Source organism: Eulemur rufifrons, chromosome 7 (genome assembly GCF_041146395.1).
Source record: "Eulemur rufifrons isolate Redbay chromosome 7, OSU_ERuf_1, whole genome shotgun sequence".
NCBI lineage: Eukaryota > Metazoa > Chordata > Mammalia > Primates > Lemuridae > Eulemur > Eulemur rufifrons.
The window spans coordinates 276,918,512-277,206,869 of NC_090989.1; the positions used below are offsets into that span (position 1 = coordinate 276,918,512).

Here is a 288,358-nt window from a genome sequence, read left to right on the forward strand (position 1 = left end):
TACCCAGAGATTGAGCGGAACGTACTTATATATAAGTATTTTTGTTGACATACACAAAAAATCGTGTATAAATTTCACGCATTTTAAAATTAAGAAAATATTTGAATGATCTAAGCCAGCAGAAGCTTACTCTCATGAGGGCAAGAAAGACACATATTCACCGACTGATTGACAAGGAAATAGAAAATTAACAGGAGGGGAATAAGGAACCAACCTTCCCCACCCATCTAGTGTGTTTGGTTGACACCATGCTAGGGGACTTTCCAAATGTTTCATTTTGGTGTTTTACTACTGTATGTTTCATCGGCATCACTGCACACTGTAAATACTCAACTGAAAGAGTTGTGATGATCTTACGAAGCATAGTTTTTGGGCACTGGATCTAGGTTGTAACAATAAACATTACCTTAAGAGAACTGTAACACTTTGCTCAGAGTCAAATACAAAACGCTTTTGTTTACCAATCAAGCAACCGAGTGAAGGAATAAGTATTTTTTAATTTAAATTATGTTATATAAAATGCTAACTTCTTATGAGGATATACTACAGACTATGTATTAGGTAAAATTATTGTTTGACAAACTTCCTATAATCTTTTTATTAATTTACACTGAGGGAATATAGCACCTTTCATCCAAAGAACTGAAGGTGCTTTACAAACATCAGCATTTAAAAAACATTTACATTTAAAAATCTGGATTCTTGCTGTTAAATCTCTTAGACTCCAGATGAACAATTTTCTGGAAGCTGACAAAAAGCAATCCTATTTCTGACAATGAAAGAAGCTCAGAAAAGAATCCTGATTTGCTTTCACAATACAGGCATTTTCCAAAACCTGGTGTGGGGCTTACAAAGCAAAAATCTTATTACTCTTGTCTAAGATTACACACAAATCTTAATGCAATGAACAATATTTCAAAGCATATTTCAAAAGGAAAACCCAGGACTTAAGACATCAAAATCTTCCAACAGTTCTAGACATCCAGATGGAATAGGAGCTGATGCAGGTTGCATATGAGATGTACTCTCGATCCAGGCTTTTTAGGATCACACCCAAATGAGCACATTTAAAATATTGAAAATTTTCAGAGAAATGCATTAACCTATATATAAAAAGCTAGCCAGGAGTATATCAGCCAAATGAGGAAAGGGAGTAAATGGCAATTCAAAGTAGACAGTTCTCACTAGAGCCTAGGACACTTTATTAGAAACCAAGTAGATCATATGCAAATAAAAATAGTTCTTACCCCCAATAATACAACATAAGGGATTTTACATTCAACCTAGACACAGGGAGTTAACAAATTCTCCTGCCTACAAATCTATGACTTGTAAGTATCTTCCACCACATGATTACTCTATATAGTACATAGCCCTTATTTATTAGAGGGATCCAAAAATTCCTTTTCAGCTCACAAAGTCCAATACATTCACTCTTTCTTCCCTTTACACATCTAATAGTAAAAACTATTTTTTTCCATGCAAAAAGCCATTATTCAGTTGAAGAGAAATCAGGCAAAACAGAGATGGCAGTTAAGGAATGGACAGAATATTATTGGCACATGTCCAATTAGTGACGAACAAATGCAGTACACCATGACTTAAAAATAAAAGTCACATTTATAGGGATAACGAAAACAACTGTATCAACCTAAGCTAAGGAGTGTCAAACAGGAAGGGAGGGCTGAGGATTACTGGTTTTATTGGTACAACTTAAAAGCAGTGCAAACCAAGCACTTAAATACAATTTATGGTAACAGAAAAAAACAACAACAACAACAAAAAACTGCAGAGACCTGTTCAAAGACCACACCAAGTTGTCTGCATCATTAATTTCCAGTGTTTTACAATTAGTAAAATACATAGCTACATATCCCTGTAAGATAAAAAATACCTTTCCACCTGAATTACACTGGGGTCAGGACAGTAACACAAAGCTACTGACCCAATATTAGTTCAAGTGTGTGCAGCAAATGTCTTAGCCACTTCTTTCATACAGCTATACAATTAAAAACTATACAAGGAGCTGGGTGGTTGGGGAAAAAAAAAATCAAATCAAAACAGTATTGTGCTCATTCAATAAATGAAAACCCTGATGAAAAATTATGTGCCAAGAAGCTTAAACTATAAAGATTTTTATTGCATTTTTAGGTAACCTGGAAGTTCTTATCCTCAAGGGGAAAAGTTGGTTTTCAAAACTACCTGAACAGATGCTAAAGTGCTTTATTAACTGGCTGGTTTCACAAGGATTTCCTGGAATGACAAAAATTAATTATAGTAAAGGGATACCAACTATATCACAAAACAGTACATTCCAACATCATTTATGACCACAGTCATAAGAGATACTGGAACTCTTGTCCTTATTAAATGGACAGTTGCATATCAAGAACTGATCATCACAACCCTTTGGATATTCAAATTACTTACACAAAGCCAAAATATGGTATCACAGACCTTTACAAAAAAGGACAATTTGTTTCTTTTTCTACACTTTAAATAATCTGCTTCAGATTACAATTCACAAATACAAGAGTCCTGACTTTTCAACCTTTCCAGTTGCAGTTAAAAATGAACACTTTGTAAAAGGTGAGTGTTACAGCAGGAGAAGAATGATTCCTATGGAAAAGTACATAGATTTTACTCAATGATACTCATGATAGATTGTAAACTGGATTGACCACATTCTACTCAACTGGTATCAAATGAACACATCAGCATTACAAGTATTAAATTTTTCTTTTACTATAGAGGATATAAACCAAAATATTAATATGGCAGTTATGTTCTTTAGGCACAGTTTAGTGATTTTTTAAAAAATAAATATTATTGAATTTCAATTGAAGTTTTAAACTCAATAATCAAAGGGTCAAGAACTGATTAAGAGAAAAGAAAAAAGCGAATAACTTTAAGCTAACAACGTAAGCTGTTTAAAATTTCTAACACTTAACCTATCTGGGTTTTATTTAAGATTATCTTATTAAAAAATACAAGGAATCTGAAAAAAGATCAATACAATTATCATAATGTACAAAGTCATAAGCTGTAGCAGTTTTTAACTAAAATTTAAAAACACAACAAGGAGGGCAGCCCTTTAGACCAATTTATTTTATATCCATTTAAAATATCATCCAACAAAGGACAATGAAGTTTACATCTGGGACAGGTATACATAACTCGAGGCATTTATAGTCCATCATGCCCACTGAATAACAACTTTGCTGCTGAAATTTCTTAAAACTTACCAAACTAAAACAAAAGGCTGAATGATACAAAAGGAGGAGTACTTCGGTGTATTCTGTCAATTGGCTTTTTAAAAAAAGGAAACACATTCTGTTTCCCCAGATCAGTAAATAAGCAAGAGCTACATGCAGCAGTGTTGAGTATTAAGACATTTCTCAAGTCTTCTCAAATGAGTCCAAGGTGGGGATGGGATGGGGGAGAAAATTGATAGAAAAACATTGCTATAGACACCATAACAAACAATAAATTTAGATAATTTAAAATTAAAAAAAGAAGGCAAGAGGCAGCATTTCAGCAGCAAAGTGCTCAATAAAAAGTATATTGTAGAGGGTAATACAAGAAAGTTGGGGTAAGAAGAGGACAGAAAAATGGGTCAGCAGGATGGGCGAAGGCCTCAAAGGAAATACGGCGTTGTCGTTCTGGGAGGAATAACACGTTCTGAATCTGGAACTGCCCGGAATAACTTTGGTTCTCTTGTATTTACATCTTTGAAGACCATGATCGAAGCAATATTTCCACAACGATAGCAATAATTAGGAGCAGACCATACTGTCACCAGCTTCTCATCAAACATAAATTTATAGCCTTCATGCACTAGTTGATGTGCTCTGCAGATGAGTTTTAAATTGTTGATATGAACAAACTGCAATATAGAAAGGCTTTGTAAGTATTCAGTACATTTAAAAAAATCAGCCTGCATATATAAGAAAATAATCATTTAAAGTATATCCTGTTAGTACTAAAGTTCTCGTGATTATCGAACCCACTCTATAATTATCCACAATAATTTTAATAAGTTTAGGCAAATGGAGCCACTTTGGCCTGAGTCAATTGTAGAGGTGTAGAAATCATACAGCCACATCATTAGTTAGAAATTTCTGAAAGAAAGTGTTCTATAGGTACTATCAGATATGAAACAAAGTTTTGTTTTTTATGGTTTAATAATAAAGATATTGCTACCAATATCTATCATTTACTGAGGATTTAGTATGTGCAGTTCTTGCAATAATTCTGAAAGAGATTTATTATCCTTCTTTTGCAACTTAAGGAAACAAAGGCTCAGCCTGGATAAGTAACCTACCTAAGTTGCACAGATGGGATCAGAACCTGGTTCTCTGACTCCATTATGCCAGAGCACCTCCCAATATAAGGTTATCTGTATGTGTGTGTGTGCTTAACTGAAAATAGTTGAACTTCCAAAAAATTGCCTATCTTGCTCTTGCTATCTTGTTACTTAACTATAGCATTTTAAAGGAAAGGAACAAATCTTTTATACATATTACCAAGTAGATGCTGGGGTAGGTGCCTGTACTATGTGATCTCATTTAACCATTAAGGAAAGATACATATGAACAACTAAACTAGAAATCTGATATCCATAGCCACAATAGTTTGAGTAAACTAGACTACAAGTTTGTTATCTAGGACCACCATAGTTCTTTATGCAGCCCATTAGCAACCAACAAACTACTTTTCCAAAAATGTTACCTTTACCTCATTTGTGACCTTCGCTCCAAAAAGCCAACCTGCTCCTCGGGGACTTATAGCCCAAGTATCCACATCTTCAGGATCTGACCAAACCAGGTCACAAAATGCTCCTTTATGAGGAATTTCCTGATTCCGTTCAATGGTTCGAATCTGATCCAGTGTTTTAATATCAGGAGATAAACCACCATGAACACATAAAATCTGCTCATCTATTAACTAGAAAAAAAGGATAATAAAGAACATATAACTCTGTCATATCTACATTCATCAATGAATGCTAAAGATATCAATATATTTGACATGACAATTAGAGACGTGTTATTGGCAAGAAAATATTTGAGGTTTTAAAAATCTAAACTTACAGCTGCTACTGTGAGCATGTCAAAAACTTTGGTACAGTATCTCCAGGCATTAGCATTTCCATATTTGGTTTGGCACTCATCTATGAAACAAATAGAAGAGTTCTCATTAATTAAGTTCTGAATCTGCTAATCAAAATAAACAATATACTCAATACTATAGCAGCCTTCAACAGAAATTTAGCTTAAACTAGGATGGCAAGTTATGACACGTATTTAGTCCTGGGAGGAACAAAAAGAAAACTAGTATTTAACTATATATAGTCCTGCATCAATTAAAATATCATTGTTGTACGAACATAATAGAGTGTACTTACACAAAGACAGATGGTACAGCCTACTATACACCTAAGCTATATGGTATAGGCTATTGCTCCTAGGCTACAAACCGATACAGCACAGTACTATACTCAATAGTGTAAGGGAATAGCAATACAATGGTAAGTATTCGTACAATGGGAATTTTTAAGCTCTGTTATAACATTATGGGACCACCATTGTATATGTAGTCCATTATTGACCAAAACATTATGTGGTGCATAACTGTGTATTCTAAGGATGTGGTCCTGCTTTCATTCCAGGAATGGCCCTAAGCAGCAGCTGGAAGTACTGGCCAAAATGCTGTATCAGGTAAGAGCTAAATATAAATTACTATTTCTATTACTGCAAATGCTACTGGCAGTTATGTTAATACTAGGCAATTAAACAGATTAATTTATTTAATGTGACTACCATATTCCAGCAGAATAATCAAATTAAACAAATTAGAGGACCCTTAATTATAAGATGAATAATTCCTATCTCAACATTTCTCAGGTCAAAGTTGTCTCTTCTGAGATTTTCTGCAAATTGTGCAACTAAATAAATACTTGAGCTTGACAGGCACAACTGTAGTCATCACTGAGGACAAACTGCCAATCAGGTTCTTACATATTCCTACTTGAACACTGTGCTGTCTATACAGTTAACAGGGTATATACATCTCGTTTTTCAATTAACACCATGGAAGTCCTGCCCTTTGGCTTCTTCCTTAATTTTGAAAAAAAAAAAAAAAATCATACCACTCTTGCCTTAAGTGCAGCTGAAAATGACATAAGAAAGAAAATTGAGGGTTAATGGTCAATCCTCATGATTTTCTAAATTATATCTCTATGTGAAGCAAGATCCTTATGTAAGCTTGCCATGAGAAAGCTCTAATATTGAGCTCAGCATGCAGGCAGGAATCTTGTATTTTTAATCTTCACATAGGCAATGCACTTGGTTTGATAATAACTGCCCAATATATGTTTATCAGTGTGAACTGAAGGCCCAATATAATTGACAGCCACATATGGACATTTTTATTACTTTAAAATCAATGTTAAGTCCTATGATAACTGAAATTATCTCCTTCCTAGGGAGCTGTTGGGGTTCCTTTTATTAAACAAAACCGTAACACCCACTAGATGAACACAGCTTTGGGAACAAGAAAATTCAATACTAGATTCTGTGCTGTTATAATTTTCCTCAGTCAAGGCATATTGATCAAAATGTCCCCTGTCCTCTCCCTTTTTTACCATTCTGACCTACACTGATAAATGTTGGGCACATTTGGGGGTATAATTATATATATAAAACATTAGTCTTATATATAACATTATATTTTACATATTATATATGTAACATTAGTCAATATGTCTATACATTATATATATAACATTAGTCTTGGTATTGCTTTTACTGAGCTAACACCACAGTATGTCATCCAAAGTGTTGATTATTTTGCAAAAGAATCAAAAACATTTATTTCAAATGACATCTTGTGAATGAAAATCAGAAGTAACTTGTAGAAAGGACACAAATATTAATCTTCTAACTTTATAATTACTGATAAGAAATATATAGATTATCAATATTTCTCTATTTAATGATTGATAATGGCAAACATACTGAAGAGTAAGAGGGTTCAGCCTATATTTACAATGATAGAAGATGATGCAAAATATAAAATATAAAACGGAAGAGTTCTGAAATTAATATTCCCAAACCTCTCAATATCTCCCTTAATTGTGCTCAAAGAAAATTCAAATTCACAATCTCAACAGTTCTATTGTCTATCTCTGTCAAAGAACTTCCTAATAAGCTTATTTTTTTTAACTTTCAATCAAATAAAACTTTTATGGAAACAGCTATTTTTGCTTTTTATGAGTGAGTTTTGCTTCTGACCCCTGAGGTCCTAGCATTCTCTCCAGTGAGTACACAGAGATACATGTAAAAGGATGTGTATAACAGCAGCTTACGAACGATACCAATGTCCAATGATAAAGGGACTGGTTAAATCAATTATGGTTCATCCAAATGGTATGATATGATGCAGCCATAAAAATAACATTAATGAAGTGAAAATGCTTCATTTTCACAACATAGCCTTAAGTAAAAAAAAAAAAAAAAGTTATGATCCCATTTTAGTGTGTACATTTGAGTTTGTGCATATATAAACACATATACACATGTACACAAAATAGATTAGAATGGGCTCTCTTTACTCTGCAAAACATTGTCCTTCAGCAGATTCTAGAGTCCCACCCCAAAAGATTTTGATTAGCAGGTCTGCAGTGGGCCCACTAATCAACAATTTTTTTTTGTTTCTTTTGAGAGAGTCTCACTCTGCCGCCAGGCTAGAGTGCAGTGGTATCATCACAGAACACTGCAACCTCAAATTTCTGGGCTCAAGGGATACTCCCACCTCAGCCTCCCAAGTAGCAGGGCCTACAAGGCGTGTATCACCATGCCTGGCTAATTTTTTTATTTTTTTGTAGAGACAGGGTCTCACTCTTACTCAGGCTGGTCTTGAACTACTGGCCTCAAGCAATCCTCTTGCCTCAGCCTCTCAGAGTGCTAGGATTACAGGCATGAGCCACCGCATCCAGCCACCAATTGATATTTTTAACAAGCACCCAGGTGATTCTAATGAGGTAAACTGAGGACTACACCTTGAGGCTCAGATCTAGAAAGATGTACACCAAAAAGTTAACAGCGGTCTTCTCTCCAGGTTTATATTTTCAATTGATTGTGAGGAGTTAAAGAGTGAGAAAGTAGAGGAAAAAATATACATAAAGCACATGTATGAGTTGTGTGGCTTTTTTTCCAGAGAAGAAGGTAAAATAATATTCAGAATCAGAGAAATAGAATGTCTTACCATAAAATCCATACACCTGTGTTATCTGTCTACTCTCATGATTTCCTCGTAAAAGTGTAATACGATCAGGCCATTTAGCCTTTAATGCAAGAAGGTAAGTGAAGGTCTCCAAACTATAGTAACCTCTGTCTACAAAATCACCCTGTGAAGTAAAAGTTCACAGTTATAAACAACACAATAGCCACAATATTCTTTTAAAATTTTATCAAACTGCAAAAACTCAGAGACAGTGCAAAATAACTTTAATGAAGAATTACACATTGAATTATCTGGAGATTGGATTTTAACAACAACAAAAAAATAAACTGTTTCTACTAAACTGACTTATGATTCAGGAAATATCTACAAGAATCTGCTCTGCAATTCTCTCAAGGATTTTCCCTGTAAAACCATTTTTTCAATCTTCTATTACTTATATTAGTAGATGTTAGTAAAAGGTCATGTGTGAATCAAATTTTTAAAATTAATTTAAAATATTTTTTAATTCCTTTTTTTTTTAAGAGACAGGGTCTTGCTATGTCCAAGCTGGCCTTGAACTCCTGGCCTCAAGTGAGCCTCTGGCCTCAGCTTCCTGCATAGCTGCGACTACAGACACAGGCTACTTACTACACCTGGCTAAAATAATTTTAAATTTTAAAAAACATTTTAATACTACAAGAAGAGTTGCCTACTTGAAGAAAACAGTTTTTGTGTAAAAGCAAATACCATAATTATAACAGCATTCTAGGTTTAGTTTTGCATTTAACAACTGCATATGATGATGTACTATTTACACTTCCCATTAGTGTCTGACTGGGCCAACATTACACCAATGGGAAAATAGCTAAAAGAATAGCAAAGCGACCCAGAAGCTTTCAGAAGGAAGGATAATAATAAAAAGGGTTCAGAAAAGGTTCAATAGTAATGGTACATTCCAAAAGAAAAGTAAGAAGATCTCTACCTTAACAGGAAATGTGTATCTTTATCCCTTCATAGGTTAGTAAGAGACAGAAATGAATGCTCAAGAAGTTTCATAACATAACAATTAATTGAAAATTTATGCCTTAAACCAGTGGTTCTGGGCTATTTTTCTACCCAACCATTACTGATAGCTACAATGCAGTCCTATCTGTATAGTTTACTAAAGCTGGTTAACTAGGGGATATAGCAAAATGTAGAAAAGTACAGAATCACGTTTTCATATATTTAAATAATTGTCACATGGCAATGAATTATTATGCAATTTACATTTAATAAGTCATATCCTTTCATTTTTAAATAAGCATTTGCTATAACTGGTGTTTACATACCATAAATATGTAGTTTGTGTCAGGAACCTGACCTCCAGTTCTGAATAGTTCACAAAGATCATAAAACTATAAAAGAAAGGCAATATATGTTGATTACAAATTCCTGTCAAGGAGTAAAATAATAAAACTAAGAAATGTGTAAAGAAGCAGTTAATTAGGAGGACTCCAGATATTTACCTTTATAAGCAGAAATAAAGTATAAGCAAAACTGCCATGCACATAGTTTCCAAGCCTACAAAAAGTACTAAATAAAGCTCACAGTTATCATGTCATTCCTAGATCACTAATGTTACAGGCCTCCCTCTTTCATTTTATTTCATACATCTCTCCATCTATCTCTTGAGAATTTTGAAATTATTTATGTTATCTAACTTCTCAGTAGGGTCACCTAACATCCCCACCCATATTTAGCATGTATTTTAATGAGACAAAAGACAAGGATACAAGTAGGTAAGAAATTTTTTTCAAAAAATGAACTTACATGACACTTCGCAGTGTCATGCAGAACAGGCTCCAGTTATGGAGTGTCTTCTCAATAATCATTAAAAAAAGAATTGTATTTTTTTTTCTTTGAGACAGGGTCTTGCTCTGTCATGGGCTAGAGTGCAGTGGTGTCATCATAGCTCACAGCAACCTCAAAGTCCTGGGCTCAAGCGATCCTCCTGCCTCAGCCTCCTGAATAGCTGGGACTACAGGTACACACTTCCATGCCCAGATAATTTTTTCTACTTTTTGTAGGGAGGGGGGTCTCACTCTTGCTCAGGCTGGTTTCGAACTCCTGATTTCAAGCAATCCTCCCACCTCGGCCTCCCAGAGTGCTAGGATTACAGGCGTGAGCCATTGCACCTAGCCAAAGAATTGTATATGTCATCATAATCTATTTGATTGAAATGTGCTATTTGACAAATTGTGCATTTGATAAAATTCTGTCAACTACATTATCCTAGCCCTAATTTCTAATAAAACTTTAGTTTTTATGAAAAAAGGATTTTGGATTAAGGGAATTGACATAATACGCTGTACCAACTACAAGTAATAATTTCTAACACATTTACCTGTTACACTTGAAAATAAAATTATCTTTTTTTTTTTTAGAGAGACAGGGTCTTGGTCTGTTGCCCATACTATAACACAGTAGTGTGATCATAGCTCACTGCAGCCTCAAACTCCTGGGCTCAAGTGATCCTCCCACCTCAGCCTCCTCACTCCTGAGTAGCTGGGACTACAGGCACAAGCTACCACTTAGCTTACTTTTTAAATTTTTTGTAGAGATAGGGGTCTTGCCACAGTGCCCAGGCTGTTCTCTAATTCCTAGACTCAAGCAATTCTCCTACCTTGGCCTCCCAAAGTGTAAAATTACCATTTAAACTCTAACACTTAAAGAGTACAGGAATCTTAATCACAGTGAACAAAACCGAAATTTAAATGTTAACTACTGAAAGAAATAAAGTAATATTTTTATAATGTTTCATAAGTCTAGAAAATCATTACTTCTCATACCAAAAAAACTTTAGGAAGCTTAAAATAAAATGTGTCTATCGTCTTAAAATCAGCAAGCAAATAAATAAAACTGTTCGATTTCATTTGAGTGGTATATTATTTGTTCAAAATATTTGCTGCCCCTTTGTATTGTGTGGAGTCGCTCTCTCTGAAATAAAATATACTTCCTACCCCACCGATGTATATATAGGGGGTGTCTGTGTATCATTTATCATTTATATATAAACAGTACAGCAGTAAAAAAGAAATATATGCATATATATCTTCCCATAACATATAGCTATAATCTTTTAAGAAAGCAATCTGTCAAAACATTTCAAAACCTATTAAAATGTTTATAAACTTTGGCCTAGTAATTCTACTTCCGTGACCATATCCTAAAGGAGAAAAATATCAAAATACTATGTAAACATTAAAAAATAACACTATTTATAATTTTAAAAAAACCTTCATAATCAACATAAATGAATATCTTAAATTATGATCTACCAACTCAAGGACCTTAGGTCATCATGAATAATGATTATGATGAAAACTATACAGCAAAATGGAAAAAATGATTAGCGGAAAAAACAGAACATAAACTATACCCATAACACAATGACAAAATCCTACTATGTAGCGGCCAGGCGCGGTGGCTCACGCCTGTAATCCTAGCACTCTGGGAGGCCGAGGTGGGCAGATTGTTCGAGCTCAGGAGTTCGAGACCAGCCTGAGCAAGAGCGAGACCCCATCTCTACTAAAAATAGAAAGAAATTATATAGACAGCTAAATATATATATAGAAAAAATTAGCCGGGCATGGTGGCACATGTCTGTAGTCCCAGCTACACGGGAGGCTGAGGCAGTAGGATTGCTTGAGCCCAGGAGTTTGAGGTTGCTGTGAGCTAGGCTGACGCCACAGCACTCACTCTAGCCTGGGCAACAGAGTGAGACTCTGTCTCAAAAAAAAAAAAAAAAAAAAAAAATCCTACTATGTAAAATAATGAATATGTATACACATAAAGTCAGGAAGGGAACATTAAAAGTTTAATAAGTCAGCTGCTTTTGTAAAAGTATGGCAGAAGGAGTATCCTTAAACTTTTCTATTGATGTTTATAGAAATCTATTAGTGAACAAAAGCTTTGTAAGTTTCTATTTACCACATAAATATACAGATAGATAATTAAATATTCCGCTTCAGTGACCCATAGTTCCTATTCCATATTAGAAGTTTTATCCAAAATTCATTAACATAATAAACATTTACCAAGAACCTTGGCAAATAATTACCATGATCCTACATTGCTGGAAGCCTACTTCATCATTTCATAAATAATATCTACCATCCACTGTATGTTTTTCATATCTCAGACACTCTGTAAATGTTCTCATTTTAAACCAAAAACAATCCTGAGAAGTGGATTTTTATTACATCATCAGAGGCACGGAAACAGCCAGCCTAATCAGTAGTTCACTAACTTTTTGGTTTCAGAACTCATTTGTGGTCTTAAAAATTAGAGGTCCCCAAAAAGCTTTTGTTTATGTAGGTTATACAAATCAGTACTTACCACATTAGAAATTAAAACTGAGAATTTTTTAAATATTAATTGTTAAAAATCAATAACATACTCGTTAAATAGTAACAAACATTTTAATGACAAATTAACTGTTTTCCAAAACAACAAAAAAAAATTTGCGAGAAGAGAATTGACATTGTTTTAAATTTTTGCAAATCTCTTTTATGTCCAGCTAAATAGAACATGGCTAGAGTCTCATAATCTGCCTCTGTATTCAATTTGTTGGGATATACTGAGTAAAGTATATGAAGAAAATCAAGCTTCACACAGACATGTAGTTATAAAAAGGATTTTTTATAACATTTTCAGATAATTGTACATATTCTTCTTTTAATACTATACCAAAACTTGACAAGTGGCAGTTTAAGAAACTTAAAGGTTAATTGTAATATGAAATCTGAAACCATTATCAGTGATCTTTTCATACCCCATTAGATTGGTATATCTTATTGAGTAGTACTTTAAAAAAGTGTCATTTCATTATCATCATCAAAAAACCATATTGGTTAATATCACCACTCATCTCATCTCAGAAGCCTTTTTTTTTTTCTTTTTTTTAAGAGACAGGTCTCCCTCTGTTGCCCAGGTAGAAGTGCAGTGGCACAATCATAGCTCACTACAACCTTGAACTCCTGGGTTCAAGCAATCTTCCCACCTTAGCCCCCTGAGGAGCTGGGACGACAGGCACACTCTACTAAGTCCGGCTAATTTTTTTTGTTTTTTTGTAGAGATGGGTTTCCCTATGTTGCTCAGGTTGGTCTTGAACTCCTGGTCACAAGCAACCCTCCTGCCTCAACCTCCCAAAGTGCTGGGATTATAGGCATGAGGCACCACACACCCAGCCACATGTCAGAAAAGGTCTTAAGGTATCAGAAACTATTAGTCCCATGGTGGTGGACTCAAATTTTCCAAAATTCCAATTTTTCATTAATAAACTCAAATTTTGGCAACAAATACTGTGAATTGTTTTCCTTTAAGTGACTGGCTCACCTCCCTTTGCAAAAATGGTTGCCAAATACCCAACTCTAATAACCATAGGTTGTCATTCATTCCCTCCAGTAAAAATAGTGTTCCACAGAAAAGCATCTACTGCAGCTCATGACTCAAAGAATTTCACAAGTACTTTTCCTTGAGTAAACTTTCTTCAGTACACATCAGCAGATACGCTTTATGCATACTTCCCATTTCAACACACAGACTTTTTGAACAAGGTATATAGGGTTGAGAGTTAAGAAAATTAATATTTGCTGATTCTTCAAGGACATTCTTAAATGAAACTGGCATCTTACTTTACTGTGCACATAAGTTGGTGAAAAATACAGTGACAATCAGCACAGTCTGGTGCCACTCTCTTGATTCACACGGAGGCACCAGCAGTGTTACCTTCCATTGCTTTTGTACCAACCTTCGGGACCCAAGGGTCTGTAGGCCACATTTGTGAGCTAGCTGAAGTGGCTTCTTAAATAGCTATATATAGCCAAGACAGGATTTAAATCAAGCTATATCTGACACTGCAAGCTATAACTCCCCACTAGATTACCTTGCTTCAATGCTTCTCAGCACTACATGCTCGCCAACATGTTTATTGACACTCATAACCCAATCCTGCAATTCTAGAACTGGCCCAAGGGGAAGATAAGTCCCAAAGGGTACAGATTTAATCAGTCAGCAGATGTTTAGAAGCTCAAGTTCCATATTTTTGATTAGCAATTGTTTTTAAGGGTCAAGTACAAGAGAAACAACATCCACAGTCTGGTGGCAGTCTTAAAATAACATGTGCAACAGGAACCAAAATGAGTTTCAGATCTCGGTCTGCCCCTTAGTGGCTGTGTGAGTTTGCATTAATTCTTCAATGTTTCAGTTTCACTTTCATTCTCTACAAAATAATCCTATCTCACAGGGCTCTTAAAAAAAATTGACATAGAATATGTGAAAAAGTACTCTGTTAACCTCAAAACACAAGATAAATGTTAGTAAGAATTATACATACAACTGAAGGTTTATATAATATAGAAGTTCAATTTTATGATTTTAATTTATTTTCGTACTTCCAGGTTGTCTCTACTTTCCTGACCCTTGATCATGGCTGTAATTCATATATTAAAAAGTCCTTGATAACACAAGTAATTCTTCAATTTTAACATGATAATCAGGGGAAAACATTACTTGGTTTATTCCAGTTTGGGGGAATGTGTTAAGGCACTGCTTATATTAATATCCTTTATGTTAGCAAAATGCAAATGTTTATTACATTTTTGGAGAGAAGTTACATGAAAATTTTAAGAAATCCATTCCTAAAGCTACTTACTTTAAAGAACTGTAATTTTAACAGATCAAGGACGATATAATAGGGCCTCTATTTATGAGGTGATGACATGCAGATGTCAGATTTATTATAACCTCAACCATCCAGAAAATGCCTTGAAAAACCAAAAAGAAAATAGTTCTATAAATAACCAAAACAGGATTTCACTCACGGAGCAGCCCCTAATCAGAGCCAATGTACACACATTTCTGCTCCTTTATGCAGTCACATTTAACGCAAGGAAACCGCACAGATAACAGTAAGTCCTGTAAGCACCCATAAATACTATATTGTTCACAATGTATTATAGGTCTTACAGCCCCAACTACATTGTATAATATGTATACAGCAGGCTATAAGTAATCTGTTCAGCTTTCATTTCCCAGTGAAAAATTCTACAGATACACATAAGGTTTCAACGAGGCTAAACACTGACAACAGAGTCTAAAGATGAGGTGTGCCCCTCCTGTATCTGCTTTGAAATTATTACAAACAAACAAAAATCCATCTCATTCTATCAATGATTTGCTGTGAAGTCATATACCAACAATTTTATTTTTCTGAAGCTTTGCTCTCTCATTCCCACTAAAGAAATGATAAATTTTCAACAATATATGAAATGAATAGAATAAAAATGAATTGAATGAAAAAAGTGCCTAAAACTAAAACATCTCCTATTAATCATAATTATTATCAGCAGTCCATGTTTGTGTTCTGTATCTTCTGAGCTCCCACCCCACCCCAGCCATTCCCCAGAACAATAATATTGCATTCTATTCACTTCACAAATGTAATCTCAACAAACTCTATACATAATTTAACCATTGCTTTTATTCACCAAAACAGTAAATCAGGAATCATTAGTGTCACAGAGACTGAGGCAACCTAGCTTACCACCATCCATTATTTTGTTGTTGTCATCATCGTTTTAATTTTGCAGCACAAGTAGAAAGATACATGGATCATGGACAGTACAAAACCTAAAAATCTGCTGATGAAATTTTACCTGTCCATGTATGTCTCCACACACTGTTACTGGTGTTGATACTGGCTGAACATTTGACTCTTCCAAGAGGAGGTCACAAACATAGTCACATAGCCGCTGTAAAAGAAAATAAAATGCAAACATTTACTACAATATTAAAACTAAGGATCAAACACAAAAAAAATACAAAGACTAATGCTTAGACTAAGTATATTTATGTTTTATATATATATAAAAATATATTGGTTTTTTTGTTTTGTTTTGTTTTTTTGAGACAGAGTCTGGCTGTGTTACCCAAGGTAGAGAGAGTGTAGTGGTGTCATCATAGGTTACTGCAACCTCAAACTCTTGGGCTCAAATGATCCTCCCAAGTAGCTGTGACTAGAGGCCTGCCCCATCACGCCTGGCTAAATTTTCTATTTTTTCACAATGGGAAAGGGAAGAGGAGGAAAAAAGGCTTCCAAAAGAAAATGAGAGGAAATGGAAGTGTTCATTTCCTATATTAGCAAAACAGAAAACTTCAAAATAAGATGGGTTTGTCCTTATTCCTAAGATGAGTTCCTCATCTTCAAATGGCACCTTAAAGGCAAGATCTTCCTTTCGGCCTGGAGTTCTTCTGGCCTTGAATCCTTGAGAGGCTAGCTCCTACTTGTGCTGTATTCCCCACAACCCCTATGCTTCAACAAACAAATCTGTAGTCCTTCCATATAATACACCCATTATTCACAACAGGAACAGATACTGATGACTGAAACAATGTTACTGAACTCTGAGCCTTAACTTTATATTGAAAGATGGTCTCTAAGGTTGCTTCAATTACAAAATTCTGGTTTCCATTAAAAACCACCTATGCCTTATCTCTCACTTGACTCACATAAGACTGAGACTCACGAAGATGAAGGTCACGAAGATGAAGGTCACAAAGGTTCCAGGTTTTGTCAATTATGAATAAAGTGGCTATAAATACCTAAATGTAGGTTTTTGTGTAGAAATAAGTTTTCAACTCATTTGGGTAAATACCAAGGAGCAAGATTGTTGGATCACACAGTAAAAGTATATTTAGTTTTGTAAAAAACTGCCAAACTATCTTCCAAAGTGGCTGTATCATTTTGCATTTCCACCATTTTGCATTTCCACCAGAGAGTTCTTGTTGCTCCACAACCTTCATCAGCATTTGGTGTTGTTAGTGTTCTGGATTTTGGCCATGCTATTAAGCATGTGTTGTGGTATCACATTTTTGTTTTACTTTGCATTTCCATAATGACATATGATGCGAAGCATCTTTTCATATGCTTGTCATCTGTGTATCTTCTTTCTTTTCTTGAGACAGGGTCTCACTCTCTTACCCAAGCTGGTGTGTGCAGTGACACAATCATAGCTCATGGAAGCTTCAAACTCCTAGGCTCAAGCAATCCTCCTGCCTCAGCCTCCTAAGCAGCTAAGACTATACGCATGCACCCTGAAGACTGCTAAATTTTTTCCTTTGTTTTTACTTTTTGTAGAGACAGGGGATCACTATGTTGCCCAAGCTGGTCTCGAACTCCTGGCCTCAAGGGATCCTCCCACGTCAGCCTCCCAAAGTGCTCGGATTACAGGCATGAGCCATGACACCCAGCCTGTATATCTTCTTTGGTGAGGTGTCTTTTGACCATTTTTTAATCAGATTGTTCATTTTCTTGTTGTTGCGTTTTAAGTGTTCTTTGTATATTTTGGATAACAGTTCTTTATCAGATATGTCTTTTGCAAATAATTTCTCCCAGTCTGTGGACTGTCCTCTCATCCTCTAGTGGGGGGTCTTTCACAGAGTAAAATTTTTAATTTTAATGAAGTCCAGCTTATCAATTATTTCTTTCATGAACAGATTTTGATTTGCTTAGGTTTGATTTGGAGAGTGGGGACCAGGAATACAATTTTTCAACAACTTTTTTGAGATATAATTCACATACCATAATACTCATCCCTTTGAAGTACAAAATGCAATGGTTTTTATTATATTCATAAGGTTGGCAACCATCAGTCACCATAATGAATTTTAGAACATTTCATCACCCCCAAAAGAAACTCCATATACCCATTGGCAATCACTATTTCCCCATACCTGCACCCCACAGCCCAAGGCAATCACTAATTGCTTCTTTAAAAAGAAAAAAAAAAAAGGCCTAGCACAGTGTCTCATGCCTGTAATCCCAGTTCTTTGAGAGGCCGAGGTAGGAGGATGCCTTGAGGCCAGGAGTTCAAGACCAGCCTAGGCAACAGAGCAAGACTCCATCTCTAAAAAAAATTTAAAAATTAGCCAGATGTGGTGGTGTGCACCTGTAGTCCTAGCTAGTCAGGAAGTGGGAGGATTCCTGGAGCTCAAAAATGAGGCTGCAGTGAGCTATGATTCTGTCACTGCACTCCAGCCTGGGCAACAGAGCAAGACCCTGTCTCTAAAAAAACAAAAATAATAAAAAGTGTATGTATTACCTATTAAAAAATAATAATCACCACCTTAATCGCAACCACTTAATCTAGTCCTTGTGGATAGATGGTTGTGCTTCCAGTTAATTTCAAAAGATCAGTGGTAGACAGCATCCTACTTCTATTTATAATCCATTAGATCTACGATATACATTTATTATTCTTATAATCATTAGCATCCAAAGTTTACAATATACTATTTGCATTTTTTCTTAACTGAACTCACTTCCATCTAGCTTAAGGGTAGTTCCAAAAGACAAATATACCAGAAACTGATGAACAGCTCAATGTTTAGCCTGTATATATTTATTTATTCATTCATTATATTTTTTCAGAGACAGGGTCTCACTCTGTTGTGCAGGCTGGAGTGCAGTGGTGCAATCATAGCTCACTCCAACCTCAAACTCCAGGCCTCAAGTGATTCTCCCACATCGGCTTCCCAGGGTGCAATTATAAGGTGTGAGCCACTGAGCCTGCGTGGCCTGCATTTTTTTTAGAGTCTTTCATCACCATCTCCCTTCCCTTCATCTTGCCAGAATAAAAAGCACTGACTGCTCTTTTTAGGTTAACTTCATAGCAACAATTAATACTCTGAAAATATTTTTTCTAATACGGTACAATTTTAAAAATTAATACAATGATGCTTCAAAGTACCTATCTCAGGACCTCACCCACTTTCCTTGGGTATAATGCCTTGCTCAATTAATATTAATATTTGCAATATTTTTTCATGTGCAGTCACCACACCTCCTCAACGAATTCCCCACCACCAAGGTATTTGTAGAAGTCTTTGCTACAACCTGTACAAGAATGGGCAGAGTTTTCTGTTTGTTTCCCAGTCTGTTCTCCATGGGGCTTGCATATTGTCAGTTATTTGTCCCATCCACACTCCCTTTAAGATTCCACGTGTTTTGGCCGGGCGCGGTGGCTCACGCCTGTAATCCTAGCACTCTGGGAGGCCGAGGCGGGTGGATTGCTCAAGGTCAGGAGTTCGAGACCAGCCTGAGCGAGACCCCGTCTCTACTAAAAATAGAAAGACATTATATGGACAACTAAAAAAATCTATATAGAAAAAATTAGCCGGGCATAGTGGCGCATGCCTGTAGTCCCAGCTACTCGGGAGGCTGAGGCAGTAGGATCGCTTAAGCCGAGGAGTCTGAGGTTGCTGTGAGCTAAGCTGACGCCACGGCACTCACTCTAGCCTGGGCAACAAAGTGAGACTCTGTCTCAACAAAAAAAAAAAAAAAAAAAAAAAAAAAGATTCCACGTGTTTTAAGAACAGGCCTAACTTCCATCAGTGAGAGTCAGAGCCCATACCATGAATAAAATTTGAATATTTTTCCCCAACATATTCTCTGATACAGGCCCCCAAAGAAGCTCATCATTCATTCGTTCCATAATACATCTCTGAGAAAGTTCTCTATTCCCTACAATGTTGATCTCTCAACTTGGCCACCTTCATGAAATTATTTGCAACCTATAAACTTGGGGCCTCCACTGTGTACAACTCTACAAAGATCAATTATTAAAATATTATTGCTCAAACAACAAAAATGATTGTGTATTTCTTGCTGAATTATGCCAGACTGTCCTCTACAGAGCTTGTCCTCACCCTACCCCTCCTTTCCCAATTGCTTTTCCCAAAATTGCACTTTAATATCATGCCATCAACCTGTAGTGAGAGACACTGATCAGCATCTATCTTTCTGCAGGCTTCCAGACTCTCTAAGTAACCTGGTCATCACAGCTTTTATTTTACATATTATTCTTACTTTTAAGAATAGTAAAATAGCTGGCTCCATCTTGGTTTTCTATCTTTATTCTATCTTATTTTTCTTACTTATTCAGATTGTAATTTATCTTGCTGTACTGAAAGCATCTTTGTAAACCACCTTATATTCTTTTTGGAACAAATCAAATTATTTATTGAAAATTTTGAAACTAATCACAACACAGATTCCTGAGAGACTCCATGGTTTCCATATTTCAATGTACCAGAATTTTCACCCACATGTAACTGGCCCTCCCAGCTCATCATCCCTCCTGAACTGCAAAGTCACCAGGGCCCATATCCCAAGTGCTGACCTGAAAATAACAGTCAACCATAAACTGAAGAACATCACTGTGAAACCCCGTTCATCTCAAAAGCTTATTGTCTGGAGAACACATGTAAACTATTTAGGAGCATCCTTCAAGCAGTGGCCAGGCACACTAACAAAAATAAAATTATAGCTGCCTCCTGTGACTGCTACTTTCTGCAGATTCCAACTGAGGATTTAGAGAGCTACGTCTCTAAGCCAAAGCCATCGCCTCTCATCTCTTCAGTTCAGCAGTAGCTTATAAAGCCCTAACAAGCACACACAAAAATAAGAAAAGTCTATGAAATTTTAGTATAAACCCTATATAGGTCAGCCAAATACACACACAGTGGCCTCAAAGAGCCCAGCATCACCATGGGCAAGACACAGCCACCTCTCCTCCCAAACTCTTTGCAGCTTTGTTCTGCTGCTTGGTTTGCAGGAAGCATGGCTTCTCTTACTGTTCCAAAACAGTCACTGAGGCCAGATTCTCATTCTTATCCTAAATTTAGGGCAAACTATACCCCTTTCTCCCCATCATGCCCAATTAATTCCTAATCCTTGAGTAAGAAGGGATTCATGATCCCCCTTCTTAGGAGATCCCTGTTTCTCTTCTCCACATTTTTCTCAAGATACTTGCTCACAGTTCCATTCTCTTCTCTGCTGTCTCCCTGTTCCCTCTTGCTCCTCAAATATACTGGGTTTTAATTTTTTTTAATTCTTTGTTTAGCTGATCTTTACATCTAACACATACTTATATTTCCTTTATTTACATTTATATACTGGCATTTATAAAATACTCTTAGCTTAAGAAATAAAAATCCATGAAAAGTTATATCTTAGTCTTTATAAAAAGTCTCTACTATAATAGAAATCACTGGGAATGAGGAGTAGAAACCGAGATGGCAATGATATTCACAACCTTGCAATCCAGAAAGTAACATCTGTATCTTCAGGCTAGACCACAAAATGAGTCTAGCTTAATGATACTTTAGCATCTTAATCTGAATAAGTTGAGAATGGAAGTAATTCTTTGTTGTAGGGTGCTGCTGTACTGTGCATTACAGCAGCAGTCCCCAACGTTTTTGGCACAAGGAACTGGTATCGTGAAAGACAATTTTTCCACAGGCTGGGGCTGGGGGAGGACCAATGGGGAGCAGCTGCAAATACAGATGAAGCTTCCACTCACTCACCCGCCCCTCACATTTTGCTGTATGGCCTGGTTCCTAACAGGCCACGGACCGGTATCAGTCCATGGTCTGGGGGCTGGGGACCGCAGCATTACAGGATGTCTAGCAACATCTCTAGCTTGTACACCTACTAGATATCCACAGCAACCCCCTCCCCAGCTGAGGCAACCAAAAATGTCTCCAGACACTGCCAAATATTCTCTGGGGGACAAAACTCACCAGTTGAAAACCACTGGTCTAGATCTTTCTCCTGAGTTTAATATTAGAACAAGGCCAGGCTCGGTGGCTCACACCTGTAATCCTAGCACTCTGGGAGGCCGAGGCGGGTGGATCCTTTGAGCTTAGGAGTTCGAGATTAGCCTGAGCAAGAGCGAGATCCCCGTCTCTACTAAAAATAGAAAGAAATGATTTGGACAGCTAAAAAAGTATATATAGAAAAAAATTAGCCGGGCATGGTGGCACATGCCTGTAGTCCCAGCTACTCGGGAGGCTGGGGCAGGAGGATTGCTTGGGCCCAGGAGTTTGAGGTTGCTGTGAGCTAGGCTGATGCCACAGCACTCTAGCCAGGGCAAAAGAGCGAGACTCTGTCTCAAAAATAAATAAATAAATAATAATATTATTATTAGAACGGTGTTTGGAACATATTCAGCAATCAATAAATACTTGTTGCCTAACTGATGTGGGTATCAGTCTTCTGGACATCTCTATCTCAATGTCTTAACTTGGAAGCATCTCAAACTCAATATGGCCCAAGCCAAACTCCTGACATTCCATAATCTTATAGTATTTACTAAGTAATCCTTGCCAGAAACTAAGAGATTAAGCTGAACTACTGTCTTCCTCATAACCTAAACCTAATCTGCTATTACACCTTCTTCATTTCCTTTCTAACACCACAATCACTTGTCACTGCCTTACCCAGAGTCTCACAGTGTGTCTCCTGGCCTACTGCTTCTAGGACATTTTTGTCCCATTCCAATCCATTGTTCACAATGCTGCCAGAATAATATTTCTAAAACCTACTGTCACCGTCCTTAAGAATTCCTCAAGAATACTACTCTATGACAGTGTTTCCCAAACTCCATGTCATGATTTTGTCATATTCCTACCACATACAACAGTGTTTCCCTATAATAGTTTTATTTGAATCTACTTTTCTTTTTCATTAGCTACATTTTATTTATTTTTATTATTATTATTTTTTTTAAGTAGAGATCAGGTCTAGCTATGTTACCCAGGCTGGTCTCAAACTCCTGGCTCAAATGATTCTTGATCTTCCCACCTTGGCCTAGGATTACAGGCATGAGCTACAGCCCTACCACAGCCCTCGCCCCTCCCATTATTAGCTACATTTTAAACAATATTACAAAGTCACAGTATGATTTGATTTCCCTCTAAAATATAAACATTTCAAGGTATTTGTGTACCACCTGAAAGATAAAAATACAAGTTTATTGGCCTAGGCTTCTATGATTTAGCCTCTTCCTGTCTTCCTCGAAATACTTCCAGCCACACCATACCACTTCAAGTTCCCTGAAACAGCCATGTTCTTTCAGATTACAGTATACACATGGTATCTGTTCTGCTTGCATGTTCTTTCCTCCCCATTTCATCTACCTGAACCTTGCTCATCCTCCCAAATGTTCCCCCTTTGTGAAATCATCTCTGGCTCCAGCATTAGATGCTGCTGCTTCTATGTTTGCCAACACCCTAGGAAGTACTCTCCTATGGCACTTGTTTACCTCTTTATCTCCCTTACTATATTGAGAGTACCTCAAAGGCAGAGAGAAGTATCTAATTCTACCCCTGGCACTACCCACAGGGAATAGTACTTGACACAAGGAGCCATTTAAAGAAATATTTGCTGTAAAGCAACATACAGTTTGAGTCAACCAACCTTTACTGATTGTCTATTACATATAAAGGCAGTGTTCTAAAACTGTGGAAAATAAAAAAATAAACAGGGAATGAATCTGGCCCTCAAGAAGCTTGTAGTCTAATGATGGAGATAGACATATTTGCTATCACACAAAACAGAACACTGTAAGTAGTAAAATGGAGCAATAAAGTGCTATGGGGCAAAGCAATGTCCGTGTAGAAAGAAAAGAACGGAAATTTAAAAACAGCAAATAAATTCAGATATGAGGCTGGGCATGGTGGCTCACGCATGTAATCCTAGCACTCTGGGAGGCTGAGGCGGGAGGATCACTTGAGGTCAGGAGTTTGAGACCACCCTCAGCAAGAGCGAGACCCTGTCTCTACAAAAAATAGAAAAATCAGCAGCGTGTGGTGTCGCATACCTATAGTCCCCGCCACTTAGGAGGCTGAGGAAGGAGGACTGCTAGAGTCCAGGAGTTTGAGGTTGCAGTGAGCTATGATCACACCACTGCACTCTAGCTGGGGTGACAGAGTGAGACTCTTGTCTCAAAAAAAACAAAAAAAATTCAGATATGTACTCTGCTGAGTCACTGTGGCAAAAATCACTTAAACCTCACCAAGTCCTGGTTTTGACATCTGTTCAGCCTATGACAAGGATTGTGTAAATGACAGAAAGGACATGAAGGTGCTCTGAAAACTATAAATAGCAATGTAAATTCTAATCATTACTAATCAATGCTGACTATGCAATGCAGGCATCCTGCATAGAGGAAGTGACATCTGAGTTAGAGCTCAACAGGCAGGTAATAGAGGGTATAGAAGGTATTCTATAGAAGAAACATAAATGGTAGTTGGTTGGTTTTTTTTTTTTTTTCTTTGAGACAAGGTCTCACTCTGTTGCCCAGACTGGAAAGACTGGGGTGCAGTGGCATGATCACAGATCACTACAACGCAGCCTCAAATTCCTGGGCTCAAGAGATCCTTCAGCCTCCGGAGTAGCTTGGACTACACATGTGCACCACCACATCAAGCTAATTTTTTACATTATTTTTCAGAGATGAGGGTCTTGCTATATTGCCCAGGCTGGTCTTGAACTCCTGGCCTGAAGTGATCCTCCCTCCTCAGCCTCTCAAAAGTACTGGGATTACAGGTGTGAGACACAGCACCCGGTCTATAAATGGTAGTTATAAACATGAACCCTAAAGGCAGACTGCCTAGGTTTGAAGCCTACCCAGCTTCTTCACTTACTTACTACCTATATGACTTTGGGAAGTTACCAAATCTGTCTGTACTTCAATTACCTGTAAAATGGGGCAAAATATTAGTACTCAACTCATAGTGTTATTAAGAGTATTAAATGATTTAGCCTTGGCAATATAGGCAAGATCCTGTCCCTAAAAAAATAAGAAAAATTAGCTGGGCATGGGGGTGCACACCTGTAGTCCCAGCTACTTGAAACTCTCCAGCAGGAGGATCACTTAAACCCAGGGGTTCAAGGTTACAGTGAGCTATAGACTGCAGTCTATCCTGAGCAACAGAGCGAGAGACCCCCCAACTCTCAAAAAAAAAAAAGTCATTTAATATTTGTGCTACATAAGTATTAAATAAGTAAGTAAAAGAAACAGACTGAGAAGAAGCAAAGCAGAAAAGTACAGGACATGTTGCCAGAAGAGGGCAGTCCAATGTGCTGAGTACAGAAAGTACAATAAGGCGAGTGAGGGAGGGGCAGGGGCAGGGGACAAAGAAAAGCACAATAAAAAGAAAAGTGATATAGTGGAAGGTATGCCTAGAAAAGTATGTGATTGGCCATTCTAAAAAGTCAGAAACTATATCAGAAAGAGCTCTGCACAGGGGGGCTTTCCAACCAAATTCTGGCTGTCACTGATCAGCTGTACATCCATCCTCAAGCAGATCACAGACTCTACAAAGCTCAGTTTCCCCCTCAGTAAAGTGAGAAGAGTACAGAACTAGATGAGCTCTGATTCTCTTTCAGCTCTGAAATTGTAGGACTAGGGGAGTCATTAGAAACTTACATTGTCCCACACAATACCTAAAGCCACATATGGCTACAAAGCACCTGAAATGTGACTGGTCCAAATTGGAATGTGCTGCAAATGTAAAATATGCACATTTGATACACTTAGCAACAAAAAAGGCAAAATATTACATTAATAATTTTGTATGGATCACATGTTAAAATTGGGTTAAACTATTACTAAAATTAAACTCAGCATGGTGGTGTACACCTATAATCCCAGCTACTTGGGAGGCTAAGGCTGGAGAATCGCTTGAGCCCAGGAGTTTGAGGTTGCTGTGAGCTAGGCTGACGCCACAGCACTCTAGCCCTGGCAACAGAGAAACAGAGCAAGACTCTGTCTCAAAGAAAAAAAAGAAAGAAAGAAAAAAGAAAACATTCTTATAGCCCTACAGAAAGCTATGGTGTGTCCCTAACTGTCATGTTTGGTTGTGCTCACTGTACCTAAAGAAAGATTCAATGCAAAACCAAACAACTCATGTAAACAGAATGATCAATAACACAGGTAATACCATGAGTGAAAAAACTAACAAGCTCCCATTCTGGAAGGACAAAGACTACTGTATATGGTAAGAGTCTATAAAATCAGATAGAAACTGGAGGATGAGGTAGGAAAGGCTGTTTACCATATCTCAGGGGGAAAAAAAAAAGAATTCTTTGAAGGCTTATGAAGGTACTTAAGACAAAAGCACAACTTCACAGTAATCCCAGCACTCTGGGAGGCTGAGGCAGGAGGATCCCTTGAGGTCAGGAGTTTGAGACCAGCCTGAGCAACATAGCGAGACACTGTCTTTACAAAAATTAGAAAAATTAGCTGGGCATGGTGGTACATGCCTGGAGTCCCAGCTACTCAGGAGGGTGAGGTGGGAGGATCACTATTTGAGGTTGCAGTGAACTATATGATGATGCCACTGCACTCTAGCCCAGGCAACAGCAAGACCCTGTCTCAAAAAAAAAAAAAAAAAAAGAACAACTTTCCAGAGCAGGAAGCCTTATATGAAAAACTCCCAGATGGCTCAGACAAAACATAAAAGTGAATTCCCAAAAGATCACATTAACTATCAATCCATAAAAGTGGTTACTATGGAATTACACAATTCCTTGTGTTGCATTCTTGAGATAGACACTAGTCTTTTTCCAACTCCTTCTATATTAACTATCTTTAGCTCCTCAGTTAAAAAAACTGAAAACCAGGCTGAGCATGGTGCCTCACGCCTGTAATCCTACCACTCTGAGAAGCCGAGGCAGGAAGATCACTTGAGTTCAGGAGTTCGAGACCAGCCTGAGCAAGAGTGAGACCCTGTTTCTACCAAAAATAGAAAAAATTAGCTGGGCATGGTGGCACATGCCTGTAGTCCCAGCTAGTTGGGAGGCTGAGGCAGGAAGATCACTTGAGCCCAGGAGTTTGAGGTTCCTATGAGCTAGGCTGATGCCACACCACTCTAGCCTGGGCAACAGAGCAAGACTCTGTCTCAAAAAAAAAAAAAAATCAAAACAAAAAAACCCTGAAAACCAGCTCAGTGTATAATTTCTTTTTTTTTAAGTTTTATTTTTAATTATTATGGGCATATAATAGCTGTATATCTTTATGGGGTACATGTGATGTTTCGATATAGGCATACAATGTGAATTAATCAAATCAGGGTAATTGGGGTATCCATCATCTCAGGCATTTATCATTTCTTTGTGTTAGGAACATTCCAATTCCACTCTTTTAGTTATTTTAAAGCATACCCTAACTTATTGTTGATTATAGTCACTTTTTTGTGCTATCAAATATTGTTCATCTATTTAACTACATTTTTTTTTTTTCTTTTTTTTGAGACAGAGTCTTGCTTTGTTGCCCGGGCTAGAGTGAGTGCCGTGGCATCAGCCTAGCTCACAGCAACCTCAAACTCCTGGGCTCAAGCAATCCTACTGCCTCAGCCTCCGGAGTAGCTGGGACTACAGGCATGTGCCACCATGCCCAGCTAATTTTTCTATATAGATTTTAGTTGGCCAGATAATTTCTTTCTATTTTTAGTAGAGGCGGGGTCTCGCTCTTGCTCAGGCTGGTCTCGAACTCCTGACCTCGAGCAATCCACCCGCCTCGGCCTCCCAGAATGCTAGGATTACAGGCGTGAGCCACCGTGCCAGGCCTATTTAACTACATTTTTGCACCCATTAACCATCCCCAGTTTATCCCTCTGCTCTTCCCAGCCTCTGGTACATGTCACCTTTAAGAACTGTCCAAGAGATTAGATAATCTCCATATCACCCCATCCCACCTCACCCCACCCTTGCAAATTCTGAAGTTTAAGTATTCAGTAAACCTGCCTTTTCTCATTTATTCTTAGCCAGGTATGGAATCTGTACCTTTTATGATCCTCTCCAAAATCTTTCTTGTAGAGAAGAATTATATGAGATCTTTATAAGAAAGTCACACTATGATCCACTCACTTTCATATAGTTCATTTTTATTCCTTCAAAACAGTTCAGTAGTACTTACTGCTCCAAAACAGATCTGATCCAGTACTAGTGATCTGACCATTTCCAACTCAGCTCTAGAGAAACTATAAATAGATTTAGAATATCCTATGCATTTATTATTTGATCTAGCACCTCTAACTTCTAATCAATTTGAAACAGGTAAATTTTTGCCTTCTTTTCTACCAGAACAAATCTTTTCCATCATGAACATTAAGTGGCCCCAGAGATTTCTTTTTTCCCTCTGACAGAATCTTTTATTTTGGTTTTAAAGCCTCTGAAAAGGTGCTACTGGCATACTTTCTTGGCCTGCCTAATTTTAGGTTGCACTTCATGCCAAGAAACAGAAACAAAATTAAATTTCTTTAAATACACCAGAGATGAGCAATACAAGCAAATTAATCTGATAAAAACATTTCCAAGACAGAAGAAAAGCCTCTTCTTATAGAGAAAAATTCACAATTCTTTTTTTCTCAGTAGTTGCCCAAAAGATTTTTATTAAGTTTACTAAGAAACAGCGACCAGGCAAGGTGGCTCACGCCTACAATCCTAGCACTTTGGGAGGCCAAGGGAGGAGGATATCTTGAGGCCAGCAGTTTGAAACCAGCCTGGGCAACAGAGCAAGACCCTGTCTCTACAAAACAGACAAATCAGCCAGGTAAAGTTGTGCACACCTGCAGTCCCAGCTACTTGGGAGGCCGAGACAGGAGGATTGCTGGAGCCCAGGAGTTTGAGGTTGCTGTGAGCTACAATAATGCCACTGCATTCCAGCCTGGGAAACAAAGTTTCCAAAGAAAAAAAAGAAAGAAACAGACACAAGCCAAGCACAGTCCAGTTGTGTTTCAACAAGAAATAAAATCATTTAATAACTACATTTCCTTAAGGTAGGAAGGAAATCTAATGTTTACCGAACTAAGAGGTCTAAAGAAATCCAACTGTCTTTCAAATCATTTCAGCATCCAATTTCAAGTAAATATCAAGATACATTTTCTTAAGAAGTAACATTTTATTAATTATAAACACAAAGTTTAAAACAGCTTTACACATGATAAATAAAAACAAAATTCCACACCAATTCATTGACATACAATATGCCGCCTCACATATGAGATTAACAATGCTACTAAAAACGATCGAGTTAGTTTTCCATGAATAGGGTCCCACTGTTAGTTGTATTCTTGTTTCCTAAAAAAAGTGCGTAGCAGAAAGAAGCCACAGGACTAATGTCTGACGAACTCAGATGAGCATAAACGCTACATTACTACTAATAAAGGCTTTGTACTTATCTTATTAAATTATCCTTTTAAAAATGGGAAAGTGCACAAGAATGACTCCCCCATAACGTGGCACATAAAATTAACAAGTACAATGCAGTTACATTCTCAGCAGTCTTCAACATTTTGCATACTTGTTGACTGATGTTGAATATGCAACTTTCTGTACCAAAGGAGATAGCAAAAAAAAAAAAAAAAAAAAACCCCAAACAAACAAAAACAAAAAAACCCCACATTATCTTCCTTAAGAGAAAGACTTCACTGACAATGATAAATTGTTTTAAACCCACAACTTAAAAAGAACTCCAACTGTCAAGTGTACTCGCTTTACCACATAGCAAACCAAAGTTAACTGAACAAATAAAATTGACACTAACACTAGTTGATAAACACTGCTAGAAACCTAAGCACTGGTTTCAGCAAACGCATAGAAATACCTTTCAAAACATCGGTATAGCAAAGACTTACACTCCTTTACCCATACATACATTTACTCTCACTTGGACTCTGCGGTAACAAGGCACAACTCACCTCTAGAAAACTAAGAAAATTAAATCTTGAGTTAAGAAGCAGTTATGGCGGAACAACTTAAAGGATAGGAAAGTATTTGTATTTATTGAGAACCGACTATTTTATCCACTTAAATTAGCTCAACAACATACTCAGAAACGGGATTCACATCTGAATTAGGAGAAAACCAATACTCCTAAAAAGCAATGTGAAGGAGTGGTAAAGAAAGACAACTTGACGTTCTCTCCCATCACTATCAAATCGCTCTGGCCCACCACCTTTCCATTCCTCAGGGACCTCAACACTCTGGGCCGCGGTCAGGGAGCCGGCGGAATCTCCTGTCAGACGTCCGCCATCCCGCGCTCATGTCACCTCTGGTGGGATGACCCCATCCCCAGAGCACTGCCCGCCGGGGCTCAGCTCGACTCCGGGAGACCCGGGGGTGGGGGTGGGGGAGAGGAGCCTTCTAGGCAAAGCTGCGAGAGCTCCGAGTCCTGGGGCAGCCCGAAAGCCAGGAGGGACGACCCTGGGACAGAAGCCGCGACATCCCTTGGGATCCCCAGGGAGGGAACCAGGTCAGCACTCCGGATACTAGGGCACCCCCAGCTCTCCGCGTGACGCCAAGTCAGACCGAGTCGCCTGGCATCGCGTTGGGCCCTCCACTGAAACGGGACGGGATACCCGGCAGGGGACCCTCGGAGAGAGGAAGGGCGGGCCGGCAGGCGCCCTACTGCCGGAAGGGGCGAGCCCCGCAAGCAGGGCTCCCGCCCCGCGGGGCTCACCTTAAGGTCGTTTTCCGGCAGGTACTTGCACAGCCGCGCTATTTCCACATACTTGTCTAGGTCTAGCGGCGCCATTTTAGAAATAACAAGCCGCGGCAGCAGCTGCGGCGCAGGCGGCGGCGGCGGCTGTAGTAGCGGCGGCAGCGGCGAAGGCCGAAGCCGGAACTCTCCCCACGTCACGTCCGGCCCGTGAGTGGCGTCTGCGCAGCGCCGTTAAAGCTTGACCTGACTCTCCCGCTGCCCTGGGGCGCCCCGCGCCCTCTCTGGCTGAACTCAAGGGGCGGGCCCCAAGAGGTCCCTTCGGTGCAGCCAGCGAAACCTGCTGGGACCCGTAGTTGCCTGCCGCAGAGAGTGCTGGGATTTGTAGTGTTCAGTTCTGGACAGTTCCCCCACTTTTCCTCCCTTTCCCTTCCTCCAGACTTTCACCTTTGGGGACCCGGCGAGGCTTTTCCGAGGCAAAACGGCGAAGTAGGTGACCCTAGCCATTCCCTGGTTTCTTATTGCGACTCTTTTAAGAACAGTCTCATCAGAACTTCTTCAGTTAAAAAGTGGGTAAGCTTGGATATAGTAACCTGTTTGCACCTTTCCAAGGCCTTGTGAAAACCTTGCCTAAACCTGTGGCAGAGATGTCAGGCTCCCAGTCTTCTGGCATGGAAGGAAAGGAAATAAATACTGAAGCGACTTTTATGCTAAATGGTATACAAATGTTTTTTTCCCCGTTTAATCTTCATTACAGCTGATAGGAAAGCGAGACTTGGTAGACGTTAAGTAACTTGCCCCAAATCTCACAGGGAACAAGTGGTGGAGCCAATATGGAAAATAGGTGTGCTAGCTTAACCGTACTTCCAATTTTAAGTTCCAAGAAGGCAGAGAGTTTTTTGTTGCATTCCCAGCGGCAAGAGTAGTGCCTGGCATTTGATATACCTTAAACATTCGTTCACTCAACAGCTATTTATTGAGCACCAACTATGTGTCAGGTACAGTTTAGGCGCTTGGGATAGTGAACAAAATAGGCGAATATGTCCATCTTCAATCTGTAGCTTACATTCTAGAAGAGGAAGACAGAACCTAAACAATACATATAATACATGACTTTATAGCATATTAGAAAGTGATAAGTGGTAGGGAAAAAAAACACAGCAGGATAAGGGAGAAGGAGTGATGCATTTTTAAAAACCAACAAAGAAGTGGAGAAGTTAGCCATGCAGATACCTGGGGGAAATTATAGGGAGGAGCTGGGGCAGAGGCCCTAAGATGGAAGCATATCAAGAGTACTTGGGGCGGGGTGCGGTGGCTCACGCCTGTAATCCTAGCACTCTGGGAGGCCGAGGGGGAGGATCACTCAAGATCAGAAGTTCGAGACCAGCCTGAGCAGGAGCGAGACCCTGTCTCTACTAGAACAAATAGAAAGAAATTATATGGACAACTAAAAATATATATAGAAAAAATTAGCTGGGCACGGTGGCACATGCCTGTAATGCCAGCTACTCCGGAGGCTGAAGCAGGAGGATCTCTTGAGCCCAGGAGTTTGAGGTTGCTGTGAGCTAGGCTGACGCCACGGCACTCTAGCCCGGGCAACAGAGACGCTGTCTCAAAAAAAAAAAAGAAGAAGAAGAGGAAGAGTACTTGGAAAACAGCAGGAAGACTAGTGTGGTTGGAGCAAGTAGGAGAGAAGATCACAGAGAAAAGGAGAATGTTGATTTTTTTAACTTTTAATAAAATGGACATATATTAAGAGGGTTTTGAGCAGAGGATTAAAATGATCTAACTTGTTATAAGAGGATCATCACTGTGGCTACTGTATGGAACTGCAGATGGGCAATGGTTGCAGCTGAGAGACCAGCTAAGAGACTTATATAATCCAACAGTAGCAGATGCTCAATAAATAACTGTTGCTCAAGAGACCCTGGACTGAATCCTCTTGCTCTAAAGTGTATTCTAAGGACAATTGGCTAAACTTTAATGATATCCAGGTGAAGTTCTTTCTGTGTATTTTTCTTGCAACTCTTGTATTAAGTATGAAATTGTTTCAAAGTAAAATTAATGTTAAAAAGTTTGTTGCAGAACGATGCCCACAAGCATTTATTTCTTCATTAATTCAACAAATAGTTATTTAGTGCCTATGATGTGATTAACACGTCTAGCGACATTGTTCATTTTTAGCCAGGAATAGCCTTAACCTTGACAGAGGACTAGCTCTGCACCAGCCACTAGGTACTGAGCACTTTGCATGCCTTATCTCGTATATTCCCCACAACTATGACAGAAATCTTAGTAGCTTCGCGTTACAGACAACACCGAGACTCAGAAAAGTAACTTCCCCAAGAACAGTTACTCTCATTGATGAACTTTTTATCCCTTGCATTCTTTACAATCGTACCTAGCTGTCTTTTTGCTTAATCCCTGTCTAGAGTGTAAGCTCCTGGAGGCCAGGGTATTGTCTTGCTCAGTTTAGCCCCTTCCGTAATGACAAATGGCAATTATGGAATGAGCTAGCTACTGAAGGCACCGAAGCTTGGACTGGCCTAAAGACTGCTCCGGCAGACTGCAGACGTAAGAAAGCACACTCTCCCCTTTAGAAACCATTTCTAACCACCTCTGTAACTGAAAAATATAACTGTTAGCCTCTTTAGGAGAGATCAGCTGCGGAAGGAATTCGGGTCACCCCACGGACGCCCAACCCCGGGCATTTCGCTTGTGAATCGTTTCCAAGGAGCCCTGCCTTATTTACTCCTCAGGGGAGAGAGGCCCCGGCAGTTCGGTTCCCGAGAAACGCTGCAGGGCGGACACGCGGGATCTGGGGGCACCTCCACGCCCTGCTGCGTTAGGAGGAGGGCAGCGGTTGGCTCCGACTCTCTTCCGGGGCCTGCGGGGAGGGGCGAGGCCCAAGCCCCGCCCAACTGGGGGCGGAGCTACCGCCCAGGACTGACTTAAGCTGCAGCAGGTAATGCGGTGCGGGACTTGGGGGGCTCTTAGGACCTTGGGCCTAGCAGGATCCCGGACAAAGGAGGCCTCAACCTCCTTTGAGGAGAGTGGGCTCGGGCCGGGCGGGAAGAGCTGGGGAGGACCTCCTTGGCCTCTGGCCCGGCCACATTGACAGAAAGGAACCAGCCTATTCTCTCCCGACCCTGTCTTCTGTGCCCTAGAGCTGCCACGTGGAGATGAGACTTGGTGGATGGGTAGTGGGGGCGGCAACAAGAGGTCCCTGCCCCCGCAAAGCCAACCCCACTGCCGCGGGTGGGATTTATCCGTTCATCTCTCCATTAACCCATTTTCCTTCTTCAGCCCCTCACCCCTCACTCACTGCTACTCTATGCAGGGTCCATTGGTAGATTGTCTGAGAGAATTTAACAGGCCCAGCCTTCTAAGCATTTAATCTAGAATCTAGTCTAAAGATTTTTAAATAGATAATTACATTCAGAGTGATTCCTGCAATGATGGTGGCTTAATAGATAGCTTCAGAGCCCTGAGGGAGAAGGCAGTAACTTGGGGGGAGGGGGTAGAAGTGGACAGCAACACATCAGGGAAGGTTTCACTCAAGAAGGGACTTTTGAACTTGACTAGGCTTTGGAGGTTTGCTAGGAGTTTGCAGATTTAGCAGAAGGGAAAGGGACATTCCAGTAGAGAAAGCAGCGCAGGCTGCAGAGTTATGAAACGGCCTGCCATGTTAGAGGAACAGCAAGCAGCCCAATATTGCAAGAGATCGTGGAGGTGAGATTCTGGAAAGAAGGTTAAGACCAGAAAGCCTTACCTTCTATGCCATGCTGAAGCCAAGATTTATCCTAGAGTTCAGTATTTCTCAGCCTCTTTAAATGTTTTATCTTTTGATAAACATAAACAACTTACCACCTCTGAAATTTTATTTTGATATATGTCTCTTCCTCATAGGAATCACAGATAGAAAACTTTTGCCAAAAAACTTCGGTAGTTGTGTTAAGAAAGTTGTATTATGTTTTAACAGACTACCACAAAAAAAAAAAAAAAAAAAAAACCAAGAAAGTTGTGTTATATTTGCCTTCCAATTATAAGATTATATCAAAAGGTTGGTGATGGGGCCGGGTGCAGTGGCTCACCCCTGTAATCCTAGCACTCTGGGAGGCCGAGCCAGGCAGATCGTTTGAGCTCAGGAGTTAGAGACCACCCTGAGCAAGAGTGAGACCCCATTTCTACTAAAAAAATAGAAAGAAATTAGCTGGACAACTAAAAATATATAGAAAAAAATTAGCCAGGCATGGTGGCGCATGCCTGTAGTCCCAGCTACTTGGGAGACTGAGGCAGTAGAATTGCTTGAGCCCAGGAGTTTGAGGTTGCTGTTAGCTAGGCTGACGCCACGGCCCTCTAACCCGGGCAATAGAGTGAGACTCTGTCTCAAAAAAAAAAGGTTGGTGATGCTTTATTCACCAAATGAATTGGGACCTAGAAATTGGTACATTCAACAGAAAATGTTTTAAAGAGGAGGGTAACCTGATTTGTCCTGTCTTTTAGGAAGACAGTCATAAATGTCTAAAACATGCCTTTCTTTCTTATGCATAGGACACCATGAAGCAGCTGCCAGTCTTGGAGCCTGGAGACAAGCCCAGGAAAGCAACATGGTCTGTAAGGAAGGATTCAGACACAGCAAAACATGAGTTTTTATTTCATTTAGAAGTAGTTTACTAACATCTGATTGTCTACGAAAAAGGGTAGAGATGAAACTGTCTGCAGTTTCTGGTAATTAGACTCAAACCATCTGAGAAGGTCTTCAGAGGAAAGATAGGGGAGCAATAATTATCACAGAACAGATGTTGATTTTATTAAAATCCATTTACCAGAAAGAGTAAGGCACTGACCATCTGGCATCTTCAGTTCCAAAGCTGTGTCTTCCCTGGAGCTGTGACTCATTTTTAAGATTTTTAGGAAATTAGATTTGGGTTAAACTGGCTTCACTGTTTATTGGCTGCTTGTTCAACCAACCCTTAATTCAACAACTAACACTGGCCTGACAGAGGCAGCTGCTGTGTAGGTGTTGGAGGTACAAAAGTAAATAGTCTCCGTGTAGGTGGGGCTACAGACTAAGCAGGTGATGGTGATAAGGTGGGACCAGTGCTGAGGCAGGACCACAGAAGGCTGTAGAAAGGTGGCAGTGTGTCTACAGGACCTTGAAGGAGAGCCTCTAATCTAGCTTCCCTGTATCCGTCTTGCTCTGTATCCAGAATACATCTAATTATGGCATTCCCTAGTTTAAAACCCTTTTGTTCCTCCCTATTGTTCTTAAGATAAAAACCAGACTCCTTACACTGGCCCATTTGGCCTTGCAAAATCTGTTTCTGCCTGTCTTTCCAACCTCTAATCTCCTTGCTCATTCCTTTGTTCCCTTTCTCTTCCTTTAACATTCTCTGCACTGTCCCACTCAGGTACTGTACATGCTGGTCCCTCTGCTTGGATTACTCTTTTCCTCCACCTTCCATCTCTGTCTTTGCCCAGCAAATGTCTACTCATACTTCAGATCTCAGTTCAAATGGTGCTTCTTTGGGAAACCTCCTCTGACCACCCATTCCCCTCTCTTTACATGGTAAAGCCCTCCTATGATTTGTTCTCCTACTATATATACTGTATTTCTTATATCACAATTTAACTGAAATAGATATTTGTGAAACTGTTTAATGTTTCTCTTCCCCACTAGTCTGTAAGGGCTAGGAAGGCAGGAATTTTTTTGTCTTATCCACTATCTCTGTGGAAGGCTCTGTGCTCCTGGGTAAATTATTTAACCTTTTTAAGCCTCAGTTCCTCAGTTGTAAAATTCAAATGATGATAATAGAACTAAGTGACATCAGAAAAGACATCAGAAGAGAGATCTGAATAAGAAATAGAGATCTGGAAACCACTGATGAATATGTAGTTAATAGGTAGGTGGTAACCGAAGCCATCAATACAGATAGAATTAATCAAATAAGCAAAGTAGACTGAGGAAAAGAGAATCCCAAGTATAGTGAGAGTTAGGAGCAGGCTTGTATGAAAGGAGTCAGATAAGGAGACAGAAAAAGCAGCCAGGGCTGGGCACGGGGGCTCACACCTATAATCCTAGCACTCTGAGAGGCCTAGGCAGGAGGATCACTTGAGCCCAGGAGTTCAAGACTAGCCTAATCAAGAGTGAGACCCCATCTCTACTAAAAATAGAAAAGTTAGCTGGGCATTGTGGTGTGTGCCTGTAGTCCCAACTTCTTGGGAGGCTGAGGCAGGAGGATTGCTGGAGCCCAGGAGTTTGAGGTTGCAGTGAGCTATGGTGATGCCACTGCACTCTAGCCCAGGCAACAGAATGAGACTCATTCTCAGGTTAGGGGAAAAGCACAAGAAGGAGGGAGGTTTAGGAGAACCAAATACCAGACAGGTCAAGACAGATTGGGCCTGAAAAGCAGCCAGGAATTTTCCTTTCCAACCAGGAAGCTTGAAGTGTATTTTCTCAGTTAGTATTCCAAATGACTTCAGAGAGTGGAATGACTGAATCCATATTTGAGTTTTCAGAATGCTAGCCTTGACTTCCATCAGAGGGAGCTTTATGAATATCTGGAAAGGCTCTTGAAATCAATAAACGCTGGAGAATTTTTTTTGATGAAGAAGCATCATTGGCTGGTGGCAAGATCCTTGGGGTGTCAGTTCCTACTCAATTGCTCATGCAGCTCTAGCCACCATTTATTGAGTTCTTCCCTGTACTGTTATGAGATCTTGTCTTAGTCTTCACCGTCACCTTTTGGGGTGAGAACTATTGCTGTATTTGTTTTACAAATGAGGAAACTAAAGTTCAGAAAAGCTAAGTGAGTTCCAAAATGTCACACATCTAGAAAGTACCTGAGCTGGGATGTGAAGCAGATCTGTCTGAATGCACAGACTGTGTTCGTAGCCACCATACTGTGCCAAGACATACCAATGAACATTTCTGGATGTCAGTTTCTTTATCTACCAAATGAGGACAATTAATAGCCTAGTGCATCCCCACTAGATTACTATGAGATGAAAATAGTTACAAAATTGAAAAGCCAAAGTCTGTGTGTAAGGGGAAGATGAGAAGTTACTGTAATTAATCAGGGAAGTGTTGCTTTGCTGGATACAATGTAAAGTGTCTATGTATGTATAAGACCCTTCATGCTGATGAATATTTCATGAGGAAGGGAAAGAACACACTGCTGCATCTATTCTCTGCTCAGGCCTCCTGAACACATCCTCCTTTTGGCAGGTATACCTTGACTCTCCCTGGAGATAGCCCCTGTGCTCGAGTTGGCCATAGCTGCTTATATTTACCCCCAGTTGGTGATGCCAAGAGAGGGAAGATCTTCATTGTTGGGGGAGCAAATCCAAACAGAAGCTTCTCAGATGTGCACACCATCGATCTGGGTAAGACCAACAGCTGCAGAGCACACGCCCTGTGGCCAGAGAACAGAGCTTTGTGCTGCCAGCTGTGAGCAGAGCATTCCTAAGAACATCAGTTCAGACCAGACCGCAGGTTCCTATAAAAAAACAAACATCACTGACAGGTCCCTAAGATCCCAGCAGACCCCTGGCACACATTCATATGACCAATACCTCCTTGTTTGGGGGGAAAGAACCCATCTCGAGCCCTGACTGTCCAGCCATTTACTCATCAAATATTTCTCTCAGAGACATCAGTGACTCCCACCTCTCCTTCTACACACATATCCAATTAATCAGCAAGTCCTAAATATCTCTTATCATCACCCATGTCTGCCCATTTCCACTACTACTACTGTAGTCTAAGCCATAGTTCTCTCTCAACTAGACTGTTAAAATAGCATCGTCCCCGGTCTCCCTATTTCCAAGTTTACCCACTATGCAGTGCATTTTCCACACCTATCCAGAGAATATTGTCTAAAATACAAATCTAACTGTCACTTCCCCATTTCAAGCCTTTCCCAACCTCATTTCTTGGCTCCTCCCAACCCACATTTGTTGCACTGAGTATCCTTCAGTTCCTTGAACACATCTTAAACTCTCTGGCCACCAAGCCTTTACACATAATGTTCCCTCTGCTTGGAAGCCTCTTCCCTTGCCTTATCATCTGGCTGTTCTTCCTCTTTCTCATCCCAGATTAAATGTCACCTTTTTTTTTTTTTTTTGAGACAGAGTCTTGCTCTGTTGTCCGAGGTAGAGTGCCATGGCATCAGCCTAGCTCACAGCAACCTCAAACTCCTGGGTTTAAGCAATCCTTCTGCTTCAGCCTCCCTGGGACTACAGGCATGTGCCACCATGCCCAGCTAATTTTTTTTTCTATATATTTTTAGTTGTCCAGATAATTTCTTTCTATTTTAGTAGAGACGGGGTCTCGCTCTTGCTCAGGCTGGTCTCGAACTCCCGAGCTCAAACGATCCACCCGCCTCGGCCTCCGAGAGTGCTAGGATTACAGGTGTGAGCCACCGCGTCTGGCCTAAATGTCACTTCTGTTGGGCCACTTTCCCTGATACCTGTGGACTCATTTAGGTGCTACCTGACTCTATGTATCCATAGTATCATGTACTTTTCTATCCTATCCCCCCTTCATAGCCCTGACACATGTAATCGTTTCTTATCTGTCTGCCCCACAAAAGGGAACATGGTTATTTTGCTCATCATTGTAACCCCAGCCACTCCCATGGTGCTTAGCACAGAGTAGGTGTTCTACAAGTATTTGGAAGAATGAATGAATGAATGAACTAATAACAAGTGAAGTTGAAAACTGGTGACCCACATCAGTGTTCTGTTAGGTCCGTGTAACATTGCCACGTTGTTTTAATCTTGAATTGTTTCCCCACCAAGTGTACAGGAGTCTACATATAAAAATCAAAGGCCGGGCGTGGTGGCTCATGCCTATAATCCCAGCACTTTGAGAGGCTGAGGGAGAGGGATGGGCCTGCGTAACATAGTGAGATCCCGTCTCCACAAAAAAATTTTAAAATTAGCAGGGCATGGTACTCACATCTGTAGTTCCAGCTACTTGGGAGGCTGAAGTGGGAGGATCACTTGAACCCAGGAGATCAAGGCTGCAGTGAGCTATGATCACACCACTGTACTCCAGCCTGGGTGACAGAGTGATACCCTGTCTCTAAAAAAAAGAAAAGAAAAAAAATTGAAGGCCGGGCGCGGTGGCTCACGCCTGTAATCCTAGCACTCTGGGAGGCCGAGGCGGGTGGATCGCTCAAGGTCAGGAGTTCGAAACCAGCCTGAGCGAGACCCCGTCTCTACTAAAAATAGAAAGACATTATATGGACAACTAAAAATCTATATAGAAAAAATTAGCCGGGCATGGTGGCGCATGCCTGTAGTCCCAGCTACTTGGGAGGCTGAGGCAGTAGGATCGCTTAAGCCCAGGAGTCTGAGGTTGCTGTGAGCTAAGCTGACGCCACGGCACTCACTCTAGCCTAGACAACAAAGTGAGACTCTGTCTCAACAAAAAAAAAAAAAAAAAAAAATTGAAATTGTTTGGCATCTCTTGAGAATTTGGGGAGATCTAACATCAGTAGGCCTGCACGTCTGCACACCAACAACTATTTGGAGCTGAGCTGCTAGCAATCACTGGGCTGTCATTCTCCAATTTGCCACAGTCCCTGCTACTGTCTGGGCATTTGAATTTCTACTCCCCGCACTAAGGAATCAAAGGTAAATTAAATCTATTCCAGCCCTCAAGGAGCTCACTGTCTAGTTCAGTTACATCTTTATTGCAACCTGTTAACACAGTAACTGCCATGAGAGTTGTATTTAACTCACTCTAGTTTTGACCCCAGGGCTGCATGAAGCATATATAAATCTCACGTGTTGATGTTCTTATTATTACAATTAATATTGACAATTTAATTCTAAAAATGTGGATTGAATGAATAAAAGTCAACAAATTTCATTTTTCTATGTATGTTTGCCTTTAAATTACACTCAAAGTTTTTATTCTATTTTCATAATAAAACACTGTGGCCCCAAGGAAAAGTTTCTGGGTTTTCTTGTGTGTGGCAGTCAGTGTGTTAATAGCTTTGTGACTGTGGCTAAACCATTTAAACCTGCAGTCCCCAAACCCCTGTTAGGGAGTGGGCCGCAGAGCTCCGCACCACCTCCTGCCCACATTCTGTGGAAAAATTACCTTGCTTCATGTGGCAGTTGTAATGATCTAACAAGATGATGCCTGTGAAGGTCCTGTGTAAGTGGTTTACTAACTAAAATAACTAATAAAGATTAGATATTATTATTCCCTGAACTTATTCTAGCCGGGGATCATTTAGTTCCAGGTAATAGAAACCCACTTAAACCAGCAAAGAAAAGGGAATTTATTTATACAGACACAGGAGTGTTTCACTGAATCCGAGGGCAGGAAGGATAGTGTAACCTCATGAGAGAGTGGAAGCAGTGGATCTGACTGTTCCATTTTGGGTGAGCTGGTTACCTCAGACCCAAGCAACTAATGTTAGAAAGTCAAGGTGCACAGCAGGCGCGGCGGCTCATGCCTGTAATCCCAGTACTTTAGGAGGTTGAGGTGGGAGGATTGCTGGAAGCCAGGAGTTTAACACCAGCCTGAGCAACATAGTGAGACTCCATCTCTACAAAAAAATTTAAAAAATTAGCCTGGTGCAGTGACGCACATCTGAAGTCCCAGCTACTCGGGAGGCTGAGGCAGGAGGATCACTTGAGCCCAGGAATTCAAGGCTGCAGTGAGCTATGTTTGTGCCACTGAACTCTAGCTTGGGTGACAGCGCAAGACCCCGTCTCAAAAAAAAAAAAAAAAAGAAAAAAAGCCAAGGTATTGTAGTACAAACATGTAATCTACTGTTGTGCTTAGGGGAATGGAGATAGTGAAAGTTTATTGACTACGTAGACAGCCCTCAAAATGTCTACTATAGAGCTTTTTGGAGGTTGACAACTTTCCCTTTAAGTCAGTTGATGGTTGTTGATTTATGCTTTTAGCCTTCTTCTACTCACTACCTTCCCCAACGTTGCCAACCAGTATAAACAGTTGGCAGCCTCAATATAGGAACTGGGTAAAATGTTTTCTAGGAACACACCAGTGGGATTTGGCCACCTGTGAGGGCCTCTTGCCCCGGTATGAGCATGCCAGCTTTATTCCCACCTGCACACCCAACAGGATCTGGGTATTTGGAGGTGCCAACCAATCAGGAAATCAAAATTGTCTACAAGTCCTGAATCCTGGTAAGTAACCAAAGGTTATTTTATTTACATGAATATGTATAAACACATAAGCATACATAAATCCAGTTATAATTCTAGTATATTTGGATTATACTAATTAATCCATTTAATTTTGCTGACCTCATAGAAAATAGGAATTTTAACTATTAGCAGGCTCTGAAAACAACAAAATTATATTAAGGGACATTTGGCCATATCTGGAAACATTTTGGGTTATCACAACTGGGAACGGGGTACAATAGACACTCAGTAAACTGCTTGGCTGATTATGAAGCTAGTTTGCTAGGAGTAGCAGCATATAGTATGGTGGTTAAGAGCACAGATCAGATCAGTTTGCTGTGCACTAACCATGACCTTGAGCAAGTGATTTAACCTCTCTGCCTTGGTTTTCTGTCACAAAGGGATAATAATAGTTCCTGTCTTGTTAATTTGGCAAGTATTTAAGTTAACTCAGTAGCTGGCACATAGTTAATGCTGAATACTATTTGTTGTGGTTGATGTAGTTAAGGTTTGGCAGATGGAAATCAGTTCTAGAACACTGGGCTTTGGTTTTCAATGACGGCATCCATTTAAATAAAATACAGTGAGAATTTGGAAAGCTTCCTCCTATCAAAGGAATGTATTTTCTATCTTTCCTTTTCTTTTTCTCTCCTGGAAAGTATAATTTGACACCGTGCCCAAGAAATACAAAAAATGTGTTAGTTGCTTTTGTTACCAAGGCAAGTCTCTCAAATGGCTTAGCACTGCTTTGTGATTATTTGTGCTACTGTTTAACTTGGCAGCAAACAGCCCCAGGATCTTTGGACCCTGGAGGTTGTATGTTTTCTACCTCTAAGATCCAAAAGCTTTCCAAGATATGTAGTTGTAGACACAATTACATTTTGCTTTGGATACAGGCTGAAGCCTGTTCGGTATACAGGTTCATGTTTGAATCTCACACATACTGCACATGCTTCATGTAGCATTTTGTATATTGAACGCAGACCTTTGACAAAAGACACAGAATTGCCCACACAAGAAATAATTCTTGGTGTGTTATGGTGGAGCAAGTATGAGACTCTGATAGATCTGCATTTAAACCCCTGCTCTGCTACTCACAAGTGCTGTGACTGGGGGAAAGGATTTAAATGTTCTGAGCTTCAGTTTCCTCATTTGCAAGGTGGAGACACTTTCTGCTCACCTCCCAGGATGGAGTGAAGACAGTGGGCATGGCACAGTGCTCAGGGCAATGATTCTGCCCAAGGAAAGTGTTCAGTTAACACATCTGCTTCTATAACAATCCATGCTTCATTCTAAGAAGAAATAAACTTCTATACATCTATCCAGGTGGTGAAATTTTATTCTCAAGTCAGAAGAGTAGAAAATACATAGACCTTGGTGTTACTGAAACAATTTAAATCCCAATTCAGCCATTTACTAGCCATGTCATCTTAAACAAGTGACTTAATCTATTTCTGCTTCAATTTCTCTTATCTAAAAATAGTATTTATTTAGCACTTACTGCTTAGGGACTATTGTTACTGCTACGGAAAGTGTAATAACATTGTCTATTTTCTTTTAATGGCCACATGTTCTGGGAAATTTGGCACATTTGGACTCTGGCATATAGTGGGAATGAATTTTAGCAGATGTCGGGCTCCTCGGAGTGGGCACAGGGCACGGTAGTGAGCAAAGTGGAGGAGGGTTCAGGAGAGTATTTGAGGGCTTCCAAAAACAAATTGACCTCACTCTTAATTGTATTTATGGCTTTTCAATCTTGGGGTTGTTGGTCTGTCTGAGCACATTCTAAGTATCATCCTCACTCCTCCTTGACATTGGCGAGTATGAGATCTCTGCCTAAAACTATGCTTTTCCCCTTGGGAAAGGGGTAGGAAGGTGACCCTGACTGGCCCCAGCCTCAGGTCAGATGCTTCTCAGCCTGGGGATTTTAGGTGCTTGCCTTCTCTCTGGACCAGAAACCAGGACTTGGACCACACCAGAAGTGATCAGCCCGCCACCATCCCCAAGAACATTCCACACATCATCGGCAGCCATTGGAAACCAGCTGTATGTCTTTGGGGGCGGAGAGAGAGGTGCCCAGCCTGTGCAGGATGTGAAGCTGCATGTGTTTGACGCAAGTATGGACTAATGGGTACCTCGGGGCTGCCACTTACCTGGTCGGGACCACCCCGGCCTGCAGCTTACCTGATGTAGGAAGCAGAGGTTAGAAAATGAAACCGTGGCTGAGTGTCTCACATCTAGACTTCTCTGTTATATTCTTTAGCTGATAAAATTGGCATGTTAAAAGGTATAAATGATCAATTTTAAAAACTTAAATAGTGCAGTTTATAAAGTAAAAAAGTAAAAGTTTCCCCTTTAGCCTTTCCTTTCCACTCCCCAGAGGTAAACACTATTACAAGTTCCAATATCCCTTTCTAGATTTTCCTATGCATTTGTAAATCATACATTCACACATGTATATATGTACCTACATGAATTTTCTATGAATTTGAAATTATATAAACACTCAAAATTAACAGATACATGAAATCAACTTATAAATACTGTTCTAAAGCTTACTTTTGGGGAGTACAGGTAGATCTTAGTAGTTGAAAGCATTAACTTTGAAGCCACATGACCTGCACTCAGGACCAGATCTGACACCTACCTTCCTTTCTTTCTGTCTGTCTGTCTGTCTGTCTGTCTTTCTTTCTTTCTTTCTTTCTTTTTTGTTTTTTGAGACAAAATCTCACTCCCTTACCTGGGCTAGAATGCAGTGGTGTCATCATACCTCACTGCAACCTTAAACTCCTAGGCTCAAGTGATCCTCCTGCCTCAGCTTTGAATTAGCTGGTACTACAGGCATACACCACCACGCCCAGCTAATTTTTCTATTTTTTGTAGAGACGGGGTCTTGCCCTTGCTCAGGCTGGTCTCAAACTCCTGGCCTCAAGCAATCCTCCTACCTCAGCCTCCCAAAGTGCTAGGATTATAGGTGTGAGCCACCATGCCTGGCCTGACACATACTTTCTGTATTACTTTAGGCTAATCACTTAATTTTTCTTGGCCTTAGTTTGCTGGTATGTAAAATAAAGATAATAATAGTACTTTCTACAAAGAGTTGTAAAGATTAAATGAGATAATATGATATAGTGCATAGCACAGTACCTGGAAGTAACTAATAAATAATTAACTGTATTATTATTTCTTCTTTTAATCACACATCATGAATGTCTTTCTAAATCTGTACCAACTTACATGCAAACGTATCCTTCTGTGGGTATCCCTTATTCATTAAATCATTTTCCTACTGATGGACTTTTTGCTGACAGTGTTACAATAATATTTATATACATAATCTTTGTATGTGTTATAAATATTTATATGAAATAGATGCTGAGAAGTGGAATTACTCAGTCAAAATGGTATGAACATTTAAAATTGTGAGATCTCTTGGCAAATTGTTGTCTAAGGAACATTTACTTACATTTCTTTTTCTTATGTGGACATTTATGAATAACACATTACAAATAACATGTGACACACTTTTTCATGTGTGTCTCATAGAAAAGATGCAGTCTTTTTTGAGAAAATGCAATAAATAAAATTTTAAACTTCCTAAGGAAAATTGGGGGAATTAAGACTCAACACAGTGGCTCATGCCTTTAATTCCAGCTACTCAGGAGGCTGATGAGGCAGGAGACCTTGAGCTGAAGAGTTCAAGGTTGCAGTAAGCTAGGATCGTGCCACTGTACTCCAGCCTGGGTGACAGAGAGAGACCCTGTCCCTAAAAAAAAAGGACATACCACACACTATGACTTTTCTCTTTCCAGAAAGAGTGGGCTTTGTGATTCTTTAAAAGCAGTTTTTAAAATTTTAAATATTATTGGTTTTATAAGGAAGAAGAAAAAATATATATCTATGTGTACACACATATATCTATGTGTACACACATACATATATAAAATACTATCACCCAAAGATTACTGTTAATATTCACATCTCAGTGTATTACCAGTCTTATTTAAGAGCAGAGATAATTCTATATGTAGTATTTGTATCCATTATTTTTCATTTAAGTATTGTTCCATGCAATCATAAGGTCTTCACCAATATTTTTAATAAATGCATAGTATTTCATCATGGCTTTACCAATAACCCAACCATTCAACTATTGATGAAAACTTAGGCTATTTCCAATTCTCCTCTATTACAAACAATACTATGATGAACATATTTGTGCAAAACCCTTTTCAGATTATTTAAAATTATATTCCTTGGGACACTGAGCTACCTCAACAACCAACAGGCATGCCATAATGTCAGTTCAAAGATAAATTGTTTGGCAGACCTTTGTCTCAAATAGTTTTTGCAGTATTCCTGTAAGACTTTTCTGGTATATTGAAATAATTAATTTTCCAGAATTCTATATATGTACAGCTTTGAAGATATGGAGGGTTGCCTGCAGTAGCACACATCTGCATGTTAATAGATAATAACCATATTCATAATTCTCATGTAATGAATACTTTTTCTCCTGCTGTGCCCATGCTTTGTGTACATTATCTCATTTAATCCATACCTCAACCTTGAGCGGCAGATACTGTCTTCATCCCCATTTTACAGCGATAGAAACTGAAGCTTAGTGAAGTAACTGGCAAAAGGCTATTCAGTTATTTAGTGAGGTAACCTGGTTTTAACGTCAAATCCCATGTTCTAACCGTTATCCTATACTGCCACATCAGGTGGCCCTGCTAAATTTATTTAAAAGTAGTCTGTTTTTTTCCCACCCCTTCACATCAGTTAAGAATACTGTCTTGAAATAAGAAGACTGTGAAGGCCTGTTACAGAAGAAACAGACCCATTTTCACTTTGGGGCAGTTCTGGGTTGAAGCCTAAGAGATCCTTTTAAATTCAAAGCAAGGAATGGCTTCCTAATGCCCAGTAGAAGAGGCAAGCATGTAGGTAGTGGGCTCTCCAGCCCTAGAAGTGTCCAAGCAGAGGCTTGCAGGCTGTAGAGGAGAGAGGATCCTGGATTGGGTTGATAAGTTGGAGTGAATGATCCCAAGGTTTCTTCCTGTTTGGAGCATCTCCACTTGCTAGGAGGTGATAAAAAGGCTTTGTTATATTTCTCATGTTTTTGCTTCATAGCTTTGCCATTTGATGTCACTGAATTTACTCTTCTAGATACTCTGACCTGGTCACAGCCAGAGACACTTGGAAATCCTCCATCTCCCCGGCATGGTCATGTGATGGTGGCAGCAGGGACAAAGCTCTTCATTCATGGAGGCTTGGCAGGGGACAAATTCTATGATGATCTCCATTGCATTGATATAAGTAAGTAGGGCGAAGGGCATGGGGGCTTGTCCGCTTAAAAAAAAATGTTTTTTTGAGACAGGGTCTTGGTCTATTGCCCAGGCTAAAGTACAGCGGCAGGATCATAGCTCACTATAACCTCAAACTCCTGGGCTCAAGCGATCCTCCTGCCTGAGCTTCCCAAGTATTTGGGACTACAGGAACACGACACCATGCCCCACTGATTTTTTAAATTTTTTTGTAGAGATGGTGTCTTGCTATGTTGCCCAGGCTGTTCTCAAACTTAGGGGCTCAGGCGATCCTCTCACCTTGGCCTCCCAAAGTACTGGGATTACAGGCGTGAGGCACCACTCCCAGTGTGCTTAAATTTTTTAAAAATGTGGTTTGAAAGAATATATCCTTGCTCTTACGTGTGAGTAACTTGACCAGTTGGCAGAATCTTCATTAGATTCTGTCAAATGTGGCCTGAATAATAACAAATCATTTCCTGAGTGCTTACTATGTACCCAGCCATTTATTGTCTCTTATCCTGCCAGCAGTCCTGCTCTTTCATTACAGTTCTTTATGCTTTGTGTTCCCCTACTTGATTTCTTTCAGGCATTAGCAATTAACCCATGAGGGGCCTGAATAACTTCGAGGTGGGTGACCAGACTTGTACATTTGTCATTTTAAATGGTTGAAAACAGTAGGAAGAAGAAAGTTAGAGAGAATATGAGAATTATCTTTCAGTATCTGAAGGGCTAACGTGCCCTCTGAAGAGCCTGGATTCATTCTGGGTCCTTCCTTCAGGCTGTGAGCTCCATTAGGGCAGGGACTTTGTCTCTGGTGTTCCCCAGTGTATTTCCAGCACTTAGCACAGTGTCTGACAGATATTGGGTGATGAGTGCATATCTGTTGATGAGTGCATGGATGAACAAGTGAACATGTTCTGCATTGTTCCAGACTACAAGAATTGGAATAATGGGCAGAAGGTATGGGAACTCCTGTGCAGTGTTTTGGGCTACATTGCCAAGCACTGGTTTCTCTGATTTGGTGACATCTGAGGCCAGGGACACTGGCTACGATTCCTGCATTGGCTAGAATTTTAGCCATACTGGGTGACTCTCCCTTCTCACCCTGAGATGCCAGGCCCCTGCCTTGCATTGACAATGGAAACTATCTTCACAAAAGCGTTCCTTGCAGGCAGTCAAATGGGATTTTAATGTTTATTTTTAAAAAGAAAATCCTTTTCTCTTGTGCAGAGGAACTACTTCCTGGCTATTTTTCCTGCCTACACAAATAGTTCTCTAACTCTAAAATCCAGTGATGTCCTGCCTCATTTAAATGCTTTTATAGGCAATGGTCCTCACTTGTAATCCCAGTGATTCAGGAGGCTGAGGTGGGAGGATCTTTTGAAGCCAGGAGTTCAAGACTAGTCTGAATAACATAGCAAGACCCTGTCTCTAAAAATAATTTAAAAAATTAGTCAGGCATGGTGGCTTGAACCTGTAGTCTCAACTACTTGGGAGGCTGAGGCAGGAGGATCCCTTGAACCCAGAAATTAAAGGCTCCAGTGAGCTGTGATCACACCATTGCATTCTAGCCTGTGCAACAGAGTAAGACACTGTCAATAAATGAATGCATGAATGAATGAATGAATAAATAAATAAATACTTGTTTGAGAAGGTGCAAATATCCCTGAAAAAATAGGTTGGAAGTAGGTGCTGAGGCAGCCCATTACAGTATAGAAAACAGGCTTTGGAGCTAGACCTGAATACAATTCTAGCTCTGCCACTTACAAGCTGTAGGGATTTGGACAAATCTTTTTCTTTCTCTAATCCTGTTTGCTTATTTGTAAGAAGAAAGTGGGTAGACAGAAGTAATAGCAATTTTGTAGGGCTGTTAGGAGAAGTGAGCAAAATTTTTAAAATGTCTACACAGCACTCACAAAGCCACTTTCTGAGGAACTGTTAGTGTTTAAAACACACACCCAGAACCTTACCTACTTCCTGGAAGTTAATAGTGAACAGTTAAAGGTGGCAGTTACCAAAGAAGGTTGTATCACATTTCTCAGTGTGCTCCAAAGACCACCTACATAAGAATCAGCTGGGACGCTTGCTAATACTCTATTACTGAGCCCCTCCTTCCCTCCCTGGACTACCCAATCAGAATTTTAAGCTCTCCCAAATAATTCTTATACACACCAAACTTTGCCATATTACCTCTCAGAGCTCTTAGTGAATGATCTTCAGTGATTTTGGTTTGCAAACTGTAGTAGATAGCTAAGTTTGAAACTACATTTTAGCCTATGTTGTGCTAAAACACTTTCTCTTGGCAGGTGACATGAAATGGCAGAAGCTAAGCCCCACTGGGGCTGCTCCAGCAGGCTGTGCGGCCCACTCAGCTGTGGCTGTGGGAAAACACATATACATCTTCGGTGGAATGACTCCCACTGGAGCACTGGACATAATGTATCAATATCACATAGGTGAGCAGGTGTCACTCGGGTCTTTAAACAAACGTAAACATTCTTTGAAAAGTGACACAGTGCTTTGGTTTTTCAGTCTAGTTGCTCCGTATTCTAAATCCAAAGGTATGAAAACTGAACTTGTAGGGAATGACATCATTAAAGCAGTAACACTGCCTTTAGTTTTTTTCCTCTTATTTTCTGTAAATCCGCTGATATAGTAAATCACTGAGCATTTCTGGAAATTTAACATGGAGCCTTTCTTTTTTTCCCTAACATAGAAAAGCAGCAATGGACCTTGCTTAAATTTGATACTTTCCTACCCCCTGGACGATTGGACCATTCCATGTGTGTCATTCCATGGCCAGTGATACGTACTTCTGAGAAAGAAGATTCAAATTCTGTCACTCTAAACTGTGAAGCTGAGAAAGGGAATTCAGCCAACAAAGGAGTCACCCAGAGTGGTGACTCACACGAGGAAAGCCAGACTGATGTGTTGCTCTGTTTTGTGTTTGGTGGGATGAATACAGAAGGGGAAATCTATGATGATTGTATTGTGACTGTAGTTGACTGATAAAACCTACTTTTATTCTGTCAGAGAAGTAAAACCTTAGCTGTTTTATACCTGTAAAATATTTTCTGCACTATATATCCACCTTGCTCTTATCTACTTTTTTTAATTTCAGAGTATTACGGGGATACAAATGTTTTGGTCACATAAATTGCCTTTGCACCGTTGAGTCAAAGCTACAAGCATGCCCATCCCCCAGACAGTGTGCACTGCACCCATTAGGTGTGAATTTACCCATCCCCTCCTCCCCCTGCACCTGCCCAGTCCCCACTCTGATCTACTTTGGAAGGTGAAGAAATGAAATAGATAGCTCAGTACAAATACCTCTATTATAGTATAAAGGGTTTTACCACCAATACAACCTAGGTAAGGTGATTGGTCACATTGAATGCTAATCATAAAAAGGTTAGAGTTAGCCTTGACACACAATCACAGTGGAGTTTTATAGTTTCAATGTCACCATCCTAAATGCCACCCCAGTACCACTAATGAGGTATTTTTCAGGGATAGATATTCTCACACAGCTAGGGTTCAAAACATATCTTTACAACCTAAAATTATAAAATCCAAGTGTGTAAAGATAACATTGGTGATCAGGTCACTATCAATTCTCATGAGAATCTATGCAACTATAAACATCGTTAGTATAAAAACCTACCATAAACGCAGTTTTAGAAAGATTAGGGGAAACAGGAACTTTCAAGTATATTCAAGAAAAATCTACTCTTGGTCAGGGATGGTGGCTCATGCCTGTAATCTTACCACTCTGGGAGGCCAAGGTGGGGGCATTACTTGAGCTCAGGAGTTTGAGATCAGCCTGAGCATGAGTGAGACCCCATCTCTACAACAAATAGAAAAAACCAGTCAGGCATGGTGGCACATACCTATAGTCCCAGCTACTTGGGAGGCTGAGGCAGGAGGATTGCTTGAGCTCAGGAGTTTGAGGTTGCTGTGAGCTATGATGACGCCACAGCACTCTAGCCTGGACAATAGAGCAAGACTCTGTCTCAAAAAAAAGAAAACTCTACTCTTGGGTACTCAAGTGTTCCCTGCCTAGGTGAACTCCTCTCCCCTTTTCTTAGATTAATTAAGGTTAGGCAAATTCCCTGCAAGTACTGAATAGAAATGTTTCCTTACCCCAACATTCCAAACCTTTCTCTCTCTCACGCAGGAGTGTGCAGGCACACACGTGAGAATCAAACCTTAAATTTTAGTTAACCTTCCTAATAGATGATTGATCTAATTAGAAGCTTTTCACAAAAATTAGACCAGTGTAAATAACAAACATTTATTGGTGTCACTTATGGTAGAAAAAAGTTCCTACACCAGATGCACATGACCCAATTGTTAAATAGAACATATTCAAGGTGAACACACACCCTAACCCAACTTTTTTTACCCTGTTTTTAAGATAGCCAATTCCTCTTCTCCCCCCACCCCATGACATGTGAGCAACTGCTAATGAAAAGCAGTAAACAGCCACTTAGGCTATAGCATTTTCAACTCCACTCTGAGGTGAAGATTCCAATTACATTCGAGACTGAAGTTCTCTCAATTTTTCCTAACGAAAGTTCCTGAGTCCAGTATTTACAATATTACAGCACTAGGAAATCAGTGTCTACAACTCATCTTTTTCTGCTGTATCTTCTTCACCAGCTGGGGGAGGGCCTGCACTTCCATAGAGTTTGCTGATAATTGGCTGAACAATTTCTTCTAGTTCCTTCTTTTTAGCTTTGAAGTCTTCAATGTCAGCATCTTGGTGGCTTTCCAGCCATTCAATCTTTTCTTCTACAGCTTTTTCCATGGTCTCTTTATCTTCAGAGGAAAGTTTACCTCCCAGCTTTTCTTTATCTCCAATCTGATTCTTTAGAGAATAGGCATAGCTTTCCAACTCATTTCTAGTATCAATGCGCTCCTTGAGTTTTTTGTCTTCCTCAGCAAACTTCTCAGCATCATTAACCATCCTTTCAATTTCTTCAGGTGTCAGGCGATTCTGGTCATTGGTAATTGTGATCTTATTTTTGTTGCCTGTACCCTTGTCTTCAGCTGTCACTCGAAGAATGCCATTCACATCTATCTCAAAGGTGACTTCAATCTGTGGGACCCCACGGGGAGCAGGAGGAATTCCAGTCAGATCAAATGTACCCAGGAGGTGGTTGTCTTTTGTCAGGGGTCGTTCACCTAGAAGTTACACAGAAAAACTTTAGTTAGTTGTTATTGACAAGCATTAGTACATCTGGATCCCTACATTTCAGTCTATTAGGGCCTAAAGTGGCAAGGGCACTTCATCAAGCTAAAAGTGACAGTATTAGTCTACAAGGAACAGCAACTGGGACTAACAGTGAATTTCATGTTTTAAAGCACTGTAAACCCCTTTCTTGTTCTTGTACTTTAGAAGCCAACTCAGAAGTTATTTTTAATGGGAGTGGTAAAGAGCTAGATTAACTACTGACTCTAGGAAACTTGACTCTACTCAAGGACCACCCCCATCTGAAAATAGCTACTTCTTTCCCTAGCCATTTCAATACAATATATTAAACAAGTCATGTTCTTTTAAAACATACCACAATGTCAACATAAGTAATTACCTTCATAGACTTTGATTGTAACAGTTGGCTGATTATCAGAAGCTGTAGAAAAGATTTGAGACTTCTTGGTGGGTACCACAGTGTTCCTCGGAATCAGTTTGGTCATGACACCTCCCACAGTTTCAATACCAAGTGTAAGGGGACATACATCAAGCAATACCAGATCACCTGCAAAGGTAAGTTGATAATCAAGTTAACTTCTAATTCAAGTTATCCCCACAAACTGTATGTTTATCTTCTCCCTCTCGCCATTTGATTAGGTTCTGTGCACAAACATTTTAGAGTGAATTAAACAGCTGGCTAAGGATCTTGAGACTGCCCCAGGTCTTGTCTTCACTATACCCTTTACTAGCCATGTGACCTTGTGACTCATATTCTGTTCTTTTCCAAAGCAACAGCTAATGATATGTCTTGTCAAGCTACTGAAGCATTGTGAAAGATTCTGTGATGACCCACCTGTATCTTGATCACCAGAGAGCACACCAGCCTGGACAGCAGCACCATACGCTACAGCCTCATCTGGGTTTATGCCACGAGATGGCTCCTTGCCGTTGAAGAACTCTTTAACCAGTTGTTGAATCTTTGGAATTCGAGTAGAGCCACCAACAAGAACAATTTCATCAATATCTGACTTCTTCAAATCAGAATCCTCCAACACTTTCTGGACAGGCTTCATGGTAGACCGGAACAGATCCTAGGAATAAGATACATGGTTACTATGATGCCTGTTATACCTAGATACTGCTAAATATCTAAATGCAACACCCTAAATTCAGAGAGTCTAACAAGATCTCATAAGCAAAGCAGAAAACAAGGAACATACCATGTTCAGCTCTTCAAATTTGGCCCGAGTTAGGGTCTCAGAAAAGTCTTCTCCTTCATAGAAGGACTCAATTTCAATTCTTGCTTGATGTTGAGAAGACAGGGCCCGTTTGGCCTTTTCTACCTCACGCCGGAGTTTCTGCACAGCTCTATTGTCTTTCCTAACATCTTTGCCCGTTTTCTTTTTGTACAGCTTGATGAAGTGTTCCATAACACGCTGGTCAAAGTCTTCTCCACCCAGATGAGTATCTCCATTAGTGGCCACGACTTCGAAGACACCATTGTCAATGGTGAGAAGAGACACATCGAAGGTTCCACCACCCAGGTCAAATACTAGGATGTTTTTCTCCCCCTCCCTCTTATCCAGGCCATAAGCAATAGCAGCTGCTGTACTGTTAGGAGAATGGAAAAGGAAAAAGCTTAGTCAACAGCTCAAATCTCTCCTATTTAGCAAACATGCTACATCCCTGAATTTCACACTTACGGCTCATTGATGATCCTCATAACATTCAGTCCAGCAATAGTTCCAGCATCTTTGGTTGCTTGGCGTTGGGCATCATTGAAATAGGCTGGTACAGTAACAACTGCATGGGTAACCTAAAAGGATAACAAAAGTATATTTCATCACATGGGTTAACCCTTATTTAAAAAAGTTCAAACCATTAGTTTCTAAGCCAGTTTATCGATGAGTGTAATATGTAATTTTATGCTCATGAAATTGCAAGCATGAAGTCATAACACATGAAAATTGTCTAGTATTTTGTTGTTTTACAGTAAAGCACTAAATAATTAAACCTAACATGGATGTTCTTGAAATTAAAAATTTTAAAAACGTGAAGGCATCTATACATAACAGCCAACCAAGAAAAGTAATGATAAAAAAAAAAAACCACTTAACATCGTTCTAGAAATACTTACCTTCTTTCCCAGATAAGCCTCAGCAGTTTCTTTCATTTTAGTGAGAACCATGGCAGAAATTTCCTCAGGAGCAAATGTCTTTGTTTGCCCACCTCCAACATCAACTTGAATGTATGGTTTGGTTTTCTTTTCAACCACCTAATTCAAAGAATGATTTTCAAATATGCAATGACATTTCAAACTTCAAAAAGACTCATTTTTTCTTCATATTTTGGTTTATTTTAGTACCTTGGAGCTATACACATACTTGTGGAGTATAGGTCTTTCACAGTAAGATAAACTTCTTCAGTTTTAACTAGTCTTTTAATCCTAAACTATCATGGACAGTATTTGTTTGCCAACTGTACTGTCCTAGTATGAAGTTATTACATACATAATGGCGACATCCTTTTTTGTTGGCTCAACATTTTTTTCCAACAGCTTAACTCCAAAACTCCAACTACCCCACCCACCCTGTATACGGATGAGAAAAACCCAGACGAACCTTGAAAGGCAAGAACTTTATGTCCTGCTGCACAGATGGGTCGTTCCATGTGCGGCCAATGAGCCGCTTGGCGTCGAAGACCGTGTTCTCAGGGTTGGAGGTGAGCTGGTTCTTGGCGGCATCGCCGATAAGACGCTCCCCTTCAGGAGTGAAGGCCACATAAGACGGCGTGATGCGGTTGCCCTGGTCGTTGGCGATGATCTCCACGCGGCCATTCTTGAACACCCCGACGCTGTCGGAAAAACCCAACAGAAGGAAATTAGCACCGCACTTCCCACGCCAGCCCAGGAGGCCACGCCCCATTCTCCCCCTTCCACAAGGCCCACTCACCAGGAGTAGGTGGTCCCCAGGTCAATGCCGACCACCGTGCCCACGTCCTCCTTTTTGTCCTCCTCCTCGGCCCGCGCTGCGCCGAGGAGCAGCAGCATCGCAGCCACCAGGGAGAGCTTCATCTTGCCGGCCAATGGGTCACCAGGCAGGCAGGACGTCGCAGGCAATCCTGCCACAGGCCGCAGCACGGGAGCGTAGCGAGATTACCGGTCTGAGGGCGGCGGGGGCCCGGAGCCACGAACAAGGCGCAGGGCAGTTCTGAAAAGCAGGCCGCGGCGTTTACCCCCTTACCCTCGCGAACCACCTTAGTCAGTCTGGTCTGTGCTATCTTGGCCGGCGTCTGCCTCGCCGTCGCCGACTCGGCTTATATACCCTCCCCCCAGACCCGTCGTGGAGGCCGCCGATTGGTGAAGGCCCTGCTTGTTGGAGGCCGCTGATTGGCCCATGCCACCAAGCTGGCCGCCGCCGATTCGAAGCGGCACCCTTCGCAGCTGACGTCACCGCTTCGAACCCCGCGCAGACTCATTGGCGGCTGGTCGAGCCTAACAACGACCAATGGGAGGTAACATCCGCTCCGTGCGCTGACCCCACTGGTCCAGCAGCTGCCTGTCCCTCGTGCGACCTCTTACCCCGAGGCCGTTTCCGCCGGTAACTGCTCAGATCCCGCCTTCCCGTTGGGCCCTGAGGGGACGGAACGCGTCCGGTGTGCCTGGTCCCCTGGGGCGGTGGGACCCGAATCTTTCGCTTCCCTACTGCCTCGCCCTCTCTCCTCTGTCCCTCTTCCCCAAGCGGGAAGCGGCTCTCTCTTCCGGGTTTCATCCCGTCCCAAGCAGACAGGTCTCAGCGTAGATGCTGTGATCCTCTCGGAACACATTTCTCTGCCCTTCACAGCCGCTCTCGGTACTAGCTTGTCCGAGGTCTAGACCTTTCATTGCTCACCGGTGTGCACTCTTCGAGCTGGGGCCTGGTCTGGGCTCTGTTCGGCTGTGAATCGTGGCCTCTCCTGGCCCGTTATGTCGCCCCTGCACCCTTGCCCAGCCATCCATTCCAGGCCTCTCCACATTGCCTCTGGCCCACGGTAAGTCACAAGACAGGCCAGGCCAGAGTAATTACCTCTTAGCCATCCGTCCCCTCCTCACTATGGCATCCCTATCCTGAAGAGTTCACTAATGCCAGCACTCCCCCCACTGGGAAGCATACTTTTTCTAGCTTGCTGCCCCTCCTCTGCCCATGGGGTCCCTTTGTGGCTCAGGTTATCATTTGCAAGGCCTTCCTCATTCTTTATTCTTGATAACCTTTCTATCTTCACTCCTGGAAAAGGTCTGGTGTACCAAACACATTTTGATAGACAAAAATCGTCTTGATAATGCTATACTCTTGTATAAGGCCTGTTGCAAAAAATAATAAAGTTGACTATTTACTTAAAAGTTACTGTGTGCTAAGTGTTCTTTGTGCTTTTCATGTGTGGTTCAGTCTTTACAGTTTAATACCTGGAAGGCATTTCCCATTTTCCAGATGAGAACATTGAGACTGAAACAGGTTAAATAACTAGACAAATCACATAGCTGGTGACTGATGGAGTTAGGACTGATATCCAGGTAGACAATCCACAGCCAATGATCTTAACTTTTTTTAAAAAAAATTATTCAAATGTTTTTGGAGGACCTGTATATATAGGCCAAAACCTTGATACAAAATATTTTTTAGATTCAGGGGTATACTGTGTTGAAATAGCACTGAAACATCTTAAACACAGTTCACTAAGATGTTGAGCCTATGAATCAGTGCTCAGGAATTTTTCTTTTTCCTTTAGTGCTCCTCAAAGGTTATACTGGTGACTCACAATTGACTCCATTCTTACTATAGAGGTTGCATCATACATCTGTTTCAACAAGGCTTGTAATACTGCCGCAACATGGACCCTTCTTTGGGTTGCATCAGTCCAGTATCAAAAGAGAAATCACCATTTGGTCACATTATAGCTTCATAGCATTTCAAGCAAGCTTTTTGTATAGATCACAGTCCATTTCCATTAAAAAACAAAGCTCTCTGCCAGGTGCAGTGGCTCATGCCTGTAATACCAGCACTTTGGGAGGCTGTGATTGCTTGAAACCAGGAGTTCAAGACCAGTGTGAGCAACATAGCAAAAAAGAAAAATTAGCTGGGTAGAGTGGTACATGCCTGTAGTCTCAGCTACTTGAGAGGCTGAGGCAGGAGAATCACTAGAGCCCAAGAGTTTGAGGTTGCAGTGAGGTATATTAGACTCTAGCCTAGGCAACAGAGTAAGACCCTGTCTAAAAACAAAAACAAAAACAAACACCTCTCAATTGCAGCCTCTCCCTTGATTAATGTAGTAATTTTTTGCAATTCTCCTTTTTCTAAGATTTAGTAAAGTGGTATCTAGCTACCTTCCAAAGGGAATTGTGTATATTGGTGGTTACAGCATCTTTTTAACACCAAGTATTGTATATATATTTTATAGTATATTCCAGAGCACAATCATTTATCAATTGAGTAGGAAAGTGCATGGACAAAACTAGTTTGCTGAACTATAAGTGCCCATAATAGTATCAGTGTCAAGTTATCAATACTTAAGTGCTAGACACTGTGTTAAACACTTATGTGCATTATTTCTTCTAATCCTTATGAAAGCATTTTCTTTACCCCTATTTTAGAGCTAAGGAATTTGAAGCCCCAGGAGGTAAAGAATCTTGCCAGGAAATTGCACAGTTGAGGAGATATGGTGCCAGGATTTGAGCCTTGGCAGTTTGATTTTTAACCTCTGTAGTCTAAGCTGTCATCCCAAGCATCAGGTTTATAAGGTTTATATTTTTAAATTTTATTTATTTATATTTTTAGAGACTATGTCTCATTATGTTACCCAGGCTGGATTCAAACTCTTGGGCTCAAGCAATCCTCTCACCTCAGCCTCCCAAGCAGCTGGGACTACAGACATGTGCCAGCAGTGACGGCTTTATTTTGTTTTAGGATATAGAATAGTTACATAATTTGCAAATATTTTGACACGGAGTGATAGACAAATGTAGATTTTTATCCAGTAATTTAAATGAGCTAATTTCACTTTTGCACCTATGAGTAAGAAAATGGATTTTCGTTTTCCACCTGATCTCAGAAAGCTAAGCAGAGTTAGGACTGATTAGGATTAGATGTCATTTAGCTCCCAAGTCTTCCTTTCTGAAAGAGAATTAATAATAATCAAAAGGCATATGGCAGGAAGGAAAAGGAAAGCATCTATGTGGTTTACAAGTTGAATGTTAAGATCTTGAAAACTGGCCCAGCGCGGTGGCTCACGCTTTATAATCCTAGCACTCTAGGAGACCCAGGCAGGTGGATCATTTGAGCTCAGGAGTTTGAGACCAGCCTGAGCAAGAGCGAGACCCTGTCTCTACTAAAAATAGAAAGAAATTAGCTGGACAACTAAAAATATATAGAGGAAAATTAGCTGGGCACGGTGGCACATGCCTGTAGTCCCAGCTACTCGGGAGGCTGAGGCAGAAGGATTGCTTCAGCCCAGGAGTTTGAGGTTGCTGTGAGCTAGGCTGATGCCACAGCACTCTAGCCCAGGCAACAGAGTAAGACTCTGTCTCAAAAAAAAAAAAAAAAAAAAAAAGGATCTTGATAATTGAGAATTTTCCACATGCTTTGTTGGAGAGAAAATTCAAGTAGAAGATAGGACACATGACCTTGAAAAAAAGTCAACTCAGAGCTTCAGAGTCTTTATCTATTGAATGTCAGGAATTTCTTTCCTGCCTCTCTTACTCCCTTGTTTCAAGGATCAAATGAGATATCATATGTAAAGTACTTTGAAAGTTCTAGAATAGTGGTAATGCTATTACGAATCATAGAAATATATTATGAGAAGAAATTTTAGAAGTCCTTAAAGTAAGCCATCTCTTTTTTTTTTTTTTTTTTTTGAGACAGAGTCTCACTCTGTTGCCTGGGCTAGAGTGCCGTGGTGTCAGCCTAGCTCACAGCAACCTCAAACTTCTGGGCTCAAGCAATCCTACTGCTTCAGCCTCCAGAGTAGCTGGGACTACAGGCATGCGCCACCATGCCCGGCTAATTTTTTTTTAATATATATTTTTAGTTATCCAGCTAATTTCTTCCTATTTTTTTAGTAGAGACCAGGTCTCACTCTTGCTCAGGCTGGTCTCGAACTCCTGAGCTCAAACGATCCGCCTGCCTTGGCCTGCCAGAGTGCTAGGATTACAGGCTGTAACCCATCTCTTGAGAGTCAATTTTCAGGGTTTCTTTCAATGGAAAAAAAAAAGTTTGGTGATGACTTTGAACTTCACAAAGATTTCTGGAAATGCTTTTAAAAGTGCTACATCTAATTATTCTCTTATATTGGTCACAGAGTGTTTTTTATTAAAGGAGTGGGAATGATTAATTTACTCAAACTTCATCAAACAACTCAAGAGTAAAACCAGAGTCACCCTAACACCTCAGCCAGATAGTAGATATAAATCATGTACTAATAGTTTACTACTTACAGGCCAGGCCTGGTGGCTCATGCCTGTAATCCTAGCACTCTGGGATGCCAAGGTGGGAGGATTGCTTGAGGTCAGGAGTTGGAGACCAGCCTGAGCAAGAGCGAGACCCCGAGTCTACTGAAAAAAATCAGCCATACAACTAAAAATAGAAAAAATTAGCCAGGCGTGGTGGCACACGCCTGTAGTCCCAGCTGCTCAGGAGCCTGAGGCAGGAGGATCCCTTGAGGGAGCTCTGTGACCTAGGCTGACGCCACGGCACTCTAGCCCGGGCAACAGAGCTAGACTATGTCTCAAAAAAAAAAAAAAAATAGTTTACTATTTATACTTCTGAAAGTACAATGTGCTATACCCATTGTCTTCACTTTTTAAAAGTAAGTTTTTTTTGGTTGTTTTTTTTTTTTTTCTTTGAGACAGAGTCTCTCTCTCTCTGTTGCTTGAGCAAGAGTTCAGTGGTATCACCATTGCTCGCTGCAACTTCAAACTCCTGGGCTCAAGCAATCCTCCTGTCTCAGCCTCCTAAGTAGCTGGGACTATAGGCGCACGCCACGATTCCTGGCTTATTTTTTTTTTTTTTTTTTTGAGACAGAGTCTCACTCTGTTGCCTGGGCTAGAGTGAGTGCTGTGGCGTCAGCCTAGCTCACAGCAATCTCAAACTCCTGGGCTTACGCGATCCTACCGCCTCAGCCTCCCGAGTAGCTGGGACTACAGGCATGTGCCACCATGCCCGGCTAATTTTTTCTATATATATTTTAGTTGGCCAGATAATTTCTTTCTATTTTTAGTAGAGACGGGGGGGGGGGGGTCTCGCTCTTGCTCAGGCTGGTCTCGAACTCTTGACCTTGAGTGATCCACCCGCCTCGGCCTCCCAGAGTGCTAGGATTACAGGCTTGAGCCACCGCGCCCAGCCTGGCTTATTTTTCTATTTCTTATAGAGACAGGGTTTCCTTACGTTGCCCAGGCTGGTCTCAAACTTCTGGCCTCAAGTGATTCTCTTGCTTCAGTCTCCCAAAGTGCTGGGATTATAGGCATGAGCCACCCTGCCTGTGCTGGTACATTACTTTTAACTAGACTACACACATTATTCAGTTCTCACCATTTTTTATCCTACATTTGAGCATGTATATAAATAGTTCTATATAATCTTATCTCATAAATGGATTCGTGTAACCATCACCAAAATATACTCAATATACTTAATGTTGGTTTTTGATGAACAGATACTTTGACAAAGAGGTAACATCAACTTTTTTCTTTTATACTTGTGCTTGTTTCTTATTTAAGAAATCTTCCCGCCCCCTTAGATCAGGAAGATATTGTTTTATTTAAAAATTTAATTTTGGCTGGGCACAGTGGCTCATACCTGTAATCCTACCACTTTGGGAGGCAGAAGCGGGAGGATCGCTTCAGCCCAGGAGTTTGAGACCAGCTTGAGCAACATAGCAAGACTCCTGTCTTTCCAAAAAATTGAAAAATTAGCTAGGTGTGATAGTGCATTCCTGTAGTCCCAGCTACTTGGGATGCTGAGACAGGAGGATCTCTTTTTTTTTTTTTGAGACAGAGTCTCACTCTGTTGCCTGGGCTAGAGTGTCGTGGCATCAGCCTAGCTCACAGCAACCTCAAACTCCTGGGCTGAAGCAATCCTTCTGCCTCAGCCTCCCGAGTAGCTGGGACTACAGGCATGTGCCACCGTGCCTGGCTAATTTTTTTTCTATATATATTTTTAGCTGTCCAGATCATTTCTTTCTATTTTTAGTAGAGACAGGGTCTTGCTCTTGCTCAGGGTGGTTTCGAACTCCTGACCTCAAGCGATCCTCCTGCCTCGGCCTCCCAGAATGCTGGGATTACAAGCATGAGCCACTGTGCACAGCCAGGAGGATCTCTTGAGCTCAGGAGTTTGAGGTTGCAGTGAGCTATGATGACACCACCGCACTCTGGCTGGGGCAACAGAGTGAGACCTTGTCTCAAAAATAAATACATAAATGAAAATAAAAACTTAATTTTTAAAAATTAATTTATTATTTTTTTTTTTTTACAGACAAAGTCTTGCCATGTTGCCCGGGTTGGATTTAAACTCCTGGCTGGGAGTAGCTGAAACTACAGGCATAAGCCACTGCACCTGCCTAAAAACTAATTTTTTTACCTGTCTCTTTTAGATCTAGAATTCGCCTTGAATTGATTTTGTATATATGTGAGTTGTACATAGTGTGAACCAAATTCATTTATTTTCCACATGGATAGCCGATTGTTCTAGCATCATTTTTCGTTTCAGTATATTTGTTAACCTTTGTCTTAATTACCATAGCTTTATGATAAGCTTTGATACCCAGTAGAACAAATCTTTCCACATTGCTCTTCCTCTTTAGGAATGTCTTTGCCTATTCCTGGTGCTTTATATTTCCATATAAATTTTTGAATCAGCTCATCAAGTTTGTAAACCATGCCTCTTACATGTTGTTAAGTAAAAAAGGTCACTTATTGAAAAGTACGTTAGTACTATACCATTTATTCTTAAAATAACCTTTACCGGGTCTTAAATTTCTATTTAAATCATCCCTGTATTTTAGTATTTTTTAAAAATTTGCATGGGTTTTTTTTTTTTTTTTTTTTTTTGAGACAGAGTCTCACTCTGTTGCCCAGGCTAGAGTGAGTGCTGTGGCATCAGCCTAGCTCACAGCAACCTCAAACTCCTGAGCTCAAGCGATCCTCCTGTTTCAGCCTCCCGAGTAGCTGGGACTACAGGCATGCACCACCATGCCCGGCTAATTTTTTTCTATATATATTTTTAGCTGTCCATATAATTTCTTTCTATTTTTAGTAGAGATGGGGTCTCGCTCTTGCTCAGGCTGGTCTCGAACTCCTGAGCTCAAACGATCCGCCCACCTCGGCCTCCCAGAGTGCTAGGATTACAGGCGTGAGCCACCGCGCCCGGCCTTGCATGGGTTTTGATATCAGAAATAGGTGACTTCTCGGGCCCCTCTCTCGGGCCGTGAACCTCGCCCATGAACCTCGCCCGGGCCCCTCTCTTGGGACGTGTTAAAAAAAAAAAGAAAGAAATGATTTCCACTTTGAAATGACAAATTAGCATTCATCAGTATGATGAAATATTATGCAGACATTAAAACTGTTGACTGCTCTGTTTTTCAAAAAGTAATTTTTTTCTTTGAGATACAGTCTTACTCTGTTGCCCAAGCTAGAGTGTAATGGCATCATCATAGCTTACTGCAACCTCAAACTCCTGGGCTCCAGTGATCCTCTTGCCTCAGCCTCCATAGTAGCTGGGACTACAGGCATGTACCAACACGCCCGGCTAACTTTTCTGTTTTTTCTAGAGATGGGGTCTTCCTCTTGTTCAGCTGGTCTCCAACTCCTGACCTCAAGCAATCCTCCCACCTTGGCCTCCCAAAGTGCTAGGATTACAGGTATGAGCCATGTTATTTTTTTAGTGGGCAAATTTTTCTTTTTCCTTTTCTTTTCTTTCTTTTTCTTTTTTTTTTTTTTTTTTTTTTGAGACAGAGTCTCGCTCTGTTGCCTGGGCTAGAGTACCATGGCGTCAAGCTCACAGCAACCTCAAACTCCTGGGCTTAAGTAATCCTTCTGCCTCAGCCTCCTCAGTAGCTGGGACTACAGGCATGCGCCACCATGCCCGGCTAATTTTGTTTCTATATATATAATTTTAGCTGTCCAGATCATTTCTTTCTATTTTTTTTTTTTTTTTTTTTTGAGACAGAGTCTCACTCTGTTGCCCGGGCTAGAGTGAGTGCCGTGGCGTCAGCCCAGCTCACAGCAACCTCAAACTCCTGGGCTTAAGCGATCCTACTGCCTCAGCCTCCCGAGTAGCTGGGACTACAGACATGCGCCACCATGCCCGGCTAATTTTTTGTATATATATATATTTTAGTTGTCCATATAATTTCTTTCTATTTTTAGTAGAGACGGGGTCTCACTCTTGCTCAGGCTGGTCTCGAACTCCTGACCTTGAGCGATCCACCCGCCTCGGCCTCCCAGAGTGCTAGGATTACAGGCGTGAGCCACCGCGCCCGGCCCATTTCTTTCTATTTTTTGTAGAGATGGGGTCTCGCTCTTGCTCAGAGCTGGTCTCAAACTCCTGACCTCGAGCAGCGATCCTCCCACCTCTGCCTCCCAGAGTGCTAAGATTACAGACATGAGCCATCTCGCCTGGCCGGCCAAATTTTTCTAAAACCTTGGGAGTCCTATAAGTCAAAAAATTCAGAAAGACATTTAGAAGCTATTGGAAGAAAATATTCCCTCAAAAAATACTTTTGCACTTTGGAACAATCCAGTTCAAAATACAGGACTGGAGTCCAGTCAAGAGTCCAGAACATAGTCCATGTTGAGTCCTTGGTTGTCCTGCACTGGCCCCCATGGGTAGGCTCAGAAATAGCAGTGCTTCTGAGGTTGATTTACCATAAAGCTGATGGAGCTTAGGATCTAGGGCCCCTCACTTGTCCAGAGATCCTTCAAAGCACTAGCAATGTAGTCACATAGTCATATGGTTTTTTAATATTTGCCATTTAAAATTAGTGGCTAAGGACTATAAATAAAAGCCCAAAACTTGAGAAAACTGAAAATGAGGAAAGTGCTTATGAATCATGCGATTCAAACACTTCCGCCTAGTGTAATCTACAAACCAATCTTTCTGCCAGTACTAGGGATGTCCAAACTGAGAGCAGGTGTAATAGTAATGCAACATAAAATTTTGGTGCATTACCTGTATTTGAAGTTATCACATGATTCATTATAATGTACAAGATGTCTTACTTTAATGTAATTATATTTTACATATCTTTTACTGACAATGTTTTTTGTTCTCTTCTATTACTTTTAGTTTTAAGTTCACTTTAAATTTTTTCAAGCTTGGTAAGTTCCTGATAGACAGACAGAGATTTTATTTAAATAGAAAGAACATGTAGGGCTGGGCGAGGTGGCTCACTGCCTCACTGCCTATAATCCTAGCACTTATGTTTTTTTTTTTGGTTATTCAAAATGTAATGAGTCAACCTAATTGTCCATCAATAGGGGATCCGAAATGAAATATGGTAGCTTATACTATGGAAATATTGTGTAGAGGTTCAAAACAATGAGATAGGTTTTTATGTGCTGATATGGAAAGATGCCCAAGGCTTACTAGTAAATGAAAAAAAAAAAGGTAATTGCTGAAAGATAGTCTTACGTTTTTTTAAGAATAAGAATGAATTCCTGTATTGCTTGGTTTATTGAAAATAAATTTCAGAAAATAAATGAAGTGAACTAAAAATGGCTTAAGTTAGCCTTTAGCATTGAATGTTTGAAATGTTTGCCTGGTGTTTGAGTTTGAACCATAGCATAGTATAAAAGTTTACCTTTGTGTTTTACTTTAAGCTTTGGCCTATATCCTTTGGTTTTATCTTCATAACTGGATGGGATTGATAGGGTTGGTAACATTGTTGTTTACAGTTAGAGTTTTTTCATGGTAAAATGATGAATTCTCTGCTGTATTGGTTTTATATTTTTTTTACATTTTGGAGACAAGGTCTTGCTCTGTCATCCAGGCTGGAGTGCAGTGGTGTGATCATAGCTCACTGCAGCCTCCTACTCCTGGGCTCAAGTGATCTTACCACCTTCGCCTCCCAAGTAACTGGGAATACAGCCATCCGCCACCATGCCCAGCTAATTAAAAAAATTTTTTTTGGGCCAGGCGCGGTGGCTCACGCCTGTAATCCTAGCACTCTGGGAGGCCGAGGCGGGTGGATTGCTCGAGGTCAGGAGTTCGAGACCAGCCTGAGCAAGAGCGAGACCCCGTCTCTACTAAAAATAGAAAGAAATTATCTGGCCAACTAAAGATATATATAGAAAAAAATTAGCCAGGCATGGTGGCACATGCCTGTAGTCCCAGCTACTCGGGAGGCTGAGGCAGTAGGATCGCTTAAGCCCAGGAGTTTGAGGTTGCTGTGAGCTAGGCTGACGCCACGGCACTCACTCTAGCCTGGGCAACAGAGTGAGACTCTGTCTCAAAAAAAAAAAAAAAAAATTTTTTTTGTAGAGACTATGTTGCCCAGGCTGGTATCGAACTTCTAGTCTCAAGCAATCCTCCTGCCTCAGCCTCCCAAAATGCTGGGATAACAGGCATGAGCCAACATGCCTCACCTATATTGGTTTCTATTTATATTATTGATATATTTACTTATCCCCCTTGCTTACAATTTGACTGTTTCATATTAGACACTAATCTTTGCACAGGCTGTGGCTTTCCACAGTCACATGTGTACTACCATTTCAAAGTATTTTCTCTCCCAAACTGTGTGCCAAATAGATAAAATCATCTTATAGTTGAAGTCCTTGTTTTTTCCCTTTCATCTTGCTCTTCCTCCTCCTAATCTTTCTTTCTTTCTGGATATGCCCCTGTTTTTCTTTCTGGTATAGTCTGCTCTCACTTACCTGTCATATTTCTTTCCTAAATATAGACACATAATAACTTAAAATATTCTTCTCTAGGGCATGTACATTTTAATTAGGATCTCTTGAGGAACAGCCTCCAAATTCAAAGACTAAGGGTGTTGGACTAGATGATCTCTGAGACTCTGAGCTCTAATCATTCATGAAAAAACAAAATAAGCTGGGTGTGGTCTTGTGCCCCTATAGTCCCAGCTCCTCTGGAGGCTGAGGTGGGAGGATCATCTTGAGTTCAGGTGTTTGAGGCTGCAGTGTGCTATAATTGTTCCTGTGACTAGCTATTGCACTCCAGCCTGGGCAACATAGAGAGAGCCATCCTTTGAAAAACCAAAACCAAAACAACATTTATTACATTCTAGGTAGTATCCCCAGTGATGAATAAAATGGGGTTCTCTGCCCTCAGGGAGTATTATTTTTTTATTTTGACCAAATTTTCACCACTTAACATCTGTGATTCAACGTATCTATAATCAGCTTCAGCAAGAGCAAGACCCCATCTCTACTAAAAATAGAAATAAATTAGCTGGGCAACTAAAAATAGAAAAAAAGAAATTAGCCAGGCATGGTGTCACACACTTGTAGTCCCAGCTACTTGGGGGGCTAAGGCAGGAGGATCACTTGAGCCCAGGAGTTTGAGGTTGCTGTGAGCTAGGCTGATGCCACGGCACTCTAGCCTGGGGAAAACAGCGAGACTCTGTCTTAAAAAAAAAAAAAAAAGTTCTGATTTTTGTCTCTGTTCTGCTATTTTGAGGCAGCATAGTTTACTGTAGAGTATGGAGTTGGGAGTCTGAAGAACTAAGCTCTAACTGAGGTCCAGTATGAATTTTGTAACCATGGACCAATAACTTCATATTCCCCTACGTTAGGGAAGGCTGAGAGGCTGGAGTGTTGTAGTGGAAAGAAAAGGGCTTTGGACAGGGTTCACTGTTTATTCATCTTATTCATTTAAAAAACAAGAAACAAATGTTTATTACATTCTAGGCGGTATGCCAGGATACTGCCAGGGATACAGTGGGGTTCTCTGTCCTCAGGGAGTACTATTTACGGATTTTGAGCAAATTTTCACCTCTTGACTTTACTCTCCCATACATAAAAGGTAGTCAAAATAAAACCTATTCCATATTCTGCAAGAAGCACTGTAGAAATGACCCATTGTTTCTAGCAGGAGCGTTGAATTCCTCGTGTGTGGGTTTTTTTTTTTTTTTTTTTTGACAGAGTCTCGCTCTGTTGCCCCGGCTAGAGTGAGTGCTGTGGCGTCAGCCTAGCTCACAGCAACCTCAAACTCCTGGACTTAAGTGATCCTACTGCCTCAGCCTCCCGAGGAGCTGGGACTACAGGCATGCACCACCATGCCCAGCTAATTTTTTCTATATATATCTTTAGTTGGTCAGATAATTTCTTTCTATTTTTAGTAGAGACGAGGTTTCGCTCTTGCTCAGGCTGGTCTCGAACTCCTGACCTCGAGCAATCCACCTGCCTGGGCCTCCCAGAGTGCTAGGATTACAGGTGTGAGTCACCGCGCCCGGCCTCTCGTGTGTGTTGAGTGGAAAAAAACATTGAAAACTTCTTATTTTAGCCAGGTATGGTGGCACACACCTGTAGTTCCCACTACTCGGGAGGCTGAGGCGTAGGATCCCTTGAGCCCAGGAGTTCCAGGCTGCAGTGAGCTATGATAGGGTCACTGCTCTTTAGTCTGGGTAACAGAGTGAGATCCCATCTTTTTAAAAACAACAAAACAAACAACCTCCCCCCCAATTTAGTTAAAGTTCTTCATTTGCAGGTGACAGAAGAGGGCTCAGAATGATTGACCATCCCAGTTCTCTTTTTACTCACTATATATAATGCTGTTTCCTCACGACCCTCAAGATCTTTTTGCAACTTTGGGGGGCCTTTCCTTCCCCTCCTCCCTGGCCTGTGCACTCTAGCCTTTTCACACTTGGTGTTCCAGAGCTCACTGTGAACTTGTTCCTTTTGCTCAGGCTGGGTTCTTTCTTAGCAGTCCACGAATGCCATCTCTCATCTTGAAACCCAGCCATGGAATAACTCCCAAGTGTCACCTTCTCGATGAAGTCATGGCCCCTCAATTTGATGAGGCCACTTTATCTGGGATTCTCATAGCACTTTATACCTTCGCTTATTATTAAGATGCTTAAGCTGTGGGAGTTTCCCTCCACCCTAGATGGTAAATTGTATCCTCTTGCTTTTTTTTTTTTTTTTTTTTTTTATCCCCCTGGTGCTTTGGGCAATGCCTTGTAACAGAACTAATAAATAATTTTTGATTGAATTCTTCAATCAGTTGAATGGCCACATGATAGCAATAACACCTCACCAGCCTACTGGAGAATACAAAGTAGTAATAAAATGAGCCAATAAATATGAAGCAAATTCTGACAATTTTTAAAGGGGACACGTTAGTGAAAGCAGTCTGGGAGCTGATTCACATTTGAAATAGTTGGGAAAATGATTATTAATACTTTTTTCCTTTTTTCCCTGGAGACTCCCAGTGTTAGAGGATGTAATCTTTGTTTTCAGTTTTGTGAAGAGCCGTCAGGTGGAAAGCATTCTGTATTGCTCCAGGCAGCAAAACTACTAGCGATGGAAGGAAGTAAAATGGAAGCAAATTTCAGCTCACCAGGAGGCAGAACTGTCTAATATTTAGAGCTGTCCAACAGTGGAGCAGGCTGCAATACTGTAGGTATTGAGCTCCCTGAAATTTGAACTGTTGAAATAAAAATAAGATGACCATCTGGCTGAATGTACAAGTGGGGATTCCTGCCTGGGAGGAAGTTGCACTAATGACCTTTAAGATATCTTTCAAATTTAAGGTTGCTATGATTGTTCAACTCAGCTAACTGGACCTCTGAATATATGAGTTATTTTGTAAAAAAAAAAAAAAGAGGTTAAATTGTCAATTGACTTAAAATAGCTGTATGGTGAATCAAATTTACAATAAGTAAAATAAGAATTTACAATGGTAAAATAGGAAGTGGGAAACCAGGTTTAATACTGAAAATCCAGCTACACCCTGATCAATTAACAGAAAGGGAGGGGAGGTTTGTGAGGGTTTGTGAGGGATGTGTTTGTGTGAGTCATTCGAATAATGTGTTCCAAGCAAGTGAGAATTTTCATAGAAAACGTAAGATGCTCTAAATTTTTACTTTACACATACTTGTTAAGGCGGATTTTCACATTCAGCAGCATCACTGTACGCAGAAGCGAGGGCCCATGTTCCGCGGACAATTTCCGGGAAGGCAGTTCCGGATCCAGACACCCGCGAATGCCGCAGACCGCAGCTGACCCGGCCACCCACGGCGGAAGAGGGAGCCTAGGCCGAACTACCGGTCCCAGGGGCCCCCGCGGCGCCGCGCACGCGCGCTGGCGTGGCGGCAGCGCCGCCGCAGGACGCAGGAAAGCCAACTAGCGAGTGGCGAAGGTGGCGGCGGCGGCGGCGGCGGCGGCGGCAGTTCGCGGCGAGGGCGACGGCTTGGAGGCCGAGTGGCAGTCTGGCGGAGTCCTTCGTGTCGTCGTCCGCATGAGCCCCTTGGTGAGTGCGCGTCCCGGGTTAACCCGCGCGGAGCGCGCGACTCCCTGCCTAGGGGCCCGACTGCTCTGGCCTAGGGCCGCAGCCTGCGCCTGACGGCTGGGTCGCCCGGTCCAACTGACCCCTGGGCCTTGGGCCCATCCCATGAACGTCGGGCGAGGCGGGGGTGGGAGGACACACGGTTAGGCCCAGGGGAGGGGAGAGACGTGGCGGTGCGCAGGGGCTAGGGCGGCCTGGGGCTGACAAGAGGGAGGGACGCGTGGGGGATGGGATGGGAAGGGACTGGAGGACCGCGGGGCGGCTGGGGCGGCTTCGAGTTGAGGCTTGAGGCCAGCAGCCCAGCAGGTAGGGAACTGAGTATAGGAGGTGAGAGGAGATGGAATGTCTTCTGAGTGCTGCTGGTGAAGATGTGCTTCCGGGAAGCTTGGCAAGCTGGACACGGTCTGGGGGCAGCCCACCTACTATAAACACACACATTATACTTGGCATCTTTCCACTTGTCGTTGGAGGTCTGGAAGTGAGGGACTGTTGGTTGTTTCCATCCCTTTTCCTTCAACTTCAGCTTTTATTGCCTGGCACAGTTGTGAAGGGTGTTGTCTAGACAAACCACAGAAATGCACACTAGGTTCAGTGTGTATATATCTGCATGAAAACAGGGAGGCAGGGTGGTATATTCAGATGAGAGGTAGATCAAAGGAAGAATCAGTGTTGTTATTTTTAAATTTATCGCGCACAAAAAAGTTTGAGCAGGGCTTTGAACTAGAGAGAATTTTTAACTTGGAGTTCACCGTCGGACAGAATGTGTATAGAATTCAAGGGATCCTTTAACTAGAATGGAGATAAAATGACACTATTTTTATTAACCATGAACTGAAACTTATTATTTCCTTAATTATGAATGTAGGCAACAAACCACGGTAGAGTTTTAGAAGTAGAAATCTGTGACTTTGTCATCAATAAAAATTACAGATTTTTTATTTTTTTTGAGACAAGGTCTCACTGTGTCACCAGGCTGAAGCACAGTGGCATCATCATTGCTCACTGCAGCCTCTAACTCCTGGGCTCAAGTGGGCCATCTGCCTCAGCCTCCCAAGCACCTGGGACTACAGCTGGCGCCACCACACCCAGCTAATATTTAAAATTTTTTATAGAGATGGGGGTCTCACTATTGCCCAGGCTGTTGAACTCCTGGACTCAAGCAATCTTCCTGCCTTGGCTTCCCAAAGTGCTAGGATTACAGGTGTCAGACACTACATCTGACCAGAAATTACGGATGTTTTTGTGTCATGTTTATAGTTTATAGTTCTTGCAGATAGCTCAAAATATCACAAATGCTTATCACTTCTTTGAATTTATGGTGTTACTAGACATGCTGTTAGACCTTGTTATTTAATAATAAAGCTGCACATTTATTACCATATCAGCTTTTTTAATTGTTTGCTAGTATTTCAGCGTAATGGATTTCTTCTGTAATCACATGTATTTAATTATGCCTTTAGAAGCAATCTGAGAAGGAGACCATAGGCTTCACTAGACTGCCAAAGAGGTATATGGCACAAAAAGATTAAGAACTCCTACAATAGAACTGTCTTTTGGGACCTCTGAGTCTGTGTGGAAGAATAGGTAAGAAAGAAGACAAGGCAGACAGGATGATGGTATAGGTGAAAGAGAATTTTATAATCAGGAAGATAAAAGATTTGGATGGAATCAGAGTAGTAGGTTTGAAAGATAGAATAGACCACAGATATTTAATTCAGCATACAGGAGTCAACAAAATAATCTGAGGAAGAAAAGGAAGTGAATATTTTGGCCTTTAGATTTATGTATTAAGGCACCTCCCTAGTTCCAAGTGATTGAAGCTCTCCAACCTCTTTGTAAACCTGTGAAAGGAAATTTTAATGTTTGCTCATTTTCTTTAAATGGTTTGGTTTTAAACAGAGCTATCCTAATTTTCCTATTTAAGTGAAAAACACCAGACTCTCTCTTTAAATATATTTTCCTATTATCCTTTTACATATATGATAGAAAGTAAACATACAGATTATAGAGTTGGAGAGTTGGCAAGTCATTTTCTTGAAACTCGATTTCAAATTCTTATAGTTCAGTTTCATTTTGGCGTTAGTCTTCTCACTGACAGATCACTCAACATTTTTTTCAGAATATATGTAGCTTGAAATTTGCACCTGTTTGTAAAGGACCTGTCAACATCTTGTGTGAGATTTTTTTTCCCTGGCTCTGAAATAATAGCAATAGGCTGGGTGCCGTGGCTCACACTCCGCTGCCCCACTATTTTCTTTATAGAATGTTTCTATCTGGTGCTGTGTTACTTGTATGTATATTGATTGTTTTAGTCTTTTTGTTTCGTACTTGAATATCAGCTCCATGACAATAGGGACTGTCTTTACCACTGTGCCAGAATAGGGACTGGCACATAATAGGTGCTCAGTAAATACTTGCTGAATTAATAATAAAGTGAGTTAATTTATAGGAGCTAGGTTGTTTATTTCTAGCAATAAAGTATACACATTTATTTTATTTTATTTTTTTATGTTCTTCCCCATAAGTGGAGAAAGACCAAGTATACGCATGTTTTAAAATCTTGCAAATAGTATTATGCATACTGAGTTGAATTTCATCTTACCTTTATTTATTTATTTTTTTTTTTGTGACAAGGTCTCACTCTGTTGCCCAGCCTGGAGTGCAGTGGTGTGATCATAGCTCACTGCAGCCTCAAACTTCTGGGCTCAAGCAATCTTCCTGCCTCAGCCTCCTGAGTAGGTGGGACTACAAGTATGCACCACCACACCCAGCTAATTGCCACTGAACCTGGCCTTTTTTTTTTTTTTTTTTAAACAGGCAGGCTCTTGCCCTGTTGCCTGGGCTGGAGTGCAGTGGTATGATCATAGCTCACTGTAGTCTTGAGCTCTTGGGCTCATCATCTTATATTTCTTAAAAGATAGGAAATTATTTCCCAAACATTATGTGGTACTTTTGTGGGCATTGGTTTCATATGGGGACTAATCATAGTACATGCTGCCATGTAGGTTTTGATTATACTTAACTTGTCTTTTTGAGACAGTCTTGCCCTGTCACCCGGGCTAGAGTGTCTTGGTGTCAGCCTCAACAGCAACCTCAAACTCCTGGGCTCAAGTGATCCTCTTGCCTCAGCCTCCTCAGTAGCTGGGACTACAGGCGCGAGCCACTATGCCTAGCTAATTTTTCAATTTTTAGTAGAGACAGGGTCTTGCTATTGCTCAGGCTGGTGACCTCGAGCAGTCCTCCCGCCTCCGCTTTCCAGAGTGCTAGGATTACAGGTGTGAGCCACTGCGCCCGGCCTATACTTAACTTTCCATGATGATGTAATAAAGAGGAAAGGTCTGTAGGTGAAGTTCTTTTGCTGAAGTTCTTTAACTATGTGATCCTAGGTTGATTGTTGTATTTCTTAATTACTCTCTTACTATGTTGAGGGCCACAGATTTGCTTCTGTCAAAAAGGAAAAAAGTAGCTCTAAAAGGGACACTTACGCTAGTATTAATATTGATTTATAATCAATGTAATTGATTAGTAATCAAGGAAGTGCAAGGTAAAATAAGTTGATACAGCATTTTTTACATCAGATTGATAAAAAATTTTGATGTCGCAATATCAAATGTTTGGTGAAGATGTGGCAAAAATGGTAATTGTAGAAACTGCTGGTGGAGTGTAAATTTGTACAGCTACTTTTGGAGAAAGTATTTGCAGTACTTAGTAAAGTTGAAAATATGTATAACCTACCCCATAATTTTACATCTGTAAGGGAATAAGAATAGGGGATGGTGGCAGAGGTGATTTTTTTTTTTTTTTTTAAAGGCTAGATGCAGCTATAACAGTGTGAACTGTTAATTTTGGGAGCCAGAATACAAGTGCTAAATTATCTCTTGTGCCTTTCTCTTTCCCTGTTTTGGTGTTTTTTTTTTTTTTTATCCATAACTTTTAAATATTGTTTCCTAACCCTTTGAAAAATTGTAAGCCTACAGAAGTGCTGTTCAATAAACACCCGTATATCCTTTACCTAGACTCGATAATTATTATCACTTTGCCATGTTTACACATAGAAGGCACATATTTTTTACTGAAGCATTTGCGAGTTAGGTATAGATACTGTCAGAACTCTTTAACCCCAGATTTTTTAGCATGTATTTCCCAAGAACAAGGACTTACAGTTCAATTGTTATACTCAAGATATTTAAAATGGATATGTTATTATTTAATGCATGGTCTGTTTCCCTACTTGTCCCAATGCTGTCCTTAGTTTTGTTTTTAATTACTGTTTTGATCCAGGATCCTATTAAGGATCTTCCATTATATTTAGTTGTCTCCTTGAATCTAGAATGTTTTTCTAGCCTTAAGTGGTTTTCTCATGACAGTAACATTTGTAAAGCATCCAGACCAATTGTTTTGTAGAATGCCCCTCTATTTGATTTGTCTGAACATTCCTTCATGGTTAGATTCAGATTAAACATTTTTGGCTGGAATCCTACATAGGTGATTTTAGGTCCTCTCAAGGTATCAGGTATATTTCATCGGAGGCACATGATGCCCGTTTTATAATTGATGTAAATTTGATCATTCGGTTAAGGTGATATCCACTAGATTTTTACTGTAAAGTCACCTTTTTTCCTTTTTAATCAATACATAATATGTGGAGTGATAATCTTTTTTACTTTTTTATAGTCATGATTTCTTAGTAGAGGTACCTGCATAAAGGGTCAAAAAAATGTAGACTGGAGATATCGCTTCTAAACAAGGGTGTGGGGGGATCAGGGAATGCTGTGTGGAGGAGATGGCATTTGAACTGGACCTTGAATCACAGGTGTAATTTGGCTATAGGGATATTGAAGGGCTCCAAGTGGTAAGAATGAGTTGAACAAAGACAAGGACAGAGGAATTTGTAAATAGAATGGGAGAAGATCCAGGTCTTTTGGGGGAGCCGATATGTTACATCTGTGAAAGGGAAAAATGGGAGAAAAGATTATAAAGGTACTTTGGAATGAAAAAAGCCTCAGTGAGCATGGTGGCATGTGCCTGTAGTCCCAGCTACTCGGGAGGCTGAGACAGGAGGATTGCATGAGCCCAGGAATTCAAAAGAAAAAAGGTTGAAAAATGTCTGCTACTCAGCTGGTTTCTCCATTATAACCAGCAGTTCATTGTGGAACAATGTGGGATGGATAATTTGCCTCATTTTTGGATCATCATCCTTCCATTACAGTAAATTGCTTACAGGGAACCTAAAGTCAGTATCCTTCGGAAGACTCAGGGAGGCGGAGCATAGGCTTTGGAATCAAACAAATCTAGGTTTGAATCCCTTCTCTGCTGCATAGTAGCTGAATGATCAGGCAGTAAGTTATTTGGCTTTTCTGAACCTTTCCTCTCATCTGTAAAATGGAGGTGATAACTAGGCACAGTGGGATGTGGCTGTATTCCCAGCTACTTGGGAGACTGAGGCAGGAAGATAGCTTGAGCCCCAGGAATTTAAGTCTAGCCTGTGTGACAGGGTGAAACCTTTGTTTCTTAAAAAAAAAAAAAAAAAAAAAAAGGGAAGTGATAAATATCTATCATTTCCATTTTTACTAAAAAAATTTTTTTTTACATACTGCGTCTCACTCTGTTGCTCAGGCTGACATGCAGAGACATGATCATAGCTTATTGCATCCTTGAACTCCTGGGTTCAAGCAGTCCTTCTGCCTCAGCTGCCCTAGTAGCTGGGACTACGGGTGGACTACCATGCCTGGCTAGTTTTTAAAAATCTTTTTAGAGACAGGGTCTTGCTACATTGCCCAGGCTGGTCTCAAACTGCTGGCCTCAAGCAGTTCTCCTCCCTCACCCTCCCAAGTAGCTGGGATTACAGGTGTGAGCCACCTTGTCTGGCCCTGTCATGTAGGATTAAATCTAGTGATAACACAGGGAAAGCATCAGGAACATGGCTTCCACTCATTAATTGATAGTTATCTTTTGGTTCCCCACCTCTCAATGTTTCACTCTTTTCCACCTTGGTACCACATCCCAGACTTTAAAATAAGCTCTACTCTTCTGGTGTCTTCTTGGCCTCTGTCACAATGCTGTCACTGCCCACTTCATGCAGCTGGCTCCATGGCAGGTTTCTGAGCTGCTCTCCAGTGATGGCACATAGTACTTACCACTTTACAAGGTGATACTGCCTGATAATGGCATTCTGGAAATTGTGACATTATGAACTAACTTTTTGTTGGTGCAACTAACCATACAAAATTTATTATTCTTTAAATGTGATGTGCTTGAGTTTAATTAGTTTATTTGGAAAAATTACCCCTAATGTTTGCAGAAAGTTTAAGAGGAAAAGTAGATACATTCTTGGTGGTAAGACATTTACTTTCTTCTTTTCCCTTTTTTTTTTTTTTTCTTCTCCTTTAGGAGTGAGTGTATTGGGGAGAGCTGGTTACACATTATAGGAATCTCAAAGGTAAAGTATGATTTTTTTTCCCCCCCCAAAGCCTGAGATAAGTGGTGGAATCCCTCCTACTTGTTTTGGAAAGACATTGGTACTTGAAAAAAAATTCTCAAATGGTTAACTAAATATTTTTTTCCCTTCAACTTTGTGGAGCCTTTCTATTTTTTCATTACGCATATTTCCTTTTCTGTAATTAATTTTTACTTAGGCAAGAAGGATTTGAATTACATAATTTTTACATTTGAACTGCCCAAACTTGTGTTTGCATAGAATTATTTGTAACTTTAGCTCCTTAAGTAATCCTTTTCAAGATGTTTTAATTCATAAAGAAACTAGGTTAGAACCAGTAATTTCTGTATTGTATACACATTTTAGAAGTTTTAGGCATCAAGCTGTTTGATTTCTATTTAATGAGATTATAAGTAATTAAAATTTCCTTCTTCATTCCTTTTTTTTTTTTTTTTTTTTGAGACAAAGTCTCACTTTGTTGCCCAGGCTAGAGTGAGTGCTGTGGCGTCAGCCTAGCTCACAGCAACCTCAAACTCCTGGGCTCAAGCGATCCTCCTGCCTCAGCCTCCCGAGTAGCTGGGACTACAGGCATGCGCCACTATGCCCGGCTAATTTTTCTATATATATATTTTTAGTTGTCCATATAATTTCTTTCTATTTTTAGTAGAGATGGGGTCTCGCTCTTGCTCAGGCTGGTCTCGAACTCCTGACCTTGAGCGATCCACCCGCCTCGGCCTCCCAGAATGCTAGGATTACAGGCGTGAGCCACCGCGCCTGGCCTCCTTCTTCATTCTTACCTATATTTTCTAATTTTTCCGGATATGTTTCAATATGTATTATGAATTTGTTAAAGTATTTTCAGAAAGGCAGTTGTTTTTTGTTACTAAGCTGAAACTCTGCAATGTAATGGTCAGAGGAATAGTAAATATCTGTTGATCCTTTAATTTCTCATATTTAATGGATATGAATAAATGGTTAAATGAATGTTTGAAGAAAAAAACAGACTTTATAAGAATCTCTGTAATGTCTTTTTTCTTTTTTGGTTTGAAGATGAACTAGATATCTGAAAGAAAAGTATAATTTAATGTGGCAAAATTGTTTTTAATATACCTTTTTTGTAAATCATTTCAAAAATACAAGGCTTTAAGCATATTCTTGTAAGAGTAAACACAGGCATACTGTCTGTCTGCTGGTTAATCTAAGATGTCTGTCCGAAAAGGTGCTTGCTTGGTCTTGCTCCCATATAATGCCAGTACACCCACGCTGTAGACTAGTGGAAAGCATGTTGTCAAACATGTTCAGTTCTTTTTTTTCTTACTCATTTGTAGTTTGTTAGTTATTTTCTGTGAATCTTTGAAAGGGTTGAACCATGGTTTTTCTATTGGAAAATTTAAAAAACAAAAAAATTATTCAAGGTATGCCACCAGCCTTTTTCAGGATTAGAGTCAAATGTTGCCCTCCCAAGCAATCTTAATTTTGACCAAATACTTGTATTTTTTTATTTTTAGAACTTAGGCTAAATTTATCTATTTTCAACCTACTCTGAACTGTCTCCTTTCACTTTCTAATGAAGAACTCTATCAATTCCTTGATTTTACTTCCATTATTTATAAAACTTTACTACCCTACAAAACTACATTAGGGCCGGGCGCGGTGGCTCATGCCTGTAATCCTAGCACTCTGGGAGGCCGAGGTGGGCGGATCGTTTGAGCTCAGGAGTTCGAGACCAGCCTGAGCAAGATCGAGACCCCATCTCTACTAAAAATAGAAAGAAATTATATAGACAGCTAAATATATATATAGAAAAAATTAGCCGGGCATGGTGGCACATGCCTGTAGTCCCAGCTGCTCGGGAGGCTGAGGCAGTAGGATCGCTTAAGCCCAGGAGTTTGAGGTTGCTGTGAGCTAGGCTGACGCCACGGCACTCACTCTAGCCTGGGCAACAGAGTGAGACTCTGTCTCAAAAAAAAAAAAAAAAAAAAAAAACTACATTAGGTCTAAAAGTCATAGCAGTTAAGGCTGAATTGCTAAATGTTTACAAATACAGGTTTCTGTACCAAGAAAACTTAAGAAAGAATAGATGAATTCTTTCTGCAGAAATTATTTCCTCTTTATTACTTCCTTTAGAATCCAAGGAATCTAGCTTTGACTCCTCTAAAACAGAGTGCCTTTTAATATCTAACTGTTCAAGGTTGTGATGGGCCAACTTGGATTCTGACAGAAAGTGACTTATTAAGCTTTTCTGTGAATAAGTTTCTGTTCTGTTATTTCAAAACATTGTCATAATAATAGTAATGGTAATAGCTAACATTTATTGGGTTCTTTCTCTTTTTCTTAGACACTATATAAACTATTTGAAATTACAAATTTCCTAATTCTATTGAGACATCTTAATGGTTGATTTCTTTTTGAAAAACTATTTTAGCTAGCTAGATATTTTATTGTGGTCTAGGCGGTTTCTTTGGGGTGGAGCACAGTTAATGGTAGTCATGTTTGAAGTTTGATATTCAATGAATATTCATAATTTTTATGAAATACCGTTTTGGTAAATGTGATGAAATGTACTTCACAGTCTGCTGTTTATGTGCTTTCTTTAATTTTGAGGATGGACTCTTGGATCTTGAAACAGGCTTTACCAGTATTACAGCTCAGCAAAAATGCAGCTGAAGCTCAAAGTTCTCTTTTTGCTCCTTCATTTGGTTGTTTTGCACACCCACTGTATTTATGGAAGAAGCTAAATTTATCTAGGGGACCAAAGCTTCCTCAAAACATGTGGGTGGTGAAATCTTCAAGGATTTTAGATTGTTAGTTACTTGATTTATCTTCCTCTTGCGATTTATACGAGGTATATATCTTACAGAGTTGTCATTAGAGATTGCTGAATTCGAGGAAATTAGATTTTATTTCAGACTGATAAAATTAATGGAGGTTTATCTGATACCCATTTCTAGATTAGGTGGATATTTTTGTGTTATTTGTTTCCTCTGGGAAATAAAGGGATAGTGTTATAATGCCATTGCAGTTTTGCTTATTGGTGTGTAGCTTGTCATTGTTGAACTGTGTCTTATTTGGAAAATTAAATACTGTGTCCTTTTGCTGCTTGAAAATTTTCACATTTTTATTATGTTATTCACATAATTTGTCTGTTCCTGAGTGTTTCGGTAATTGTGCTAGCAGATCTTCAGCAGGAAAGATCTTAGTGCCAAATTTTTATTATACTTTTTCTTTCTTTTTTTAAATTACTAAAGTAATAAATGTTCTTTGTTAAAAAACAAAAATAATGCCAAAAATGAAAGTTTTTCTTACCCTCATATACATGCACAAACTATTTGATTTGAAATTTTTACCATAAATTATAGTTAACATTATGTGTGCTTGCTAGTGCTTTGTACATTTTTACTCAGTTAACTATTACAATTCTGTGAACATACCCTAGGAAATAAGTTCTTTTATATCCATTTGCAGATGAAGAAACTGAGGCATAGAGCAGTAAAGTAACTAGCCAAAGATTACACAACTAGTGAATGGCAAAGTTTAGACTTGAGCCCAGGTAGTCTTGCTGCAAGGTTTGTTTTTAACCCCTGTACTGCCTCCAGGATCTTACTATACATATTGTTTTACAGTTTGCTTTTTTCACTTAATGATATGTAGTGGACATCTTTCTATGTAACTCTGTCTCCTTAATAACTATGGAGTATTCCATGGTTTGGATGTACCATAACTTGTTTAACTTAATGCTTTTCAAATTTAATCTTTTATTTTTATTTTTATTTTTGAGCAGAGTCTCGCTCTGTTGCCCTGGGTAGAGTGCAGTGATGTGATCATAGCTCACTGCAACCTCAAACTCCTGGGCTCAAGTGATCCTCCTGCCTCAGCCTCCCAAGTAGCTGGGACTACAGGTGCATACCACACCGCCCAGCTAAATTTTCTATTTTTGTAGAGACAGGGTCTCGCTCTTGCTCAGGCTGGTCTCAAACACTTGAGCTCAAGCAGTCATCCCACCTTGGCCCTCCAGAGTGCTAAGATTACAGGTGTGAGCTACCACACCCAGCCCTCTTACTCTTGTGTAATATTGCCAATCTAATGATTTCAGGTAATATAAAAAGTCAAAGTTTTTGAATTGGAATAGTGAGGAAACATTTGTATTTACTAAGTCCCTAAGTAATGCATATTAGCTGTTCACATGTTTTGATATCGTCTCAGTTCAGCTGTTTGATAAAATCTGAGCTTAACCCACAAACTATTTATTATGAATGAGTTTCTCTTTCTTTCTTTCTTTTTTTTTTTTTTTTTTTTTTAAGACAGAGTCTTGCTCTGTTGCCCTGGGTATAGAGTGCAGTGATGTCATCATAGCTCACTGCAACCTCCAATCTCTGAACTCAAAGAGATCCTCCTGCCTCAGCGTCCCAACTAGCTGGGACTATAGGCACGTGCCACGACACCCAACTAATTTTTCTATTTTTACTAGAGATGGGTTTGGCTCTTTACTCAGGCTGGTCTTGAACTCCTGAGCTCAAGCAGTCCACCTGCCTTGGCCTCCCAGAGTGCTAGGATTACAGGCGTGAGCCACTGTGCTTGGCCCAAGTTCCATTATTTTTGTGGTTAGTCTATCTTCTTTAGCTCTGGAAAATTGTATTGGGGCTAAAAATCAATTCTCTGTTTGGAAATTATTTGTTTACTTCTACTATGGTCTGGAATTCCTATGTCATCACAAGCAGACTGTTGTAGTATTAATTTAAATTCTAAATACTATCTGGCATTATATTACTTGTATCTTCAAAGTAATGTGCCTTTCAATTCCTTGTACTTATGCCAGGCAGGAATAGTTGGTATTAAGTCTGTTCTTTTTACTGCAGTGTTACTCTTATTTCAAATATACCAATTAAAGAAAGAAATTAAAGTATCACTTGTTTCAATTTTTTTCCTCATTAATATTCATTTCTCAGTTGTGAAGAACTGTCTTTTCTGATACATTAATAATTCTTTCAAATATGCTCGTTAGAAAGTTAGAAGTTATTTTCAACTTAAATTTATTTACTGTTTTTTAATCATTTTGGAACTGAGCAGCAGCTTGGCTGATTCCTGACTGGAGCATTGCTCTTCATCATTCAGTCATTTTTAGTTAATTTTTTATAAATTCAAACATTTATTCAGCATCTGCTAAGTACCAGTCACTATGCTAGATAATGGGGATACTAAGATGACTATGTCCCTGCTGCAGGGAACTTGGAGTTTTGTTACAAAAACAGCATTTTGTTGCATACAATGTAAGATGCTATGAAAGAGATGAGCCCAAATGAGGAAGTATCTGAATCAAGGGACTGGTCTGTAAAGGCTCATTGGTTTCAGCTTGATGCCTAATTGTGATTTAACTGGCCAATGAAAGGAATGGGCAAAGGATTCTAAATAAAGAGTGGGCTGGGCATAGTGGCTCACACCTGTAATCCTAGCACTCTGGAGGCTGAGATGGGAGGATTGATTGAGGCCAAGAGTTTGACACCAGCCTGAGCAACAAGTGAGACCTCTGTCTCCACAAAAACTATAAAAAAACTAGCCAGGTATGATGGTGCATGCCTTGTAGTCCCAGCTACTCAGGAGGCTGAGGCAGGAGGATCGCTTGAGCCCAGGAGTTGTAGGCTGCGGTGAGCTATGATGACAACACTGCACTTTAGACCCAGCCACAGAGAGAGACTCTGTCTCCAAATAAATAAATAAATAAAGATACCTAGAAATACATTTAAGGAGGTGAAAAAAAAATAAACCAGAGAGTATTTAGAAGTCTGGTCTATGAAAACCAGTAGAAATTGTCATCAAAATGTCATGTTTCCCTAAGCCCTAAGGGATTGGGCCCCTCAAGAGCAGACTAGCACATAGTAGGTATTTAATAATAAACAATTGTTGAATGAATGAGTGAAAGAATTGTGTTAAATACAGCTTACTGTGCTTTTCTGTCTATTTTTTGGAAGGAAAATGAACTCATTATTTCATTATATTATTAATACCTGGCAATTTTTGGATCATGTAATTAGGAAAACTATAAAATGAGTAAGAAACTGTTCTTGCACTGAGGAGATAAATCTTATAAGGGGAAACAAATGGAGACAAATCATCGTAATTCAACATATATTTATAACAAATATTTGTAAGAGACACCCATCTCTTGTATTGATTGGTTAGATCCCAGAAAAGTGGTGGGAATTAGAATGCTCACATTAAAATTGTTTGGTTGACAGCATGCAAGAGATGGGTCATTAAAAAATGGCAGTCTTGTCCTTTTTGCCCTATCACATTCATATGGATATTATATAAATACTGTGAAGAAAAATGTGTGCATAATAAACAAAAAAAAGTAAATGACAGTTCCGTCAAGATGTAGGCATTGGTATATGAAAATCTTTCCTACATGTAATCCTTAAATAACATCATGATTTTTCCCAAATCTGTGTACTACTTGAAATTGTTATTTATTTAAGGACTTTTTTTTTTTTTTTTTTTTTTTGAGACAGGGTCTCACTCTGTTGCCCAGGCTAGAGTGAGTGCCGTGGCGTCAGCCTAGCTCACAGCAACCTCAAACTCCTGGGCTCAAGCGATCCTCCTGTCTCAGCCTCCCGAGTAGCTGGGACTACAGGCATGCACCACCATGCCCGGCTAATTTTTTCTATATATATTTTTAGCTGTCCATATAATTTCTTTCTATTTTTAGAGGTGGGGTCTCGCTCTTGCTCAGGCTGGTCTCGAACTCCTGAGCTCAAACGATCCGCCCACCTCGGCCTCCCAGAGAGCTAGGATTACAGGCGTGAGCCACCGCGCCCGGCCTATTTAAGGACTTTTTTAAGCAATAGGTTTTAAAAAATATTTTTAAAGAAGCTTTATGTTATTACCATAATGGAAGGCTAGCATCACTTAAGGCCAGCTGCCTTAAGTAGAAGGCAGTTTAAATATAAAAACAAAACAATGTTATTGAAACCTAGCTAGCTACTGTTTGCAGAAGGTGCTGAGTTTGAGGACTATTATCCTTTATTAAAAGGAGAGATTAGCAAGTGTTAGAGAAGTGCTATAAACAAATAAGTGCCTTACATAGATTTCCTCCATGTTGTAAGTAGGACTGAAAGAGACTTGAAAATGTAGTAACTTTCTCACTAAGGGTTGTTTAGTGTCATAAGGGAGGAGGGGGTGTACTCTGTTGGCAGGAGTAGTCTCCCAAGAGCTTCACACAGGGAAGAGATTTGGGGGCTGGGCCTTAAAAGATAAATCTGAGTTCACTGGAAGATATGGGCCTTCCAGGCATATGTAGTAGCATTTGCAAATGTTGGAGACTTTAGGATATAGTATGACAGTAACCTGATTTGGGGAAATGGAGAAATAGTGGGAGATAAGGTAGAAGATGTAAAATAGGGACCTCATAGTTGAAGGCCTGATGCCATGTAGTAGATCACAGATGTTATCTTGTTGGCAATGGAGGGTAGCTTGACAAGATTTGTGCTTTAGGAAAATTGTTCAACAACAGCAAGGAGAGACCAGAAAGGAGACTATTGAGGTGGTAAGGACCTTAACTAAATAGTGTGGGACTGACTGGGAGGAAGATGATAATCCTGAGTATTCACTAACCTTTCCAATTTTAATCCTGTGCTCTCAGATTGGAAGAAGGCAGATGATATACTACTGACAATACTGGTTACTATCTTACTATCTAGGCTCACCTGCCCACAGAAAATCCCAGTGAGTTGCAGAGAGAAAAATGTGAGCAAGATGTTCTGGAAGCATTTGGGGAGCCTGGATCTATATAGAGAATCATGGAGTGTTTTTATTTTTGTTTTTTTGAGACAGAGTCTCACTCTGTTGCCTGGGATATAGTGCAGTGGCATGAATATAGCTCTCTGCAACCTGGAATTCCTGGCCTCAAGTGATCCTCCTGCCTCAGCCTCCTGAGTAGCTGGGACTACAGGCACACCCACCTAATTTTTAAATGTTTTGTAGAGATGGAGTCTCTCTGTGTTGCTCAGGCTGCTCTTGAGCTCCTGGCCTTAAGTGTTCCTCCTGCCTTGACCTCCTGAAGTGCTGGGATTACAAACATGAGCCACCACTCCCGGCCTAGGCTTTATTTTTTAGAACAGTTTTAGATTTACAGAAAAACTGAGACAATAGCACAGAATTCCTATAGACTCAGCACCAAGTTCCCCCATTAATGTTTGTTGCAATGAGTGAACCAATATTGATACGTTATTAACTAAATTTCATACTTTATTCAGATTTCTTCAGTTTTTACCAATTTTTTTTTCTATTCAGGATTCTGTTCAGCATACTACATTACATTTACTTGTAATTGTGTAATTTTTAATTGGATTATCTTAACATAGCCACATTAATATATTAGCAAATGACACTTTATTTTCAAATTTCAAAGCTATACTGTGTGTGTGGTGAGGCATATTATGTTACTAATAATACTCTTAGATTAAAGATAGTTGGCCTTTAATTTCACTTTTAGTAAGTCTTTTAGGAGTATAGGTTCCACAATGTTAGAAAGTATTCTGTCTTACGTCTTTAGTTACGACTGATATTTCCCACTTACTTTTTTTTTTTTTTTTTTTGACATCAAATCTCACTCTGTTGCTCGAGCTAGAGTGCTGTGGCATCACCCTAGCTCACAGCAACCTCAAACTCCTGGGGTTAAGCGATCATCCTACCTCAGCCTCCCAAGTAGCTGGGACTACAGACATGCGCCACCATGCCTAGCTAATTTTTTCTATATATTTTTTTGTTGTCCAGATAATTTCTTTCTATTTTTTTAGTAGAGATGGGGGTCTCGCTGTTGCTCAGGCTGGTCTCGAACTCCTGAGCTCAAACGATCTGCCCGTCTCAGCCTCCCAGAGTGCTAGGATTACAGGTCCCACTTACTTTTATGAAAAGGTTCATTTTGGCCAATTCTGTCGTGTGGTGGACATGGAGTCTGTCACATTGTCCTAGTGAAATGATAAAAATTTGTAATTGATGAGAATAATGATGTCCTACATTGTGCAGTCATTTACACTTTGCTCATCTCACAATTTAGCATGTGAGGTCGATAAGGGCATTATCCTAATTTTGAAGATGAGGAAACAGAAACTTGGGTGAAATGACAAGCCATAGGTCATGTTGCCAGTAGGTGTCAGAGCTCAGTCTTAAACTCCTTAGATCTCCTGGCTCCAGTTTTAGTATCTTTCCACTATGTTAATTAAAGTAGTGTCTGTATAAAATAAGAAAGTAGGAAGTGGTTTTCTCTTACTGACTTTTATAATGTTATTTCTGAGTTCATTAGGTTAATAAAAAGATTAGTTTGTTTATTTGAACTCTAGCTGTTAACTTAGAGCTTAGGACTATTGGATACATATCATTAACTTGGGATGCCTTTAGTAAGAAATTCTCAACAGTGAAAACTTGGAATGTGATGCTTATCCCATAAAAAGTTTGAAATCATTTTTTCCTACTTTAGATACCTTCTCTTGAGCCACAGGAATTCATTTAGGTTTAGTTATTAACATTTGTAATATGCTTCTCTTCCTTGGCATTTTTAATGTGTAGTCATGCATTGCTTAATGACAGGAATACGTTCTGAGAAATGTGTCAGTAGGTGATTTCATCGTTGTGCAAACATTATAGAGTGTACTTAAACAAACCTAGATGGTAGAGCCTCCTATACTCCTGGGCTATGTGGGATGGCCTATTGCTAGTAGGCCACAGACCTGCACACCGTGTTACTGTACCAAACACTGTAGGCAATTGTAACACAATGGGAAGTATTTGTGTATCTAAACATAGTTAAACATAGAAAAGCTACAGTCAAAATATAGCATAAAAGCTCCCTTATAATCTTATGGGATCACCAGTAGTTGCACCGTGATTGGCTGAAATGTTGTTATGTGGCACATGACTGTATTTTATAATTCACAAATTTTACCTTATCAGGCTGTGCTTCCTCTCCATGTTCTGTGTTAGGGTAGGTATGTTTGCTTATCAGGGGTTGGCAGACTTTTTCTGTAAAGGGCCAGATAGTAAACATTTCAGTCTTGTGGGCCATGTGAACTATGAAGGACTGTGGCAACTATTCAGCTCTGCCATTGTGGCATGAAAGTAGCCATAGATAATGTATAAACAAATGAGCATGGCTGTGTTCCAATAAAACTTTATTTATACAGATAGCAGGCTAAATTTGTCCTAAAAACCATATTTTGCTAGCCCCCACTCTATAGCACTGTGGCAGGATATAAAATCCAGTATGCTTTGTCTCTGCCATTAAATGTCTCTATTGAGCTCATAGTGATCACTGTTATTGAGTTGAAAAGCTTAAACTTACTCCTCAAAATCTGATTTAGTATGCATGGGAATAACCTATTTTATTTTTGTAGAAATGTGGTAAGTAGTGCTGAACTTAGTATTATAGATTTTCAAAGTCTAGTTTTTGACCACTTCAAAAAGAAATTATCTAACTTGGAAAATGCTTGCAGAGTTCAGGAAAAAAATTTATTTGTTATTGTTAGGTATGCCTCACACTAATTTAAAAATTCTTTGATTTTACTTATGCTCTTTTTCACAGAGGAACTTTTTTTTATTTTTAAATTTCAGAATATTATGGGGGTACAATCATTTTGGTTACATATATTGCCTTTGCACTGCCCAAGCCAGAGCTACAAGCATGCCCATCCCTCACACAGTGTGCTCCACACCCATTAGTTGTGAACACAGTGCAACTTTTGACAATGCAAATATTAGCAAAGATAAAATATTGAGAGCTTCTTATGTTTGGCCTTGGTATTGGTGCCTGGGGATACAGAGGTCTAAGAGGTGCTCTCAGCCTTTGAGGACACCTGTGATTCTTGCTGGAAAGATAGGATATAGACATTAAAGATGAAAATAAAAAAAAGCAGTTCTAGATTAGTGATATGGATAATCAGTGATTCAAAAGTTCAGAGTTGGGATTTATCATTTGGGCAGACTGTGTGGTTGGAAAGGAAAATGAGATCTTATATAAAAATAAACAAGAATATGAATTGAAAGTAAAAATGAGAAGGCCAGTTTGGCTGGAGTAGGAGGGTTTATGTAGGGAAGTAGTGTAAATTAGGGTTGGGGGGGGTTAGATTGCGGCAAGATTATTCCTTAACTATTAAGCTAAGGAGTTTGGACATTATCCTCCAATTAAGGAATAACTGAAAATTGTGAACACTTTTATTTTACCTTTAAGTCTTTTTTTTTTTTTTTTTTTTTAAAGAGACTGGGTCTCGCTCTTGCTCAGGCTGGTCTTGAAATCCTGACCTAAAGCAATCCTGCCCCGGCCTCCCAGAGTGCTAGGATTACAGGCGTGAGCCACTGTGCCCTGCCTTCTTTTAAGTCTTTAATGAAACTTATAGATACTGTATTTTATTTTTTTTGAGACAGAGTCTCGCTCTGTTGCCCAGGCTAGAGTGCTGTGGTGTCAGCCTAGCTCACAGCAACCTCAAACTCCTGGGCTTAAGCGATCCTGCTGCCTCAGCCTCCCAATGTTTCAAAATCAGGGAGTTGGTGGTAGGGGGGCAATAAGAAAGGAGACAGAATGGAGAAGACAAGAGGAAACCCATGAGAATGTGGTATCCTGGAAGTCAAAGAAAGTGTTTCAAGGAGGAGTGAGGTCAACTATTTCAAATACTTCTGTTAGGTCAAGAAGAGGAGGAATGATAATTTACGACTGGATTTTGCGATATGTTTATCTTTGTTTTTTTTGTTTGTTTGTTTGGGTTTTTTTTTTTTTTTTTTTGAGACAGGGTCTTACTCTGTTGCCTGGGCTAGATTATAGTGGCATGAGCATAGCTCACTGCAACCTTGAACTTCTGGGCTCAAGTAATTCTCCTACCTCAGCCTCCTGAGTAGCTGGGATGACAGGCATGAGCCACCATGTCTGGCAAAGTTGGATTTTTTTTAATGGAGAGGGGAGGGAGAAGGGTGTCAAAGTGGTTCCATAGTGTGAGGGATGTAGAAGAGAAAACAGCTATACCTGACAGGTGTATAGAGGAAGATATGTTCCCATGGGAAAGCCAGGATTCATTTAACGCAAGAAGGTAAAGGGAACCTTTCCAGAAGAGGTTCGAGTTATAGAAGATTTTCTTATAATTGAACTTGTGTTCTTGGGGCCACTGTGAAAAGGATTGAAGAGGTGATATACAAAGCTGTCTAGAGCTCAGGTTCTGCAGGATGAGGATGACCTGGGAATTTGGGGCTGCTTGTGATTGACACAAACAGAAATGAAGGGCAGACTAAATTAAGACCTGGTGGTCTAGGGTAGAGTTTGATGGAGTGGGCTATAGGGCTGAGGGAATGGAGAAGAGATTTGAATATTCTTGCCAGATACATGCAGAGTTTTCTGGGGCTTCCATTTGACTCCTGATATTGGAAGCATAGAGAATTAATCAAGTCCGGTCTTAATTGAGCACATAGGCTTCCTCCTGATTTCTGCAGATGTTTTAGTATATTCTGGCACTATTAGGAAATCATTAATGGCTTTTAAAGGGGATTCAGGAAGGATTGGGAAGGTTTATATAAAAGTGTTGCTTTGGAAATACCAATCTGTCATTGTAGGAGAGGTAGGAGAGAGAAGAAACTTTAAGCATAGGAATAAGTTAGGAAATTTTTTCAATTGTTGTGGGTTCCTGGTACTGAATTTGGTTATTTGTGGAGGAATTAGAAAAGGACATATGCCACAGTAAAATTTGGTGACAGACTTGCTGCTGAGGAAAAGGACGAGTCCTGAGTTTTGAGACTAGAAGTCTATGCATGACAGAAATAGAAAGGTCTGAAACAGTTGCTGGTTTTAGAAGGGAAATTGTTATGTTCTGTTTTGGAGATTTTTCAATCTTGGGTGATTAGACTCTTATTTCCCCTTTTATCATGCTTATAGTTACTTGTAATTTACTGGTTCCAGGCTTCACAGTTGACTAAGCTTTATGAGGACAGAGGCTGTATCTGTTTTGTTCTGTACTGTATTATCAGTGCCTGCCATAGTGAAAACATTTCAGAAAATATTTGTTGAATTGAATTAAATTAGAGAAGATGGCTGTTTTTTTTTTTTCTTTTAGAGATAAGGTCTCACTCTGTCACCCAGGCTAGAGTAGAGCGGTATCATCATTGCTCACTGTAACCTTGAACTCCTGGGCTCAAGGGATCCTCCTGCTTCAGCCCCTTGAGTTGCTGGGACTATAGGCATGTGCCACCATGCCCGGCTAATTTAAGAAAAATTTTTTTAGAGACAGGGTCTTGCTATGTTGCCCAGGCTGGTCTTGAACTCCTGGCCTTAAGCAATTCTCCCAAAGTGCTGGGATCACAGGTGTGAGCCACTGCACTCAGTGAGCATAGCTTTTCCAATTCTGAGATTCTGTCTTGGTATTAAGATGTTTTGCAGGTAGAGGAAGTAAAGAATTTAAGCTCAGCCAAGAGATGAGGGTACCTGCATTTTGTATGGCATTTGAGTATAAACTGAAATGAAGTAGATGTTGCCAGAAGCCAAATAAAGTTCTATAAAAACCAATAGGTAACAGGAACTTTAAGGAGTCAATTCTTAACAAAACTAGGTATTAAAGAAGATGTTACTAACAAAATGTTTAGATTAGTTGGTTGAGAGCAAGTACTTCTTTGGAGTCAGACAGAACTGAATCTGTTTGAATCTTCACTTAGCTACTCACTAAGTATGCCAGCACTTTTTAGCTGTCAAATAAGGTAGTGAGAGCACACCTAGTTGTAAGGTTTGTACAGATTCAATGAGGAAAAGCAGGGTAGAGTACCTGGCATGCTAAGTCCTAAATAAAAGTTTGATATCAATATCATTATTGTTTGATGTTGATATTGTTGTTGTTACTTTTCAGGGGACAAACTCATTTATTTGCTAATGTCTGTGCTTTCCTTTTGTCTTCAGTATGGTAAAATGTTCCTACTTATTCATGTCTAAATTTTATTTAAGCTATTGCTGGTGACTCTTAACTCCTATTGTGTCACAGTAGTACCTTAGAAAAACAGAACAACTTTGTAGACTTTACTTTTAAAGTTCTTAAACCATGTTTCTTAACTATTGTTTTTAAGTAGTGATCTGTTAGTTATTATTTCATGGCTGTGTGGTATTATTTTTTTCAAAATGTGTCAGCCAACAGACTTGGTGCTAGCTGGATTGAGTTCAGTAAACGTTGAGTTTCTCCTACTTGCCATCAGTTATGCTAGGATGCATGCGTAGGTGAGTTAGTCAGTGTTTACAGTCTAATGAGAGAGAGAGATAGAGATTGGCATATGCTAGATATTGTAAAAAATAGTATTCAGAGTATGAATTTAATTTAGGCAAACTGTGGGCAAAAATATAGGTCAGAGTTAATTCATGTTTTAAATCTCTTAGATTTTACCCAGTGGTTTACTGGTACTTTCCTATCTTTGTGTGGTAATGAAAGGATTATACAGATATACAGTGATTTTCTTTTTTAAGTATTGTTTTGCAGGGTAAGCCACTATCTGTTTTTTGACAGCATTCTGAACAGCTTATTATAGAAAGGAAAGCAATAAAGGTTATGATTCTTGAATTTGATTAAGGAAAAAAGGTGTTTAGCAAGTTTATCTAATGTTCTAGATTCATTAAAAATGTCTTTGAAGATATTTGGGACTGTTAGATGGTTTAGAAGGTGAGTTCTTGTATACATTAAGTGAGCATTACTTTCATGTGTTAATTTTTTTAAGTGAAGTTATATTCGAAGATTTTAATTTCTAAATTGCATAAATTAGTTTATATTGGCTGTGTCACTGAAAACATTTTATGTTCCCTTTCTATCTTGACCAGGCATAATTAGACTGTGGGCTCCTTGAGATTAGGGGACCTGGCTGGGCTCCAGCAAAACTCAGTAATATATTTGTTGAATTACATTGAATCAAAGCAGCAAGAAGAATACAATTTTAGAGTTTCTAAAATATTTTTCCCTGTGTTTTAGTTATGAAACTTTTCTAATACAGAAAGACTATTGAAGGACAATACAGTGATCACCTTGTATCCGCTCAGCTCAGCAGTTTACATTTTGTTTCATTTTAAAAATCTCTTTTTATTTTTTTCTGAACCATGTACAACTTGTAGACATCCTAATACTTCTTTTTTCTTTCTTTTTTCTTTTCTTTCTTTCTTTTTTTTTTTCTGAGACAGGGTCTCGTTCTTTTGCCCAGGCCAGAGTGCAGTGGAGTCATCATAGCTCACTGCAACCTCAAACTCCTGAGCTCAAGCAATCCTCCTGCATCAGCCTCTCCAGTAGCTGGGACTACAGGCACACACCACCATGCCTGACTAATTTTTTATTTATTTTTATTTTATTTTATTTTATTTTTTTGAGACAGAGTCTCACTTTGTTGCCCAGGCTAGAGTGAGTGCCGTGGCGTCAGCTTAGCTCACAGCAACCTCGCAACCTCAGACTCCTGGGCTTAAGCAATCCTACTGCCTCAGCCTCCCGAGTAGCTGGGACTACAGGCATGCGCCACCATGCCCGGCTAATTTTTTCTATATATGTTTTTAGTTGTCCATATAATTTCTTTCTATTTTTTAGTAGAGACGGGGTCTCACTCTTGCTCAGGCTGGTCTCGAACTCCTGACCTTGAGCGATCCACCCGCCTCGGCCTCCCAGAGTGCTAGGATTACAGGCGTGAGCCACCACGCCCGGCCTAATTTTTTATTTTTTGTAGAGACAAGGTCTCACTGTTGCCCAGGCTGGTCTCAAACTCCTGTCCTTAAGCGATCCTCCTGCCTTGGCCTCCCAAAGTGTTAGGATTACAGGTGTGAGCCACCTCATCAGACCCTAATATTTCATTTCCAAATACATACTTGAACACACATCTCTTAAAAGTAAGATATTCTCCCATGTAACCGCAATGCCAGTATCATACCTAATAAAATTTCAATACTTTTCTAATAGCATCTGATATCCAGTCCATATTTCAATTTCTCTAGTTGTCCCTAAAGTGGCTTTTCTTTTGTCTAACCCCAACCTCCAACGCCAGTCAAGAGTCAGTTAAGACGCATGCGTTGCCTTTGGGTATATTGCTTTAGTCACTTTTAATCTAGAACAGTCTCTCTTATGTTTTTCTCCCATTATAGCAATATAACTACATCACTGCTTGTCTTGTAGGCAAATCCACATTAGAATTTATCTGGTTACTTAAAAAATTCACTAATAATTTTGTGCAAAGAATACATAAATTTTAGCAATTATTTGTTGATTTTCTACATTTAAAAAATCTTTGTAGCAATGAAAATTGTTATGAAAATACATGTAAACATGTATGAAAAACTCTAAAGCAGGGACTCTTTTTTGAGATGTAACAAATTTCTTCAATATGTTATGACAATATAAGTTAATTTAAAATTATTTGGAGCATTTTGCTTTGTAAAGAATTTTGTAGCTGGGCGTAGTGGCTCAAGCCTGTAATCCCAGCAGTTTGGGAGGCTGAGGCGGGAGTATCTCTTAAGGTCAGAAGTTTGAGACCAGCTTGAACAACATAATGAGACCCTGTCTCTTAACAAAAAAATGCAAAAACAGAGTAGACAGGCATGGTGGCACACACTTGCAGTCTCAGCTACTTGGGAGGTTGAGGTGGGAGGACTGCTTGAGCTCAGGAGTTTGAGGCTACAGTGAGCTGTGATCACCACTGCACTCTAGCCTGTGCAACAGAGCAAGACCCAGTCCCTCTAAAAAAACAGGGGTGGGGGCTGGGCACAGTGGCTCATGCTTATAATCCTAGCACTTTGGGAGCCTGAGGCAGGAGGATTTCTTGAGGTGAGGAGTTCAAGACCAGCCTGGGCAACACAGCAAGACCTCTCATCTCTACAGCATATAAAAAGTCTTGCTCCTTTGCCCAGGCTGTAGTGCAGTGGTGTCATCATAGCTCACTGCAACCTGAAACGCCTGGTTTCAGGCAATCCTGCCTCAGCCTCCCAAGTAGCTGGGATTACAGGCATGCACCACTACACTTGGCTAATGTTTCTATTTTTTGTAGAGATGAGGTCTCGTTTTTGCTTAGGCTGGTCTCAAACTTCTGGCCTCAAGTTATGCTCTTGCTTAGCCTCCCAAAGTGCTAGGATTACAGTTGTGAGCCACCATGCCTGGCCCCAAGTTTCTTAACTCTGACTTCTGTGTACCTTCTGTCTTGGTAGCCTTATCTCTCATTATGCACTTTCTCCCCTCCCCCCATCCTCACTCTTAACACTCAGAAACATACATGGCCCCAAAATGTAGCAAGCCTTGTATGGGTCTCTAAATATACTTTTTTTCCCTTTTTTTCTTTTTTTCTTTTCATTCCCAATAATTGCATTATCTAAATATACTTTATGTTACATATATGTGCCTTTGCTTGATTAATTTTTTCTATCTGGAATTCTGCCCCTACCTGTCTGGCAAATACTTGTCTTCTTTTTTCTCTTTCTTCTTCTTTTCTTTTTTGCAAATACTTGTCTTTAAGTCTAGGTTTAGGAATTTACCTCCCAATATTCCTTCTCTTCTATTTTAGGTTGTACAGACTGCTAGCATGATACCTATAATATTTTTGGGCAACCATTTGTTTGCATGCCTGCCTCGTTCTACAAGTTAAGAAAATTCTTGAGGGCCCAGATTAGGTTTTCTCCTTTTTTTGTTTTCCTAGCACCTACTATGTTGCTTGTACGAGGCAGAAAATAAATGTAGAAGTTTTGTCCATATTTTATGTATAAAAAAAACTGAGGTTCAGAGAATATAATTATATGCACAGGGTAACAGAACTAGTTAATGAAGCATATAGTTTTGGGGTTTTTTTGTCTTTGAGACAGGGTCTTGCTTTGTCACCCAAGATGGAGTGCAGTGGCCTGATTATAGCTCACTGCAGCCTCAAACTCCTGGGTTTAAGCGATCCTCATGCCTCAGCCTCCTGCCCAGCTAATTTTTAATTTTTTTGTAGGGATGGGGTCTCACTGTGTTGCCCAAGCTGGTCTCAAACTCCTAGCCTCAAGTGATCCTCCCACCTCAGACTTCCGAAGTGCTGGGATTACAGGTGTGAGCCATTGTGCCCAGCTGAACAATGTATTAATAGTTTTTTCACAGCCCATTTCAGTACTGTTTTCATTAACTGTGATACTTCTCTTAGTTAAACCATAACTTCTCACTGTTATGAGATACTTCTTCATGGTTATAACCGTTAGAACAATGATTCTGTTCTTAGCCTGTGGACTTAGAGCCCTCTAGAGTTTCCACATGGAAGTCTACAAAGCCATCTGTGCATTTTCTGTAAACTGAATTAATAAGACTATTATATATATATGCCACTAATTTTTTTAAGGTACGCAAATGCTTTTGTGACTAATTCAACAGAGAATCATCTTTATGAAGCAGACTTAGTGATATCTTTTCAGAGGAAAGCCATGTGAGGACCTAGTGCTGGAGATTTAGGATAATAGCTTTGCATAGTTTGCTGGGGAATCCATAAGGTATAGGAATGTGTTTTGAAAGCGATTAAATTCAGGTTATGTGGTGATACCTGAAATTTTCCTAGTTATCAGTAGTATATTAACATAAGAAAATTTAAAAATTGCTGAAATTGAAACTTAAAATTGATAAATCTATTTCTTTAAAGATGGCTTTAAGTATATTTCCACTTGCTACCACATGTTTAATTCTTTTTTTTTTTTTTTTTGAGACAATTCACTTTGTTGCCCTGGCGAGAGTGCCGTGGCATCAGCCTAGCTCACAGCAACCTCAAACTCCTGGGCTCAAGCAAACTTCGTGCTTCAGCCTTCTGAGTAGCTGGGACTACAGGCAAGCATCACCATGTCCGGCTAATTTTTTCTATTTTTAGTAGAGATGGGATCTTGCTCACGCTGGAATCACACTCCTGACCTCAAACTATTTATTCTCCTGCCTCAGCCTCCAAAGTAGCTGGAACTGCAGGCATGTACCACCATGCACAGCTAATATTTCTATTTTTTGTAGAGACAAAGTCTCATTATGTTGATCAGGCTAGTTTCCAGCTCCTGGCCTCTTGCAGTCCTCCTGCCTCAGCCTCCCAAAGTGCTGTGATTATGGATGTGAGTTGCTGCACCTGGCCTGAGAAATCTTTTTTTTTTTTTTGAGAGAAATTCTGTTGCCTGAGCTAAAGTGTGGTGGCATCAGCCTAGCTCACAGCAACTGAGAAATCTTTTTCTTGGTTTTATTTTTTTTGTTTTTTTTTTTTTTTGAGACAAGAGTCTCACTCTTGCCCTGAGTAGAGTGCAGTGGTGTCAGCCTAGCTCACAGCAGCCTCCAACTCCTAGGCTCAAGCGATCCTCCTGTCTCAGTCTCCTGAGTAGCTGGGACTACAGGCACAATACCCAGCTAATTTTTCTATTTTTAGTAGAGACGGGGTCTCATTCTCCCTCAGGCTGGTCTCAAACTCCTGAGCTCAAGTGATCCCCCCGCTTCGGCCTCCCAGAGTGCTAGGATTACAAGCGTGAGCCACCTTGCCCAGCCAAGAAATCCTTTTCTAACTTAATGACTATCTGCTGTCTGGACACACAGTATCATGTTCTGTCATCTGTGCCACAGGTGTTTCTATTGTTGATATAAAACATTTGTGGTCTGGCAGGCATTCTAGGTTCAAGGGTATTGCTTAAATAATAATGCTTTAAAATATGTATGCTAGTTGTATCTGTTTGTTTAGCTACTAGATAAACAAGAATAGTGTGAGTTCATTCATTTCTTTGGCAAATATTTATTCAGTTCCTGCTTCGAACTAGGCCCTCTTGTAGCCCCTGAGATTACAGCTCTGAGTAAACAGAACAGACAAGGCTTGGCTCTGGTGGCATTTACCTTTTAGTGGAGAAGGCATACAACAAGTATGATTATCACGGAAGTAGATATTTGTAATATAATGCTAGATAGGGGCAAGTGCTTTTTAAAAAGGCTGAAAGAGGGAGTAAGAAGTGATATTTTCTATTTTAGAAAGAGTTGTCTGAGAAGGCCTTTCTAAATAGACATTTGAGTAGAGAGACCTGAATGGAGTGAAGGCACTAGCCTTGCAGCTGTCTGGAGGAATAGCCTTCCAGAGAGGGATCAGCAAATGTGGAAGCTCTGAGAAAGGAGTGTACTTGGCCTGTTCAAGGGATAGCAAGGAGGCAGGTGTGTCTGGAGCTATGTGAAGTAGAGTAGGATGGTAGGAAATGATATTGGAGAAGTGGCCAAGTAGATCATGTAGAACCTTCAGATTTCATTCTATTGTAAAATAAAGCCTTTGAGTGGTTTCTAAAGGGGAATAAAGTGATCTGACTTAAGTGTAAAGGTTTCCTGTATGCTATTTAGAGAACAGACTCTAGAAGTACAAGAAAAGAAGCAGGCAGATCAGTTAGGAGGTGGTGGTTATAGACCTCCGGGTGAGAGATGATGGTTAGTTAGTGATGGAGGTAGAGAGAAGCAGCCAGATTTGAGATTTATTGTTTCATTTATTTATTTTGAGACAAAGTCTTGCTCTATTGCCTAGGCTAGAGTGCAGTGGTGTCATCATAGCTCACTGCAACCTCAAAGTCCTTGGCTCAAGAGATTTTCCTGCCTCAGCCTCCCAAGTAGCTGGGACTTTAGGCATGTGCCACCACGCCTGGCTAATTTTTTTTTTTTTTTTTTTTTTCCTGTAGAGATGGAGTCTCATTCTTGCTCAGGCTGGTCTTGAACTCCTGTCCTCAATCCTCACGCCTTCGCCTCCCAGCGTGCTAGGATTATAGGTGTGAGCCACTGTGCCTGGCCCAAGATTTATTTTGAAGGTAGAATCAATAAGAAATGAGCATAGTGGCTCATGCCTATAATCTATTCACTTTTTGGGGGGCTGAGGTGGGAGGATTGCTTGAGGCCAGGAGTTTGAGACCAGCCTGGGCAACATCGTCAGACCCCATCTCTAAAAAAACAAAACTTTTTTTAATAAGCCAGGCATGGTATAGTGCACACCTGTAGTCGTAGCTACTTGGAAGGCTGAGATGGGAAGATCGCTTGAGCCCAGGAGTTTGAGGTGATAGTGTGCTGTAATTGGGACAATGCAATCCAGCCTGGGTGACAGAGCAAGATACTATCTCTAAAAAAAGCAAAAATTAAAAATAAATAAATAGACACTGAACTTGAAGGATATACACAGTTTTTAAAGTGGCTATCTCTGAGCAGTGGCTTTATTAGAGCTAAAGTTTTTTTTATTTGTTTTGCTTATCTATATTTACCAATTTTCTATATTGAACCTGTAATGTTCTGCAATAAAAAAATATACAGATTATTTTAAAATTAGAGTTAACAGTAGTACTCAATGTAACCTAATTCTTAATGTGTTCTACCCCTTTTGATTTTAGAAAACAATTTAAGCTTCAGATGTCTTGAAGGATTGAAAAGAAAAAAACAGAAAATAATTCAAGTGACACAAGCTTTTAAATTTTGTCTTTTAACTCTTAGTGATCAGCCTTTGTACCTTTTCCACATTTGAAGATGGTGAAGCTGGATATTCATACTCTGGCTCATCACCTGAAGCAGGAACGCTTATACGTAAACTCTGAGAAGCAGCTCATTCAGAGGCTCAATGCAGATGTACTCAAGACAGCTGAGAAGTTGTATCGTACAGCATGGATTGCGAAGCAGCAGAGAATAAATTTGGATCGGCTTATCATAACCAGGTAAAGAAAAGATTTTCAGATCTTAAATTTTGTGAACCACTGTGATTCTGTGCTAACTGTAAATAAACAAATCTATTTCCAACACCACGCATGGTTTAAATCAACATTAAGGTGAGTCTTTGCTTATCATACATACATAATTTATTTTATTAACTTAGGCACTAATATAGAAAATTATAACTTAAGCATTAATATTTTATACCACACCAATTAGTTTTGTGTCTTTGTATATGTAAAATTTTATTGCTTTTTTTTTTTTTTTTTGGAGACAGAGTCTCTCTCCATTGCCCGGGCTAGAGTGCCATGGCGTTAGCCTAGCTCACAGCAACCTCAAACTCCTGGGCTCAAGCGAATTTCTGCCTCAGCCTCCCGAGTAGCTGGGACTACAGGCATGCGCCACCATGCCCGGCTAATTTTTTCTATATATTTTTAGTTGTCCAGCTAATTTCTTTCTATTTTTAGTAGAGATGAGGTCTCACTCTTGCTTAGGCTGGTCGTGAACTCCTGACCTCAAGTGATCCGCCTGCCTCAGCCTCCCAGAGTGCTAGAATTATAGACGTGAGCCACCGTGCCTGGCCAAATTTTATTGTTATAGAGAGTAAATTATCCTGTGTTCTATTTCCTCCTAATATTATTTAATATATACATTTCCATGTTTTGTTACTATATAGCTACATTTCAGTTTTGGAAACCACATGTTTTATTTTGTTACTACCTCATTGTTCTGTTGCTCTGAGAGGAACAATGTTTAGCTGTAAGAATAGTGGTGCTGAGGAATAATGTTGAGAAAAGAAGCCAGACTCAGAAGAATACATACTGTATGGTTCTATCTGTAAGAAATTCAAAAAGAAGCAGGGCTGATCTTTGATGATAGAAATCAGAGTAATGATTACTTCTGGGGCTTTGGAGGGTGAGATTGACTGGGAAAGGGCATGTGGAAACATTCATTTGGGGTGGTTAAAATGTCCCATGTCTTCATCTGAGTGGTGGTTACATGGGTCCGTAGCTGTGTAAAAAATGATCAGACTGAACACTTGAGATTTGTATACTTTTATTTTACTTCAGTAAAAGTAAGTTGAACAAAAATAGAATGGTGCTGCTGGTGAACATTGTTGTAGTTTTTTTCTGCCATCTTTTGGGCTTATTTTATTTTAGTTTTAGTTTTTTTTTTTTTTTTTGAGATAGTGTCTCACCCTCTTGCCCAGGCTAGAGTGTGGTGCCATCATCATAGTTCACTGCAACCTCAAATTCCTGGACTCAAGCGGTCCTCCTGCCTCAGCCTCCCAAGTAGCTGGGACTACAGGCCTGTGCCACCACGCCTGGCTAATTTTTTCTATTGCTGGTAGAGACGGGGTCTTGCCTGTTGCTCTGGCTGGTCTCAGACTCCTGAGATCAAGCAATCCTCCTGCCTTGGCCTCCCAGAGTGCTAGGGTTATCAGCATGAGCCACCACCCAGCCTTTTGGGGCTTATTTTATTAGAATTTGTTTCCAGAAGTAGAAATCATGGTTGAAGGATGTGATTCTATATCTCATTACGTACTGACATGTTGCTGTTATGAAAGGTTCAACAATATACCTGATATGAACTTAGTTTTGATTATTTTTTAGTATTGAATATTTGTAAACTTTCTTGTGTCCATAAATAAGCAGTTTAACTGTAGCTAATTTTTAATTTAATCCATAAGAGTGCGGCTCTTGGCAATAGCTGCTAGGACCTACAAATTGACACTTTTCATTGAAACTGATTTAATATGAAGAAATTGTCCTCCTTTGTATCCTTTATCTTTGTCTTCCTTTACCCATTCGGATACTGTTAATCTAAAAGGCTTTAGCAGTGTAGAGTAGAGTGATCTCATGGTTGGGACTAAATCAATGCACATTCCCTGTTTCAGTATAGTGTATGTGTTATACCATTATTACCATTAAGGTTATTTTGCTTGTTTGCTCATTTTTTTAGTGCTGAGGCTTCCCCTGCTGAGTGTTGCCAACATGCCAAGATTTTGGAAGATACACAGTTTGTTGATGGATATAAGCAGTTGGGATTTCAGGAGACTGCTTATGGAGAATTCTTGAGTCGATTAAGGGAAAATCCTCGTCTCATTGCCTCTTCTTTGGTTGCTGGAGAGAAACTTAATCAGGAGAACACACAAAGTGTTATTTACACAGTTTTTACCTCCCTGTATGGCAACTGCATTATGCAAGAAGATGAAAGCTACCTCCTTCAGGTTTTGCGATACTTGATTGAATTTGAACTTAAAGAAAGTGACAACCCCAGGCGACTTTTGAGGAGAGGAACTTGTGCCTTCAGTATCTTATTTAAACTTTTTTCTGAAGGACTGTTTTCTGCCAAACTTTTCCTCACAGCTACTTTACATGAGCCAATCATGCAACTGCTTGTTGAAGATGAAGATCACTTGGAAACAGATCCAAACAAGCTAATTGAGAGGTTTTCCCCATCTCAACAGGAAAAACTCTTTGGGGAGAAAGGCTCAGATAGATTTAGGCAAAAGGTTCAAGAGATGGTAGAGTCCAATGAAGCCAAACTAGTGGCTTTGGTGAACAAATTTATTGGTTATCTCAAACAGAACACGTATTGCTTTCCACATAGTTTGAGGTGGATCGTGTCACAGATGTACAAAACCCTCTCCTGTGTAGACAGACTGGAAGTTGGGGAGGTCAGGGCAATGTGTACTGATCTCCTGTTGGCCTGCTTCATTTGTCCTGCAGTGGTCAATCCAGAACAGTATGGAATAATTTCTGATGCTCCTATTAATGAGGTGGCACGATTTAATCTGATGCAGGTATGTTTTGCTATTACTATTAATGTGACATTCACTTTAAAATCAGTTGATTGGGCTCTTGGGCTGGGAACAAAAAATATGATGACAGTATTCATATATTGTTACCATTCTCTTTTTTTTCTTTTTCTCACACGAGTTTGAGTCAATCTTACCATTCTTTTTTCTCAAACTGTCCTAAATATTTGCTGCTTATGAAATAAAACCATTAATATTGGGATTTTAAAATATTGTAGCCATAAAACATTTTGTTAGTTTTTACGTGGAATTCTCACACATTTGAATGTATGGTTGATTAGATTGTCTAGAACAAGTCCACCATCCCTTTTCCATAATTTCAAAATCCAGAATGATTGAAAACTAAGAGTGTCTTCTTATATTTCATTTGGTGGCAAAATCTAAGCTGAACTAACATGAAGCTATTTATTCATTGTTATTTCGTTTAGTGTCAGTGAATACTCATGTTTTGTTGCATAAATGTTAATACACCACCCTATGTACCAGACATGTTGTATATATGCACTAAATTACCTTAATTACTTAATTTTAACTTGAAGTAGTTTAATGAGTGAGTCAGCTTTTACAATTAATTTAAAAATTTCTAAACACGTGAAAAATACAATGTCAGAAACAAATGTATTGTACTTTTATTTCCTAATCTTAATCATATGTGTTGAAGAGAAATCAAAGTAAAATTTTCTACCTCTTCTCTATAATTCTTAACCTAAAAATAATAAAAGGTGACATAAACAAGATACATGTTTTATCAGGCACCCACTTTTGTATGCCCAGTCAAGTGGTGTGAATGTGAATATGAAACAGAGTTTTAGAATAGAATATAAGTGCTTTCATAGAGAGGAATTTGTGAGTCTCTATAGCGCATGTCTCCTTACCACTGCTTTGGGTTGCAGGTTGGCCGCCTTTTGCAGCAGTTAGCAATGACTGGGTCTGAAGAGGGAGATCCTCGAACAAAGAGCAGCCTTGGAAAATTTGACAAAGTAAGAATGAATACTATACTATGTGAAATACTATTTAGCGGAAATTCTGCCAAAGTATTAGTGAACATAATTATTGGCTATAAATCTTGTCCTTAGATGATAATTAAATTCGGTGTTCTTTTAATTAGTTACAATGTTGGATCAGGAGAATTTAAAGAAACATGTCACTAAAGATTATTAACTCTCACAGAAGTATTAAGGAGATGCTATTATAATGAGAATCAAAGAGCTATTAAGATTTTTATTTTATTTTTGAGACAGTTTTGCTCTGTTACCCTGGGTGGAGTGTACTGGCATCATCACAGCTCACTGCAACCTCAAACTCCTGGACTCAAGCAATCCTCTTGCCTCAGCCTCCTGAGTAGCTGGGACTACAGGCACACACTAAGACTCCTGGCTAGACTCCTGGCTAATTTTGGCTAATTTTTCTATTTTTAGTAGAGATGGGATCTCACTCTTGCTCAGGCTGGTCTCTAACTCCTGAGATCAAGCAGTCTTCCCGCCTCACCTCACCTGGCCAAGATTATTTTATTTTAAAAAGTTTGCTTTTAAAAGATTGTCACTAAATCAAATCTATAGATATATGAATCAGCAATAATTGTATGATTTTAAGTATATTCCATAAGCTAACATTTATAACATTGTTCAGTTAATTTAGTTAAATAAAATTTTAATCAGTCATATTTTTGAGTAGGTTTTACATTCAATCTGGTTTAAAATTCAAGGATTATACAGTGAAATTTCCCTTCCACCTCTCATCTCTAGCCTTTATTTCCTCCCCAAAAGGTTCCTGATGTTATGTCTTTTGTGTCTCCTTCTAGAGGTCTTATATATACACAAGAAATTCCTAAATGTACTGTGTTCTCCCATTCATCCCACCCCTCCCTTTTCACAATGGGAGCATAGTGTGTATACTGTTCTGTGTCATGTTTGTTTTGCTTAACAGGATATCTTGGAGATTATTCTGTATCGTTACATAAAGAGTTTACTTTTTAACAATGTTTGATAAAATACGATTTTTGAGACATTAAATTTCTTGTGTGCTTGTCCACCTTAATCAGAAATTTTGTTCTAGTATTTTAAAGGGGAAGTATTTCACTGTGATCTTTTCCTGTTTTAACAGAGCTGTGTTGCTGCTTTCCTTGATGTTGTGATTGGGGGCCGTGCAGTGGAGACCCCTCCAATGTCTTCTGTTAATCTTCTGGAAGGGTTGAGCAGAACTGTGGTTTACATAACCTACAGTCAGCTTATTACTCTGGTAATGCCTTTATTGTTTAATAGGATTTTCTCAAAAGCCTTGTGGTTAAGCATAAGCAGAGACATAGATGAGTACGTTATATGAGAAATATATATTGTGTTTGAAATATTGATTTCACTAGCTAATGTCCTATATTTTTGTCAGGTCAATTTTATGAAGAGTGTGATGTCTGGAGATCAACTGAGAGAAGATAGAATGGCTCTTGACAATTTATTGGCAAACCTACCCCAGGCCAAGCCAGGAAAAAGCAGCAGTTTAGAAATGACTCCTTACAATACTCCTCAGCTATCTCCAGCAACCACTCCAGCAAATAAAAAGAATCGATTACCTATAGGTAAAGAGAATTTCTCATATTGGAGCTTTCCATTAAATTTAACATGTCTTTATTAACCTTTGTTATTGCTCAGTGTTTTGGAGTATAGTCTTAAATAACATGGAAAAGTATTTCTTTTCATGTTTACTGATGAAATTTCAATTTCTAAAAATCATACCTGGTTAGTTAAGGTTTATCAGTAGATGTTAGCTTTACCTAGACATACTTTTCATAAGTAATTGAAATCATGCCACTCACAGTATACTTTGTTTAAATTTTAGTGTCTTGGCTGGTGGCTTACGCCTATAATCCCAGCATTTTGGAAGACCAGGGTAGGAGGGTCACCAGAGGCAAGCTGTTTGAGACCAGCCTGAGCAACCTAGCGAGACCCAGTCTCTATCCAAGGGAAAAAAAAAAAAAAATTATTTGGGATGGTGGTGCATGCCTGTAGTCCAGCCACTCAGGACGCTGAGGCAGGAGGGTCTCTTGAACCCAGAAATTTGAAGTTACAGTGAGCTATAATCGTGCCATTGCATTCTAGTATGGGTGACATAGTGAGACCCTGTCTCTAAAAAAAAAAATTCAGTGTCTTGGGAAAATTTTGAAAATGTTGTAGTCATTTTTTGTTATGTAGCCCTCTTCTTTCTACAAAGTTTTAAATAATAATATTATTTTAGAAGTTTCCATCAATAAGGTGGAAAATAATAGTTACTATTTTTTCATTATTGTTTTTATTAATAATCAGTTTTTTGTCAATTGAGCTAAGATATCTCAATGTTATAAAGTAGAAGTTTCATTTATTTTGTTTTTTTTTTTTTTTTTTTTTGAGACAGAGTCTCACTCTGTTGCCCGGGCTAGAGTGAGTGCCGTGGCGTCAGTCTAGCTCACAGCAACCTCAAACTCCTGGGCTCAAGCGATCCTACTGCCTCAGCCTCCCGAGTAGCTGGGACTACAGGCATGCGCCACCATGCCTGGCTAATTTTTTGTATATATATATTTTAGTTGTCCATATAATTTCTTTCTATTTTTAGTAGAGACGGGGTCTCACTCTTGCTCAGGCTGGTCTTGAACTCCTGACCTCGAGCGATCCACCCGCCTCGGCCTCCCAGAGTGCTAGGATTACAGGCGTGAGCCACCGCGCCCGGCCTATTATCCATATATCTGCCAAAAAATTAATTGAGCATGTACTGTGCACCACACATTGGGTAAGCACTTTATAAATGTTGTTTCATTTCATCTACACAAAAATCCTATGACAGTAGGTATTATCACCATCTTGCGCATGAAGCACTGTATTACACTGGTGATACAAAGAGCATTAGGACATGCCCTTACTCTGAAGTCAGCTACTGATAGTTTAGTTGGGGCAAACAAGAAAAGACCAGTGCCTGTCAGTATACTAAGTGTTTGGATGGAGATGAGCCCCTCAAGGGGGTCAGGGGACACCTAACTTAGGCACTTGATGGTGGTATCAGAAGATCTTTTCTCTTGAAGGATGAATGGGAGTTAGACAAAGTAAACAAGACAGGTCTAAAGTGTTTAAGCCAGGGGACCAGCAGTATTTTAGTGCCTGCCTAATTATAATAAGGATCTCAGCAACACTTAGTGATGAATAGTTTTTGTTTTTGTTTTTGTTTTTCTTTTTAATAGAGAGAGGGTCTCACTCTGTCACCCAGGCTAGAGTGCAGTGGCATGATCATAGCTCAGTACAACCTCAAACGCCTGGGCTCAGGTGATCCTCCTGCCTCAGCCTCTTAAATAGCTGGGACTAAAGGCATGTGCCACTACGCCTGGCTAATTTTTAAAAATTTTTTGTAGGAACAGGGGTCTGTTGGTCAGGCTGGTCTCAAACTCCTGGCCTCAAGCCATCCTCCCCCCTTGGCTTCGAAAAAAGTGTTGGGATTACAGGTGTGAGCCACTGCAACTGGTTCTACCTTACGTTTAATGTAGTATGGAATTGTGTTATCAACAGGAATATGGCATCATGTTCTTCAAGTCTGTGGCTTTCTTCATCATCCCAAAATGTCAGTTTTCATAATTAAAAATAAAAAAAATTGAAGTGTTATACTTAATGGTTTTTAACATTATGGGCTATTTGTACTCTGTTAACATGAAGAAATAAATGATTTTTGGTAAATAAGAGATTTCCCCCCCTATTCACTGCTGTAAATTGCTGTAAATTAGTTTTTTAAATTTCACATCATCAAAAAGTGTCATTAAATAAGGATCTGATGGAAAATAAATTTCAATTGTTTGCTCATTATTATTTTTTGTATAGTCATGTGATCTGGTCATTGCATTTATTTCATATTTTTAAAAAATGTGTCCATTGTTCAAAGGGTTGATTTTCTTTCTATTTAATGCTTTCGCAACATAGGACAACAGTTAGTAGCCATCACTGCCTGGGATTCCTCAGCTACCAATCTTACTGCTCATATTATAATAATAACCCCGTTTGTTGGGTAATAGGCTGTTCTTCCTCTTCTTATATGATTTTATTTAAGAAATAGTTTACAAAAATGTGCTTTATATGCATGTTGCTTTTGCTTTATGTAAATTGCTACATGAAACTTGATTACTTGCATTTTTATAAATTATAGTTATAAAGTTTGTTACTTAAGATTCATAGCCCTGCTCACGAAATTGAATTTAAGTTGATAATTCAGTAGGATAATGAGGGCTGGCAAATAAAGATGTGAGTGAACCTGTTTTAGACTTTTGGAAATTGGTGTGTGCTCTGAATTTTCAGACTAAAAGTGTTTAACGAACAGATCTACAGTGTTGTGAGGTGATTGTTTATCTTTCTGTCAAGTAGATTAGCTTTCACTGAAAGTGACGTTGAAAGACTTTTGTTACCATAGAATGTTTTTGCTTTATGTCTGTACTGTTGATTATTTTGCACTGAAGAGAATTTCTATTTAGTATTCTGGTTGTATTGAGTTTTATTGCCCTCTGAAAGAAAATGAAAAATATAAAACTCATAGAGAAATTGTCACAAACTGTCTAAATCTTTCAGTGTCCAAAAGTTTTTGAAAGATTTATGAGATAAATTATTTTAGAAGAAAGTATTACTTTTTTACTTTTAGATAGAGGTAAAAAACCAAGAGTAATTGAAACCTTTATTACTTTAAATTGTTTCCATAAAACCAATAGGACCTTGCATTCAAACATAAGGAGATCTTCTCTCCTACATCTTTAGAAAGAGGTTAATACATTTCTTGGGAGAAAAATGTGCTTTGAAAAACTGATTCTTGTTTTGTCAAAGGTTGCCTAATTAAATTATATGACTTGAAATGGCTATCAAGTTTCCATTTGAAATTTTCTAATGCTTAAGTCCAATTATTAGTATGGGAGATCTCTGTCAGTTAAATCATTTTACAGAAAAAATAGTAAAAATGTCTTTAAAAAATAAGAAATAAGGTAATGCTTTTCTTGTCACCCAAGTCTGAAATTGATTGAGACACGTTTGCCGTTCTGCATGTGTGATCATGCGTGGACTTAAATCACTGTCCTGGTTATCAGTTTGAAGGATAAGCTGTATGTACTAGTCATCACTAGAGTAACTGGGAGGATCTAGTTTTTGGTTTTGTTTTGTTTTTTCCTTATTTATGTTTTTACCACTCTTTTTTTGTGCATGCGCAAATGTTCTGCACTAATAGGAAATATAGTTTCATATTTAGTGTGCTATTTTCTTAATTTTGTCTTCTCTAAATTATTTTATTTGAAATTTTTTATTAGCAACTCGGAGCAGAAGCCGCACCAATATGCTAATGGACCTACATATGGACCATGAAGGATCATCTCAAGAAACCATCCCAGAGGTACAACCAGAAGAGGTGCTGGTCATTTCCTTAGGGACAGGGCCCCAGCTTACTCCAGGGATGATGTCAGAAAATGAGGTATGAACATACATGGTCACATGCTTCTATTAATCAGTATTGATGTTTTAGTCCATTTCGGCTGCTATAATAAAACACCAAAGGCTGGTTGTCTTATCACAATAGAAATTTACTTCTCACAATTCAGAAGGCTGGGAAGTCCAAGATGAAGGTAAACATAGTGTCTATGGAGGTCCATTTCCTGGTTCATACAAGGTGCCTTCTTGCTGTGTCCTTGGGCCTATTTTATGAAGGCACTAATTCCATTCAGGAGGGCTCTGCCCTCATGACCTAGTCACCTCTGCAAAGGCCTAATCTCCACATACCATCATCACCTTGAGGTTAGGATTTTGACATACAAATTTTAGGGGGTACAAACATTCAGACCCTAGCAGTGAATTTAATGCATGTTCTTCATTATCTTCAATGGGCCTACCATGACACACCATCATGTGTTGAGCATTTGATGAGCAGTTGTGGGGGCCCTTCACATTAGTACATCTGTGGCACTGAAGTTGGTGAATAGGTGCAAACAAAAGGAATTTTCCTAGTAATAGTAGAAGAAAGAGGAAGCCAGGAAACTGTGGTGTGGAAATTGAAGAAACTTTTGTAGTGACTTATAGGAAATGTTTTATGCTTGTTTTCTTTCTTGTGGTATACTAGTGATATTCCTGCTTTAATGAGCCCAAATTCTTGAGATAAACTATCTGTTCTTTGGCTGGTCAGGAAAAATTGGAAGAGAGAACTGAAAAGAAAACTAAGAAAATAAAATGTTTTAAAGAAAGGGGGTTGGAGGTATGGGAATCAATTTTAAGATATTTGTAACAAAAGAGCTTAGCTTAGAGGCAAATGGGAAGAAGAAGAAATCTGGACTCTATTCTCACAGGGCTGGGTGCAGTGACTCCCACCTGTGATCCCAGCATTTTGGAATGCTGAGGCAGAAGGATTGTTTGAGGCCAGGAGTTCAAGACCAGCCTCTGCAATATAGTAAGACCCTGTATCTACAAAAGAAAAAGAAAAATTAGCTGGGTGTGGTGGCATGTGTCTATAGTCCCAGCTACTCAGGAGACTGAGGCAGGAGGATCACTTGAGCCCAGGAATTTGAGATTATACTGAGCTATGATCATGCCACTACACCCCAGCCTGGGCAACAGAGCAAGACCCTGTCTCTAAAAAAAATACACTCCATGAGCTAAGGAAACCATGAGCAAAGAACTGAGGGAAAGCAAAAGAACGTCATCTCATCAAACAGAGGATATCAGTAAAGTGGTAGAAATTACAAAAAGGCGCCATGTAGAAATCCTGGCATTGAAAAGTACAATAACTGGAATGAAAAATACACAAGGAGTGTTCAACAGCAGATTTGAGCAGGCAGAAGGATCAGGGAACTTGAAAATGGATCAATTGAAAATGTCTGGTCTGAGGAGCATAAAGATTACAAGAGACAAAGAAAGACATTATATGTTGATAAATGGTCACTCCATCAAGACGATATAGCAATTATAAACATACACACACCTAACAATAGCCCCAGAATATATTAAGCAAAAGCTGACAGAATTGAAGGGAGAAATAGATAGTTGTTATACAATAATAGTTGGACAGTTCAGTACCCCACTTTCAGTAATGATACAACAACTAGACAATAAAATCAACAAGGAAATAGAGGACCTGAACAATACTGTAATTAGACCTAATATACATGTATAGAGCACTTCACCCAGCTACAACAGAGTACATATTCTTGTTAAGTGCATGTGAAACATTCTCTGGGATAGACCATATATTAGGCTATATAAGTCTCAGTAAATTAAAAAAAGTTGAAATCATACAAAGTATCTTCTTTGACCACAATGAAATAGACCTAAAAATCAATTAACAGAAGGAAATTGGAAGATTCACAAATATGTAGAAATTAAACAACACATCTTAACCAATGGACCAAGAAGAAATCAAGGGAACTTAGAAAATACTTTGATTTGAAGAGGAATGAAAACAAAGACACAACATACCAAACTTTGGGTGAGAACAGTGCTTAGAGGGAAATTTATAGTTGTAAATGCCTATGTTAAAAAAAGGAGAAAAATTTTGATCAATAAACTAACTTTCCACCTTAAGGAACTAGAAAAAGAAGAGCCAACTTTCAGCTATATGAAATTGTTCTTTTCGTGGGTCAAAAATTGTTGGATGTCAGTGTTTTCATGTGTTGTTTTTTGGGGGGGATGGTATAGATATGATTTCTTATTAGGGTAAGGGATTTGACTAGATTAGTGTTTCTTTTCTTATGTTTTAGATTAGTGTTTCTTAATGGAGGTGGTATTAGAATTCTGGGTAAGATAATAACACTTTATTTGGGGGGACTGTTCCCTGCATTGCAGGATGTTATTTTCCTTTTTGTCCAATGCCCCTGGGACTAAATGCCGATAGAATTCTCCAGTCATTATAACAACCTAAATTGTACCTGCAAAAGGCCCCAGGAACGATTTCAGTCCCCAGCTGAGAACTAGTAGGTAGATGAACCCTTAAAGTTCTTTCAACTCTGAGATTCTGGGGTTTTAGTTTAGCCTAGAGTTCACAGATTCTCTAGTTTAGTGGGATGACATTAGATTTTTTTTTTTGAGACAGAGTCTCACTCCGTTGCCTGGCTAGAGTTGCCTGGGCTAGAGTGCTGGGGCGTCAGCCTAGCTCACAGCAACCTCAAACTCCTGGGCTCAAGCAATCCTACTGCCTCAGCCTCCCGAGTAGCTGGGACTACAGGCATGCGCCACCATGCCTGGCTAATTTTTTCTATATATTTTTAGTTGTCCAGATAATTTCTTTCTACTTTTAGTAGAGACGGGGGTCTTGCTCTTGCCCAGGCTGGTCTTGAACTCCTGACCTCGAGCAATACACCCACCTCCCAGAGTGCTAGGATTACAGGCGTGAGCCACCGCGCCTGGCCATGAAATTAAATTTTTGTATTTTATATCCCAGTGTGACTGGTTTTGAACAATAACTCTGTATAAGGTCACAAAATTGCTTGCCCTTGGATATGATTTGGGAAAATATCTGCATAGCAGTGTGATCCTTTTGTTTTCTGTTGATTCATACCGCTCTCCAGGCCTTGTGATGATTTTTTTTCCTGAAGTTTCATTTCACATCACTTACTATGGTGAGTTTAAAGGTCCAAGTTATCCTAAAAATACAAAATTAAAAATTTTTATGTCTATTTCATTTCAAGCAAATAGGAAAAAAGTCTATTTTTAATTGACTTTTTAAAAAAAGAGATGGGGTCTTGCTATGTTGCCCGGGCTGGCCTCAAACTCCTGGGCTCAAGTGATCTTCCCACCTTAGCCTTCTGAGTAGCTGGGAGTATAGGTGCCCACCACCACTGCGCCAGGCTTTAAAGGACTTTTTAAAAGCATTGTATGTAAATTTATAAAACCATTAAAAAACATTTATTCTTTTAAATGCAAGGTCAAAACCTAGAGGGTATTTTTTTGTTTTTAAAAATTATTTAACTGAAAAATTACATATATTTATAGTGTACAACATGATGTTTTGATACAGATATACATTGTGGAATGGCTGAATCAAACTAATATATGCAGTACCTCCATACTTATCCTTTTTTTGTGATGAGAGCTCCCTTTTTCTTTTTAAGTGAAGATACTATTCTCATATTCCAGCAACAGCTAAGTAAGCCACTGACTGTGAATTCAAGTTCTGGATTCTTTTTTTTTGAGACAGAGTCTTACTCTGTTGCCTGGGCTAGAGTGAGTGCCGTGGCATCAGCCTAGCTCACAGCAACCTCAAACTCTTGGGCTCAAGTGATCCTCCTGCCTCAGCCTCTTGAGTAGCTGGGACTACAGGCACTTGCCACCACGCCTGTCTAATTTTTTTGTTTATTTTTACTTTTAGTTGTCCGGCTAATATTTTCTCTTTTTAGTAGAGATGTGGTCTTGCTCTTGCTCAGGCTGGTCTCAAACTCTTGACCTCAAGCAATCCTCCCACTTTGGCCTCCCAGAGTGCCAGGATTACAGACATAAGCCACTATGCCCAGCCAGTTCTGGGTTCTTAAACTGTGCTATGTGACTTCCAACATAGTGCTCAATTCTTCATTAAGGTGGAGATACACATACAATGTTGAATTATGAGGCTTATAAGGAGTAGTGAGAAGTAATTATGTTATTTGGAAATCAGCCAGTAAATAGAAAACATTATTAAAAGGCCATCACCTCTAAGCTGGAGATGGCTGTGAAGTCATACTTCAGCTTCTGGCTTGGACTTTTGTGACCCTGTATGTGGTGATCAAGTAGAGATTCAAACTAGTTGGATTAAATTCTGGTGCCTGCAAGATATTAATAACATGATTACATCATGTTTTCTTCTGGTTGAATTCATTTATTAATTTCTGAAAAAATATACTGCAAATTCAATAGGTTATGTGCTATACCAAATGCTTTGTGCGCATCTTTTTATTTAATCCTCCACAATTCCATGAATACATGCTCTTACTATCATTTTATAGATGAAGAAACTAAGACTTAGAGAGCTTAAGTAATTTATCCAGTTTACATAGCTGACACATGGCAGAACAGGAAGGACCAGCCTGTTGACACCACAGCCCTCCGACTCCTCTACTCCTAATCCCTGCTCGTCTGATATCTGATTGCCTGTTCAATCTCTGACGCTGGTAGGGCAGTGGAAAAAACATAGCTTCAGTTGTTTTAACTGATACACTTTTATTCCACAGGTATTTAAAAGTTTGACAGACCTTATAAATGGGGTTTCAGTTAAAAATGATAATTTAAGATTAAGAATGGCTCAAATATGCATTTGTTGTGGTTTGTTTTCTTATCAATACTCTTTCAGTTGATAAACCAAAATTGGTCTTTTATTTTTCAGGTCCTAAACATGCAACTCTCGGATGGAGGACAAGGAGATGTCCCTGTTGATGAAAACAAACTCCACGGTAAACCTGATAAAACCTTGCGCTTTTCCCTCTGCAGTGATAATCTGGAAGGAATATCTGAAGGTGAAGGGTTACTTCATTCAAGGAGTTGTGTGATTCAAGTAATATTTTGTTTTGTGTTCTTTAAAGGAGCCTTATAAATTATAATTATACCATCTGTTCCTCTCACTGAGGAGAGTAATGAAGATTTCCTCTAATGAGCTTGAACAGTTGGCTGTAAAGATCGTTTCTTGAATAAAATTAAGATTTTAAGATGCCTTTGGTCATACAGAATGGAGAAGATATAACTCTTCATTCAGACTTAAATTAGAATAATAGCATGTTTTGTTTCTCCTCTATTAGTATATACCAAAGCTTATGGAGCTCCTTTAGTAGGATATGACGCATGTCTAAATGGGAAAAATGGACTTACTAGTATTTCAGGATGTTGTGTATACTCTCAGAGTTCTGTATTCCTTTATTTTGACACTTACATACACCTTTATGAAGGAGGATACAATAGAAATAGGAATAAAAAAGAAAATTAGAAGCCAAGACTGTGAAGTGAGAATGTCATTCCACTATACTAGGACAAATTTTTTAAATGAAAAAAGTTCTAGTTTACTGACATTTAAAAAGAACCATAAAATGCAATAACTTCTTTTTATCTAACTTTTCAAAAAATTTCATAAGTAATGTGTATTCATTTCAGAAAATGGAGGAAATAGAAACATCTATAATTTCACCATTCTGTTAATAGCAGTTAACATTTTGGTTTATTTATAGCAAAATTAGGTTTATGCTGTTTTGGTTGATAATATAGCATTAACACTTCCCTTTGTAATTTAACATTTTTAAATAAGAATTTTAATGGCTCTTTAACTTCAAAGGAGCATATCATAATTTATCTCAACATTCTTCTATGATTAAACATACAGATTGCTTCCACTTTTCAGACGTTACAAGAAGCTTGCAACAAACAACCTTAGATTAATTTTTGATTGGTTTCCTAAATAAATTCCTGGAAGCAGAATTACTAGCTCAAAGGGCATGTATTTTTTTAAGGTATAAATACAGTATTAAAAGCACTTTAATAAGTCTTTTGTCTCTTATCAAGGCATGAAAAATTGCCTGGTGGCTCATGACTTTTAAAAAGATTGCTGACAGGATGAACATTTCTCTAGGTCCTTCAAATCGCTCCAATTCAGTGTCTTCTCTAGACCTGGAAGGGGAGTCTGTATCAGAACTTGGAGCAGGACCTTCTGGGAGTAATGGAGTTGAAGCTCTACAGCTCTTAGAACATGAGCAAGGTAAAATGAAGTTGAACACGATTGTTTAAGTAGCAAAGAATTTACCTGATTGTGAGATAAGCAATGTGTTTGCATGTAAGCTGGCTATGTTCAGTAAGATAATAAATTTAAGTTGATTATATAAATGACCATTAAACTTGCATTTATTCATAGTTTTTTCAGTTCTTAAAAATGTGTTTAGTTGGTAAGTGGGTGTTTAGGCTTAAATTACATAGAATAATTTATATGAATTACCTTAAATTCTATAATATTTGGTATTTCAATTCTGTAATATTTAAAGAATATGGTAGTAAATATTCAGGGCTGAAGGAACTTAGAATAGAGAGAGAATGGTATACAAATGATGCAAAGTATCAGAAAAGTGCTTTGACAGTTCTGAGTGAGTGATACCCTGTGGTTGAAAGTGTAGAGAAAAGAGGCCTGGCACAGTGGCTCACGCCTGTGATCCTAGCACTCTGGGAGGCTGAGGTGGGAGAATCAATTGAAGTCATGAGTTCAAGACAAGTCTGAGCAAGAGCAGACCCTGTCTCTACAAAAACTAGAAAACTTAGTTGAGCGTGGTGGCATGTACTTGTAGTCCCAGCTACCTGGGAGGCTGAGACAGGAGGATCACTTGAGCCCCGGAATTTGAGGTTGCAGTGAGCTATGATGACACCACTGCACTCTAGCCTGGCCAACAGAGTGAGACTCTGTCTCAAAAAAAAAAAAGTATGGGGAAAACTTATTGGAAGGAAATACTAGCTTTAAAGGCTGGCTGGCATTGCCTTGGCAGAAGTTGGAGGTAAATCATTCTAAGTGATGGACTAGTGTAAGCAAGCCAGAGAGGTGGGAGCCATAGTATGTACTCAGTTGTCAATTAGGGAAATAGGATGAGGTAAGGATTGAAAAGTGGGTGGATCCCCATTGTGGACAGAAGGAAGTCTATATTTTAGTAGTGAGCTGGAAGCCATTGAAAGCTTTTTATTAGATGAGGATAAGGGGGTGAGGAGCTTTAGGAAAAGATAAATTTGAAAAAGGTTTTTTAGCTTTGTTCATTTAAAGACAATGCCCTCAACTAGGTTTGAGGCAGTGATTCTTGGACTTCATTGTGCATAAGAATTACCTGGAAACTTTTTAAAAGTTCAATTTCCCAAGTCTCATTTCTAGAAATTTTGCTTCTGTCCATTTTAGAAAGAAAAGAATATTGCCATTGGAGTGTGTATGGCTTGAAAAAAGTAATGCTCTGTTTTTATTGATTTGGTTTATTAGTGTATCAGTTAGGACTAAATTTCTATCAAATAATACGGAAACCTAAAATAATACAATAGTCCCTTTTTGTCCATGTTTTTACCTTCCACAGTTTCAGTTATCCATGACCCAAAAATATTAAATGGAAAATTCCAGAAATAAACAATTCATAAGTTTTAAATGTACGCCATTCCATCCAGGTTATGAATGATTGCCTTGTCCAGCATATCCACATTGTATACACCACCTGCCTATTAGTCACTCAGTAGCCATTGTGGCAATCAGATTGAAAGAACATGGATTATATAGGGTTCGGTATTATTTGCAGTTTTAGTCATCCACTGGAGGTCTTGGAATGTATCCGCCTTGGATAAGGGGGCACTGCTGTATTAGTTTATAACAGAAGTTGAAGTTGAACGAATATCACCTCTATCATAAGCCTTCTGGGTGATTCTGATACAGGTGCTTGACAGTATACGTTTTGTGAAATGCAAAGTTAAGAAGTGAATTGAGGGAAATTGGTTTAGGGAGGACAGAAAACTCTAGAATGCAGAGGGCAGTTACCCAAGTCATGTGAAAAACATTTTTAGTAGTTAATTATTGCCACAATACTGCCATATAACCACCCCAAAACATTAATTCTGATCTCAAGTATATAGGTCAGCATGTTGGTTCTTCTGATTTGGATGGGGCTCACTCATGCATCTATGGTCACTGGTGGTTGGGTAGGGACCTCTGCTAATCTTAGCAGGAGGTAGCTTGGTCACTAGGGAGCTGGCTGGTGTAGCTAGGTCTAGGATGATACACTATATGTTTAGTAATGATGTAATTTGAAGTTCAAAGATATAAAAGTTCTTTAAAGTTGATTAAAAATTCGTAGCTGTGCTACCATTTTTAAAATGCTTAATTTTGTTTTTGATAGCTACAACGCAAGATAATCTTGATGATAAGCTAAGGAAGTTTGAAATTCGTGACATGATGGGACTAACAGATGATAGGGACATATCGGAAACAGTGAGTGAGACTTGGAGTACAGATGTCTTGGGAAGTGACTTTGACCCTAACATTGATGAAGATCGCTTGCAAGAAATTGCAGGTAACTGCTATTTAATATCTCTGGAAGATTGCTATCATTCATATCCACTCACCTTTCATAGGAAGCAGCGATAGTGCTCTGACAAACACTCTGTGTCAGCACCAACCTGGAAACTGATACCTGTGGGGAACAAGTCACATGGATACATTTTTCTTTACTTAATGTTTTCCCTTTCAACATTCATCCTACCTCCCCACCCTCCAAATAATAGAAAATCCAGTCTTTTGAATTAGCTTCTGGTCAAGTCTTGTTTGGAGGGCATAATATATGTTCTTTGTCTGTTTCTGATGAGTATATTCTCCTTTCGAGACTAAACACCTTACCTTAAGATGAAAATTCTTACAGATTATAGGCATAAAATTTTCAAAATAATATGATACTGATGTTTTCTCAAAAAATGAGTTCACCTCTGGAAGGATTCAGTTCCAAAGGGTAACCACTTTTGTTTTTCTTTTTTAAATTTCAAATTTATTGAGGTGCAATTTACATACATTAAAACCCTCTTTTGGATACCATTTTATGAATTCTGAAAGATTTATACAGTCTTGTAACAACCATCCTCGTTTTCTTTTTAAATCATGGAAAATTTCAAACAAATAATCAAATGAGAATGGTATCCAGTATACCCATCACTCAGCTCCAACAGTTAGGCACACGTGGCCAGTTTTGTTTCACCTGTTCTCCCACTTGCTACCCTCTTCTCCCCACACCCCATTATGTTTAGGTACGTTCCAGATATTATTGTATTTGTAAATAGTTCATGATATATCTTTAAAAGATAACTTTTACTGGTAATTTTTTCCAATTTTTCTTCATGCACTGAAGTAGAATTTTTCTTTTATTAGGCTTAATCAAAAGTAGTGGAGCATTTTGAACTTGAGTATTATTAACACAGGCATATAATAATATTTAATACTTTGTATTTTTAAGCCGTGTAAATAGATTTCTTAATTGGTTTTACATTACCTTGTTCTGAATCCCAAACTAGTATTGTTCCTGGCAGTAAGTTGTATTTGAGCAATAAACTGTATTTGTAGTTGAATGAGTGCTATGAAGGAGATGGGTACTTTTCTGGAAATGTGTTTTATTGCTCTGAATGTGGCTGATGTGCTAGGAGAAAGCATATTTGGCCAGTATAACTTTCTGTGTTTAAATCTCTCTGAGTGTTTTTAATCCCTGTAGGACTATAAATTATAGATACTAAGGACACATGTAAAATTTGCTGAAAAACCAAAGTAAAAACTAGTTGAAATGACTTGACCTAATGATGTGTATTTTCTCTATGGAGAGTCAAAGGTGGACAGGAGGAAACTGATAAAAAGGAGGTTGTGTCATTGTCAAGTGGGAACTTTGTGTTTTAGTGCTGTGCTTGATTAAAATTTTTCTTACCTTGACTTCTTTCTTGTGGGTGAAGACATTTTGTTAGCTTAGTGTTTGGCTTTTCTCCACTATGACTGTACTTTCCATCAGGATCTTTGTTAATCCTTTGCTGCCCACTGGTTATACAGGTGCAGCAGCAGAGAACATGTTAGGCAGTTTGCTGTGCCTCCCAGGTTCTGGATCAGTGCTTCTTGAGCCCTGCACTGGTTCTACAATATCGGAGACAACAAGCGAAGCTTGGAGTGTAGAGGTGTTGCCAAGTGACTCAGGTTAGTATGCTATCATCATTTGTTTTTTCATTTACACAGAAGTTTTAAATATAAGGTATCCTAATTTCTATATTTTGTATATTTTGCCAAATAGACGTTTGACAAGTTTGAGGTAATCACACTTGCTAATAATTTCAAATGGAAAATTAGTGTAGGGCATATTCGGCCCATTAAGAAAAAATGCAGTGTTGGATAGCATAGGTTAAGATGACAGGTGCTTTCTAACCCTGTGCTCAATTATTTTGGAAGGAATTATCAATATTTGTAACTTGTCAGGGTTCTGTGTGGCTCATTGGGTTCGGTATCTTCTATTAATAACTCATCACAGGATGAGAGCAGCAACACAGATCAAACCCTGAGTGGCTGACTGCTTGGTAAGCATATTTAGATTTATCACAAGGAAAAACTTGACCCTTTAAAAGATATGTAATGTGTTTTTTAAATATGTTGAAATTGAGGCTCTGTAGTCCTGAGGATACTTCTGTGCAGGGTTATTACAAATGTATTAATATATACATAAAGTGTTTTGTATGTACTCTATTTTTTTTTCTCATTATGAAGACATGTCTTTGCCTTCAACTAAATGTCAACTACCAGAATGCAAACACAAGTAACTATATCTGCATTACATTCTATGTGATTTATTTGGCTCAAGGCTAATTAAGTAATTCTGACATGTATTTTATTAAACCATTCAGACGTGCTAGCCTAGAGACAAGCTATTCCGTACTCTCTTGTCAAGTTTACATGTTAACAAATAGCATACTCTATGAGATTAGTGATCTAGAAACAGAGTTTTCGTCTGTGGACAGTCAACTGGCCTATATTGGGATGAAAATCACAATCTCAACTACTTCATCTAACTAACTTTGCTAACTGGCCCAGACTTAGAAATCTGTTTACACTGATTTCATTTATGGCCCTGGTAGCTTTATTTCTCTGAGTCACAAAAGCTAAAATTATGGTGTGCTAACAGAATCACTGATACAATACCCCTTGTCTTCTCTTTAGAGGCCCCAGACCTAAAGCAGGAGGAGCGCCTACAAGAATTGGAAAGCTGTTCGGGACTGGGTAGCACATCTGATGATACAGATGTCAGGGAGGTCAGTTCCCGCCCCAGCACACCAGGCCTCAGTGTTGTGTCGGGTATGTCTGTCTTGTTTTAAGGAATAGGAATTTGAAAGTGTTCCTCCCATCCACCCTTATTTGTGAAGTTGATACAAAGATATGTTTTATTTAAGAGATGAGCGATTTCCAGGAAACAAAATTATTTCTATGGCACTTTAAATCTTTGAAAACTTAATGTATGGCTTTATAGAGCCTGTTGAAGTAATAGGCAAACAGTCCCTCTACAATTCTTTCTAGTCTTAGTAGCCTCTGCTACTTTACTCAGATATCACATAATAATTCTGACTATGTTGTATAAAGCAAGGTAAGTCTATTTAAGCAATAGTGTGATAAAGAATATAATACTAAACAACTCACGTGTATAGAAGTGGGACACAACCAATTTGTTAATGTTTTCCAAATCTCATATACTTTTTGTGTGGTTATTTTGTTCTTCTTGCTGTTTATTTTTTACTATTTTTTTTAAAGGCATAAGTGCAACTTCTGAGGATATTCCCAATAAAATCGAAGACTTGAGATCTGAGTGCAGCTCTGATTTTGGGGGTAAAGATTCTGTCACTAGTCCAGACATGGATGAAATAACTCATGGTAAGAAAGGGAATTGAGAATGACTTAAAAATAATCATGTTCGTAGTTGAAACTGGCATTTTTACCCATTGCTTTTGAGGATATCAATTGGTATAGCACTTTGGGACATAATTTATCAATACATATTTAAGGCCATAAATGTTCACATTCTCAATTTGGTCCAGTTAGTTCCACTTCTAGAAATCAGTCATAAGGAAATAATTCCATGTATAGAGAAAAGTCTTATGCACAGAGATGTTCTTTATTAACATTTATGTTGGGAGAAAATTGGAAGCAAGAGTTGAAAAATGGAATGGCTAAGTAAATTTTGATGTAGCCATTTATTAGAATTCATGTAGCTATTTTTAAAATGCTTTCAAGATATGAAATAACTTGGAGAAATACCTAGAACATAATATTACATGGAAAATTTATTTGATAGAATTTTACATGCAAGATAAAACATTAAAAAACTTATGCATTGAGAAAGAACTGGAAAGAAATACCAGAATGCCAGCATTGGTTTTATGTGTTGGGCAGTGGGTTTTGAGGTATCTTTTCTTTTTTACAATTTTTTGTTGTTGTTCTAAACCAGGGTTTGTTAACCTCAACACTACTGACATTTTGGGCTGGGTAATTTTTTGTTGTGGGAGTCTGTCCTGTACATTGTAGAATGTTTAGTGGTATCTCTGGCCTCTACTAGGAGTGTATACCTACCTACTGGGCTTGTGACAACCAAAAATGTTCCAGACATTGCCAAATGATCCTTTGGGGGGTGCCAAATAGCTGCCGATTGAGAACCACTGTTTTAAAACAACAGTCTCAAAGTGTGGTCTCCATAGACCCCTGACAGTCCTTAGAAGAGCCTTTTGGCAGGCGGGGGGTGGTAGTGGTGGAATATGAGGCCAAAACTATTTTCATAATAAAGATTATTGTCCACTTCCATTGTGTTGACATTTGTACCGATGATGCACCAGCAAAGGAGGATAAAATTTACTGGGGCCTCAGCATGGTGCAAGGGCACCAAACCGTACAAGTAGTCACCGTATTCTTTACTCACAGTTTTAAAAAAAAGTTTTACTTATGAATGCCTTTGATGAAGTAGTAAAAATTATTTAATTACATCTCAACCCTTGAGTATACATCTTTTTATTATTCTGTGTGAAGAAATAGGAAGTTCCTCAGTGCATTTCTGCTGCATTCTGAGATATGGTCAAATGTCTCAAGGAAAAGTGCTCGTATGATTATTTGAGCTGTTAGCTTAAACAGCTAGGTTTTTTTTTTTCTTGTTTGTTAACTTGTTTTTCATAAAATACCATTTTTACTTGAAAAAATAACAAACTAGTATGTGTGAATACATACTTGGGTATTTGGTAGACATTTTCTTGAAAATTAACAAAGTGAGCCTGTTACTTAAGAAAAACAACTGACAGAGTAGAGTTTGTTGCCAATAATAAAAATCAAAATTTCAGGCTGGGCATGATGGCTCACGCCTATAATCCTAACACTCTGGGAGGCCAAGGCAGGAGGATCGCTTGAGGCCAGAAGTTCGAGACCAGCGTGAGCAAGAGCGAGACCCTGTCTCTACTAAATACAAGAAATAATGAGCCAGGCACGTTGGTGCAGACCTGTGGTCCCAGCTACTTAGGAGCCTGAGGCAAGAGGATCACTTAAGCCCAGCAGTTTGAGGCCGCGGTGAGCTATGATGACACCACTGCACTCCAGCCTGGGTGACAGGATGAAACCGCATCTCTTAAAAAATAAATAAATAAAAATTAGAATTTTAGAAACTTGTATTCATCTCCATGAGCTTGACAGCTTCCTATTAGTTAAAGACTTTTCTGGTGAGACTGGTGGTGATATCAAGAACATGATTTTTCATATAATTTGATGAAATGTGTCAGCATTTGGAAGATCTGCATATCTGATTGAAACAATATTTCTAAATGACTAATAGGCAATGTTACAAAATCATGCATGAGTAAAAGATCCTTTCAAAGTACAAGATAGACCAATTAATGTTAATGTAACAGAGTATAAAAATTTCATTGATTTGGCTTCAAATTCCACCTTGTAGCTAACCTGTAAAAAATTACTACTTGTCAGGATTTGGTAGAGCATCAAAGAAGAATATAGGCCAGGCGCGGTGCCTCACGCCTGTAATCCTAGCACTCTGGGAGGCTGAGGCGGGTGGATCGCTCGAGGTCAGGAGTTCGAGACCAGCCTGAGCAAGAGTGAGACCCCGTCTCTACTAAAAATAGAAAGAAATTATATGGACAACTAAAATATATATATACAAAAAATTAGCCGGGCATGGTGGCGCATGTCTGTAGTCCCAGCTACTCGGGAGGCTGAGACAGGAGGATCGCTTGAGCCCAGGAGTTTGAGGTTGCTGTGAGCTAGACTGACGCCACGGCACTCACTCTAGCCCGGGCAACAGAGTGAGACTCTGTCTCAAAAAAAAAAAAAAAAAAGGAAGAATATACACAATTTTCTGAAAAGGCTATTAAAATATTGTCCTTTTATGTACTATACGTATGTGTGAGGCCAAATTTTTTTTTTTTTTTTTTTTTTTTTTTTTTGAGATAGAGTATCGCTTTGTTCCCTGGGCTAGAGTGCCATGGCATCAGCCTAGCTCACAGCAACCTCAAACTCCTGGGCTCAGAGGCCTGATTTTGTTTATATGCTTCAACCAAAACAACATATTGCAACACATTGAAAACAGCAGCAGATAGAGAATCTGCTATGTTCTAGTAGGCCATATGTTAATGAAATTTGCAAAAAGGTTAAATAAGGCTAGTCTTCTCATTATTTTTTATTTTGGAAAATAAGTTATTTTTCATTAAAAAAGATTTTATTGTGTTACCATTTAATGGGTATGTTTAAATGAATTAATAAATATTAAAACTTCAGTTTTAATTTCCAATATAATAAATATTAATAGGTATAACCAATATAAGCAAAGCTCTCGGGGTCAATAATTTTTAAAGATATAAAGGTATCCTGAGACAAAAATTTTGAGAACTGCTGTTCTAAGCTATCTTTCATAATGATACAAACTATAGAACAAAAGATGAAAAGGCATAATAGTACTGTATCGTTCATTATCAAAAAATATAGCTCAGACTAAAAAAGTTTAGATTAATAGTTTCTTTTTCATATTTGAAACTTTCAGCATCTGCATACTTAATCTATTTTGGTATTTCTACTTTTGGTTGTTTAGACATGCTTAGGGTACTAATCTTTGACTCTGTGGCTTAAAATAGTGCAATTTTGAAGTTAAAATTGGTTTGATGGTATAATGTAGTATTCATTTTTGTTATGGGTTCTTTTTAAAACTAAGTCATTTGCTGAGAGCGTGTTAGAATTTCAAGTTTTACAAATTTCTATTTATACCCGTTTGTAGGTAGTATTACCCGTATTTTTACAGACTGGGGAAAGATGAGGCTCAGGGAGGCTGTGACACTCTTAAAATTTTGATGGCTTAGGTCCTCTGGCTTTGTGCTGTCTGCATTAACCATAATAACATTTGGCCATCAGAAGTAATAGGGGTGTGGATGCTAGACCACTAAAATGTAATAAAAATCCATGTATGAAGATAATAAGATGAATTTGAAGTAATCAGAATTCGATATTCTTTATTTAGTTTCTTTTTTTTTCTGGTATGCCTCTCAACTTCTAATTGATCAAACAAGGACAACTGTCAAAAGAACACTTAGAACCCTTTGCACTGTTTGATAATTCTCCCTGTCATGAGTTCTGGCTTGGTCTCACAATTTGCCCTCTTGTTTCAGGCGCCCACCACCTGACCTCTCCTCCTTCTCAGTCAGAGTCTCTGCTGGCCATGTTTGATCCACTGTCTTCGCATGAAGGTAAACTAATGAAATGAACTTTTTGACTTTTGTCATAGACAGAACAAAGAAACCAAAACCCTTTGTTAATGCTTTTGTTCGATTAGTTGTGTCTCAGTTACAAAACTTCTTTTTTTCTGTTTTGCAGGAGCTTCTGCTGTGGTTAGGCCAAAGGTTCACTATGCTAGGCCATCACATCCACCACCAGATCCCCCAATCCTGGAAGGAGCTGTGGGAGGAAATGAGGCCAGGTTGCCAAACTTTGGTTCCCATGTTTTAACTCCAGCTGAAATGGAGGCATTCAAGCAAAGGCATTCTTACCCTGAGAGATTAGTTCGAAGCAGGAGCTCTGATATAGTATCTTCTGTCCGGCGACCCATGAGTGACCCCAGCTGGAACCGACGTCCAGGGAATGAAGAGCGAGACCTCCCTCCGGCTGCAGCCATTGGTGCTACTTCTTTGGTGGCTGCACCTCACTCATCATCTTCGTCCCCGAGTAAGGACTCCTCAAGAGGAGAGGTATGAGACACAGACCATGTAGAAAAATTTGCTAATTGTGGTTAGCTTTAGTGTTCTATCTGCCTGGTTCTATTGATCTCTGAAATTAACATGGAATATATAGATCTAGGATTAAGGATGGACAGTAGTCATGATTAAAAATGATTTGTCGGCTGGGCACAGTGGCTCACACCTGTAATCCTAGCACTTTGGGAGGTGGAGGTGGGAGGATCACTTGAGGCCAGGAGTTCAAGACCAGCCCGGGCAATAGTGAGACCTGGTCTCTACAAAAAATAAAAAAAAAAATTAGCCAGGCATGGTCATGTATACCTGTGGTCCTAGCTACTCAGGAAGCTGAGGCAGGAGGATTGCTTGAGCCTAGGAGTTGGAGGCTGCAGTGAGCGATGATGATGCCACTGCACTGTAGCCCAGGCAACAGAGTGAGATCCCATCTCTAAATAGATAGATAGATAGATAGATAGGATAGTCAATCTAGTATGCTCTCAACCATAGGAAATCTGTACAACTTTGGTTTCGTATTAATAGTAATACTGTCTTGCATTTTTATGACACTTAATAACTTTTCTCCAAGCAATTTTGTATCTGATGGTTTTGTAACCATCTGAGATGGTTAGATGAGATATTACTTTTTATGTTGAAACAATCATGAAGTTACAAAAAATTTGGAAGTACAGTAAAAGAACACTTCCTCTCCATTTGAGAGCAAGTTACCAGCCAGATGCTCTGAATATGAATACTTTAGTGTAAGTTTCCCACAAACAGGCACATTCTCCTGCATATCGTAGTACAACCATCAGCATCAGCAAACGAACATTGATACATCACTACCATCTAATTTTCACAGCCCATGCATGTGTCCCTGGTTGTTCCCATGGCATTTTTATAGTAAAGGACCCCTTTCAGAATCACAGGCTGCTTTTAGTTGTCATGTCTTGTTAGTTTCTTTCAGTCTAGGACAGTTCCTCAGTTAATATGACCTTGACACTCTTCAAGAAATCTACAGACCAGTTATTTTCTAGAATGTCCCTCAGTTTTGGTTTGTTTGACATTTTCTCATGATTAGATTCAGGTTATTCATCTTTGGCAGGAATATCACTGAAATGATACTGTTCTTTTCGTTGCATCCTGTCAGGTAGCACACAATTTTAATTACTCTGTGGTCTTCATCTGGATGAAGGTGGTGTCTTCCAGGCTTCACCACAATAAAGTTACTCTTTTTCGCTTTATAATTTTTAAGTGTTTTGTGGGGTGGGATAGTTTAAAAATATGTAACTATCCTGTTCTTCATCAAATTTTTAACTTATCTACTTATTAATTATATCTGTTGTCTCGTGGTTTTCTCTTTTAGTCAATGGGCTTATTACTATCATTTATTTTGAAGCCCAATTGTCCCTAATTTGGCCAGTGTGAGCCCCTTCAAGCTGCTTCTGAGTTCTTTTGACATGTCACTATTATTCTTTGAGAATTTCTTTGCTTTCTGGCACAAGATCTTACAAGCTGACATTGTACTTTGTCTGCCCTAGTCCCTGAATTAGCCATTTCTCTAAGGAGCCCTTGTTCCTTTTAGTGAAAAATGGTTTTTAGAAATTGAGATCTGGATACAGTGTTCATTGCTGTAGGGCTGTTGCTGTTTCCAGGACTTTTCAGTGGACAGAGCTAGGGAGTATGTGTGTGTGTTTATACACGCACGTGAGAAACCTGTTTTCATTATTTTCTGTGTATGCACTTATTTGATCAGTCCCCCTGTATGTAATCAATTTCTTATGCCCACTGGCATCTCCTCCCTAGCATAGATGCCCTCATCTCTCTGCTAGGGTTCTGATACCTCATTCACATGGATGCCCTTAAAGAGGGTATTTTTAATCTCAGTTTTGTAGATGAATAAAATGGAAATTAAGTGATTTGTTCATGGTCATTTGATAGGCTAGTAAAGGAATTACTGTCTTTGCCCTTTCACATTTCTTAATGATAACTCAGTATAAATGGTAATCAAGAAATGATCTAAGTTTAAGTCTCAGTTGTGCTACATACAGGCTGTGTAACTTTGAGGAAAATGGAAGATTACTTTTTTTAGTTTCATATTTCTCATCTATAAAGAGGGCTTAATAATCGGACCTGTCTCTTAAGGCTTCTGTGATGATGAAATGAGATAATATTATATATATCCCTATGCTCAGTATCTGGCATATAGTACACAATCGGCTTTATTATTATTAAATACTACTGCTACCATCTCCACTACCCCTCTAGAGTTTATTTGCTCTGCATTTATTTATTCCATATGTATTTACAGAGTACCTACTGTACACCAGTCTCTGTATTAAGCTTTTGGTTTACTAACATAATGAGATAGTGCCTGCTTTCAAGCAGATGATAGTCTGGTGTTTAAAAGGTATACTTCCATGTTCCAGAAGTTGCCTACGTGACAATAAGAACAGCTTTGTTTTAAGGCAGGCAAGACTGGTTTTTGTATTTCACAGACTTCTGAAATCCTTTTCATAGTAATTTATCCTGCTGCCAAACTCCAAATAAAGCATCCAAATTTTTCTACAGACTGAAGAACGCAAAGATAGCGATGATGAGAAATCAGACAGGAACAGACCTTGGTGGAGAAAACGTTTTGTTTCAGCCATGCCTAAAGGTAATTTTATAAAATATTAGAATGCTGTAATTATTAGCAACAAGAAGCAAAGCCATAAAATCTCTTTCAGAAAGCCAGTATGTCAACAACTCTGTGAAACTTGCTGGGCCTAAGTTTCTAGCTGTTTTGAAGATGTAGAAAATGGTTTCACTCATGAATGTTAAGGCAGAGCTTTAGAAATGTTCTTGTTCTTTGCAGGAAGTGGTAGTGATTTCATAAATGGAAGTCATGCCGGTCAACTATTGTTTAAGTATCATATACTATTGAAGTTAAACATAGGACTTTTGACATATGTATTGCTATCAATCACTGCAGGAAAATGGGATGCTATTGGTAATTAAACATTCCCCTGGATTGTTAATGTCCTGGAATAAATATAAGCTTTCTATGTCTATGTTCATTGAGAATGTTTATACTTTAAATATTAGTGAGTGTTTATTTTGGAAGGTAGTTGTATAAAATTGTTTGCTTTTTTGGTGAATAGCCTGGCATCATTTGAGTTGGCAGAAGCCTCTCGTCCTGAAAGGAGAGATCATCCAGGAGTAAAGCTGGGGACTTGGTCCAGAGGCCTCTTCTCAGCCCTGTGGCACTTAGGAACCGAGGAGATCTGCTTACATGCCACACTCAGGCCCACTTGAGGAGGAGGAGGAGAGAATGAAGCTATGAGTTTTCAATGTGTTGTCTTTGAGCAGAGGTGAAGAGGCAGTGGTTTTGATTTAGTCCCAATGGATTCCTATTAAATCATTCTTCCTATAGCAGATGACTCCAAAGCAGATTCTGAAAGCTCCTTTTAAGAAACTTCAATGCTATTTTAAGAACAATTATCAATCGACACTTGGAATTTCTTAGCTTTTAAACTTTTCAACTTCCTTTCACTTAGAAATGTTGGCACACCAGTTAACTTCCAAGTAGTGCAGTATGTTATATGTCACACTACTGACTTTATTTAATTTCCAGCTCCTATACCATTTAGAAAGAAAGAAAAACAAGAAAAAGACAAAGATGATCTGGGGCCTGACAGATTCTCAACACTCACAGGTTTGTAGACCCATGGACTTCCTGGCTCCTTCATTCCCAGAGCACATATTTCATAACACTTTTTCTTGGGTGCCATAAGCGTTGCCTTTTTAGAAGAGTGTGTCTGTGTGTGTATAGTGGGGAGTATGTTCTTCATAGCTCTGTGGTTTCCAGTTGGCAGCCACAGTGAATCTCAGTGTGCTCTTCCTGCAGACCGCCACCACCATCATCATCCTCATTATCATAACTTCCGTTTATGATGAGGCCCCTGATGCTGAGCCTCTAGGCATACCCTACAACTCGACATCTAGTGGGATGATGACACACAGTGCCTTTTAGGAAAGTGTGGTGACGGTTTTAGTGCTGTGCATGCCATATCTTTGGATCATTGATTGAATAGTTTTCTCTAACATTAATTGTAGAATTCTAAATTTATTTTCATCTAGAGTTCTTGATTATTCAGGATCACAATGAAATTCTGTTTTACCTAATCATTTCCTTTTTGTGTTTGTTCAAACAATATCATAAATGCCAACCATTATAATAGAAATATTAAAAACTTTACTAATTTTTTACAGCTTGAACCATTTTAACATTGCTGTCTGACTCATGGAAAATAAAACTAGGGGTCGAGTTCTTACCTTATTCAGCATTTGTATTTCTGCAGCTTCTTTCGGGTACATTATGAAGGAGCACCCTAAAAGGAGAGTTTAAGAGGTAGTGTTAATGACACAACCTTGGGTTTGATAGCTGTGTATTGCTTCCAGTGGCTATAGAGTATCTTGAGGGAAGTTCACTTCTTACCTTTCCTCTTTTTTTCTTATCTTAATTTTAAATTATGTTATCCTACTATCCTACTAAGTGAAAATGAAGATTTTGTTATTAAAAAGTGGGATAGGTTTCAAAAGAACATCCTTCTCAAAGAATTTAGCATAGTAGGCCGGGCGCGGTGGCTCACGCCTGTAATCCTAGCACTCTGGGAGGCCGAGGCGGGTGGATCGCTCGAGGTCAGGAGTTCGAGACCAGCCTGAGCAAGAGTGAGACCCCGTCTCTACTAAAAATAGAAAGAAATTATCTGGCCAACTAAAATATATATATACAAAAAATTAGCCGGGCATGGTGGCACATGCCTGTAGTCCCAGCTACTCGGGAGGCTGAGGCAGTAGGATCGCTTAAGCCCAGGAGTCTGAGGTTGCTGTGAGCTAGACTGACGCCACGGCACTCACTCTAGCCCGGGCAACAGAGCGAGACTCTGTCTCAAAAAAAAAAAAAAAAAAAGAATTTAGCATAGTATAGGTAGAATCCCATTTTAATGCATATCATTTTAATGTCTAGTTAAATATATATTTATATTATGCTTATACATATAAATATATATTTAGGTGTATTTCTATGTCCTAGCATATACTTCCTTGACTTATTTGATACGGTGACTTCTCTGGAATAAAGGGTTTTGAGTAGCAGTGCTTACAGGCTATGGTTTCCTGCTGCGAGCAGCCAGGCCTGTCCTATTCAATCAGCAAATATTTGTTGACCATCTGCCTCATGCCAGGCACAGTGCTAAGTGTTGTGGGTATTAAGTCAACTCACATATGGCCTCTGTCTTATTGGGAAGAGTTGGAATGACAGCCTCCTTTTGGCAAGGTATTTATGTATCCTTCCCACGTTTCTAACGTTAGAAGAACACTAATGTTTTACTTGCACCTTTGGACAAGTGCAAAGTACCTTTCTCTTGGTTCTTGGTGCTGGATTGAGAAACTAAGTAGAGTAGAATAAGTTTTTTTCTTAAAGTAGTTCATTTTCTTTGGGTATGATTTAAGCAATTTAGCTTCCCTACTGGTCCAGAAATTTCTTCTAAGTCCTAATTAATGACCTATTGAAAAGTTATCATGAGATCAATTTTAAAATGATATGAAAGGAAATTTCTTAACAGTCAGCCCATAATCCTGGCACCTTATTTTATTCATGTTCTTTCCAAATCTTTTTCCATATTTATATGTGGTTTTTTTCTTGATTGGATTAGATTATGCATTTGACTTTGTATTCTTTTACCACATGTGATTTTATAAATCCTCTCCCAATTTCTATTAGACATGGTTGGGTTTTTAATGTTTATTGGCTGTAAAATAATCTATCACATGATTCTACTACAGTGTAAATGTACTTTTACTAGTGGATATTTAAATTGTTACCAGTTTTTTATTATGAAAACAGTGCTTACAGCTTTGTAACATATATAGCACTTTTTGTTTAATTATTTTCCTGAGATAAAATTTTTAAGAATGGTGTTGGCCGGGCGCGGTGGCTGACACCTGTAATCCTAGCACTCTGGGAGGCCGAGGCAGGCAGATGGTTTGAGCTCAGGAGTTTGAGACCAGCCTGAGCAAGACCTAGACCCTATCTCTACTAAAAATAGAAAGAAATTAGCTGGACAACTTAAAATATATAGAAAAAATTAGCTGGGCATGGTGGCTGAGACAGGAGGATCGCTTGAGCCCAGGAGTTTGAGGTTGCTGTGAGCTAGGCGGACACCACGGCACTCTAGCCAGGGCAACAGAGGGAGACTCTCTCTCAAAAAAAAAAAAAAAAAAAAATAGTGTTAACAGAAATAAAGGTTATAAACATTAGGGCTCTCATTATGTTTAGCCAGCACTCAAAAGCATTAACCAAAAAGTACTCCCCACCTACAAAATAAGATTCTGTAACAATAAAGGTTCTAAACGATAAAGGTTTTACTGGTTTACATTTGGAAAATAACACATTTGATTAGGACTGTCTTTTTATGAATTCAAATGCCATTGTACGGAAATACTAAATTTACTTTGAAAATCCTTTTTTTATATAGTGGTTGCTTGGTATACATGGGGGATTGGTTCCAGGACACCCCCTCCCCTGTCCTCCTGTTATACCCAGATCCCTGCATACTCAAGTCCTGCAGTTGGCCCTGTGGAACTCAGGAAAAGTCAACCCCCTGCATACTCAGATTTTGCATGTCAGAAATACAGAATTTTTGATCTGCTTTGGGTTGAAAAAAATTGATGTATAAGCAGAGCTGTGCAGTTCAAACGCGTGCTGTTCGTGGGTCAGCTGTAGTTTCCTATAGTTTTATAGAAACATGAATACCAAATATTTGTCTCATGGAAACAACAGAGGAGCCTGTGAGCATGCTGCTTAACTTCTGTGTGCCTTGATTTCCGCTTCTGTAAGATGGGGTGATGTATAGTACCCCCTGTGAGGTCACTTGATGATTAATTGAGACAGTTCATATAAGATCCTTAGCAAAGTTCCTGGCATGTAGTATGTGCTCAATAAACGTTAGCTGCTGTTAATATTAGCTGCTATGAACACACACACACACACACACACACACACACACGATCTAGTGATTTTGTGTGTTTTTAGATTTTTTAAAAAAATGGGATTCTACCAGAATGTGGACATTTATGGTTACCTACTTGGCCTAGATCTATCCCAGCTGTTTGTGTTTCACTATGGAACTTTATTTTGTTCTGTAGATCTATAGCAATTCTTTGCTTTAACAACCCAGTTAATTAATGACTGCCATTTAAGACTCTAGGATAACATTTTTGATGTGCTGATTTTGTTGACAGGGGAACAGTCCTGTCAGTAAACAGTACTGCATTTGTGATTGTGATAAGCTTTTTCTCTGTGCATCCCAGGTACAATTCCAGCACTCCCCAAGAATGTCTAGATTCTCTGGGAGTGCCCATGACACCATTGCATGCACAAAATGCTCTATTCCAGCAGCTGCACTGTCATGGTGAGATCTAGTGAGATAGAATATGAATACCTGTAGTTTTCAAATGTGGTGTAGAAAGAAGTCATGAAGGAAGAATGGAGATACACATGATTTATTATTGAAAAGGGTTTAAGTCTAAGTTTGAGTAGTTCTTTTTTTCCTCCTTCAGCATGGAGATGTCTGAATAAATGAAGTCTGCACATAAAAATGCATTGTTGGAAATTCTGTTAGCATGAATTGCTAATAACAGTGATTTGAGTGTAAGCACTTTAAAAATCCGTCATCCATTCAGTCTGCACTGAACTTTGACACTGTCATGCAGAATTCTGGTGATGATGAGAAAGTGGAGCTACTCCTCCCAATTTCCTGCTTTGACAAGGATCTCAGACTTAGAAATGGGATGAGTAGGCAGCTGCATGGTGCCTCTTAACATTGAGATATGTGCTCTTTTTAAGTCTTACCTCCTAATCCGCCTTGGGGATTATGCCACTGGTGTCATACTAACATCAGAGTTGCTGCACACCAAAGGAGCTGATTCTCACTCTCCTTTCCCTGCAGATGATCCCAGCCCTAGACTCAATGCACAGGCTCAGGTTGCTGAGGACATTCTGGACAAATACAGGAATGCCATTAAACGGACAAGCCCCAGCGAGGGAGCAATGGCAAACTATGAAAGTACAGGTGATAATCACGATAAAGATTTGAATAGTAACTTTTAGATCACAGTGATAAAGGAAATCTGAATTTAAATAGCCTTTAAAAGAAAGAATAGCAAGGGGAACCATTTTGTTACCTCAAAATTATAGACTTTATAACCAAATCAGATTAAATTGATGTCCCTCTCCACATTCTCCTACTAAGTGTGGGTACCCTGTGATGTTCACATGCCTTAGAGTTGTAATCCTCTGAGTCTGGGGTGACTGGCCCAGAGGGAATTGGGGCGTGCTTTAATGGGAAGAGATTCATTTTTATTGTCTCCAGTACTGTAATTTTATCTGGTTATGCACTTAATATAGCTGTGGGAGCAGACTCTTAGCACAGGTTATCCATTGTTACTTGGTACTTATTTTTTAAAGGATTCTGTTTTTCTTATAGTGGAATAGCTAAATAGCTGTCAGAAAAATATGGTATAGTCCCTAAGATAAATTAAGGGGGAAAAAGTATATAAAAGCATAAACAGTTTACTGCAGATACTTATGCTCGTATATGCATAGAGTATCTTCTGGAAGAATCTCCAACAAACTGGTAACATGAGTTGGCTCTGAGGAGGACTCCTGGGGAGGCTGAGAGGGGCAGTGAGGGGAGAGGAAAACTTCTCACACTTTTTTATTTTGAAAAGTTTTAAAATAACAGAAAAATTAAAAGAATAGTACAATGAAGTTTCATATACCTAGAATTACCAATTGTTAACATTTTGCCACATTTCCTCTCTGTCTCTCTGTCTCTTTTTTCCTTTTTTTCTTGAAGCATTTGAAATTATCTCCTAAGAATAAGGATACTTTCCTTTTTTTTTTTTTGAGAATAAGGATACTTTCCAACATAAACATAATATCTTTTTTACATTCGGGAACTTTTTACTCGTTTTGATTTTATGCATGCATTATCTATTCCTAATTGATTAATTAAAAACATAAAAACAACTGTGGGAATTTCAGATCTGACCTTGCGGCATTTGTGAATTGGTTCCCTGACTCATTCTTGGGTGTAGTGAGAGAAGCTCCAGAGGGGAGAAGCAGGATGCCTGTGAGTCCTTGGTCCACCTCAGCCATTGGCCAAGGCATTTAGAGCAAGCCATTTCCTGACTGGCAGGAGTCCAGGCCTATAAAATGAGGGTACTATATAAAATGATTTTTGAGGCCCCTTGTAGTTTTATGGTTCAGTGATTCTGGTTACAATATACTAACTTTTATTAAGTTAATACAGGCTTTCATTGTTTTGCATTAGGATTGGGAAAAGAGGTAAAACCATTCTCTTCCGAACAACTACTATCTTTATACATTATTGTTGTTATTGATAACTTGGTTAAGTGTTTGAAGTTTTTTTCTTTTTTTCCAAAGAACTTTTGCTGTGAGTCAATGCTAATTTATGATTGAGTTGCTCTGAATACCAACTAGTGCCAGAATATTTCAAATTAACCTGGTTATCCTTTTCTGGGGTGGGGTGGGTTTTGTTCAGAGGTTATGGGTGATGGTGAAAGTGCACACGATTCTCCGCGGGATGAAACACTGCAGAACATCTCGGCTGATGATCTCCCCGATTCTGCAAGCCAAGCAGCCCACCCTCAGGACTCAGCTTTCTCTTACAGGTATTTCTTTTATAGGATTTGGGACTTTTGGGTTTGGACTTTTCATCACCATTGCAGTCGCTTCAAGTCAAGTGATTCATTGAATCACTTAATAAATGTATAAAGTAGAGATAAGAATGAAATGCTGTTTACTAAGAAGACTTTGCTTCGTTTGGGGATGTCATATGTGAAATTCAGGGATTGAAAAAAGCTCATATGCCCACAGGAACCCCATGAGTAATTGCAATGAAACAGGTTGCAGTGCCCCTGCCCATGCAAAGCTGCCAGCCCACATGAGAAATGTCAGGAGCTGGGATAAGCTGCAGGGTATTGGATAACCCACTGTCTCTAGTAGAGCCACCGGAGCCCTCTCAGTTTGTCTTCCTCCTCATCCCCAGGGTGGGTCTATTTCTTTTTTTTTTTTTTCTTGGAGACAGTGTCTCCCTTTTTGCCCAGACATGAGGACAGTAGCCAGTAGCATGATCATAGCTCACTGTAACCTCAAACTCCTGGGCTCAAGTGATCCTCCTGCCTCAGCGTACCAAGTAGCTGGGACTACTACAGCTATTCACCAGCACACCTAGCTAGTTTTTCTATTTTTCATAGAGGCAGGGTCTTGCTATGTTGCTCAGGCTGGTCTCAAATTCCTGACCTCAAGCGATCCTCCTGCCTTGGCCTCCCAGAGTCCTAAGATTATTGGTGTAAGCCACTGTGCCCAGCCTCTTTCTCTTTTTAATAAGGCTTCATAAAGAACATGACTTTAGGATTCTGAAATTTTTGCCTTTGCTTAAATAAGGAACCTCTGTTTCCCTCAGACAAGGAGCATCGCTTTTAAGGCACCATTATCTCTTGTGGACTTAGGAAGTTCTCTCTCTCTCTCTCTCTCTCTCTCTCAATGTTTTATTCTAGAAATTTTCAAACCTATACAAAAAATGAGAATGCATTGATATACTCATTACCCAGATTCAAGAGTTACTAACATATGACCAATATTGTTTCATATTTACTCTTCCCCAATTATTTTAAGGCAAAAATCTAAATAGCGTATTATTTTATTTATAAATACTGTGAAGCTTTACAGTTTTTTTCCTACAGTAAAATGGGGGTAGAGGTAGACAGAATTTTTATTTCTAGCTATGACTTATTTTGCTGAATTCATCAGGTGACTTTACCATTACAGGTAAATACTATATTTGATCAGTTTGATTTCTGAATCACTCATTTTATATGAAGAAAAATGACGGGGAAGGATTCAGAGCTAGTCAGATGAGGTGTGCAGGGATAACCCTACAGAGGGAGGCGCATACTCTGGCCTGTTGTCTAAGGTGTTTAGACTTCTTCTTTGAGTAGCAGGTTTGAACATTCTCAAAAGTTCTGGTCCACGCCCCACAGAACCAGAAAGGGCCACAGGCACTAGCAGATAAAAGAAACTTGGTGGTATCTCCCAGTATGAAAAGCTGCATTGTTGGGGAGCCCGACACCTTACTGAAGAGTGTTCTGCCATCAGGTGGTAGTAGTTGGAGGTTAAAAGGAAGCAGATTTTGGTTCAACATGAAAAATTTTCAAGCAGATCGATAGGGCTTCTTTCTTGTCAGGTAGTGAGCTTGTCTTGTGGCAGAATCAGCATTTCTCAAGAGACATGGAAAAGGGCATTCTCAATTTGGGTGGTTCTGATGACTTCTGTAGTCCACCCACTCCGGCATAATATGCTCTCCCGGTTCTCCTCATGGTGCCTATTATAGAACTCAGCATGTGATAAAAGGTCAAAAAGGATTTGTTGTTTGGCTGGTTCTGGTGACTTCACAGAATGGTCCTTGCCCAGAGCACTTTTATAACCTTTCCTCTCAGGTGACTAGAAAGCCTGTTTTTTAAAGTGGGGTGTTCAGTAACTTAAAAATTATCTTTTTTTAAATGACCATTTGAATTCTGAAGTAAAATATTAATTTATATAGTAAATAATCATAAAATGTGACCATATTTGGATAAAGGAATCACCATGTTTTCTACTTGTTCTTCAGAGATGCGAAAAAGAAACTGAGGCTTGCTCTTTGCTCTGCCGACTCTGTTGCCTTCCCAGTGCTAACTCATTCAACAAGGAATGGTTTACCAGACCATACAGACCCAGAAGGTAAGTTGCTGTAGGATGTCTTATTTTTTTTTATATTTGCAGGTTGAACCATATGAAATTCAGCTCTTTAAGCTATACAGCAATTCCATATGATTCAACTGAATACATTTGTATTAGTGTCACTTGCAGGCATTTTGCTTACTGATGGTTTATTAAAGTATTTTCTAATCGGGAGTGGCAATACAGCTTAGTTCTAATGATACATGATAAAGCAGAATTGACATCCCAGATGCTGAGAGGTTACATACAGCTTATGTAATTAAGCCCCTGGAAATTCTCAATAATAACAGAATTCTTATTTTTTTATTTAGACAATGAAATTGTATGTTTCTTAAAAGTTCAAATAGCTGAAGCAATTAATTTACAAGATAAGAACTTAATGGCTCAACTTCAAGAAACAATGCGTTGTGTGTGCCGTTTTGATAATAGGACTTGTAGAAAACTGCTGGCATCTATTGCTGAGGACTACAGGTAATATGCCCTGCCTGTTCAGCTTATAAACCTCATTTTTATCTGCAAGTGTTTTCTTTTAGGCCCTTATTTCAGAAATGAATCTAGGCTTACTACAAAGTGCTTGGCTGTGTTTACTTGGATATAGATTTCTAAGCAACGCATTTGGGTATTTAGTCTAGAAATGTAGTTATAAATTAGCAGGTCTAATAGAGCAGTACAGTTTATTTCAGCTTTACACAAAATCAGGTACAGAGATGTGCTTACATCGTGAATCCAGAGTAACTAGGATATCATTTTCCTTTTTTTAGATATGATAGGAAAGACTATTGTCCTGGACCAACGGAATGGGAGTAACCTTAGAAATTGCTATGCTTTTCTGCTCCCAGTCCCCTGCTAATGGCTGTGGAGAAGAATTTAACTGAGTTGCTTAGGAAGTGAGGAGGCTTCAAGGCTTAGGGAATGGGCACTCTAATGATTGTTACATTTAGACTCTAAGCAGATAATTGGTGGAGGATTTTTTTTTTTTTTTGAAACAGGGTCTTCTTGCTCTGTTGCCCCTGCTGGAGTGCAGTAGCATCATCATAGCTCACTGCAACCTTAAACTCCTGGGCTCAAGGGGTCCTCCTGCCTCAGCCTCCCGAGTAGCTGGGATTACAGATTCATGCCACCATGCCCAGCTAATTTTTCTATTTTTTGTAGAGACAGGGTCTTGCTCTTGCTCAGGCTGGTCTCAAACCTCTGGTCTCAAGCAATCCTCCTGCCTCGGCCTCCCAGAGTGCTAGGATTACAGGCATGAGCCACCGGGCCCAGCCTGGTAGAGGATGTTTAGTGATCCAGGGGTGCATAACCTTTATTTTGTTGTTACTTTGCATCTTCCCCTACCAATGTAGAGACTGTGCTTCCATATATAATAGACCAAGTATGCAAAAGGACTTAGTAACTTTTAGTGAGTTAGGTATCTAAGTGTTGATGGTATTCTTCCCAGACACGATAAATAGGTCTGTTTCTTGAGCTGGCCACATGATTAGTCCCCACAACAGTTGTCTGCAGCCTGACATGCCAATTTGTGAAACCAAAGTCTATGCAGTAATTTTTTGTTTTTTAAAGAAAAATTGGGAACCTTGGCCAGGCGGGTGGCTCATGCCTTTAATCCCAGCACTTTGGGAAGCTGAGGCAGGAGTATCACTTGAGCCCAAGAGTTTGAGACTACAGTGAGCTATGATCGCACCACTGTACTCCAGCCTAAGTGACAGAGTCAGACCCTGTATCAAAAAAAAAAAAAAAAAAAAAGGAAGGAAAGAAAGAAAAAATTGGGAACCTTTATCTTCAAAGAAAGTATGCCCTGTATATACCCGATGTCCTGCAAAGTATTTTTCCTTTCAGGAAAAGAGCCCCGTATATTGCTTATCTCACTCGTTGTCGACAAGGACTGCAGACCACACAGGCTCACCTGGAAAGGCTGTTACAAAGGGTTTTGCGGGACAAAGAGGTGGCCAATCGATACTTCACCACTGTCTGTGTGAGGTTACTGCTTGAGAGCAAAGAAAAGAAGATCAGGGAATTCATTCAAGGTAACTGAATACCTTTAGATTAAGCATCTCTTCAGCCATATGCTCTTGAGAAGATTTGGAAATTCTGTTTTGTTTTGCTAGTTTGTTCAAGTACCTGCATGCCTCAAATACCCACTTATTTTATGGGTTCCTAATAATTAAACTTTGATGTCGAACCAATAAATTGTATTTTTCTCCTGGATTGAATATCTGTAGTTTATTTTAAAAATTGGGGAAATTGGTAAATTTTTGGATCCACATGAGATTTCTTATTTTTTAAAACCAAACATGTCATTTTTATAACAAACCCCCTTGCACTTAAACTTTCACATATTTCTTCCTTTTTCCTGATTTTAATGATTTGGGTACATATTTTCCTAGAATAAACCACACTCAAAACTCTTTTGGCTTTGAGGTCATGATGTGTGCATAACTATGATTAAAATGATTTCTATAATTTCCTTTTAAAAATTATTTAGATAGTTTTTATTAAACTATTTTAAAAGTTATTATTTTGCATTGGAGACTTTCAGAAGCTCACAGCAGCTGATGATAAAACCGCTCAGGTAGAAGATTTTCTGCAGTTTCTTTACGGTGCGATGGCCCAGGATGTCATATGGCAAAACGCGAGTGAAGAGCAGCTTCAGGATGCGCAGCTGGCCATCGAGCGAAGCGTGATGAACCGGATTTTCAAGCTCGCTTTCTACCCTAATCAGGATGGGGACATACTTCGTGACCAGTGAGTGCTTCTGTGCTGAGTGCCTGTGTTGGATTGTGTAGGGATCTAACAGGTAGCTCCGTGTTTCAGGCAAGCTGTACATGTGACTTAGTATCTGACAGTAAAGGGAAACATATCAGGTACCATTTTTCACCTGTCAGAGTTACGTGATCAAAAAGAATGGTAACACCCAGTTTCAGGGATGTGGGCAGTCAGGCTGGAAGGAGTTTAAATTGTTATGGCCTTTTTGGAAAGCACTTGCTGTCTACTCTGCCTCAGATATTCTTCCTTTCCTTCGTGTGATTAACTCTTACTTACCTCAGATCTTGACTGAAGTATCACTTCCCTGGGGTGACCTCTCCTGATGAGGTTACATCCCCTGTTAGGGCTTTCTTGGGCCTGTGTGCCTTCCATTTGCCATGGTTGCCATTTGACATTTGTTTGAGTCATGGTTTCTCAACCCAGCACACTGAACATTTGGGGCCAGATTGTTCTTTGATGTGGGAGGCTGTCCTGGCCATTGTAGGACGTTTACCAGCATCCCTGGCCTCTACACATAGATGCCAGCAGTATCCCACCAGTTGTGATAACCAAAGTGTCTCCATACATTGCCAAATGTCCCTTGCGGGGTAAAATTCTCCCCTGTTCTTGATCACTGGTTTATGTGATCATTTGATGAATGTTGTATTCCTCACTGGATTGTTCCCTCCATGAGAGCAGGAAATAATGCTTTTATTCACCATTCTGCCCCAGCGTCAAGCAAGCACAGTGCTTGGATTCTAATATATACTCATTATATATTAATTAGGAGTGACCAGTTATATATTTGAATATCAAAAAATGTCTGAAATTATATGGCATGTAAATTATGTCTCAATAAAACTGTTCAAAAAAACTAGCTGAGTACAGTGGCTCACACCTGTAATCCTAGCACTTTGGGAGGCTGAGATGGGAGAATCACTTGAGACCAGGAGTTTGAGACCAGCCTGAGCAAGAACAAGACCCCTGTCTCTACAAATAGAGAAATTAGCCAATCGTGGTGGTGGCATGAATCTGGAGTCCCAGCTACTCGGGAGGCGTAGGCAGGAAGATTGTTTGAGCCCAGGAGCTTGAGCTTGCAGTGAGCTATGATAAGGCCACTGCACTCTAGCCTGGGTGACAAAGCAAGACCTCTCTCTCGCTCAAAAAAAAAAAAAAAAAAATAATAATAATAATAATAATAATCCTGGGGGAAAAAATCTGGAATGGTTAGTAACATTGGTTATCTTTGAGTAGTGAGACTATGGAGGATTCAGTATTTTTATTTTTGTTCTGTGTTTTCTTGAGTGCTGCTTCACAACCTTGCTTCTGTCCCAACCATGTTAAAGTTGTCATCATGTTTCCCAGAAGTGACTCTCAGAGTTCAATATAATAGGGTTTCAGGGTGGGTTATTTGATTTATATAAGGTTTTCTTTTCTTTCTTTTCTTTTTTTAATTTCAAGAGGTTTATTCTGAGCCAAATTTGAGCACCATGGTTCAGAGCCACACCCAAGAAGCCTTGAGCAAGTGCACTGCTCTGTAGGGTTTTCTTTCACAGAAATTTTAAAATGTTACATATATAGTTGAGAAAATTCACTTCATGTGAAATGGGTTAGGATCATTCCAACTTCCCTTTCTCACCTGTTTGTAGTCTCAGAGGCTGTTGGCCCACCCCAGGCTTCTGTACTTAATATGCCAAATGGGGGCTGTGTTCTCTCCAGAACACCAGTTTTTGGCTTCAGACATAGGATGAAGAGTGGGGACATTCAAACTCTACTAGCAACTTTGAAGCAAATTATTTCTACTCCCTCCTCCATGGCATTTCTGCGGGTTTTGTACAGTATGAAGAGCTAGCTCAGTGCTTGGAAAGAACACTAGCAGCAGAAAGCTGGGTGTAGCCCTTGCTACTGACCCCTGTGTGGCCTTAGGGAAATCCTGTACCTTTTTCAGCCTAATTGTCTTCATCTACAGAATGAGAGGTTGGGTGAATTGTACTGTCCCTTCTCCATGTAAGATCTGTGATCTTTGGTTTCTGGCTTTTGATCCCTCTACCTCCTCTCACTTTTCTTTTTCTTACTCCTTTTTCTTCTACTTTACTAAATAATGTGTCACAGCAGCTCCTGGGTTAGGGGCTTTCTCCTTTCTCCACTGGAATGCTGTCCTAGTCCAGGAAAGAAGGACTTCCCTACTCTAACTGCATGCCCTCGGTTTACTCAGCATGTCTAAGCAGATCCTACATATGTGCCCTTTTTGACAAGAAAGAATACTTACAGCTAAGAGATAGTCTCAACTGTAATTGTAATCTATATCTAGAAATAAGTTGAAAATGTTTTAAAAGTTTTAAAAAAATCAGTATGACTATGTACCTTGTTTTATGCCATGTATATTTACATATGTATTTTGGGGGTGCATTTTCAGGGTTCTTCATGAGCACATCCAGAGATTGTCTAAAGTAGTGACTGCAAACCACAGAGCTCTTCAGATACCAGAGGTAATACATGTTTATGTGGCATGGGTGAGATTAACTAAATGCTGCGTGGTGTACCATACAATGCTACCACTTTTTCAAGGCTAGATATAATTAGACTAACTGTAAAGTTCCTGAAGGTGCTTCCAGGGGTTAAAATTCCCTGGTACAGAAAAGAGCCTCAGCAGTGGAGAGGCAGGAGTGAGGCAGCAGGGAGAAGCCCCTCGCTGAAGCCCCTGGGTGCACAGGCAGGGCTTCCCCGCCCAGCACTCTCCATCCTTGCTTTATAGTCAGGTTCTTACAGAGACCACCCCTTTGAAGAGGGGACTGGGAGCACTCCAGAGAGTGTGATAACTGCTGTTCCGGTAGAGATAATTGAATCTGAATGTGACCTCAAAGTACCTTTTAGTTATTGATACTAGCATTTTTGCCTGTCTGACACATCTCTTACAAAATAAGAAAATAGGAAAATTTCAGGGTTTTTGAGCTTTCTGGTGGTTTTTGTTGAAACCTCCACTAAGGGAACACTAATTAGTATTAATATAAAATTTTAAATTGTCTTTGATTTTTTTTGAATCTGTTATTTCTAGAACTACTGCAATAAGGGTACATGTTAACTTTTAAATTACTCTCTATTAGTAACTTGTTTCCACTTTTGGAGTCAGCTGCTAAATGTAGGGAAGTTCCATCCTAGCTATTTAAGAAAATAATTGTTTGAAATTTTATGAGCTGTAGGTTCTGTGTTAATTGTATGCTCCTTTTGTATTAATGGATATCTGGGTTGCTCTATTTTAAAATGCAAAACAAATTATTATTTAAAAGTTTAAAAGTTTAAGTTAAGCTTTGGCCAGCCACAATGGCTCACATCTATAAATAATCCTAGCACTCTGGGAGGCTGGGGTGGGTGGACTGCCTGAGCTCAAGAGTGAGACTCTATCTCTACTTCAAATAGAAAAATTAGCCAGGGGCCGGATGTAATGGCTTATGTCTGTAATCCTAGCCAAGGCAGGAGGATTGCTTGAGCTAAGGAGTTCGAGACCAGCCTGGGCAAGAGCGAGAGATGCTGTCTCTTTAAAAAAAAAATTAAAAAAATAAAAAGGAAAAAGAAAAAATTAGCTGGATGTCATGGTACATGCCTGTAGTGCCAGCTACTTGGAAGGCTGAGGCAGGAGGATCACTTGAGCGCAGGAGTTTGAAATAGCAGTGAGCTACGATGATGCCCTGACACACTAGCCTCGGCGACAGAGTGAGACTCTGTCTCAGAAAAAAAGTTAAACTTCAATCTTGGGTAGAGGGGGAAGGAACCTCAATATGGTTTTATTGGAGAGAGGAGAAAAGCAACCACCTTCCCTCTGTCTCCTGACACGGTGGTTGGGGTGGTCATTGCTGGGATTGCCGTTGGATTTGGAATCTGTACATTGTCTGTGGTCTCACTTAGGTTTATCTTCGAGAAGCACCGTGGCCATCTGCACAATCAGAAATCAGGACAATAAGTGCTTACAAAACCCCCCGGGACAAAGTGCAGTGCATCCTGAGAATGTGCTCTACGATTATGAACCTCCTGAGCCTGGCCAACGAGGACTCGGTCCCCGGAGCAGACGACTTTGTCCCTGTGTTGGTGTTTGTGTTGATAAAGGTAGGCCCCTTACTGCTATCAGTGAAGGAGTTGTGTCATTCTGAGCAGGGTGGCACAGGGCTTCGCTTGATGTTAGAGATCTTGGCTTTTTCGAAGTCTCAAGCTTTGTGTTACCAGAAAGAAAGTGCCTCATGTCAAGATTTGTTCTTTCCAGAAGTTAGGGTTTTCAAAAGAAAGGCTGGGGGAACTAGATTCCTAGATGAATGTTTTCAGCTTTTAAAGCCGTGCATGAAACTCTCTGTTGGGGCTCGGCATGTAATTACTGAGTGAATAGATAAGGGCAGGTTCTCTCTATTGTGCTTTTACCATCTGCTTTCACACTGAACTCTTTGCAGTATCTGTCACATAGACCACCACATTTACCAGTCCTCTCTCCCCTCTTTTAGCCTCTTGTCTTGTGGTATAAAAGTACCGACATTTCTTGTCCTTCTTTGACTTTTAAAATTAAAATTTCATCATGTAAATGGTTTATTTTGAACATTTTGGGGGCAGCCATGCAGTTTGTACACAACCACTAAGTGACCGCATCACTTGTGTGTTCCAGTCAGGCCAGCCTAGCTGTTGCCGTCTGAAGTGTGTTTGACACATTTCTCATGAATTCTTAGTGTTTGCAACATTTCTGCAGCCTGGACTCTCAGCTCTGAGTCAGAAACCCATGGGATCGGCCACCGCAGCTCCTCCTTTTGTTCACTGCTCTTCTCTCTTCCACACGTGATCTGTCTCGTCCTTATGTAGAGCCGGTTTAAGCTAGTTTTAAGGAAAAGGCCTTAGCTTGTCCTTATAGCCATTTTATGACCTGTGTCTTTTCTCTCCATGTGAAGAAGGTTAAAAAACAGATATTTTGTGTTACCTCTTGCAGCAGAGGGCAAATTATCTTTTTAGTTTTTTCTTCTCAGTTGATCCTCCAGACTTACCAGATATATAGCTCAATTTGTCTACGGCATATACTTCCTTATTAACATTCTGGAATCCTGGATGTTAAGTAAGACCATTGGGATTAGTTCAGCCTCCACAGGGACTAGTGAGGTTAAGTAACTTGCAAAGATAGAAAGTTCTAGATAGTTCAGTTAGGACTAGAACTTGGGTTGCCTTTCCAGTATACTGTTGCTACTCATAGTAGCTAAAGTTTACAGATTACTTCCAAAAAATGTAATTTGGGGATTATTTTCTAAAGGACTGGTATCTCTTTCACAGAAAAACATTTGAAGAACTCTTAAATGATTGGCAAAGCTGTACATCTGAGTAATTGACTCTTTTTTATTTTTTACTTTTCTAGGCAAATCCACCCTGCTTGCTGTCCACTGTTCAGTATATCAGTAGCTTTTATGCCAGCTGTCTGTCTGGAGAGGAGTCCTATTGGTGGATGCAGTTCACAGCAGCAGTGGAATTCATTAAAACCATTGATGACCGAAAGTGACCAAGACCAAGGCTACCAAGGCAGCAGACTGTTAGTTGGGTATAGAGATCTCTAAGAAAATGTACCAGCTGCTTTGAAGGCTGAAGAAGATTGTTTTTGTATAATATTGTACAGCTTCAGACATTTTAAAACAAATCTTTACTAAACAGATTAATGAGCTAACAAGCAGGTTCTCTTTTCTTTGGGCTCTTTCCTTTCTGAGTTGCATATTTTATTTTCTTGTCCCCAGGTAGAGAATAATACTGCAAAAAGGGACCACATTTTTCAGGTATTTTTAAATATTAAAAAACAGAATCTCTTAGAAAATTCCTAGGCTTCTATTCGTAGATACCCGTTCGTTCTTTTTATTTTAAAGAAGAACAGCACTCCTCTTTTAAGATGCTGTCTTATCTTATATGCATCTAATGGAAGGAAAATACCAGTTGCACTGAGGATTGTAATAGTGGTGTATTAGTGGCATTATCTATAAAAATACACTCACCTAAATTGAAAAGCTAAGAAGGAAATGTAAATATAATATATATTTATATTTGATGTAATATGGACATCTTCAGATTCTAATAAACAAGGACTATTGCTATAGGTTGTCACATACCCTCTTGTGAAATGGTTTCCTTGACAAAATTTGAGCTGAGCTTAAACGCAAAACACAAAAAATACACAAATATTTATTAAAGTGTAATACAGTTTATTGAGCTTTCTAGGTGTGGAGTTTGATGTGCAGGGCTGCCTTTGATGAGGAGTATAAAAATCACTTATGAGCCTGCATAAAGGAGATAAACTCTTTAACTATCATATATGATACAAAATGTACAGTAGATACCTAATACTTTATTGTGGTACTTTTTATCTGAAATACTAAATATACTGTAGAAACCCCAGACAAAGCTCCTTACAAACCTTTAATTGTACTATATTTTTGATGATTATTCACATTGAATGCACAGACCAGGAATTCAGTGAATGTCATTTTTTTTAAAACTAAATTTGTATTGTCTGCTCTAGTGATACAAGTTTTACTAGTGATAAACTATTTTAATCGACCATACTATTCTTATGGAAAAAAATCTATTTTGGCAGGTTTCTGTGCCTTTATTTCCCTCTTCTGAAAAAAAGTCTGTGTTTTAGTAGTTTTGTTTGCATTGTATATTGACGATTAACCAGGAATGGGTTTTGGTGCCTGAGAAATTGGCCAGGGAGGCACACCAAAGCATCAAGCACAAGGCTTATACACAGGCCATCACTGACTGGTTTCACTTTGTACGTTTCCTAAACTTGCTGAGCTGCTTTTACAACAAACTCAGTCCCATACTCTCAGTCCCTTGTTGCTGGAGCATTTCCAGGTGTTTTTTTAAGGGAACTGTGGCAAACAGCCTTGAGCAGATGAATGCAGAGGCTGTCTGCTCCCTGTCTCCAAGATCTCTCTGTCTCAGAATGCCTAAAGAAACTGGATTTTCTTTATGTCTCCAACTCTTCTCATTCACTTATTTTAAAATAAGACAATAACAGGTTGTGTAGGAGTGTGGGATGTGGTTTCTGCCCTCAAGGGAGAGATCAAAATTAAACTAGTTCTATGAAATGTCCTTTTGAATGTTAGGTCAAGAAATCTGTGTACAGAGTCATGTGCTTCATGGGCTGTAACTGTCAAACTTGCCTAGAATTAGAAGTCAAATCACATCGTAAATGCATTACAAGACAAGCTGTGTGACATGATTTCTGAGACCTACGTAAGAGTCCATTTACTTCAGCGTTTGATTCAATAAACGTTAAGTCAACAGAAGACCATGAATAGTTGGAATTCATTGTTATGGGATTTAACCCATAAATCAATGAGAGATTTTTTTTTTTTTTTTTTTTTACAATGGTTGCTAAATCAATTCCATGTCATCACTATGGAAATAAATAAGAAGATGACTTTCACCAGGGCTCTTTTCTGTGGAGGAGAAGGTGGTGTTCTGGGGCACAGGCTACACTGGAGGCAGGAAATAGGGTTCTGTGGTGCTTGAGCCAGCGGTGAGGGTGGAACCCCCCAGATCTGGTGTCAGTGAAGCCTATGAGACAGATTCGGGTGCTAACGACTTGTGCTGTGGAGAAGCACAGCCCAGCTGTCGTAGGGGCAGCTAAGTTTCCCTCGGAACCCTGTCAGGAGCAAGGACCACTTCAGCATGAACAATCACTAGCTTTATTTCATGACAGGATTTCTTACAGTGTTGATTTCTGCATTTAGGAATTTAGTCACTCTCTGTATGGCAGTAGTAGTATGAGAAATAGGAAATGATTCTCTTTTGATTTTTTCAGGAGAAAGTTCCTCATACGGTTTTTTTTTTCTTTTTCTTTTTTTTTGAGACAGGTTCTCTTTGCCAGGCTGAAGTGCAGTGGCATCATCATAGCTCACTGCAGCCTTGAACTCCTGGGTTCAAGTGATCCTCCCATCTCAGCCTCCTCAGTAGCTAGGATGACAAGTACGTGTCGTGCCTGGCTAATTTTTGTATTTTTTGTAGAGACAGGGTCTCTCTGTGTTCCTTAGGCTGGTCTCGAACTCCTAGCCTCTAGTGATCCTTCTGTCTTGTCTTCTAAAGTGCTAGGTGTGAGCCACCATGCCCAGCCCTCAAATGCTTCTTACTACACTGCCTTCCGGTACTTGTTTTACATGAAGAATTCATGCGAAAGTACAAAATCGCCCCTGGGAAACATTTGGTAGCCACAAATTATTGCCTGAAGTTTACGAGGTTTATGGATGTTAAATGAGGAGATAGTGGCTCAGCCTACTGAAATCTTATAGAATTATCTGGGGAAAAGAAAAGTCAGTTTGTGTTTTATATTAATATTCTGCTTCTGGAAGTAGTAGAAATACAGGTTGAAGATTGTCTTTCCTCATGAAAGTATTTTTTTTAATTAGGTAAGTATTTTCTTTCTCCACTTTAGGAAAAATCTCAGCCACCCTAATTGCTTCTTTCTGTTTCTTCTTCATAAAAACCTGCTTATGAAAGCCTTTTCACACAGATAGTTAAATTGCTGTAGTAAGAGAATTTAGGCTTTCTGAGGGATTGAAAATAGACGTAATGCATGGTTTTTCTTTTTCTGTTGTGTCCTGGAAGCCTTTGTTTCAAGTGGACTTTACAAATATATGTTCCTCAAGTGCATAAGCAAGAGAACAGAACCCCACCCCAGCCAGTAAGGAGGCTGTGTTCTTGCCCCAAGAATCTGTAGCTGACTGTGTGTGCCGAACCAGGCACCATTTTCCTATTCCTTGCCGTGAAAATTCCAATGAGGTATTTTAAATGTGTGCGGTTTAAAATTTTCTTTCTCTGATGTGATTGGGTACAAGGAGGGCAAGTAGGAAGGCACTTGCTCAAAATTATGAGTGGATTGCATGGAAGTACAGAGAGGTAGTGGAGTTGGCCTCCTCACTTGGTGCGTCCTAGGCTTTCTCTTCCTGTCTCTTTATTCCTGCCTTGTTTCTTTAAAGACATGTCTCTGTTTTCCTTCTTTTCAGTTCTTTTAAGTCTAGTGGGTTTATTCTGCATGTAATTGGTATAATTTGGGAGGAAAATCCGAACAGTCTTCTTGAAGCTCAAGTGGATGAACAGTGATGAGATTTTTGAGGTATTTTGAATGCCAAAATGCTTGAGAACTTTGCCAGATTAATAATTACTTAATATATTTTAGAATGTAGGTTGCCTAGGAAGTAATAGCTTTATTACTCTTGAGTACACTTGAAGAAATGAAGACTCAGTTTGCTGCAGCGTTAAGGTTGTGGTTGAACTGGAGTCACTGCGGAGCTGCCACGTCCGCAGGCCTGAGCTCAGCAAAGGTTAAGGTCAAGACAGGAAGTCTTCACCTGGGTAACGGCAGGCTGTGGGCAGGGGCCACACACTGTCAGAACTCATCTCTGCCGCGTTACTGTTCTGTCTTGGCCATCGTATTCTTCTTGTGCTTCCCCCATGTTAAAAAGCTTTGTACTGCCACTTCTCTTGAAACTGATAAAAACCTTTATTAAGCCTCAGTAATGAGCTCGCACAATCTCGTATGTGTACAGGAAATTTGTCCTGTCTCCTAATGTGATTAGAAATGTAAAATACCATTCTGTAAAACTGATTAAAAAGGGAGAGCAGTTTGATTCACTGGGTTTTATGTTTCCACCATCTATTTTGTATTCAGAAGCATTTCTGAAAATTTATTTGACTTCCAGATGTTACTGATGCTCTCTATGAATTCACACTTGTCTTTTTCATCTGAACATGTAAGGTATTTGCTAAGTGTGGTGCAGGAAGGAACTGGAATGACCCAGAAGTAACTAACGAGTTGGTGAATGTCAGTTTTAACAGTTTCTATCTGATGCCTGTATTTGGGAGCTGTTCATCAGCCTTAGTCCTGAAAACAAAAACGTTACCATCTAATCACAATATTCACCGAAGCCTTTATTAAATCTTTTCAGCAGAATGAAGGAGCCCTAGCTCACTCTTCAGGCTTCCCTTGCTGGTGGAAAGGTGCTTTTCCTATATTGATTGCCCTTCATTTAGCAGGAGGCAGTTCGAAACTTGCTTAGGACTCAGTTTTCACTCACTCTGTTCAGTATTAAAATGAGTGCTGTGACTTGCCTAGGAACTGAAAATTGCATTCAACTTTTCTTGCCAACTTGGAATTACCTTTGTCACTTGGACTCCTGTTATGTTTGTTCCCACTCAGCCCTTCCCAAGTACATGGCTCTGTAGCTTCTCCCCAGAGGAGGCTGAGCTTCGCTGGCCGGCTGCAAAGCCGTCATGATCCTGGACAGTGAAGCCAGGCGCTGAGCTCCTCTTGGCTGTAAATGTGTCAGGGTTGAAGTATTCAGTGAAGAGCTTTTGCTTCAGTCATTTCGTTCCATGAGAATCCTTTCCATCTGCTTCGAGTAGTAAACTGTAGCCCATAGAGCTTTTTACATTGACCAAAGAGCCATATTGGCTGGAAAATCTCTGGTTGTGGGTATCCAAAAAACATCTGCATTTTGTGCTAAAGTGGAAATAGCGCTCAGTTCCAAGTCATTGGGCCTGTTGTAGACAACGTGAAAACCACGGTAATCTTATTTCTGTTAACTATCTAGAAATTCAGCGTATTGCTGGCCAAAAGCATGAAATTTTATGCTCTCATGAAAAGAGTATCCAATGTGATTTTAAAAACAGGACTTTTCCACTTCAGCTTTCCTTAGCCCTCTTCATTCGTAGTTCTGACAAACTTGTAACCAGGGCTTTGAGAGATGTAGGTGGTGCTGATGGTTCTTACCGCTGATTCCTGCTTAATTCAATGAAGGGATCTAATCTGACCCACCCTGAACACATGGGTTATGATATTTGGCGACAGGGCCCAGAAATGGGTCCATTTTTAAGTGTTCTAGGGAGTTCTGCTGTGAACCATCATCTCCCGAACTTGCCTGTTGAGAGCCATTTTGCCCCCCACGTGTAGCCTCGCCTGCCCGTGCTCCGAGCGAGAGAGCGTCCGGGCACACTGCTCTGCTCCCCGCCGCCGTGTTGGACTCCCCGCCTGGATTTCTTCACCCCCTGGCCCGCCTTACATCTTGACCACTGACAACCCTGTTTTCCTCCTCTTGTGGCTGTGATGGTGACAGGCGAGGCCGCATCTGCTGCTCCTTGGGGATAGCACGCTGTGGGGGAGCGGCCGGTGGAGGGAGTGCACCGGAAGGGGCAGGTGATGGGAAGGAGCTAAGGGCCACCCCACCAGCGCAGCGTCCTCAGGGATGCCGCCCGGCCGGCACCTCCTGGCATCACTGAAGAGCCACGGTTTTGGTGGTGTGTGGTTGGAGTGCCAGTTTCAGGAACCTGAAGAAGGTTCTCTGAGTCCTGCCACTGGCCTGACCTAAGCCAGACAACTGCTTCGAAGGGTGTTTCCTGATTTGGGCTGTTACCGCATTGATCTCTTGCAGTCTCCAGTTTTGCCGTATGTGTAAAATCTTGAACTATTCTCCTGTGCTGGCCCGTAGCCGAGGCTGTCGGGGCTGTGGCTAAAGCGCAGGGCGCGGTGAAGGCTGCCAGCAGCATGGGCCGGGGGGGGGGGGGGGGCGGCTCTGGAACCCCTAAAGAGAGGCTGCCCTAAAGAGGCTGCTCAAGTGCAGACGTGAAAGTCTTGCCGTGAACACAAGCTTAGTCCGCAGCTTCCTTCCCACCTGCTGTGCCGTGGGTGAGGGGAGACCGGCCAGCGCCCCTCGACGTGGCCACGGCGCACTCCCTGCGGGAGGCTGCTGTGCCTTCACCCCCGGGAGCACGAGAACCATCCCACCCGTGTGCGGAGAGGTGACTCCCAAAGCCCACTTTTAACTGAAAGGCTCCGTTGTGAGCTCCAGCTCCATTCTGCCGTGGCCGTGCGTAATAACTGCAGTGAAACAATGTCTGAAACGGTCCACCCTTCTGGATCTGGCACTTGCGTCCCCACGTGCCCTGCCCCACCCACCTCAGCATCCCACATCCAGCCCCCCTAGGCCCAGGGCCACCAAACCTCCTGACGAGTCCTCAGCAAACGTCTCTTAGATCTGTCCCCACTGCCACAGTCAGTTCCCCACCTGTTGTCACAGCTGCCTCCTGACTGGTTTCCATGCCTCCCTCTTGCCCCTTCTAGGTGCCCTTAGAATGCATCAAGTCTGATCACGTTCCTCTCCTGCTTAAAACTTCTCTTCCTGTCTGGGTTCCAGCCACATGCCTCTGTCCCTTCTCCTTCCCCTCCAGTTCCACTCCAGCCCCTCAGAACCACCACCGTCACCTTTACCCAGAGTGCTACGCGCTGCCTGCCTGTAGCCTGCGCCTTGCCCATCCCTGATCTGACAGCCCCCCACCCCCACCCTGTGCCCCTCCTTCTGGAGGCGCCTCCATCCCTCCACACAGCTGGGACCTCCCTGGGCCTGTGCTCTCCTTGGGGACAGCAAGCTCCCAAATGGCAGGTGTCCCTGAATGTTTGCAGATGGGAGTGGATGAGGGAGATGATTCCTAGCAGGGATTCCACTGTTTTCTCTCCCAAATTCAGCCCTTGCTGGGACAGGGACTCCCCGTCTCCTGTGGTCCAGGGCCGGGTAGTTCCTCCCATCCTCTGGGAAGAGCGAACCCCAAGCCCTCCATCTCTGCTGGGTAGGTGTGGGTGGGCTGGAGGCACCTCTGAAGCCCTGGCCCTGTGCCTCCTGCAGCCGCAGCCGCCCTCCCCAGGCCCGAGCAGTGGAGGGACAGAGAAGGAGCCGGCGCCGAGTCCAGTCTGTGAGAAGCTTCTGCGAGTCAGGGCCCTCCTGCCTCTCTTTGTCCTTCTAGGTCCGGGTGCCAGACAGCTGCCACTGAAGAGTTGGTGTGGGTCCTGCTGGGCCACGTGGGACTGAACATGGAGCCTAGGGCCAACCCAGGGAGCAGAGGCTATGCCACACCGCTGGCCTCTCCTGTGTCACTCCCACCCTACCAAGCACAGGGCAGGGGTGGAGGGTGCAAGGCGCCCAGCTCAGCACCTGCCGGGTTGTGGCCCTGATCACACCAAAGTGTGCGTGTCTGTTTGCACCCCCTTGTCCTGCTGGCGCTGTTTAACCCTACTCTGGGAAGTAGGGATTCTTGTCCCTATTTGCTTATTGTGTATTATTTTATTATTTACTTATCTTCAGGTGGCGTCTACAAACCAGTGTCCTCTGGGGGCAATAGCACCTGTTCTGTTGGAAATGCTGGGACTTGGAGCCCTGCAGGGTGCGGCCCTTTGCAGCTCCTCCCCTTGCAATCTGCCGTCCCCTGGGTTGACTTCTGGGCTGGCCAGTTTCCGCCCAGGCCCCTGCTTTGCTGTTCCTTGGGTGACATCTTGTGGCCAAGGACAGGTACAAACCATTGGCTGAAAAGGCTGCGGAGTGAAAGCAGCCCTCGGCCCTCTCTGGGGGAGAGTCGGGGCTCGTGGTCGGGACGCCCAGGGTGGGGCAGGGGGGTTCCCGACGTGGAATCAGCTCCGAGTGGCCCTTCACTAGGACAGCTCTGGCCGGGACCCAGAACTCATCCGGGTCCCTCCAGTTAGATGCAAAGACACACCAGGCTCCTCTTGGCCTGCCCTGTGATGGGGCAATTAATTATTGCCAATGTATAAAGCTTTTCTCTAGCAACCCAATGACAAGGCTAATATTCCAATTTCACAGATGTGGCAGCTGCCCCGAGTCACACAGTCGATGACTTGAGCCCAGCTCTGACAGGTGCCAACGCTAAAGGGCCTCCCTGGACAAGGTCCCGAGGGCCGTGGGAGCCTCCTGTCCCTTTCTCTGGGAGGTGCTGCCCGTTAGTCAGAATCCTGCCCTGAGTTCCCGGACTGTTTCCGTGTGCCAGGCCCAGGGCTGAGTGCTTCACACACTCCCCCCCAGAACCCTCACCCGTGGGGTGCGCATCCCACGAGCCCCATTTTGCATGAGGAAGCTGTGGCTCGGAAATGTGAAATGGCTTATTCAAAGCCACACAGAAAATACGTGCCAGAGCCAGGATCCGAATCCAGGTCTAGCGGATGCCCATACCCGCATTTTTAGCAACTAAGGGATCCCATCTGCCCTTCTGCAAAGCCAGCCTAACAGGGCTGTGGGGCATTGTGGGAGCTGGGGAGCAGAAGGAGCTTTGCAAACTGTAGAGGACGGTGCCCACAACAGTTCACTATCCTGATCCCGGTGTGCACTTCCCCTTGTGCACGTGTGTCCCCGAGCGTGGAGCCTGGCACCCCGCGGGCATCAGCAGACCAGATTGAATCGGAGCCTCTGGAGCACGGAAGACCCACTTTCCCCCCCACGGCCCAGGTCCTCTTCCCAGTGTCAAGGCCACGGCAAGGACAGACCGACAGTCTCCGCCTCTTGAATCCCCTCCTCTGTCTAGCGGGCTGGCTGGGGGCTTCCTGCGGGCCCAGAGGGAGAGGGCGTGGTTGCTGAGGACCCTCACAGACCCGGGGAAAGCAGCAGGGCAGGCGGGATACAGTTGGCCTGTGGAGGCAGAGGAACAGATGAGAGGAAGCCTCCAGGTGACTGGGAGGAGAGGCCCCACCACGGCCGCCTCCTCTCCGTGCACAGATTGAGCCCATGATGAAGATGGATGGAAACCCCTTTGCTGGAAAGCGTGGAGGCAGTCAGGACGGTCACCTGCGCGGAGGCGCCCTCCCTCCAACCCTGAGCAGGGAAATACTAGGATTTGTTTGGGATTTCGGCAGCAGCCGCACGGAAGCTGGGCAAACCCGACGAGCCGCCCCAATTACAGGATAAATGATACCGGCCGCCTGGTAGCTTGGCAGCAGTCGGTGGACTCAAGCAGCGGCCGCGGGTGTCAGGCAGCCGCGGCACACAGACGACGACAGCTTGCACAAAAGAAAGGCAGCCCAGACCGGTGAAGACCCCTGGCCCAGCCTTGGACCCCTCAGTGAGGTGGCGTTAATGACCAAGATTCTTTCCTGCCAGTGGCTGTGGGATTTTTTAAAGGCTGGTTTGGGAGGAAGACGGGAGCTCGTTCTGTGGGTTATCTAGCGTTTGCTGATGAAAACAGACCAAACGTGCAGCATCCAAATCCCACACTGGGACGCAGGACTGATGAGGACACTGTGTCTTCATCTTTCCAGACCAAAAAATCCCAATTTTTCTCAATATGTCCACTGCGGAGCAATATGTGATTATTTGGTCACATGCACGGTGGACCAGGAAGAAAGGTTTGCTGAGTGAATTAATATTGTCGACAAGATTGCAGGGGGCATGTTTAACTCACTTCAGGTGCTCTAGAAGCATTCGCACAATGGATAAGCTAATTACAAATCATGCCTATTTATTCATTAAACAGGGCCTGGGGGAAATTCAAAGAGGCAACACTGTCTTAACTTCATTCAATTTGCAGTCTGTGATTAAACGGAACACAGCTGCAAGACTCCAGAAATGTTGCCAATTTCTGCCTCTTCCCTGGTTCAGACTGACCCCTTCTCTGGAGGCCATACTTGTCCTCCCGGGGTCTTGTCATCCTTCTTCAGCCCTGCAGCTGCCCACTGGCTGCTCAGGACTCTGGGCGAGTCCCTTCACCAGCCCAGGTCTTGGTCTGCTCATCTGTGAAGTGGACCCATGACCCCCTGGCTGTCAGGGATCCCGAGAGGAGTAAGGGAGGTGTGTGTGTCCAGTGTCTCCTCCAGGACCGGGCCAGTGGCTGTGTGGGGAAGCTTCTTTCTTTGTCTTCTTCCTCTGCCGTTGTACACACACCAGCTGTCACTAAGATGGAGGCCCCAAGGGTCCCCAGATAGCACATGACAAAGAAAAGCTGCTGCTCCCCTGGGGCCCAGCACAGAGCCTGGCCTGACGTTTCCTCCCATCCAGGACCCTGGGAGACCAGCCCTCCCCTCTCAGATAGGTGACCGGCCACCTCAGTTTGCCCAGGGTTGAGGGGTTTCCCTGGATGTGGGATTATTCAGGACTAAAATCTGGACGGGCAAACCAGGACAGTTGGTCACCCCACTATTGGTGCCCTGTGTGACTCTTTTTATCCAACTTCCCTAAAATAAACTAAAAATAGAGCTAACTTTACCTTCAATCCTTGGAAAAATCTGGGAAGCCCAAGCATTATTTATTACCATCAATAAATTATAAGAACCAAACAGCCAACATGTGCTTAGCATTTTTTGATTCATGAAGTGCTTTTAATTTATGAGTCGAGTGTTTTGGATCTTCCTTTCCATTTACTCGGCACCCACTGGTTGAGCCCCCTGTGCTGCTGTGGGAAGTGAGTTCAGAGCCACGGCAGGAGCACAGGGCTCTGTCCCTTGGCCCCTGATCCTCGGCTCAGGGAATAGTTCCTGTCCCTTGGTTCTGCCTTTTTTGTTAGAGGCTCCCCTATCTAGAAAGGATCCCCAGCCAGGAAGTAAAACATTAGCTTGAACCATACGAAATTTCCTTTTTTGTGGACTCCAAGCAGTCAAATATGGGAAATTTCACAGGGTTCAACCTAATATGGTAGAGGTGGAGTTCAGGCCAAGGTGCAACTTGAGGCAACCTAATTTCTCTGAGCTTGTTTCTTATCTAAAAAATGAGGATCTTAATAGTTTCTACTCCCCAGTGTTGCCCATGGAGTTGAGATAATCCGTGTTGGCATTTCAGCTGTGGCTGCGCGCAGTAGGAGCTCTCAATGAGCGGCTATTCCGGTCTCCGATCTGTGCATCCTTCTCTCCGAGTTAACTGGTCGGCGGCTCCGTCAGGCGCCACGATGTTTGCTGAATGACTCAGTGGAAGCAAGTGCATTTTCCCCCTCCTGCTGGTGTTTCCCAAATGACCTTGAGCTCAGACAGGGGCTCTTCCCTGCCCCCCTTCCCTTGGAGGGCTCTCCGTGAAACACCCCGTTTCCCCGTGGCTCCCCGTGGGGGGCCCGATGGGTTCCCAGACATGTTTCCGTCCCCCCTGTGGTTTCTAAAACATACAAATCATTCTGGCTGCACTCTGTGTTTCATTACTAGGAATGCACATTTGAAAACAACAGAGGGTGAGGTTTAAAAGCAACATGCAATTTTTATTACATATATCTCCAAATCTGCCGTTAGGCCTGTCCCCGCAGTGTTATTGACCTTGATTCTTTCTCATTTGCATCCTGCATTTTTCATCCTTTGGAATATGGTGTTTTGGGACTTTTCCATCATTAAGTGGATTTACAGCAATTTCCCTGTGTGTTTTCTCCAAGGGATTCTGTTATGAGATGCACATTAAATCTCCATTAATACCTCATTATCCGACTGATAAGATTACCATGATAATGAGGCAGAAATTCTAATTGTTTCACTTCTTATTGTGCCTTCCATTTGATCCTTTACTCTACCTGGAAGTTTGTCACGAGCTGGTGAGCACCGGGCTGAAAAAGACTGTCCTATTGGAGGACCAGGCGCGGGATGATTGTGATCAATAGTGATTGGGGAAAGAGAGGCGGTGGAGTGGGGTTTAAAGGCATTTCCTGGGCAAAGAATCGGGGAGTGGAAGCCGTCTGGGGTGGGCCTCGTTGGGTTTAGAGAGCTCCTCTGCTCGATCCGTGCTCACACACACGCACATGGACACACACACGTGCACACGAGACACACGCGCACCCACACTTCCAGCGCAGGAGAGACCAGACTCTCTTGACCTCATGCTTTATTTTCCTACTGGCTTAGACCCCCTTCTAGAACATTCCTAGCTCCAGAGCACTCCATGAACCTGCCTTTCAGACTGATGAACTCATCTGACATGGAGTCAGAGGCACGGAGCCGGAAGACCTTGGGAGGGAGAGGCAGGGATGGAGACGGCGCGGGAGGAGGGCTCTTCTGGGAGAGCCGCTGCCAGGCCCTGTGTGAGGCTGGTCCCTGCAGGGCATCTCTGGGCCCCCACCTGTGCCTGGCTGCTGCAGGTCAGGCCCTCCATCTGACGGGGTTGTCTCCTGAGAATGGTCCTGACACGACAGCCACCTCCCCCATTAAGGCTCAGGGTGCGTGAGCTTTGCATGAGTCACCAGAAGTTCCCCAGAGTGGGGTTACGTGGACGGGAGAAGACACGGGCTCCCCTCGGCCTTGATCCCCCCTCTTCTGCCTAGAGAGGCCTCCCAACCCCACAGGGGCCCACCTGAGGCAGAAAGAGCATTTTCAAAGCCTCTGCAGGGGGTCCGTTACCCAGCAGGATGGTGGCGCTGCGGCAGGGGTGTGTGGCTTGGAGAAACAGAGGGGCCAAGTTCCTCAGGCGTCCGGAGACCAGGCCAGCTTGCAAGGCAGGAAGCCGCGTCCACTTCCAGAGTGGCACGGCAGTACCGCTGCTGGCCAGGGGAGGAGCTCAGCGGTGCCCAGACATTAAAAACATCGTTACCATAATGCGGTCTTTCCATGGTTAGCTTTATGGCAAGGAAAGCTGGTTTTCCAGACAACTTCTGTGTTAGTAAGCTAGGGCTGCCATAACAGAGTCCCACAGACTGAAATTTATTCTTTCACTGTTCTGGAGCCTGGAAGGCCGAAATCAAGGCGGCAGCAGAGCCCCATTCCCTCTGGGACTCTGGGCAGGATATTTCTTTGCCTCTTAGCTTCTGGTGGTGGCCGTCAATCCTGCTGTTCCTCGGCTTGCAGCTGCTTCACTCCAATCTCTGCCTCCACTGTCACACTGTCACATGGCCCTCTTCTCCCTGTGTGTGTGTCTCTCTCTCTTTTTTTTAAGAGAGACGGTCTCGCTCTGTCACCCAGGCTGGAAGCAGTGGCACAATCATAGCTCAGTGTAACCTTGAACTCCTGGGCTCACGTGATCCTCCTTTCTCAGCCTCCCCAGCACCTAGGACTACAGGTGCACCACCATGCCCAGCTACTTTTTGTATTTTTAGTAGAGACAGGGTCTCACTCTTGCTCAGGCTTGTCTCGAACTCCTGAGCTCAAACAATCCACCCGCCTCGGCCTCCCAGAGTGCTAAGATTACAGGCGTGAGCCACCACTCCTGGCCAACGCAGTAGGTTTGTTTACACCAGGCCTCCCAAAATGCTGGGACTACAGGTATAAGCCACCACACCCTGCCAGAAGTTCTTAATTTTCATGAAGTCCAATTTATCAATTTTTTCTTTTGTGCATTTGGTATTGTATCAAAGAAACTCAAGGTCACAAAAATTTTCTCCTGTGATGTTTTCTTCTAGAAATTTTATAGTTTTAGGTTTTACATTTAGGTCCATGAGTTTCTTGGTTCTGTTGTTTGGGTCTTCCATTAATTTTGGAAAATTCATGGCATTTTTTTTTTTTTTTTTTTTTTGAGACAGAGTCTTGCTTTGTTGCCCTGGCTAGAGTGAGTGCCGTGGCGTCAGCCTAACTCACAGCAACCTCAGACTCCTGGGCTTAAGCGATCCTACTGCCTCAGCCTCCCGAGTAGCTGGGACTACAGGCATGCGCCACCATGCTCGGCTAATTTTTTCTATATATATTTTAGTTGTCCATATAATTTCTTTCTATTTTTAGTAGAGACGGGGTCTCGCTCTTGCTCAGGCTGGTCTCGAACTCCTGACCTTGAGCGATCCACCCGCCTCGGCCTCCCAGAGTACTAGGATTACAGGCGTGAGCCACCGTGCCCGGCCTCATGGCATTTTTAATTTCAAATATTTCTTCTACTCTTTTCTTCTGGCATTCCAATTGCACTTTTTTTTTTTTTTTGAGACAGAGTCTCGCTCTATTGTTCTGGCTAGAGTGGAGTGGTGTCATCATAGCTCACAGCAACCTCAAACTCCTGGCTGAAGCGATCCTCCTGCCTCAGCCTCCTGATAGCTGGGACTATGGGTGCACTCCACCACACTGGCTAATTATTTCTATTTTTAGTAAAGATGGGAGTCTCACCATTGCTCAGGCTGGTCTTGAACTCCTGACCTCAAGTGAGCCTCCTGCCTCAGCCTCCCCGAGTGCTATGATTACAGGCATGGGCCACTGTGCCTGGCCCCAATTACACATTTTTCAAGACTATTTGATATTGTCTCTCAAGTCTTGGATGCTCTGTTCTGTTTCCATGGGTTTTTACCACTATTTTTTCTCTTTGAGTTTCAGTTTGGCAATTTCTGTTGACCTATGCTCAGGTTCACTGATTCTTTTCCCAGCTGTGTTGGGTCTCCTGAAGAGCCTGTCAAAGTCATTCTCTTTTACTGTGTTTTTCACTTCTAGCATTTCATTTATTCCCTTATAGTTCCCATCTCTTTAATGAAATTCTCCAACTATTCATACGTGTTGTTCACCTTTCCCCCCAGAGTCTTTAACATACTAATCATAGGTATTTAAAATTCCCTGATAGTTCCAACATCTGGGTCATATCTGAGTCTGATTCTGTTGACTGCTTTGTCTCTTGACAATGTGCTTTTTTTTTTTTTTTTTTTTTCCTTGCTTCTTTGTGTGTTTCATAATTTTTGGTTGAAAGCTGGACATCTTGTGTAGGATAGCAGAGACTGAGGCAAATGGTATGTAAACCTGGAAATGGGCACACTGCTTTTTTCCAGGGTTTTCATCTGGGGGATTGAGTTGATCTACCTGGTAATTGAGCTGGGTTTGGGTTTTGTTGTTATTATGGTTGCTCTCAGTTCTTCACAGTCCTCTAGCATTACCTTGCCTGACTAATAATATTGAGCATCTTTTCATGTGCTTATCGGCCATAATACATTGTCTCTGATGAAGTGTCTTATTCAAGTCTTTTGCCCACTTTTTATTAGGTTGCTTGCCATCCCCTGGCATTACCATGTGTTTAGTGTGGGGCCTGACTTGACAGAGGGTTTTTCCCAATGTCTGCTCCACCCTCACCTTCAGGTCTGCGCTTGGCATTTGCTCCTCAGAGAGGCCTCTTTCCATGTTCTTGCTGCCTCTGCTCCAGTTTTAGGCAGGGGCTGGGTCCCAGTGCTCCTGCCCCTCCCCCAGCAGCAGGTGAAATCTAATGATCTGGGCCCCGGATGTGTTTCTTCCCTTCCCCTAAGGTTAAGAGGGTTTTTCTGCTTGATTTTCTCACCTGCAATGGGTCTTCATCTGTGTCCTGCCCCACTGCCCAAGGCTTTGGTCCATAGAGGCAAGAGTGGAAACGGTGAGTGGGGCTTTGTGCTTCCTCACAGGGACTGCAGGAGGCTTTCTCTGGTCCTGGTGGGGCAGGAGCACCTGTTTTTCTGTTTGTTTGTTTGTTTGCTTTTGTGGCTTTTTTTTTTTTTTTTTTTTTTTTGGTAGGGGGTACTGTTCTCCCATGGCAGACACTTCCCAGAAGAGACTCAGCAAGTCTGGAAGCTGGAAAATTTTTTATAGATGAGTCTTCACCTTGTACCTTTGTGTATAGCTGGGAAACAGACACAGAGCGTGGCAGGGACTGGCCCAAGGCCACTCAGCGAGGCAGCAGCAGGTCCAGTTTGGCAGGGTGGAGAGGCTCTGTGCCCACCATGGATCCCCCGTGGTCCTTGGTAGTGTGGGCCTCATGTCTCACTTGTGCCTTCATGCCACAAATGCTAACTGGCAAGGGCTTCCAGGCCTGGGGACCAGGGCCCTCCTCCCCACAGCCTCTCCTGGGGTGGCTCCCTCCTCCCTCCATCCCTGCACACTCCCACCCCAATCCCTTGCTCGGGGGCTCCCTTGTACCAGGGTTCAGCCAGAGTCGCCAAGAATGCTACAGGATAAGGGATTTATTTTAGGGTTAGGCCTGGCACAGTTGTGGAAGGACACGGAGGGTGACAATCCCAAAGGAGAAACGAGAAAGTCAGAGGACGAGTGGCCGACTAGCTGATCTGAGGAGTGAGGCCCCAACCTTGACCGTGAGGGGCACCTCTCAGAGAAGTCTACAGGGCCCTGCAGCTGAGGGGCAGCTGTCGCCGCTGCGCACCTGTGACCACGTGCTGCCCAGAGGCACCCAAAGGCCCCTTTGTCCATCTCAGGGTGTTTATTCCTCCCCTAGCTGTGTCATTTTCCCCATGATATCCTAGAACTTGAACACTGAGATACAAGTTGAACTGTTATTAATGCATTTTATCTTTATAATAAGCGGATGAGAGAGAGAGAAAAATAAAAAGAATCAATTGTATATACCAATACAGATGACCCTTGACAACATGGGTTTTTGTGTTTTTTGTTTGTTTGTTTGTTTGTTTTTTTGAGACAGAGTCTTGCTCTGTCACCTGGGCTACAGAGCAGTGGTGTCAGCCTAGCTCACAGCAACCTCCAACTCCTGGCTGAAGCGATCCTCCTGCCTCAGCCTCCTGAGTAGCTGGGACTACAGGCACGCACCACCACATCCGGCCCCCTTATGATTTTCTTAATAACATTTTCTTGATTCACACCAATTGGGTATTGGACAGAGGTCGGGGCTGGGTGGAAGGGATGGGTGTATACCTACTTGATGAGTGCGATGTGCACTGCCTGGGGAATGGACACGATTGAAGTTCTGACTGGGGGGGATGGGGTGGGGGGAGGGGAGGAGTGCACACCTATATGATGAGTGTGATGTGCACTGTCTAGGGAATGGACACAACTAAAGCTCAGACTCGGGGGGATGGGGAGGCATGGGCAATGTATATAGCCTGATCTTTTGTACCCCCTTAATGAGCTGAAAAACAAACAAACAAAAAAAAAAATAAAATAAAAAAAATAACATTTTCTTTTTCTAGCTTACTTTATTGTAAGAATATTATCTATAATACATACAAAATATGTGTTAATTGACTGTTTATGCTATTGGTAAGGCTTCTGCTCAACAGTAAGCTATTAGTAGTTAAGTTTTGTGGGAGTCAAAAGTTCTACGTGGTTTTTTTCACTGCGTGGGGTGTCAGTCCCCCGACCCCTGCATTGTTCAAGGGCACCTTCCTATGGAAACAAGGAGGAAATACCAGTAACGACTACAGTCCTTGTTTCTGCAAAGTCACATGGGCAGGGCTGGTACTAATTCCTTTTTCCATTACCCATTTCTTCTTTCCTTTCCTTTCCTTTCTTTCTTTTTTTTTTTTTTAGAGAGGGGGTTCTCACTGTATTGCCCAGGCGTGAACTCCTGGTATCAAATGATCCTCCCACTCAGCCTCCCAGTAGCTGGGACTGCGGGCGCCACTGTACCCAGCTCCCGTCACCCATTTCACATTGCCTTTGTCTCATCAAGGGCCCAGCTGGTTGTGGTTCCTGGCCTGGAAAGGTGACCCAAACCTTCATTCCTAATTGGTCTCTGTCATTAATGTTCCTGCCTAAATTGGGTTGTTGTAATTTCCATTCCAAATATGCTAATCAGGACTAATCACCCCCTTTTTGCTGTTGGTCTCGTGGTATAAAGGACCCATTGTGGCCAGATGGCAGTCCCAGCTTCCAGTTTAGTCCAGCTATTGTTGTGTCCCTGGTGGGACCATTCCTCCTCCGTGAACTCATCATTGCAGGGATGGGAAACAAACATTTTGCTAGCGGGTCCCTATCACTAGGGATAATAGAGAAGAGCTACTCCCGTTGCTATCCCTGGACACCTGCACTCATGAATCCAGCTGTGGCAGAGGCAGCGCCATGTGCTAGGCGCTGACTCAGCACACCCCATCCCAGAGGACCCTGCCCCAGCCCTGCGAGGTATTGCGCCCTAGCTGGTGCCTAACTGTGTCTTCAAAAGGCCACTGCACCATTCTATAAAGCCAGCTGTTTCAGGGTGATGGAGATCCATGAATCCCGTGAGACCAGTGAATTCCACAAGCCCAGTGCACACTTAATTTGCTGCAAAATGAGTTCCCTGGTCAGAAGCAGGGCTGTGTGGAATGCCATGACGCGGGTAGGGCATTCAGTAAGTCCATGGCGGTTTGGCAGAAAAGCAAATCCATGTTCAGAATGAGGTTCTATGGCAATGAGAACAAAGTGCTGCCCCTTTTGTGATGGAAGTGGCCACTGTCATCGACCTGGTGTCTGTTTGGTCTCCCTGGGAATGGTGTCAGGTAGGGGCTCAGCAGACTAGTGTGATGTTCTGCAGAAGAGAGAAGCAGCAGGGTCCCTGCGGTCTAGATTATCAAAGAGGGCTGGAGAGTTGATAGAACCTTGAAGTGGGCTAGTGAAGGTATATTGCCTGCCCTGCCAACTAAAAGTAAACAGTTTCTGATAAGAGAAAAGGTACAAGCTGTGCTGACTAGCGCCAGCAAAGAAACCGCATCTGGAATGGTAGCTGCAATCAGAATCACCACCTGACTGAGTTTATGACAACCTGCTGCCGCTCACCAGTATCCACCTGTCTCCTGTACAGACTGAGTAGGCGAGTGAATGGGGTTGTGGTAGTAACCACCACTCCTGCATCGTGTGGACCCAATCTCTGCAATCCCGCCAGGGGTGTGGGGAATCTGCTTTGCTTCTGGTTTACTATCCTGGTAGAGGGCTTGCAGGTGGCCTTTCCTGCCGTAATGGCCCTCAGCCCACAGGTCAGGGAACTGCCAGTTGCTGAGTCTGATAGTTCCGACCTGAGCTGATGTGTTCAGGGACTCAGTGGGTTCATGTGAGCTGGACCTGAGCAAAACTCTCCTAATTACCTGCTCTCTTGCCGTATTATGAAAACATGGCACATATTTCTCCCATTAAGATGTAGGGTTCTATGTCCCCTTCTCTTGAATCTGGGTGAGGTTATGACTGCTGTGACCAATAGAGTATAACAGAAATGATGCCATGTGGTTTCTGAGGCCAGGTCATACAAGGTGATGCATTTTCCACCTTGTTTTCCAGTACACTTGCTCACAGAACCCTGAGTCACTATATAAGAAGTCTGACCACTCAGATACCACTGTGCTAGGCATTCCAGCCAACAGTCCCAGCTGAGCCCAGCCTTCCAGCCACTCCAGTAGAGGCACAAGATAAGTGAGAGAAGTTGTCTTGGACCCTTCAGAGCAGCTATCACCAGCTAAGTATGACTGAGTGATCGAAGTTGACACCACAAAGAACAGGAGAACCTCTTGCTGAGCCCTGCCTGAGCTCCAGGCCCCCAAGATAATGAGACGTAAGAAAATGTCCTTGGTTTGCTGAGCAGCAATAGTTATCCAGAACACCTCCAGAAGCCCTTACTTGGACTGGACCACTGTGGCATTTTGGGTCTCCTGGAAGTAGTGTCAGCTCAGAGCTACCACCTAATAATCCCTAAAATATCTGGTTATTTCCCCTTTTCCAATGCATTGTCATTCTGGCATATGTCCTCAGGTCCCTTTGGGGGAAAGTAGGAGGAAGATTCATAACATGCACTCTTGGGTGACCTTCCTCGAGGGGATCCAGCCCTGTTCTCACTCAAGGGGCTCTGAGTCTATAAACGCTCAGCCTGGGGTGGGTGGAGGGGTTTGTAATAGTCTCTGTTAAGTAGCTTCAGTTCAGATTTCTATTCACCAGACCTAGAATGTTTCTGTTTATACAAACCAAGGTTGTATTAGGTTGACCACTTACTTTGCTCTTGAGGTCCTCATGATTGATTGATCGATCGATCAATTAATTAATTAATCAATTCCATTTCCCTGTCCCTCCCCCCGAAACAGGGACAGAATGAGGTGGTTGGTGAGCAAATCTTTTTATTTATTCATTTATTTATTTATTTTTTTGAGACATAGTCTCGCTTTTTTTGCCCCGGCTAGAGTGAGTGCTGTGGTGTCAGCCTAGCTCACAGCAACCTCAAACTCCTGGGCTTAAGCAATCCTACTGCCTCAGCCTCCCGAGTAGCTGGGACTACAGGCATGGGCCACCATGCCCGGCTAATTTTTCTGTTTTTTGTAGAGATGGGGTCTCAATCTTGCTCAGGTTGGTCTTGAACTCCCGACCTCAAGCAATCCTCCACCCTCGATGTCCCAAAGTGCTGGGATTACTGGCGTGAGCCACTGTGCCCGGCCAGGCTGGTGACTTTCAAAGGACTTCATGCAGCAGGCTGTAAGGGGGAGGCTGGGACGAATGGGTTGCGGTGCAGTAAGTGCTCTCCAGGCCAAGGGTGTGATGGTTTGGATGTACCTGTCACTGCAAAATTCAAACGTTGGAACTTAAACCCAAGGTTTAAGGTACCAAGAGGTGAGGCCTTTGGGGGGTGATTAAGTCAGGAGGGCCCTGCCCTTGTGAATGAGATTAATGCTCTAGTAAAAGAGGCTTCCAGAGAGCTGCCTGGCCCTTCTGTCTCTTCTGCCACCTGAGGACACAGCACTCGTCCCTTTTGGCTGCTCCTGCCACGTGAAGAAGACACATCTTGGAAGCAGAGAGCAGCCTCCCCAGACACCAGATCTGCGGGCACCTTGATCTTGGGCTTCCCAGCTTCCAGGACTGTGAGAAAGTAATTTCTGTTCTTTATAAATTACACAGTCTCAGGCATTTTTTTTATGGCAGCGAAATGACTAAGACAGGAGGCATGGCTTGTGCTGACGCGAGGAGGAGGGCGGCCCAGGCACACATCTGAAATGGCGAGTTTTTTATTTTGCTCTAACTTCAGGCTGTGGGCTCGCCCAGGCTTTGATTTCTAGAATGATTCCTACTATTAATGAGGATGGTTTTGTTCAGGTTTAGAAGTGAGTCGTCTTTGTCGTGAAAACTAAAGGTGTAAACAGGTAGAACCAGGAGGTATGAACAGAAGTGCAGGTCCCAAGTTCAGTCCTGATCCCAGGCTCAGCCCCTCTGGTCCACACCCGACAAGGTGGCAGAGGGATAGCTCTAAATCCCTCCATGGCTCCCCATTGCCCTCGGGTTATAGTCCAGCCTCCGTAAGGTGACTGCAAGGCCCTGGGATCTCCCCTCTCACCTCCTGGTCTTCCCACACGCTGCTCCCTTTGGAACACTCCTCGCTCCTTAACTGCTGCCTCCTCAGAGCGGCCTCCCTTGACCCTCCGCTGGGTCAGGGCCCCCATGCTCACCTGGCTTTGCTGGGTCAGAGGCCTGCTCAGCAGGTGGCGGTCTTTGCGCTGTGTGTGTGTGTGTATGTGTGTGTGGCGGGGGCTGGCAGGGAAACATAGCTACTCATAGCCGTAGGGGAAGGACGGGGACGCCTCCCGGGTCACTCTTGTTGTGGGGATTTCCTTGGCTCTGCTCTGGGGACAGTTTCCGTGTGACAGACCCAGTTTAGAACTGGCACGTGAGGACGGTCGCCATCAGCAGGCCCCATCTCGAGTGCCCGGCAGGAGAGGGCAGAGAGTCACGGTGCCGCCTTCGCAGAGCCTCCCCGGGAACACGCAGCAAAGGCCTTAACAGTCACCCTCCCCTTTGACCCAGCAATTCCACAGGCAGAAATTTACCCCTGGAAACAATCTGACAAATGCACAAAGCTGTGCACAAGGATGTTCACGTGGGGTGGAGGCTGGCCGAATTGGAAGCTGCCAAAGTGACCAAAAACGGGATTAAAAAGAGGGAAGGGCACACACGGTCGGGGCTCTAGAAATTCTCAGGTAAATACCTGAAATCGTGCCTTCACGCAATTTCACCCTTGCCTTACCCTCGTGACCGTTGCGGGAGGCCCGTTATCGTGGCCTTTTCCGCGGAAGGAACGCAGGCCCCGGCGGCGCGTGCTGCCTCGGTGGGTCCAGAACTCGCTCGGGTGATCCCAGGGACGGATAAACAAAGGCAGCGCAGTCCGAGGAGAGTGAAGGAGGCCTGGAGGAGATGCCTGTGGCGATGCAGCCTTTGATTGTCTTTATTATTTATTTATTTATTTATTTTTTTTTTTTGAGACAGAGTCTCGCTCTGTTGCCCAGGCTAGAGTGAGTGCCGTGGCGTCAGCCTAGCTCACAGCAACCTCAAACTCCTGAGCTCAAGCGATCCTCCTGCCTCAGCCTCCCGAGTAGCTGGGACTACAGGCATGCACCACCATGCCCGGCTAATTTTTTCTATATATATTTTAGTTTGCCAGATAATTTCTTTCTATTTTTAGTAGAGATGGGGGGGGGGGGGTCTCGCTCTTGCTCAGGCTGGTCTCGAACTCCTGAGCTCAAACGATCCTCCCACCTCGGCCTCCCAGAGTGCTAGGATTGCAGGCGTGAGCCACCGTGCCCGGCCCGATTGTCTTTATTAAGCGCGGGAAGCCCTGGCCCCAGGGTGTGCTCAGTGCTGGCAGCTGCAGCAACTGTGCCCTTACTTGTTTACTTTTCCTGAAAGGAAAGAGAGTCCCGCTGCCACAGTTTAGTCTGAGGGGCCCCCTCCGAGGCAGTCTCTGTCGTGAAGGCGGACTCTGGAGCCACCATGCCTGGGCTCAGACCCCAGCTGCGCCACTTGCTCGTGCTGGGACCTTGGGCAAGTGACTTAACCTCTCTTGGCCTCCGTTTCCCCATTTTATAAATGGGGATAATAATAACACCTACCTCACGGGGTTGTTGTGAGAGTTAAATAAATTAATATTTGTAAAGAACATAGAATGATGCTGGCACATAGTAAGTCCTGCATCAGCATTTGTTTAAAACAATGCACACACACACAACCAACATACATATATAATTATTAGAAAATGTTTGAGAGTTATTTGAGCAGCATGTATCATTTTTTTTTATTTTTTATTTTTGTTGAGACAGAGTCTCACTTTGTTGCCCAGGCTAGAGTGAGTGCCATGGCGTCAGCTTAGCTCACAGCAACCTCAGACTCCTCGGCTTAAGCGATCCTCCTGCCTCAGCCTCCCGAGTAGCTGGGACTACAGGCATGCGCCACTATGCCCGGCTAATTTTTTCTATATAGATTTTTAGTTGTCCATATAATTTCTTTCTATTTTTAGTAGAGACGGGGTCTCGCTCTTGCTCAGGCTGGTCTCGAACTCCTGACCTTGAGTGATCCACCCGCCTCGGCCTCCCAGAGTGCTAGGATTACAGGCGTGAGCCACTGAGCCCGGCCTTTTTTTTTTTTTTTTTTTTTTTTTTTTTGAGACAAGCTCTTGCTCAGTTTCCCTGGCTAGAGTGCAGTGGTGTTATCCTAGCTCACTGCAGCCTCAAACTCCTGGGCTCAAGTGATCCTCCTGCCTCAGCCTCCCAAGTAGCTGGGCCTACAGGCATGTGCCACCATGCCCGTCTAATTTGTTATTTTTTGTTGAGACAGAGTCTCGCTATTGCCCAGGCTGGTCTTGAACTCCTGGCCTCAAGTGATCCTCCTGCGTTGGCCTCTCAGACTGCTAAATAATTACAGGTGTGAGCCACCTCACCTGGCCCATATATCAAAATTTTAAATGTGCAGCACCGATTCAGCAATCCCATGTGTGGATTGTGAGATGTATAATGATAAATATTTAAGAATGTATACTGCGGTGTTTATTTGTAAGGACAAAAAATTGGAAACAATACAGATATTCATCAAAACAGCCATCAAGGGTGGTTAAATAAGTTATGGTGCACCCGCACGGTGAAATACTATCCAGGGGTGAGAAGAATGAGTTATGTGTTTTAGGCTGAATCATCTGAAATTGCTAAGGTGTGACCATTGTTGATTTACAAAATGGCAATTTCAGATAATTTGATCTAATACTATGCACTTGTGTGAGAGTAGATTGTGCTGTGGTAATAAATAGACCCAAACATTAACCTGGATTAAACACAGCGCAAGTCTATTTGTTGTGCTGTAACATCCGCAGAGATGGGGCTGAGATAAAGGCAGGGCCGGGCTGTCTTGCAGGAGGTGTTCAGGGGCTCAGGCGGAGGAAGGGTCTGCATCTCCAACACGTCTTTCCAAGGCTGTGGTGCTTAACTCTGTCCCAGCTGGCGCAATCTCTGTGCACGTGGCACGGTCCCCGGTCCCCGGCCTACAGCGGACGCTCAGTAAGTGTTAGTGTGGCAGGCTAACGGCACGCCCTTCAGACCTCCTCTGTCCTCCCTTCCGTTCCAACAGAATCTCAACTTTGCATCCACCTGCGGGGAAACTGGGTGGTAAGTTTTGATTAATCTAAGTCAATTTTGGTGGCCTCATTCTCTTGCCAGTGCCCGCCCTGTCCATCCCTGCCTGGCGTGGGACACATGGCCCCGGCTTCCCTCTCTCTTCACCCGAGGGCTTTCTCCCCCGCTCTGTGAGCATGTGTCCTGCAGGCTGGAAGTGCCAGACTTAAGGCCCAACCCTGGCGCAGCCCCTAACCAAAGAACTCTGTCTCCCTCTCCTCTGGATATCCTGAGCTGTGTCCCCTCCATCCTGAGCTGTGTCCCCGCCATCCTGAGCTGTGTCCCTGCCATCCTGAGCTGTGTCCCCGCTATCCTGAGCTGTGTCCCCCCTGTCTCCCGCAGTTCCCTGGTGGGATTGAGCTCCAGTCACCCACAGGGGAAGTCACCTGGTAACTGTGACAGGCTGTACTTCTCCACATGCTCTTGTCCCAGGGGACCGTTGACATCCCTCCATCCTGGAACCTGAGCAGACCTTCGTAACTGGTGGCAGAAGGGACACTGCAGGACTTCTGAGGCTGGTCACACCGGCAACATGGCTCCCACCTGGGGTTCTCTGTCTCTGTCTCTGTCTGTCTCTCTCTCTGAATGCTTGCCCTTGGAACCCAACCACCACGTTGAGGAGCCCAGGCCACCAGGAGTAGGGTTTCAGCAGACGGCCCCAGCGAGGCCCCCAAAGGACAGCCGGCATCACTGCCAGCTGTGCGAGTGGGCAGCCTGCAGATGACTCCAGCCCCCAGACTTGGCGTTTTCCAGTGGGGGCCCCAGACGTCGTGAGGCAGAGACAATTGGTCCTTGCTGTCTGCATGCCTGAGTCATAGAAATCGTGAGAGGCAACACGGAATTATTGTTGTTTTAAGCTATTAGATTTGGGGGTCATTTGTTATGCAGCAATAAATAACTGATACAGCCATTCGAGCGTGTATTTCTTGCTTCCCCTTCCTTGTCTGGTTTCCTACTCCCCTTCTCGTTTTTCCTCCCAAATCGACCGTCTACACCCCAGTTCTTATCCCAGGGTCTGCCTCTGGGGGAACCCAGCCAAGGCACACGCTATTTGGAAAAGACACGGGTAGGAAAAGGACAAACAGAAAATTACGAAGTGCTTCTTTGGGAGTGCGTTCAAGAACCAGAAACTTGACATTGTATTCGATATATGTCTGAATGAAACAATTCTTCATTATAATTAATATAATATATTTATTAAATATAAACCATAAAAAATTTATATAAATATAAAACCTAAAAAATATATTTTAATATTTAATATAAAAATTAAATATGAATATACATTTATATATAATTTAATAATTTAAATATAAATATTTATATTTAAAATTTAAAAATTTTATATAAATATATAAAAATAAGAATAAAATATAAAATATAATATGTTAAATATAAATATATTATAAATATAAAAAATTTCCATAAAACCTTGAGTCAGGTTTATTAGGCCCAATGCTAAGCTCTGAGCTTGTCCCCAGCGGGCAGCCGAGCCGGAGTGTGGCAACTTTTTTTCTTATGTTTTAAATAAACTTAAAAAGATTGTGGTAAAGTATACATGCGATAAAATTTACCATTTTCACCATTTTAAGTGTGCAGTTCGGCGACGTTAGGTACAGTCACATTATTGTGCAACCATCACCACCGTCCATCTCCAGCACTTTGTCATCATCCCGAGCTGAAACTCATCCCCAGGAGACAGTAACTCCCCGCTCCCTCCCCCAGACCCCCTGGCAGCCTCCACTCTACTTTCTGTCTCTCTGAATTTGGCTGCTGTAGGGACCTCGTGTAAGTAGAATCAAAACGACAGTGTCCTTTCATGTCTGGCTTGTTTCACGTACTGTGGTGCTTTCTTAAGTGGCCCCAGGATGACTCTCGTGGTCACTGCCCCTGTGGCCATGCGCCCTGGCACGAGACCTGCCCTGGCCCCGCACAGGTATGGCTGGCGGATGTGGGTGGCCGACAGAGTGGGCAGGCGTGGCAGGCTCAGACACTTCGTTCCGGACCAGCTCTCGGCGCCTCCCCTTCCCCAGTCCCGGGCAGAATTGCTGGGCGAGGGTTAATCAACATTCAGTCATGTTTCCAAGTTTAAATGGAGCATTTGTTTAATTATGTGTAAGTAGCAATACATTGTGGCCATTATCTAAATCACTATTTTATTTCCTGGATGTGGTTTCATAATGCAGGGTTTCTGCTCCAGCCTAGCATCATTAACAGAGAAGAGTTAATGAATATAAAAGCGTAAAGGCTAATTACACTTTAATTTACAATCATGGTCTCATTTTGGGACCACATGAAATCTGTTTTGAAAACAATTAAAAAAAAAAAAAAACCCACTCTTGCCCTGGTAAGTGGAGGGACCCCAGCCAGGAGCCTGGCTCTGGCTGCCACGTCGCAAAGCAGCATTGGCTGGCACGGACCCCCGCCCTGGCGCCACGACTGGGAGGCTGGCGAGGCCAAGTTCAGCGCCCTGTGACTCTGCCTTTTGTTTCCAGCAATTTTCCTCTTGCCTTCAGCGCCTGCTCTTGTGGCTGCCCTGGAGAGCGGGGAGCCCTGTCTGGAGCACCGTGGTCTCACCACGTGGCTGTCACGTGGCCTCATACAGAGGAAAGCCGGGTGGGGTTACCTGGTGTTTGCAAGGGCGGGGGGACTTGGGGTGGGCCACACTGACATCGCCCAGGCTCCCGCTGTGGGCCGGGCACTCTGCTGGGCGCTTGGACATGTTGTTATTCCTCAGAACTGCCTACCATTGGCAACTGGTCTCCACGAGATTTGAATTAGTCTCTCTGACATGTTTAATGGAACCATGAAATCATTGTTAATTTTCTTAGGTATAATAATGGCATATGTAGAAGAATATCCTTCTTCTTAGGAGATGAAAAGAAGTTTGGAGGTGAAAGGTCATGATGTCTGCCGCTTACCTCCAAATGGCTCAGGGGGAGAAAAAAATACATACATATATATATATATATTGAGAGAGAGAGAGAGAGAGAGAGAGAGAAATAGTAAAAAAAAAAAAATAAAAATAATAATTAAAAAAATGAACCCAGGAGTTTGAGGCTGCAGTGAGTTACATGACACCACTGCATGCCAACCTGGCTGACGGAGAGAGACGCTGTCTCAAAAAAAAAAAAAAAAAAGAAATCCCAGACTCATTCTGTGACTGGGGGAGCTGTCAGGGGCCACGTCCTGCCTTGCGGGCAGAGGAGCTGGGGTGCAGGGAGCAGGCACACACACACACACACACACACACACGCACACACGCACACACATACACACGTGCACAGAGAGAGAGAAATGGTAAAAAAATAAAAAAAAAAGATAAATGGCCCAAGTGTGAATCATTGTTGGTTCTAGGTAGAGGGCACACAGGTGTTCGTGTGCAATTCTTTCAACTTCTCCACCTTTTGAAAAGTCTTATAATAAAAACTGGGAAGAAGAAGTATCACCCCCACTGGCCACTACGATCTGCTTTGCCTTCTTTACTTGTTAAATAAATTCCTCTTCTCTCAATCAAGAAAAGGTCCATTTCCTCAAGCCCAGCCTTCGTGTGTACGATTGTGTCATGGATTACTGGAGTCTGGAGTAAGAATTAATCAGATAATGAATTAGTCAAATAATCAAATGTGCAAAATGCACAAAAGAAAAATAAAGTGACATTTGGTCACGCGTGCCTCTGTCTTGTGTCTGCGGATGGAGACGCGGGGCCGTCAAGTGGCCACGGCAGGGCCGCTCGCTCTTTGCTTCTGGAACCCTCACTTCACACCTCCCTTGCAAAGAGCAACGTCTGAGCAGACCCCGCCGGTTACTGCCCACTTGGGGCGGAGGGCGGCAGTAAAGGGCCCGGCACGCGCCAGTTCCTCCAGGAATTCATCCTCGGGAGGCACAGGGGCATTGCTGCCGCTTGGTCTATTATGCTAAAAATAAAACCAGGGACAACCGAAATTAACAAGTTTTTGATAAGATGAGAAAACAACTATGATAGAATGATGACTGACAGAGCGGGATGAAAACTGAGTGTGCGGCCTGATCTCAACAACGTGAGAAAAATAGATGTGCACAGGCAATCTGACAAGAAACATCGAACATTTCTTACAATTCAGACCATAATGTGCATTTTAATACTTTCTGTATTTCTGGACAGATTTTGGAGGGTGTGCCCAGTTCACAGGTTGAGGGGCTCTGCATACCCCCCATGGGGGCAGAGGTGGCCATGTGGCTCTGGCCCCCGGGGCCACAGCTGATTGGATTGGAAGGGCACTGGGACCCAAGCCCAGCCAATCAGAGTGCCTTCCCTGGCAATTTGGAAAAAGGCCTAGGAATTCCCAGACTCAGGCCAGGTGTGATGGCTCATACCTATAATCCTAGCACTTTGTCAGACCAAGGTGGGAGGATCCCTTGAGGCCAGAAGTTAAAGACCAGACTGGACAACAGAGCAAGATCCCATCTCTAAAAAGTAAAAAGAAAAATTAGCTGATGTGGTGGCACACACCTGTAGTCCCAGGTACTCTCCCAGGAGTTTGAAGCTGCAGTGAGCTATGATGGCACCACTGCACACCAATCTGGGTGATAGAGAGCGACCCTGTCTCCTAAATAAATGAATAAATAAATCCCAGACTCAGTCTGTGACTGGGGGGAGCTGTGAGGGGCCACATTCTGCCCCGTGGGCGGAGGAGCTGGGGTGCAGGGAGCGGACGCACACACACAGGAGCAGGAGACAGCGGGAGCCCTGGAGGGACCTGTAGCCTTTCCTGGTCCTGCTTCCAGGCCATGGTCCTGCCCTTGGCTTTCACGAGACTCCTCTGTACTGTTTTATTAAAATCCCCTTTTTACTGCCTTGCCTGGCTCGAGTGGGTATCTGTCACAACCAAAATAGTCCTAATGGGAGAGGAAAGGAAAAAATAGTCCTAACTAATACAGTGAGCATGTACTGTTTTAATAATGCAAAGCAAAAAGGACCAATTACTGACTGGGCCCCTCACGCCATGCTGCCCCTGGGCTGTGCAAACACCCTCAGATTCACCCCGTCCTCCCCGCTCTGCTCTCCGTTGCAGGGCCTGCCGTGCAGCCGAGTTTCTCGCTGGGGGAGACAGGAGGGCAGGAGGGAGAGGCTGGGGAATTTCTGTGCCCCTTGCTGTGCCATGAGCAGCCTTTGCCAGCGGCTGCACCTGTTTGGAGCCAGCTCCCCTCAGGTGGGTCCTCCCAGGCTCCAGCTCCCCCAGGCAGCCCCTGCAAACCCCATCTCCTCCTTTGGTGCCCCCCACCCCAGGGGAGAGTAGCTTCCTGCTATGAAAATCTCCTCTGGATCGCTGCCCATCCCGTTTGGCCTCTCAGCTCTTCTGGTACCTGCGTTGTTAATTCCCTGTATTGAATTCCTCCTGTTTGCATACTGTTTTCCTGGTTGGATGCTGACTGATACATTTTTTTTCTTTTTTTTTTTATTCAGTCCCCATAGGGCCGTGAAAAATTGCCAATGCCGACTATATTGCAAGTGGTCATGCTGGTGTATTGGGAAAAGTTTTCAATTAGCAATAATCGCACCTCAGACAAACCTCATTGGCTATGATACTGCCACTGCGCAAAGCTGATACACACATGTTATCTAATTTCATCCTTGAAACACCCCTCGGAGGGGAGGCATTAGCATCCCCACTTTGCAGATAAGGAAAGCAATGCTCAGAGAAGCTAAATGATGTACCCCAAAGTCACCAGCTTGTCACAAATCTCTGAAGCCAAGCTCTTATCACTATTATTTCACTGCACTGCTTTTTACAACCACCTCTATAGTTAGAAAGAGGAAAAGTTATCAGAAAACAACACCAATACCAAAATATCTCGACCTCCAACCTCTTTCTGCCCAGCCCCGCTGGGCGAGTGTAGGACGGATTAGAAGGCTCTGGGGTGGCCCGGCTGGCCTGGGAAGCTTCCTCAGGCAAGTGTAGCCTCTCTCAGGCTGGGACAGTGCAGGGACAGGTCCTCAAAGCCCATGCCTCCCCTTCCTGGCTGTGATACCGTGGGGATGTGTCCTCCCTCTTTGAGCCCCAGCTCTCTCCTCTCTCACAGGAGAGAAGTCACATCTGGGTGGTGAGCTCCTCCTGGTGTCCCAGGCAGGTCTTTTGCCAGAGTCCCCGGGCTCAGGCCCCTCAGCCATCTGTGCACAGATGGAGGAGGGGAGGGACGTGGGTGCTGCACTGAGCCTCACCCCCTCAGGCCCTCTGAGAGTTGTGACCAGCTTCACCTATTCCACTCATTTGCTTAGGATTTTTCTTGCTTTAGTCTATAACATCCATGAAACGCTGGACTTGAAGGGCTGGTTATATTTTTTCCCGACATACATGAAATTAATGTATAACTATCAAAGTAAAAACTGCTCTTGGGGGTGGGTGTGGTGGCTCATGCCTGTAATTCTAGCACTTTGGGAGGCCAAGGCAGTAGGATCGCTTGAGCCCAGGAGTTCGAGACCAGCCTGGACAACATGGCAAGATCCTATCTCTTAAAAAAAATAAGAAAAATTAGCTGGGCAAGGTGGCGCGTGCCTGTAGTCCCAGCTACTTGGGAAGCTGAGGCAAGAGGATCACTTGAGCTCAGGAGTTCAAGCCTGCAGTGAGCTATGATGATGCCGTTGCACTCCAGCCTAAGCAACAGAGGGAGACCTTGTCTCAAAACAAACAAACAAACAAACAAACGACAAACAAAACACTTCTGGGAGACCCTGGGAAACCATTCATGCCACCCAGTCATTAATAGTGTGGGCCTGGGAGAGGGCCCATCTGGCTTCAAACTGTGACTCCCCTCTGTTAGCTGGTGACACTGGGCAAGTAGCTTCCCTTCTGCAAGCCTCAGTTTTCTTACCTGTAAAATGGGAACATCGTGGTGCCTATCTGGGACTATTGCTGGGTTCTTTCAGCTAATTCAGAGGCCCAGAGAATGAGGCAAGAGGCTGCAGTCGTTGGTATTATTATTGTTTTATTATCATCGTCAGAACATCAGCGGGCTGCATGGGTCCCTGTGGTCTGAGGAAGTTTGGCCGTGGATTGAGGGCCAGGGGTCCCAGGCGCCCTCCAGGCCGGGCACTGGGGGAGGGAGGCTCGGTTCCCTGCCGCTGTGACGCTGCAGCCATGATCGCCGATTGCCGAGGGCAGGAACTCCTCGGCCACAGCCCCCAGAGGAGATGCGGACTTACGCGGCCGCAGAGGAGCATTGCCGACACTTGCACTTGGCAGCACTCACTGCCGCTGCCACCACCACCGGTCTGGGGAGGCTGGGCGGTTCCTGCCTCTCTGTGGCCTTCCTGGCTCCCCCCACTGGCTCCTCTGGCCAGACCTAACTCCTTTCGTGCATCCAAAGCACATTTCCCCTTCTGGGCACCTGGGGAATTGGCTTGAGCCTGTGTTTCGGCATCACAGGGACCGGGGTGCCAATCCCGTCCCACCCCGTGGGAGCTCGCTGTGCATGCTGCTTAGCCTCTCGGAGCCTCAGCTGCTGTGGGCGGAGGTGGCGATGAGGATACCTGCCTCGTGGGCTCGGCCACCCAGCAAGTCCTTACTGAGCGCCTCACTGGGCCACGGAGGGGGTGGGAAGGGGCAGCGAGGCCCTGGGGGTGCAGCCGGGAGCAGATGTGGGCCTGGCAGCCGGGATGATGCAGCACCCCCTGAGCCCTCGCCACGGGCAAGGTGAGCGCGGAGTGCTGGAGGCTGGGTGACCGTCCCACCTCACCAGGCACTTGTGGTCGGGCACCGTGATTGCCCCACATCGAGGCTCCAGTGCTGTGTGTGGCCCAGCAGGGATCTGAACCTGCTGGACTATGGCTCAGAGCCTGTGTACATAGTCTCCGTGACGCCTCTAGCTGCCTCAGTTTCTTCCACTGTACCCTATTGCAGGGCTGGGTGGGGATTCACGGGGGTAAAGGGGCTGGTGTGCCACTAGCCCAGAGTCGATGTCAGGCACCTCTTAAGGGTTGTAGTCCAAACTGGTACCTTTGAAAGTTCTGAATCTAAACTGGGGATGGGACACATCTGATGTTGTCCATGGGGGGAAGCCCCCTCCCAACCCTCTGCTTGCAGGAGGCCCTCTCATCCATCTCAGTCCTTCTCAAGGCTGGTGGGATGAGCAGCTCCTTGCCCCTTTTGGCTTGACTCTCCTAGAGCTGCAGTGCACAGTTATTCAAGTTGTGCACTGCACAATCCTAGGGGCACTGTTCATATCGTAGACACGGCAGATTCTCTGAAGTTGGAACAATTTTCTTAAAGATGGGAGTAAAGTGGAAGTAAGGACGCCTTTTCCTAACACTCGCAGAGATGCAACAGGAATCAGAGTAATGTCTTCTTTAGGAGAATGAAACTTCAAATCCAACGAACTCTCATTCGTCTTTCGAAGTCCAGCTCCCAGGATCCCTGGGAGCCTCTGGGAAGCCTCTACCCTCTGTGCCAGGGTCACTGCCCACTTCCCACCCAGGGCTCCCTCAGCCCCTTCGTGCCTCTGCCAGGCTCTGAGCTCCCGGGGGCAGCGGTGGCTGCACTGGATAAGGGGTGCCCCACCCCTTGGCCTTAGCCTTTGCCCAAGAAGAGAGTTCATGGGCATCCCCAGAAGGCCCAGCCTGGGGCGAACCATGAAGCCATATGGGATTTCACAGGCAGCTGGAGCTGGGAGGGCTGGTCAAAGTCCCCCACCCCCATTTTACAGACAGGAACACCAAGGCCCGGAGCAGGGAAGGACTTGCCCAAGGTCCCTCAGTAAGTTAGGAGCCCCCAGCCTCCTGACCCCCACTGCACAGTGGGGAAGCAGCCAGGGGATGCAGAGAGGCTGGCACTGGGGACAAGGAGGTGGAGATGCCCGGGCCACCTCTCCCCTGCCTGTGCTCTGGAAGTCATTGCCAGCAGAAGCAGCTTTCCAGGTGAGTTCCCGACACAGAGCCAGGATGTCCACCTCCCTAGAGACTGATTCTTGGGTAGAAGGAGGGGGGGTGTCCAGGCTCAGGGTCTGGGGGCCGTGGTGAAGACCCCACCGTGGCTGCCGGGACCCAAAGGGAACCCCCCGCCCCCTGCCTGCTCGGCCCCCATCGCGGCTCCCTGCCTCATCCGACCATCCACTCCATCCTTCCGAGATTTATTCCCAGGCCGCAGAGCCTGGAAATAATTTGCTGACAAAGCCCCGTCCCGGCCGGTGCTCTAATTGGGTTTGTGGGAGCAGGCCTAGTTAGGAGGAAACAGAAATTATGGCGGCGCTGCCGTCCTTTCTCTGTAATGGGGACTTCGGAGCGTCTGGGGGTGGGGCAAGGCAGGCGGCTGTGAGGTGAGCAGAGGCCTGGTCGCAGGGAACCCTCGTTCCTTCTCCGGGGCGCAGGTGCGTGGGCCGGGACAGGGGCTGTGAAGGGGACGCCGCAGGTCAGGGTGGCTTCTCATCCTCACAGGGCTGAGGGCCAGAGAAGGCCTTGGGACTGAGGGGGACCAGGGCAGGCACAGGGCTGGGATTAGAGCTCCCGGTCCCAGCCACCATCCCTCTCAAGGAGACCCTAGCTCCCGCCAGCGGCACTTTCATTTTTCTTTCTTTTTTTTTGAGACAGAGTCTCACTCTGTTGCCCAGGCTAGAGTGCCGTGGCGTCAGCCTCGCTGACAGCAACCTCAAACTCCTGGTCTCAAGCAATCCTCCTGCCTCAGCCTCCCCAGTAGCTGGCACTATAGGCATGCACCACCATGCCCGGCTAATTTTTTCTATATATTTTTAGTTGTCCAGCTAATTTCTTTCTATTTTTAGTAGAGACAGGGTCTTGCTCTTGCTAAGGCTGGTCTCGAACTCCTGACCTCCCGCCTCGGCCTCCCAGAGTGCTAGGATTACAGGCGTGAGCCACCGCACCCGGCCTCCAGCGGCACCTTCTAAACACAAAGCAGATGGGTCACTCCGTGGCTCCAACCCCTTCCATGGCTCTCGTTGTCCTCATAGTGAAGCCAAGTTCCTAGCTTGTCATTCAAGGTCCTCATGGTCTGACCTCTGGCGACCTCCCCGGCCACACTGCCCCCTCCCTACCAATAGTCTTTAGTCTTCCTTGATGGGCTCCTGTGTGTCCCACCCTATGCTAACCCTGCAATTGCCCTGTGACTGAGGAGAGCATGTTGCCTCATTTTACAGATGAGGAAAAGAAGGCTCAGAAAGGTTAAGTCACCTGCTGGAAGCAGGGCAGGGACTCGAACCCAGGCCTGTCTAGTACACAGGTCCACACTCTTAATTATCAATTTATAGATGGAACTAGCCAAGCGTCCCCTAAGCCCCAAGCCTTCCCTTGAACTATCCCTCCCTGCATTTTTCCACTGGCAAACTCCTACTCATCCTTCAAAGCCCACTTGCTATCACTTCCTTGGGTATCCTTGCCTAACTGACCTCTCCCACATCTAATCTCTCCTCTGGGCTTCCCCAAGCCCCAGCCAAACCTTTCATCTGAGCTGTGATCTCTGGGTCTGTCACTGTCTGTGTCAGTGTCTGTCCCTTCCACTTCTTCCCTCACCCCCGGAGTGGGAGCTCCAGCTGAATTGTTGATCCTACAGGGTGAGGAATGCAGCCCTGGAGGCTCAGATAGGTCCAAGATCCTGAGACCTGGACTCTTGTCTTACCTGCAGGATGGAGCAGCTTAGACCATAGCTGCTCTGTGTGACTCTGAGCAAGGCCCTGTGTCTCTGTGGACTCAGTTTGCCCATCTGTAAAATGGGAGGGTCAGCCTAGAGGCATCTGACACTTTAGGACCCTGAGGGCCAGACTTGGGCTGGAGCCACACACCATGTGGCCCACGTGATTGTGACTCACGTGATGTAGGTGTGCGTGGGCAGCCACCCCCCCACACCAGGGTGGGTCACATCGCAGTGCCATTGCTGAGGCCTGACCCAGCCTGGGTCCCAGGTGTTGGCTGTGGACCGGGCTGGGAGGCCCTGGCAGAGCCAAAAGAGAGTCTCCAATCAGGGCTGGACTCTCAGCTCTGCCACTCACCCCCCTGCCGTGTGTGAGCTTGGGCAAGCCTGGTGGCTTTGTCCGGCCTCGGTTTCACCTGTGGAAGGAAGGGAACAATAACACAGCCATGCGCCACATAACAGTGTGGTCCCGTGAGGTTATAATACCGTGTTTTTACTGCATCTTTCCTGTGTTTAGCCACGTTTAGACACACAAGCACTTACCAGTGTTTACTGGAGCCTGCTGCACCACGCTGCAGTGTGGGTGACAGGCTGGGCCACACAGCCCGGGTGTGTAACAGGCTGTGCGCACAGGGCTGACTTGCTGAGAGTCACAGGAGAGACATCCAGGGCTGGCCTGGTGCAAGGGTTCCCAGTGTGCTCAGGGTTGTCAAAACGTTGGGTGTGGTGTCTCTGTTGGGCCTAGAAGGGGATGGGGCCGTGGCTGAAGGATCTCAGTGTAGACCGACAAGCAGACTAGCTCGCAGAGCTCAGGCCAGGGCGAAGGGGCCGCCAGGGCCTTGGTTTCCAGGGTCTACAGTGGGGAGTGGGGCTGGGTCTCCAGGGGTCTTTTTCCTGTGTGATTTTCTAAGAATCTGGGGTAGTGTTGAACAGGGTGTGCAGGTGGGGTGCTCAGAGGAGGCCTGGGGGCTGGGGAGGAGAAGGAGGCAGGGGTGAGGAGGGTGGTACAGGGAGGATTTGTAGGGTCGCTGGCCTGCAGGTGGGCCCAGGAGGTTGCAAGCCAGGTCCAGCTGCCCCAATTCCACTATCCCGGAGTCAAGGCCGTCCTGGGTTCCCCACTTTCTGGCTGTGGGCCTGGGCCTCAGTTTCCCCCTCTGTAAATGTGGAAGCAGTCCCCCCTATGGCGGGGGCTGTGCTCCCTGCACCCAGGACAGCGTGAACACCCGCTTCTCCTTCCACGAGGACGGAGACAGGCGGGGCTGTCTGCCGCAGGGCAGCGCTGAGACTGGGGTGGGCAGTGGCCCTCACGGCAGCCCAGGGGCAGGAAGAGACAGGGACCCGAGACAGACACGCCACCGAGCCCACCGGGCGCCCCGGGCCGGGAACCAATCTTATGGAATCCGGACCGTAGGTGGCGCCACGAGGCTGCAGTTGGGCTCCCTTGCCCGGGCCGAGGGTGGCGCGGGCACCACTGCGGTGTGTGTCCCGCCGCCATCGGCCCGTGGGTCCGTGGAGACCCCGTGTGTGTTTGGGGCGCCAGGGTTCGCACCCCGGCCTAGGCCAAGGCCAAGGCCCGAACGGACGCGCGGGCGGGCATCGGACAGCGACCCTCTTCCCCCTTCCCGTGCACCGCCCGCAGCCGCCGCCGCAGGGCCTCGACCACGAAGGCTCCAGAAACAGCGCCCCGCGCCCTCGGGCCTTTCGGGCTCCGCGTGGCCGCTTGTGTGGCAGCTGCTGCGGATCCACCCGCGTCGGGAGGTGGCCGCGGGCGGGGACAGGGCCGTGCCGTGGGGGCCGGCGTGTGCGCCCGGGCGCGGGTGCGAGTGCTGGGGACTGCGCCTTTGTTCCCGCGCCGCCTCCCCCGCGGGCCCGAGACCCGGGCTGGGAGCTGCGGCGCGGGGACAGCCGGTGGGCAGAGCCCTGAGGGCGTCTCCTGCCCCCGCATGTCCTGCCCCCGCGGGCCCGGGCGCCCTCCCCGGGCGAAGCCGCAGTGGGGCGGCGGTCGCGACCCCGCTTTGAAGGGCACGGAGCCGCGTGCGCGGGTGGCTTTGTCGGTGTCGGCGCCTCCTAAGCCGCGCTGGGCCTGGAGAAAGCCTTCGCTCCTCTCCCTGTCCCGGACGCGGAACCTGCTGGCACCGGCCGGAAAGTGGCGTCTGAGCCCGCGGGGGCGCCGCTGACTGCGGCCCCCGCGAAGGGCTCGTCCGGGAGGGCCGGTGAGGTGGGGAGCTGTCTGCGCCTCTGGCCAGCCGGGGACCTTCGGGTCCTTCCCGGCCCGAGAGCTCCGGATGCACTCAGCTAACAGGAGCTGCCGCGACCAGGGCCCGCCCTGGGGCTCAGCTGAGCAGGGACACCCCGGCCAGGGCCATCCGTGCGGCCCACGGGGGAGGGATGCTCTCAGAGGAGGGGCAGGGGCCAGAGACACAGAACCGTGAAATGTGGGCAGTGTCCCACAGTGACACTCACACGCTGTGACCTGGGAGGGCTGCTTACCCTCTCTGAGCCCCATACATGACAGGCCTCGAGGTAACCATCTCCGGGTAGGGAAGGTCCGCCTTCCCTTTAATAGTAGTAGCTTGGGCCACAGGGAAGGGGGCGAGGCCCAGGCCAGGCCAATTGGAGTCTCCATCCTGGGGCGCTGATTGGTTCAGAGATGGGCACGTGACCTGCGGGTCCCGGTAGCATGGGCCAGAGGGGGAGGCGGAGTGGAAGTCCGGCCCTCCCACACACTGACTCTGTGTGGGGCACCTGGGCCTCTCTGAGCCTCAGTCTCCTCATCTGCCAAACGGGAATAATGACAATGCCCACCCCCTCACAGGGTCGTCAGGAAGATTAAAATTAGATAACACTGGTATATGGAGTACTTGGCAAAGTGCACTTAAATTCTATCTTTACTATTATTTTAACTATTATTAACATCGTAGATTCTGGATGCACCAGTAAATTCTCTACCTTCTGACCTTTGCAAATGCTGTTTCCTTCACTCCAAGCCTCGTGGTCCAGCTGGTGTCCTCCTCCCCCTCCTCCTCCTCCTCAATGCCCAGGTCTGGGGTCTTCTCTTGGCAGCACACTGAGGCCACCCCTGCACCCAGCCTGTGGCTGTGTGCCCTCTTCTCAGCAGTTACCCGCACCCCCGCCCCCGGCTGGCCTCTGGGGCACTGGGTCTGGTCTTTCCCTGTGTCTCCTGGGCCCGGCAGCAGAATGTGGGGTGCCTTACGGCGTGGGGGGCTTAGCCTGGGCTGGGCAGGGTGTGAGGAAGGACACCCAAGGTGGGCCAAGGTCTCCGTTGTGGAGGCGGATGGGAGTTGAACCCACATGGAAGGAGCAGCCCAGGTCATCCCTGAGCACAAATACAGGTGACCAGGAAGCAAGAAACGTGGGGTCATTGTCAGGGGCCGAGGCCCAGGGAGGCAGGTGGCCTAGGCCCGCGAGCAGGGCAGTCCAGCCAGGCCCACGACTCCGCTGGCCCTGGGCGTGGGCCAGGCCTGGGGCTTTCTCCTCAGCCCCGGTGGGAGGCCCGGTTGGTCTGGCGTTGGGTTTTGAGTGGAGAGGAGCGATTTTATGGGCTTCGTGAGGGGAGGTGGCAGACAGGCAGGGGGTAGATGGCTTTCCCGGAATCCCAGATCTCACTTTAATAATTTGTTTTAGAATTAATGTCCATTCATGCCGTCTTCCCTGCTCCAGCTCATTGGAAGATTAAACACCCCCCCACCCCAGCCCACCCCGCCCCACGGGGGGAGACCAGCCCGTTCTCTCTGGCTGGGCTGGCTGCCTGGAGCCCGAGCAGGAAATAAATCTCCCAGAGAAAACCACTTTGCTCACACGATTTCAATCCAACAGGGCACAGTGGCCCCAGTCACTTCTTGTTTTATTTAGCTGATAATCTTTTATCGGATCAGGAGACCCTCGCAGAAGCTCCGTGTCTTCCTTCCGGGCCGAAGCTTCCTCGAACGGCCGGTCGCCCCCAAGCCCTGCTCTCCTCCGCTCCCGGGTGTCTTCCCCTGCTGCGGGCGGCACTGCCGGTGCCCAGAAAGGCCGGTTCTTGGTGCCAGGGTGCGGGAAAGGGGCAGGCAGTGGCCGCCCCGGTGCCAGTGCGTAGCCAGGCCCCTGTGGCACTCCGCCTGCCTCTGGGTTCCGGGCCTGGGGCACCCAACCCCCAAGGCTCGTCAGCCAGTGAGGCCAATCATTCACTCAACACATATTTACTGTCTGCCTTCTCTCTGCCACACTCTGGGGATAAGGGGATCAGAGACAGACGGGTTCCCCTCGTCTGGGGGTCCCAGCCCCGGGAGCTGCTGCCTTGGTTCCTGCATCTCCTGGTTAACATTCCTGCTCCGGTAGCGTCGGCTCTGACTCGGGCGTATCACTTTTCCCATTTGGTTTTATTGCATTTGGATTGTCAAGTACAGAAGCCAAGATATTAATTAATAATAGAAATACTGGAAGCTGATCGAGTATTCTAAAAATAAGTAAAAACAAATTTTCACATCAAAGACTCCCATGATTGGATAATGATCACGAACTCCCCTGGTCTCGGGGTCAGGAGGGAAAATTACACAGCGTTAAGGGACTGGGTCACCACTTTGCCCAGTATTTATTAGTTTTTGTCTTATTATCTTTTCAGTGAACCTCTTTACGCTACTATCAGTTAAACTTCTGATATATTAATAACTTTCCCACACAGAGTATGTTCTGTGAGTTTATAATCATACCTACCTTTCATAGTTCACCTGGTCCAGTAGAGCGTTTTGTGTTCTCACTGGAGTTTAATAAATGTTATGTAAATAAAGATTTGGTTCTGATTTCTTAAATATATTTCTAGTTTTTAAGTTAAAAAAACCCTTTTTATTTAGAAGTAATTATAAACTTTCAGGAATTTGCAAAAACAGTATGGAAAGTCCTGGGTACCGTTTACTTAACTTCCCCCCACCAGTAACATTTTGTATGACTCTGGTACAATATGAAAACCAGGAAATTGACGTTGGTACAATACTGTTGACAGCCTGTTTCAGATTCCACCAGGTTTTACGCGCTTTCATTTCTGTGCATGTGTCTTTATGCATTTTAATACTATGTGTGGGTTCACGTGACTCAGATATATTTAACAATTATTTTTCTTTCTCCTAACTTTTGAATTTTGGGGGTATAACTTTCATAGGGTAAGGTACAGATCCCAAGTGCATAGCTCAATGAATTCTTTTACATGCGCGACCGCTCCCCAGATGGGACGGCCGCTCTGATGTCTGGCACCACGGAGCAGTCTCGCCTGTTCTTGCACGTCCTGGAACAGCTTGTGCTCCCCTGAGTCTGGCTTCTTTTGGAATGTGAATTCAAGGAGGTCCCCACGGGCACCTTTTGTCAGGGGTATAAACTGCTGGCACTCAGCACAGTGAGTGATTCTGTGCTGATTGCACACATTCCACAAATGTTACACATTTTTAAAAAATGGGCCCTGTTTTGGGCAGTGCTCCAAGCACTGAGGGCAGGAGGCTGAACTGGACAGACCCAGTCCCTGCCCTAACTGAGCTCAGAGCCTGGTGGGGAAACAGCAGGAGAGGGAGGTGCTTTGATAGGGGGCGGTGGCTTGGGGAAGGGGGTCAGGCTGGGAGAAGGGGAAGCACAGAGAAGGGGACAGCTGAGGGCAATGCAAAGGCTTGGTGGTGGGCCTGGGGGGGGTGTGGGGAATAGGAGCTGGTGCAGGGTTGGGCCCGGCAGGAGAGACTGCAAGGGCTGTGGGAGGCTTCGAGGAGCAGGGGCTTTGCCGGGGAGGAGGTGGGGGGAGAGCGATGGTGCCAGGAAAAGACTTCCAGCAGGGCAAGCAATGCTCTTAGGAAACGCATAAACATGGTCTGGATAAAGATATTTTTGATGTGACCCCAAAAGCACAGGCAACAGAAGCAAAAATATACAAACGGGATTGCATCGAACTAAAAGCTCCTGCATAGCAAAGGAAACAAGCAGCAGAGACAAACCTCAGAGTGGGAGAAATATTTGCAAATCATACATCAGATAAAGGGTTAAATCCATATATATTAGGGACTCCAACAACTCAGTAGCAAGAAAACAAATAACCTGACTTAAAAATGGGCAAAGGGGCCAGGCGCAATGGCTCATGCCAGTCATCCTAGCACTTTGGGAGGCTGAGTCGGGTGGGTTGCTTGAGGCCAGGAGTTAGAGGCCATCCTGGGCAACATAGTGAGACCCCGTCTCAGCAAAAATATAAAAAATAAAAAAAATTAGCCAGCCATGGTGGTGCTTGCATGCCTATAGTCCCAGCTACGTGGGAGGCTGAAGCGGGAGGACTGTTTGAGCCCAGGAGTTTGAGGCTGCAGTGAGCTATGATCTTCACTCCAGCCTGGGTGACAGAGCGAGACCTTGTCTATAAAAAAAAAAAAAGATCTATTGTACGACATGGTAACTACAGTCAATAACAATATATTATACACTGGAAAATTGCTGTGATCCTGGGCACATTTTATGTTACATTAGAAATCCAATAATGATCATTTCTAGAGATTCTACAGAGGAAATGTCCCAAAACACAATGAGGCCCCCGATGGCTTGATCCCTGCATTCCCATGGTGCAGTTTCCAGAGCCTCAGGTGTGAGCAGGAAGTGGGATGCTTTACCCTCACTGCAAACGGAGGCATTTGGGAGTCTAATCATCGTCACCGATGGCTTGATTTTTATGCTCTTAATTTCCTCACGAAAGAAGACTGTTGTCCCTGTCTTACATGGGAGGAAGCAGAGACTCGGAGAGGTGACTCACCCAAGGCCCCACCGCTCAGACCTAAGGCAGCTCTGGCTCTGTCCATCCACCTCTGTCAGATGCTGACAACTGGCCACAGATGGCAGGGGAACGCCGAGGACGACGGAGAGTCCTCCGAGCCTGGACGGGGCCTGGGGCTCCGCTTGGGCGAGATGCACAGCGGGTTGAGGCCAGGGGTGCCCTGGGCCGTGCCAGGCCAGACGCCATCTGGCTCAGCCCTTTCCCCGGGCTCCTCGCCCTGCTCTGCCCACCCTCTTGCAGGGTCCTGCTCGTGCGCTCTGCTGGGCGTGGGTGCAACGCTGCTTTGCATAGCGATGCCTCCTGTCAGGCTCGTCCGGCTGTGAACCCAGTCGCCCGCCTTGGCTCGCACTTGGCTCTGTTAGGTCGCGTGGTGTCCTGCCAAGAGGGTTCATTTTGGCTGCACAAGTGCAGCTGGCTCATCTGGGTCCTGAGAGGATTGAAGGCGTAGCTGGTGGGGGGGGGGGCCCAAGAGGGAAGAGTCCTGAGACGCCCGTAAACCCAGGGCTGCCCCTGGTTTGCTGTGTGGCCTGGGGCTGCTACTGTGCCTCTCTGTGCCTCATGCTTCTTCTGTACACCTCAGCTCATCACATTTGCCCTGCAGAGCTGTTGGGGGGCCCTCAGTGTTGCTATGCACAGCGGTGAGGTCAGGGGACAGCGTGGGTGGCATTTGACTTATTGCGATGATTCATTGTGGGCCTCTCTGATCCGAGCCCTGGAAACCGAAGGTGTCCCCACAGGCCAGGCTGCCCTGCTGTGGGCCCCAGACTCTGGAGCTTTCTGGTGGGAGATGGTTAAACCCCCCTGTTATGGTCCAAATTGTGTCTACCCCCGTACCCCAAATTCATATGTTGAAGCTCCAACCCCCACTACCTCAAAATGTGACTGTGTTTAGAGATAGGGCCTTTATGGAAGTAATTAAGTTAAAATGAGGTCATTAGGGTGGGCCCGAATCCAATCTGACTGGTGTCCTTGAGAAGCGGAAATGAGGACACGGACACACACAGGGAAGATGATGTGAGGACACAGGGAGAAGACGGCCATCCACGAGCCAAGGACAGAGGCCTCAGGAGAAACCAATGCCTCCGTGTTGGACTTCCAGCCTCCAGAACTGTGAGAAAATAAATTTCTTTTGTTTAAGCCACCCAGTCTTTGGGGCTTTGTTATGGCAGCCCTAGCAGGTGAATACACCCGCAACATATTAATCTGCTTTTGGAGGCGTGGGTGGGCCAGCCCCTAGGAGCTGATGCCACTGAAAACCAAGACACCCAATTAAATTTGAATTTCAGATAAACAATGAATAATTTTTTTAACATATATTGCATGGGACATCCTTATACTAAGAAAAATGCATTGTGTATCTGAAATTCGAATTTAATGGGAGTCCTGGATTTGCATTTGCTGCACGGGCCACCAGGTCTGAGCTCCCAGGCGGTGGCTCCCACCTCCACAGAGGTTCAGGGATACAAAGACCAGCCTGGAAGCCCGGAAGCAGGTAAGAGCCAGAGGCTGCTTCCCAGGCCTGAGCCACTCTCCCCAAACCATTCTCGTCTCCCGCACAAACATATTTATTGGGCTTGATGGCAAACAGATTATGCTTGTCCTGGGAAGGGCAGCTCGAAAGAGAAAACCTTGAAGTCCGGGAAATAATGATGAGGGGAGTTAAATTAAAGTGCATAAAACCCTCCCGAGAGATAACGTCAGGGTGAGTTACAGGCCTGATAAGGGACTGGGGGCTCGCAGAGGGGGCTCAGAAAGGTCGCCCAGCGGCGCGCAGAGGACCAGGAATCATAAATATGGGGCAGGATGCCCAGCCGGGGTCGCCAGGGTGAAAATATTGGGGTCATTCCAAAAACAATTATCCTGCTTGGTTTGCTCTTCAGGTCTTGTAAATCTTTCACCTTTTATAAAAGATTTCTGGAGAAAGAAGCACTTTGGAAGTTTTAACTGATTTTTGTGGCTGCTTCTTGGTGGTTTTGCTAAAAGCAAACAAAAAGACAAAGGAGAAAAAGCAATTACCCAGCATTCTCAGGGGCACAGGGATGCGCTGACTGGTTTCCTCTGATTCCTTGGAGAATTTGGGCTGCCCTGGGTTTTGAGTCACCCTATTTGGCATCTTGACATGGTTCAATAATTCATTTGTTCTGTTGTGAATCCAGTTGCAGTGGGGCTCTTGCTACCCAGCAGGCCCTGCTCTGGGGCCGATGAGGAGGCCATCTTGGCTGTCGAGGCAGCCATCTTGGCAATGTGGCAGTCATTCCCAAGGACGGTGTGGCCATCTTGACTGATGTGGTCATTGTCTAGGTTGCGTGTACCCAGGCTTGAGTGCCCACACTGAGCTCCAGAGCTGGAGCGTGGGTCTAGGCTGCATCCGGCCTCATGCTCACCCCCCTGGCTGTGTCCCTGCTTTCCTACTGCCTGCCCAAGGGCACCCTGGATCCAGCCCTCTGCTCTGTGGCTCTGTCTGTGTTCCCGGCCGGTTGGTTGCACCAGCAGAAGGCAATAATTTGTTCTGCAAATGTGTACTGAGCATCTGTTCCATGCTGGCCACTGTGCTGGGCCCTAGTGCTCATCCTCAGCCCAGGGCTTCTGCCTCGGGATAACCATTTCCTAGGTTTCTCTGTCCCCCTCTGAACACGCACAGCCACAACATTGGCTCTACCTCAGACATCTCTCTCCCATCTACTCACTCATTTATTTCTCACGGCCCTGAAGAGGAGGGATTATTAGCCTGTTTTACAGATGAGGAGACTGAGGCACAGAGAGGTGAAGCGACTGGCCTAGTGTCACACAGATAGCGGATGGGGCAGAGTTAGAATTTCAGCCCCTGTCTGCACACTCACGAACGGCATTCTAGCCGGTGTCCCACTCTTCTCAGGCAAGGACAACGAAGGGTTAGAGTGCAGGGTCTGGAGCCAGGAACAATCTGGGTTGCATTTCCTGTCCCGCCTCCCTGGCTGTGTGACCTTGGGCGGCTCACTGAGCACCCTGGGCCTACTCTCCTCATCTGCTCATTGGGCGCAGTGTCCGGCGCCACAGCCCGGCCCGTCGCGGGGTGTGCGGGGCTCATGCGCCCTGGGACCCGGGCTTGCAGTCTTGAAGGAGGCGGCAGCTGGTGTTCACCCGTGATTTGAGCAAAGCAGGCATGGGTCCCTGCCCTTGGGGAGTGCACAGTCTGTGTAGGCCACTTCCTGGGGGCGTCACCCTGGGAGAGAGCCCTGGGGCAGGAAGGCAAGTGGAGGAGGCCGATGGCCACTCACCTGCACGCTCCTGACTTCCTGTGGGCAGATGACACCGCCCTGCACCACACCCCAGGCTCCTTGGCCCAGTCAGGGCTGTCGCCGCCGGTCCCAGCTGCTGCCCTCCATTTGGGAGTCAGTGCTGAGAGGTGGAGCAGTGACAGTCAGGGGCAGGGACCCTGGGAGGCCTGGTGGTCTTCAGTCTGGTGGCCACCGGCATCCTCACCACCAGGGTGACAAGAAAGAGAGAGAAGGAGGGGTGACAGGCAACCCAGCCCCCAGAGAAGGGGAGTGTGGCTTGGCCCTCGAGGGCCGGGCCAGCGGGTTCCTGCTGTGCCTTGACTAAGATGATGAAGTCAGGGGGTCAAAGCCACCAGCTCTGGCAGGCCCTGCCCCAGATGCTCCGGAAACTGGGAACTTCAATCGGCAGCAGGTAAGAGCCCTAATGGGCTGAGGTGGACGAGTCAGCTTGGCGGCTTCTTGGAGGAGGAGGTCCTGGAGTCAGGCCGGTAGGGACAGCCCAGCTCAGGCATCTGTAGGGAGGCTGTGGATAGTGACAGTGACAAGCAAGCCTAGGTAGGACGGCCAGAGAGGCCAGTTCAGGTCCTAGCTCCACCCTGAGCAGCTGTGGCCTCAGGAAAACAGCAGGACTCCTCCGAGGCTTGATGTCCTCATCTGTAAAGTGGGGTAATGACAGGCCCTGGGGGTGATCCTCCAGCCCAGGGCGGCCCAGAGGAAGATTCCACTGGTGGCAGTGCTGGCCTGGGAACGAGGACAGAGGGCTGTTCACATTCTTTTCTCTTCTGAAGAACCAGAGACTCCGGAAAATACTCCTTGACCTGAAAAAGCCCCAACTGGACGCTCCTGTGGGTCTGTCACAGACACGACTTTGCAAATCAGATGTGACAGGGAAATGTGTGCCGAGGTGGTGGCCAGCTGTTGGGCTGTGGGGGAGGGGCTGCTTAGGGACCCGCACGGCCTCCTTGGAGAGCCGGCCGTGCCAGGCGCAGGTGTGGGAGGCAGGCGGGTTGGCCGGTTGCTTGCGGATTAAACACACACGTGCACATGAAGATACATGCATGCGCACACAATTGTTTACACACAGACACACGTGCACACACATACTCATGCACTCAAACTCATGCACATAGACACACACATTTGAGCACAGACACACACACGCATGCATGTATAGATGTATACACTTAGACACTTGCACACACAGACACACACAAAGACACAGACACTTGCACACACATGCACATACTTGCAGAGACACAGACACAGACACAGACACACATTTGCACACACAGACGCAGGCAGCGTGGCCGTGTGGGGACCGGAGTCAGAGGCAGGTCTGGGTCCCACGAGTGTTCCCTCTGCGCTGGGCAAAGCTCCCTCGCCCCTCAGGTCTTGTCAGTGTGGAATGGTGCTAGGAGCCTCTGCTTGGGGGATTCTGGAAAAAGTACTCAGCACCGCGATGGGCACACAGGGACTGCTGGCGAGGCCTGTCCACCCCGCCTGTCCCGGCCCCTCCTCCCAGGCCCTCCCTTTGGAACTGCCCTTCCCCTGAGCCCAGAGGCCCGGAGGGGCTGCCCATCACAGCCGCTCCTCCCCATGGGGACACGCCCAGGGATGACAGGTGTCCCCTGCCAGGCCAATGGGGACCCGGCCTGGGATGGTATTTGGGAGAGAAGTCCCTGCCCTGAGGCTATGGAGCCTAGAACAGTCCCGCTCCCTTTTGCCCGCCAGGAGAGACAAGGCCCGGACACGGCCACGCAGCTGAGGGTGGACCAGGCTGTGCAGGGTGGCGCCTGGGAGTCCCGACTGTGGGTGACAGGCACGTTGACGAAAGGTGGGTCTCCATGTCTGCGGGTCTCTCAGCCCCAGCTCACTCTGATGGCCCGGGACGTGCGGGTCCTGTCACTGAGGGTCCCTCAAGCCTCCTAGGCAGTGACACACAAGTCCCTCCTGCTAAGCCCAAAGACCCCCTTTCCTGACGTGCGGGCAACCAGCAGTTCTGTGGTGAGTGGGAGATTGTTGGGAGAGGATGAGGAGGACCCTGGCGCAGGGGTCTTTGTACAGGTTGACCTCGTGGCCCCGTGGCCAGGACACATGCAGCCTGGACCCTCCATCACGTCTCTCCCCGAGGACGGGTTGGACTTGCCGGCGCCCCTCTCCCTGCACCGTGGCGGATTGCTCCTGGGCTCCTTGCCTCGGGGGGGGTCTGTCCTCCGCGGCGTCCGCCGGCTCGTTGGCCTCCAGTGGGGTCCAGGAGAGCCGGGCTCCTGGCTGCCGGCTGCCTGCTACGTTTTCCAGTAGGGGAACTGAGATGTCTGACACCTCCCCAGGATTCCAAGTTTTGGCCGGAAGAGTAACTTTCAAGAGGAGGTGGGCACAGAGTTTTGGGGTAATCTCGCTTCTGGAACTTTCTCTTATAATTTACAGCCTCCCCCAGCCCTTTTCTCCAACGCACATCAGCTAAGCCCTTAAAATAGTCAAGGGTTGGAAGAACGCTAAAAATTTAATGTATGTTAAAAGGGTATTAAATTCTAAACTAAAATTTACATGGAAATATGACATTAAAATATTTTTAGCTTTCAGGAAGCTGGGGGCTGGAATGCTATAATGTAGACAAATTTTATCATTTTAAAAAGAATTAGCCTCACAGTATTTCTTCTGTATTCACAGAGTTAATGCATAAAGATGGGAGCCCTGCCTGGGGCTATGCGGCAAGGCTGGCAGGGGTGAGGAGGGGAGAGGCCGCCGGTGGGGCCCTGGGAGGGAGGGTGCAGGCCCCGCCTGGGCTCTGGGGCTTCCCTGGGGGCTGGGGCTATCCCGGGAGGCCTGAGGTCCTCCCTTGGCCGTGTGGCCCCAGTGAGTGCAGGATCGGGCGACACAGCTCCGTGGCTGTTACCAATCCGTACTGCGTGCCAGGCCTGAGCACATGATCTTATTTACTCCTCATGCAACCCCCTGAGGAAGGAGGGACTCTGTCTCAGTTGTGCAGGAGAGCAAGTGGCTCAGAGAGGTTGAGTAGTGAGCCTGGGTCACACAGCATGGAGGTGGGTTTTCATTCCTTCTGCTGATTCGAGCAGCTCCGTCATCAGTCTCGGGCTGTCTGAACCTAGCCCCTGCCTGTCTCCAGGGAGGATCTCGGGAGATCTGGCTCCCAGGAGGGTGGCAGGGTGGGGAGGTGGGCACTGTGTGAACACACACGTGGTGATTTGGGAATCTTTGGGGCCGAGCTCCCGGGCCCTGGGACAGGGTGAGGGGCCTGGAATGAAAGATGAAGCGGAGAGTAACCTTTGTGGTCCCTGCCGGAGCCCCACTAGTTGGCAGCCAGCTGCCTGGGCTGGCTCCGGGGTCAGGAATCTTCACAAGTCTTCAGGGGCATGAGGAGGGGGACCCCGGGGGTCCCTGATCCAGCTGTCCTGCCTGCAGCCCACCTCTGCTCCAGGCATTGGCACAGAGCAGAGCTCGAGAGGCCCTGGGGTGAGACTCTGTGGCCCAGCGGGTGACTAGCACATCTGCCAAGCACTATTGCACCAGAGGTCGGGGGTGGGGGAGGGCCTGGCCCTTGGTGGTCACAGCCGGGTGTGCTGATGGGATGGTTACCCTAGTGGACCCGAGTGGGAGCTGAGCACAAGCCACACCACTGAGCCCTCACCACCGAGACGAGCCTGCTCACTCTCGCTTTTACAGATGGGGAAACTGAGGCTCAGAGCCATTAAAGAAGGTATCCTGAACACCCAGCTACTGGGCAGGGGCAGGGCCAGATTCCTACCCAGGCTCTGTGTCTCCTGGTGGTCTGGGGGAGGCCCCTGGACTGTCTAGGTGGGGACAGCCTGGGGGCACAGTGGGCAGCTCTTCCCTGCCCGCCCCACGTGCTGTTGCTGGTGCAGGAGGGGCTGGGCAGCTGCCGCGTCCCAGGGGGAACCCTGGCCAGGCAGGACGGCCGCCCCGGGCGGAAATGACCACTCGCTGCCTGGCGGGCACCTCCCGGCCGCCGCACCTCCGGGAGGTCACTCATTGGCAGTTAAAAATCTATTGTGACTTGTCAGAAAAATGAATAAATGGGCACATTATTTTTTCATTCCAGACCTCAGCATCTGTTTGTCTAATCAGGAAGGAGAGTGGGAAGTCGGCAAGGGCTGCCTGCCCGTTTATGCAAGTTTTCCTCTGTCAGAGGAGTTTAAATGGGTAATGAACAGGCCGCGGTGATTTGAAATATAATCCCATTACGCTGACGAGATTACCGGGCCTCGGGACTTCACAAATCACTCCCAGGGCTTTTATCCAGAACACCGCCCTGTTGGGACTTTGCATTTAAGCAGAGGTGTTTGGTGAGAACACGACATGACAGTTTAACCCTTCCCCTCTCCTTGGCTGCTTTCCAAGCAGCAGGGGCCTCTGAGCAGGGCCTTAGTGGGGCCATGGGGACCTAGGGTGTCTGGGCCACAGCGGCCCAGGCAGAGGCCCAGCAAGGCCTGGGGACAGCTGGAGGCAGGGAGGGGCTGGGAGGCCAGAGAGTGGCCCTGGGGCCTTCTCCGCCATTTCCCGACCACATGGCCCTGGGTGAGGGACTTTGTTTTTCTTGCCTCAGTTTCCTCATCTGTATAAGTAGTGTGATAAATGGTTAATTAAATAGTAATTAACATTAGGTGATGGCTTAATAAGAGGCAGGAGGCAGGCCCTGAGGAAAGCACAGAAAGTGCTAGCTGTCTGTAGGGTGTGGGATGTGTAACTGTGGTCACACACGTGATTTCAGGGGTGCCCAGGTGGACGTACTTACTGTCCCTAGGGAGGAGGTTGGACTAAATGACCTCACAGCCTTCTCAGCTCCTAGAATTCCTCAGAAGCAGGGAAGCCCGTTAGGCAAACAGAAACCACTGGGAGGAAGGCTGGGCTCCCCGTGATTCTGAGGCACACACGACCTCCCTAGGCGGGTCTGCAGAGGCCATCTAATGCCGCACCTGCGCCTTCAGATTAGGAAACTGAGGACCCAAGAGGCAGCAAGCAGCCTTGAGCCACATGGCCACCAACTGTGGAAGGCAGAGCCCAGCGGTGAAGAGCAGGGCTGCCGTGTCTGCCAGTCCCCCACGGTGTGCCCGGGGCCAGTGCAGTGACCCTTCCAAGCTCTGAGTCCTCACCTCTGGGACGGAGCTACGACAGGACCGTCCGTGGGAGCTCTGTGGGCTGCCACACAGCCTGCTTGGTGCACAGTGGCCCCAGAAGACAGGGGCCAATCTCAGTGGGCAGCTGGGGCTGCAGGGACCCACAGCCCAGGCCTGTCAGGCTGCCCACACTTTGTCAAGTCCCCAGCAGAATTCAGAAGCCCAGTCATGAATCCTCAACACCGTGACCTTCTGTATCACACGGGGTGGGGTCTGTGCTGGCGCCGGGTCAGGAGACCCGGTGGAAGGCGGCAGTGTCGCCGTCAGTCATGTCAGTTGGCCACGTCAGTTGGCGGGAAGGCGCGGAGCTCGCGCTGGGCCAAGGCGGGTGCGGGGAGGGTGCGAGACGCTGAGGAGCTCGCGGTCTTGTCTTAGAACCTGGGTATGGGCTGGCGGGGGGCTGAGGACAAGCCGAATTTAGAGTCTTGACATTTGCTGGACCTGGGCGGCGGTGCAGTGTCCCCTGTAAATTACTCCTTAACATGTGTGTTCTGTGTGAACCGAACGTGTCACATTTCACCGTAGAGAATGGTCTCGGTGCTGATTTTGTAACTGCTGGAGGTGATGATTCCAGCGTCACCCTGGAGTGAAGAGGGCCATTCTGTCTTGCTCAGGACCACAGGGCCCTGGCGCGCTTCAGGGATGCTGGATCCATGAACTGCCAGCAAATGCCGACCGCCAGAGCCACTGTCTGCAGCAGCATGTACTCAAGACGTCAGGAATTCAAAGTAACATGCAAGAGAGGGTATTTATATGACTTTTATTTTAATATTGAATATGTCACAAGATTTTATGACCAAATTAGTCATTTACATTTTTTCAAAGATATCTAAATATAAAATTGCTAAAAATTCAAATACAGATAGCAAGCTACAAATAATATTTTTTTTTTTGTTTCCAGGGTGGGTAGGAATGGAAGACATTAGAAAAGGATGCTCCTGTTGGCTGAACAAAGATCAGAATGAAGGAGGAATTCATTAAAATGACCCCGTGTGCAAAGAAATACACTCAACTTTGAGATGCTGTTTTAGACACATCTCTTCCTGTACAACAATTTAAAAAACGTTTTAAATGCAGGTCCTCAGTGAAACATCTGGTCCTCGGCCCTGGCCGGGGACAGTATGAAAGGCTGTCACCGCGCCGGACACTGGAGAGGCTGTCGAGGACCGCAGAGGCATCTGGTGTGGCCAGAGGAGTGGTGTCGGGGCACCCGACCCCTCGCCCGTTCCCACCCGGGGAGCTGGCCGGGGAGCAGGCCTCCGCTCAGCCTCGCCCTGACACAGTGAGAACCACCTGCTTCCCGCCTGCTCCATGAGGGGCAGGCGCTGTAAGAAGAGAAAGGGAAATGAGGCCCCTTCGAAGGCAGCAAAGCAGGGACTATTCCAATTCCAGAAAGATCCACATGCGGGTGGAGCTGTCGGCTGAAGCCTACACTTGCTACTTAAGCAATGGGAAAGACCACTTCTGGCTGGGAGCGCAGCAGGACCCGAGGACCAGCCATCGCCCCTTCTCCCAGCGCCTGCGGCTTCCACGGCTCTGGTCAGAGGTGCTGGGATGCGTGGAAGGGGAAAATGACATAGCTTTGGACACACAACACTAGGGCCCCATTCCCAACTCTTAGTAAGATGCTATCCTCAAAGCAAATGCATTCATTTAAACAAATGGCATAGTTAGAACTATTGACTAAGACCTTAACATTTCTTCTGAGAAATCGAACCATAGCTTTTCCAATCTGCTTGTTCAATATGGGAACAGATTTTAAAGAGAATAACATAATCAATCCTCCGCCCCAAAGAATGGTCCATCATACCAACCATGATAAAGAGTACACCTGTTTATTAAAAGGAAAAACAGAAATGTACATTTTTGTTCTTTGTTTGCTTTAAGAAATTTGATCAAGTTGCAAAGAAATGTCTGGGCATGGCTATGTACATCCTCGGGCAGGTCGTCAGGCAGTGAAGATGGCTGGGCAGCACGTGGCTCCGCTAGGGGGTGGTCTGGCCCCCGGGCATTGCTAATCAAAGCCATTGCCAAGCAGGCTTCGGTCCCCTGGCAAGGTCCCCAGCGCTTCCTCCTAGGGTGCCCCCTTGCACCTTCCCCAAGAGCCCACCAGCCCTGTGCCCATGAGCCAGGGGCTGGCCTCCCCCAAGGACTGCAGGACACAGGGTGGACTCTCAGGCACCTGGCCCTGGCAGGCAGGCAGGCAGGCTCTGAGCTACGGCAGCAGGTTGAGGCTGGAGGTCAGTGTCATTGCTGCCCGGACTTCTTCTCCTTCTGGAAGCTGAAGCTTGTACGTCTATTCAGTTTTCTTTGCTTTTGAGCAAAATATTCAGCCCGGGCAGTGCTTGCTCGTGATTCCAGGATGTAGTTAACCTAGAAAGCAAGAGGATACAGCCCGGTCACTTGCCAGCTGCTCACTGCTCGGCCCAGGGCAAAGAAGTGGGTGGTAGGGAAGGCCCTAACCTGGGCCGGGTGCTTCGGGGCAGGCGCTCTCTTGTGGATGGAGTCCAGTCATCCCAGCAACCTGGCTGGCTGGGCCCAAACCCCTGCTTTATGACGGGAAAACGGAGGCTTGGAGGAGACGAGGGGCCTGTATGAGCCTCTCAGTCAGTGAGTAGGGGGGTCTTTTCAGATTGCCGAACCTGCGTTCCCTCCTTGGCACAAGCTGCCCCCCAGAGAGCTGTGCACTGGGCTGCCTGGTTCTGCTTCCAGCTTACTTTGCAAGCTGGGCTGCACATGCCCTCTCTGAGCCTCACTTCCCTCATCTGAAAGTCGAGAACATCACAGGGATCAAAACCAAAGCAAACAAGGCTCTATCTTCAGCCTCCTACCAGCCAGGCATGGAGCTTCCAGCTGTGGTATTTCCTTCAGTGCTCACAAGCACCACACCAACCACGGCCTTTGACAAAACGGAGCGAGAGGCTCAGAGAGGAGGGCCAAAGTAGCCCAGGTCACCCAGAAGTCAGGCTTAAAGCTGTGCGAGGGACCAGGCAAGTCCCATGTGAAGAGTGGGCACAGCTGGGGCTGCCTCCCGGGCTCCTGCTCGGGCTGCTGCTTCCAGGCAGGGCCCTGGGGGATCCTTCCAGAGCCACGCTCGTACACCTACCACTGCACACACATGGGCCTCCCACCAGCTCCTTTAGCACTGAGTAAATGCCAAGTCTGAGATTGGCCCCATGCTTGGTTCAAGGGACAAAGGGTCCCTGACCTCAGTTCAAGAGATAGACTTGGTCCCCGCCCTGAGGAGCTCACTGCCTAGTGAGTATCCAATGGCACGACATGTGCCACAACAGGTACAGAAGCACAAAGGAACTGTCAGGGAGGTGTGGGGCAGGGAAGGCTTGCAGAGAGAATGAACGAGCTGGGGTTTTGAGGGATACATAGGAGTTTCTGGGTGTACAAGGGGCAGGAGACAACCAGCATATGTCGAGGCACAGCAGTCCTGTGCACACAAGTCTGCATGTCCATGGAACCGCAGAAGCTTAGCATGGCTTAGTGAGGCAGGGACCTGCGCCCCATGCAGAGGACGAGCCCCTGGCAGGGTGGTGGGGACGGTGGCAGCACTGTAAGGTACGTGCTAACAGCCAGCACTGCTCGGGGTGCTTCTGGAGCATCAACTCATTTGATCTCCAAGATACCCTGACCGACAGATGCCATTATCATCTCCATTGTACAGGTGGGATAACCAAAGCACAGAATGGCAATGTCCTTCGGTCAAGGTCACAGAGCCAGCAGGCCTCAGGCCCTTGACGAACACCCTTCAGCTCCCCAGCCCCCACCCTCAGACACCACTCCTCTCCCCGCCAGCCTCCTCTGGCTGGGCATTCTTGTGAACAAACGTCATTTCTCTTCACCTGCAAACATCTAAAAGTTAAGACTAGAGGCCTGGATATATTTGGCTAGAGAACTCAGCCAGCTCTACTCTAAGGGCCGAGTGTCCTGTGCCCAGAGGGAGAGAGGCCTCTGCTGACTCTGAGCAGGAGCCAGGGGGCTGCTGGAGGAGGCGGCACGGAGACGGGGCCTCTCCGACACGGTCCCTCCCCGCTTTCCGCTCTGGCAGTCGCCAGCAGCAGGCGTTAAAGGCTGGTGTGTGGGTACAGAAGGCCTGACACGCTCGGCCCGCGGCCGCCAAGTTACCAGCTGAGAGCAATAAATCATGAGCACTGCAGGGCCGGGCTGACAATTTGGGACAATACAATGTATAGAAATAAGAGGTTTTTATCATTCTTAATAAAAGCAATCTTTGGATTATATTGTTTGTACACTCAGCCAACCTAGTGTTTTCAGTGTGTTTTGGCACATATAACTTGACAAAAGCATTTAAAAATGATCCTTAACAAGCCTACTATTTCCTAAATTTATTATCTTCAGTGCTTTGTGATAATCACATAGATAATTTTAATGGAAGATTAATGTAATAATCAAAAGATAAAAACGCCCTTTGGTCTGCCATTAGCTGGTTAATATGCTGTGGCTTAAAACTTGCACAATTTTATGCACTATAGAGTGTTTCACTTTCAATGCATTTTACAGCTTAAGGCATAAAAATATAGGGAGTTTTCATGGTCAATAAAGCCACAGCCTTCATCACTCGATCAAGAGAAGAACCCAATTTGAAGAGCCCAATGATTCCTCCGAGATTCATCTCAAAGCCTGAAGAATTAGGGACCACACATGACTTAGCTCAATTACATCTCAGTGGGAAGGGGCAGCTCTGGAACTCCTCAGCGCGGGGTTGAAGAAGAGGCTCCACCCCTGTGTGCTCTCTGGCCTTGGGCCTCCATCTCCTTGTCTATAAAATGGGGATGATAATATCTGCATTCTGCAGGAAGATTAAATGAGATAATGTACATAACGTCTTGCATGTGGTCAGTGCTCAATAAATGGGAGACATTAATATTTCTACAAGCAGAAAAAGATGAGATGAAATAACTTGATGGAAGTTTGCCTGTTCATGACAGTTTCTTTGACACCAGCCCCTGGCTCTTATATTTCCTCCCTTGAATTTCCCTCTAAAGCTCTCATTTTATGTAAAACTCCTGGGTTCCAGAACAAGAACATATATTACTTGAGTCTAAGGCTGACCTCTGAAGAGCCTCTGATATCAACATTTCTGCCAAACTCCATGACATGAGGCAGGGGGCCTCAGTCACTTGCTGCTGGTGCAAAGCTCATAAAGACACATTCACAACATTACGGGCATGATGGATAAACCTAAGTATTTAAATTGCCATAAAAAATCAGAGATAGGGCCGGGTATGGTGGCTCACGCCTATAATCCTAACACTCTGGGAGGCCAAGGTGGGAGGATCGCTTGAGTTTCAGACCAGCCTGAGTAAGAAGCAAGACCCTGTCTCTACTAAAAATACAGAAAAAAAAAAGAAAAAACTAGCCAGGTGTGCTGGTGTGCATCTGTAGTCCCAGCTACTCGGAGGCTGAGGCAAGAGGATCGCTTGAGTCCAGGAGTATGAGGTTGCAGTGAGATACCATGATGCCACTGCACTCTAGCCAGGGTGACAGAGCAAGAGTCTGTCTAAAAAAAAAAAAAAATATCAGAGATAGGAAAAGTGAAATCTAACCTCCCATCAGGATCATGGTCATCAGCACTCAGGGTAAATCAGGCCTGGGCATGCTACTCTCCTGGAGTCTTGTGCATGATGCAATATTTCTACAAATATTTTGATATCAAAATAGACATTTTAGGGGAGGCGACAGGCCTCAGGGATTTTGCAAAAAAGCATCTGCTTCGAGGGAGCATTTGGTTCTGTGAAATGATTTCTCTGCACTTGATCTTCCACAGTCTCGTACTGAAGTCATAAACCTGTGTTTCTGTCATCAATCTGCTGCTGTAAAAATTATTTTGATGTCAAACACAGGATTATAATTTTACTAGAATCCTTCTCAAGTCTTGAATATTTTAATGCTGGCTATAAAAAAAAAGTCCAGGCCCTGACGGAGTAATGGAATATTTCTTTACCTCGTCCCCAAACACTGTGCACAGACAAGTTGCTTGTGCGGTCTCGGGGTGATCTGGCAAGTCCCTCTGAACTCGCTGGCTGCGGCTCTTCCGGGCAGGCCCTCCATCCCCTCCCTGGTCTGGGGCGCTCGATCACGGTGCCTATGAACCCTCTCCTTTCGTCCAACTGGCCAGGCTACTCTGCCTCGGCTCCAAGCTGTCCTTCCAGCAGCTTTATCCTTTTAATTGTCACCTACTACATTTAAAAATCTTGCAGCCAGGGGACTTTGTCTCAAAATGTTCCTGTAAAGCAATTTCATTGTGTTGAAATCCCCCACTCCACTCTTACAGCTGTGCACATCTGGGGAATTAGGAACATAAGTTCTGGAATCTGCCAAACCTGGGGTCAAGTTCTGGTTCTGCCAATTTACCAGAGTCATGATCTGGCTAAGTTGTTTTTTTTCTAAGCCTGACTTTTCACCTAGGCAATGCGAACAATTTTCTATCACTGCCTCAGAGCTGTGAAGATGTGCTTTGACGGGCGTGTAAAGTATGTGGCCCAGGTGCTGCACTTTGCAATCTCTCGAACATCTTAGCTACTTTTAGAAGAATTACTTGATGATTTCAAGTAGAAGAGAGAAGAAGATGAAGACAACTTAGGTAGGTTTACCATACCTCATTAGACTTGTACTCTAGCAGCCCTCTGGTGGGTGGGGCAACATAGGTGCCATGATCCCCACTTTACAGGGTAGGTAAACTGAGGCCTAGAAAGGTGATGTGACTGGCCAGGGTCACACGCCTTAGGGTTGGGTGTCCCTCTCTGGTTCTAGTCCCTGCTCTGCCAGAGCGGTTCTGTTTTTCCTGTCTGATCTATCTACGTTAAGACGTGGCTTGATGGAAGGATTCTCAGTTTGGAAGCCTGAGAACCACCAGTCCAGGGGTACTCAGAGCGTGTGCACAGAGCAGCGGCCCGGGAAGCACCTGGAGCGTCTTAGAGATGTGCAACCTTGGGTCCTCACCCCGACCTTCAGAGCTAACAAGACCCCAGGACAGTCCTGCACCAAGCAGAGCTCTCAGCCGGAGGCCGGCCTGGCCCCTCCACAGGCCGTGTGTCTGACGTGCTCTCCCTCCTTACCTGGCAAGGATCTGTCCTTCGGGGTTCAGCGTCTGGCACCCCCCCCCGCTGCCCGCACCCCAAGTCAGTTTGCCCTCACACACCCACCCCTTTGAGACTAGCTAACAGTCTCTGTGATTTTCTGTCTTACACCCGCCTCCTCTGGTAGAGGAAAGGCTCCCTGGGGGCAGGGACCGGGCCTGTCACTGTGGGACCTCGAGCACTGGCCGGTGCGCAGACGGCGCTCAGTGAGTGCTGCAGGGGCCACCAATACGCGACTCTAGCACGGAGCTGGGAATGTTCAGAACAGGCTGCTAAAATCACCTTGAGTACAATTAAGGTGTCTTCAAAACAAAAATAATTTCCTCAGAGTCTGCTCCAGGAGCCTCAGGAGCTCCTGACAATGGCTGGAGGAAAGTAAACACAGGAAGAGCCAGGATTACCGGGGCTGAGAGGAAGTGGAAGGGTCCTGCTTTGGCTGAAGCAGGTGCAGAGCAGTGACCTGAGGCTGCCGTGGCCCGGGGGGTGGCGCTCCCCAGCAGGGCGGCAGCCCGCAGCTCGCTTCCTCCTTTGCAGAGCTGGGCCCAGGGGCCTTGTCCCATGCTGCAGAGGGGCTGCAGCCGGGCCTGACCTGGTGCGAGTGGACCGCGGTCCCCGGGTTGAGAAGGAACACTCACCTTGAGCACGATTTCATTCACGGTAGCAGCGTCCGATTCAAAGTAGAGGTGTTTATAGTCGTGATTGCTTAGATACGTGAGTTTAAATATCGCGTGACCTGCAGAGAGAGAGAAGGCCGTGCTGAGGGGGTTCTGGCGAGTTACCTGTGGGGGCGCCTGCCCTCCCCACTCCAGTGTCAGCGAGAGCAAGTGGAGGCTGCACAGCACCCCTCTGCGCAGGAGCAGTCCGCTCCTCATGGCAGGCTGGGCATAAAATGGACAGTCAAGAAAGAAAGATCAAATGGCTAGTTAGGTCCATTCCTCTCTGGAGTATACTCAGGGGAACACCACAGTGGGAAGGCTTTATGGAACCACTTTTATATGATAATTACATGGAAAAGGAGGGTTTTTGTTTGTTTTTTTGAGAGAGGGTCTCACTGTTGCCCCGGCTAGAGTGCAGTGGGGTGATTGAGCTCAATGCAACCTCAAACTCCTGGGCTCAAGCCACCTTCCTGCCTCAGCCTCCTGAGTAGCTGGGACTTTAGGCGTGTGCCACTATGCCTGGTTAATTTTTCTATTTTTTTGTAGAGACGGGGTCTCACTCTTGCTCGGGCTGGTCTAGAACTCCTGGCTGAAGGGATCCTCCCGCCTCGGCCTTCCAGAGCGCTAGGATTACAGGTGTGAGCCACGGTGCCTGGCCGAAAAAGATGGTATTTTTAAGGGAGAAGGCTGATTACCTCACATTATTACCCTAAAAATAAAATAACTGCTTAAAATCAATTGAATGGGCAACAGGAAGGAGAAGGGTCACCAGCAGTGCTATTATGGAGGCTTCCGCTGTAGCCGACTCCTGCCGGCAGTGCGGGAGTCCTGCCTGGAGAGGGGGACTCTGGTCTCGTGACTTTGCTTAGAAGTTGCTCCCAAAGGCCTCTGGTCATTTCTACCCTGGAAGGATTCAGGGTGGGGGACCATGAAAAGCTGGCACTTCACAAAGCAGACTGACTTCAGGGGGTCAGATTTTCTGAATACAAATCTGACCTGGGTCCCCATTCTTCCACGTCCCTTCCTACACCTTCAGAATGACACTGTCATTCCTGGGCCTGCTTCCTGGTCTAGCCTCGTCTCACTCCACTGCCTCCACAGGGGCCACAGGCTACCTGTGGAGCTGCACACACACACCTGCCCACACTGGCCTCCGCACAAGCCCTTCCCTGTGCCTGAGATGTCCTCTCTCACTGCCCTGCATGGAAAAGACGTGCTGATCCCTGGTGACTCAGCTCAACTGGTACCTTCTTGGGCAAGTTTTCATAGCTACACTGCTAGGCACCCTTCTTGCGTGGGCCTACCTACCCCACTGTATGTGGCCCACCAAAGAAATCCGCTTCTTGTTTTATCACACCTGCAGCCATGCCTGTCCTTCTGGCCAGACATATCGATCAGATTCCCTCCTCTGATGCCAGCCTGTCTGAACTGGCATAAGAACTGAGGATAAGATGAGAGGCTTTGGGACTCTGAGCCTATTAGCACATGCTGTCCTTGGGTTCTGGGAGACCCTGTGACCTTCCAATAAACTCTTCTTTCTCCTTAAGCTATTTAGGTTGGTTTCCATTACTGGCAAGCAAAGGAACATTGCCCAAGACAGACACGTAGTCAGTACTCAGTAAACCTGCCTAGACTAAGGAGAAGCCGGTGACATCTCTAACATAAAGGCCTCTTGCAAACAGCCCGGAAACAACCTTCCCTAGTCTGGTTCGACAGACCGTGGTGCCTGAGACTGAAATTCAGCATTCCTCTCCTGTCAGGCTTTCTCATCCGTTGTCCTTTTAATTGCAGCAGCAGCTGGTCACAGTTATTAATTAATAATATATCACCCATATTACTGTAAGTTCACCTCTTTCCCGGAGAAATCTTCTTGGTGACTTTATTTACAGTAGCTAATTTTTCAGATCTCCAAAAATAAACTGATATATGTTGTACATTTGTGGCCAGAAAAGTTGAGCCACTGGTACTTTATTCTGGAAACATCATTATGATATACTAATTGTAACTATAAATCCTAAATTGAAAAAATTAGCTAATAATTTCTGAAAAACCTCACTTTTAGTCACTTGACAAATTTAGCTTGATTCTAAATCATGGTACTAAAATCTTAGAATTCTTGACTGGAAGCTAATCACTCTGTTAACACAAATTATTTATTTCTGATAAGGAAGTGAATCTTACATAAATAGATGCATCTATGTGTAAGTATGTGTGTGTGTGTGTGTATTCATGTTCACAGGATCCATTCTGGAACATCAGAGTCTTGCTGGTGACATCACAGTGTGGAGGAACAATGAAGATACCTTTGTTGGCCATGCTGTGACCAAACAGAGCCATCTATGAAGGACACAGGGCTGTGAAGGACAAACAGCGACACCTGTTCCAGGAGGCTGACACCTGGCCATGACGGACACAGACACCAGGGCCTGGGGCTAGAAAGCACCAGAAGGTCTTAGGGAGGCCCGCAGACCTGAAGCTTCGGGGTTCACTGACCACTTTGATAAGTGATCTCCTGGACTGTCTACACCACCTGCTCCCGCTTGTCACTGACAAAACAAAACCTCAGGACACTAGAGCACGTTTCGCCTGAGCAACTGAGACACCATTAAAAAAATTCCCTTTTCCTCACTTCAGGTAGAGCCCAGTCTACACATGGCTCAGGCGATAAGCAGTTTGCACAGGCCTGAGAGCCTCAGGAAGGAAGTCTTGTGGCTCATCTGTACACAGTCACATGAAAAAACAACAAAGAGATCGTCCTAAGCCAAGTCTGCTGAAAGGCTGCATATTTGGGCCAGGTGACCCCAAACACCTCACTTTGACTGTATTTTGCTGTGCCTGGGGGGCTGTGTGTGTCCTTTGCCCGCCCCAGTGCTCATTCCCGTGCCCACTGAGGAAAGTGAAGCAGATGGGAACGAGGAAGAGTGGCACTGCTCCCCATCTCTCCTAGGCCTCTAATCTGTCCTTTCCAGTGAAAGTATTCACACCATTGAGAGACGGGAACAGGGAGCGCAGAGAGCATAATCTGGAGTACTTGAGCGCCTGCGTTTGAATTTTAACAACTACAGAGTACAGATGTTAATAACTGGGCAGGGTGGGCTGCACAGCCACAGCAGATAGCCCCTTCTTGATCTCTGGGAGGAATTACGAGCAAGAGCCCTGGGATGCAAGCTCAGGTTAAGGTCAGCAGCCATGTTCTCACCCCTGCTGGACCCTAGGACATGGGGTCGACTCACTCCAGGATCCCTGTCTTGTTGGGTGGCCAGAAGGGCTGTTTTACTCAGTTCAGGCTCTGCCAGGAGCACAGCCTAGTGCAAGGGACAGAGAAATGAACTCTGGGAGTCACATGATGAGTGTTACCATGCAGGTAAGCGCAGGCAGCTGCTGTGGAGATACTGAGATGGAGGCAGCTGGCCTGGGGAAGGGCATCAGGGACAATTTCTCAGAGAAGTCTTAGAAGACAGGAGTTAGCTGGGAAAACGTGGGATGGAGAAGGGTGGAAAAGAAGAAGATGCAACAGGGCAAGGATACGGCAAGGACCAACAAAGTTTCTGCAGGAGCTCCACGCAGACCGAGGTCATGCACGGTGGGCAGGTAGGAGTTGAGATGAGGCTAAACATGCCTGGATTCACCAGCTGATGGGGCCACTAGTGGGTTTTAAAAGCAGGGCAGCGAAACAAATGGACAGATTGTGTTTTAGGGCATTCCCCCTGGCTCTCCCGTAACCAGTTGCTACGGTCAGCCAGGTAGGAGTGAACGTGGTTTTCAGCTGGACAGGTACAGACGAGATGATGTAAAAGGGATTCAGCTGAGAACCAGAGAGAAGACAACACTGGCAGGCAGTGGATACTCATTGATAATAGAATAACAGCTAATAATCAGAATTCACATTTGTATAATTTCACCCAGTCCAAAATCTATATATTCATATGTAACAAGTTCACTGACCTCTTGCTGGAAATGATTCTTTTAATAAACATGAGTAATTTATGCTACATGGTAAATTTTCACCAGAGGTGTTTGGGAAGAAGGAATCACCTGCACTTCCATACTGATAGAACAGAGTAAGAGAAGTCTGTTATCAGATATTTTATCAGCCCCAGGCAGCTCAAGGTTTACCTCAGGCAAGGGAGGAAGAGAGGGTCAAATGACCTTAGTCTATCAGGGCACCTGCCCTGGCGCATTACAGGGAATCAGGGGTGGACAGGTAACCCTTGAGAATTCCAAGACCACTGGCAGTTTTCATAGGAAAGTGTTAAGCCACAGGGGCAAACTGCCTTTGCAAAAATGTTAGCTGAGAAAAAATGATCAGTGTGATTTGAAAGAAAATGCAAAGTCTAATATTCCAGTTAGTTCAAATTATTTTGCTTGGATTGTTAAATTCTGTTCTGAAATTAAGGCATGACAGAGCCTGAAATGCAGAAGACAAAAGCATGAGCCCTGGACTTAGGCCCAGGATGAAACCTAGCTCTGTCGTATCCCAGCTGCGGGGCTGGCAAGGCACTGGCCCTCCAGGAGCTTGCGCCTGCCCAGCTGTAGAGGAGGAGGAGGCGGCATCTGTCCGGCATCTCCTACATATCACCTACATCCCTGCAGAGAGCAGGGGCTCCGTGGGCAGAGATGATAATTCTTACAGCTGTGATGGAGTTGATATCTGAAGATAAACTGCTCGTTCTTTTGAAAATTTTGTTTTTAATTGTGCCTTCTTTGAGCAGACTTGCTTTTACAGCCCTATAGAAATAAAATGCAATATAATGGGGCATAAATATGGCATCTAAGCACCGCTCAGGTCACGTGCTCAGGGCAGACACTGAAATTATACCTCTGCTTCTGAATACTGAAATGAAATCTGGATATGTAGAATGTATTTACACTTATGTATTTTTTTCAAAGTAAAACAGAGAAGATGGAATATAATACCAAGTAGAAACTAATTAACAGCACAAATGTCAGAAGTAGAGACATTGAGCTTTTGTGCTACAAGTTATCTTTTGCATTATGAATTTTAACTAAAACAGGAGGCTATGCTGATAAAATAGATTCCTCAGCCAATTCAGGGGAGAGGGCATTCTGGAAATGCTGCTCTGATTGTGAGATGGGATGGCTTAGGCAAAGAGGAGCACTCAGATGGCCCTGCTAACAGAGGTGCTCCTGGATTTCCATTGCAAATCATATGAGAGCATCATTTGAAGAAATGCCTGCTGGCATTGACGGTGGTTGGCAATGACTGCTCAGAGTTGGGGCTTCCAAATCAAGCCTGCAGCCTACCTTCATGTAAAACCCCCAGGTGTCACCACTTGCCAAGAAAATCAAAAAATCAATCTGAGTTTCTTTTCTTTATCAATTAAATTATAAAATTTATTAAAAATTACTAAAAATTTAGAAGACAGAGGAAAAATCTCCACATTCCACCTTATGATTCCAACACCCTTCTACAAAGACATCCATGATCTCTTTCCTAGCCATTCTCACCTGTTTTCACAAACATTACACAATTGTAATCAGATTGTATACTAAAATTTGGTTTTCTTTTTGGGACAGAATCTCACTCTGCCGCCCTGGGTAGAGTGCAGTGGCGTCATTGTAGCTCACTGCAACCTCCAACTCCTGGGCTCAAGTGATCCTCCTGCCTCAGCCTGCCAAATAGCTGGGACTACAGGTACACATCATGACGCCTGGCTAATTTTTTCTATTTTTATTAAAGATGGGGTCTTGCTCTTGCTCAGGCTGTCTTGAACTCCTGAGCTCAAGCAATCCTCCTGCCTCAGCCTCCCAGAGTGCTAGGATTACAGGTGTGAGCCACCACACCCAGCCAGAGCAGCCAGAATTTTTTTTTTTTAAGTTAACATTTTACCATAGCACTTTCCCCGTTGTAATGTAGTCTCCATAACTTCTTTTCCAATAGCTGCATTTTGTTCCAAGAAGTAGATGTGTGCTATGGTTCATGCTACTATCTGTTGGGTTACTTATAAAATTGCCAGTGTTATAAATAATAAAGCCACGAAGAACATCTTGAAGGATTTAGACTCTTTCTCAATTCCTTTATATTAGGCATGGATACTTTTTAAAACCCAGGTTTCCAGGGTTTGATCTTTTCTGGACCCTCTGACTTGGAAGAGGGATTGGATTTCTTGGAGGAAACTGATGGGAACACACATTTTCTTAGGCAAAGCCACACTTCTCTGTAGGTCCCAGGAGGAAAGGCTGGGCTGGGATTCTCTGGTCTCTGGGCTGAAAACCTCCTCCAGGTTGGGTCTCACTGTAAGCAGCAGTTCTGAGCTGCCTGCAGGGAGCTTCAGTTCAGTTCCACTGGCAAAAGGTGGGGCTCCTTCCTGAGCACCCCCGCAGTGGCAGAGGCCTGGGGAACCGTAATGAGCTCTCTGACCTTTGGAGCAGGGGCTGCGTCTGACCTACTTACACTTATGCCTACATCTCTCAAACTCACGCTCTCTCTCTCTTTGGCTCCTTCCTATAAACATAATTAAGTCTCTAATTATAAGAACTCCCATGGCAATGTGATTTCCCTCCTTCCTCTAATTTATTGAAAACATTCTTGCTAAGGTCACTACGCCCTCAGTTTTGAGAGATCCAGTAGCGACTTCTCAGCTGTATTCCACACTACTTCACGTCCTCTCGTCCCTGGGTTTCCATGGAGCCACAGTCACATGGTTCTTCAGTCCACTGCTCCAGTCAATCGTTCCTCATTTTTCCTTTGTGATCTTCTTGACTTCCACCTGTCCCTTAAATGATGGTCCTCTGCAGTGCTCTAGCCTTGATCCTCATCTCTTCTAACTCTACATTTCTCCTGTGTCAGGTCTGCCCTTGGGTTTTGATTACTACTCATACGTTGATGATTCTGAAGCAGCTATTTGGCCTAGACCTTCCTCCAGAGTTTCAGAGCCAACAGTGGGTACTACTGCCATTGTCTCATGGCCTCCAGTACAGCATGTCCAGAACTGATGTCAACATCTCCCCTTAAATCAAAAGTGTTAGTGCATATGGAGGCCTCACGATACGCCAAGTCAAGTTCCAGGCATTTGGTCCTCCAGATTTCACATGCTGATCTTCCATCCTTCTCTATCCTGTGTCCATACCCAGGTCATGACCACCTATTGCCTCCTCTTGGTTTTCCCATTTTTTTTTTTTTTTTTTTTTGAGACAGAGTCTCACTCTGTTGCCCAGGCTAGAGTGAGTGCCGTGGCGTCAGCCTAGCTCACAGCAACCTCAAACTCCTGAGCTCAAGGGATCCTCCTGTCTCAGCCTCCCGAGTAGTTGGGACTACAGGCATGCACCACCATGCCCGGCTAATTTTTTCTATATATATTTTTAGCTGTCCATATAATTTCTTTCTATTTTTAGTAGAGATGGGGTCTCGCTCTTGCTCAGGCTGGTCTCGAACTCCTGAGCTCAAACGATCCGCCCACCTCGGCCTCCCAGAGTGCTAGGATTATAGGCGTGAGCCACCGCGCCCGGCCGGTTTTCCCATTTTTGATCATGTCTTACAGGTCCAAACATCTACCCACAAGAGTCATCCTTTTAAAACACACACACAAAAAACTCTGCAGTACTTCTTTTCCTATCATCCTTAGAATACAGTTCAAGCTTTTTAAGATGATTTTCCAGACCCTAGATCAGCAGTTCTATACTCTTAAACATTATTGAAGAGCCCAAAAAGCTTATGCTTAGGCTGGGGATGGTGGCTCACGCCTATAATCCTAGCATTCTGGGAGGCTGAGGCAGGAGGATCACTTGAGTTAAGCAGTTTGAGACCCTCCTGAACAAGAGTGAGACCCCATCTCTACTTAAAATAGAAAAAAATTAGTCAGGTGTAGTGGCTGTGCCTGTAGTCCCAGCTACTGAGGAGGCTGAGGCAGGAGGATTGCTTGAGCCCAGGAGTTGGAGGTTGTTGTGAGCTAAGCTGATGCCATGGCACTCTAGCCCGGGCAACAGAGCAAGACTCTGTCTCAAAAACAAAACAAAACAAACTTATGCTTATATGGATTATACCTACTAATATTTATTGTGTTAGAAATTAAAATTACCTATTAATTCATTAAAAATAATAAACCCATTACAAATTAACATAAACATGTTATTGAATGGAAAAACACTTATATTTCCCAAATTAAAAAACTTTAATAACAGTGGCATTATTTTGTATTTTAAAAATCTCTTTAGTAATTGGTTTAACAGAAAACAGCTGGATTATCCTATCTGCTTCTGCATTTGATCTGTAGTGATATATTGTTTTGGCCTCAGACAGATATATTTTTAGAAAGGGGAGGCATATATTAATATTCTTCTTTTATAAATATTCTTTGATACTACACCAAACTTGATAAATGGTCATTTCTTAAAGATTAGTTGCAGTATAGAATAGAAACCACACTGATAAACTTTTTGTACTCTGTTACATTAAAATGTATTGGTCTGTCTTACATTTTGACTCTTTCCCCTTGCCAGATTTGGCAATAGTCTGGAAAATATTGGTTCACCGAGTTATGCAGATCTTCTGAATGTTGACATATTTCACTATATGATATCAAAAAAATCACATTCATTAATATCGCCACTGATATTAGAAAAGTCTTTAAGCAATGAGAAGCCAAGCTCATAGTGATGGGTACAAGTTTTCCAAAATCCTCATTTGCACTTGAAAGCTTGAATTTCATCACTGGCATTAAATACTGTCATTTGTTTTTCTTGAAGTGGTAGGCTCACTTCACAATACTCAAGTCTGAATAACCATAGTCTGTCAGTTGTTCTTTCAAGTAATAATGAAGTTCCCTGAAATAAATGGCTAGTTCAGCTGGCAACTCAAATAGAAGTGCTTTTCCTTGAGACACATATTCTACTTCTATATGCAAGAGAAATGTTTATGTGTATTTCAGGAAATAAATTAAGAACAATGGTTTATGGGGGCCTTTTGATGTTTCAATTCCTGTGTAAGTTGTTCTAACAAGATACTGCATGGCATTTCAATAACCAAGTATTGGTTGAGTTTTATTCTTCAGCTTTTAGAGAAGTAGACAAGAAATAAGTTCTGTATCTGGAAATTTCCTCACTGGAGGGACTTCTGTCGGTGACAAGCTTGAGTTTGCAAATACTCTGTGGGAGCCTAAATTACAACAAATGAAACCTCATCTATCCAGAGTCATTGGAGTGAAGAGCTAGGGTAACCTTTGTGCAAGAAGCCTTTTTCCATTTTAAGCATTAAAATTCTGTATCACACACCTTCCTCCTGTATTAGAGTACAAGGAAAAGAAATTACTGTTTTATCATGTTCATCCATGTAACTACTGAACATCATGATATCCTCAGGGATACAAAATGCTCTGTGTCTTGCCACCAAAATTGTTCCATACTATAATGCTTACTGAGTTCTTGGACTGCTTTTTAATAGTTTTTGTTTTGTTTCAGTTTTGGTCAACTCTCGTCAGCTTTCACTTCCCACACTGTCTTTATTATTTATGTTCTGCTTCTTTTTTCCCTCTTGCATTTAATAGCTTTTAGGAAGAGAAGCCAGATAACCAATCATGGTTGAAATTTGTTAAAAAATAAGACTTTATAGATGGAGTTGGGGCTAGGGATATTCTTCCAGCAAGAAAGCACAGATGTTTAAGGGCCTTGGCTTTGTGTCAGTGGCAGAAGAATATGCTCCTCTGTTACCATTTATCTACAACTGTGGACAAATAGTGTAACTTCTTGGAGCCCCAGTTTACTCATAAAATAGGAACAATATCTGCCTCAGAGTTGTCAGGATTAAATATTCCTAGGATAAAATCCAACAATCTTAGAATTACATAATAAACATAGATACAGCCTCACAGAGTTGCTGTAAGAATTACGTGATGCATATAAAGTGCCTGGACCACTGCCTGACGGGGGAGGTTTCCTTTGTTTCCCTTTTTACCTCCACACTCTAAGACAAGCAAACCTTTTCTATAAAGTGCCAGACAGTTAAATATTTTAAGTTTTGAGGGCCAAAAGACAAAATTAAGGATATTTTGTAGATAGTTACATAGCAAGAGCTAGAAAAAGTCTGTGTATTTTATTGACAAAATTCAAAATATAATAATCAAGTACATTTTCTGGGTAACACAGGTCTACTAATGAGAAAAGTAGATTTTTCTTTAGTCGGGAGGGGGATAACATTTCACTTAAATGGGATCCAAAACAAGTGTTTCCTCTCGTTACATCAACTGCAAATGTTCACCTGTAAAAACTGTTCTAATCTCATAGGCCACACACACTGGTGGGGCATGGATTTGGGCTGTGGGCCATAGCTTGCCAATTCCTGCTCAAAGGGGTCTCTCTTACTTCCTTCCTTTTTCTGGGTTGATTCCATATAGTTGGTAACGGTGACATCTTGAGTGCTCTTAATTTGTGTAGATCTGAGTTTCCATCTGGTATTTTTCCCCTCTATCCTTTAACACTTCTTGTAGTAAAGGTTCAGTGGTGACAAATTCTTCCATCTTTTGATTTTCTGAAATGCCTTTATTTCACCTTAATTTCTGAAGCATATTTTCACTGAATATAGGATTCTAGGTTGACAGATTTTTTTTCTTTTAGCACTTTAGAGATGTTGTTCTGTTGTCTTGTGGATTGCATTATTTCTGATGAGAAGTCAGCAATCATTCTTATCTTGGTTCTTCTATGTAACATGCCTTCTTTCTTTGGCTGCTTCTAGGATTTTTCTCTCTATCGTTGGTTCTCAGCAATTTGATTATGATGTACCTTAATGTGGTTTTCTTCATATTTATCCTGCTTAGCTTTCGTTGGGGTTTCAAGATTGGTGGTTTGATTATTTTATTTTATTTATTTATTTTTGAGCCAGAGTCTCACTCTGTTGCCTGGGTTAGAGTGCCGTGGCGTCAGCCTAGCTCACAGCAACCTCAAACTCCTGGGCTCAAGCAATCCAACTGCCTCAGCCTCCCAAGTAGTTGGGACTACAGGCATGAGCTACCATGCCCGGCTAATTTTTCTATATATATATTTTAGCTGTCCATATAATTTCTTTATATTTTTAGTAGAGACGGGGTCTTGCTCTTGCTCAGGCTGGTCTCAAACTCCTGACCTCAAGGGATCCTCCCATCTTGGCCTCCTAGAATGCTAGGATTACAGGCATGAGCCACTGCGCCTGGCCAGTGGTTTGATATTTTAAATAAAATCTGGAATCAAATCCTCCATCCCTGAGGCTGAAATTACATATATGTTAGAACAGTTGATATTATTCCACAGGCTCTATTCTTTTCATCCATTTTTCCTCTGTGTGCTTCAGTTTGAATAGTTTCTATTATTCTGTCTTACAGTTCACTGATTGTGGTAGCTAGATTATGAAATGGCTTCCCATGATCCCACCTCCTGCTTTTCATGCCCTTGTGTAATGACCTTGTTTGTGGGCTGGACCTAGTGGCTTGCTTCTAATGAATAAATAATACAGCAAAAGTGTTGGGATGTCACTTCTGAGATTAGGTATAGAAGTTCATGACTTATTCCTTGCTAGTGCTCTTTTGCTCTTGCTTACTTTGATGAAGCCATCTCCATCTTATAAGCTTTCCTTTGGAGAATTTGAGGGCATTCCCAAGGAACTGAACTCTGTCAACAATCACTCAATGAACTTGGAAGGAGATCCTGTCCCAATTGAACCTTGAGATGACTGTGGCTCCGGCTGACATCTTGATTGCAAACTTATGAGAGACCCTGAGCCAGTGGACCCAGCTAAGCTGTGCTGGATTTCTGACCTACCAAATTGTAACATAATAAATGTTGTTTTAAGCCACTAAATTTTGGGGCAATCTGTTATGTGGCAATAGATAACTAATACTCTGATATTTTTCATCTTCCTAACTACTCCCATTAATGAATTTTTTAATTCTGGTACTGTATTGCTCAGCTCTAGAATTTTCATTTGGTTCTTAATAGTTTTCATTTCTCTTCTTTTTGAGTTCTTTCTTTCAAGTCCGTGAATATATTTATCATAGCTATTTCTAAAGCAATTGTCTGCTAATTCTATCATCCCTGCCACTTCTGGCTCTATTTTTATTGATTCATTTTTCTCCTGGTTATAAAACACATTTTCCTGCTTCTTCGCATGTCTAGTAATTTTTGATTGGATGCTGGACATTATAAATGTACATTGTGGGGTGTCTGCATTATATTGTTGTCCTTTACAGAGTACTGGGCTTTGTTCTGGCAGGCAGTTAATTTACTTGTGGATGAGTTTGATCCTTTCAAGATTCCTTTTAAGGCTTTGTTTGGCAAGGACTAGAGCAGTCTTTAATCTATGGCTAGTTTAGTCCTACTCCCAAAGTATGGCCTTTCTGGAATCACTACTAAATGCCCTGGATGCTCCACTCTGGTTGGCCAGAACTCTAGTTTACAGCTCCCCAACAGCTGTTCTTTGACCAGCCTTGTGAGGCCCCGCCACAGGCATGCACAACGTAGTCTACAGTGACAGATTCAAGGGGCTCTTTCTAGAGCTCCTCCTCAGTGTAGCTCCCTCCTATGCATACTCTGTTCTGTAAATTTCAGCTTACACTCATCTCTGTTTTCCAGCTTAGTGAGACTGTTATATTTCCTTGGGTTGTCCCTCCCTGGGAAACCCTGGAGGAAAGCTGAGGTGATGGTCAGTCTTATCTCTTTTGTTTCCTTTCTCTCAGGAATCACAGTCCTGTACTACCTGTTTTCCAATGTCTGAAAACACTTTCTTATATTTTGTCTGGGTTTCTGGTCATTTATGATAAAAAGGATATGCTGATAGTAGTTACCCTGTCTTGGAAGTTGCATTTGGGAGTCTTATAAGCAATATACCTTGATTTTAATGAAAGTGTAGCTTACTTTTTCCATGTCTATGAGAATAACTTAAAATCTAAGCGCTCCATTTATTTATTATGAAAACACAGTTTGGAGCTTGGCAGGAGGCAAAGGAAAACAGATTTTCCCCATCATTTATCCAGCTGAGAAATCTTTCACACAGAGTTTTTCAGTAGAGAACAGCTCCTGCCCTCACCCTTTTCTCAATTAGGATCTCTATTAATGTTAAAATCAAGAAAGAATGAATTTGAAGAAATGGTAATCAAAATCTAGGAAAATGCAAATGTATGCAAATTTTTCATTATACCTAGATAATTGTTTTGTTATTGTAAGTCCATAAAGCCCAAGTTAACAATTAAGTGAAAACTTAATAGCAAGAACAAGGCTTCTCCCAGGAGGAAAAAAAGTTGATACCCTCAAAATGTTTTCCACTCTAACAAATATCAATATTCCAATCAACACAAGCAAATTCTTTCTTGCTTATTAATAAGTCCTAGGGAAAAAGGAAGGAAGTTTACAGAGAATGTAAGAAAACTCACTGGGTATCCCAGCACCAGCCACTTTTCCTCACAAACACAGACATTCTTACACATCACGTAAATGTGCCCCCAGCAGCCCCTAAGGGCAACTAGATGATAAATATGGCAGGTGTCTTCCTTTTATCAACTGTGTGGGGCTCAGAGTAGACTATCCTGACTCCTAAATGCAGTGTTGACCCTTCTGAGGACCACTGTACCGCAACACCTTTTTCCTAGGAACTACAGAGACAAGCGCGTTATCGTTTGCTGAGGGTAAACAGAAATAGCAGTTTGAGAGCAAGAAGTGAGGTTTGCCTTGTCACTACAACCTTGAGAACTTCTCCACTGTGCTTCCATCTCTCTTTGTTGAAGAGCCACATTTGCTCTTGGCTGATTCCAAATTCGAGAAGCAAGCTAGCTTGCTTGTTTGTTTATTTACTTATTTATTTATTTTGAGACAGAGTCTCACGCTTTGTTTGCTTGTTTATTTATTTACTTATTTATTGATTTATTTATTTTGAGACAGAGTGTCACTCTGTCGCCCGACTAGAGTGCAGTGCTGTCATCATAGCTCAATGCAGCCTCCAACTCCTGGCCTCAAGTGATCCTCCTGCCTCAGCCTCCAGAGTAGCTGGGACTACAGACATGAACCACTGAGCCCGGCCAATTTTTTTTCTCTTTTTAGTAAAGATGGTGCCACTCTTGCTCAGGCTGGTCTCAAACTCCTGACCTCAGGTGATCCTCCCACCTTGGCCTCTCAGCATGCTAGGATTACAGGCGTGAGCCATCGTGCCTGGCCTAGAAGCACTTTTAAATGCTCAACATAGGCCAGGAGCAGTGGCTCAAGCCTGTTGTTTCAGCACTTTGGGAGGCTGAGGCGGCAGGACAGCTTGAGCCCAGGAGTTCCAGGTTGTAGTGAACTGTGATCGTGCCACTGCCCTGCAGCCTGGGTGACAGAGTGAGACCCTGTCTCTAAAAAATAAAATAAAATAAAAAATAAATAAAAGATAAATAAATATTCAACGTGGCGAGGCAGGGTGAGAGAAAGAGTCATCAAGTACTGGCTATCCTGGACAGAAGCTGCTGGATTTCTGGAGGATGCAGCTGGGAACATGAATTGGCATACCTAGTGCAAAAGTCAGATGCCAGCAAATGATGACCAGGTCAGTCAACTGGGTCGCATGCTGGGTTGGCTGAGTTCTCAAGGACCAAAGCTATTCAGCACCAGCAAGCTGTTCCTTGAAAACACAGTGATGGCCTATTAACAGCAGATTATAGTTTGAGGTTACTGGAAACCAGACTGGGTCAAAGAAACTAAGAATGGAATCTGACATTAGATGATGCAAACTGGCCCTATGGTTATAGTTTTTCTCCACCTTTATCCTGTGACACACTCCAGGTCTTTCCCTCCCACACACTTGGAAATATTGAGGTGGTCCCCCCTGGTTGCCTAAACCCATCTCCCCGTCAGCTCCCTTGTTTTGGAAGGAGATGATAAATAAATCAAAATGCACTAAGCAGCACTTCCACAGGCACTCGCCTCCTTCACTGAATGTGCACCTCATCAATCACACTATTGTCTGCTTGAAAGGCGAGCCTTGTAAATGTCATATCCACTCAGGCCCAAGGAGAGGCGCATCCAAATGCAGCAAGGAGTTTTAATTGGATAGTGTAATTAAACTAAAAAACCCCAGCAGACTCCCTTTGACAGGATAGATGAAGACCCCTTTTAATAGGGCTAGGAAACATATCTGTTAAAAGGATGAGGCACTGCCTGCTCCTGATTGTGCTCCAGAGGACTCTTATGAAAAGGCAATTCAATAACTGGGGCATTTAATATGTTAGAGTCCATTGTGTTCTGTAATCAGGCAGTACTTACCGTATTTGATCTGGAACTTACGAAATAAGTCCTTGTCAGAGAATAAAAACAAAACATAGCTTGCCCACCTAATGTTTGGAGTGCCCAGACCTCCTGGGAGTTGACAGAGGCTGAGGAGGGGCTGTAGCTCTCCCGGGCTGCAGGTCTATCGGAGCATAAATGTAGGTGCCTTACCTACTGGGGCCTACAGTATGCCACCATGGCCATAGGTGTCCACCTGTTCACCTTGGGGCTGTAGCTTTTTCACCCAGCAGTGGCTAACACCACCCTCATTCCTCCTTCACACATTCTTGAGAGCATCTAAAAAATATGACCAAATTCCTGGGTACCTCCTCCTTTAGCAACTAGAATGCCTATCTGTTGGGGGAGAGGGGGAGACTGTGTGTGTGTGTGTGTGTGTGTGTGTGTTCTTTGCTAGAACTACCCTTGTCAAATAGGGAGAAGAGAAATCGGGGGCGGGGGGCAGGGGGGTTAGAGAAGTCATTGTATAGGCTGGAGTGTGCCCAGGTTGATTTTAGTAACAAACGCGATCCTTCTGCCATTCTCCCTGCTCTCCTTTGTTGGGAGGGGGGGTGGGGATACATACAGTGGCTCATTCAGACACACACAACCACACACGCATGTGAAGCCTGCAGCTCCACAAACAAGGTAACAGAATTAGTGAGAACACGTGAAGAGATTTGTATCTGCACACGGCAGTATTACAAGTAGCCCAAGACAATCCCTTTGAGATGGCATGTCAGTGTCCCAAGGACAAGTTCAGGGATCCCAGCATCTGGGTGAGTCAAGACGGCCTCTGAGGTGGGGCTCAGTTGGGGTACAGAGCCAAGATTTCAGACTTTCCCATCTACAGCTTTCCAAAAACAACCAGATGCTTTGCTTTATTTATACAAACCTCGAAGTCAGTTTCCCTGAGCCTTCAGACTGATTTTTCTTTTTTAAGGATAGTAAAGGATTTGTTTCATGACTGCTTTTACTCCCCCATAAAGCCTGCTCGGAGCTCTGTTTGCAAACCTATGAACATTCTTAAAACTGGTCTTTCACTATGGGTTGATGAACCCATTAAGAACATATAAGTGAATATGTATAATCTATGAAAACTGGATACTGAATTAAACCATCAAATACCTTTAGGTTTAAATGAAAACTACATAAAAGCATTTCAGCCATCAATTTGGCTATCACTTCTAGCCAGTATGAATTCTGCTGGAAAAGCTATTTTCGTGCAGATGTGGAATTCAATGGGAAAGACTGACTCGTGTACCAACATCAATCAAAATGTCGACTTCCCTGGCAGCTCTCAACAGTAAGGCAGGTTCAAAGGTCACAGGATAAAGAAAAAGCCAAGCTCTGGTTCAGCTCTAATATCTCCTCAGTAGAAGTCTTGCAAAAGTACCCCCTTCTGTATTAGCCTTGCTTTCATTAATCTTCTTGCCATCTTCTTTAACTAGTCATGCAGAACCGCTCGATAGCAAGACGTATAATGGGGAAGGCCCTGTGCCTATTACTGCGTTAACATTCTCTTAAGCCCCAGTGCAACAATGGAACAGGAAGGCAAAGGAAATCTGCGACTGCAGGGTGCAGTGCAGGCAATTCAATTACAGCCTGGGCTTACCTACGTACTTCTGACCTATAAAACACAAGAGGCCTTTGTGTCTAACTGGCTTGGCCATTAAGGTTGCTGAAGATCACAACAATGCTGATCTTTTCTATTTAAGCTAAATCAATGTGGACAAATCATTATTCAGTAGCTTTAATTTAATTAGTAAATTAAATACACTACTTTACAGATCTTGTCAAGTACTTATGAAAAGAAAGATTCATTTAAGCGGGAGGTCACCAATAAGCCCAGCTAATTTAACTCATAGCCTTAACTGAGTCTCATCTCAAATATTCAGCAGGTTCTAGTCACAAGGGTTTAACAGTCTTCTACGGTTGTGGTTAACTCTTAAACCCAAACAGTTCCTATCTTGTATCAAAATAGTGTTTTGGATAAAAAACAAAACAAAACAAAACAAAAACTCCCCCAACATAACCAGCATCAACAGAATCAGATTTCCTTTAAATTATACTATTGCAAAAGAACATAATCAGGTTACCTCTATTATGTTGCTTCCTTAAGATTTTATATGATATATATTTAATTGATATATATTGAGATACAGAGCTCTTTTCAGCTATAAAGACGACAGCTACTTTATTAAGGTTTAAATCTGATTTCTTAATGATAGGCTGCTTCCTTTAAAGACTCTAAATGTGCACAACCTTCTTATGATCAAACCAGACCTGCCATGGTTGAGGCTGGTACTCAGCGATAGCCTGAGAATCTCTGATGGGTACCAGTTTCACAGAAAGGTCCCTTGCTTTTGTTTCGGTGCAGGAATTCAAGGCTGGCACTTAAAAAGAGAGCCCATGGCATTCAAAGCCTGTGTCTAGACCTGTATGAGAATGGAAAATTAATTTCTATAAGACAATTTAAACATGGCAGTTTGTGATACGGAAACATTCTCCTCTCCTATGTGCTATAACATCCTTGATCAGTTAAAGTGAATATTAATTCATCTTTTAGAGGTTTGCAACATCTTTCAAAATAGCAAAAGATATCCTAAGAAGTACCAAACTCTGACTGAGAAATCACTGAATTGAATAATAATAATTATAATTATAATGGCAGCATGATTTTTTTTTCCTTAAATCTAGAAAGGCAGAATTTATTCTTAATATCTCAGGGCTTGTGATAATACAGATTTGCTCAACTCACTCTTTTAGGAGCCCATATTTATATGTACAATTTTTTTAAGGCATGTATCTATTTAGTCATTAAGTTCCAGGTCCTTAAGCACTCACAGGGACAGAGCAATAAATCTTCCCTCTGAGAACCTGGCCTAAGAGGGAGAAGTCGAGGGTAAAGGAAAGAGAGCCACAGAACTGCTATTTATGAAGCATGGCTTCAGAGCCTGGGTCTTTCCGATCCTACAATATGTGTAATTATGTGTTTCACTGCAGCCATTCAAATGCTCAGTCCCTTTGCCAAGTCAGCTATTCACACACTTTTTGGATATGGCATCAATTAAACTTGAGTTGTGTTCCTTATGACGACCAAATTAATGGTTTGACAGCAGCTTTCTCAATAAACACTGCAAACTGGCCATATTCAAAGGTTTTAAAAACCATTTCTTTTCTGTTCAAAATTCTGACAAACACGTCTCAAGTAAGACTGGTAACAACTTCATTATCCTCCCAACACTTATGCCTTTTTGTAAAGAAGGCTGTTTAATAACACGTCTGCTCTGTTTTCACAACTAAATTATTCCAGTTGGTCATACGTTCCAGTCTTCAGCAAGACACTTGTGTTACGGAGATAAAAACATGAAAAAGGAAATATATTGCAGAAATCAAAAACCTTATCTACTTCTAGACTCTCTTTCTTTGCCATAATTCATTCAAGAAGGCCCCAAGAATAATTTTTGATGTAAACTCAGCTACAAACATACATCACTATGCTGATAAAAATCACAGGCTAAACTTATGAAATATAGTGACTTTCATTTCTTTAGTGATGTTAAAATAACTTTTTTCTAAGGTTCAACAGACACAAAAGATAAAAAGGGTTACCATTAATCCTTTAAAAAAAAAAAAAGGAAGAAAGAAAAGGAAGACGCCCATAGATTAATTCTGTGGTCTGATGATAGTCTGAGGATGAACTTTTTAGATTGAGTCACTGAATTAATTTGATGAAGATACTGGAAATCATAAAACACATAGCATCAAGCTGATTCATTTAATACATCTTTGTTTGGGCACTTTACAACATAAATTATGTCAGATAACTTTTGGTTTCTAAATTCTAGCCTCCTGAGTTCAACTGCAAGTCAACAAACCACTGAGGACAACTCTGTAGGCACTGTGCTAGGGACTGAGGATGCAGAAGCCAGTTCCTGGATAAATCAGTTTAGTATGGAGATGACGATGGGGGGGGGCAGAGCTCACATAGATATTAATAAATATAGCACAGAGGTGTTTTACTAGAGCTATGTACAAGCTTCTGGGGGCAAAGTTCACAGAGAGAGAGCCTGACGTTGGAGCTGGATCTTGAAAAATGAGTGGGCTGAGTTTGGGGAGGTAGAAACATCCATACGTTAGGGAAGGGTCAGGGTCAAAGGCGTATTCCAGCAGTGGGAACTGCAGAAGCACAAAATGATTGTGTACAAATAGCTCATAGTGACCATAGCCCAAATTTGAGATGGGAAATTAGGGGCTATGAGGCCAGAGTGGTCAGCTGGTTGTCAATGTTTGCAAAGACTATGCTGAAGAGTCTGAATTTTATTCTGTAAGCCTGTTAACTTTCAAATCTTTTTTTTTTTTTTTAAAGCAGCAAAATCCTTTTATCAGCTGACTTTTTAAATGTAGAATCCCTAAATAGAAAAAACGTAGAGTCCCTTTGGTTGAAGGCGAGGCTTTATGCCCAATCCTGCCTTGTATACATACTCCCCTGAGGTCCCTAGAGCACCAAGGAACATGGTTTGAAAAGCACTGCCATAGGGAACAGGGACTTAAGAAGAGGTTTACTAGGGTAGTGAGCTTCAGGAAAGTGCCACAATTTCCAGATCTCTAGAGCCAGAGTGAAAGAGGAAGAAACCCCTGTAAGATCCACACATGCAATTTTTACACAGAACCATCTGGTATATCTGAAAATAAGACAAAAGACTCTTAGTAGATTGTCAATACTGAAATGATAGGGCCCACATCTGCCCTGTATCCCCAATGCTGGGACTTGGCCTCATTTACACAGATGTGTAATAATTACTTCTCTACTGACTTGATCCCTCGAGGGACTGGGAGATGGGTGGCTGTGAATCTTTTCTTCATTTCCTGCTAGGCTGGGTGTGCTACATCCTGTACCTTCAGTGCCTGCATCACAACCTTCCTTGGAACAGTGAGTGTCCTGGTGTGAGTGTAAGGAAAACCTGAATCCTGCTTCTAGTTCTTTCCCGACCTTTCTACTCCAGCTTATCCCTCTATGCAATATGCAAGTGATTGCCCTTCATTTCTCAGAGACATGGAGAATTAACAAAATGTCACTTTTCAAAGCATCTTTAGTTCTTGGGAAGAAAGTGCCAGAACAATAGCATCTTTCTTGGCTGACAAGCTGGAGTGAGTGGGATTAGGAAGAAGATGTTTATCCAAAGACAGAGAGAATCCAGCAGCCTTAGGGCAAGGTCCCCAGAGCAGCAGGCAATTTTCTCACCAGCCTCTCGCAGAGTCGGAGGCCTCACTGGGATGGCAGGAATGGCGGGAAGGGGTTGGAGATGGCCTGATTCCTTTCCCTGTATTCCACTAAGTTCTCCCTTCTTGCCAAGCTGTAGGCTAATGGTTGAAAGGAGGAGAATATGTAGCCCAGCATAGCTGGATTTGACAGAAAATTTAAACACCCACCCATAAATGAGGCAATGTGGCATGTACCCAGTTTGCAAGTCCCCTTCAGGCCCCTGTTTGTTTAGTCAGTATTATCTCAAAAATTTGAACCATATTATAAACACTTGCTGGCCTTTATATTTCTTATTGTTCCTTTTGAGCATATAATTCCTCATAACATTTGTTCTCAAATTTAGTAGACATTGGACATAGGGAATTAATAAAAATTAGATGCTCAGTCTGTACCCTAAGTTACTAAATCAGAATCTACTGGCGTGAGCCCCGGGTAACTGCATTTTACATAGGCTCCACAGATAATGCTGATAATGTACCAGATTTTGAGAACCATTATCTTATAGCCTTCTCCAGGAAACTAATACACCCTTATATAGTTTAAACTTTTTTCTTCCATGGAGGAATTTCAGTGTGATCTATGTGTCCTTGAAGGCCTAAAAATGATTAAGTGATTAATCTAAACGCTCTACCCAATTACTTAGCTGCAAAAATACAATTGCCAAAGTATACAACTGGACTGTATTCTACCTTGATAATTTAAGCGTAGGAATGCCAACCCAGCAATAATCTCTTCTGTAGGATCCGGCAAGAGTTTAATTATGAGCTGGTAGGTCATGCAGCTGCCAGTAATCTGGGGAGGTGTTAACACTTCCAGCATGATGGATATCTAAATGTCGTCTTCAGCTGCCTCGGGAAATCCCCCTGCTTTCCTCGGTCTGGCATGGAAGGCAGGCAGGCAGGCCCACGTCTGACGGGTCAAGTCCCCCAAATGAGAAGGGAGCATGAAGTGAAATGAGGGCTCTAGTGAGTGCAAATTCCCAGCAGGAATCTGGCCCTATTCCCCCAGGCTCCAGGGCTGGGCTGCAGAGGTCAGGAACAGGGCTGCAAGGTTCTCTGCTGCCATCAAGACCAGCCAGGATGGGGCTCATGTCAGGCTCTGGGTACCATAATACAATCCCATTTGATTAAAAGAAATTTCTGGTAATGAATTAAACAGACCCAAGGAAAAAAGGACACGGTGGCAATATATTCTCCTGGCACCCAGCACACAGAGGGGAAGAGAGGGGAAAGAGAGAAAGGAGACATAAATAAAAGGGACTACTCACTGGGGCTTTTTTCTTCAGCAAGGTCACAGGCACAGAGCAGGTCAGAATCGATTGAGATGGGTTTCTGCTTAATCCAAAACTTAGTGCTGGCTTTCTGATTTGTAACAGGGTCTATCTCTACTTTGTCTCCAGAGATACCTGTAAAGTGAAGGGGAGGATAAAAAAGAAGCCATAAGAAGTGGAAGGTGTAAGTGATTTCAGTGTAATCATTTGACCTGTTTTATAAATCCTAAATTGGATGAACAAGAGCTCTTTCTTAGGGCTTTCGGGAATGCCCTGGGTTTCTGAAGACAGACATAAGGGGACTCCAAATGGCACACAGAAGTTGCACAGTCTGGTTTTCTGGATGAGTGAGTTGGGGTGGAGAAAATGACCCAAACTGTATGAAAAGGTATTAAGAAACATGCTTTCTTAGGTATAAGATACAATAATAGAGTTTACCTACATATTGTTACCTGTACGTTACCTCTGTATTATAATGAAATAAACAGTAAAGTTCACTTAAAAAACAGTTTTGATCCATGTTTTTCTCTTTTTTTTAAAGTAGAAGATCTGGAGTGGACAGATAAATCTGTAACATCCCCTATGCCTAAATAACTAAGCTACCCACGAACAGTTTCTGATCTGGAAAAACCTTACACACTATAAAGATGGGGGGTGGAGAATCCATCTTTTCCTTTTTGTGACACTAAATAATTATCCAAGCTATATTTAAAGGAATTCACAGGAGGATCCAAAGGTCCTTTACATAAAACCTTCCAAGTTCAAGTCTTGGAGCCTGGCTTCAGACTGTGGAGGTCACTGCTTTTCTGCTGACAGAGAGACGTAGCACTGGGTGTGAGCTTTATGCAACAAAGACTTTATAGCAGGATCAAGAATGTTAAATACTGGCACTTCAGGTTTCATTTTTAGAGCTGCGAAAGACATAACATGTTGTACAGTGACTGAGAATAAAGGTGTTCGTAGAACAAAGGTAACGCCAGGTATAGGAGGTGTCCAGGGATAAGTATGGAAATGAACAATTGCTTTCCTGGTATTACAGAGGAGTACATGCTCAGCCTGACACACATGATCTAGGCTAGATGCGCTGTTTTCCCTCTTTTGCTGAAAATTGAGGAATATGTTCATGAAGTGAGACAAAAACCTTTAGTATGCTTTCTATGGTGGGCCCCATATGGAACCTTAAAAGTAATTAATTTTTAGGGCATAGTTTAAAGGTCAGGGTCAAAGCAAGAAAAAGCAAAATGAAGTAAGGATGGAAGACATAATTAGAATAATCAAATGTGTATACTGCAACAGAAAAGACAATCAGAGTTAACATATTTCATCCTACGAATCACTCAGAAATTTTTGAACAAAATGTGAGAAAACTCAGTAAACCAAAAGAACCAGATAAAAGAAACAGCCTAATTAACTCCCCCCATAAAAAACCCTAAAAACATATGTATATATACACATACATACCAACCATAGTCTAACAGCAAATTAAAAAAGAAAACAAATACAAACAAAATCCTAGCGATTAGGTCTGCTACACACTCCATTTATTTCTATTTTATTTTATGAATAAATAAATCCCAAATACCAGTTAGACAAAGGCAGAAGACTATGTGCAGAGACTAGCAGAGACTCCTCTGCTGTCTTCAGAGGAGAAAATGCAGTGACGATTGCTTAACCCTGGTCATTACTGTGTGGTCTTTGGTAAAGATGAACAATTGGTATTTTTTTACTAATCGAATGTCGGAATTTGTCATTAGACATATTTCAGGAACATCATGTTTCAATTAGGCATAATGTCATAAGTCCAATTGACTTTGGACATTCAGGTCTAGATGATTTCAGGAGGGTGAGAATGTATCAGACCAATTTTATTACATTTCACTTAAAATAGATTACAATTACCTAGTTACACTCTTGCCTCCAATTTGGTCATTAATTGTTAAGGATCTGGACATTTCTATAGTTCCCTGAAAAAATAAAAGTACTTAAGCCGTGGTGGCTGGTTGGTAGCAAGAGAGCATGTGTGTGTGTGTGTGTGTGTGTGCGCGCGTGCATGTTTTCCTCTCCTTCTGCTTATTTTGACATTTATAAAAGTCAAAACAAGCAGAGCAAAATAAATGTGCATATCTCTTATGTGGAAATAAACCCTGCCCCACATTCTGTTCTCAGAAAGAGAGGGGGAAAAAAATCATCACCAGAGAGACATGGTTTTAAAATTTTGTTCTATGGCCCTGCAACTCTTGAAGCCGTAGTCAGTCAATATTGTTAATGTACCTTGTTAATTTGATAGGATTTGTCAGGTAACTCCACTGGAAAATTATATAAAACTGTTCCAGATGAAAAGATGATAGTGACATGAATTAAAGTGATAGAACAATAGTGGAATATAAACCAGAAATGACACCCAAAGTGGCTGTTGATTTATTGCCATACTGAGTTTGGTTCTGGGCTCCCATGTATATTAGTGCTACAAATCTGGGTCCATTTAGCAGAGGGATGCTCATACATACATCACCAGCTCCTGCTCCAAGCCAAGGTCACTCCCCATTGCATCAATCTTTTCAACAGAGCCTACTTCACAAAGCAGGACTTTTGTAACCATCTCAGATGTAACAGACTCTCGTTCTCTTTCATCTTTCTTTTATCATGTAAAGTACACTTTAACTTCTATTATTTTTATCTGCAAATTGTTACTGTATAGTTCATCCATTACAGGCTGTATCTCTGCATCAACTGCCTGTGCTCTCATGGCCATAAGAACACTTTGCCAATGACGCCCTTTCCCGGGGTTATTGTGCAGTCACTGTTCACTGAGGGGAACCCCAAGACTGGGGCTAGAGGATGAAGATGTGGGAAAGGGATGCAATAGGTTCAAGATGAGCAGACAGGTGGAACACCATTTAAATAATTGGTGTGCTCAAAAAAGTTGTGTGTAAATCAGATTTTTTTTCTGAATTGAATCACATTTTCCCCACTGACTTCTAGTTGCAGAGATACTTTATCTTCATTTTGAATCGATCTGTAATTGGCAGGGGCTCCCAACACTTTAGTTTTAAGTTTCTCTGCCCTGTAGGCTTTCAGTCAAGCAGTTAATGATCTGTAAAACACTAGCCTGCCTAGAGGAGTCACTATTTAAAGGAACCTGTAGGAGAATCTTTCCTGATGGGAAAAATCCTTTTGTACATTAAATAATCTCACCCTACTTGAGATTTGTGTGAGTCTCAGCTTCTTAAAGCAGAGCATGCAGCCATATAGGACCCTGTTTTTCTCCTGCTGGCCAAGTGGCAGCCCTCTGATTACAGGCTCGGAGGGCCCGAGACAGTCCACGGTGGGGGCCCATCTCCCTCAGCACACCCAGACCCCACTGCTGAAGAGAGAAAGAGTTGGGTGGGGTGCGGTGAGGACAAGCAGGTTAAAGACAAAAGCACTAGGACTAGGCAAATGACAGGATGTGGGGTGAGAGGGCAAAGGAGGAGTCAGAGAGGATCCTGGGGCACCACTGCGGTGATGAGGGGAGGAGGAGGAAGCTGTGGAAGCCAGGCTGGTGGGGCTTTCAAGTGGGTAGGACAAGTAGTGCAACTGTGACTCACTTGTCACTGCCACTTCTTTGCTGTTGAGGGGAGTGGGTGGGTTAGGGGGCCAGAAGCAGCACTGTGTCCCTGTGACGGAGGAGCACTGAGAGAAGAGGAGTGCTGCATGCATGCTCCTTGTGGCTCGCTTTCCTCAAGGCAAAGGCCTAGGCCAAGAGCAAACGTACAACCCTAGCAGGCTCACTACGGCTCCCGCTTCAGTGGGCTCAGGCACCAGGAATCATTCAGCACAACCTTCTCCTTAGGCCTGACATTTATGATGCCAATTATAGACACCATTCACTGAGCACCTAAAGTATGACCACAACTATGTGCCAGCATGGTTAGAAATCCATTGATTCAAATCTCCTAACAAACTCACGAAGTTGGTTACAATGTTCATCCCTATTTTACAGACTAGGAAACACAAACACAGAGAGGTTGAGTAACTTGCCTAAGATCACCCAGCTCATAAGTGGCAAAGCTGGATTTGAATGTGTCCTCTCAGCCATTACACCATTCTGCAAGAACCATGCTTGCAGAAGCAACCCAAGGTGCTTGTCTAAGGTCAGGGAGCGTTTAAGTGGAAAAGCCACTTCAAAACCCAGAGCTGTCTGCTTCCCTAGCCCTGTTCTTTCCACTGCTCCGCACAGCTTCATCTGTTTGAGTCAAGACGATGTAATAAGGAACTATGCCTGAACAGTCTTTAGTCTCCTCTGTCAGCTTTCACCAAGGAATAAACGAATGTTTGAATATGCCAATAAATGCATACATCTATTTCTGTTCATACATGGCAAACTGGGGCTCAAATCCAATCAATATCTTTCTATCTTTCTAACCATTGAGCATGATTGTGGTTTCCTTGCTAAAGTTTTCATCTAAGGTCACTGAAGGCAGAGGTATTCCTTAAAGTATCACCTATGAACCATTTTAAGTAATTCAAATTATAAATATATCTCCAAGGAAATAAGGGAAGTTGGCTTTTGTTAAATTTATATTTCTCCAACTTAAATGGGCAAAAATAGAGGAATAGTTAATTCAACCATGATGGAATACAATATAATCATGAAAAATTATGCATAAGAAAAGTTTTGACTTGGAAAAATTCTTATGCCATGATTGAAAAGGATGAGAAAAACATTTATAAAAAGGAGACCAAAAGGATATGTTCCAAACTGGTAAGAATTGTCAACTCTGGTTAGTGGGATTACATTCTTTCCTTTTCTGTATTTTTCCAAATGAAAAATTCTACCAAAAAGAAAAACAAATATCACTTTAAAAGTTGACATATTTTTTTTTTTTTGTTTCCACTGCAGACTTAAGTACTCTTTCCCAACTTTTAAAATGTGGGGAAGGACAAGTACACTGAAGTCTTGATAATGGTGAAAGTGACCCTAAGTTGAAGAATGCTTCCTCCTAGCAGTTGTCGAGCACCCCAGGCCTGAGCTGCAGGGAAGCAGGCAGGAGCGTCATCACACCACCGGCCACTCTCAAGCTGGTGCCCAGCAGGCTTCCCTCTCCCGGCTGTGGCAGGTGAGGAAGAGCGCGTGGGGCTGGCCTGGCGCACAGGGTCAGCTCCTTCCCTCGGAAACAAGGGAGGCTGTTTGTCTCCTTTACCGGCTCTCTCCCCTCACCACTCATCCACAGCCATCCGTCATGACCTTTTCATGCTCCCACCCCTGACAGCTTCCAGATACAGTGAGTCAAACTTCACTGGAAGCAAACTATCACACCAACTGTCAAAGGCAGAAAACATTGCCTGATTGCTGTCCTACATCGACGCCAGCATATAAATCCTGCCGTAACAAGACAGCTCAAAATAAACAAAAACACTACTCTAATGTATATACAATTCTCCGGAGAAACTATTTGTCCAAGGCTCTAGAGTTATCACAAGGAGAGCCTTGTCTGTTTTAACTAAGTAAAAGATTTCCATAAAAGGAAATTAGTGCTGTGTATCATCTTCTCCTAACACTCACTGTGAGCAGAAGAGGGCAGACCGACTACCCACTTTGGCCAGCCCCTGTGCTAGGTCCTTTCGTGTACGGTGGCTTACTGAGAGCTTACAACACCTCTATTAGGAAGGTAGTATTAGCCCATTTTATATTTAAAGGTAGTAGTACAGAAGGGTTAGGGATGGGGACTTTGGAATCAGAAAGTTCTACGTTCAAATATCAGCTTCCTACTTCCTATGTGACTTTGGGCAAATTACTATAAAATGGAGATAATAATAATATATACCTCACGGGCTTGTTGTGAGGATTAAGTGAAATAAGGCATGAAAAGTGCTTGAATTTGTGCCTGACACATAGCTAGTAACTAATACTACGCCTTCTAATGACCGCTGTTATCAGGAGTCAGACACTGGACTAAGGGGTGTGACTCGGACCCAGCAATGAGGGTCAGGACTGGGAGCTCAGGGAGCCATGGGGAGGTCGGTAGATGAGGAACCTGACCAGCCCTTGGCTTAGCGGGTGGGGAGACTTCTCCCTGCAACCTGCTCTGCATCCCAGTCTTGGAAGCACCAGAATCCACCTAGGGAGACCAACACCCTCATCCCCATGAATCCTTTCAATAACTTCCCACCATCACCGAGTGTCCCTGGGCATATCTCTTCCCTGCAACTTCTAAGAGTTCAAGTCAATTATTAGGAAGAATGTTTTCAGACCTGGAGTTGTGGAAACTTTTGTGCTAGGGAATCCCCACCCTATAAGGTCTCCAGGTCATTAATTTGGAGACCTTGATTTTGCTGGCACATTCCCACTGGTGTCATCCTGGGCTAAGTCACTTCTCCCTTGGAGAGCCTGAGCTTCTTCCTTTGTAAAATGGGGGTAGCAACAGTACCAACTCCCCAGGGTGTCGTGCAGATGGAATGAATGGCATAAGCACATAAAAAACTTAGTATGTGCTGGCACATAAGAAGAGCTCAATCAATTATTACTCAAATTACTATTAAAGATGAATCTCAGAAAGGTGAAATTATGTACTACCCCAGGGTCAATCAAGTTAGTAAACTTCCAAGTTGGGGTTGAAGCCTAGGTCTAGCTAAGTCTAGGGTGTGTTCCCACCTGCCAGCTGTTTCCTATGTTCCAGAGGAGAATGTTCGCCTCCCCTAAGGTACTTATTTAAAATAGCCCTTTAGGAGGCTAAAACAACACTTGGGCAAAAATTAGGGCATTTAACATTCCATGTTTCAGTATTTCCTGAGGTACTGTTTATTTGCTCAGACATCATGAGCTGTGGTTCATTCATCAATTTCTTACAACTTTTAATCTAAGACTACAAAGCACCACTGCTGTTAAAATCCTGGAGTAGCTTTTCATACAATTCTAAAATCCTCTTGTCTGCAGGTTACCTAGAGCCTATGAAAGCCTGGAAAAGCCCCCAGGGAGTGCCACTGAACAACTCTGGGCCAGAGTGGATTTTGCTGAATATACGCAGCCAATCGATAGCATCCACAGAGAGTCAGGGAAGTCTTTGAAACTTGTCTGAATTTACACACAGGATCAGACACACAGGCTGTTTGGGCTTAATGAGACCTCAGAGATCACCTAGTCTGAGGCTTTCATTCTCCATATGAAGAAATTGAGGCTCAGGGCTGGGACATGACTTGTCTGATGTCACCCATTAATGACAGAGCTGTAACCATAATTCATATCCCCATACTACTAACCAGGCGAGGGCTTAAACAGACTAGCTCTCTTGCCTCACAGCAGTGCTGTGTATTCACACACCAATCAAACGCATTACAGTATAAACAGCACCGACTGCCTCCAGCAACATGTTTGGCACCCAAAATAGATGATAAAATCATATTTTGGGTCACAACTAAAACGAAACCCAGCAGAGCCTTATTTTCTTGAGATCGAGGGGGCACTAGGCCCCAGGATGGCCGGTTCCATTCAAGCAGCTAACCATTCCAAACTAGTTTGTGAGTCTCAGCTAAAAGCTGCCAATTCCAGTCTGTGGTCAGTAAGAGACTCAAGGACAAGTCTGAGTGTGCCTGACCACACTGTTATCATGGGCATGCAGGCTAAGGGGGGCCCGAACATGAACAAATGCACAGCAGCATTCAGCACAGGGCTCGGTCGCAGGGCAGAGCTTACTAAACGAGACCTGGGGTGTTTAATCCCAGCAATACCTGTCTTTGGGTGAGGGGTAAATTCTCTCAGGTGAGCAGTAATGCCATTTCCTAAGAGAATTTATAGCATCACTTGTGGAGTGGGGAAAACCCCGATGTTCCCCATGTTCGGGCCCTGCTACACTGTTGGAGTGCAAGTTCCAAGGATGAGAAGTGATAAAAAAGTACAGAACCTTGGATGAACTCTCATGAATCCTGCTCCCGTTAATTCCATTATGCCAGTAGTTCTCAACTTTTTCCAATTCTCAATTCTTTCTCAAGTACCTAAGGAACCTGACACATTGTCATTAACAACCCTGGATTACTGACAGGAATTCTCAAAAGGGTGTCTCTGGCAGCAGGCAACTAGCAGAAGATGTGTAGTTAGGAAAAGCTCCTGGAGCTTCTGACATTCCCAGTCATTTCCCTTGACCCAATCACTGCACTGAGCACCAATGCGGTAAAGGAGTTTTCTGGAGGCAGTCTTTTATTTTATTTTATTTATGTATTTATTGAGATGGAGTCTTGCTCTGTCTCCTGGGCTAGAGTGCGGTGGCATCAGCCTAGCTCACAGCAATGTCAGACTTCTGGGCTCAAGTGATCCTCCTGCCCCAGCCTCCCAAGTAGCTGGGACTGCAGGCATGCACCACCATGCCTGGCTAATTTTTCCTAGTTTTAGTAGAGACGGGGTATCACTCTTGCTCAGGCTAGTCTGGAGGCAGTCTTGATAGTATTTGTCCTGCTATCTTATGAGTTCATTAGCCTTACACTCAATTACAAATTTTGATTCAGAAAATACTGTCCCAGTAGGGACAGAACAATCATTTAATAGAATTGCCATCCTCAAATTACAGAACAGACCCAGGGATTTTGGAGTCGAGTGTGATGCATGCCTCCTTGTAGTCATTTTAGTGTCTTGGAATGGAACAGGGTATCTTCTTAGGGTTCGGTGAGAAAATGAAATGGAAACATGGAAGGAAAATCAATCCATTTCCTAAGAACATGTATTTCCAGATCATGTAATTACTTGAACTTTATTCTATAGGTCCCGAGGCAAAATATCTGATTCACACAGCCACCCAGAGCTACTTTTAGCCTCAGGGTGAGCCTGAGGAGTAGTAAAGTCCAGGCCACAGCTGGTTGCTTTCACTCACTCACTCTTGTGTTATTGCTGTGTTGCTTAAGTTTGCATATTGTATGTTTAAAATCACACTGTAACAGAGTCTTCCTCTGAGTGCTGGCTTATACTTATTGACTGGGGATTAAATAACAACAGCAGTAGGAAACACAAAGCAGGGAAGACAATAGATGGCAAATATGCTGCCTCTCATCATGCTCAGGCCCAGGGCAGACATTTTTAATCAATCACAGAGTTTCTTTATGTTGCCCTCAGACACAACTCGAGATGCTGTCTCAGCACAACTCTCTGGGCAGACATCACAAACTTGATTGCAGTCAGTTTATGAGATGAAACCTTTTTACCTTCTCTAAGATATGTGGTACTGTACTCGATATTTTTGATAAATAAGTACTATAATCACAAGTAATATGATTATACATACTGGATTGTTTTATGAAGAGATAATGGAAGTACCCATGGAACCATGGTAGAGGTTATTTTATACCTTTATTTGTAAATCCTATACAGATTCTGTATATTCTATACAGAATTATGTTAGGTTATATGTGTAATTATGACACAGATGGGATTCATGGTATATTATGTGTTCAGTGACAGGGGAAGGGTCTACATTGACAAATGATAAGGCAAAGGAATCAAGTTAGTACAAGTGGCACAACTATCAAACTACTTCTCAGCCTGAGACCCTGTGTTGGGAAAACCAGGTTGACCTGCCCAGTCAGTAAAAACAAGTTTGGATGAAGAGATAAGGGGTCAGAGTCCTTTAAATACTGTGAGGTTGTGTGTCCCAAATACCACAATCAAAGGGAGATTCTTTTTTTTTTTTTTTTTTGAGACAGCGTCTTGCTCTGTTGCCCTGGCTAGAGTATAGTGGCAGGATCATAGCTCACTGTTGCCTCAAACTCCTGGGCTCCAACAAGCCTCCTGCCGCAGCCTCTTGAGTCGCTGAGACTACAGGTATTTCCCACTATACCTGGATAATTTTTAAATTTTTTTTGTAGAGATGGGATCTTGCTATGTTGCCCAGGCTGGTCTCAAACTCCTGATCTCAAGTGATCCTCCACCTTGGCCTCCCAAAGTGCTGGGACTACAGGTGTTAGCCACTGTGCCTGGCAAGGGAAGATTCTGAGCCAGCTGGTCTGGGATGAGGCCAGGGACTTTGTGACTCTGATAGATGACTGAGGTCAGAACCATTGCTCTAAGGTGCCATGCAAATGAGAGGTATCACTCTGGTAATGTCTTGGCCCTCTCTGCCTCGTTCTTGTGTCAGTTTCTGTGCAGCCCCTTGGCTGGTGCTTTGTCATTCAGCTTTTGCCAGCTGGCTAATCAATATTAATACTTATTGATAATATACTATGGGCTTCCTAGATCATGGTTGGCATTCACCATCGGATGCTTTTCATGTCAATGGTCCCCAACCTACTTCCTCCTACCAACCTTGGCACATTTGGGTAGCGCTGCTGTCTCAGTGCCTGACTTTTCTGTCAAGTGGTTGGGCACATAGAATCAGGCATATAAGAGATCAAGATAATGGACAGAACTTCAACTTGGTAGAATTTCAAGCAAGGTCTACACTTAGAGGGCATCTGCACTTTTAGCCCCAACATAGAGGGAAAGCAGACAAGATGAAATATTCCAAGAATGTTTTAGAGAAATACAGGGAATGGTTAGGCATCATGGCTTTATTCGGTAAGCTTTCAATTTAAAAACCAACTCCAACTGATTGGTAGGGGCTGTGTTGGAAAGGATTGTGAGGTTAGCTCTGGGCCCAGAGGGAAGAAGTGCAGTGGCTGAAGAACAACGTCTAAAGGGGAGTGGAAGAGGGAGTTGTAGTACTCATGCTACACTGATGAGATGCTAGGCGAGGGAGAGGAGTGAGAGATGTGCACAAGTTTTGAAACTAGCCAACTAGAAGTAATCATTTCCTTTACAAAGGCAAGTTATTAACAACTGAGTCACCTGCAGTGTGATGGACTGGGTTTAGCATACAGGATTGGTTTTCAGTCCCGGTTTGGCTACTGGGACTGGTACCCTCCTGTATATCCTGATGGCTGACGGGGAGGGAGAGTTAGTACTCATTAAGTAGCAGCCATGTGCCTGTAAACACTAAGCACTTTATACACACCAAATGATTTCATTAATTCCCCCAAGCCTCAGTCTTCTTAGTCATGAAATGGGAACAACTATCAATGTGCTGTGTAGATTAATGATGTAATAGGAATGCAAGTTCTCTGTATATTATAAATCATCACAGAACTACAGAGTATCAGCACAATGATGATTTGCATCCAAGGCATAATATAGTAGTTAGGCTCAGGACTCGGCCTCAGACAGTGTTGGGTTCTGATCCCAGCTTTACTACTTACTAGGTTTTTTCCCTATACCCCAGTTTCCTCATATAAAAAGTGAAGATAATTTCAGTACTATCTAATAGAATAGTACGATTTCAGGCACCACTGCATGTAAAGAGAGAGATTAGCAAAGTGCCTGGCACACAGTAAGCACTTCATACGTAATAACTGCTTTTAAAAATTATATTTCTTATTAATATTATTTTAAAAGATCATCTTTGATATAGGTTTCATTAATAGAATCCAATAGTTTTTCAATCATAGAAAAGTCTGGTTTAAGTTTGGGTCTTGCAGATCAAAGTTTGAGTCTCTCATCTCCTGACTTTCTCAGAAACAAATGGCAGATGGTAAAATTGGCACATCAGCCACTACTTCCCCACCAGAAGACAAGCAGCTGTAGTGGTGCTGCAGAGCCTAGGGATTCCAATCTTCCGCTGTGTGCTGTTACGTACCACTAATTCAGCGTGGACGGGTGGTTTTCTGTGGAATCAGCATGGATGCCAGGCAAATGCCACACACAGACACCACTTAGAAGAACTTGCCACAGGGCCCAAGTGAAATCTCTGTTCTGACTGACACAGGATGGATGGGCAGAGGAGACCATCCATCAGTGTCAGGAAAGATCTGAAGCACCTGGCTAGTCAGGTGAAATAAAATAAATTATTTACTGATCTCAGAATCCAGCTGCTCACTTGAATGTTCATAAAGGGTGTTCTGTTTGCTGTTCTGCACTTTGCAGTAGCATCTATTTCAGAAGGAAAGAATTTCTGGATTGCTGTGTGCAGGTTTTTGTTGTTGTTAGAGTGAAGGGATGTGTTATCATCTGCTTTGTAAGGAGGGAGAGTGTCTCAAGTTATATGCCTGACCTAGTCTACATGGGAAGGGAAAATGAACTTATTTATTCACTGCATGATATGATACTCATGGGCACAATTTTTATCTGGTTGTTACAAAATTTCTTAGGACTAATTCATGAAGTTTCTGCTTATAATGCTAAAGATTGAACCTAGATTCATAATAGAAACAAACGTTCTGACATCTGTTTTAGAAGCTCCTCAGAGCTGTGACTCTCCACCAGGGGGCGCCATGTGTGACACTGGAAGCCATCAGAGATGACTGGGACCTGGCCTCCAGTTGCCTCACTTCACAGAACGCTCTAGGGAGAGATGAGTACATGACTGTCATCATCCATTTCTACCTGACACGTCTCCACTGTGAAACTCTGCCAGGAGAGCTACCACCTAATCTCAGTGATCTGGTTCAATGCTTTCAAGATGGTGGACTAGGAGAGGGCAACAGGCAAGATAAATAATGACAACAATGACAGTAACAACACTAAGATAAGCTACCATTTAGAATACAGCTTCTATGGGCCAGACATTTTCCTACAATCTAAAAGGTAAACATTGTAATCTTCATTTTATAAATGGCAAAAACCAAGACTGAAAGGGAAGGAGACTTGTCCAAGGTGACACTGTAGGTAAGTGGTAAAGCTGGAATTCAAACCTAGTCCTGACTGACTGCAGAGCCTGGGCTCCTCCCACAGATCCTTTTGTGGACTTTTTCCTTTGAATGAATATACAAGTCAGAATCTGATGAATTAAAGTTTGTCTTTTTTTGCCTTTGGAGAAAAGTAGGGAAAGCAGCCCACCATCTTGGTTGTCACTCCAAGGCATTGCTTTTCACACTGGGAATGAGTAGGATGGATTCACTGATAACGCTCAACTGGGAAAATCCCTGCCTTGGGCCTCTGTCTCGATCACAGTTGGGCTACTTATTGGGCCTCTTAAAACTAGGCCCACTTGGAAAAAACAGACCCTCTGCTACTGGGCAAGTTCCGCAGCCAAACACAAATGGGATGTCTGACTAGCATTCTTAAATTTTAGTAAACTTTTAATTAAAAATATACACACAGAAAGTGCACAAATCATGAGTATATATAACGGCTTTTCCACAAAGTCTACATACCCATATAATTAACACCCAGATCAAGAAACAGAACTTTCCCAGCCTCCCAGAAGCCACCTCCAGCCACCATGGCCATTTTAGCCCACAGGATAACCACTATCATTACTTCTTACACAAGAATATTTCTGTGTATTTTTGAAAGTTATATAAATAGAATCATATAGTATATACTTTTTTTTTTTTTTTTTTGAGATCTGGCTTCTTTCTGAGCAATCTTACTATTTTTATCTCTATGATAGACACCAGGAAAAACATTCCCAGGATGAACAACATTGAACAACTTTATGTTTTAAGAATCAACATTAAATAAACAATTTTACCACTTTAGATATTCAGAGTTTTTTGTGAGGAGGAACAGACACAGTAAGTCCTCCCTTAATGTTACTGATAGGTTCTTGGAAACTGTGACTTTAGGCAAAATGACGTACAGCATATCCTCGTATAATGTCATTTTGTTCAATGTTGTTTGTTATAACATTAATGAGAAAAAAAAGCTGCAGTATCTAAGAACCTATTGATGACATTAAGTGAGGACTCATTGTACAGAGAGGGGAAAAAAGGTGGGGTCTGTGTTTTGGTTCAGAGTTACTGGGTGCTGATTCATCTATTTAGCCTGTTAGGATCAACATCATCCTAGCAGCTAATGTTTATTGAGCACTTGCAATATGCCAGGAGCCTTTCTAAGTATTCTGCATGTGCTGTGACATTTCATCCTCATAATTACTCTATGAGATAAGGACTATTATTACCCTTATTTTACAGATAAGGAAACCGGGGCTCCAAATCATTTGCCAGTGGTGATACAGCTAATACATGAGCCAGGGTTTGAAGCCAGTGTGTCTTCTAAGTGCTGCATTACACTGCCTCTCGACTAACAGTTCTCATTTACAAAAGTTTGCCAACTGCCAGGCCCTGTGCTAAGTGCTTCACATGTAGTATCCTACTTGTTCCCCATAGCAATCCTAAGAAGCTGGTACTACTGACATTCCCATTTAAACAGGATAGAATTCAGGCTCAGAAAGATTAAGCCACTTGCTTAAGGTTATATGGCTGGTCACTGATATAGCAACAATTTAAACCAGTTGTGATTCATTTGCCCAACTCTTAATTACTAAGCTATATTGTCAACATATTGGAAATTCCTGTCAGTCAAGTTGGAAAGCAATAGAATATTTAAGGAGATTGTTTTGTTTGTTTTTTTGAGACAGAGTCTCACTCTGTCACCCTGGCTAGAGTGCAGTGGTGTCATCATAGCTCACTGCAACCTCAAACTTCTGGGCTCAAGAGATCCTCCTGCCTCAGCCTCCCAAGTAGATGGGACTATAGGTGCTTGCGACCACGCCCAGCTAATTTTTTCTATTTTTTTTTTAGTAGAGATGGGGTCTCACTCTTTGTCAGGCTGGTCTTGAACTCCTGACCTCAAGCAATCCTCCCGCCTCTGCCTTCCAGAGTGCTAGGATTATAAGCATGAGCCACCACGCCTGGTTTAAGGAGCTTTTTGAGGTGTATTACATGTTAGCCAGATTCAGGCTAATGCCAACGTTAGAAAGGATTTTATTATAAGAAACGTACAAAGCATTTGTGAGAAACATAAAACTAGTGAGCCTTAGAGTTAGAATCCAAACTTTCTCCCTTTATGCTTGAGGCAAAGGAAATGCAGGAAGGGCGGGGTGGCAGAGCCAGTGGACAGTTCAGCTCCCTGACTGGGTGAGCCTGGCATAGCTACCCGCCCTTCTGCTCCCCACACCTCCTTGTTAGGGAGAAGGTACACTCAGGAGGGCCAGGGTCTGCTCCTGACACCGCCATTTACCTCTGTGTGAGCTGGGCGTGAGATTTACCCTCTGCACCTCATTTACCTCCTCTGTTAGCTGGGGACAGTAAAAATACCTACCTTTTAAGTAGTTAAGTAGTACATGTAAAGCACTTAGTTCAGTGACTAATACACAGTGGATACCTAGAAAAGGTAGCCACGATGATGATGATGATGAAGAATTAAAATTATGTTGATTACTATGACACTTACTCTACTCCTGTTAGGTTTAAGTCAAAACAGAAATTTAGCACATGACTGAAACAAATTAACCCCCCAAATTAGTTGAAAGTTAGTTCCAGATTATCTGATGAGGATCCAAATATAACTTCTGAGATCATTAAAACGCTTCCTGAATAAAGGCATGAATGAATAAGCAATGAGTTCTCCGAGTAAGGAAAGGCAAGTGGCAGCGTTACCAAGCAGTTCTAAGGAGAGCATGTAAGAGAATCACAGAATGGAGAGAATTATGGAACTTCAGAGAAGTCAATCAGTTTGAAAAGAGTCTCAAGTTAGTTCTATTTCTAATCTTCTGCTTCATAAAAAAGAAGACAAGACAGAGCACTCAAGTGGGAAAAAGGATGTACTTTAAATTTCATTGTTTAAACATTTTCTCAGAAAACAAGTTACCATTAGTTATTCAGGTCACATAAAAGTTGTATGTTGTTTCTTTCCCTATTTCTACATTGACTACCGATACAGAGTCACTTCATCATCCGTTCATGCACTTACCTAACTGCACGTCAGTCGTGAATCGCAGTCTGTGGATCATGCTGACTTTGAATGACTTGTAATGGTGGCTGCTAAGCATATCCTGTACTGTGGCTATGTCAATCTGAGAATCCTCCTCAAAAACCCCATCTGCCCTCGAACCTAGGGAGGAAAAAGCAGTTTAACACATAAAGATACATGAAGCTTGGCAAATGGTGTCTGCTTAAAATGCTTTGGGATAAATTAAAATAATATGGGCTATTTAATTTAGAGAAGAAAAGGCTGAGTGATGACTTAATAATGCCATTCCAGTAAACAAGAAGATGGTAACATATTAATCATTCAACAATTAATTCCACAAACACTGCCTATTCTATGGCAGGCCCTTGGCTGGGTAGCAGGGATACAAGGATAGAAAAAGTCCGGCTCACTCTCAGCAAGAAGCGCAGTCTCTAAAAGAGTAAGTCAAAACCACAAGAGCACGGGTGCTCTTGTTTCTTTTCCTAAATATGATTTTCCTGACTATAAAAGTGATCCATGTTCCTTGAAGAATCCTGTCCTTCCCAAGGTTCCCCAACTGTCTCTTTAACAGCCTGCAGCCCGGCATTCCACAGCCCCCACTGGTTCAGGGGGTGCCTGCTGTCAGTAGGATGTCTGTGACAGTCTCCTCACTGGCCTTCTGGCCACCAGGCTCTCTCTGCAATCCAGCCACCACAAGACATTTCCCATCCATCTTTCTAAAGCCTTGATCATTCATTCATTCACCAAATGCTTAGAACCTTGTGCATGGTATGTGACATTGGAAACAAACAAGACTGGTGCTCAAAAATCTTCCGTGGCTTCCCGCAGCCTCCTGAATGAAGCATACTTTCTTCAGCCAAGCAATCAAGGCAGCCTATAATCTGTTTGAAACATAACTTTCTAATCTTTCTTGTCACCTCTCACACATACCTTCTCTCAGCTCCTCCCAAAGCCCTGACTGTGCAGAGAGGTCCAGGATTTTCTGCTTCTGGGTCTTTGCTCATGTGGTGCCCTTGGCCTAGAACACTTCTTCCACCCTTCCCCTAGACCCATCAAAATCCTCCAGACCCATCCCTGGGCTACCTCTAACTCTACTTCCTCCATGAAATCTTTTCTGATGGTTCTGGCAACAAATTCCACAGAAGTTGGCTTATACTGGACCCTGGAGCAAGGTAGACCTGGGCTCAACACCTAAGTTCTGCCTCTAATTTGCTATGTGATCTTAAGCAAGTGACTTTACCTTTCTGAACTCTAGTGTCTGCCATTTACAGAATGTCAAAATTTATGTAAAGAATCTAATACATAATATGTTTAGTAGTCACCATAATTATTTTTCTTCTCTCAGAATCATATTCAGCCTTGCACTAGAATTGTCTGTGGTTGCTCTGTCCTAATCTGGAAGCTTTGTGAAAGTCAGTAAAGTTTTTTATTCATCTTTATATCTTCTGTAAGCAGTGCAGGTAACTGGTATACTCTCACTAAATTTTGCTCAATAAGTACTAGCTAATATGGGCCAGGCGCAGTGGCTCACACCTGTAATCCTAGCACTCTGAGAGGCTGAAGCGGGAGAATCTCTTGAACTCAGGAGTTTAGACCAGCCTGAGCAAAAGTGAGACCCTGTCTCTACTAAAAACAGAAAAAATTAGCTGGCGTGGTGGCGCATGCCTGTAGTCCCAGCTACTTGGGAGGCTGAGGTAGGAGGATTGCTTGAGCCCAGGAGTTTGAGGTTGCTGTGAACTAGGCTGACGCCACAGCACTGTAGCCTGGGCGACAGAGCAAGACTCTGTCTCAAAAAATAAAAAATAAATAAAAATAAAAGCTAATGTGTATGAATCCTTACCATATTTCAGGCACAGTGCTAACCACTTTACACATGTCACTGCATTTAAGCCTCATGACAACCTTGTAGGTCCCATAATTTTCCATATTGTACAGACGAGGACTCTGAGGCTCTGGGAGGCTAAGATACATCCCGAGGTGACACTAAGCAAAGTTAACCTATCTCTCAGTCCCTGGAGTTTGAAATGTGGACTTCTGAAGGTGCAGATGTAGGTGCTGGTGCCATTTGCCAGTGTGGGGGATGGGGCCGAGTAGGGGGTGCACCTGCTAAGCAGAGGCCAACCAGAGAGCAGGGGTTCCTAGACTTTGTGTTGAGCACCTAGAGATGGTTCCACAGGGAAACCCAGAGAGAACTCCTTGGGGCAGAGCTGGGGAAATGGAAAACTCTAGATTTGGGTATAAAACTGGAAAATTCTATCATATAAGTGGTAGCCTGACAATAACATGATTTTCCTCCCCATAGTTATTACTTACAGGGCAAGCTTTTAAAGTCAAGGTTGGTTTCTGATGCTTTCACATTGAACTCATTTATTTAGGAATTGTGTGTTCTATTTCCAGACACTACACTAATTCCCAGCTCAGACCATTCTAGCACCTACAGTGATGCCCCTCAGAAAGGAAGCAGCCTCACACTTCACAGGCCATTCACCGAATGCCTCTGATAGAATCCCATCTTCAAGCGTCTTGCACATGCTGTCCTCTCTGCCTGGGTCACCTTTCTCTCTACCTCACTTCCTCCTGGTCCCTTCCCGATTCCTCCTCAAGAGTGCAAGTTACGCCCCAGGGAAACCTTCCCTGACCGCAGGCCCCACGTCTAGGTCAGCTCCTTGTCATCACACCCTGCATTTGCCTACAGAGCAGCTAACTCAGGTAGTACTTGTCTGTCTCTGGCACTAGACTATAAATCTCAAGAGGGCAGGCATAGGGATGCGCTACTCACCACTGTAGCCCAGACCCTGCCAGTGCCAACATGCAGGGGCAAAGCAAGAGCTCAGTACAAGGGTACTGATGAATACCAGGCTCCGTGCCCACAGGAAGGTGAGGGTCAGAGACGCTGAATGACTTAGTCAAGATCACATCTGTAGGACACAGCAGAGCTGCACCCAACACCTGCAAGGGCCACTGAGTAACCTGTTTCCTTTCTCTGCAGCACCTGTGATTTTGGATAGAGATGCCATGATCATGATCACCACTGTCTCCTGGGTAATGTCCACATCTCAAACTGAGAGGCTGGCTAGGAAGTGGAGTTTAGAATAATCATTCACTTTCTCCAATCTACATTTTCACTGAAAAGTAACTGCCAAAATGTATTTATTTCTATTTTAGAACACTTTATATATGAGAATTATGGAGAACTTTGGTAAAATATTAAGATTCTTTAATGTTTTAAAAATCATTTAAAGCTATCTTTTCTGAGAAAATGCCAGTATTAGATATACAACTTAGCTCTGAGAAAATGCCATTATTAGATACAAATTAGCTCTTTACTAATTAGTATTTTCTAAATATTGCAGGTATTTGATTTGGAAAGAGGTAACAGCTCATTATGCTAAAATGCCAATTACTAAAAAAAAAAAACCTCACACTTAAGATTTTTACATTTTATGATGTTGGATTAAAACCAATTTAAAAATTACTATAACGTGACATATAATTTTTTACTGAGCAATTTCAATGCCAGCTGCTAATAAAGCATCTTAGCTGTAAATGATAATTCAGATGCTTTTAGATAAAGTGGTGCATAAATATGGCTGGAAATTGATTTAGCTTCTTATAGAAGCTACTGAAGAATGACATATTTTGTTTAATACACCAGCTAATGTAGTCCTAAAAGCTCAAACAAGTGCCAGTTTTCACTCCTAAATTTGCTGTGAGAGATTAATGAAAACTTTATATTTTGCTAAAATGTTAATAATGGGCAGATGAGATGATAGGATTTTAGTAGAGGTCTTAAAGCTATGGAATAACCAGCAAGGCTTGTCAATTTCCTTATATTAATTTTGTTTAAGACTTATATAGCTGGAGCTGGCTCAATATACTAATGCTTCTTGCACTGACCTTCTACACTGTGACAGTGTAAATTCATATCCTATTTGAGGATTTAAGTCCCCCTGATACTTGGGTGAGTTCTGAGACTTGCCCCAGCGGACAAGGGGTGTGTCTGCTTTTATGACTGGAAGGGCAACAGCACCTGAGGGAGTAGAGTAGGATCAGTCCTGCACTCACTTCCAATTCATGCTGCTCACTGCAAAGCAGGTTATCTGCTGAATAAAAACAACTGCTGGTTTTAGAATTCTGGTGCCACCTCTCAGAGTAGGCCCAGGAGTGCTGCTGCCATGAGGGGGCACGTCTGTGGGCCCATGCAATGTGCAACTACTTCTCTCCCCATGTCAACAGTATGCTAGACTGTGGCGAACACTGGTGAGGATGAAGCAGGCCTCCTGATCTGCAGGAGCTTACAAACTAGCTATAGGACACAAAGGAAACAGTATAAGGGAGAAAGAAGTGCCCAGTAAATGGTGCATACAATAGACATTTTAAGGACAAATATTTGAAGCAAAGCATTATACCAAAAGCATGTTTTTGGACCAGAAAAGTTCTCTGACTTTGTATGTATAACTTTACTGTTTGTATCCTCTGGAAAGGGGTGACCCCAAACCACACATGAAAGATGCTTGGTATTGTACTATTTGCATATTAAAAATTATTACTGTACTATGAACTTTATATTAAAAACCTACTTCTGTTTAAGGCAAGACATTTTTTAGCTACTCAAAGTAAAAAAGTAGAGAAAACCAAAACATCTTAAAAATAAACATACTAAAAACAAAACAAAAACCACTTCCTAAACCGTTAATTTAATTGAAATATAATCCTTTGGTATTTTGTTAAAGTAGCAATTAAAAAGGTCACAAGCAATTAAATGAAACAAAAGCCACATTGTGTTCATCTACATTAATGCTGAACTGAGTCTTCGTGTGAATGACAAGACAAATTGTAATGGTGCCTTCAAAGACTTCACAATATAGTTTGTCAAAGTCAGGACTGTTAATGTCTCTCTATGTGCCATGGATTACCATAATGTATCGCGTCAAAATGCTCAAGCTGTAATAATTCAAAGATGTATTGTGATAGATCAAATTTTGGGGTGGAGCCTAATCGTGACTTGAGCACCAGAGCTCAAACAGACTGATGACAAGGCTCTGGAAGAGCGCATTCAGTGTGGAACAGTTTGGGGCACAAGCAGAAAATCCAAGGCGGAAGCAGCTTAACTCTCTGGAGTAAGAAATCAGGAAGGAGGAACAGAGGAATGAAGCCTGGCAAAACAGGCCTACTCTGGGGGCAAAGGGAAGCAGAGAGGTGAGGAAGGAGGTAGGTGGAGTCTAGGCCTGCAGCAAAGAAAGAGGAGGTGCTGGGAGATAGCCAAAGGCTGGGAGGTGGACTTGGGGTTTAATAACCCTGGAAAGAAAAAAGGAATATAGAGTTCTGACACGTAGATTCAAACCCTAACTCTGACACCAAGGGTCAAGACTGGGTCAAAACCTTGCCCAAGATTCCACTGTTAGGAAAGGCAAAGCTGGAACAGAGCCAGTGGATTCTGGAGTCCATGCTTCTTCCTCTTCTTCCCTCAAGGGGTGCTGAAGGCTGTTCCTGCCCTATCTCCCTCGCCAAACTCCTACAAGCAATAACCCAGTAAGAGATTGAATTGAGTAACTACAAACTAAATCAACTGTTCTCAGAGTGCAGTCTGGGACCCATGGTTGGGGGGGGGGGTGGCAAGGGCAGAATCCCCAAGATTCCTTTGGGGGGGTCCATAATTTCCATACTATTTTCATAATAATAACAGTAAGACATTATTTGCCTTTTTCCTGCCCATTCTCTTACAAGTGCACAAAGAAATAAAAAGTTCATTGATATGGTTGATTCTGATTCCAGACTACAACTAACTAATAGGTAAGAAACTATTAGGTAAGAAACTAATAGGTAAGAAACTATCCTTGAATTTTGGTATAGTGATGAAAATTAATATCCACAATTATCTGAAAAGGCTATTGAAATACTCCTCCCTTTTCCAACAATGTATCTGGGTTAGGCCAAATTTTCTTCATATATTTCAACAAAAACAATGTATTGCAACAGACTGGATACAGAGGCAGATACGAAAATCCAGGTATCTTCTATAAGCTAGAGATTATAGAAAGCTATAATAATAAGCTCTATAAGCTAGAGATTATAGAAATTTACAAAAATATAAAATAGTGCCACTCTTCTCATTACAAATTTTAAAGAAATTATAGTTATTTTTCATAAAATTTGTTTTTTATGTTAACATGTAATGAATTTTTTTCAATGAATTAATAAATCTCAGTTTTTATTCCTAATACAATAAATAGGTATCACCCAACAAGCAAAAACTTTCTGGGGTCCTCAAAATATAAATAGTTCCTAAGACCAAAATGTTTGAGAATCACTGTCTTTATTGGTAATGATGCCATGTTTTCATTGTCCCTAATGTCCACTTGGACAATAATGGGACACAAACGTACAGGTACAGCTGTGCATATGTGTTACAACCTGACAATAAACACAGCTACGGCTTTGTAATGGGTTTATTTTCAGATGACCAGACCAAGCTAATTATAACAAATACTGTCTTATAGTTTAAAAACTGTTTTCATATATGTGATTTCACTGGAATTGAGGGAAACATTTAGAGGTACATGACTTTTTTTTTTTTTTTTTTGAGACAGGGTCTCGCTCTGTTGTCCTGGGCTAGAGTGCTGTGGTGTCATCACAGCTCACCACAATCTCAAACTCCTGGGCTCAAGCAATCCTCCTGCCTCAGCCTCCTGAGTAGCTGGGACTATAGGCGTGCGCCACCATGCCCAGCTAATTTTTCCACATTTTGTAGAGACAGGGTCTCACTCTTGGTCAGGCTGGTGTCGAACTCCTGGCTTCAAGTGATCCTCCCACCTTGGCCTCCCAGAGTACTAGGATTCCAGGCGTGAGCCACCACACCCTGTCAATGACTTTCTTTCAAACAGGCACTAATCATTAACAGATTAATTAGCACAGATGAACTCACTGGATGTTATTGACAGATTTCCTGTATTCTTAGATACAAACTGCATGGGACTTTAAAATTCATTTTATGGTTCAATGAGTCTCAGACCAAGTCTAAAGGACCTTGATCTTAATAGCCATAAGTCGAAGCAACTCGTCTCCCTTCTCCAAAGCGATCTATGCCAACTTTAGAACTCAACCAGAAGATCAATGGCCTTTGTTACCTCCTCACCTTTACACTTTCCATAGCACAACCTGTTGACTGTTCCTTCCAAGCCAGCAGTCACCCAGCACCAACCATATGCCAGGTTCTGTCCTGTGCTTTGGGAATTTAGGAGAATGGTAGGATTCCCAGGTGCTAGAAAAGAGGGCAGGCAATCCACAGAGAAGGAGTATGGGAAAAAACATGAAGTCCACAAGGTGTGAGCACATATATATGTTTGCCTTTGGCTGGAGCAAAGAGTGTGTGAAGGGGAGTGGTGGAAAATGAAATGTTGGGGCTGGGGAGAAAGTTCTTCAAAGGTGTGGGCAATATCCAGCTCAGGACCCTGTACAAAATAAAACACTGAGGTGCAAGTAACTGAATAAAGAGTAAATAAACCCTCTCCTGTTCTACTCTATCTCAAAGTCTTATTGCTACTCCCCATACAGAACCACCCCTCTTGCTCCAGCCAAACTAGACTTAGCTCAGGTTATACTATCTGGTCAGAATGTCCTTTACACTCTTTGAAATTTAAACACTTTCAGGTCTAGTCCAGATGGAACCTTTCCTGATGCCGCTCCTGAAAACCTATGGCCCTTTGTTGAAGGCTTTCATGATAAGTCTCTTGTATGATAACTATCTGTACTCCCCTATGGCCTAGGAGCTCCTTAAGGGTAGGAACATTCCATTCTACACAGCATACTGTCTGTCACACAGTAGATGCTCAATTAATGCTGTTGGTGGAATGAGTGAGGTTTTATGCAACACAGGTTGACCATAACAGTGCCCGAGGTTTGTACATCATCCCTTGTGTTTACCTCGGTTAAGAGAACCTAACACACAAGTCCCAGTTTTCCATTTAGACTAGGTTCATCAAGGACAGGAATCCTGCCTCAAAAACTACAATAGCAGGTAACATTTATTGAGTGCTTACTATGCCAGACACTATGCTCACATTTTAAATACATTATCTCATTTAATTTTCCCAATGCCCCTTTAAGGTAGATATTATCCTCTTTTTACAGATGAGAAAAACAAGGCTCAGAATGTCAACCTGCTATTACAGTCATACAATTAGGGCAAGCTCAGCTAGGAATTGAACCCAGGTCTGCCTAATTCCAAATTTGTACACTGACTACCACATAACCTCCTTGAGTAAAGTGTTCCTTAGATGAGCTAGAGATGTACAACTCCGTAGGCCGTAAGAGTATCTGAGGAGAACACAATCATGCCGGGCCCTGCCAGAACAAAGAAATCAGGGTAACCTAACTCTCTCCACTCCTTAAGTCTCAGAGCTGGATGCCTAAGTGAGTCATGGAGAAAAAAACTTTCCTTAGCTCTCTGCATCCATCACATTTTTTTTTCAGGGGTCTTTTAAGTCTCCAAAGACTCATAAGCCCCAAACTTCTCTTCTATTAAACACTTCCCTTCAGCTACTAGTCATTTTTGCTGGTCTCTAAAAAACAATCAATAGATGATATACTATAACACATACACACAGACACATACACACAGACATTCATGCCTACCTGCCACTCTGTAGTAATCTCTTTAAAGCCAGCAGGATCACACAGTAGGATATATCCTTCATTAGAATCTGCCCTGCTACCACCAGGGCAGGGATCTTTGCTGTCAGTGCTTAATTGATTAAACTCTTGGAGCCAGGGCCAGCCAGGCTGGAGGACTTTCCACATGGAGGTTTCAGACCCCTCTCAATAAATCAAGGTAATCTTGTTTGATGAGGTGATCAGAAAGAAACAGCTTCAAGTTTATAGAATTTCTAACAAGAGCAGCTCATGGAAGGGGCTCTGCATGCTAGGCCCTGCCTATCCCTCATCTTTCAGCACTCTCTCCCTCAGTCATTCCATTCCATTCATTCATTCCCAAATATGCCGAGCTCCTCCTCATTCTAAGGCTGGCAGATGAGCACAATCCCTCAGCCTGGAACATTCTTCTTTTATTCATTATCTAACTCCTTTTTCTTCTTCCTTAATGAAGCCTTCTAGTAATCTCACCAGCTCTGGTCGCTGCTCTCTACTCTTTGTAGGACTGATCACAAATGTGGGTTCCATGATGTAGGGGCTGGATCTTCTCCACCTCCCAAGTATCAGCATAGTGGCTGGCCCAGAGGAAGGCTCAATCAAGCTTTTGGGGATGCCTGAACAAGTATGTGCCCAAAGTGAATCCAACTACCTTTTAGGCAGCGGTCCCCAATCTTTTTGGCACCAGGGACTGGTTTCATGGAAGACAATTTTTCCATGGACAGGGGTTGGGGGTGGAGGGTAGTCACAATGAGCCATGGAAGCAGCTATAAATACAGATGAAGCTTTGCTAACTCACCCACTGCTCACCTCCTGCTGTGGGGCCCAGTTCCAGTTCCTAACAGGCCATGGACCAGTACTCATCCTTGGCCCAGGGGTTGGGGACCACAGCTTTAGAGGACGAAGGATGACCATTTAAGGGTCTGGACCATGGTTCATTACAGGTTTACTTAGAAGTTAAGACTCCTGACAGAATTCCCATTACTTCCTTTTCCTCCAATATGTCTTTGTCCATGTTCAAACCACAGGGAGACCCCGTCTATAAAAAAAACACCAAAAAACAAAAAATCGAAGCACAAGAAAAGTAATGCGGGCTTCTAAGGAGCCTGGCATTTTTGACAATTTACGTGGCAAAATATCTAAGAACTATAACATCCGATCAACACCATAGTGTCCCTCTCCCTGACTCCAGAGTCAGAGAATGAGGGCACATATGCTGGAAGAAACTCACCTCCCATCCAGAGTCGCTGCAGAAATGTCGCCTGATGCATTACCAAACCATTAGTCAAGACCTCCAGGGCAAATTCTGGGGCCAGGAGCCTACCAGAGGGATGCAAATCTCCATGCCCTCACTTAGAGCCCAGACAGGGTTTGTGGCTCATCAAACATGTTTCCTTACTGCTCTAATGTACCAGTGTATCGCTTAATGAAAGTTCTTAATTGTAATTCAATTAATTACATACACAGAGTCCCCAATTACGTTTTCCAATAAGACATTGGCTGTGGTACAGGTCTAAATGCACTTAACCAATTTTAATATATTAAGACCAATTTCCCCTGAATACTAATTACTACCTAATGATAAAATGAAAAGGGGGGAACTTTTAAGAAAGGGGGAGAGTGAAAAATGCAATTCCCATGGAAGTTCTCAGGCTACATCGCACAATTCAGGCACTCATTACTGAAGAAGGAAGTGTGGACAGGGCACAAGTTTGCTTCTAGTAAAGGTCAGCACAGCTTTTTGCTCCAAGTATCAGCTACCCTCAGTGCTGGCCATTGCTCAAAGGGGCCTGTGGCATGTCTAAGAGGCTAGAGGGAAAACAGGAATAACAGGGAGGGAAAAGGCCACCATATATACGCTCAGACATGCTGTGGTATCTCTGACAGGCACTCGCTCTCCGTGTCTCAGGCACACAGACACTCAGTAATGGCCAACACTTATATAGTACATTGAGTATATTAAAAGCACATAGTGGGCCAGGAACAGTGGCTCACGCCTGTAATCCTAGAACTCTAGGAGGCCGAGGTGGGGTGATGGCTTGAGGTCAGGAGTTCAAGACCAGGTTGAACAAGAGCAAGACCCCATCTCTACTAAAAACAGAAAAAATTAGCCAGGTGTGATGGTGCATACCTGTAGTCTCAGCTACTCGGGAGGCTGAGGTAGGAGGATTGCTTGAGCCCAGGAGTTTGAGGTTGCTGTGTGCTAGGCTGACGCCACTGCACTCTACCCCAGGCAACAGAGCAAGACTGTCTCAAAAAGAACCCCCCAAAACCAAAGAAACAAAAAACAAAACAAAAAACCCCCCAAAAAACAATGGGGAAAAAAAAAGCACATAGTGAACTGCAATCTCATGTACTTGTTTCAACAGTTTAATCCTCACAACAGCCTTACAGGGTAGGATCTGCCATCACACTTTACAGATGGGGAAATGAGGCCCACAAAGGAGAAGGACTTGCCCAAGATCACACAGTGGCCCCAAACATCTTGCCTTTTCCCCTACAACACACTGCCAAACTGGCCCACATTAACCAGACACAAAGAGGTAGACACACAGGTATTCTTCTGTTGGGGATGTTTCTTGTTCATTTCAATTCTTACAGTGTGCAGCAAGCAGGGAACTATTATGCAATATCTTTAAAAAACCCTCAACCATACAGAAAATTCTTTAGCGTGAATACTTCCCTCTTAAAGACAGACATGTAACTGGCTTTCAGCAATAAATCAACCTACAATATGTACAACGAACATCACAAGTCATTTCTATTTGTAAATAGAGTTTATTTGCACGATCACATTTTCTTCTGTATTTGAAGTGTGCTGTTGTCGTATAATAAAAGAGGTCTAAAGCCCTGGTATTTAAGTCACATGATAGAAATTGGAGAGATTAGTGATTTGTAACTGAAGAAGGCAAACCTCCAGAAGCAGAGTGGAACCACCAGGGAGTCTCCGGGGCTGGCAGAGCACACCGACAGGAGGAAGAAGCAGCCTAGGATAAACAAGCATCGCAAAGAGGATCCGGAAACACACCAGGGCAAAGCCAGTATCTGTTCTCTCTCTACACTTGCTATTTCCCCTCTCTCACTATTTAGTAGTGGTGGTGGTAGCCCAACAAAGAAACCCCTACACATAAAGATGCTCACTCAAACCCCAAATTCTACTTAAAAGTCATCACGTACTTGCCCCTTGAAGCTCCAGTGCTCAGAAGGTCCCCTCTACCAGAGGGAATGAGCCAGGCCTGATCACAGACACTGGGATGCAGAGGGGACTCAGATCTGGGCCCTGTCCAGTGTGTGTGGGGTCACAGTCCAGTGTGAGAGTGACCAAATCCATTCAGGGGAATCAGTGATCAGAGAGGAAGAAGGAGAAGGACTCTAACTGAGCCCAGCCAGTGGCAGCCAGGTGGCCTAAGAGGCTTCTAGGAGTTGCCTCCTCTCCTGGGTCTTCAAAGGGAAACCAAAGGAGGTAGATGAGGGCTCTCAGACTGAAACCCACAGCCGTTCTCCCTTACCACAGTCCACCCGTCTGGGTGACCACCCACCTGGTGAGTTTAGGCCCTTCCTCAGTATAACCTTAAATAAAGGAAATTAAGAACTTCAATAAGGTAGTGAAATAATGCAAGATCTTAAGCATCCTGTGAATCTCCTTCAAAAGGAAAAGAGATCAAGGGAGGCTGAACTGATGTTTACGGAACTGAAGCATCTTCTACAACAACTTCTATTTAGGAAATAAAATAATTAGATTCAGCTCTTTCACTAGACTTAATGGAAAAAAGGGCACAGTTTTCCAGGCCCCTCATTATTGTCCATGTGACATTAGCAAATCACTTTACCCCTCTGAGCCTCAGTTTCTTCTTCTATAAAACAAGGATGATGACCACACTGGCATAAAAGGTTGTTGTAGTAACAGTTCTTATATCTCATTCAATCCTCACAAAAGCCTTGTGACATAAATTCAACCATTTACGCAGGAAACAGGCTCAGAGAGGTGACATGATTTGTCCGATGTCAGAAGCTGCAAGTGATTCACCCAAGGTCTGCTTGATTCTAATGACTGTGCTTTAAGCACTATGCTGAATGGTAGACTAGTGAGTGATAAAACAGATAGTGTCTGACACATTGTTGGCATTCCATAAAGCCAGTTTAATTTCAGTTCTATTTTGGCCCTGATAATGGGAAATTCCAGAGTTTCTCTTTTAAAGCTGTGGTAAGAATAAGTTGGTTCAAGCAGCACCTGTCTTCTAAGGACCTGCATGGACTACCCACACATGGTTGGTGGGAAAGGTCACTGGCAACATTTGGCAGAAAAGGAAATTGAGATTCAGTTTGGCGCCAGGATTTATATAGGAGCTTGGACAAGAATGGAAGTCTTCTAATGTTACATCCTCTCCATAATGTACTTGTGTTTCCTTCTGGTCTGATTCCAGCTTCTAGCAGACAGTTGGCTGAAGGATGTAGTAGATTATCAGACAAGAATCCAAACTGGAAAGCTCAAGGACTTTGGCTTGTCATTTTCTTATTTAGGCTAAGATCCAAGCACAAATGTTAGCTCTCAGTCCCTAGGCAGAAACTCTTGTCTTATGAGCTTCATTTGCAAGCTTCTCTCTCACAGTATATAAAGAAAATTGTCATCAGCATTCTTGGGATTGAAAATCTAACTTGTATTATTGACAATCTCAGGGTGGGTTCTGGAATCAGATAAACTTAGAATTTTGGTCCTATGACTCATTGGCTGGCTAACTTTGGGCAAGTCATAGCCTCTCTTCACAATAAGAACAGTATCTTGTAGGGCAGTTAAGAAAATGATGAAAGAAAGCATTTTAAAATGTCTAATAATAGTAGGCCTGAATAATTAATTTTTTTTTTTTGAGTCTCACTCTGTCACCCTGGCTAGAGTGCAATGGTGTCATCACAGCTCACTGCAACCTCAAACTTCTAGGCTCAAGCGATTCTCCTGCCTCAGCCTTCTGAGTAGCTGGGACTACAGGCGTGTGCTACTATGCCTGGTTAATTTTTTCTATCTTTTTGTAGGGACAGGGTCTTGCTCTTGCTCAAGATGATCTTGAACTCCTGGCCTCAAGCAATCCTCCAGCCTTGGCCTCCCAGAGTGCTAGGATTACAGATGTGAGCCACTGCTCCTGGCCTGAATAAATAATTTTTAAAAACTTCCTCTCATGTGGTTGACATAAAATGTTTGCCCCATCCCTCCTTGGAAGAAAAACTGAAAGACTTATATTCACTCTTATGGCAAACAGTCTTCTCAAACAAATGGTTTTATTTATAAAGTATACATCCATTCTAGGACACCAAAACACAGTTGCTGAAAAGCACCATGTTTCTAAGTTCTCTGGGTCCTATGACACAGATTTACAGACTTGCCCCCCACCCTATTCTCTTTTCTTCTCCACTCCAGATCACCCCCCTTCTCCTTGAGGGATCTGCCAGTTCTGCAATTCCAGACCTCCACACCTCTGCCCCATCTGCTTGATCAGCCACAGAATGTTGCTCTTTTACTATTTATTAATTACAGTTAACATTTACTGAGTACTTACTATGTGCCAGGCACTGTTATAAGGGTGGTATGATTATTAAAACTCATTGAATCCTCCGATCAACCTTATAAGGGCAGATAAACCACTCAACAGAGGTTAAGTAAATTGTCCCAGCTCACACAGCTAAGTGAGTGACAGGACCAGACTGTGAACTGGGGCAGCTTGGTTTGAAAGCACATTCTCTTAAGTACTGTATGATACATGATCATAATTTAGTTCACATCTAAAATGCCTTTAAGGATAGTGAGCCAGTCCTGATCAAAGATATCAACAGAAATAAAAAAAAATTCTATTTTTGAAATATTTTTCTTTTTCTTAATCCAACTTTTTTTTTTTTTTTTTGGAGACAGGGTCTCGCTCTGTCACCCTGATTAGAGTGCAGTGGCATCTTGATAGCCCACTGCAACCTCAATCTCCTGGGCTCAAGTGATCCTCCTGCCTCAGTCTCCCAAATAGCTGGGACTATAGGTGTGTGCCACTGCGCCCAGCTAATTTTTTCTATTTTTAGTAGAGACGGAGTCTCACTCTTGCTCAGGCTGATCTCGAACTCCTGAGAAGCTCAAGACATCTTCCTACCTCTGCCTCCCAGAGTGCTAGGATTACAGGCGTGAGCCACCGCGGCTGGCCCATGGTCTTAATTTACTTGTGTGGCCTCTGTAAGCCTTGGCATCCATATCTTGAAGGATTTGCAAGATACTTTCAGTTCTTGCACTCTGAGTCAAAGTCACCATATAAATGAAAGAAGCCCTGACCAGCACTTACAAAGAGCGATAGGTAGTCAATGGTTTAAAATCAATGAAATATAACTAGTCTTTGTTAAATGGAAGTAAATTATAGAAACAATTTATTCTTTTTATAAAAAAAGCTTTTTAAAAAAAAAATTTTCTGGTAGAAATTCCAACTAAGAACCATACATTGTTCTTCAATAGCTACCTATTAAGAAGTTGAATTGAGGTGGGGTGTAGTGGCCCATGACTGTAATCCTAACACCAGGTCAAGGTGGGAGGATTGCTTGAAGCCAGGGGTTCAAGACCAGCTTGAGCAAGAGCGAGACCCTGTCTCCACTAAAAATAGAAAAAATTAGCTGGGCGTGGTGGCATGTAGCTGTAGTCCCAGCTACTTGGGAGGCTGAGGCAGGAGGATCACTTGAGCCCAGGAGTTTGAGGTTGCTGTGAGCTATGATGATGCCACTGCACTCTAACAGGGGTGACAGATCGAGATTCTGTCTCAGGGAAAAAAAAACAAAACAAAGAAAAACCATTTTCATGCTTAGAAGTGGAGAACTACAGCCCAGATTTCAAAGCTTTACCCACCAATCCTCACAGCTTCTCTTTCCTAATGTAAGAAAGTTGGGCTCATTAAAAAAAAAAAGCAGCCTAATTTGAAATCATAATATACTGTGGAATACTGTGCAGCAGTTTAAAGAATAGGTGAATTTATATGTAGAATAATATGTGGATTAATGTGGAATAATTTCTACAATATACTGTTAAAATGATAAAAGAAAATGCAGAACGCTAATGATACTTTGCTATCATTTGTGTTTTTAAAAGGAGGGGAATATAAATGTGTATGCTTGTGTATACACATGCATATATGTAGATGTATATCTATTCACACACACACACACACACACACACACACAGAATATGCTTCCATATGCATAGATGATCCCTGGAAAAACATGGAAGAAACTAGGAACAACTGCTGTCTCTGGGAGGGGAATTAGGGGATGGAAGAAGACTCAGTTTCCACTATAGACACTTTCATTATCTGCAAATTATTTTACATGTATGTTACATATCCAAAAAATGTATGAAGATGTTAATAAATAGTGTTTTATCTTATTTGTATAATAAAGAGTCAGCATTTTGAAACAGAATCCACTATAAAGTTACTGTTTGTGAATTAGTTCTTCAAGTATGTTTAAGTTGAGTCTTTAAAGAATAAAAGAAAATGACAGGGAGAGAGGGAGTGATTATTCATTTCTACAAGGTAAAAAAACTCAGATAACACAGTACAAAAGGGTGTGTTAGTATAACATTTCCTTTGGCACACCATGTGTGCTACTATAAATAGTTTGAGATTTCAAGTGTCCCAAAGATTGTTATACTAATAGATGTTCTCACTATATAATCTTTATGTATGTGAACTTGCCCTTATTTCCTGTTTGCTCTTTCATTTTAGAATGTCATACGTGCTCACATTAGAAACTCTGGAAAGAACAAGTATTAAAGAGGAAGGAAAATGAATTACCCAGAATCTTGCCAACCAAAGACAACAACTATTAACATGCTCCTTGCAATTTTTCTTCTATACTTTTTGTTTTTACATAGTTGGGATGAGTCTATGTTGACATATTTTCCCCTTAATGTTATTTTTCTTATTATGAAACTCTTGATAAACACAACTTTTAATGGCTGAAAAACATTCCACATCTACTGAGATGATTTTTCTCTGAGATGATTTTTTTCCTTTTAATACGTTATTGTGGCAAATTATATGGACTGGGTTTTTCTAATGTTAAACCAAATTTGTACTCCTAGAATTAACCCAACTTCGTAATGCTATATTATTCTTTTAATATAATCCTGGATTCAGTTTGTTTATATTTTGTTCAGGATTTTTACATCTATATTTGAAAGACTGGCCTGAAAATTTTCTGTGTTATATGGTCTTTCCTGGGGTTTGGTACCAGGATTATGACAGTCTCTTAAAATAAATTGGACAGTATACCTCTTTTTCTATTCTTTGGAATAGCTGATATAAAATGGGAGTTTTTTCTTCCTTGAGTGTTTGGCAGAACTAGCCGGTAGTCATGTGGGTCTGGATTTTCTTTGTGGGAAGGTTTTTCATCACTAATTCAACTTTTCAAAACAGTTATGAGAATATTCAGGTTTTCTTTTTGTGTCAATTTTGGTAAGTTGTCTTTTTCTAGGAATTTGTTCATCTACACTTTCAATATTTTTGGTATGATTTTTCTAAACAATCCTTATCATCTGTTTAATGACAGGATCTACAGTGTACCTCCTTTTCATTCCTATTAATATTTGTATTTCTCATCCTTGTTTTTGATCCATTTCATTAGAACTTTATCAATTTTATTAGTCTTTCCAAAGAACCAACTCTTGCTTTTGATGTTTCAGAATTTCTATCTCGTTCATTTCTGCTCTTATCTTTATTACTTCCTTTCTTTTGCTGTCTTTAGGTTTCTTTTTCTGCTTCTTTTCTAATTTCTTGAGTTGAATGCTTAGGTCATTCCTTTTCAGCCTTTCTTCTTTTGTAATATATGAATTTGAAGGCTGTAAAATTTCCTTTAAATAATGCTTAGTTATATCCCCAAATTTTCTTTTCTTTTTTTTTCATTTTTTGAGACAGAGTCTCACTCTGCTGCCTGGGCTAGAGTGCCGTGGCATCAACCTAGCTCACAGCAACCTCAAACACCTGGGCTTAAGTAATCCTTCTGCCTCAGCCTCCCGAGTAGCTGAGATTACAGGCATGCACCACCATACCCAGCTAATTTTTTCTATATATTTTTAATTGTCCAGCTAATTTCTTTCTGTTTTTAGTAGAGACGGGGTGTTGCTCTTGGTGAGGCTGGTCTCCAACTCCAGACCTCGAGTGATCCTCCCATTTCAGCCTCCCAGAGTGCTAGGATTATAGGCGTGAGCCATCGTACCCGGCCCTCCAAATTTTCATATGTAGAATTTTCATTATCTTTCAGACAAACATTTTCTAATTTCCATTATTATTTTTAAACCACAGGTTCAGAAACTTATTTCTCCATTTTTAAACATATGCAGATCCTCTTGTCTTTTTCTTGATTTCTACTCTAATTTCATTGTGATCAGAGAACATATCACATATGATTTCAATCCTTTGATATTTAAGACTTACTTTATTACCTGGTATATGGTCCATATTGGGAAATGTTCATGTGTGATTGAAAGAAATATGTATTCTGCAGTTGTAGGGTAAAATATTCTCTGTACAGGTCTATGAGATTAAGTTTAATGGTTTTTCAAATTTCTATATTATTAATTTTTAAAAAATATATTTGTTATTTCAATTACTGAGAGTTAAGAATCTCCCTCCATGATGGGAGATTTATATAATATTTTTCTTAGTAATTCTTCAGTTTTTGCATTATATATTTTGAGGCATACACATTTAGAATTGTTAAATTTTCCAAGTATATTGAACCTTCCGTCATTATGAATGCTTTTTATATCTAAAAATGTATTTCACCTCATGTTAATATGGCTAAAACAGACTTATTTAAAACTTTCAGTGTCTTTGTTTTGGATATTAAAAAAAAAAATCCATCCTGACCATCTTTTAAAAAAAGAAAACTAAAACATTTAATTCACTTACCAACATATTTGAGTTTAAATTTACTATCTTACTACATGCTATTTATTTTCCTTTGGTGAATCTCTAACCCTGGCACACCCTGGACTTCTTTTGTCAGGGCAAAAGTGGTCCTAGGTATTGATCTCACCTCTTTTGGCTCAATCTTCTCTCAGATAAAGGCTATTGGTTCTTTTCCATGTTGTGCTCTTTGGCTCTTCGATGACTCTAGCATGATGATTTGCTTTTTTTTTGAGACAGAGTCTTGCTCTGTTGCCTGGGCTAGACTGCTGTGGCATGATCATAGCTCACTGAACCTCAAACACCTGGGCTCAAGTGATCCTCTTGCCTCAGCCTCTTGAGTAGCTGGGACTACAGGCACGTGCCACCACACCAGGCTAATTTTTTAAATTTTTGTAGAGAAAGGGTCTTACTAAGTTGCTCAGGCTGGTCTCAAGTGATCCTTCCACCTCAGTCTCCCAAAGTGCTAGGATTACAGGCATGAGCTGCCACACCCATGCATGGGGTGTTGGGGTCCCCAGTCTGCAACTAGTTATAAGTACCCTATGTAAATACATATAGAAATAAAAATCACTGATTTCCAAATGGCCCAAGAAATTCAAATAAGTAGTAAAAACTTGTGAAAATATTCACCCCTATCAACAATCTAAGATAAGACTATTTTGGCCGGGTGCAGTGGCTCATGTCTTCTAATCCCAGCACTCTGGGAGGCTGAGGCGGGAGGATTGCTTGAGCTCAAGAGTTCGAGACCAACCTGAGCAAGAGTGAAATCCTGTCTCTACTAAAAATAGAAATATTAGCTGGGCATCATGGTGTGCATCTGTAGTCCCAGCTATGTGGCTGGAGGATCGCTTGAGCCCAGGAGTTCGAGGTTACAGTGAACTATGATGACACCACTGCATTCTAGCCCGGGCGACAGAGCGAGACTGTGTCTCAAAACAAAACAAAAAAAAGATCTACCCTTCAGTCATCATTCAGTATATATTTACTGAGCTCCTGCAGTACATGGTCTATAGTGGGTTGCTACATTACTAAAGGGCAACCTGGTATGGGTCAGGGACACCCTCACGGACCTGACAATCTAGTGAGGGAGATGGACATAAAACAATCATTGAGAAAAACATATAATTATAAATAGAAATATATGCAATGGAGAAAGAGTAGTATACTCTATGGTAGAATATTAATATAAGAGCCCACCAAATGAGGGACAGATTAGGTTTAAGTAATTGGGGACAGGGAGATCATGGTGGTCTCTCTAAAGACGTGACATTTAAACTGAGAAGAAGGATGAGAAAGAGTTAACCCGAATGGGGAAAAGAGGTTCCAGGTGGAAGAGACAGCCTGTGTAAAAGCCCTGAAGCAGGAATAACCACGGACAGTCTGCTGCCACAATCGCAGTTTTCACACATCACTTGCCCCTTGAGTCGGTGGGAGTATGGAGGAGAGGATGGCAAAAACTCACAACTTGGAAACTGAACAGAGAGAATGAACGAAGTTAAGTAAGTAAGTTCTCAACACAGCGCAGGAAATCACCACACTGCCTCCCGCAGGTATGCAAATAGTTAAAACGTTCTAAAACTTGATGTCTGAACAGTGATACTGACAGGGCTGGTTGCTTTTATACAAAATATACTTTGCCTCCAAAAAGGGCTCTTATTTCTAAAATCTTTCTGCTCCTAATGTAAGAAGATATAATTTAACACAAAAACATTAATCACAGAGTGAGCAAAACAGGATGCAGACCCTACCAAACAGCACAAAATCAATCATTTCACTTTGGGATGTACTTTTGGCAGGAAGGCTGCAGTCTTCCTTGGAACACAGTCACTTCCACTCTGCCTAGGGAAGCCAGACCAGTGAGAAGTCCCAAACACATGACTGCTAAGCAAGTTTGCAACGGACAAAGCAGGCATGAAGCGAGGCGGCCAACGTACTGTTCTCGCGGACGAGGCAGAACTCCCACGCGCTCTGGCTCTCCAAAGTGCTCTCCAGGTCAACGGCGACATTGGGCTCGCTCTGCTTCTCTAGGCGGTACTGAGGGCCTGGAAGATCAAAGAGGCAGGAGGAGGGCAGGAAGTCTGAAACAGTGAATTTAACATTTAAAAAAAAACACCACAAACTGGCGAAAAGCTCAGGAAAATGCTGAAGTCTGTCTTGAGGGTCTAGTTATCCACGATGGAAGACTTTGGGGGTTTTTTCCACATGGATCCACATACTTGTCTGTTCTATTATCAGGTCTGTTTCCATTCAATTCTCCCCCAAACCGCCTGAGAGGTAAATGGCCTTCCAGTCACAGTGACCTGGAGTCACACATGGCTATACCGTTTCTTAGATAAGAGCATCCTCTCTGAACCTCCTTTTTCTAATATGTGAGAATACTTATACCTTGAAGAATTATTGTGAAGATAAGAGGTGATATAGGAAAAATGCTTATTAGAAATGTACCTGCCTCATGGGAGGCACTCCTATAAAGGTAGTTATTAATAATTATCATTATAAAATAATAGGCCAGGCGGGGTGGCTCACACCTGTAATCCTAGCACTCTGGGAGGCTGAGGTGAGTGGATCATTTGAGCTCAGGAGTTTGAGACCAGCCTGAGCAAGAGCCAGACCCCGTCTCTACTAAAAATAGAAAGAAATTAGCTGGACAACTGAAAATATATAGAAAAAATTAGCCGGGCATGGTGGCACATGCCTGTAGTCCCAGCTACTCGGGAGGCTGAGGCAGAAGGATTGCTTGAGCCCAGGAGTTTGAGGTTGCTGTGAGCTAGGCTGATGCCATGGCACTCTAGCCTGGGCAACAGAGTGAGACTCTGTCTCAAAAAAAAAAAAAAATTATCATTATAAAATAATAAATCAATGATAATCAAGAATAAGGTATGTTTAGAACTCTGATATGACAGTTCAAAAATTAAAAAAAATTTAAAAACAGGCAAGATTAAAAGATATATTGGTTTCTGGGTTATGGTGATAGAAAGACAGTACGGGCTAACTCATATTTTTGTTGAAATATTTATGGAAACCTAAGAGACACAGGTTCAATAATACTGGAAACCAGGAATACTAGCTTCCTTGTTCCACACAGAAGGTTCTGGCAGGCCTTAATAAAACACTGGGGCATTTTATACATTTATTCATGTATTTCTTTGTCAACCCAAATGACAATCTTGTTTTTCTCAGATAACACCTAATAGGTCCAATGATCAGATTCAAAAGACTGCTCCTGTGATTTGTTAAGGGTTATTGAAAAGATTAGAGGCATAAGAAACTGTCTTATGTCTTATTATTTTGACTGTGAAAGGCATGTTTGGTCAGACAGAAGGAGAGGTGTGAGAGATCTGAGGAAAGCATCAGAGGCTGTGTGGGGCTCCCAGGCGGAACACGTATTTTTAGATATGTTCTTCAGCTGTTGTCAACTTGTTGATTATTCACATCCAGTACTTCTCCTTCATCAGTCTGAGGCATTTCACTCATTTCCAGTCGTTCTCCCCCATGTTCTATGTTCATCTGTAGCACTGTAGAGATTCATTTCAGTGTGACAGTGTATTTGATCTTTTCTCTTATCGGGTATTCATGAGCACTTGAGCCAATTCTCAGAGTTCTCACATACATACAGTCCATTTTATACTATTTAAAGCTTTTAAATCTTCACTAAGTAAACAAATGGTCAAAACACATGCAACTATTTTCTCAGAAGGCTACACATTCTTTTAAAACTCTAATACACCGTATTTAGATCAAGAAGGTACTATGTTTCAACATTATACATAGTAAAATTCTCTCTTTTTTTTTTGGCTAAAATTCTAATTTCAAAAGAATTAAGTAAATAAAAGTATGGAAATGCAAGTAATTCTTATAGTCTCTGCTACCTGTCACCTGTCAGCACCAACATTCGTCAATTAACGGGCATGTTTGATGCTAATCAATGGATGCTGGGACATTCACCGGTGGAAGGAATCACAGAAAAATCAAGCTTAGCTGAATTTTTAGAAAATTTTGCTGTAGGTCTCCTCAGCCCATTAGAGGAAAGGGAGTTGCCCTTGAACCTAGAGGGTTGCTTTCTAAGAAACTGGCCTGTTAAAATAACCTGATTGCTTCCACCCCAATACCTCTCAGCAACACGGTATGTATGAAGCACTGATGTCACATCTACGAATTTACAGTGAAATCTGGGTACGAAGTGTAGCTATAATAATTCATTTTTAAAGATAGCCAAAATTTGGGAACAGCCTAGGTCTAATAACAGGGAGACTAATTAAAAATATTGTGAAATATCATGAAAATATTAAAAGTGATGCTACAAAAACATTTAATTTTATGAAACATGTTTATATATGCTATTTTATGAAAATGGCAAATTATAGCACAATAAGTATAGGATGATTATAACTGTAAAAAAAATATGGTAGCAGAGTAAGGGTGACTATAGTTAACAACATATTGTATATTTCAAAATAGCTAGAAGAGGGGATTTTAAATGTTTCTAACATAGAAATGATAAAATACTCAAGGTGATGAATACTCTAAATACCCTGACTTGATCATTACACATTCTATGCATGTAACAAAATATCACATGTACCCCATAAGTATATACAGATATTATGTATCAATAAAAAAGTAAATTTAAGTAAGAAAAATATATGTATGTAAAGGTATAGGACAAAAAAGACTACGAGGTTAAAATGTGAAATGTGGTTATACTGGATAGTGAGATTATAAGTGTTTTTATTTTTCCTTTGTGTTTTCCTATATTTTTCAAATTTCTTATAATAAAGGAAGGCTACTATTGTAATTTAAAAAAACATATGCTTAAAAGTTCTCCAGTTTCTTACTATGCCATTTTTCTTAGGATACTATAATCATCACACATTGTGGCATCTCTAATGAATCATTCACCTGTAATAATCAAAACCAGATATGATCTGCTTATGTAGACAGATATTTTCATCTTAAGTAACCCTGCACCCTGGCATCTGTATTCTGAGAGCAGTACACAGGGTGTTGGGCTTCTCAAGCTGTCAGCCTGGCTGAAGCTGGGTTATATATAAGACACTCCTTTCCCGATCACTGGCTGTATCAGGAGGAATTTCAGGCTGGTGGTCTCTTTTGTACATTTCTTTCCCTCCAGTTTCTGCAGCTGCCTGGGAAATGTGGATTAGGGTAACCAAGAAAGGCAAGGAGTACTAGGAAGGGTCCCTTATCCCTAAACACAACTCCCTGCTCCACTCTCAAAGCCATTAAAGGCCATCATTTCACATTTACTTTCTTGTTTCTTGGGTCTTAAAGATATTTCTATTAAACTCAGGTTCCTGAAAGGAGCTTTTAGGACTTTCTCCTCGAGGCCTAGTATGCTGATGACTTTCATTTACCACATGCTCACTATATGCCAAGCATGCTATGTATGTTACCTCACTGAATCCTCACAGCAACCCAGAGAGGCAGATATTATCATCCCTATCTTACAGATTAGGACCCCAGTGAAGTAACTTGCCCAGGAACACAAAGGTAGGAAGTAGGAAGGGGGAAATGAAACCCAATGATCTTATGGCTCTAAAGCTTGTGTGCTTTGAACTTTTCCTCCTGCAAACTATAAATTACTGGCCAATTATAAAGAGGCCATAGTTTATACCATAAATATAGATTTTTGTAGATTTGTGGATTCATCTGGGTTTTGAATCATTTAACTTGTGGTTTCTATAAATTCAAAGTGAAAATTATCTGAAATATTTTAGTAAAATCCACACATACCAAATATTCCACGCCACAGCTGTATTCTGGGTCTATGGTACTACAAAGCCCCCTTATGAAGACATGATCACCGTATCTTTCTATCCATCCAGGAAGACCCTCCCACCTTTCCTTAAGAGCATTCCTATCTATGCCCAGTTTTGTCAGTAACTGAAATTCTGAGTGTTGTCTTCTGCTCTGGGAACTCCTGCTCTTCCATAAAAGCTAAAGAACAACACTTCTGAACTTAGCAAAGGACTGATGGGTCTTGACTGTGGGGAAGGTAGGCTGCTTAAGATGTAGATGAAACTTGAGATCCAAACCCAAATGGAAAATTGCTTTTTACAAATATTTACATCTCTTCTTAATTCCTGCCCAAATACTGGATGATAAGATATTTCACAGAGAAAGACTACAGTATTTCATACATCTTTTCCATAAATAGGCCAAACTGATCATTTCAGGCCATATTGTGTAATGAGAGGCAGGGTAAATGTGAGTGGCAATACAGCCTGCTGGTTAAGGGCATGGACTTGGGGCCTGATTGCCTCAGTGTAAGTCCTGGTTGAGCAATTTAGCTGTGTGACTTTGAACCAATGTACTTAACCTCTCAGTTTCTTCATCTATAAAATGGGGGATAATAATAACACCTACCTCATAGGACTGTCTAGGGACAGTTAGAAAAGTGTCTGACACATCAGTAGTGCTATTTAAGTGTCAGCTATCATCATCATCATCAGACTACAACACTAAGAGATCATAACAGTATTGACAATCTAACTACTACCATCACAGGACCTACTATGTGCCAGGTACCATGTAGGCCTTTTCTATAGATCACCTCATTCACTCTTTAGTCACCCTTGCATGTAAAGAGTATAAATCCATTTAACAACGGAAGAAACTGTGACTTCCAGAGGCTAAATAGCTTGCTGGATGTTCTTCAGGAAGTAGTGGAAGGATTCATGCCCATGGCTGCCCAGGCCTGCATTCTCTCTATTACATTATGAACCACAACACCTGAGTCATACCAAGTTCTTAGTAAACGTCTTGATGATAATCGAGATTATGATAACCCAGACCTACTATACATCAAACTATAGTCTCTATCAAATGCTTGTTTAATTTTTAGGCAACTTACATGGGAGGAAAGAAAAAATAGTAGCCACAAGCCATTTCAAAAAGACAAGCTGTGAGGTCAATTTCTACGAGTATACTTTTTGCCAAAAAATGCTTATGTAAAATATAAAAGGCTCTTTCACACTGAACAGGACATAGTTCTCAAAGCAACATCCAACCTTTGCAAAGAGGTTTTAAAATGTCACAGCTGTGCATGAAGCCACATGCTCTCTACTTCACAGCAGAGGGGAACACAAAAGGAAGATTCTGGGAAGCAGTTACTCTGCAGCGACGAGAAAACCTGCTTGGGCTTTCCAATGATGTATTTATTGCAGTAATACCATGTCACCAAATGGTCTAGGAACAAAATACTGCTCTGGGCACTTTGGGAGGGTTCCAAGTTATAATACCCAGGCAGGATTTTTATGGGATTTTGTAAACCTGAGGCAAACATTTCAGTATATAAGTTTCAAAGAAAATCTGTTGGGTGGTGGACACACGTGCTCAGTGCAGCTTCTTCCTTGTTCCCTTTAACTCCTGACTGAAACACAAAAGATTCCAGCACACAATTTCTAAACAGCTGAGAGTTGAAATCCAATGGAGAGCAAATGCCTGTCAAAGTCTGAAGAGAGGGAAGCCATAGTGTCCCCTCTATATCACTCTGCGTCTTCTTTCTATGGACCCATGGGAGAAATTTCTTACAGACCTTGGTATCAGGAAAAGCTGTATTTCCCCAGAGCAACGGGCTTGCTTTTATATCTTTAGATAGCTTAACATACGTACTGTAACTAACTGATACCATGTCCCTTTCTCCTTTGCCTGTCAGGAAGCTCAGCACTCAAGTGCTCGCCTATGATGACTTGAGCATGCATTTCTGTGCCTGCTCCTCCTTGAGACTCATCTTGCCATTTAATCATTATTTTCTTTTTCCTTTCATGTAGTTTCTTTATTGCTTCATAAATTTTTGTATCCTGTTGTAATATATGTATTCCAAATGCTTCTTGGATAGAGGTAGGATATAAATAAATTAACTTATTGTTATTATTGCTGAGCATCAGAACAAGTTTGAGATCCACCCGTGTGATGGAAAATGATAAAGTCAAAGGCTGAACATTTGCATGTTTATGTTTTCATGTCAACTATTTTGCACTCACCAACTTAAAGAGATGCTTTAATCTGAAAGAGCTTCTTATAGCCAGAAAAGGTTAAATGTGAGCAAATAAGAGAAAAGACCAGGTTTGAGTAGAAGATCCTTGGTGTTTGTGCCCTGAGAGGAGGTAACATTGCCAGCTATGCATTCTGGGGAAGTTATTTAATCTCCTCTGTGCATTTTCTCATCTATAAAATGGGGATAACAGAACTTTCCTCAGAGGTTGCTGTGAGGATTAAATGAGACAATCCAGGACTCCCCTTAGCAAAGTGCTCAGTCCATGACAGGTGCTATTACTGCTACTACAGGCTGAAACAGAAACCAGTGCAATCAGGTTTAGGGAGCTCCCTAGCCTATGAGTCACACAGGCTAATGCCCCAACATGGGAAGGTACGGCGTGGCAGGGAATGCTGGCATCAAAGTGGATGTCCATACACTTTCTCACGTGTGTCTGAGGAGGGGTATAGGAGGGAGAGGGTGCATATCTATTTAAACAAGCTTGAATTTTTTTTTTTTTTTGAGACAGAGTCTCACTCTGTTGCCCAGGCTAGAATGCCGTGGCATCAGCCTAGCTCACAGCAACCTCAAATTCCTGGGCTCAAGCAATCCTTCTGCCTCAGCCTCCCAAGTAGCTGGGACTACAGGAATGCGCCACCATGCCCAGCTAATTTCTTTTTTTTTCTATATATATTTTTAGTTGTCTGGATAATTTCTTTCTATTTTTTTGATAGAGACGGGGTTTCGTTCTTGCTCAGGCTAGTCTCGAACTGCTAAGCGCCAATGATCCGCCCGCCTCGGCCTCCCAGAGTGCTAGGATTACAGGCGTGAGCCACCACGCCTGGCCCAAGCTTGCTTTTAAGCTACAGACAGCACTTAAGATTAGAGACTTGTTTGGCAGCCAGGATTCCTACAGTTCCCTAGTGTCTCAGGTCCTACAAATACAGTCTAAAAATGACAAGTAAAGTCAGAATCCACTGAACACTGAACTATGACAGCACAGATATCAAAGGATATATGATGCTACAATACCATCCATACATCCATCTAACACACATTTTTGAGCGTCAACAATGTGCCAGACACAGAGATGAATCACCAATGGTCTCTGCCCTCAAGGCAGCTAGGGGAGGCAGCCAGACACACCTGAGCAGATTAATTATGGAAGAGCCCAATCAGTGCTCTTACCAAGGTACAAACAAGGTGCTGTGGGAGCCCAGAAGAAGGGACAACTGACTTCACCTTCCATTTTCCTAAGGTGGAATCATCTGAACCTGGTCTGGAAGGACTCAGAGCCAGATGAAGAAGAGGGAAGAAGTGCATTCCTACAGGGGGAGCAAGCAGCACGTGCAAAGGCAAGGAGGCACTGAAGAGCCCAAATGGACCATGGGAGACTCAGCATGGAAGAGGCCCAGGCTATACGGGGGTGCAAGGGGAAAGCTGTAGCTGGAAAGCTTGGCCCAGACCACTGGTCAAGATTTGGATTTTCTCTTATAAGCAACAGATGCTAACAGAGCAGGGGAATGATACAATCAGCTTTATATTTTGGTAAGATTCTTCCGGTGGCACTACTGACAATGGGCTGGTGGCGGGGAGACCCATTCAAGGCAGATTGTGCCAGGCCTTGTCTGCTCTATGGCAGGGGTTGGCTGAATCCCAAGTTCCTCACTGAGCCAAAGCCATCATTGACACGTTGATGCTGTCTATGTCAGAGCTCAGACCCAAATCAGCTATTCTAAAATGTCTGCACGTACTGTCAGCTCCATCGCTTATAACTCTTCCTCTAGGGGCAGCTACAATCATTTTCTGCTTGATCTTAACATAAGCGCTGAACTATATTCAAGTGATAACTGCTGTAGCTTATGCCCCCTCTGAGGCTCAGATTGAATAATTTGGAATTTAAATAATAAAAAAGGAACAAGCTGACACTACAATAAGGTCACACTTTAGCCTCTTCTGAGCCAATACACAATTTGCTCTCAGTGAAATAGCCGAATATAATCAAATTAAATACAATTCCTATCACAAAAGAAGAAAGATCAAGGCTGTTCCAATAAACCAATTCTCCTGCCTAGTTAAACTGCAAAACCTTCAGGAAAGGTTTTGAAAGCATGACCCATCAGTTCTAATTTTTAAAACTTATCCTTTCAGTCAAGACTAGAAAAAGGCCCATTCCAACTTTTATCTTTGCTACAAAGTGTTGTTATCTTGGCTTGATGTCAGGAGCTCTATCTCTCTTTCTGCTGACAAGCAGAGACGAGAAAGATAAGATTGGAAACGAATCTCACTTCTCTGAGTAAATAAATAATCAATACTCATCTAAATGTAAATGAGAAGGTAGCCCCCTCTGATAACAGCACTCTTATCAGAGAGCCAATTTTCTTCAGACATTTGGCCTCAACCAAATCACCATCATTCAGCCCCAGCCTAATGGCAAAAAATCGTAACTAAATTGAACCGATCACCAGAGATCAACTAAGTTCGGCCCTGGCCACTTCAGGTTCAAATGTTTGGGAATGCAATTTTGCCACCATTAACTTTCAATAGCAATGAAGAACAGACTGGTCAAGGGGCCAGTCTGTGCAATAAACAAACCCCAGCAAGGGGGCCAGAGAGAGGAGGAGGAGGAGTGAGCGGGTTTAAGTGTTTAAACAACATCCCTGCCATGATGGAAGCAAACCCCAAAACTGTGAAGGGAAGGTCACTTCTGTGGGGCAGATAGAGAGCATTCTTTCCTCTATCTAAGGTGTTGCTGAAACTGAGATGATGTTTAATTTTTCTAATGATGATGATGATTAAAGTGTATTAAGACAAGTGTAAATATGGAAAAAGATATTTAAAAGCTACTGTAGCTAAAAATAACGTAAGGTTCAAATGATCAATTTCCTTCAACTAATTTGTCTCAGACTTATATCTGACCCAGCAGTGCCGCAGTGACCTGATTTTACTGAAAGAAGATGCCGTCTACAAGACAAATCACTTTCAAACCACTGCACTGGGGTTTCCATTTCTTCGCTGCAAGACTCAATTCACTGCTGATGAGAGTATTGGGGAAATTATGACCATTATTGATAGGACAGCAAAACCACTTTTACACAGAAGTCTTCAAGTCCACAGAAAGCTTGCACTAGACCATTAATGAAGGTGTCAGCTAGAATCAGAAATTAAAGACAAAGGCTGGGAAAGGCCTAATTTTTACAGCATGTTAAGGACATGAAGCAGCAGCCATTCATCCTCATAAGAGTAAAAGAGCTTAAATAAGGATGAGCAGAGAAGTGGGGCTACTCTGCCGGTGACTAGGGAAAGAAAGTGCTTCTTTTTTGCCTGGTCTTTGGAGTTCTAAGAACATAGGCTCTCAATATTATCAGCACCAAATCTTTATCAGCCTAAGGAGGACATGTCTGGTGTGAGACAGAACTACTCAAGGTTTTACAATTTCTGCTAATGCTGGGAGTGTCTAACTGTAGAATGTGGATGTGTGGTGGTTAGAGTGTGGCTTTCAGAGTCAGAAATACTTGGATGAGAATCCTGGCTATATGCAAATCCTGGCAAGTTAGTTGATTTAAATCTTCATGGGGTAATTCCATAGATTATGTGTAACAATTCCCAGCACAAAATAAAGCACTCAATAAATGTCAGTTATTATATTGCTACACAAATTTGACAAAATCATCAACTTGCCCTTTTTGAAAGTCAAACAATGCTTTGTTCCCAGACTATAACAACAACAACAGCGGCTGACACTGAAGACTTTACTGGCCCTTAACAAAGTGCTTTACATGCATTTGCTTTCTGATTCCTCAGAAAACTCTAAAAAAAACAAAACCCAAAAAATCTCTATGAGTAAGGCCCTATTATAATCCCCACTTTTACAGAGTAGGAAAATAAACCATGGGGTGGTTAGGGCACGTGACCGTGGTGAAGCCGGGACAAGAGTACAGGTAGTACAGGTGTGTCTGATTCCAAGGCCCATGCTCTTAACCACTCTGCTGCACTGTATCCCATAAAGAATATTATAAGTTTTGATCTCTGGGTTAAAAAAAAAATTGTAAGGTTGAGATGATTTATCAGTTCAGAAAGGAGTGAAGACGTTGGATGGGAGACTAGGCAGCAGGGAAGAGGCTGCGTAGTTCATCCTGAAGGGGTCAAAACTGAAAGTCCACCAGCCCTCACAGCGGGCACGTCACGTGAACACCAGCTGCTTGCTCTGATTTTTCTGGGGTGGTGGTGGTCCTTTTTCTAAGTGAAGTGATTTACAGAGTTACTGCCTTAATCCACAGTTCTGAAAGTGTGATTTCTTTAGGGTTTAACTATACCCATTTCTAGGCTTGTTACAACTTTTTTATTGCGATAGAAAACATTTACTGGAAATATGTTACTGCTATTACCAGGTCATAAAATAAAAAGAAAAATAGTTTATGTATTGCCATCATTTCCAATCATCAATCAGAAAGTGCCAAGAGGAGGAAAGGAAAGGGCGTGCAGCCGAGATTTCCTTCTTTGTGTAAGAGAAAATGTAGGAGCATCATAATTCTTCAGAACAAATTTCTTCTTGAATACCCAGCCTCACGGGTGGGCTCCCAGGAGGAGTAGGGAGGCATTCTTTCGGCATATCCCCTCCTCTCTGCAGCTTTGCCTGAAGCCCTTTCAGCATTAAGGGCTCTTTCATCCTACCTTCTTTGGACCTTGCTTCTCGCAGTGCACTGAGCATCCTGAGTTAGAAGTATTTTTGTCTATTTGTCATTCCCCCACCCCATTATCAGGGTACTCTTTGAAGATGGGGGCGGGGGAAATTAAAAAAAAAAACTTAACTCTGTATTCCCAGGGCTCCAGCACAGCAAAGGGTCTTTGTTGGTGCTTAACAATCTTTGTTAAATATAATGACTTCAACGAGGTAGAATTTAAAATCGAATAACTCAACAATCCACTTCTTTATCCTAAGAAATATTAGCCCAAGTATACAATGATGTATGTTCCAAGACGTTCACTACAGCACTGTTTTAATATAAAATTGCATACAACATAAGTGTTCACCAGTAGGAAACCATTAAATAAATTATGGTATATCTGTACACTGGAATGTTATATAGTTATAAAAACAAGCTAAGTTAATAAGACATGGGAAGATTTCTATAATACATTATTAAATTTTAAAATATACAGAATGTGTAGAGTGTGCTACATGTTAAAGTAAAACTCCCACTATATATGTGCATTTATGTGTGTGTATTTGTGCAATACACACAATCTGGAAGGATATGAGCCAAACTGTTCCCATAGTTGCTCTGCTAACTCCAATAACCCTCTGGGGTATAGGATGGGATAGTAGCAAAGAAAGGGGCTTTTGCTTTTTACTTTATAGATTTCTATCATATTTGGGCTTTTGACAGTGGATAAATACTGGTATTACATTTGTCATTCAAAAATCCAATTTAAAAAAAAATGAGGTTGAACAATCTTAGAGATTATTTCAGCTAGACCAGACTAGGGACTGTGGCCTCTGGAGCCTCCTCTCACTGTATCTGGCTCCTCACACATCATGTGGGCTCAGTGGCTGCTGGAGAGACGCCTAAGCAGTTGGGGAGCCAGGAAAAAAATGAGATAGAGCCTATTCAAGGATTCCAGAGGAACAGAGTCAAGCCACAGGGTGGACCACACAGGCTTCCAGAACTGCTTAGAGGGGCTGATAGCAAAGGCGAAGTGGACTGACTGGAGCATCTGGGGCCAGGCTGCTGGCATCCAAAGACTGTTTACAAAGGCAAGCCATGACTGCAGCCCAAGGGCCAGATCCCATCTGCTGCTGTATTACCCCCTTTGGAATAACTATATACCCTGTCTCCTCATGGATTCTACATGGTGCTGTGGAAAGCAAGGGGGACTCCATACTACATACATCCCCCTAAGGCAGTTCCGATGCTTCCACTGGGGCTTTCAGATAAGTGGTGGTGTGTCAGGAGTCCAGCCCTATAGCCCTGCAGGGTAGAGGAAAGGATTTGACTCATGCCCTAAGCTTAATATCATGTGTATATCTAGGGAATGTCCTGCAAACTCTGCTGATCCCAGCACATTTGAGACAGTATGTTGTAATGTCTATAAGCCAGACTGCTTGGGTTTGAACTCCCAACTTACTAGCTGTGTGACTCTGGGCAAGTTATTTAACCTTTCTGTGCCTAACTTTCCCATCTGTAAAAGAGGGAAAACAGGACCTATCTCTTGGAGTTACTGCAAGGATTCAATGAGTTAATACAGGTAAAAAGTGTAAGCAGAAGGATGCCTGGCCCATAGTTTTCACTAAGTGTGTGTAGTTTCAGCTGCCTGTCCATATGTCTGGGTTGCTACTTCTGCTTTGTAAGCAGCACTCAGAGAGAAAGGTCTCTAGTTTTCCAGCAGGGGTTGGAACCTCTGAAGGTCTGCTATGCTGGTCTCGTCTCTCTGCTCTAATGACATAGAAATCCAGAAATATCCTCCAAATTACACAATTTCAACCCTCTGTGCCTTTGCTCATACCAGTCCCTCAGTCTGGAACAATCTTCCCTCTATTTCATTTGTCTAGTCCCTGTTTGCTGCTACTCAAGGAGTCAAAACTCTGCTTACATGCCACAGCCTCTGGACTTCTTTGTGCAACCCATACTAAAAAGATCTCTTGTACCACTAGGTATATACAAGTTGAAGGTGGAGAACACATTTCACCATCACTGCATTCTTAGGACAGCCTCAGCATACAGGTGTGTTTAGTGAATATGTGGAGATGAAACAAATCCCGCCTTCTTGGCTACCATCCTGACCACCTCCTCCTCCAAAGCAGACTTGGAGCTCCATGTGACTAGAAATGCCTCCACTGTTTGGAGACTCCCATTAGTGCCCCAACTCTCTGCCTGGGTTTCCTGGGGATAGATGGAGCTAGTGAGGATCCAGCTGGCTCCCCTGGACACTGGCTGGAGAATGGAAGGTCACCACTGTCAGGGGCCAGTCCCTCCTCCCTGTCAGTCTGGTTCCTTCACCCAGGCCTACCTTCTCTAGCCACAGCAACCTATCCCAACATGTCTCCTACCAAAGTTATCTGAGCTACAACACAGGCCTAAGCGGAGCCCATTCAACCTCAGAACAAGAAGAGGTCAGGCATGTACAATCAAAAGTTTCAAAACTTAGAGAAGGCTGGGAGCCACTGGAGGAGCCTCCTACACACCATCGTAGGCAGAGAGTGTGCTAGAAGGGGCAGACACATCACCACCATGAGGAATGCTAATGGTCTACATCCTGTCACTATCTAGCCAGTGTGAATGTACTTCTCTTTGGAGAAAGAAGGTCTGATATTATTTGAAAAAAAGTATTTTTTTCCTCCTTCAAATCCAGATATCATGTTAGAGAGAATGGAAACCTTTAACACTGTCCCTAAGCATCCAATTTTTCAATCCAATCTGTTTCTCTTAACTGGAGTCACTGTGACATTACCAAATTTTACATACAGTTATCTGTTCCTCTGTAAAGAAATACAGATGGTTTTTGTGGAAATAAACAGTCATTTATTTTAAACAACTGTAAAATAGTTTATGGAAACCAGTGGGGTAATGCATTCAAATAAATGCCAAAACTGGTTGATGGGGAGCCAGGGTGCTAAATCACACCGCTGAGGAATTCAGCTGTGGGGAACAGATAGTAAATCCAGAGTGACAGAATTTCCCGTGATGGCAAAGGTTTCTGACATCCAGTCCAGTACTCAAAAACCACAGCAGTTCAAACCCATTTTCCTTAACACAGTCTTGACAGCCAGTTAAATTAGTGAATTTAGTCACAAGCATCTAAGGACAAAAACAAAAGAAACAAACAAAAAGGAGACTTCATTCGTCTGCAGCCTTCTCTGAGCTATATGAAAGCGATGACTCCAATCCAAGTCAATGGAAAGTGAGCTTAGGGCCAAACTGTTTTCAATCATCAGACTTTGTTATGATACATTGGAATCTGAAGACTTTCATTCAAATCTGCTATGTCAGAGACTAGCTTGGGTAAACCACATCCTCTCTGAACCTAAGTCTCCTTCTCTGTAAAATGAGGATAAAACAATAGTTGTATACTTGATAGGCTGCTGAGCAGATTCAGAGAAGCACCAGGAGTGATAATGTCTATTAAGAACTCGGTGCCAGCGGCCCTGGTGCAAGGGGCTCTAGCCCTGGGTGGGACAACAGCCTACAGAGCCTCTTAGGGGCTCCCATCAACTCTCCAGGGATGCACCACTGGCAACGAATGGCATGGGCCTGCCTTGGCAGGAACAGAAAGCACTCCAACCCCTCACTCCCACCCCCAGTTTTTTTTTTTTTTTTACTCCAAGCCCTTTTTTGCTTCTAATTTTATAGGGTAATCAACTATAAACTTATTATCCTTCTCTTCTCAAACTAGCTGTTTTTCCTTGTAACTGGGTTTCCAGTGATGACACCACAATTCTTCCAATGAATTAACTCAGTTGGTCACCAAACATTTACCAAACTCCTACCACGTGCCACGCCCTGAGCTAGGCACTGTAGATGTAAAGATAAATAAGACACTGATTCTGGCTTCTAGGGACTTGGCGTAGTGAACAAGGCACTTGCAAGTCTGGAATACTTCTTAGCTTTCCTCCTTGTTGACATTAAATCATCTCCCAATGTCTGCAGACTCTACCCACTTAATAAGTCTCCTTTGCAAAGCTGCTCATCCAGGCCATGGTAATGGCCTCCAGCCACCCATTCTTCACCCTGTTGTCAGAGGGTGCTCTCTAGAGCCAAACTCTGAAGGTTATCACTTTTGTGCTTAAAATCCTTTCATAACTTCCTGTGGCCTACCAGCTTAGATGCAAACTCCTCACCCTACTCTCAAGGCCTTCTATTATTCATCCTGATTTCTTGTCCATCTATGTCCCCTATGATCCAGTCAAACTGGTCTCACTGTTCAGGGCACGTCACAGTTTCCTACCTCCATGTCATTGCTGTGCCCTTCCCTTCACCCAGACTGCCTGCTTCTCCAGTTCATCAAGATGACTCCTTTATGATTATCCCCTAAGTCTTATCTGTTTCCTGACTCTGTGCACCTACTTTTCTCCTTTTGACCCCTGCCCGCTGCCCCCCTCCCCAAATGACATGAGGCCCTATCAGATTCCCAGACTGGCCTCCTTCCTTTCTCCATCTAGGGAAAGTTGCACCACTTAACATTCCTCTCATCTGTAGGCTCTGCTCCAAGGCAAGAGAACTACAATCCCACGCCAAACAAAAACAAGGCTTCCTTTTTCAAAATATGGCCTTGGCCTTTGCATCTCATTCAGGTAACTGCCCTTGCCCCTGGCCAAACCCTGCCCTCAGGCCTGGTGCCCTACTAGGTTCTCAGTGTGCCTCTCTGAAATCCTGCCCTGCCCTCTCACGCTGCCTGCCTGCCTGCCTGGATTTCCTTGTGCATAAATGACATATTTAATCATTCTGAATTCAACTATATTTGCTTGGTAAACGTGAGAGAAAAAAAGAGGGGGAGATATGACCAAGAGGACAATTTAAACAGTTTGGAGAATTCCACTTGCCATGACTCTTAGTGACTCAATGATGCCCAAGTATATGAATGTGAGGCAGGAGTCTTATTCATCTTTGCAATTATGGAACCGGGTAAATGTCTGATGAATGACTAACTGAATTAATTGGGTGGATGGTGGACTCTCAGTTTTCCAGCCCCTTTTATAGTAGGAACATGTTAGTTTGATTTTAGCATTTCAAGATATGTATTTTTAACTGTTCGAATGCTAGAGAAAAAAGTTGTGTGGATTTAATGAGAAAAATTACAGTATGGTGGCCTCTGACAGGCATTTTTAAAGAGATTTTTTTTTTTTTCCTCGAGATAATTTTGACAATGGGACTTTTGCTCACCTGTTGCCTATGTGACCTAACCCTGTGCAGGATGTGGCTCTCTGTGTGGCTGTCCCTGGATGCCGAGCATCATCTGCTTCTCTGGTCCTTGCTGCCAGGACCTGCAGTTCCCCCTGTGTCCTTGTGGTCCCCTGCTGCTGACTGCCCATCTGCTCTGTTCCTTGTTATGGGGGCCAGACCTTGCAGAGATTGGCTCCATTTGCCAACAGGGCTCTTCTCTGCCTGTCCCATCTTCCTTCTAACAACCATGATACCAGCTAGGGTTGTGTTTCCACTCAGGACACAAGCCTCAGCAAGCATTTTTCTTACGCCAGTACCCTGTCCAGCTTTACAATAGCCATCTGGGCTCTTGCCTCAATACTTCCACCAGATTGGTAGGACAGTGATGGCAGGGTTCAAATCCCAGCTCCACCATCGATCCTTAAGACCTTGAGGAATGACTCAAGTGATCTAAGCACTGTTTCCTTCCTCTAAATTGGGGATGATGATCATTTCTTACTCAGACAGTTACTGTATAGATTAAATGAGATAATAACACATGGAAAGCACTTAGTCTGGCACATAAATGCTTAATAAATAGCAACTATTTATTGCTATATTAATACAATTTTGCACATTTCTCCAAGTTCAACTCTCAAGCTATCAAACAGATAAGAAGCTGAATTACATATCCTATTTTATTTTAGGCCAGTTGTGACTTGTAACCTAAGATGTTAAAATATGCTTCTCTTTGTGCTACAAACAAAACAAGAAGGTAAAAGCAATGGAGAAAATGGCAGAAGAGGGGTTGTGGCTGCCAGCCATTTTCCTTTCTCAGAGTTTTCTTTCTTGTTAGATCTATTATCTGGGAGCGGGGCTGCCCTGCTGGCTTTCCATTTGCCTTGCTAATAACAGTAAATCCAGCAGCTTCCACTGCAGTTCCTGTCTCCTTCAGCTGACTCCCAGGCCAATCAGCATTTCCCCTCTGCTAATGTCAGATGTTCCCTGGGAAGTCCTGCTGAAAAGAAAATTTATGACCAAAGTTTCTCCAGCTTTTAACCCTTCTGCATATCCAGCTCCAGATGCAGGGTGCTCCAGAGGAATGCTAGGTCATTCCTACACGTGCACTCCTATGTTCTCGCTGATGCTTTGCTGCCCTGACAAGGGGCCTCGGACCCCTGGAAAAGCTCAAATGAGCAGCTGGGCAGACAGATGCACACATTCTGGGCTGTACCTAATGTGGACTAAATTTGAGCTGGGTTCCTTAGCAGCTAGAGTCTCTGTTGAACTATGACTCAAAGGAGTCATATTCATGTAAGAATAAAGTGTTAGATCACAAAATTGTGAGTCTGACTGGATCTCATAACTGAAATCGAAAGGAGGGGACAGGACTAACATTTATCAAGTAATAAAATATTAGCAGCTAAGATTCACTGGGTGCTTGGTCCTTCGCATAGATTTCTACTTAATTCTCACAATAATGCTATGAAGAAGATAGTATTACGATTTTCATTCATAAATGAGAAAAATAAAGTTCAAACAGGCTAAAAAACTCAGAAGAGACCAGAGAGCTAGAAAAAGTAACAGGAGCAAGAGTGGAACCAGGCAGGTTCTTCTAGGACTGAGCTCCATAGTTAGGACTACCAACCTACAGCCTGTGATCTAGTGTGACCTTATTTTACTGAAGAGGAGATTAAAGCAAGGAGCTCAGAGAGGGAGAATGACCTGAGCAAGGTTGCCCAGCAAGTACTGGGAGGGACAGCTTTAAGCAGACAGAGAAAGCATGATGTTCTGACCCACAATAGCCACCTCCTGAAATAAATCCTAAGCACCAATTTAGCTTTCAGGAGACAATGAGTGGCACTCCACAATCTCTTCAGCCGAAGAGAGAACAATGGCTGTCTGCAGAGGCTCAGGCTTGCTGGCAACGGTGGCAGTGGTGCAGCAGCCACTGCCAGGCCCTTACAGACCTTATGTTCTTGGCACAGAAGGGTCTTATCACACGGTTTTCATTTTAAGTAAGTTCAGGCCTTTTGGGATGTCTACATTCTAGCTCAACGGACTTTTCTCCATGACCTCTTCTCCACCTCTCCACAGAAGTTTGATGATATACTTAACCAGATTAGTAGATCTAGTAAACTAATTTTTGTCCCAATTCAAAAAGAAAAAAGAATGTCAAAATGTACATGTGACAGCTGTTTGGGCCTCTAATGTTATGGAAAAGCAGCTGTTTTCATTTATATTTGAGATATTAGTCACTCTTAGAGTGGGACAGAGAATTCAGCTAATAGCTTGTGCTTTAACCTACAGAAAATACAGGTCACAGAGACAAAATCAAAATACAAGGGTATATTCACATAATATTTTGGTCTTAAAAAGTTCAGAGATGTTTATAATGAGAAGCAACTATTTAATAATGATGTTCTCATAGAAATCTGACATCTGACGTGATGAAATAGATGGTAGCTTTTAGGAGAAAGGAAGTTTCCAAATAGAGAAAGTCCATGTAAGTAAGGGAAAGAGAAATCCTTCTAAGGTCTAGCATTTGAAAGTAAGCTGTTTTCCTTTTACAAATTAAAAATTTTTTTTAAATTATCAAAGCAATATAATACACATACAGTTTTAAAAGTAAATAATGCTATAAGTCCGATGATGAAAAATAGTAGCTTCCCGCCCCATTCCTAAACCCCTCCTTATAGGCAATTAGTTTAAGTTTTTTTTGGTGATTTCTTCTGATACTCACCTTCATATTTCTTATTAGCATTCCTATTCAGCTATTTTTAAAAATTATTATCAATATCAGACAGTATCTATTAACTTCTACTATAGAGGATGAGGATATAGTATATATCCGCTCTCCCTCTCTTGGAAACACACATAGCCCCTTTGGAAAGTGAGTTTGCTTTACTTTTCTTTTTCTGTAATACAGTGTGTGCAGTAGCTTCCTCCTGCTGGGCACCCCTACTTGACTATCAATGCTTAAAATGACTGTTTTTGGTATACTCCTCTGGTTCCCTGATTGATCCATATCATTATGGGAACCTGGGTGGCAACACTAATTTCAACTGATATGCATCGCCTTTCATTGTTAAGACATTTACATTTTCATTTGATGATTTAATTCTCTGGGGGAGTTTGATCTCTGATAATCGAAGTACAGTGAATCTGCTCCTAAACAGAAAGTGGTGGCCTAGGCTGGCAGGGAATGAAGCAGCTTTGGGCCCTGGATTGGGTTTCATTCCACAAAATGTGTTAGCCACCAACTCTGGGCCAGCTGCAGTGCTGGTAAACCACAAGGAACCCGTGCCTTTCCACAGGAGCTTTCATTTCACTCAAATTAAACTCAACATCCCTCTCCCCAAGGAAAAGGAAGGTTCTCGTCCTTTTCTTTTGGCAAGATCACTGCATTAGGAACTGGCTGGGGACAGGCCCATGGCACCTCTGTCACAGGGCCAAGTGGCTGAAGGACACTGTTCTCTCTAGCAGCTTCCAAGGCTAAGGCAAGGCTTGTTTCTCTTAATGGCCACTGTTGATCCAGATGGAGTCACTCACCGCCCATGAATTTATCCAGGCTGTGCTGCCTCTAGTTCTCCCTGCATCCAGGAGGGGTGTTGGTGCCCCAATTAGAAGATATGTGGAAGCGAATGGAAAGACTCAGGTAATGCCTGATTCTGATGGCAAGAGAGACTCCCTTCAGGAGGGGAACACCCACAGTCCTGGGGACCCAAGGAAGTCCTTTCTGTCAGAAATGGAATGACTTACAAATAAAAGTTGGAAGCAAGAATCCCTGTCAAAAGTGTCTTGTTGGTTTACCTTTCATTGACTATCTCCCCCATTAGAATGTTAGCTCTTTGCAAACAGGCAGCTGTCTTCCTTATTCACCACCTGGATTGTAGTAAAGACTCTATAAATATTTATTGATTGATAAGTTTGGTTTCAGGTATGCTGTACCTGAGAGATCTGCATGACCCTCAGGGTTTTTTAGACTTAAATCACACTTTACCTTAATTCACATTGTTCTGCTATTAAATGTAGTGTGCATAAAAAAACGGAAAGCTGAAGTTTTGCTATGATTTGATATTTCTATGATTATGTGGTGACAGTTTCCGGAAAGATTGAGGAGTTCCAATAGACTACCTCGTATCTTTTGCAGCACTTGGGCTTTAATCACATCTCACTGACTTTCTGTTTGAAAAATTGGTTTGATGACACAGTAGAATCTACACACCTGGCTGACTGCCATACTGTGATTAGTAGCTAGGTAACCAGAGAGGTAGATGCTGCTATGTCCTCTCCCCAGACCTGCCTCACAGTGCTAATCCAATGCCATTTTCCCGATTTTAAGTTACCTTTGTCTCTGGACATTATTGTCATTGGAAGGGAGAAAAAGAAATATCCTCATTGACTTGCTATTTTTCTTTGTCTTTTTTCTTAATGCACTTAAAGTTGTTGCAGATATGCAGCATAAAGTACTGCTATTTGTAATTTACTCAAAAAGGAAAAGCTCTTTATGCAAAGTTATTACTGCAGTTGTTAAAAACTGCCTTTTAAATCGCTCATGGGGGGAAAAGGGCTCCAGTGTCAGGTGTCTGCCAGCACTGGAATAGGAGGTGGGTGTCTCAGCCCTGGCTGGTTTTTGGAGCCATCTTCTGTGGGTAACTCTTCTAAAGCAGTGGTTTTTCATGGAAAGTGGCTAAAATCAGTCTTGGAAGGAGTTTTCCAGGAGGAAGAGTTTTCCCTACAGCTATCAGTAGGGTAAACACAAGAATGGCCTGCCTAAATGGCCCTGGTTCCTCTGGGGGAGACTGAGACTCTTCATGGACGCTGGAGAGATTTCAGAGGCACATGCAGCACTCCAAACCTCTCAATCTGTAATTCTAGAATCATTATCTCAAAAATCATAGCGATATTTAAGTATATCTCCTCTTTTAAATGTTTTCTGAGAAGGAGCAACAGGCTCTGTGAGCTACTAAACTGTTAATACAAAGGCTTTTTAAAATCACTTGTAAATACATTTGTTACTGGCAATTATAGTTTGTTCACTTTATCTCTAGAATCTTTTGCATAGGAAATTAAATTTGCTTATATAAACTATATGATGAATGAACCTTGTGACCATTAATCCACCCCTACATTTATGGTATGGGTTTTCTTATTAGTAAAAAAAAATCATTAGAGTTGACTCTCTGAATCTAGTTTTCTTCTTGTTCAAAGTTGAGGATGCTTCCAGTAGATTCAAATTCAAACATAATGCAAAGGCTCATTCTATCACAGGGTATAAGTTTTCTATAGACTTAATTCACTGGAAAACAAGAGGTGAAGGCAAAGGCCAAGTCATATGGGTAGAAAAGGAAGTAAACCAAATCCTAAAGAGAAAGCCAGGTTTTATGGTGTGCCTGGCATAAGAGTAGCAGTAGGGATACCAACAGCGGGCACCCACGGAGCACTTACTATCAACTAAGTGTTTTATATGCATTCAGTCAAAACAACAACCTTCCAAGGTAGGTATTATTACTTCCATGTACAGAAAAGAAAATTGAGGTAGGAAGGGTTGATGACTTGCCTAACTTTATAGCTTGTGAAAGGTACAGCTGGGCTGAGGACTTGGGCTGGGTTGGTTCCAAAGCCTATGCCTTTTCCACTGAGTCTGGCTGCTGCCCTCAGCTGAAGCTGGCACATTTGGTCTGGGGAGAAAAGCGCAACAGCCTCCACTGAGCTATGAGCCCTGTAACCTTATCCAGGAAGTACCACACACTGGCTAGCAGTACCACCTTTGGACATTTGGGTTTGAGTCCTTGCTCCCCCACTTACTAGCTGTGTGACATTGGCATGTCCTACATCCTCTCTGAGCTTTAGTTTTCTCATTTGTAAAGTGAAAATAACAACCAATTCAAATGCTTGTTTTAAAGATTAAAATATAATAAAACAAATAGTGTTGGCAGATTGCCTGGACAATTCTGAGTATCAGTAAGTAGCAACAATTATTATATTGAAATTGTATGTGCAGCTTAAAACCATAGGTCAATGGAAGAAGCTGTGACCTCAAAGATGTTACTTAACATATGAGGTAATAAAAATATCCTACAAAAAGGAATAAAGATTAGTGTTTCCTATGCCACAAGGATATATATTTGTAAGTTCAGCAATTCATATTAATATCAGTAGAACCTAAACTATGTATTTTTAATTTTTATTTCCCCCCTATTTTATTATGAGCATTTTTAAACCATAGAAAAGTTGAGAGAACTATACTGAAAACCCATGTACTCATCGCTTAGATCCTACAATGAACACTTTACTGTATTTGCTTTATCACATATCTATACAACAATCTATCTTCTTTTTTAAAATGCATTTCACAGCTAGAAACAGACATCAGGACATATGCTCCTAAACATTTCAGCGTGCATATTATTAACTGGAGTTCGACATTTAAGGTTCTCTTTTTACTTTTAGGTAAAATTACATATAATATACGCACAAATCTTACCATCTGATAGTTCTGACAAATGCATACACCTGTGTGACCCCAGCTTCTGTCAGTATATAGAATATTACTTTTACTATAGAAAGTTCTCTTATTCATGTTACATTTTAAGTAAGGAAGCTGTGATGCAGGGAAAAAAACATTGGGCTCAAGAATCAAAGGGTCTGGGTTCAAATCTCATTTACACTACTCACTAGCAACACACACAAGTGTGCGTTCGCACACGCTATATATGCGTCTCCTCTCTCTCTCTCACTATTCATATATATCTCCTCAGTTTTCTCAACCATAGAAAAGAGATAACACCCATCTCACAAGGTCTTTTGTAAAGGTTAAATACAAGAACACCTGGAATGCAGTAAGCGCTCAGTAGATATAATCAAACAGGAATCATTACCTTGGTACTTTCTCTCTACCTTCCTCCCCACCCCTCCTCAATCTCAGGATATTGTTTTTCAAAGAGAAAATGGTAAGGACAAACAAAATGAAACAAAATAAAAAAAACCAAGCAGTTAAATGAGAGATGAGGGAAAAAAGGCATCCCTCTGCAAAGGCAGTCCTCTCCCAATTTATCCACTCTGACTTCAGCTAATTAAACATCTGTCTCAACAGTCTCCTCAGCAAATTATTCATCCCCACTTTGTGACACTGATTGTTGGTTGCAGCCTTTTCCCCACTTGCTACCATTCCCAGAAACTTCTAAGAGTTTACTCACCAGGCACATGGCAAGGAATGATGCAGGGTCCCCATTAACCCCCTACAGTTGCCCTTGGTGCCAGTGCTGTTCATAATGCTGCCAGACGTGTCCTTAAATCTGCCTCCCCAAAATAAACCTGTTAGGGGTGACAAGGTTTTTGTCTACATTTCTGATTTCCAGATTATGACACATTTTCTAACTGCTAAGTACATGTACTAGACTGAAACATAGTATTTAACAAAAATTTAACCTAAAATCTGTTTTTTAAATTAGTTTTGATGACAAAGCAAGCAGGTAACATAAGGTCTCAAATGAGGTGAAATGGAGTCTGGTAAATTACTAGATAGCTCTTCCTCAACACATAAACAAAAGCTTTGCTTGTGACCGTAGCGCCAGCAGGCAAACAAGTGAAGTTGCCTGGCCTGGATGTGTGTCTTTCTTTATGTACTAGTGTGTGCAAGTGTGTGTGTGTGTTTGTGCATGTGTGTGCACCTGTTTAGGCAGGAAGTGGGGAGGCTGGGTAGGAGAGAATTGTATTCTAAACTACAGGGCATATCTTAAAAATGGTATGCTGAAAACTGACTTCTTCTCAATCCCTTTTTCTACTGAAAGGACTGCCTAAAGAACTATCTTTTAAAAAGATAAATGGCTAATAAACTCACTTAAAAATACTAAACTACACTAAAGACCCAGAAATGCAAATTAAAATGAGACATTAACTGCTACCCATCAGTTTGGCAAAAATTAAAGATGGATAACATCCAGTGCTGGTAAGGGGGTGGGGGAAGAGGCACCCCTATATACTCTTGGGGTGTTAAAGAATGGGCATAAACTTTTTAAAGGACAATTTATTTTTCTTAACATTTTAAATGAGTAAGCCTCTGACAGGCAATTCCATATTCAAAATTTAGCACAAATGTGCAATGAATATTCATACCAGATTGTTCACTGAATGTTTCTGTAATACTGAAAGTTTGAAAATCATCTAAACATCCTTCAATAAAGGGATAAATGAAATAAATTGCCTAGAAAGATAAGAATGAGTGGTAACTCTGACACCAAATAATGCTTATGACATATTATTGAGTGAAAAAAGCAAATGCAATATCACCTATATTATGTGATATTACCAAGAAAACCCACACACATTTTTCATGAGTTCATTTAACAAACATTTATTGAATGTCCTCTATTATTTGACAGGTACCTTGACAGATGTGGAGTATACAAGTAATTCAAAATATAAAAACATAAAACAGGGACCTCTCCACATGAAACTTATAACCTATATGTGTATCTATCTGTATGTGAACTGAAGAAAAACCTGAAGGATTTACATCAAAGGAAGTTAGAAAAAAATCTTTACTTTTTACTTCACACACCTCCAAAATGTTTTATTTTTTCCAACAAGTATTTAATTTTAATTTAAATATATTTTTAAAGCCTATCTTTTACCATCACCTTCTGGTATTAACTCCAAGGAGATCTGGCCACAGCTCCAAGCTATTTCAATTCTCCCTGTGCATTCAGCCCTAATAAAAGAAATCAGACTTCACCGTGGTATCCATCCCTCTGTTTCCTGAACACAGCACCTTCCACTCTGTTCCACACCTTAATTCAGGGCTCCATCATCTACTGGACAGATTTCTTAAGAGCCTCTGCACGGGTGTCTCTGCTTCATGTTTTGTGGCCTCTAATTCATTTGTACAACACAGATGGTGTTTTCCACAAGAAATTGTGATTACATTGCCCTCCTTTCAATGGCTCCTCTCTGTCATCAGAATAATGTTCAAATTCAACAGTTTACAAACATGACCTAGTCCCAAAGGACCACTGCAGTCTGGACACTTTCCCATTCTTCTTCACCTGGCCCGTTTTATTCATCTTCAGGTCTCAGTCAGAGAACGTACTTAGGATAGACTTCTCTGACTCACTAAGTTTGGACCAGAGCTCCCCTCTTCCCATATGCACCCATGCACCGTATTAATATTATAATTGCCTGCTGATTTGCCTGACTCCCCAACTAAACAGTAAGCCCCTTTAGGGTAAGGACCATTTCTTGGTCTCTATAAAATCCCTAGTACCTACACAGTGCCTGTTATCTTTTTTTTTTAAATTGTGAAACAAAGTTTATTGAGGAAGGACAAGATAGGTTTACAGAGCAAGAGCAAGATACATTCGCCACAGAGGACGAACAGGCCCTTTGTCTTAACAAAAAGGCTCCACAGTGCCTGTTATCTAATAAGCCCCCAATAAACGAATGTACCTCTTCTATTTTTAAGTATACTATCAGGCCTGGCCTGGTCAGATCTGGCCCCTGCCTAGTTTCTGTAGCTTACCCTCTGCCCTCTTCCTGCTCTAGTAATTTGGAACTTCTATGTTCTATGACTACATCTCAAAGCATGTTTACTCCTCTGCCTGGAACGTTCTTCCTCTCATTTACCCACCTGGCAAAGTTCTAATTAATCTTCAAAAAGCCATCAAAGAAATCACTTCAGGGCATCTTTTCTCAGTCCCCTACCCCACCTAGTAGTTTCAAGTACTCTCTTATCTGTGTTGCTTTAGTAGCTTATATACATCTGCTCAGTAATTTACCATATTTTAGTGCCTCTTTTTCTGGGTACTTGTTGGGTTTTCCACCTGATTTCTAGTATAGCACTGGTACGGAGCAGGCAGCATTTGATGACAACTGCTGAACTAAACAAGGTATCTTAGAGCCATGCAGTGCTTAAGAGCATATATAGACCTTTCACACAGTGCCTGGATTAATCCTCACTCAACCTCTCTCATGTTAGAGCTGACGAACGCAAGGCTCACAGAGATTCAGTACCATGATTACAAATACAGTTTCTTAATTCCAAGATAGATTTTCCTTCATCTTTTTAAACATTTCTAAAATTGGGATGCAGCTTAAAATCAATATGTACATTTGATGGTAGTAGTATTTTCTGAGAAGCTATTATTAAAATAGTAGCGCTCTAGAATTAGTCCCTAGTGGACCCAGGAGAAGGTCCTCTGACTTCAAACTGTGGGTGCCTCCCATACTACCACAGAGCCTCTTGGGGCACATGTCTTTTCTCTTCCTTTCATTCTGCTTTTTTTGTTAATCTAATCCATGCTTATGACTGCCCCAGATGAAGTGAATGAACAGATTTTGTAATGGAACAGGAACTTCTGAAAGATTAGCGAGTAGCAGGAAGAGTAAATGCTGGTCAAATGTAGTTTTGGCGAATGATATATTTCAAGTTTTTCTGATGTGGCAGTTGCGAGAGCTCATAACACCCTTCTAAAATAATTGGGTCTCTAAAGTGGTTCCAAAAGATTTTTGCTTGACATAAATTCTCTAAATTTCCAGGCATTCTGGATAAAATAGTTGACTGCAATGCCATCTTTAAACGTGCTCTGCTCTATATTTGAGAAGATCCATCAGGAGCTTCAGAGCACTCCAGACAGGGGGAGGCTGAGGTGAGATGAAACAACAAGATAAAGAGGCAGAGAGAGGAGGCAAGGAGGAATATTTAACTTGGAGCTTCTTGCCTGGGGCACTTCTGAGTTATACACCTTAGAAACACTTTAAACATATAGTAAATTATAAACCTAATTTACTATATCATTTTCCCACTGGGTCATTGGATACTGGGTATCAGGTCTTTATTTCCTATTCAGTGCCCATGCATGAGTAGCATCAGCATGATTATTTATTCTTTCATAAGGAAGAACAGTTGTCTTCAGAAATTACTGCCTTTTTGACAAAGAACATTAAAACAGTTTATTTACTTTTTATTCTTTTTCTTTTTTTAAGGATTACCTGCTACAGCATAAGGCAACCACATATCTGTGTCTCTGGCTTACAAATTCTACTTTCACAGAAGAAAGGGTTACTGGATTTTCTGTCTTTATAATCACACATGAAGTAGGACTCTGTTCAACCCTATAGCCAGGAGATTCTTTAGCTTACTTTAGTCTTTGGGGGGTATTTCAGGCTAGAAGGGTGTTAAAAAGCCTACTTCATCTAAAACAGATATGGGTTTCCCTTTTCTATAGGGCAGCTCAGGACAGGTGTATGTTGCTTTAAGAAAGCTAGACATAAAACATTAAAACTGACACCAATACAGACAAACTGTGCAATTACAAAAAGAATTCCTGGCTTTATATCCAGATTCACCACAGGGTTCCTTTAAATGCTGCACTTCCCTAGTGCATTTAGATCTCAGAATCAATGAACATTTCTGTTTACAGAATTTTAAATTTGTTCTCCCATTAGGGTTCTAATAAGCAACATGGTACAAATAAAAAGAGTATGGGCTTTGAGGTCAAAAAAGCCTAGGCTCCAATTTAGATTCACCATTTACTTACTATGGAAACTTGGGTAGCTTTAACTTCTCTTAGAGCTAAGGAAAGGGAGGCTTAGAGAAGTAAGTACCTGACTATACATGTAATTATCATAGTTCCTTAATTCTAAGATACACCTTTTTTCCCCTTCACTTTGTAACATTTCTAAAACCTGATCTGTAAGATAAGATGTAATAAAATCTACTTTCCAGGGTAGACTGTGCAGACTAAATGAGGTAATATCTGTAAGCACACAAAGGCATGCAATATATCAGCTCTCATCCACTTGGAAGAGATCTTGCTTTTGGAAAGATCAACTCCTCCCCTGACACACAAATCTCCTTTAAAACACTCTTGGATAAATAATGAATTCATTTGTATACAACTTTCTTGGTCTATCTGGCATGAAAGTAAAGCATACCATGTGTGGTATTGCAGAGACTGACCCTATTGCAGCCAGTCAACTACAGATGGTCCACATTAGGTCATAGGCTCTAAATTCTTCCCCCACCCTAGGCTGCCTGATCTGTACCCTGTCATAATGCAACCACCAACTCTGCATTTCTTTCCAGTTCTTTTCTTTGTGTTCATACTCTGTATGTCCGTTCCCCCTCTTTGGACCTCAGTGTATTTCACAGTGCTTAGAAGTTTGGATTTTATTCTACATGCAACTGTAAGTCATTTAAAGGTTTGGAGCAGAGATAGGATCTGATTCATATTTTATTTCATGTTTTGTCTGTGTAGACAAAAGATTGGAGGAGGCCAAGAGCAGAAGCAGGAAAACCAGCCAGGGTACTATTACAACAATCCAGATGAAGAGTCATGGTGACTTGGACTCACCCAATGGAGATGAAAAAGACTAAATGGATTCAGGATATATTCTAGAGATGAAACTGATACGACTTGCTAATAAACAGATGTGAGGAGATAGTTCAGGTAAAAATTCAAGACTGACAACTGGATATTTGGCTTAGGCAATTGGGTGGATGATGGTACCAGTTTACTGTGCTAGGCACCTGCTGTATCTCTCTTGGAGGGTCAATTTCATTACAATTTTTTTTTTTTTTGGCAGGGGGTAGGGGGAGAGTTAAGTAAATTAAACTGCAAAGTAATCTGAAATGTTCTTTTTATGTTAAAATATAGTAAGCCATTGCTTTGATTGGCACTGCCCTGCCCTGCACCTCAACTCCTCACAGCTTAAATGTGAAGGACACTGTTTAAATATCAATTTCTCAAGCGAGAAGTTCCCTGACCACCCTACATGATGCAGTGAGCTCCCCTGCATCCTATTATTCTCTTAGCCCTTTATGTTTACTCTCCCTCTAGAATATAAGGCGCTCCTTAGCAAGAGCCTTGATCTGCTTCACCACCGTCTCCTTGCACCCAGCACAGGTCTGACACCTGGGGCACATGATGGTGAATGTACCACACAGCTACAAATACATTAGGGATCAATATTTACATCTGACATGAATTTTGAAGATACAACTTAAGAATCTAGTAATGCCATCATTAGTTGTCCCTCAGACCAGACCCCCACACCATGTCATACATGTTCATAGCAGTATTTTAGGGAACCACGTTTCAGAAGCCCTAGACTTGACTATCACATTGGTGACATTCTAGGGAAAACAAAGGAAATAGGCAAGCAATAAGGTGCTCTGTGGATCAAAACA

The 288,358-nt window shown here is 42.6% G+C and overlaps 5 protein-coding genes and 1 non-coding gene across 20 annotated transcripts in view; 2 read left to right on the plus strand and 4 right to left on the minus strand.

Moving 5' to 3' along the window:
* Positions 1-477: 477 nt before the first annotated feature.
* Positions 478-30,745, minus strand: PPP6C (protein phosphatase 6 catalytic subunit). Of its 2 annotated transcripts, XM_069474664.1 has the most exons (7): positions 30,579-30,745; positions 15,927-16,022; positions 9,558-9,623; positions 8,269-8,410; positions 5,094-5,173; positions 4,738-4,947; positions 478-3,886 (listed from the first exon to the last, which is right to left on the minus strand). In XM_069474664.1, exons 1-7 carry the CDS (start codon positions 30,651-30,653, stop codon positions 3,638-3,640), a joined length of 918 nt encoding a protein of 305 aa, XP_069330765.1. In that variant the 5' UTR covers positions 30,654-30,745; the 3' UTR covers positions 478-3,637. The 2 variants fall into 2 exon arrangements, with proteins under 2 accessions (XP_069330765.1, XP_069330766.1); XM_069474665.1 differs by lacking the exon at positions 9,558-9,623.
* Positions 30,746-30,999: 254 nt separating this feature from the next.
* Positions 31,000-50,084, plus strand: RABEPK (Rab9 effector protein with kelch motifs). Of its 3 annotated transcripts, none has more exons than XM_069474666.1 (8): positions 31,000-31,046; positions 35,112-35,170; positions 37,789-37,946; positions 41,583-41,735; positions 43,691-43,852; positions 46,902-47,051; positions 49,348-49,497; positions 49,758-50,084. In XM_069474666.1, the coding sequence occupies exons 2-8, from the start codon at positions 35,118-35,120 to the stop codon at positions 50,048-50,050; spliced, it is 1,119 nt and encodes a 372-aa protein (XP_069330767.1). In that variant the 5' UTR covers positions 31,000-31,046; positions 35,112-35,117; the 3' UTR covers positions 50,051-50,084. The 3 variants fall into 3 exon arrangements, with proteins under 3 accessions (XP_069330767.1, XP_069330768.1, XP_069330769.1); XM_069474667.1 differs by lacking the exon at positions 31,000-31,046 and adding an exon at positions 33,088-33,131; XM_069474668.1 differs by lacking the exon at positions 31,000-31,046 and adding an exon at positions 33,494-33,522.
* Positions 50,085-51,321: 1,237 nt separating this feature from the next.
* HSPA5 (heat shock protein family A (Hsp70) member 5) lies at positions 51,322-55,535 on the minus strand. The gene is made up of 8 exons (XM_069476779.1): positions 55,190-55,535; positions 54,860-55,091; positions 54,376-54,513; positions 53,942-54,054; positions 53,459-53,849; positions 53,092-53,329; positions 52,636-52,803; positions 51,322-52,228 (listed from the first exon to the last, which is right to left on the minus strand). The coding sequence occupies exons 1-8, from the start codon at positions 55,309-55,311 to the stop codon at positions 51,666-51,668; spliced, it is 1,965 nt and encodes a 654-aa protein (XP_069332880.1). The 5' UTR covers positions 55,312-55,535; the 3' UTR covers positions 51,322-51,665.
* A 14,079-nt stretch (positions 55,536-69,614) lies between these two features.
* Positions 69,615-143,875, plus strand: GAPVD1 (GTPase activating protein and VPS9 domains 1). Of its 4 annotated transcripts, none has more exons than XM_069476780.1 (27): positions 69,615-69,697; positions 76,124-76,172; positions 97,613-97,830; positions 99,788-100,631; positions 101,540-101,626; positions 102,750-102,884; positions 103,029-103,218; positions 106,936-107,096; positions 111,963-112,092; positions 113,193-113,318; positions 115,468-115,641; positions 117,150-117,290; positions 118,302-118,436; positions 118,887-119,006; positions 122,780-122,857; positions 122,985-123,355; positions 125,909-125,996; positions 126,954-127,034; positions 131,332-131,454; positions 132,949-133,078; positions 135,076-135,185; positions 135,497-135,656; positions 137,022-137,209; positions 137,714-137,927; positions 140,344-140,416; positions 141,831-142,028; positions 143,305-143,875. In XM_069476780.1, exons 3-27 carry the CDS (start codon positions 97,646-97,648, stop codon positions 143,443-143,445), a joined length of 4,383 nt encoding a protein of 1,460 aa, XP_069332881.1. In that variant the 5' UTR covers positions 69,615-69,697; positions 76,124-76,172; positions 97,613-97,645; the 3' UTR covers positions 143,446-143,875. The 4 variants fall into 4 exon arrangements, with proteins under 4 accessions (XP_069332881.1, XP_069332882.1, XP_069332883.1 ...); XM_069476781.1 differs by having other exon boundaries at positions 111,963-112,029; XM_069476782.1 differs by lacking the exon at positions 126,954-127,034.
* A 29,292-nt stretch (positions 143,876-173,167) lies between these two features.
* Positions 173,168-173,306, minus strand: LOC138388706 (U4 spliceosomal RNA). Its single transcript, XR_011234204.1, has one exon. It is a non-coding gene; the product is annotated as a U4 spliceosomal RNA (small nuclear RNA).
* Positions 173,307-194,281: 20,975 nt separating this feature from the next.
* MAPKAP1 (MAPK associated protein 1) overlaps positions 194,282-288,358 on the minus strand; it is a 237,538-nt gene continuing 143,461 nt past the window's right edge. For 3 of the 9 annotated variants that reach the window (XM_069476792.1, XM_069476791.1, XM_069476787.1), the window contains 5 exons: positions 259,245-259,352; positions 238,742-238,882; positions 223,051-223,188; positions 201,284-201,381; positions 194,282-195,909 (listed from right to left, as the gene is read on the minus strand). In XM_069476792.1, the coding sequence (XP_069332893.1) occupies positions 195,784-195,909; positions 201,284-201,381; positions 223,051-223,188; positions 238,742-238,882; positions 259,245-259,352 (611 nt within the window). In that variant the 3' untranslated portion in view covers positions 194,282-195,783. Of the gene's footprint in view, positions 195,910-201,283; positions 201,382-223,050; positions 223,189-238,741; positions 238,883-259,244; positions 259,389-272,807; positions 273,106-288,358 lie in introns of those variants that run through there. The other 6 variants (XM_069476786.1, XM_069476785.1, XM_069476789.1 and 3 more) reach the window with 6 other exon arrangements.

Bases quoted from the DNA above. Each gene is read 5' to 3' on its own strand.
- PPP6C (XM_069474664.1), bottom strand. From the start codon at position 30,653: ATGGCGCCGCTAGACCTAGACAAGTATGTGGAAATAGCGCGGCTGTGC. The intron at 4,948-5,093 runs GTAAGTTTAGAT...CTTTTTTTCTAG, and splicing joins ACATGCTCACAGTAGCAGCT to TTAATAGATGAGCAGATTTT. The intron at 3,887-4,737 runs GTAAAGGTAACA...TCTATATTGCAG, and splicing joins GAGCGAAGGTCACAAATGAG to TTTGTTCATATCAACAATTT.
- RABEPK (XM_069474666.1), top strand. From the start codon at position 35,118: ATGAAGCAGCTGCCAGTCTTGGAGCCTGGAGACAAGCCCAGGAAAGCA. The intron at 41,736-43,690 runs GTAAGTAACCAA...TCTCTGGACCAG, and splicing joins TCTACAAGTCCTGAATCCTG to AAACCAGGACTTGGACCACA. The intron at 43,853-46,901 runs GTATGGACTAAT...TTACTCTTCTAG, and splicing joins GCTGCATGTGTTTGACGCAA to ATACTCTGACCTGGTCACAG.
- HSPA5 (XM_069476779.1), bottom strand. From the start codon at position 55,311: ATGAAGCTCTCCCTGGTGGCTGCGATGCTGCTGCTCCTCGGCGCAGCG. The intron at 54,055-54,375 runs GTAAGTATTTCT...TTATCCTTTTAG, and splicing joins AGGCTTATCTGGGAAAGAAG to GTTACCCATGCAGTTGTTAC. The intron at 52,804-53,091 runs GTGGGTCATCAC...TTACCTTTGCAG, and splicing joins CTCTGGTGATCAAGATACAG to GTGATCTGGTATTGCTTGAT.
- GAPVD1 (XM_069476780.1), top strand. From the start codon at position 97,646: ATGGTGAAGCTGGATATTCATACTCTGGCTCATCACCTGAAGCAGGAA. The intron at 115,642-117,149 runs GTAACTGCTATT...CTGGTTATACAG, and splicing joins TCGCTTGCAAGAAATTGCAG to GTGCAGCAGCAGAGAACATG. The intron at 137,210-137,713 runs GTAACTGAATAC...TTTGCATTGGAG, and splicing joins GATCAGGGAATTCATTCAAG to ACTTTCAGAAGCTCACAGCA.